This window comes from Barbus barbus, assembly GCF_936440315.1.
Source record: "Barbus barbus genome assembly, chromosome: 26".
NCBI lineage: Eukaryota > Metazoa > Chordata > Actinopteri > Cypriniformes > Cyprinidae > Barbus > Barbus barbus.
Window position 1 is genome coordinate 29548687 of NC_136754.1, and position 288358 is coordinate 29837044.

Genomic DNA, 288358 nt, shown 5'->3' on the forward strand with positions numbered 1-288358 from the left:
GTATATAAGGTCTATGCGGTCGGTGATATATATCCATCCTAAAATTCTGATGTTTGTTTGACTTGCATTGTTCTGTTCGAGGCATTTTTTTATATTATTATATTCTTATCTTTGTTGTTCAGTGCCAGTTTTTCCATCTAAAAGCAGCTCTTCCAAGTCCCCAAATGCTCATTTTAGTTGATGATAAACAGTTTATTGTTAAAGTAGTGTATTGTTCATGACAAATAGCACTCCTGAACCTTCATTCTGTTTGTTATTATCTTTGCTATTTGTCTTTCATTCTGCTTTTCTACTGAAGAAAGAAAAGGAAACTTAATTAAATATGGAACAAAATGGAGCAGCATATTTCTAAACTCTCATGTCATTAAAAATGGAGATGAGTAGCCTATAAAAGAACAACAGAATAATGTCTCGTGTGAGATATTTATGGGATATGTTATGCAAGCATCACATTATTCTGTCTGTATGTTTCATGTCATTATCACCTCTTATAGTGATGTTCCTCAGGGACCCACTAGAGGAATGACAAGTGAAGCAATGTATCCACATTACAGGGGTTTTTTTACTGTTTGCTTAAACCAAATGAAAGCATGAGATCAGGATTTGAAAGAATGACTAGCGGTGTTACAAGTGTGATCAGTGGGCGTGTGTATGAAGAGAATTTACACATTACTATACACTCAACTAAACAATACTAAAGTGGTTCATTTTTTTTAAAAAAAGGGCATAAAATACCCAATTAAAACCCAGTATAATTCAACAGCATGCAATGTGGATAGATGCAGATATACTGTATATAGTTATATATTTATTGCATTGCATCAGACTATTTACTAACTAGTTTGTTTCTTTTGCAGTTTTTTTTCCCACATTTTGTTGTCTTCTTTCTTTCAGATTCATATCGCAAATGTATTTGAACAGCCGCTTCATTACAAACACTTCAAAAAAGCATATAACTTCATTTCAAAGTTTATTAATTTCTCAGACTATTTGTTAATACATCAGATCTACACAGAACCTTGCAAGCTTGGAATAAATCACATTGTTTTGAGTTCAAAACACATCGTTCACAGATTAAAGACATTGTTGCCTATTAATTATCAGAGGCAGTGTTTTCGCTGTCTACAGAGTTGTTATTGAATATTCTTATATCTTACCATCTTTTATCATATTCATATAAATGAGCAGATGGTTTACTGAAATAAACTAGACCATGATTAAGTGTGCTGAAATACAACTATAAAATATATAAATTCAAATATGTTATAAATTTAAAACAAAATTAATCGATTTTAACTTTAAAAAACACATTGTTAAGGGCTGATTTTATTCTTTTTAAACCACCCAAAAACTGCAGTCATTGTGTAACGATCACAGATGTTCAAGTGAAAGATCAACAGTGACATCTAATGGACAAATTCAGTCAGCAGATCAAGCACAACAGAAGATCTGTCTATAATGCAGACTGCAATAACTTATTTTGAAATACCATAGCAGGCCTGCACAATACAGTACTCTAATTAACAGTAATGTGATCAGTATAATGTGGTGTAATTGCATGTGTCTGATTTCTCTGCTTGAGAACACTTACATAAAAGAGTCTGTCATTTAATTGTATCACACCCTTTATTGTCATCTGAGTTCATTAATATTTCAGCTTCAGACTATATATACACCACCAGCCCAAGACTATAGAATACCCTTAAAGAGACTTTGGTTCAGCACACAAGATAACTCAATAAAAGATTGTCTCGGAGCCTAAAATATCAAATAGATTTGATATGTGCAACATTTTGGCCACTACTTTATTCCCATTTGTGCATCGCAGTTTAAATGTCATAGTTTAATTACTAGTATTATTTTAAAATGTGGAAATAGTAATAATAATTAAGCAAGCATTTCCCATTTTTCACTGGTACTGTGTACAATTTAATCTTAATTCAGCAAAATCTAAATTATTATATGAGTGTGTTTGTTTCTGAATAATTCCTAGCAGAACAATATCTGTAATTATAATTTAAATCATAGAATAACAATTAGTTTGGCCTCGACTGGAAGAAAACCACATAGCCTATTATACAGAGAGTTCATAATGTATCGTGTAAAATGCATTTGCTTATAATATACACATAATGTAAAAAACAAATGCTAATATTATAAAAACTGAACATTTACTGTCAAATGAAGGTGTATGTGTGTAAAATGTTCAAGAATGCAAAATTATCACTATATATCATTTAGCAGCCATTTATAATACTGAATATATGTTGTTCAGTAAGAACACAGATTTGAATACTTTTTTTTTTTTTTTACAGTGAAACGAGGTGAGTAAGAAGCAGACTTGGTTGAGGGTAGGCATTGACTTCCATAGTATGGAAAAAAAAATACTATGGAAGTGAATGGCTACCATCAACTGTTTGGTTACCAACATTTTCAAAATACCTTTTTTGAGCTCAATAAAAGAAAGAAACTCATACAGGTTTGCAACAACTTGAGGGTGAGTAAATATGACAGAATTTAAATTTTAGATGAACTATCCCTTTAAAGAGTCATTTTTGAGGTGTATGTGTGCTCCACATGATGGAAGACATTGTTAGCATTTATATACATATATACAGGTGAATGCCACATAACAGGAAGATGTCTCTATCGCTCTGTGATTGGCTTATTACCTTGTCATTGTGATCATGCCCTCTTCTTACACTCGCAATCATTGCACAAAGCAATGATTGCGATTATGACATTTTCTGTCATACTGCAGAAAATGGACTAATTACAAAGTAAACAACTCACCCACTCAGACATCATCACTGTCCATCACATATGAATCAAAATGATGAAATCAGTGAGCCGCTTATTAAAGAGCACTCAGCTCGATTAAGCCAATGTTTTATACGCCACTTAAAGCTGTATCAGACATGTTCTACTTGGCAATACAAATCAAGACTGTATCTAACCTATGTTATATACCTCATGTTGATTCAGTCTATGGTAAGAAACATAACCTAGGCTCATTGGAAAAACGTGTCTGTAACTACATTTTTGCAAAACTCCTATAAACATACCTACATATAATTAATTGCAGTTTTTGGTTGAAATTAACACTAGTGGCAAAAAAACATAAAATTGTATTCCTTTTCCTGAACTGTGATGGTTGATTAATAAAGGCTTATTTTCACGTAAGTTTACTGTTTACAGTTATATGCATGTATGGATATCTATATCTGCAATAGTCTAACACTATGCAAGACTTAGGTGTTTGTTAACAGAATATCAAAAAACATGTGGTTAAACATATCTGATTTATAAAAGAATACATGTTGACGCTTGTGTCACATAACCAGCTCGGCTTTTCTAATCTAGTAAACTTGCTCAGTACGGCTAAATAAAGTGTTTTTAGAAAAATACTTTCATGACTGCTGGATAAATAATGTTTTTGTGTTAACGTTTTAAGAACACTATTAAAAACTAGATAACTTTGAACAGTCAGTCCACACTTACGTTTGTACATTTGGCAGATGCTTTTACCCAAAGCACATTGCATTCAAGATACACATTTGAACAGTTTTTGCTTCCCCTGGGAATCAAACCCACAACCTTGGCATTGCTAGCATCCCAATTAAGCATATAGCGTTAGTTCTGGCAGGTCATGTGAGTCAAGCTTCTCCCACAGCATCGTCGACCTCGAGTCTGGAACATCAACGTCAGACCCTAGGGTGATGACACCCAGAGTCAGACACCCAGTGGATGGTTGGTTTCTAGTCTAATAACTGGGTGTCATCACCCTAGGGTCTGACGTCGATGGTTCCAGACTCGAGGTCGACGATGTCACTCGGCCAATGTCGGGCCATAAGCAAGCATCTGTAGGGCTATTTTATGTGATGAGTTTCACACTTCGGATCTCATCGGAGTCACATCGGTGGCAGTTTGTGTCTGATTCGACATGCTGTGTCGGGGTCTTCCGTGAGAGTGAGAACTCTAGTTGACTGTTCGGTTTAGCAAAGGAGTTTGTGCACAAGAATTAAAGGTGACCTATCATGCCCATTTGTACAAGCTGTAATATGTCTCAGGTGTCCCCAGAATGTGTCTGTGAAGTTTCAGCTCAAAACACCCCACAGATAATTTCGTATATCATTTTAAAAAATGCCTATTTTGAGTGGAAGCAGAAACATGTTTTTGTGCATGTCTCTTTAAATGCAAATTAGCTGCTGCTCCCCGCCCTCTTTTCCAGAATAGGACTATGCAGCTTGTCACTTACAGCTTGTACATCTGTTTGGTTTTGATTTATCATGTCTATCGCGCTGAAATCATGTGTTTTAAACCATATTAGTATAAACCATTTATTATTAGTTTAAACTTCTAATATGGGGTTTTCTGAGCGCACACATCCGAAGCACGCACACAGAAAGCGGCTGTCACAAAGCATGTGAGTACTAAACTAAGTTCTCTTTCATGTCTTAGTGCGCTTAAACAGTAAAATACACACAAGTTTAAGTTAAAAACACGAGTTACAAAAACAGTCGGTTATGTCTGTGAAGGTAAGTAGTTGGGAAAGAAATCATGTTTATATTAGATCTGTGTGGCAGCTGCAATATACAGTAAATACATCAATAAATCTACTGCTCTCTTGTCTCCTCTGAGGCTGGAACTCTAAACAGTGTTCTGTGCTCGTCAGTGCAGGCAGAGACAGAACAGTTAGCATGTTTATGTTTCATATATCTACGTATATTCTTGTTTTGGATTCTCCTTTTGGATGACAAACAAGGAATCAGACAGTTAATTCCTTATACTCAGACGCACATGCTAGTTTGCTGTCGGCTGTAGTCTGTGCAGTGTGTTTAAGCACAGCATTTTGGTCCAGACGTAGTCGATGTGAGGTGACAACACCGTCGTTGGGTTGTGTTGCTGCCAGGGGCATTACAACTAGGGGGGAAAGGGGTACAGAGTGCATAGGCCCCGGAGGCTGAGAAGGGCCCACAACAAGATCGCCATCTCTCCCCCAACCACCACTAAACATGAATTTGAGGGGGCCCCATAGCAAATTCTGTGCAATGGGCCTAGAATACCTAGCGACACCACTGGTCGACTAGTTCTTTGAAGTCGGCTTGTTGTGTCCTGGCCTTTACACGGAAAGAATGATTATTGCAAACTTGCAATTTAAAACATGTTTTCAAAAGTTTGCATTTTCAGGCCCCCAAAACCCAAGTGTAAGTGAACAGCCAAAATGCATAAAATGTTTTCCATTTTAAATTAAAATTGGTGCCGTGTAAACACCCCTTATGGCACAAATGCATCCTAAACTTTATAATAAAAAAACCTATATCTTTCTCTTTATTTATTCCTTCCCTTGCTAGCTTGTACTTATTCGAACAATGCCTGAGACTTGGTGTTACGAGTACTTCGTCTGTCTGTTTGCCTCTTCAAGATTAATCGCTTTATGTATTCCCCAATTGTAAGTCGCTTTGGATAAAAGCATCTGCAAAATGACTAAATGTAAATGTAAATGCAGTTGATAGACTTGTATTGAACCTGGAACATTCCTTTCCATACATATGCACTTAAATCCTCTTTGTACATGCTATTTCACACTTAATATCTAGCGATTATCATTAATTTGATTTCACAGATACTATTTAAACTAAACTGAGCTAGACAATGCCATCTCTGAATTCAATAATGAAATGCCTTTAACTGAAAATTGAGTGTTTAATCTTATCATTAAACATTACTGACACTCTATCCTCCAATTTGATACTGTTAAGTGCTTTGACACAATCTTTATTGTTAAAAGCGCTATATAAAAAAAAGGTGACTTGACTTGACTATTTCAGTACATGTGTTCTGTCTTCTAGTCATTCAGACTATCTGTGTGTGCTGGATGAATGGGCTGTCAGCGGTATGTTGGACCTCTGTCGTGGGCACAGGATCTTGACGAAGGCCCTTCGGAAGCTGCTGTGGCACAGCGGGTACAGGAACGGGTTGATCGCTGAGTTCAGCCACAGCAGCCAGAACGTCACCTCATACCAGTGATGTGGCACGCAGTCTCCTCTGCATGCTGCTCGCACTATCATCAACAGAGTATACGGCGCCCAGCACACAGCAAAAACACACACGATTATGGCCAGAGACTTAGCAATCTTCTTGTCCTGCCTCAGACGTGAGCGCTGGACGCACCGCATCGACAGACCGTCGTTTTCTGAGCGCTTTTCGCCATCTGCTGCACTTTTCTTCTTGAGCATCATGGAGTTCCAGCAGATTCGGACGCTCATGCGTGCTTTCTCCCCGTATACATTTGTAGCATCCTGGCACTTTGGAGAACAGGATTCTTTCTTGCTGCCGAGTCTCCTCTGACGGATGCTAAGGTAGATGCTGATGTTGAAGAATGCCACGGATAAAAACGGTGAGAAAAACTCGACCACTGAAGCAGACAGCAGAAAGTACCAGGTGTAGTAGAACTCAGCGAAGCACTCGTCCTCAGGCACGCGGCTCTTGCCTGTCAGCTGCTCCCAGAATAAGATGGCCGGTCCATAGAGGAGGAAGGCCAGAATCCAAACCGCTGCTATCTTCACCACTGCAAAGTGGGTCATTCCTTGTTTGGCACGATAAGATACCTAGGATCAGGAAAGAAAACAATGGAAAAATTGCATTTAATTCGCAGAAAAAATGCAGAAAACTGATAACTACAGAGACGCATGGACATAACACCAAATACTGAGCCAAAGAGTCACAGTACAGATATCCCTTATTATGGTTAGATTGATCTTAGAATGCTGTAAATCATCCTTGGATAACTGATGAAAGTAAACTATGGCTGTCAATAATTTGTGATAAATCTCATATTGTATTTTTATATACATATTAACACATTTCATTTCTGTTTAGGCAAAATAAATAACAATGCCAGAAAACTAATTGATTTCTGTGATCAAAGCTGAATTTTCAGCATCATTACTCCAGTCTTCAGTGTCACATGATCCTTCAGAAATCATTGTAATATGCTGATTTGCTGCTCAAAAACATTTCTGAGAACAGTCGTGCTGCTACATATTTTTGTGGAAACCGTGATACATTTTTCCCCCTGTGGTTTTAATATAAGTACTACAGTTAAACTATGGTTGCTGTAGTAAAAACATGGCTAATTTTCGGAATCGACTGACAGGATGTTGCACCCCTAAAGGTATAAATTTTGCTTTTTTTTTGTCCTCACAGTACATGATTTATTAACAACAATTACAGAACAGGAACATGATCCATTTTAACTTTTAATGTTCAATTTAAATCAATTTAATCATACAACCTCAACATAATACATGTTACATGTACACTTTTCATTTGTTCATTGTGAAATAATTGTACTGGCCCTGCATGCGTCCAGCTTGTTTCCCTGTCTTCCCCGAGTTGCTGAGAAAGGCTCCAGCATCCTGTGACCCTACAGGACAAGCGGTTTAGAGGAAGGGTGTATTGTAGAGACTAGTGATGGGAATGGTTTCTTATGTTATACTTATGATCCTATGCTCATTATGCTTTGGGGAACACAGCCCTGTTTGACTAAGCGCTGTGAATGAAGCATCAAATGAGCAGAAGTAGTAGTTTTATCCTACACAATTTTTCACTAACGTAGTTTATGTTTTTAAAGGGGTCAATCAATTCTCTTTCCGGCTCACGCTGCATTGGTTAAGCGTATGGGGCTGTCACGTGATGAACGAACGACTCAAACCCGAGAATGCTGTGCAATGCGCATGCGCGACTGAACGAATCACTCCCTGAGACGACTCGTTCTTCCCGAGTCACATTAAAGATTCGTTCAAAATGAACGAATCGTTCAAGAACGACCCATCACTAATAACAAAACATACTTACAGTCACTGATTCAGAAGAAGATTCCTAATTGCGTCTACTTTCAGAAGGCCAAATAAAGTGCTTTTGCTTTCACATTGAAACACACAGCGTCTCTCTGTCATGGCTGCATCAACACTACAGCGGTTACTGAAACCACACCTTCTTCCTTTGCGTGCACATTTGGACGGCAATACGCAAATATTTCCACATCATGACGCAGACATGTGGGGGCGTGTTTGAATGAGGCATTTTAGCCCGGATCTGAATCAGCCTTCTCTTAGATAGAATAAATCCTTTTGTGGGAGACTTTGAGCTTTGTAACTCTGCAGATCTTATACATGCACAAACAGCTACATAACACACTAAAGAAAAGGAAAACAAGAAATTGCATCATATGACCCCTTTAAAGCTTTTTATGCATTAAATTGCATGCTAAATAACAAAATGAATATGACTGGTAATTGTATTGTGTTCTGAACCAGAGGGACACCTTACTAAATAATTACTTTCTAAATGAATTGCCTGGAGCAGTTCTTGAGTTAGTTAACACTTAAATAGTTAAAACTAAAATATCACACTGAAATACAATTAAATATCCCAACATAGAAGCCAATGTTTCCAATGAATAATCAATTTAAATTGTACTGTAAGATGTATTGCAAAACTTCAGTCCATTGTACTTTCCATTAATTCTATTATCTGCTAAGAAATGTGGATTTTACCAACATTTTTTCATTATTTGCTTGTACTACTCCAATCCTTAAACAAAATGTTAATTTCAGATGCGAAAGCTTGTTAGTTACTGCTGTTTTTAATTGCCAACTTCAAATGCTGTAGTTGTATGGTGACCCAAATGTGAAGCTAATGTGATGGTAATCACTTGACAAATTGATAAAAAAATCGATAAATTAACTGAAAAAAAAAATCAATAAATCAATCAAGCCTACTAATTCAATTAGACTACTAATTAAAAATAAACTCTTGGCATAACTGATTTCAAGACAACAAAGTGTGGTATTGCTCCACTGAACCGTACACAGAAGCCAAACGTGAAAACGCACAGTAGGGAATGAGACAAACTTTTTTGTCCAGTCTTTTGCTGTTACACACATATCGGAGTATGTGTGCGCTGTCATAGTGCTGCCAATGATAGCATTAATCTTTCTTCCTTCACTGCCTTTGATTGAAGCTGAAGCCGCAGTCTGTGAGATCAAACATGGCTGTCTTGCAGATTAAAGGCATTGTGATTTATGTTCGAATCATTGCTCTGATGTTAAGAGCTTGTGTGGGAAAACAAAACAAGACATTTTCAAGGACGCTTTCTGACCCGAGTCTAACCAAACATCAGAGAAAGCTTTGAAGTAAATATTACACAATATTCACTGCTCTGTAAATCTCTGTTCCCGGGGCATCTCAGGATGTTTCTTTAGTTAGACGGATTTAACTCCACAATAAAGATTTGAGAAGATCATCTCATGCAACATCCATTCAAAAATGGCTTTTGTTCAAAATGAAGAAAAAAAAATAAATCCCAGCCCACCTGTTCACACCTGTTGCTGCCTAATACACTTGAAGTTACTTTGCTTTTTAGTATTTACGTTTTTCCTCGTGGCAAACTTTTACGAACACGGTCTTAATTTCCACTTTTATACTGATGACACTCAGATCTACATACATTCTAAACCTGATGTCAATATGCCTTTGTCTTTTCTTTCTCAATGTTTTACTGAGATTAAAAAAATGGATGTCTGAAAAGTTGCTCTGTCTAAACAGTGATAAGACCGAAGTGATGCTTATTGGTTCCCCTCACCAGTTGTGCAAAGCAGAGTCCGCAACTTTAGGTCTGGATGGCTCTGCTTTACAGTTTCAAACTAAACTAAAAATCTGGGGGTGATATTTGACGCCAACTTAACATTTGATCCGCATGTTCGTTATACAGTCAAAGCGTCTTTTTTTCATCTCAGAAAAATTGCCAAATTATGTCCCATGTTGACTTTTTCTGTGGCTGAAAAGTTAATCAACACTTTTGTGTTTTCGTGTATTGATTATTGTAATACTTTGCTGCCTGGAGCACCAAAAGCTACACTAAGTAAATTACAGTTGGTACAAAATTCAGCTGCCAGAATACTGACTAGGACCAGTGCAAGGGAGCACATCACACCTGTCTTGGAAAAATTGCACTGGCTTCCTGTTAGTTTTCGTATCGATTTTAAAATTCTCATGCTTGGTTATAAAGCCTTGAATAATTTGTCTCCTCAATATTTGTCAGTGCTTTTAACCCCCTACAAACCTACACGTGTTCTACGTTCCTCTGAAGCTGGTCTTTTAACTGTTCAATCAACTCGGCTTAAAACTATGGGTCATCGGGCTTTCTCTTCATTGGCTCCTAAATTGTGTAAATCGTCCCTAAAAACTTACGAATAGTAGTTCTTCAGGAGGTATGGCAGAATACATTAGTTATTGATTAGCTGTTACTTAACACAATCATAACATTGTATTACATACTGATTAGTTAACACATCTTCCTTAGTAGTTAACAGTAGTGAGTTAAGTGTTAATTAATAATTACCTGTTAGTTCTTCAGTAATCCCTTATTAGTTATGCAGTAAGTAATAAACAGTATTCTAAAGTGTTACCTAATGGGTCATGCTTTAGTTTGGGGACCAATTCTCACTCTTAACTAGCTATTAACTACGACTTTTGCTTCAATAAACTAATCTGCTGCTTATTATTTAGTAAGCTAGTTGTTATAAGTTTAGGTATGGGGTGGATTGATGCCTACAAAACCTGAAATTTACATAAACCCGCCCCCGGGAACATGCAACAAAAGAGGTGTTGCCATGCCGTCAAAACAAGGAGTGCAAAAAATAATCTGAACATTTCTGAAAAAAAAAAAAATATGAATCACGATTTTGTCTTCTAACAATTCTAATGGATTCACAAGTTTCAAAATTTATATTCTAATGCAGCGTTTCTTAATCCTGTTCCTCCCTGCTCTGCATCTCTCTCTCTCTCATTCAGATCATCAGCTCGCCAGCTCCATCAGTGAACTGTGCTCCAATTATACACTTTATGTGTATAGACAGACAGATATTTTTCACATAGCTACGAGAAGCATTAAACATGGACATGCATGCGGTTGCCATGGTAGCGAGCAATACTTGCTGATAAACACTTCTTACTGTTACAAAGTAAACAATTACTTTACAAAAATGCTACATTGCAATGATGTTTTCTGCTGCATTAAAGCTTTAATCAGGATAAAACCCTATATTAGAAGCTAGCATAAGCAGTAGTATCTACAGATAACAGCGTGTCTAAAAGTATGAGACAACAACAACAAAAAAACATACCATTCTGAAACGTCCTGTTATAAGAGTCCTGGTTACTGGAATAAGTGGAAAGGTTATACTCCGGCCAAGGTTTAGAAAACAAAAGGTATGGAACCAGTCGACAAGTAATTGTTAAACCCGACTGGAGATGATCTATGAATATTTATGTTATAGCCAAGGAACAAACACAGGAACAAGAGCTTTTCTTTACTTCAAGAGACCAACGCATTATAGGATAATTATGCGTATAAGGAGTTTCACCGCTTGATATTCAAGAAAGGTAAATCCTGTAATCTAAAGAGAGAAACTAATTCTTGCTCTACTCAAGGCCATGACTTTGAAGATCTAAGCCCATGAATAAAACTTAAATTTGAACAATGCAAAACAATCTAATTTCTTAGGAAATTGTACCGTGCCAAGATAAAACTTGGACATTGTATGTTAGGCTACTAATCATAAGACTTTCACTGTAGCCTACAGAAAGAGAGCAAAGAACATTTATATTATCAAAGAACATTTTCACTGACTGTCTAGAGTTCAAGCGCACTCAAAACTCCCATTAAAATCACTGAAGCTGTTTACTGTGAAATGAATATCTTACTTACAGATTCATACACACATTTGTACGTTCTTACGAGAGAATTCGCCAGAAAGATGTATTCAGTCAGTGAGGGAGTGAAGAAAACACCGGCATTTTAGCGATGACTAATCTGAACGCCTCTGATTGGTCAGTGCATTCATCAGCTCAACAGAATCATGTGTGATTGGTTATAATGCAGCACTGTAAAAACACATCTGTCTCTGGCTCAGCGCCAGCGAACGCAGATTTGAATTTAGCATCTGATGATAGACGCACTGAACGATCTAATCACACCAGTGTGATTGTATTAAATATAGAAAATATTCATCGGCTATTTTTGTCTTTTGGAAGCTGCATTCAAAATTCACTTGGCTCAAAAATCTGAGGGGGCACGTGCCCACTCACTTTCAATGGGCATGACACCTCTGTTCCAGGATGACACGCACGTTTTTAATACTAGAAGATCCTCCAACATGTTTGAGAAAACTTTTCTTATTCAGTTAACTCTTTTGAAGAGTTTTTAATAGAGTTAAGTCAAATACAGTTTCAGAGTTTTAAGCAAAAATAAATAGTAAAAACATGATATAATTCAGCCATAATTTCTCTCGCCATGAACATAGCCATAGAATCTGGCATGGTGTTAAACACAAACAAACATATAAACAAAATGAACCGGATAATAATGCTAAATATTTTCAAGGGAATATACATTTGCTCATTTACATTATATTTCACTACAACTCAGCCCTTCTTTTATCTCATCACATATGTTCTGCAGTGTAACAGAAGGAAAAAAGAGCTTTGCCAACACAGAAAAACACTATACACCAGTGCATGATGCATGGGATTTAGCATGATGCCAGCGATGAGGAGGCACAATCAGCATCAGCTTTGACTTATCATGAGCTGCCAGTGGGGCTCCATTGTCCTGCCACCCGCTCCTGTCATGAGTCTTATCCCAGAATTACTGCTGGGACCCGAGTGACAGTGATTTGAAGGAAAAATATCCTCAAAAAAAAACAACTAACAGACCTGCATTTCCATTAGAAAGTTTAATGGAAGTAGGACAGGTGCCCTGCTGGCATTAGTGACAATGCAATTCTTTAAACAAAGGATAATCTAACCAGAAAACTGTCAAAAGTGATGTTATCCAGACACCTGAATTGCCAAAATAATGTGCAATTACACTGCATGCCCAAGTATGTGCCATTTGATAAATTACTACTGTCAGATGTTCACAAACACACTCTTCTTTTTTAAATAAAATGATTATGATACTAAAACATTTAGGATATGTGAGGATCAATCCCTGCAATACACCAGTATCAAACGTATCTAGTTAATCTACTAATTCTGCCTATTCTCTAGTTCAGTGGTTCTCGAAGTGTGGTACGCGTGGTAAGTGAGCTTTCAGAGGAATCTCTGAATTAAATATAAATTAGGCTGCGTGTCCACCAAAGCAGGGTTTTTTTTTTTCGAGGCTAGCAAATTTGTTCAATGGTTTTAAATGGGAGCGTCTTTTTCATGCTGAGCCGAGAGTTGAAGAATGTTCATCTTTGGGTAAAACTTAGCCCTCATTACTGTCACTTTCTAGTCAGCTAACCAATCACAGTGGAGGAGGGGCGGGACTAATACCATCACACCCTGCTTATACTAGGACTGAACAACAATGGAGTAGTTAATATTGCTTGTCTCCGAGTATTTATGGTTTTACCAGAGTACCATAATATTGTTATGAAAAATAATGCTTGGAGAAACATTTAATTCACGATCAGCGGCTATTCCATATCATAGCAACCACAAACTTAAACTGAACTAAACTAAAAAAAATAAATAAAAAATACGCTGCCCTTTTAAGCGCTCACAACTGGCCGTTTTCAGCTGGCTTTGGGGGACACGTGGCCTGATTGTAGTTACTTGCAGCTACACATACAGCCTGTGTTATTATTATTTTTATTTTTTATCAAGTACGGTACTTTTTATTTAAAAGTTAAATAAAAACTGTACTGTACTTAAATAAAGATTAAATGAAAATGTATTGTAGCTACTTAAAAGTTAAATAAAAACGGTAAATTACTGTACTTAAATGTTAAGTACGATACATTTTAATTTATTCCTTAAGTACAGTACAGTTTTTATTTCACTTTTAGGTCCAATATATTTTAATTTAATAATTTAGTTTTGTATTTACCTGGAAGTAAGCACGGTGCAGTGTTAATGTTCAAACTGTGTATTTAGACAAGGCAAGGCAAGTTTATTTATATAGCACATTTCATACACAATGGTAATTCAAAGTGCTTTACATGAAAGAAAGTAAAATAGTCATATTAATAATAATATTGATCACAGCAATAAAAATAAGGAGTTGAAAAAAAAGAGAAAAAAAATTATAATAATAAAAGACAAGAAACTTAAAAACAAATATTCGCAAGCTTTGTTCAATCTCTTCCGCACTAAGTGAGCGGGGGAAAAACTTCCAAAACACCTAGCTATTCCACTACTTCATCCTACTTACTTTGACCATCATATCTGACCTATTCACTAAACCAAACAAATAGAACTCAGCGGTCAATCATATAAGTGATATAAATTAAAAAATGATAAATGATATAAAATGAAAGTACAGTGCAGTCAGTTGGGACGTAGCACAGCTCATTCAGTAAATGCACAGTTAAACAGATGAGTTTTGAGTCTGGATTTAAATGTGGCTAATGTTTTAGCACATCTGATCTCTTCTGGAAGCTGCTTCCAACTGCGGGCCGCATAATAGCTAAACGCAGACTCCCCTTGTTTTCTGAGTAAATCAGACAGACTGAGATGCAGCGATAACTACTTGGCTTATTAAAAATGCAAATTCTCTGGCAGCAGGAGACGCTTTAAAGCGGGAGAACTAGAGGTTTCCCCGGAAACGGCTGTTGGGCTGTACATTGCACAAAGCAGCGCTGAGCTTACAAACGCTGCTTTATCAGGCATATAATAACATGCAAGATGAAATGAAAATGACATCAAACATTTTCTAAAGACATCTTCCTTCAGATATACAGTGATATAAAAACACCCGCGCCTCGTTTTGATTTTTAAACGTGCATTACGTGCTCATGTTTATTCAACGAAGCCTTTTGGAAAATCGTCAGTTTTGATATCGTGGCGGGTAGCCACACATAAATAAATGTATGCGAAACACATCCCACAGCACGAAAACCTGAGCCCGACTTCATTACTCATCACTTTAACTTTAACTACCTTTGTAGCCGGCGCCACTAACCAGACCGATAGTCAAACAGACCGGAAGTTAACTTCGGGCCAGGCGCGTGCGCCCGATGATACGTCTATATTCAGTGAGCATATCTGCAATGTATTTGGGTCCTAGGCCATTTAGTCATTTATAAATGAGTAAAAGAACTTTAAAATCAATCCTAACATTAAAACATTTACAATTGACAATAATAAATATTCTTATTAGGAATAAAACTAACAAAAAAATTTTTGGTTTAGTTTTTAAAAATTCTATATTATTGAAGTTAAAAAAGGGAGGGGGAACTCATTATACAATAAATTTTCTCTAGTTCATGTTGGCCATAATTGGCACCCAATTATTGCAACGTCCTTCTCCCAAGATAACAGCTCTCAGTTTTCTTTAATGCATGATGAGTTTGGAGAACACCTGACAAGAGATCAGAGACCATTCCTTCATACAGAATCTCTCCAGATCCTTCAGATTCACAGCTTCTTCTCTTCAGTTCACTCATTTTCTACACGGTTCAGGTCAGAGGACTGGGACGGCCATGGCAGAAGCTTCATTTTGTGCTCAGTGACAGGTTTTTGTGTTGATTTTGATGTTTGTTTTTGGATCATTGTCCTGATGGAAGATCAACCACAGCCCGGCATAAGATTTCTAACAAAGGGGAACTGTTGGTATTTGATGCTGTGTCCAGGACCTCCTGCATTGAATTATTATCCCTGTTTGCACCAAACCCATCTGGTGGGTTTGCTGCCAAAAAACTTTGTTTGTTTTTTCCATCTGACCATAGAATCCAGTCCTGTTTGACAACTGAATATGCTGAAGTTTGTTTTTGGATGAACGAGGAGGATTTTTCTTGAAACCCTCCTAAACAACATGTGGTGATGTAGGCGCTGTTTGATTATTTTTTTTGACTGTCTGACCACAAGACTCAACTAATCTCTGCAATTCTCCATCTGTGATCCTTGGAGGGTCTTTGGCCACTCAAACTCTCCTCCTCACCGTGTATTAAGACGAAATAGACACACGTCCTCTAACAGGAAGATTTGTAACATTTTTAGTTGATTGGAATTTCTTAATTATTGATGGTGGATTATTGATTTGGGCTTTGTGTTCATTATATGGTAACACTTTACTTCGATAGTCCACTTTAGACATTCTACTAACAGTTAGTAACTTTGCAGTCATTAGAGTATTAGTAGACTGTCTGCTTAATATCTTAACACTTTATTTTGATGGGTCCACAACATACTGACTGTGAGAAACTTTGCAAGTATATGTCAACTTACTCTACTAACCCTAAACCTACCCTACTGAGAGTTAGTAGACATGTAGTTGCAAATTAATGAGAATTAGTTGACATGTAGTTGATGTGTAGTTACAAAGTTAATTATAGTTAGTAGAATGTCTAAAGTGGACTATCAAAATAAAGTGTAACCCATTATATTTATAATCCTGTGGAACAGGAAGTCATGGGTATGCTCCTAGTCACCCTGCTGTGCTAAAAAATGTAAAATGAATGGGAATATACTTATTTTACTCACAATAATTTCTAGGGGTGTCAATAATGTGGCCAAAATGCATTGGATAAAAACATTTGTTATTAATTATATATGCTGGTTCCCTCACTTTCAATTGTTTTACTTCAATTAAAGGTTATAATATTTAGAATTGTTTAATGAGGGATCAAAAAGATAAACAATGCAGATTTATTTTCAAAGCTACCGATATTAGTGGAAGGCACTGTACAATAAAAGAGTTTGCTACTCATGTTTTAAAAAGAGTAAATCTGACTGAATCCAGTTGAAGTAGTTAGTTAGACTTTGGGTTTCCATGCAGATGAATTACATTTATTTGGCTTTCTGTGTAAATTTTATTTAATAATGATCAAGTTTGCAATAATTCTCAGACTCTTGACAAGCATTTTATCATTTTTGGTGGTTATTACACAAGCAAGAGTTTCATATACCTGACAATTTCTAAATAATCTGTGATATCCCATAATAGTCTGCATCCAGGTTCTGCTTTTAATGAGTGAGATTGATTAAAGCAAACAAAACAAATTGAGTCCCGGTGACTGTGCATGTATTTTTGTTAATGAGTTTCATTAATAGTGCATGTTGCTGTTGTTTATCACCAGCCTGGTCAATACTTTCTGCCGGTTGTCAGGAGCTAAGAATGCTGAATCACAATGACTACATCACTATAGTTTCCTTTATAATGAAAATATTGGGCATAAAATTAGGCCTCACCGCTTTTGTAACGGAGAGATAGCGGTCATAGCTAATAAGTACGATGTTGAAGACAGACGCAGTGCAGAGAAGATAGTCTACGACCAGCCACAGCTTGCAAAGTCCTTTCCCCAGCATCCATTTCCCTGTCAAGATGTAGGGCATATACACGGGTATGCAGAAGGCGCCTGTGGGAAACACCAATCAAAAAACAATATTATAGTCATTCTGCAGAGTCAAGCTGGATAATTGCAATTCATGCATACAATTCATGCTGGATAGTTGCAATTCATATCTGTTGTTACAGCATTTTGTCCATTTGTCTGTTAGTCATCAGTCGTGTTGCTGTGGTTACACAATGATTGCAATTTCAAGAGCAAACATGCAGTCGCATTAACAAAACGACACAGTCAAAAGAGGTCCATTGTCTATTGTAGTAGCATAGAGATGTATAAAGCACAGCTCCCACAAAAAATATGCTTTATGTTGGTCAATGTGATGAATCCGCATGACCAAACCCAAAATCTGGGTGGAGATTTTTTTTGCTCTCAAACATAAATTCCAGATTGCATGGATTCCTAGAATTAAATGTAGTTATTATTTGAGTGTGTCAAGACTGAATGTGTTTGTTAGACCTGTGCACTTTTAAAAACTGTAAGAGCACTTAAATATTTAATGCACATGAATATATTAGATGTAATGACACTTCAGGGACCAATTCTCACTAAACTAGGCATATTTGCTGTTTATTAGTAATTATAAAGCACACATCAAGCATATATAGTCTGCATGAACACATTCTAGGTCCCTTAACTCTACCCCCCAAAATTACCTTACTAACTATTAGTAATCAGCAAATGAGGAGTTTACTGAGGCAAAAGTTAGTAAATAGTGAGAATTGGTCCCCAAACCAAAGTGTAATTGATGTAATAAAAATCACTTATGAATGAGAAAACTGTAAACGTTATTCTTCACTAGAGTTGCATAAAAAATTAATGTGAGGCAATATAGTCTCCAGCAGGTATAGAGGATCCCTGGTGTAATGACTTGTTAAGATCTGTATGTGGAGATTTATAATATAGTAGAGTATAGTACAATAGAGTTCATTAGAGTGCAATAAAAAAGCTCCATCCAAAGTGTGCATTTCTAATCACAGATAGTGAAGGTTTGCAGTAATAAATGGGACAATTAAAGAAGTCTAAAAAGTGCAGGTGCAGGAATAAAGTTATCAAATCAAGTATGTAGATTTGAGCACTAACTGTATATTTTGTATTTAAATAAGCATTCCCCATTTCATGACGTCACAGCCAGCACATCTGTAGATCCCCACCATCTTTGCCTAGTTTTATTCCTGCTCTGCAATGTTATTTAAATGTAACATTGTTAAACTAATTTTGTTTGTTCAAGCAGATAGCTGTATCAGACTGATTTGCCTAAAAGGGATTTTATGCAATTACTTTTTAGCTTTACACTATTTACTTTCCTCAACAGTATCTATAGTAATTCTCAGCTGCTTATAGATTTTGTCATCACAAACATCAACAGACATCAGTGGACGCATAATACACTAGAGAGATTAATGGGTTTAGAGCAGTTTTTAACACCCAGATATGACAAGGCAAAATTCTGTCATAATACATGGGGAGAAAAAAACACTTAGAAGTAGACAAATCCACTGACAAAGAGCATAGTTTCCCACGCAAGCTGCCGTTCATGTAATTATCAAACATGATCCTGATGCAATTATGAATCATGTAATATATTTTTTAGCCAAATTATGCAGTAAATGCACACTGATGTGATGAATAAAGGAAGCAGAGCTGGACTCATCTCACATTGATTCACTACTTACATCACAGCTCTTTTGATGTTAAAGCAGACAGTTTTCTTCCCCTCTGAATTTCTCTGTATCTTCGTCATTATGATTCTTGGACTGGGGTATATATATATATATATATATATATATATATATATATATATATATATATATATATACACACTCACCTAAAGGATTATTAGGAACACCATACTAAACTGTGTTTGACCCCCTTTCGCCTTCAGAACTGCCTTAATTCTACGTGGCATTGATTCAACAAGGTGCTGAAAGCATTCTTTAGAAATGTTGGCCCATATTGATAGGATAGCATCTTGCAGTTGATGGAGATTTGTGGGATGCACATCCAGGGCACGAAGCTCCCAAGATGCTCTATTGGGTTGAGATCTGGTGACTGGTGACCATTTTAGTACAGTGAACTCATTGTCATGTTCAAGAAACCAATTTGAAATGATTCGAGCTTTGTGACATGGTGCATTATCCTGCTGGAAGTAGCCATCAGAGGATGGGTAGATGGTGGTCATAAAGGGATGGACATGGACAGAAACAATGCTCAGGTAGGCCGTGGCATTTAAACGATGCCCAACTGGCACTAAAGGGCCTAAAGTGTGCCAAGAAAACATCCCCCACACCATTACACCACCACCACCAGCCTGCACAGTGGTAACAAGGCATGATGGATCCATGTTCTCATTCTGTTTACGCCAAATTCTGACTCTACCATCTGAATGTCTCAACAGAAATCGAGACTCATCAGACCAGGCAACATTTTTCCAGTCTTCAACCGTCCAATTTTGGTGAGCTCGTGCAAATTGTAGCCTCTTTTTCCTATTTGTAGTGGAGATGAGTGGTACCCGGTGGGGTCTTCTGCTGTTGTAGCCCATCCGCCTCAAGCTTGTGCGTGTTGTGGCTTCACAAATGCTTTGCTGCATACCTCGGTTGTAACGAGTGGTTATTTCAGTCAAAGTTGCTCTTCTATCAGCTTGAATCAGTCGGCCCATTCTCCTCTGACCTCTAGCATCAACAAGGCATTTCCGCCCACAGGACTGCCGCATACTGGATGTTTTTCCCTTTTCACACCATTCTTTGTAAACCCTAGAAATGGTTGTGCGTGAAAATCCCAGTAACTGAGCAGATTGTGAAATACTCAGACCGGCCCGTCTGGCACCAACAACCATGCCACGCTCAAAATTGCTTAAATCACCTTTCTTTCCCATTCTGACATTCAGTTTGGAGTTCAGGAGATTGTCTTGACCAGGACCACACCCCTAAATGCATTGAAGCAACTGCCATGTGATTGGTTGATTAGATAATTACATTAATGAGAAATTGAACAGGTGTTCCTAATAATCCTTTAGGTGAGTGTATATATAGCTCTGGATAAAGTATTATGTGCACACATTGTTAAATAACTTGCTTTTTCAAATGAACACGTTACAATCAAATAATTTTAAATCAAGAGTATACGCCAAAGATAGCTATTTGAATATATTAATATAATAATCTTACTACTGAAGAACTCTTAATAAATTAAAAAAACATAATATTAACGATTTTTTTTTTCAGTTTTATTTTATTTTCTGAATATTTCACACAGACCAGTCCTGAACATTGTTCGACTACATCACTTTTCACCAAATTGTATTCACCCTAGAATACGGCAGTCACTAGATATTGCTGGGATCACCGACTGCTGAATGTTTTTTAAAGACTATTAAACTTTTCTATAAACTTTACTTACCAACGAGAAAGTCTGAGATGGCCAGGTTTAGCAGGAAATAATTGCTCTGTTTGCGCAACCTCTTGTCCATCTTGAAGGCGACGATGACCAACGCGTTTCCACACACAATCACAGCAATCAGTATGACCATCATGACCGTGAGCAGCGCGAGCGCCGGACCCTCGAACCCCGGGTCTCTCCTCACGGCGGTCCAGTTACTGACCGTGTGTTCACGGGTCATGTTGGGATGGATACCCATCGAGAGCTTCACGGTCTTCACTTCGAGCTGGTCTTTTTCATCTGCCTCAAGAAGGTTCAGATGAATGGGTCTGGTAAATGTGTCGTGCGCGCGCAGGTGACGCCCCTCGCCGTTCCCACGACGCGCGTCAAGAGCGATTCAGAGCCACTATCGACTATTCCATTCATTTTAGTGTTCTGGTTTACTGACATCATTTAAAACCGTGGAAATATGTGATGCAAATCAAGTAATCACATTTAAGAAAACAAAGAAACACTAGACTATATCAATTCTTTAACATTTAATGACTTACAGTGATAAAATATTAAGCATTCAGAATTTTACTCTCAGTGATGCTATTAGTGTCATCCTTCCTCTTGTTCTTCTTTTTTTCCTGGATCATTTGAAAAGAAAGAAAGAAAAACTTCTCCTTTTGCCTTGAAAACAATGCACTTTCAGGAAATCTAGTTGCTTATGTTTTGGACATGTTTCTTGAATACAACAATTTAAATAGCTTTCAAACTACTACAGAATAATCACATTACGTTTGAATAATCAAAAATAATTAAGCTTGTAACTTTAATCTCAAATTCCATAGAGTGTTTCTAATTACATATATACAAAAAAGTTTCCAATTACATAGTCTGTAAGGACCTTTCACAACAAGCATGTTGCAATTAAGCAAAACACAGACAAATGGTCTATTCACACCAAGTGTAAAATCAGTATCCTTTGGGCTGAACTTCAAGTTCAGGATTGTAATTAGACTGTATTACTGTAATTAGGCTGCTAGACACAGAAATCAGATATTAGCACGTACTGAACATAATAGTCTCGTTATGGAAGCCTGCTAAGTACAATATAGTTTGAAATACAGTTTGAGTGCTTGATCAGACTGCGTTTATTCATTAGCAGGTCACATACATTTACAAATGAAAAATTGCAAAAAAATATATATTTTAAAGTTACTTTTTTTGAGTTGCATTTTCATATAGCCTACTATAACAACCAACCACTACCAGTAGTTATCTACATGCTTTATGATTTATAATGTGTCAGCCATTGAGGTACTAACAGAAATAAATTCTTACCAGTTGATACTAACTGGAGTGAGTAGTAGTAGGTGTTTTGTTTGCTTTGTGCTGTTTTATGTTGATTTTAACCACATTAGTAAACCAGATCTGTCATTCTGGGTTTGGCTTTGGGTTTGTTAGTAACTATGTAATTATTCTGGCAAAAAGAAAAACTGTTTTTCCATGACTACCACTAAAATATAGCAACATATAAATTGCAAATTACATGATCTTAGATGTTTCAGTAGTGTTTAGATTTTCAAAACCATTAAAATCATACAATTAACATATTTTTTTCAGTACCTGTCCACTACCATTGATGTCCATTGATCGCTCATTAAGTATTATAGACATCCTTAGTATAAATTTGCATATTTGTTAAGATGTCACTGAGTGTGCAGAGGTATAATGTGGGCAATGACACACTAGTGCAAGTGTGCAACATAATATTCACATAGTAGTATTCACATGAAATGAAGCTCCATTAGTAAGCTGAACCCCCGCTGAGGAATAAAACATCTTAGAGGATCAGCCTTCTCCCAGTGCAATCTTCACAGCAGGTTACTGATTGAGGAGAGGGCAGAAGATGATGTCAAGCAATATTGTCAGGCAATTAAAGGCTTTGAAACCAGTTGTTAAAAATCTTTTCCAGATTTTTTTTTTTTTTTTGGATACTCATGATTTGGAGATACAAGTGGTGAGGACAAAGCAGATGGTATTTGTCCACTGTGAAGAGAAGAGTAGGGTAAATTAGTTATTCTCACGGGAGTAAAAAATAGCACCAACACATTAAAAATTGCCTGACAAGCTTATATTGTCACGGTGCACACAGCAGGGAGGACACAGGAAACGAGGATGTAACTCAAAAACATACTTTACTAGGACATCAGGGCAGGACAAGGCAAGGCAGACACTGACAGGAACACCGGGGAGTAACGAGTTGACCAGACAAAATGGCACAACACAGACAGGACTATAAATACACAGGTAAATTAACAGACACGGCTGGATTCGAATAAACTACTAATGACATGAGACAAGGACAGGAAACAAACCAAATATGGGCACAAGAGGCAGGAACACATGACACACACACAACAGTTCTCTTACATATATAGGTCCAGATGGAGGATGTTTTTTGTTTTTTTATAAATAAGCTATATAATCAAGAGTGCTGTTGTACTGAATATGAATATGACTGTGATTTGGGCATAACTGTGCTGATAGTCAGTATATCGAATAATATAAGGCGTCCTACATTTCACACAAAAATATATATATATATTTTATTTTTAATTTCCAGAAAAATAATAATTCTGTAAGAAGCAGAAGAATCAAGTCAAGCAAAGCACAAACTGAAACTGATTTGAAAGTGTTACAAGAAAATGTGGAGCGCAGATACAGATAGTACAGCTACATAAACTTTGTCCTGGGCAGTTAATCTGTCTTCTGTTCTTCAGAAAAGTCCTCCAGGTCCTGCACAGTCTTTGGTTTTCATATATCTTCCATATATTTAAACCATTTCTAGCAGTGACTGTATGATTTATAGATTCACTTTTTTCCAAAACTACAAGTAATGCAAGATAAGTAATCAGATTAATTTCCCAAGTAACTAGTAAAGTAATGTATTGCTTTTTGATTTACAAGAAAATATCTTGCCAGTTACTTTTTCCCATTGACTGATTGGCAGCTATTCTGTCCTCATGTTGAGAGAAATTGGGAGTAAGTGCAGAGGCATTGTGTGCACTGCTGTGTGAACATGATGTTACTGTAGACTAAACATGCATTTACTCATCTCACCTGCACAAAAACAGATTCAGCGTTCCTCAAAATGAATAAAAACAGTCAAATGCCAACTCAGAATATAATGCAAACCTGCTCCAATTAAATTGCTGAAGACTGTTGAACTTTATTCTCCTGTATCATATTTTTCATGCAATCCATAATGGCAGCACAGCTGAAAGGTTTGTTTAAACATTTTGAATTTACAGTTCCATCAGCCTGAGGCTTATTCATTTCACATTTGGTGTGAAAGGGATTTAATATTTTCCAAAATATAACTTTTTTTATATTAAAAACAAGCAAGACCAGCCCAGAATAAAATAGTAATGCAAAAGTAATGTAACACAGTACTTTCCATAAAAATAGGTTGGCCATATGTGCCGTTCATACGGGACACGTCCTGGCCAGGATTTTAATATTGCCTAAAACATCCAAAGTGGTCTGACCAATAACATGCCGGTATTGTACATAATCGACTAATCATGGCGCTGCGCGTGAGAAGGTGAGATCTACAGAGAACGATCAAAGCAATGCAAATACACGCACGTGTTTGTTCGTTCGTTTGACTTGAAGCGATCAAAAAAGACACCAAGATAGGTGCAGAAGGAGCTGTATGTTCTGCTTTCTATAGCATATCTCATGAATGTTACACAACAATCAACCTGCACAGTGCAAACAGCCAAAACCTGGATATTTTAGGCAATATAGAAATGTTGGCAAGGACGCGTCCCGTAACAATGGTCCATATGGTCACCCTACATAAAAAGTAATTAAAGTCCACGTTGCTGCGATTGCTGCTAACCGTCGAAGCATGACCTGGTCATCAGGTTCCTTAGGGGGGCAAGAAGGTTGAATCCTCCTCAGCCTCCCTCTATACCCTCTTGGGACCTGACTCTAGTGCTCAGAGCACTACAGCAGGGCCCATTTGAGCCGTTGCAGACAGTTGAGCTAAAGTTTCTTTCAATGAAAACTCTGCTCCTGACTGCATTGACCTCCATCAAGAGGGTAAGGGACCTGCTCGCATTTTAGGTCAACGAATCGTGCCTAGAGTTTGGGCTGGCTGATTACCAGGTAGTTCTGAAGCCCTGGCCCGGCTATGTGCCCAAAGACCCCACTACTCCCTTCAGGGATCAGGTGGCGAGCCTGCAAGCGCTGCCCTCGGAGGAGGCAGACCCGGCCCTAGCTTTGCTCTTTTTTTGCCCGCCAGGTGGGCGTTCCTATAAGGGAGTGACATCACGTGAAAACTATAAATAGCCATTTTGTTGAGCCAGTATCCTTCTGTATTCTCACCTCAAATGGGTAGAAGCACTGATAGGCCCGACTTTAGTGTGGGCTTGCTAAAACTGATCCAGAGAGTCCGTACTGTAGACCCTGTCAAGCTCCTCCATCCCCTCGGCAGCCAAACGTGGCAGAGCATCTGGTGCCAGGCCCTCACTCGATGAATCCATGAGAGCCGGGTTCCATATGTAGAGACCTCAGTGGATCCCATATGTGTAACGTCTGTGGTATAGCCTCAGGGCCCATGTTTCCCCAGCAGACATTCTGCCATTTCCCAAGAGGGTTACAACCACTTCTAACTCTTCCATATGCAACTAAATGGTATTCCATGTGTAAGTGCTTCCGAAAAACCTCCTTCGGGAAGGATGGGGCTGCCACAACGTTCCTGTTCCAAGTGGAACGGCACATTTTCCCAGTGTTATCCAATCTCACTGAGTGGGTAGTGCTACGACAACAGTGACTGGCCTTCTTGTTTTGAGCCCCGGCCTACTACAAAAAGGGGTGCAGGAGGCTCACACAAGACACTGGAAGGGGCAGCATCCATGACGCTTTGTTAGGGATCCCAATTCGTCGGTCACCGACGTGACACGGAGTGACCGACTGAAAGGGAACATCTCGGTTACGTATGTAGCCCTTGTTCCCTGAAGGAGGGAACAGAGACGTCATGTCCCGTTGCCACGGCTGTTGTACCACCACTGAGCAGCCGGGTGACCGGCTCAGCTCCTCAGCGAAAACCTGAGTATTGAGGATTAACTGAGGATTAACCTGAGTGTTGCTCCTGCTGCTCTATACTCACGCTGTGATCAGCGGCAGCTGGATGCAATCATTGCATGCCAATCTGCATTGGCTTGTTTAGTTTACACTCGAAGTAGATTGGTCTCTCGGAGCGAGATCCCAATTCTTCGGTCACCGATGTGACATCACCGTCCCCTCCTTCAGGGAATGAGGGTTACATACGTAACCAAGACGTTTCCCCAGCATTGCTCAAAATATAGATGTGGTAACTGGTACTATGGATTCATCACAGCTGATAGAAGTATTTAACAACTTGTGCTGATATTCTGGACCAAATAGTTCCACTCAAATCACTGAGATCTAGAAAAAAGACAGATATCCAGCCCTGGCTAAATGATCATACCCACTCTATTAGACAGCAATGCAGGAAAGCAGAGCGTAAGTGGAAGAAAGACAAACTTAGGGTTTCATATGAAATGTTCTGTGAATCCTTGAAACATTTTCAAATTGCTGTTAACAATGCTAAATCTAATTATTTCTCTGAACAAATTGCTAAGAATGCCCATAGGCCTAAGATCATTGATTCTGTCCTGAACCGTACCACAGTAGGCCACTCTGCTGCAACACCTGAGATTTGCGAAAAGTTCCTTGAATTCTTTGTGGACAAAATTCAATTTATTAGAGCACAAATACCACCACCAGTTGCAGTTTGTTCTGAATTCCTGTTGCTTTAGTGCTTTTAGGCATTTTGACTCCGTCTCGCTCATTCAGTTGCAAGATATAGTTTCTTCATTGAAACCTACAAATTAAAACCTGTCAGTAAACTTCCTAAAGTTAAATGAAGACAAAACTGAGGCCAGTGCTTTTGGATCTTCATTGTGTGTCGCTAATATTGGAAACCAACTAGATTCCCTGTCTTTAACACTGCACAACAGAGTTAAGAACCTATAGGTGTTGTCTTCGATTCTGAGTTATTATTTGACAAGCAGATAAATTCTGTCATCAAAGGAAGCTTCTTTCATCTCCGTTATATCGCCAAATTAAAACGGTTCCTCACAAAGAAGGACATAGAAATAGTGATCCATGCGCTTATTCCTTCTCGACTCGACTACTGCAATTCATTATATATGGGTCTATCTCATTCTTCTATTCATCGTTTGGAGTTGGTCCAGAACTTGGCAGCTAGACTTTTGACGAGCACTAGGAAGAGAGAGCACATTACTCCTGTTCTCACATCCTTACATTGGTTACCAGTTCAAAACAGAATACATTTTAAGGTTTTGCTGTTGGTTTATAAAGCTCTGCATGGACTAGCACCTCAGTATATTGCTGACCTCCTAAAACCATATTCTGTGTCAAGATCTCTCCGCTCCTGTAACCAATTGCTTATTTCTTGTTTCCCGGTCCTGTTTAAAGACTAAGGGTGACCGAGCTTTTGCAGCTGCGGCTCCTAAACAGTGGAATGCACTTCCAGTTGCCGTGAGATCCTCGCCCATGTTGGACACTTTTAAATCTAGATTGAAGACTCATTTATTCTCTTTAGCCTATGGTGTGGCCTGAGAATAGTGGGTTTTATTGTTGTTTATGGTCTATCTGGCATGCTTTTATTTATATCTTATGAGTTTTTATTTGTTGTTGTTTTAGATACTGATGTGTATAAATTGTACAGCACTTTGGTACAACATCTTGTTGTTTTTAAATGTGCTTTATAAATAAACGTGAACTTGAACTTGAAGTGCAAATATTCACAGATGCCCAAGAAGGCAACACAATTCATTAAGAGCCTGGGGGTGAAATTTTTTGAAAATTAAGATGCATAATTTTTTTCCGAAAACACAAAAAATTTGCCCAGATCAGTACATTTAAAAAGTTTTAATTTCCCGACTTAATGCATCATGTTGCCTCACCGGACTCTGTGGAGGAAGGAGACAGAGTAGGATGGTGAGTATCAGTCAATTTCAATAACGCTTTAATAATATCGTTTATTCTTAAGGGTGAGGTTTGACTAGAGATACATGGCAAGTGCTGTAGGTGTGATGCAGAAGGGTGAAAGTAACTAGAGTCGGCATGTGATGAAGGGACCAGTTTATCAACGACTTTCTAAAGAGCTGAATGTTTCTTGTGGATAGCTAGATTTTCTGCCGCTGGTACATGGGTGGAGTGGAACGTTGAGCATCTGCCTGACTCTTCTGGCACTGGAATGCTCTCTGAGGATAAACATGGGCTGTATCCCAAACCCTCTCCAAACCAGTGGACCAGAGCTTGAATTTGAATGGCTTACTGAACCCTGGAATACAAGGTCCCTGAAATTTAAAGTCCTTCTACCACAGACTTCCTGCCAGCAAGTTTCACTATACACTATCAAAGTTACTTAGATCCCATTTTTTTCTTCAATTCTGATGTTTGGCTGACTAGATATTTGTATAAATGACCTGTATAAATTATTTGTATAAAAGCGTCTACTGTGTGTACATGACGGAAAAGGAAATCTAAGAACATTATAACCACTTCAAGAGGACAGCACAACAAAACACGACAAGAACTGTTTCAAAAGCTATGTCGGTGATGTTGTAAGCTGACATTACCTGCTCATGGTTCTTGAATCATTTATCTTGCAGAAGCAGCCATTGTAGCCCTTTTGCCAGCTGCTGAGACCCCCTTCAGAGGCAATTGGGTGCTGACATTTTTCCCAGACCCCCTGTAGACTATCAGAGCTAATCTTAATTAAACGTAAGGGCATGCCAATGTATTCACAGTATTTTTGATAGTTAAATGTCAGTATCTCCTGCTGCGTGTGCTGTCAGAATCAGTGGACCCCGCCCAGCAATTTACCTGATATGTTCTGGCAATATATGATGCTTGTGCACTTGCACTTTTGAAAATGTGTCAGTATATTTTTTTATTTTCTTTTGTTCATACATGAAAAGCTAGGGTCTAGTGTTGTTTTAGACCCTAATGGCATTCAAAATATCTTCTGGCATATATATAGAGAGAGAGAGAAAGTGAGAGGGAAATGTTGAAGAAGGAAATCTGCTTCTCACTCTTCTCGGCAGAACTGCCCACGGTGGTTTGATAATTCATTTAGCTGCTTCAATTCATCTTTTCACGTTTTAGCATGGTGTCTGTGATTATAACTTAAGCCATTGCAGCTTTTTCATTGATGTTGGCTTGGTGAAGTTCTTCAAGGTGAATAATAAAAAAAATTCTCAATTTTCCTGCAGTAATTCTCTGTTTGGACAAGTTTTTAGTGTTTTATGTTCACTATCATTTTTAGTTTTTGCCCACTATTCTCCTTTGCTAATGAAGTCTTGTCATGCTTGAGTAGACAGTAATAAGACTAATAAGCTGTTCTTAAAACAACTAACAATTGGACTGTTAAAGTTACAGAAGCTTCTGATTTTCTTCCATGATTTGTCCTTTTTGTACAACACAGTTAATATCTTGTCACAGTTAACATCATCATATACACACTCAACATTTAAATGAATTTAATTTGTGCTACTCAACAATTCTTCCTATCATGTTGATCTGTTCATGTTTTTGCAGCTAGTTAATGGCCAAACATATCAGTTCTGCTATTGTGCTATTAGTATCTTTATAAAAGTACACAACGTTGTTCCAGATAAAATCAGGTTAGATACAAACCCCTTCAGTGCATCTTGTCGGTCTCACACACATCCGCTATGTTTGTAGTTCTGTTGTAGTCAGAGGTGTCATGCCCATTCAAAGTGAGTGGGCACGTGCCCCCTCAGATTTTTGAGCCAAGTGAATTTTGAATGCAGCTTCCAAAAGACAAAAAATAGCCTGTGATACTGGTGTGATTAGATCGTTCAGTGTGTCTATCATCAGATGCTAAATTCAAATCTGCGTTCGCTGGCGCTGAGCCAGAGACAGATGTGTTTTTACAGTGCTGCATTAATAGCCCCTTTCACACAGTAATACCAGTAAATTGCCATAAAATTACCGGAACGACTTTACCGGTAAATTCAAAAATGCGCTGTTCACACAGGCAACGACATTCCGTCTTTTTTCCGGAAAAGCACCATTCACACATCCATTCCAAAATACTGGTAAATTCCGTGACATCATTAACCTCCAATGACTGCGCTTGTATTTGTAAACATGGAGGGGTATATGCAATCAGTCTTTTTGTTGATTCTTTCATTTTTGTTTCAAATTTTGCATTCATGCAGCTGCTTTTGTCCCAGAGACATCTTAATAGATGACTACAAACCAGTGGTTAATTTGAAAATTTCGAGGTCCCGGAACAAAGCGGGGTGATGGATACGGCATGTGATTAGAGGAGGGAGAGGTAACGGAGCATTCAGCCGATCACATTGGTGGCCAGTTTAAGTGATTAACAGCGTGCATCACTTGCTTTTATTACATTTTGAAAACACCAATTTCCAGGCCTGGGGGGGGGGGGGGGGGGGGGGGGGGGGGGGGATACAAAAAAATAATGAAATTTTATTTCACAAATCTCTGTAATAGAGTTATAATTAATCATGTCCAGAATTTCGTGGGGGATTGTGTGTGTATTTCATAGTTTTACTCATTCCCGCAGCTTTCAAGTTTATAATGAGGGGAATTCCTGCAAACATTTATTCAAGATAGCAAGTAGGTTATATGAGTAAATAAATCCACACAAACTAGCAGATTAAATCAGTCATTTGAAAACAGTGTGAGTGATTCAGCTGGAGCGCGTCTTCTCTCTTTCACTCTATCAAAGCGGCTTCACATCAGTGCATCTCGTCTGCAACGAGCTGCTGCACACCAATTCAAGACTTTCGCTCGCATTTCGGGACAGTTGACAAAATTGTAACTTGCTTAATCGGGTCATTGTTGCATAGTCACAAATGTATAATTTGCACGTCTTTTAAAGTCAATAGGTACTCGTGCTCTCCAGAGGCTGTTTCAAGGCTGAGCGCTCACAGTCACATCCAAAGCTGCCTATAGCGCGTATCATATTGAGTTATTTCACGTAGTTTGTTGTTGAACTTAAGTGGCCAAACACACACAAAATTACGCAAAAATGGCCGTCCTGGCGAGTATCCAGGGTTTTTCTTAAGTAAATGTGAACAGTTGGAAAAAAAACTGTTATGTTTACACAAATGCAGCGGTCTGTGCGACGGACATGGGCGGATACATGGGAAAGTGTGGAGTGAATGCGTCATCTGTGTCAGTGTGTTATGATTGGCCCGGAGTAGAGTCTTACGTCAGCGCGTTCTGAACTCGTACGTGCTCATACCGGTAATTTTCCTTCTGCGTTCACACACAGCAGAATTCCGGCAATTTACTGGTAATGTTACAACTTCTCATACCGGTAAATTGCCAGAACGAATTTGCCGGTATTTTTGAAAAGGTCCTGTTCACACATGATCTCTTTACGGCAATTTACCGGTAATTTTCCGGAAAAGTCTGTATGTGTGAAAGGGCTTATTGAGTGCATGACTCCCTGGTTGTAGTCCTCCTATAAACTGCAATGGACTGTGGCTACTTCAGAAATCTATGGGAAATATTAGACCATTTCAGGGACAGTTCAACACAATATGTTTTGGGACGCATATTCTAATAAGAGTCAACAAAATACATTCAGGTGCTCACAGAAGAGATGAGTTTTAAGCTGTTTTTTGCATGTTGTCAGGGGTTTGGCTGTCCGTATCGAGTTCGGAAAATTGGTCCACCAGCAAGGAACAGTAAATGAGAAGGTTCTGGAAAATAATTTTTTGCCTCTCTGTGATGATACCATAAGGCGCCGTTCACTTATCTGGAAGGATGAAGACTCATAAGACGGAATGGAGCAATGTGGTTGATCTCTACACAAACATCAGTGTCTTGAACCTGATCCAAGCAGCAGCTGATAAGGAGAGGTGTAACATGGGCTCTTTTGGTCTGATTGAACAGTCTGACCTTTCTTCTGCATTACGCATCATTTGTTGAGGTTTGATTGCACACGCTGGATGTCCAGCCATAAGAGCACTGCAATAGTCCAATCTAGAAATGACAAGGAAGTGTGCAGCCTGATGTTGTGCAATGCAAACTCTCATGACCGAGCTATGCAATGTGGTTTTAAAGGTCAGATGGTCATCAAAGATTACCCAAGATTTCTGATTGAACTGGTTGGGATTATTGTTGATATGCTTTATGGTGAACCATCAGAGTGACTGGGAAGATCGATGGAAAGTTCTATCTTTGTTATATTTATGTGCGCATATGTGTATACAGTATGTAACAAATAAAAAATTAATGTGCACAAGAGGTGGTAACGCTGAGAGTGTGCATACATTTTCAATAATTCAAGGGTCTATAGTCAATTATTTATTGAATACAACAGCATTCTTGAATTCTTGATTTGGATTGGTTGACGCATGCTCATATATCACGTGATCGCTTTACAGAATATGACATACTGTATCTTTACAGTTTTCTGAATCTAGTCTATATAGAATGTGCTCTCAGAATAACAAAAAGCATTTAAAACATAACTTCTTAAGTTAATGTTTGACCAGGAGAGCACAAATAAACTTACATCAGAGTCAGCCACATGAGCACACTCATTGTCATCAACACCTACAGTTGTGTAAAAAATACGTCACATATTGTCTGTTCATATGGCATGTACTGTGTATATCCTTCAAAATGTCTTTGCTTACTATTTTTATGCACAATAGCTACCCTATGGCAATGCTAAAACACATAAAACATTCACTGAGCTATTTTCATACTGTATATAGTGCATTTAATATTCTATATTGTTAGGATTTGCATACTTTGTGTTTTATCAACAAGTCATGCATTTTGTTGGGGGAAAATTGTTAAATGTCCTGCTTTAAAAAATATAGCTTTAAAAAAAATTATTTTATATAACACACCAGTCTTTTGAAGGCTTGTAAATGTGTGTTCTGTGTGCATTTATTGGGTCTGTTTACTCAGTCCTGCATTTGGATGATCTGAGGACGGTAGACTCTTTCCACCCATCAGCTGTTTTTCTGCCAGTCATCATACTCTCCAATGCTTGCATCTAGTGCACAATGTCCACATCACAGTAGTCAAGACTGTTATAAAAACCCACTTGTAACTGGGGGAAGAGCTTCACAGCTGTTGCTGTTAATTGGTTTTAGGTGAGAAGGTCAAATCCACACCTTGACTGTTTAATCCATTTGTACAATAATAAAATGTCCACCTTAGGGTCAATATTCATCACATTTACTTGTTTTTAATATACAAGAGTTTGATCTAAAATATAAACAATGGTACTGTTTACATATTATCATACACAAATTGGCTTATCTGGACCCATCCCAGCAATCATGATCAGTGTTGCATAGAAAGATAGATCCAGACCTGCCATTAATTTCTGTTCTGTATACACTATCACTTCCTTATTAATGCAGGTATAAATAATGTTCATGCCAGTCTTTGAGCACCACCTTCAGGCTGGTATGAGCATGCACCTCAGTAATACTGGAATCACATTGAGTCGTTTCTTGTATGCATTTCAAAAGTTAAAAAGCTATTTCAAGCTGTCTTTATTAAACTTTATTATAATTTAATATTTCACTGCAAATTTCTTGTATCACTTTTCTAACAAGTAACAGATATACACTAATTCAGTATTCTCAGCAAAACTGGCTGATTTGTTGACAACTCCAGTCTGTCTCAATCAGTATCTTCATCTGCTTGAAGTTGCAGGTTACCCAGGGCTGCACCAATTCTCAGAAATCTATCCATTTTTGGTCCAAGGTTGATTGACACAACATGTGAAATAATTCTGAGATCCTTCAGTCTGCATATAATCCACTCCATGTGGTCTCCTTGTGCTGGTGCTGTCTTCTACAGAAAGTAAAGGCAGGTATTGTGATTTTCACCTTCCTTTCACATAGTTTTGCATACATACTGGATAAAGTGAAATAGTATATCAAATCTTTCAGAACATAGTTGAGAATTACCTTTAAAAGCCTGAAACCTAAAAATTGATTAGTGAATATAAATAAATAATAATAATAATAATAAACCATTACATTATTTTTGTCTATACATGTGTTTTGGTGTCTTTGTTGTTCCTAAATCCTGGTGTCCTCCACAGAGAACATAGCATTAAATATTAATAAAATATGTATTTTCATTTCTTTCTTTCTTTTATGGTTCTTGGGAGGATGTTACACATGCATTATTTTGAAAACGTGAACTGATGCTCAATATTGACATTTTATTTCCTTTTCGAAATAATCCATTAAACAAGTTGCCATATTTTAGTTCCGTTCGTTTGCACGTTGTCTCAAGGACACGCCCACACGTTCAGAAATATAATTAATATTCATGAGGCGCCGCCCAGTGGAACCAAATATTTTAGGAACTGAACAGATTGTCAGATATAGGGCGTGGTTTCTGTCTTACCCTGAAAGTTAATTGTCATTTTGGAAACAAAATTTGATCTCAGCAGTTTAAGTGACTTTACTTGGATTAGCTGTTAAATTATTCTGTAATAGACCTACCGCGAAACCGAAAGTGAAAGTACAGAACTTTCCGTCGCTGGAGAGTTTTGCTTGGTGAGTACGTTTATAAAGGTACGATGCATGTTCTCGTTTAGAATGTTTAAAGTGATAATACTATAAATATGTAAAATGATGTCTGAAGGTAATGTAGAAGGGGTCACCCGCTTGACCAGTAGAATGTTGATATTAACTGGCATGGAATGTTGCGCGCGGGGCTACGTTTAGTGGCACATCCAGTTTTCAGAGGCGTATCCCAGTGGACTGTGGCATATGCCACAAGAAGATGTGGCGTGTAGGCCTACCACTGAAAACTGCGGAATGTGACATCTCCAATAGTGACTGTCTGCCGGAGCATAATGTACATACTGAACATACGCAATTAATAGCAAGACGATATTTAACTGATTACTGTATGCTTTTTAAACATATGCTTTAGGCCTTCTATATCGGGGCTAATTCATGCAACAACCATTAGGCTCCTCCGAACTGCAAGGTTTTATATCTGTCTCGTGTCTCGCTGTGTTAATACAGAATGACTTGCAGTAATATGTACACTATATTGCCAAAAGTATTGGCACCCCCTTCTAATGAACAGGTTTGACTACTTTAGTAATTTCTATGAATACAAATCTTAATGTTTAAGCATATAATGATATTCTAGGGAATTGTGTGCTTCTAATTTTATAGCAACAGTTTGGACAGAACTCTTTTCTATTCTAACATGACAGTGCCTCTGTGTATAAGACACGGTTCAGACATGATTGATTGAGTCAGTGTGGAAGAACTGGACTGGTCTGCAGAAAGCCAAGTCCTGATCCCAGCTGAACACCTCTGATGTGACTTCATATGCAGACCTCGAGTCAAAAACTCATCACCAAACACCAATGACTTGTATAGACACCGTAAGGACAAAAGTGTTGGGACACCCCCTTCTTTAGAACAGAAGAAGGCACTAACAAAACTGGCAACAAAGATGGAAACATAATTCATGTATTTAAAAACTGTATTTCCATCTCTGTTGTAACAGATTTGGACGTGTCTGAAATGACTGTACCCTTATGTACAAGTCATTGGTGTTTGGTGATGAGTTTTTCATGTATTTAATTATGTATTTCTACATTTATTTATTTCTGCATTTATGTATTTATTCATTTATTTATTTATACTTAAGTAATTGCTCATCCTCCATAGCCTATTGGCTTACATACAATATATAGGCTTATAGTGTGGCTTAGTTGTGGCGTCAAAATCTGGAAGACTGGTTCCCTCAATGTTTTCATATGGGTTTTTATAATGGAGTTTTTAATTTGTGAGTAAAATAAAGTCTGTGGTAAATGTAACTTGACAAAACTTTGATGCTAAATGTTTGTTGTCATGCTATTCTACTGATATAGATGTGCCATCAAACATAGCGGCATGTGCCAGTGGCTTAAATGTGGAATACACTGTTAAATCTTTAAATTAATATTTATTATTATTGTATTATTGCAATGTTATTCAGGGGGGAAATCACAATATTTGCTGGGGGTGCACTGACAGCACAATTACTTCTTTTATGATGTTGCTTTGCATTCTCTAGTCACATTACCTTAATATTAATATTCTTGAGTGAAATGTTACTTCTTAATATTAACCATAATTATACTGCAATATTAAATAATTAAACATACATTTATATATCAAGTCTCCGAGACCGCTGAGATCTCAAATGTGTTAAATAGATGTAAAAAAAAAAACTATTTACAATTTAAAACCACAGCTATTTATATTTTGTATCAGAAATGTGCTTTGTCAGCCATATTTATCAGCTACTGGTGATGTAGCATTACCTTTGTGCCCAAGGACTTGAAGCAGTGCATGCAGGTTAGAAATGTTGTCCTTCTTGAGATGGCCCTGATGCCACGTCACTGTGACGTTCTCCATCAAAGTGCCGTGAGAGCGAATCTTGAGAAGCTGGTTGGCAAAAGGCTTGTGTGAGATGAGCAAAACAAAATCAGTACAGAACCAATCACAGGTGATCACCGCAAGATGCAGCCAGTTAGAAATGTGATTGTTTTTACATGAAATAAAAAGTACTTAGGGAGTTTTGTTCATCATATTTATTATCATGTGATATAATCCAGTTTATTATTGCAACAAAGCACATGAGTATGAATCACGAAAAATGCCATTGACTAATCCACTATGAGAAGGGAGAACTGTCCGTCTGGACTGCATTTTTTCACTCCTCTGCAGCCACCTACTCTTATCTACTTTTGAGGCAAGGCACATCTCAATTGAGCTTAAATTCTGAACAACTTCTCTTTTTCTTCTTTTCTTTTTTTATTGCCAAGGTATAAAAAAATATAAGCATAGCACAAATATAAAAATACATATTTAAATAAACTGATAATGAAAGTGAAACATCAATTACGAATAGAATGCAGAAAATTACAACTTGAACGTAGCACAGGTTTATTATCTTAAGAGCTTTGAAATTCTTAGAAGATGAAATAGCTTGGATGTATTTTTTTTTTGGCTCAAGGCCTGCATTTAAAGTCACACCAGAGGTGTTCAGCTGGGATCAGGCTTTCTGCAGACCAGTCAAGTTCTTCCACACTGACTCAATCAATCATGTCTTTTTGAACCGTGTCTTATACACAGAGACACTGTCATGTTAGAATAGAAAAGAGTTCTGTCCAAACTGTTGCTATAAAATTAGAAGCACACAATTCCGTATAATATCATTATATGCTTAAACATTAAGATTAGTACTCATAGAAATTACTAAAGTAGTCAAACATGTTCATTAGAAGGGGGTGACCCAATACTTTAAATATAGTGTATATTAAAAAAAGAAAAAAAGGTTTGTGATGTCCACAAATTTTTTTTGAAGAAATTGTAGAGGCTGTGTCATTTCTATCACAAAAAGATGGCCAAAAATTAAAGATTAAGTGAATATTTGAATTAAATGTTTGGTCAATGTTAAACAAGGGCTTGATCGTCCTGTAAGTGTAACAGCAGCAATTACCAGGCCTTTGGCCCCCTTTTTTAGGCATTTGTAATAATATGTAATGTACAACCCGAATTCCGGAAATGTTGGGACATTTTTTAAATTGGAATAAAATGAAAACTAAAAACTTTCAAATCACATGAGCCAGTATTTTGTTCACAATAGAACATAGAGAACATAACAAATGTTTAAACTGAGAAATCTTACACTTTTATACATTAAATGAGTTCATTTAAAATTTGATGCCTGCTACAGGTCTCAAAAAAGTTGGCACGGGGAAAACAAAGGGCTGAAAAAGAAAGACATTTTGAAACGATTCAGCTGTGAGAACATCTAGCAACTAACCTTAACTCTGTTCATTATACGCAAGGGCGAACTCGTGAATTAAACATTTGTTATGTTATCTATGTTCTATTGTGAATAAAATATTGGCCCATGTGATTTGAAAGTCTTTTACTTTTAATTTTATTCAGATTTAAAAAAACGTCCCAACATTTCCGGAATTCAGGTTGTACATAAATTATTTATTTTGTATTACATTATGTACTTTAACAGTGTTATTCACTGAAACCATATAATTATTAATTAACCAATCATTATTGCCTCTTTTTCATTGTTGTTTTTATATAATGCATTTTAAGTCATTTTAAAGGCTGTTGTTGATTTAGGTCTGTTTTTATAATCACAAAAAAAAAATCTTAATACTTTTTTGTAAACTATTATTTGAAGTAACAAAATATGGTTGATTTGTGGTTACCATGGCTGCAAGAACCATGACCTTTGGTTTTATTCGTAGTAAAACCATGGCTAATTTGCATAAGGGAACATGGAAATTCATGGAAATTCAGAGAGAATATTAGATGTGTTGGTGAAATTATTACCCACATTAAAACTTTTTTTTTTTTCATTTTCTTTTATCTTCACTGGATTGCTGATGTCTTTTCTCGAGCATAGTTGTCCATCAATGATCATTTGCATTCAGCCGCAAACATGAGGTGTGAGCGGGTGCGGGTGCAAATGCGGGAATGGCGTGTCACGTGTGCTTGGCCTAGGCTGCCCCTATGGGTTCACTGTAAAATGCATTAATGCATTTTTTTATAATTATTTATATGTATATATATAATATATATATTTTGAAATTATTCTTTGTGAAGTGATGGAGCACAGAGGTACTGCAGAAGCATATCCAGCAGCCAGCTGTGTGTCTGTGAAAAGTAACAAATCCATGGATTATCCTCCTCGATTCAGTGAAGAAGTGGTGACCTCTGACACCAGGTAAGACAAAATATTAATACTAAATATTAATATATGGCCGAACACTGGGTTATACCGGTGACACCGACTACTGCAGCAAGCCTATGAACAAGACACCCAAAGTACTTGCTGTTTAATTCCATTCGAAAGATGCATTTATCATCCATTTTAATTTAATACAAACATTTATTTATTTTTATTAGAAATATGACAACATTCACATATCTCACACAGAGATTGCACTGTCATAGTGTTTGGGAATATTCATGCATGATTCAGGGCCCATCCACACGGAGACACGTTTAGCTGTATACTTAAAAAATTTGTATCGTACTGGCGTTTCGTTCATACAGATCCGACGTTTTGGGAGCCTGAAACCACTATTTTTGAAACCGGGTCCCAGAATAGATAAATCTGAAAATGACAGCCTTGCATTTTCATATGTACAGCCAATCCGTATATTTTGTGAAATGATGATGTAATCACTCCACGTCTCGATCCTAGTCAGACCCCGCTACGTCACGTAACAGCAACAACAACATGAACAAACAATAAACGACTGTATTTTTATTAACTAACATTTACACAGATTAATAAATGTATTGTTCCATGTTTGTCTTCTTGTTGTTGTGTTGGATTTGTATTCGGCATGCAAGGTTTATGCCTATGCTTCAAGTCTTCTCCATTTTTAGTGTATCTCTGTGGCAGAATTACAGCGCCACATACTGGTCTGGCATTTGTACTACATCGTTTTGAGTTGGTTTCAGTGGTTTCGTGTGTACGCAGATATTTCTTGAGATGATGCCATGTTTACGGAAGAACGAGGAAAAAAAGATCGGAAAGAGAAAGCTCTGCCTTCATGTGAATGAGCTCTTAAACACATAATCACATGAGATCAGATATAGAAATAAAGCATTTTAGAAGAAAATGCAACATCACGGTTGTTTGAACCAGTGAGCATTAAGCTGTGTCATCAGCAAGTTGTTTCCCATCGTGCGTTTGGACAGCGCAGCTGGGGGGAGAGCAACTGCGCTCGATTACACAGCAAACTTGCTGTTGCAAGAGATTTTTGGCATATGTCATTGTGGCATTAGAGCAAGGCAGACCGCACTTTGGACACATTTCTAACTTGCATGCATCTTGCGGTGATCGGTTCTGCATCATCATGCTCATCTCAAACAAACCTCTTGTTAGCCTTAACAGTTACTGATTATCATCAGTTATGCCTCATTCAATTTTTTTGGTCATTTATTTTGTAAATAGATGAATAAATCAAATCAAGCATATTAATGCCTCCAACAATCTCATTCATGTAAGAAGCTGACACGAGAGTTACAGTGTTTTTTTTTTGTCTGTTTTTTTGGTAGATATTTCAGCTAACAGTTTGCTTTGTACATTAAGTTTAACAACAATAAGTTAAAGTTAAAGACTGTCCGCAGCAACTCATGATGCTGTTGGTGGGGGGCTCGAGCCCTTGCACCTTTAATCGTAATGCCATTTCTCCCCTGCCCCTCTGGATGTCTGTGCACGCCACTGGCTGTCTTGAACTGGGTGCAATACCTGTAAGTTGTCCTAGACACAGTGTTGCACTTCTCGTCCAGTGTGTGACTACCTTATATGTTCTTACTCCCCCCATGTATTAAATATGCATCCTTTGAAAGAGCACAGTTTTCTTACATATTTACTTTAACTTCTTAGGTACTGTAAAATCAATGGTATGACATTTCAGATGCATCTGAAAGTACAAGACACACACACACACACACACATATATATATATATATATATATATATATCTACAGGGGTTGGACAATGAAACTGAAACACCTGGTTTTAAACCACAATCATTTATTAATATGGTGTATTGCCTCCTTTTGTGGCCAGTACAGCATCAGTTCATCTTGGGAATGATAGATAGAAGTCCTGCACAGTGGCCAAAGGGATTTTGAGCAATTCCCCTTGCAGAACAGTGGCAAGACGACTACGTGATGCTGGTGGAGGAAAATGTTTCCTGACTCGCTTCTCCAAAACACCCCAAAATGGCACCCAACCAGCACAACTATTGGGCCTAGGGAATGCCATGATATTGCAGCCCAATCCATCACTGATCCACCACCATGCTTCACACTGGCCATGTAACAGTTCGGGTGGTAAGCTTCTTCGGGGCTTCTCCACACCGTAACTCTCCCAGATGTGGGAAAGACAGTGAAGGTGAACTCATCAGAGAACAATACATGTTTCACATTGTCCACAGCCCAAGATTTCTGCTGCTGGCACCACTGAAACCAACATTTGGCATTGGCACGAGTGACCAAAAGTTTGGCTATAGCAGCTTGGCTATGTATATTGATCCTGTGGAGCTCCCAACGAACAGTTTTGTTGGAAACAGGAGAGTTGAGATGCACATTTAATTCTGCAATGAGTTGGGCAGCTGTGTTTTTTGGCTATAATCCGGATTAGCGCCCGGACATCCCTTTCAGACAGCTTCCTCTTGTATCGAAAGTTTCTCCTGATGGATGTGGTTCATCCTTCATGGTGGTATGCTGACATTACCCTGGATACCGTGGCTCTCGATACACCACAAAGACTTGCTGTCCTGGTCACAGATGCGCCAGCAAGACACGCACCAACAGTTTGTCCTCTTTTGAACTCTAATATGTCTCCCATTATGTCGTGTGCATTGCAATATCTTATGTACAGCTGTGCTATTGCTCTGCTAATTCTACCTTCACACTCTGCTCTTACTGGTAGAATGTGCAATCAGTGAAGTTTGGCCACCAGGCTGCGCAAATATAGCCATGTATCTTCCAACACTATACTGGCCAGTGTTTCAGTTTCAGCAATTATTTTCGGGCAAAGAGTCCATGTCAATAATGTAGCGCTTTGAAAAGCAGTGCTCACAGTCACTTCTAAAAACAGCAGCTTATATCGATCAATGCAGGGAATTTGTGTTCAAGTTCAAACCATGTGGGGAATGAACCCCTCTCACAATATTCCTGATTCCATGCTTCCTATAGAGCTGACATGGTTTGCCCATCAAATTTGCCATCTAATTAGCTCCTGAGCAAAGCAATAAAGCTGCTGAATAATACTGAATAGAACTTATATAGGGATGCCGTGATATTTCTATAGGTAGACGTGGATCAGGTGAAAGTCAGCTGATGCAAACGTGACTGACATTACCTGCCGAAGTAGAGGCGAAGCTCAGGTAGACCTGTTTGCCTCGCCAGAAACCTCTCACTGCCAGTTGTTCTACTCCCTGTCCGGGGGAACACTCGGTACAGATGCACTGGCGCATAGTTGGCCCCGGGGCCTTCGCAAATATGCATTTCCCCAGTGAGCCTACCTTGCACAGATCTTGTGCAAAGTCAGGGAGGACGAGGAGCAGGTCCTGCTAGTTGCACCCTATTGGCCCAGGCGGACCTGGTTCCCGGAACTCACGCTCCTCGCGACAGCCCCTTCCTGGCGAATTCCTCTGAGGAAGGATCTTCTTTCTCAGAGACGGGGCAGTGTCCAGACCTCTGGAAACTCCATGTCTGGTCCCTGGACGGGACGCGGAAGTTCTAGGTGACTTACCCCCTGAGGTACTTAACACCATCGCTTCGGCACGTGCACCGTCTACGAGACATGCTTACGCCTTGAAGTGGAACCTGTTTGTGGAGTGGTGTTCTTCTCGCCGAGAAGACCCCCGAAGATGTTCGATCGGTGTCGTGCTTTCTTTCGTGCAGCAAGGGTTGGAGCATAGGCTGTCTCCCTCCACCCTCAAAGTTCATGCTGCTGCTATTTCCGCATGCCACGACCACATCGATGGTAAGTCTGTTGGTAAGCACGACCTGGTCGTCAGGTTCCATGGGGGGCGAGACAGTTAAATCCTCCTCGACCCCCTTCCGTACCCTCTTGGGACCTTGCTCTTCGAGCACTCCAGATTGCTCCCTTCGAGCCTTTGCAGTCAGCAGACTTAAAGATTCTGTCTATGAAGACTTTGCTGCTGGTTGTATTGGCCTCCATCAAGAGGGTAGGGGACCTGCAGGCATTTTCGGTCGACGAATCGTGCCTAGAGTTCGGGCCAGGTGACGGCCACATGGTACTGAGACCCCGGCCTGGCTATGTGCCCAAGGTTCCTACCACTCCTTTCAGGGACCAGCTAGTGAGCCTGCAAGCGCTGCCCCCGTAGGAGGCAGACCCAGCTCTGGCTTTGCTCTTTCCAGTTCGTGCTTTGCGACTGTACATAGACAGAACTCAAAGCCTCAGGACCTCAGACCAGCTCTTTGTCTGTTACGGAGGCCAGCAGAAGGGAAAGGCTGTCTCCAAGCAGAGGATGACCCACTGGATAGTGGACGCCATCGCCTTGGCTTACCAAGCACAAGGCGTGCCCTGCCCGCTCAGGTTGCATGCCCAATCTACGAGAGGCGTGGCATCCTCCTGGGCGCTGGCTTGTGGCGCCTCGCTGACAGATATTTGTAGAGCTGCGGGCTGGGCGAAACCTAACACATTCGCTAGATTCTATAGCCTTCGTGTCGAGCCGATCTCCTCCCGTGTTCTCACCTCAGGTCAGAGGCACGGAGAGGTCCCGGCTTAGTTTCGGCTTGCTGCGTTACATGCGCTTATTGCTCCAGAGAGTCCCTACAAGGCAGACCCTGTTGAGTCCTCCGATCACCCTTCGGCAGCCAGATGTGGCGGAGCGTTTGGCGACAAGCCTTTACTCCACTGTATCCTTGAGAACTGGATTTAGGCTGGGTTCCATATGTATGACCCTACGGGGATCCCATATGTGTTATTCCACGGGTTGCTCCTAAACGAAGCCCATGTCTGGGAGAACCCACCTCTCGTCAGGTTGGAGTCACCCCAGTACTTCCATATGTAGTACAGCCCTACGGGGTTATTCCATATGTACTTCTCCACATAACTCCTTCGGGGAAGGATGTGGCTTCTGCAGCGGTTTTTTCCAATGAAAGGGTACGCTTTCCCAGTGTTATCCAATAGTCTCACTAAATGGGTTTTGGTGAACAGCAGTGATCGACACTCTTTGTGTTTGCCCTGTCCCACTGTCCTTAAGCAAGGGGGTACAGGAGGCTTGCTACAGAGCGCCGGAAGGGGGCAGCTCCTGTGGCGCTTTGGTAGGGATTCCTATTCGTCGGTCAGTCCGACGTACGTCAAACGTGACCGACTGAATGGGAAAGTCTCGGTTACATAGGTAGACGTAAGTCCCATCGGCACAGTCGCTGGACCCCGCTGATGCCGCCGCCTTACCTGTTCAGCTCCTCAGCGAAAACCTGAAGATGCAATGCACCTGCTGCTCATTATATACCCGCGCTGCCAGGTGAGCAGCTGCTGCATATGATTGCATGCCAATGTGCATTGGCTCGTTTTAGTTACGCTCGAAGCAGATTGGCCTCTATAGCGAGATTCCTATTTGTCGGTCAGTCCAACATACGTCTCCGTTCCCTCCTTCAGGGAACGAGGGTTACCTATGTAACCGAGATTATACTTTTAGACATTTCATTACTGAGCATTGGGATTGCTAGACGAGGGCTTAATGAACTCATTTTTGTGAAAATCTCAAATTCTACCAAAATCAACATTTTTGCCTGTTGCTCAAAATTAGCCTGTGCACATTCAGACTCATTTTGCCGGTACGAGTCACAAATGTCTTGCTCATGCAGAAGATAAGATCACTTTTCTGACCTTTTACTTTCATGAGTTGCTTTGGAATATTGGGAAAAAATATTGTTTCCACAGCGAAGCACAGAGTGGCTATATACATTTATTTATTTATTTTTTTAATTAAAACTTAATTAAACTTGGTTTAATTCTGAAATGTTGTGTAATTTTTATTGCTTTCCATGTTCAAGGATGTTGTATTGTTTAAATTTGAATGCACTTTGCACAAATAATATTCTGTGTAATTCACAGGTGTGTTTGAATGAATGCCATGGAGGCAAGAAACCACCTGTTGTGTTATTTTGGCAATGGGTCTTTAGATCTAGCATCCTGCATGCTTGATACCAGACACAGGAATGAAGTACTTTGGAAGGATAGCTTTTATTTGAATGGCTAGAGAGAGATCGTATTAGATTGTCTGTATTAGGGACAGAGAGAGCATGTGCGTGTGTGAATTACCTGTGTCTGTGCTCTTTAGTAACAGAAAATCTGTTTAGAAAAGTTTACTTCAAAAACATTATCAAACCATTTAAGTTGTTTTTGTATGCTTTATTTTATTAAATTAATATTGTGTTGGTCCTGTTCATTCACACATAAAGACAGAACATGCAGACGTCATACTTTAATAACAGTCTATTTGTGGTTTAATAATCACAGACTCATGTCCATATTGTGATTTTTAATTTAATTAATTTTATAGTCCTATTTTTACGTTTCAAATTTAATCACTGGGATTCTGTAATTCAATCTGTTTTGCGCATTATAGAAATCACAGGGCAATATTGTTGTCCTAATTGTCAATGCAAACATAGGATGATGTTAATTATCTTGTGCAAATAATTCTTCTACTTTATTGTGATTCAAAACTTTGTTTTTCTATTGGGACTCAGCAGTTGTGAGAGGGATTATCAGACCTGTGTGCAGTCCAAATGTGTGGTGTGTAGGGAGGTTCCGAAAGATCCAGTCTCTATAACCTGTGGACACAGTTTCTGCAGACAATGTTACTGTTACTGGGAGAAGTTGAGACGACCAAAATACGTTGATTGTCCTCATTGCAGAAAGAGATCCAGAACACATTCTGTTCCACAAACAGTCATGGGAGCATCCAGTTCTGCTGGTTCTGCTGACTCTAACACACAAGCAGCCCTACAGGAGGAGACTGGAGACCTGCAGAAAGCAGTAGATGATAAACTTCAGAGAGTCAAAGACAACCACAAAACCAGAATGAAGAACAAGTACGAGAGCTTATTTGAGGGAATGAAACTCCAAGAGAATGAAACCCTCCTTAACAGGATCTACACACAGCTTTACATCATAGAAGGAGAGAGTGATGGAGTGAATGAAGAACATGAGGTTCATGAGATGGAGAAAACGGCCAGAACACAACTCGCACAGGACAATTCCATCTACTGCAATGACATCTTTAAAGCCTCAGCTGAACCAATATGTGAGGAGAAAGACAATCTCAGGGTTGTTCTTACTAAAGGCATCGCTGGAATCGGAAAAACCATCTCTGTGCAGAAGTTCATTCTGGACTGGGCAGAGGGAAAAGCCAATCAGGATGTAGATTTCATGTTTTTGCTTCCATTTCGAGAGCTGAACTTGATTCAAGATCATCAATATAGTCTTCACAGACTTCTGCTGGACTTCCATCCTGAACTTCAAGATCTGGACTCAAAGACTTATGAGGAGTGTAAAACTGTGTTTATCTTTGATGGTTTGGATGAAAGCAGAATCACACTGATGTTTACAGACACTCAGAAAGTTTGTGACGTGACAGAGACTTCATTAGTGGGTGTGTTGATGTCAAACCTCATGCAAGGAGAGCTGCTTCCCTCTGCTCTCATCTGGATCACTTCCAGACCAGCAGCAACCAATCAGATCCCCTCCAAATATATCAACCGTCTGACAGAAATTCAGGGATTCAATGAGTCTCAGAAGGAGGAATATTTCAGGAAGAGAATAAGTGACCAGCATCAAGCCAACATGATCATCTCACACATCAGAAGAGCAAAAAGCCTCCACATCATGTGCCACATCCCTGTCTTCTGCTGGATCTCATCAACTGTGCTTCAAAAGCTCCTGAAGGAAGATCTGAGTGCAGAAATCCCCCAAACTCTGACTGAAATGTACATCCACTTTCTGCTGATTCAGATCAACATGAGGAATCAGAAGTATGAAGAGAAAGATCCAGAGAAAGTAATGCAGTCCAACATAGAAGTGATTGTGAAACTTGCTGAGGTGGCTTTCAAGCAGTTGATGAAGGGCAATGTGATGTTCTATGAGGAGGACCTGAGTGAGAGTGGCATAGACGTCACTGATGCCTCAGTGTATTCTGGGATTTGCACTGAGATCTTCAAGGAGGAATCTGTGATTCATCAGAGGAAAGTCTACAGCTTCATTCATCTGAGCATTCAGGAGTTTCTTGCTGCTTTTCATGTGTTTTACTGCTACTTAAGCTGTACAATGGAAACCCTTAAGGTTTTTGATTCAATGCATTATCTGCATAAAGGAGCTGTAGATAAAGCCATTGAGAGTGAGAATGGACAGCTGGATCTGTTCCTGCGGTTCCTGCTGGGCATCTCACTGGAGTCCAATCAGAGACTCTTACAGGATCTACTGACACACACAGAGAACAGCTCAGAGAACATCCGGAGAACTTCACTGTACATTAAAGAGAAGATCAAAGATGGACATGGACTCTCCACTGAAAGATCCATCAATCTCTTCCTCTGCCTGCTGGAAGTGAAAGATCAGAGTCTGGCCAGAGAAATTCAGGAGTTTGTGAAATCAGACAAACACTCAGAGAAGAAGCTCTCTCCTGCTCAATGCTCAACAATCTCCTACATGCTTCAGATGTCAGATGAGGTGCTGGATGAGTTTGATCTGAAGAGATACAACACATCAGATGAGGGTAGAAGAAGACTGATACCAGCTGCGAGCAACTGCAAAAAAGCTCTGTGAGTACACCATAGTATTACAATGGGAGATTTTGTAAAGTAAAAAACAATGTATTTTGTTGTTTTATTAAAGTTAGGCTGTTATCACATTAAGACAGAATGCACAGATCTATTAATTCTACTGACACACATCTAATTAAGATACAAAAGAAGGGTGTATGCTCAAAAAAATGTATGTTAGACGTGTGAATGAAAACATTTGTTTTAACAAACTTTTGTTTTAGCAAAAACATTGCCAAATGTTTGGCAATGCTTTAGTATGCATGCAAATAATACATTTGATTAAACAATTAAAAACTGAACTGTCTCGTGGATGTTACCATGATAAAGATAAAAACAATAATAATCAAAAAGTAGCCACTGGACAGCAGCAGATAGATCTAATATTCACATCTAATATTGTCATATTGCACACCCCTACATACAGATTTGAAGTGACATGAGGTTGAGTAAGTGATGGCAATTTTAATTTTGGGGTGAATTATACCTCTAATGCCTGTTTGAAATAATTAGGATTAAAAAAACAAAAAAACACTGACAGCATATTTGCATACTCTCCCCCCCTAGATTTGCTGACTGTAGATTCACTGCTCAGTACTGTGAGAGTTTATCATTAGCTCTTCAGTTCTCAAACACTGCCCTGAGAGAGCTGGACCTGACTAATACTGACCTACTGGATTCAGGATTGAAGTTGCTCTTTGATGGATTGAAGAGTCCAAACTGTCAGCTGCAGACACTGAGGTATTTATAAGGATTTAGTCATTTATTAATTATTGTGTAAGAGCAGTTATCTCAACACTGTTGTTATTGATTATAGGCCTTTTTGTTACACTTTCTAACAAAAAATAAATAAATAAAACAAATAAATACATTTTTTAACACTTTATACCAGGGTATAATACTTTTTTGCATGAAGTGCCATTTTAAATTTTTATTTTTTTCTACAGTACATAATCCGCAGTGGTGGAAAGAGTACTGAAAAAATATACTCAAGTAAAAGTAAAAGTACTTGTCCAAAAAACTACTTGAATAAGAGTAAAATAGTAGCCTATTTAAAAGTACTCATGAGTATTGAGCAGTGAGTACTGAGCGGTGGATTCTACCCCGTCGTAATAAACTATGTACACTGCAATTTATACATTTAAAAAACGTTCTACATCCTGTAATTCACATTAGCTTGTTTGTCATAAAGAATGAAGAATATTTAAGAATATTTTAGTTTTCATTTTGACTGCCATCTCTTTAAAACACATCAAAATAACACGGAAACAGTATTCAGTTGAAGAAAAGATGAAAGTTATTCTCAGTACAATCATCCCCATTTAAATCATAAAGTTTGAAAAATAGATTTAAAATCATGTGTAAGGCCACTGAGACAGCATGCTGTTGTTGCACATAAAATATTAATGTTTAGAATAGTGCAAATACAAACACCATTAGAAACTCATAGTTCAGCATCACACACCATGATATGGGATAAAATGAGATCCATTTCTCTCAAAAACGGTGCCAGTTTTAGCGTTTTGCAATAAAGAAATAAGAATAACTAAACTTAATAAATTGTTACAATTTAAATTTTATGCATTGTTCTAGAAGGATGGCTTCATGCCATACCTATTATACATTTACTCGAATTGTTATGTTGACAAAAACATTTGTAAGGAAAATGTATTAAATAGCAAAGTATTTCTGGGAAAACTTTTTCAAAAGAAAACACAAACGCACGTCTCTTTGCTGAGCCGCGGCAGTCTCAGTGAATCAGCAGCATCCACAACTGAATGGAACAAAAAGTGTTGAACTTGAAAATTGTTTATGTGTGAGTGCACTTGCTAAATGAAGGCGGACTGTATAAAATGGACCCAAAAAAAAAAAAAAAAGTTTATTAATGAGCTGCAGTTTTATTACATCACGCGCTGACACAGATGCAGTGTAGATGCCACAGGTCATCAATAATATGCAGATTGGTCCTCAATTTGAGTACATTATTTCAAATAGTTTTACAGTGTTTCCAACACACTTTTTCACAGCACGCATCACACGCTCAAAGTCAAAAAGTTCACCAAGCAACAACGACTTACCTAAGTGACTGCAGCAGAACGCGTGTGAGAGAGACGAGGCATCTCAGATCGCGCATCTCATAACTGAGTGGGAATTTACCAAACGTGGCACTTGCAGGAGTTAACACTGTATACAATACCCGCAACCTCACACCAAATTTCAGGCCGCGTAGATAGGCAAGCATATACACAAATCATTTAGTAAGCAGAAATCCGAAATTTACCTTAACAAATTAGAGGAAGATGTGACTGAATTGATGCTTGAAGAATGCACTTCCAGCAGCCATGATAAATAGCAGTTGGCGGTTAAAGTTTTCTATGCACAATTTGATTTGACGAAAGTCACGAGACCGATTACTATCTCTCTATCCAATCATATTAATAGATAAAAAATAAAATTAAAATTAGCATGTAAGACCACAAACGGAGGAAAATAGCGGAGTAAAAGTGCCGATACATCGCTTAAAATGTACTCAAGTAAAAGTACACAATTTTTGTCATTTTACAATTACTGATAAAAACTACTTAATTACTGTAATGTGAGTATTTGTAATTCGTTACTTCACATCCCTGATAATCAGTTTTAAATGTTCAGATAAAAATCTGTATTTGTCATACAAATAGTGCAGAATCTTAATTTATTTCTGAAGCATTAGACTAAAACAGATTAATTCTCACACATAGTATTTATAGCTCCTAACCAGCTGTGTGACTAAGGAATGATTACATCAAAATGTATGTCAGAATGCAGTTTTCCCTGTTTGCATGCCAGTGATTTTCCTTTTGTGTGCCATAGGTTGCCGACTCCTGTTTTATACACAGGTGCTTGATTTGTTTGACTTAAGTCTTAAACTGCATTACATTAGACTTTGAGTATGCAAACATTTAATTTAATCTTGAAACATTTAATTTAATCTTGAAACATTTAATTTAATCTTTTATCCATCATGACAATCAGCAATAGTGTCCATGATCACAGTTGCAAAACACCCGCATATCACATTCTAACATGAGTTCCACCACAGATTATGTGATGTTCGTCTGCATTTGGTCATATGCTTCCCTGACCACCTCTTAATATATAAACATTATGTGACAGTTAACATTTTAATACATTATATAACAGTATGAATTTCTCTGCTATTGGTACTGACTACTGAACTTTTTGTGTTGTGACATCCCTAGTACTGATGTACAACCAAAGAGGGCAAATCAAACTTTGTATGATAAAATGCCTATGTAATGCCCCCCCCCGTTCTGTTCAGATTGCCCAGCTGTAATATCACTGGTCAGTCCTGTGAAATTGTGTCATCAAATCTGCAATCCTCTAACTGTGCCCTGGGAGAGCTGGACCTGAGTAACAATGACCTGCAGGATTCAGGAGTGAAGCTGCTCTCTGATGGACTGAAGAGTCCAAACTGTCAGCTGCAGATACTGAGGTGTGTAAAAAAGAGTATATTGCATAGATTTGGGTACAGACTGCTGGGCTGCCTCAAATGAAATCCAGACCACTGACGCATTACTGTTTAGTTGTGTTGCATGTAATTGGAATTATGCAAGCACTTTTTTTAGAATTGTAATGTTAAATGCTACTATCATGTAAATGTGTGCTGTTACGTTATGTAGATGAATGCTAGCATATATGAAACTTAATATTGATAACATAATATTGAAATTACTTTTTGTTTTAATGAACTTTTCAAAAACTAATACTGACCTAATATTTGAATGGTACCATGTACGCAGTAAACAAGCCAGTAAGTTCAAAGGCCAGTTTGAATGTGTATACAGCCTGTTAAAGAAAGAAAAAAAAGTGATATATGACGCTGTGGGTTTGTTATGATATGGGCATAAGGTATACATTTTATTAGTTCAGTTCTTTAAAAGATCTTAGATTAATTAAATGAAAAATCTGAGGGGGTACAATTTGAATGAGCATGTCACTTCTAGTTTAAATCACAGTCACTTACCTGTTACTGGTTACAAACCACAGCACAGCTCTGTGTCACACAAACTGATACTGAAAAATATTAAACTAATACAACATAAATTCTATAAGATTGGGGCTGGACGATATGACTGTATCATGACAACCATTTAAAATGTAAATTACTAGAGATTTTGCTATAAAAAATGTTTTATTCTGTTGACACATTTGAAAGGATTTTAACTCTTTCCCTGCCAGTGTTTTTTTTTTTAATTAAGTTGCCAGCCACCACCAGCATGCTTGATAACTTTCACAAAATTTTCATAGCCCCAGAATATTTTGTGGTATTAATATCTTAATATGTAAAATGTCAAAAGAAAGAACAAAGCCTCTGCTTTAAAAAAAAAGTGTTTTATTCTAGCTTTATGCATTTTGTTTTTATCAACACTTATTTTTATCAATATGGGTAAGGTTAATTTAAAAAAAAAAAAAAGCAGAGAAAAGTTTTGTCAAAGATCAGATTCAGATCAATGATCAAAATATAAATGGAATGGATTGCATTGCTTCCATCAACACCCCCAAAGTTTGCATGGTCGTATACCACTTCCTGGGTTGACATTTCATTCGGTAATGTTAGGCAGTTTTGATTTATATAATGATTAATGTTTGAGGATCACATTATTTTACATGTTTCTGCTGGCACGTGTTTCTGCTTTCTGCTTGCATGTTTTTGCTTCTTATGCACAGTGTTTTGATCCAGATGTTCAATAATCTTTCAAAATATGTGTAATAGCGCCTCCTACCATATACCAGTGAAAACATGGAAAGACAAAAAAATTCTGTCAATGGTGGTGAAAGAGTTAATCAAGTTAACCAAATTTAGATTTTTTTAGGAAAAATGGCTTAAATACTGACAGATAAAGACTGATTACCACTTGGCTTACTGATAGTTGGCCAAACTAGGGGTGGTGATGGCGCAGTGGATAAGACACATACCTTTGGTGTGAGAGACCCGGGTTCGAATCCACTGTGAGACACCAATGTGTCCCTGAGCAAGACACTTAACCCCCTAGTTGCTCCAGAGGCGTGCGACCTCTGACATATATAGCAATTGTAAGTCGCTTTGGATAAAAGCGTCAGCTAAATGAATAAATGTAAATGTAGTTCTTAAGACACAGTCTTAACATAGCGTCTAAGTTTATGCAACTGCCCCCTGATTTAGGCTATATTAACCTGATCCCTAATCCTAAAGCAAAGGTTTTCAACCATGCTCCTGGGGACCCACTGCCCTGCAGAGTTTAACTATCAAACATACCTGAACCAGCTAATCAATGTCTGCAGGATCAATTTAAAAATCACAGGCCAGGTATGCTAAAGCAGGTTGGAAATAAAATTTGCAGGACAGTTGGACCCCAGGAGCAGGGTTGAAGACCTAGATTCTAAAGAATCCCCTTACACTAGGGGTTCTCAACTCTGGCCCTTGAGGTCCATTTTCCTATAGAGTTTAGCTCCAACCCTAATCAAACACACCTGAACAAGCTAATCAAGGTCTTTAGGATAACTGTTGGTACAGGCAGGTGAGTTTGATCTAGGTTGAAGCTAAACTATGCAGGAAAATGGATCTTGAGGGCCAGAGTTGAGAACCCCTGCCCTACACAAAATTGTGTACCTCATTGGATTCAAAGGGAAACATCCTGTGGAACATTTATGATCCTTTTTACCCTGTGAGAACACCCAAAATGACTTTACAAGGTTTTCTTTGTTACAGTAATGTGTTAATTCATTTATTATAATTATATTATTTTATACTGACATAAAGATATTTTTACGCCCTAAACCCTACTGTACCTAGATCCAGCCCAGTTGTAGATTATCAGACTGTTGATACATATGTGTGTGTGTGTGTGTAGGTTGTCTGGCTGTATGGTGACAGAGGAAGGCTGTGGTTTTGTGTCTTCAGCTCTGAGTTCAAACCCGTCACACCTGAGAGAGCTGGATCTGAGCTACAATCACCCAGGACAATCAGGAGTCCAGCTCCTCAGTGACAAACTGAACGATCCAAACTGCTCACTGCAGACACTCATGTATGTGTTTTATATATTTTCGATTTGATTGCCTCTCTGTTGCTGATCTCTTTTTTTCACATTTTGGGTTTGAATCAAAGCATATTCAAATCAAAGTATGTGAGGCAGTAACAGACGTCATGCTGCGTGTGGTGTAGAGAGTGAACATGCTTGTGTCTTGAAACAGAAATGTATAGAATACCGTGTACATATTAGAACATTGTCAAGCCTCAGCCATTTGCATTGTGCCTCCGTTTTAAAGGCTTCATGTCTCAGGAGAAACAGGTATCAGGTCTTGTGCAATTAGGTATCTAGTTAAGGTATTGCTGTTATTAAAATGAATCAAACAACAACAAAAATAAATCAAATAAAATCACTCACTTTTCTTGGCTGCATCCTGCTATATAAACATGTTTTTCGCAAAATGCTGGAATGTTGCATAATTTACTTATTATCAACTTCTATGACATATCTCCTAGAATGTCAACTTCTAGGAGATAATCCATTATTCCAATAACATTAAAAATGGAGATTAATAAAACAAAATTTTGTTTTAAATTTAAGGATGACAGTGCAGACATGAGCAGTGCTAATAGAACTTTTACTACAGTATATTGATTTGCCAAACTAAGAAGAAATGCCACAAAGTTTAATTTATCTTAGAAAAAGGAGGCGTTAATTAGAACAGTCTTTGGCTGCATCTGGAATAAAAACAATATGAAAAGTGAGATCATGCTTTTGTATTTTTCTGTGTGTGTGTTTATAGTGTGGACCATGGAGCAGATTTCAGGATTACTGCAGGACTACGGAAGTGTAGGTTTAAATGCACACATTCACAGATAGTGATTATTGATTTGTATGTACTTCTCATCTCTCTTTTTGTGTTCAGATGCCTGTGATCTCACACTCGACCCAAACACAGCACACACTCAAGTCATCCTGTCTGAGGACAAGAAGATGGCAAAGCATGCGCAAGACCATCAGTCGTATCCTGATCATCCAGAGAGATTTGAATGTCTTCAGGTTCTGTGTGGAGAGGGTCTGACTGGACGCTGTTACTGGGAGGCTGAATGGAGTGGGACGGGGACAGAAATATCAGTGTCATATAAAGAAATCAGCAGGAAAGGAGGAAGTGACTGTATGTTTGGATTCAATCAAAAGTCTTGGAATCTGAGTGGCTTTTATAAACGTTTCATTGCCTGTCACAATAATAACAGCACTGATATACCTGCCCCTTCATTTTCATCTAATCGAGTAGGTGTGTATCTGGACTGGTCTGCTGGTACGGTGTCCTTCTACGGTGTCTCTGACACACACACACTCACTCACATACACACATTCAACACCACGTTCACTGAACCCGTCTATGCTGGATTTGGGGTTTATTATGACTCATCTGTGTCTCTGTGTCACATGGTACAACAAGGATGTCAAACATAAAAATATGAAAGACAAAAAAATCATATTTACAACATATTTATGACATATTTATCCTGCAAAGGTATTAGAAGATGACATTTTCTTACTTCAGGACGCCTGGGGGTCTCTGTTTCAATTAAACTGTAGTGTTTAATTATCTCACGGACATAACGTTGTTTTATATGTATTTTTCCCAGTTTTGTACATAATCTCTCTGAAAATACAAGCGCTGTACATGCTGTTTTCTAAAGGAATTTACAGACAGCCACTGAATGACTCTGACAGAGCAGATCCTCATTGTCACCTCATAGGGAAAGCAGGTCAGAAATGAATGGGGGATTCCGTTAATTTGCCTTCAGAATTCAAGATATGGTTGTAAAAAAATGCCAAATTTATGAGTTGTTGTTTATATGTGTTTGTAAACATAGTTAAGCAATATCAATCAAGCAACAATATTGTTTTCCTGAATATCAGCACTGCAAATCTGAAATTGTTGTTGTTTTTTTTGTACAATACACAAAAAGTTAATGTTAAGTGACTTACAAATAAATCCACAACAGAAGTTTTATACACCCTCGAGCTGTTTGTTCCTGACTGAATCCCTATTTTGAACCAATTGGTCAAGCAAATTATTAAATTACCCATTCATAAATTAGTCCTTTTGAACAAATCAAATGATTCAAACAGTGTGTAAGTACATCTAATGCCACTTTAAATTCAGCCTCTGTGCCTCTTTCTGATACTCTCTCCAATGCAAGCATGAATTTTGTTGATAGTCATTTAGCAGATTTGAGATTTTGCCATTTAAATGCTCTGTCTAAAAGACATACTCTATTAAAGTGCCTTAAAATTCTCTATATAACGTAACTTCTAGATTGTGAAGTGTCCTCACATGCTTCTTAAACCATCTTACCTTTACTTGCTCTTTCAGTGGTTCTTATGTTGCCAGGTAGTCATCCCAAGGATCAACACACATTAGTAAAAGGATGATTTTTACATTTTTCTTTGTCTACAGATAAACATTTTGGCTGCAGCGGAACATTATATGAGTAGGCCAAATCCACAAACCGTGGACTTTTTCCAATGACTGCATTTGTATAATGGTCTAATTGTGCAGGAAAACCACGACCCTGGCAACACAAGGCATTGGTGGGCATCTCTCAGATCGTGCTTATGATCATTCAAACATAGTGATAATCATTCAAGTCAACGAACAATGATTTGCTTTCAATTTTGAACTTTTGTCTGCATTCTTCATTAGCATGTTCTTCATGTTTGTGTTTCAATTTTGAGAGCTGATCTTGATTTTCAGATCATCAGTACAGTCTTCCCAGACTTCTTGAGTTTCATTTAACAGTAAAACAGGGATAAAAGTCTTGTAGTGTGTGGGCGGCATTAGATTTTGTACAGTTGTGCAACAGCTGTGGAGTTCTGCGGCAGGTGAAAAGTTGAATGCATTTGCTGCAAAATAAAACTTCTCAGCTTTCATCTTGATTACATTGTAGTTACATCTACTTTGATAAGGTGTCATTCCACATTAACTTGACCAGAAAATTTGTCCTTAAAAGTTTTATTTTTCCTCTCCCTACTGAAATAATTACACAAATAATGCTGAAAACTGAAATAGAATGCTTTAATATTTATACTGTTCACTCTTGGCAAACTTTGATGTGTTATTAAAAACCTGTTTCTTTAGTGAAAAGATGGATGACCTGATCCAGGATCAGTCCAGATGTGGAGCTTGTGAGCATATTCTTAGAGATCCGGTCTCTATCACATGTGGACACAGTTTCTGCAGACAGTGCATCAGTTTCTACTAGGATCAGTCAAGAGTAGCCGAGGACTTTGACTGTCCTCTGTGCAGAAAGAGATCTAGAACATGTCCTGTTCTACAGATGCACAGAGTTTGTTACACACCAGCAGTCCTGAAGGTGGAGACTGGAGACTTGAAAAGAGTCAAAGAAAAGCATAAAACTAGCATGAAGAACAAGTATGAGAGTTTATTTGAGGGAATCAAACTCCAAGAGAATGAACCCCTCCTCAACAGGATCTACACACAGCTTTACATCATAGAAGGAGAGAGTGATGGAGTGAATGAAGAACATGAGGTTTTACAGATGGAGAAAACAGCCAGAACACAACTCGCACAAGACACTCCAATCTACTGCAATGACATCTTTAAAGCCTCAGCTGAGCCAAAATGTGAGGAGAAAGACAAACTCAAGACTGTTCTTACTAAAGGCATTGCTGGAATCGGAAAAACCATCTCTGTGCAGAAGTTCATTCTGGACTGTGCCGAGGGAAAATCCAATCAGGATGTAGATTTCTTGTTTGTGCTTCCATTTCGAGAGCTGAACTTGATTCAAGATCATCAGTATTGTCTTCAGAGACTTCTGCTGGACTTTCATCCTGAACTTCAAGATCTGGACTCAAAGATTTATGAGGAGTGTAAAGTTGTGCTCATCTTTGATGGTCTGGATGAAAGCAGAATCACACTGATGTTTTCAGATGCTCAGAAAGTTTGTAACGTGACAGAGACTTCATCAGTGGGTGTGATTGAGCCTGGTCAGTACCTGGATGGGAGACCTTTTGGGTAAACCAAGTTGCTGCTGGAAGAGGTGTTAGTGAGGCCAGCAGGGGGTGCTCAGCCTACGGTTTGTGTTGATCCCAGCACTCTATATTAACAGGGACACTATACTGTCAAAAAGCACCATCCTTCAGATGAGACGTTAAACCGAGGCCCTGACTCTCTGTGGTCATAAAAAAATCCCAGGATGTCTTTTGAAAAGAGCAGAGGTATAACCTCAGCATCCTGGCCAGATTTGCCCATTGACCTCTGACCATCATGGCCTCCTAATCATCTCCATATTTACTGATTGGCTGCATTGCTCTCCTCTCCACGAATAAACTGGTGTGTGGTTGGCGATCTGGTGCATTAATGGCTGCCGCCACATCATTCAGGTGGATGCTGCACACTGGACGTGGATGAGGAGATACTAACAAGGAGCCATACCACAGACCACTTTATAAAGTCAGATTAGAGGTTTGAATCTTTAGGTAGACAGTGAATTGTTTCACTTCATGATTCATTGGTTTTCTATTAAATTGAGGAACAATATTTGCAAATTCAGAACAATACGACTGACAAAAAGATTGGTCTCAATTTCACTTGATTTGATTCTGTACTTTTTAAGTACATTCATAGAGGTGGCTGATATGACCAAAATCTTATTCACAATATGAATAATTTAATTTCACGTACACTGTAAAAAAAAAAAAAGAAAGTTGAGCCAATTTAAAATTTTAAGGCAACCAGCTTCAGCAGATTTTTGAGTTTTTTCGTTGAGAATCTCCTACAAAAATAAGTTGAGAGAACTCAGAAATCTGCTGAAGCTGGTTGCCTTAAAATTTTAAGTTGGCTCAACATTTTTTGTTTATAGTGTAAACAATATATGTTGTGATATAGTTATTTTTGTTGGGAATAAGGTTGTTATTGTGAGGCTGTAACTTTAGATGCCAGTGAAACTTCACAATTATTATTAAGTTATTCAGTCAAGAATAGTGATTCTCCCTTTTTCATTTGTTGTTTGATTAACATTAATGACATAGACGGCGGCAGGTATATTAGGCTGCTGTCACTTTAAGACCTAATGCACATGTTTATGTTCACTTAAGACATAGCCAAAATGTTCATGTGAATACTTGGCAAGAGGGGCATTTTGATATAATCCTGTGTGTATTTGACTGTTGAAATGCAATGAAAGCATTTGATTTTAGTAGCAGTTCCACACAGCTGGCAGTTGCTGCTTATACATGCAACATGATCCCTTGAAATGTGATCATGACACTCATGTTTCATTAAGCTGCTTTCTGCAAAAACACATGGAATCTTTTTGCATAAAAGAATACTGTCTGGATCAAAACACGATGAAAAAACAGAAACAAGTGATCACTTATGTAAGCAGATGCATATGTTCAATGTTACCAAATGAAATGACGATCCAGGAAGTGGTACTGTGCAAGCTTTGGGGGTGTTGATAAAATCCATCTACTCCGTTTTGATCATCACTCTGAATCCGATCCAGATGTAGTCTTTGAACAGAGCCTCTGCTTTTAAATAAGAAACACACACACACACACACAAAATCTCATCTTTTTGTTAAAAATGTTGCTTGTTTCATGAAACTTACCTACATTTATGTGTTGATAAAATAAAATAATGCATGAAGCCAGAGTTAAACATTTAGTGTTTTTCTTGTTTAAAAGCAGAGTTCTTTCTTTTGACATATTGCATGTTCAGATATTCAATTTTTTTTTCTCCTTTTGTAAAAATTATTTAAAAAAAAAGCTGGCCGTGGCTGGCAACCTTTTTCTTATTTGTTTTGTTATACTGGTGGGGAAATACGTTTTTTTACAGTATGTAAATGTGTGTGTTTTGTGTATCAGCAATATGCATTTCATAAAGTATTTGTATTTTTGTGTTTATAGTGTGGATCATGGAGGAGATTTCCGGATTAGAGCAGGACTGCAAAAATGTAGGTCTACAGACACAAACACAAACACAAACTCATACATTTATTTATTTATTTTAATAAATGAAGAGTTTATTTGCAAAAACAGATAACTCTATTTTTGTTAATTTTCAGGAATCATGTTTTGTTTTTTGTTTTTTTGCATTTCAAAGTAATATCAATCAAACTGCAGACGGGTTGTTTTGATTAAGTAATAATAACTAAAAACATAATAATAAAATACAGGTAACTTACAAAATTAAAGTTCATTAGAAGTATGTTTTTTATATATATTAAAAGTGTGTTTTTTTTTAGCAAAAGCAGATAACTCCAACAGTCATTTTTTGGCAAAAGCAGATAACTCCACATTTCATATTTCAGAGGTAAACACAATCAAGTAATTGCTAAAATAGCGGGACTGTTCATCAGTAATGGTTTTGTGTGCAGTTATTTTTGTAATTTCACCAAAATGAACAGAGAGTCTCCACAACAGTTAGCAATAGATTGAAGCACTCATCTGTGCGCGAGTCGCAGGGCAACAGGTGTTGTGCCGAATTTTGCACCCTGCCAGACTATGCACCCCCTAGTATAGGTAGGTTTAGGAGTAGGTGTGGGGGAGGAGCTAGGATTAGGGATGGGGTTAGGATTAGGCAATCAAGTAGTGATTTCAACAAGGGGGTGCATAATCTGGCAGGAGTGCAGAATTCGGCACAACACCGGCACTGATAACAGCGGCAACAGGCACTCAGGATGATTTTAAAAGCAACACATGTAATCGGCAGATCACCACTTATTTATTTACAAAATTAGTACTCTGCTAGTCAACTAGAGATGTTTAATTTGTAATCGATATGTCTGTACTGTGAGATGTTTTAAAAATATTTAACATCCAACTCGCATTAACAGGGGAATATCCCATCTGTCCGCTTATGGCAGAAGCAAATAATGCACGTATCTGATTCATATCAGTGTATGCGGCCACAGATGAAACTCTTCTCAGCTAGCGTGTCTTTTCTAAAGTGACTAGCAGCCTTGTCACCTGACCTCAATACTGCACGCTGATTTGCTAAAATGGACTTATTGGGTTCTGTTCACAGACAACAAGGGTGCATGTTGGTTTCTGCTGTAAAACCTGAACTTGCGGCTTTTGTGGCAAAACGTGTTTAGGGTTCAGAACGTGCTATATGTAGAGAATAACACACGGCAGTCAGTTCTTTTAAAAAAAAAATGGCATTTATCGGTTTTTGCAAATGAACTCTTCAAATGTTTCTCTCTTTTTCTCTCGTTCTTTGTGTGTTCAGATGCCTGTAGTCTCACACTAGATCCAAACACAGCAAACACCCATCTGATTCTGTCTGAGGGAAACAGAAAGGCAACATATGTGGAAGAGCTGCAGTCATATCCTGATCATCCAGAGAGATTTGAGCACCATCCTCAGGTTCTGTGTGGAGAGGGTCTGACGGGACGCTGTTACTGGGAGGCTGAATGGAGCGGGAGAGGGACAGAAATATCAATGACATACAAAGGAATCAGCAGGAAAGGAGGAAGTGACTGCAGGTTTGGATTCAATCAAAAGTCCTGGAATCTGAGCAGTTTTTATAAGAGACTCACTGTCTGTCACAATAATGACAGCACTGAGATATCAACCCCTTCATCCTCTAATCGAGTAGGTGTGTATCTGGACTGGTCTGCTGGTACTCTGTCCTTCTACAGTGTCTCTGACACACACACACTCACTCACATACACACATTCAACACCACGTTTACTGAACCCGTCTATGCTGGGTTTGGGGTTTATTATGGTTCCCCAGTTTCTCTGTGCTAGACTGAACAACAGAGTTGAGGTACTTGATCTTAGGACTTGGATTCGGACTGCAATTATGAGTCGAACAGACTCAGGTGGACTTAGACTCTGTCATTTTGGACGGAACATACAATTATGATAAAAAGACACTATTAAACGTCTCCCACTCAAACTCAGTCATTTAATGACTAGGTCTCAACTTGGACTCAACAAGGTGGACTCTGACCCAACCCTGTGAACAACCTTATCTAAGGAGAAACAGAAACAACAACAAAATGTCACACACAATGTTTGATTTTCTTTATTATTATTATTACTGCAGTATTCTATTTTTGCATCATCATCCAGATGACATAAATAAAATCTGACTGTTACACCAACAGGGTCTTTAATGACGTTGCATTCTAAATACATAGACATATGGAGTTGGTGCCCGTATTGCAGCTATAACAGCTTCCACTCTTCTGGAAAGGTTTTCCAATAAGTTTTTTGAGTTTTTGTTTAAATCTTTGCCCATTCATCCAGTTGGATCCTTTCCAATTCATCCCAAAGATATTGAAGGGGGTTGAGGACAGGACTCTGTGCAGGCCAGTCAAGTTCTTCTACACCAAACTCATTCAACCATGTCTTTATGGACCTTTTTTTGTTCACGGGGGCACAGTCATGCTGAAATAGAAAAGGGCCATCCCCAAACACTTCCCACAAAATGTCTCAGTATGCTGAAGCATTAAGATTTATCTTCACTGGAACTAAGGGGCCCAACCCCAGAAACACAACCCAATAACATTATCCCTCCTTCACCAAACTTTACAGTTGGGACAATGTGGTCAGACAGGTAGCATTGTACTATCTGCCAAACCCAGTCTTGTCCATCAGACTGCCGAACAGACAAGCTAGATTTGTCACTGCACAGAACAGGTTTCCTCTGCTCCAGAGTCCAGTAGCAGCGTGCTTTACATCAGTGGTTCTCAACCATTGTTTTCACACTGCCCCCTGTGGTAGCATTAAGTATGTGTTCACATTGCACGATGGATCTGCGACAGGAGGTTTCACACTGCATGACTTTACAATAGAAAGAATCACTGACAACTCATTCTGGTTTCTACGTTTCACAATCAAACTCATGCGAGAAGTGATAAGGAAATAATACAAGATCACACTGCTATTGTGGTCTACAACTCCCTGAACTGCCTGCTGCCCTGTACAGTATTTTGTCAGCGAATAAAAATCGGGGCTAAAATTGTGCAGTGTGAACTCGGCATTACCTGACACACTTAACAGAATTTCATGGAATTCTCTCCTAACGAGCTGATGATCTGTGCATTAACAAGTGCATTAATGTAAGAAAGACATACAAAATGTGCAGAGCACATCAGACACATGGCATTGCACTTTGTGATGTGAGGCTTGCACGCAGCTTGGCCATGGAAACCCATTCCATAATACTTCCACCATACAGTTTGTGTGCAGATATTAATGCAGTGGAAGTTTGGATTTCTTTAGCTATGGAATCAGCAGTGTTGGTGACTTTTACGCACAATGCATCTCAGCACTCGGTGACCCGCTTTGTTACTTTACGTGGTCTTCTGCTTCATTGCTGCTCTTCCTAAATGCTTCCACTTTTCAATAATAACACTTACAGTTGACTGTGGGATATCTAGCAGGAAAGAAATTTCACAAATTGACTTATTGTAAATGTGGCATCCTATCACAGGACCATGCTTTAATTTACTGTGCTCTTCAGAACGACCCTTTTTCCATCACAAATGTGTGTAATGCAGACTGCGTGGCTTGGTGCTTGATTTTATACACCTGTGGCAATGGGTCTGATTGAAATACTAGAATTCAGTAATTAAGCGTGTTCCAATACATTTGTCCATATACAGGATGTATTGTTTTTAGTTTAACATTATTTTTACTGTTTCAATTATTTGTTTTTCTTACTTTATTCTTTCCCACCTTGTACATGCCATAATGATAAATAAATCTTAAATAATTAGGCCTACATTTTTAGCGATGGGAGGATGGGATCAGTTTGATAACTTGGAGTTCAATTGTAATGTTATGTTTTAATTAGCCAAATTGCCTCAACATGCCCACATACAAAATCTTTGCTCATATTTGGAATTAGGACATCGTGAAAATAATAAGCACTATGCTAAGCTAGTAGGCTAAGCTGTTCTAAGCTGTGCTAACAAGAAAGGATAAATGTTTAATTTGATGAAGAGAGTGTGGAAAGGGCAAGGTTTTGTGTGTGTGTGTGTGTTGCTGTTAGACTGCAACTATTTAACATTTTGTCTAGATTACATAGAGTGAATACACCTTAAAAATGTGTGCTAATAAGGGCTTGGGGCAGTTCTACCGGAGCTGGAGTTTTGTTTTGCATTATGCAGTTGTCTGGATATAATGAATGGTATAAAATGAATGAGAGTGTTTCTGAAGGGTGCTTACTCTGTTAAAGAGAAGTAAAGCTTCTTAAGACAGCTCAGTGTATAGTGAGCAGTATTGTTCCATTACGCCCTTCATAATCACTTCCACACTTCAGCTATCTATCTATCTATCTATCTATCTATCTATCTATCTATCTATCTATCTATCTATCTATCTATCTATCTATCTATCTATCTATCTATCTATCTATCTATCTAAATTTAATATATTATGTCAATATAAACTGTTAATCATATTCAGTTATCATGTTTACTTATTCATTTCTTAACAAGGCCAGGAGACAGCACATTTCCACTCAGTCTATACATTGTAATTTGAGTCTTGTGACATTAGTGTGCAGTGGAAATACAGCCATTGAGGTAACAATCACATTTATTACAGAAATTATGTATAAATGCTGATAAGTATAAAAGGATTGCATTATTATTAATAGTTCAGGTAGCATATAGCTGTATGTGTCGGTGTGAGTTTTCATTACAGAGCAGGTGTAGATTGATCAGCTGCTCTCCGATCCTCTTTATGCTGAGCTCTGCAAACACATGCGCACGCACACACACACACACACACACACACACATGCGCTGTGATGCATACACACACACACACAGTCTCTCCTGTGCTCCATTTCCCACACATACAGTCTCACATCCAGGAACAGCAGACAGGACGCAAAACAAGGTGACTCCTGCAGAGGCCATTCAAGCAGGTATATTCACATTTCTGCTCTTCTCTGCTGATATTTTCACTTTCATGAAGCTACAAAGTGTAGATTTAATCAGACTATGTCCTCTGGAACTGAAAGTAAAGATGGGTCAAGTGATTGTAAATGTGACAAGTACAGTATCATCTGTCATGATATCACTATAGAGTACAGTAACATTAATCAAAACAGGATTATATATATTTTGTATGCTACTGCTACATGATATCTTTTTTATCAAGTGCTGAGTGTGCAGTTTTCCTCTGTGTTTTTGATGTCGCTGAGCCAGTGGGATTTTTTTTTTTTTTATTATGCTTGAATTTCTGCTTAAATTTTTGCATTATTGTTATTAATGTTTCAACTGTGGCATCATCAAGGATAGACACATGAACAGAGTCTTATCTAATTAGATTGAAATGAATTATACCAACATTAAAACATGAATATTTAAATATATATCAAGTGTGAGAAGAACCAGAGGGGTGCAAATTGTATGTAGATTATTGAAGTATGTTTTACAATAAAATACTATTTGTGTATACTATGTGTTACTTTGTAATTATTAGTAGAATTTACCGTACTTGCAATTATTATAGGCAAATTTAGTTGTTATTATAGGCAAGGTTTACAGTCAGAAAAAAAGGTGCAAAACCTGTCACTGTGATGGTACGCTTTCAAAAGGGTAACATTTAGGCACTGATATGTATACTTTAGGTACTAATACAGTATGTCCCTTTAAGGTACTAATATGCACATTTAGGGCTAAATAAGATACAAAGGTTTACTTTTGAAAAGGTACCATTGTATTTTTCCTGAGAGTGTTGTACCGCTAAGCGCTGGTCCTTTTTTAGGGCTCTATCAGTAGACAGATGTTCAGTACATTGTGAACTACAGTAAACACGCTTAAAATAGCAGTGTGTGCTGAAACCAGAGAAACCTGCAACATTATAAACCATCCCAAGATGAGCTGTGAGAATGAGAAAGTGGAATTACACATTAAATTCAAATGAAGCTAAACTGATAAAGATGTAAGTGTATGACTTACAGTAATATGCTGTTGACAGATGTCATCATTCTGCAGAATCTAATACTGTCATAATCTTATGATTCCATATGCTTTACAATAGTAAACGTGTATAATTTGCTTAAATGCATATATGTTCCATATACATAACGCACACAAGAAGTAATTATTTGAACAGCATTACAAATCCATTTGTTGATGTTAATTGTCCACATTCTCAGCTCTGGGCTGCATTTCCCAAAAAGCATTGTATTAGATCATGCAAAACATTGGCATCAGTGTTCTCTATGATCTACTTAGGCTTATAAAGCTTTTTGAAAGCATAGTTCTGGTCTGTCTATATCATTCTATGCATTTGTTTATATTTATATCTTTTATCAAATGTTCTTCTTTTCTCATGAAGCACCATGTTTTTCCTATATCCTTCTCTGTTTTTCTAGAGCCAGATCAGTAAACAGTTTGGTGTCTATTGACACAGCTTCATCTGTGACCCCAGAGACATCATCATGTCAGGGGACAGTAACCAGGGTGACAAACCCCAGAGCAATGGAGTCAAAAATCACAGGTATACCTTTGGTTTCATGGGAATTGGTTTTCTGTCTCATTTTAAAGTGTGTATTCATTTTACACTGCCTATAAAAAGGCCAGTTTGCAGAGTTTGCAGATGATTATTATTGTTGTTGCAGCTGATTAATCGTGCTGTTAAAACCTCATTTTTTCTGTAGGGTCTTAAAAAACTCATAATTATTGTTTTCACAAATAAAAGCCTTAAAATTTCAAAATGGCATGGCATTAAATGTTGCATACACTGAAAAAAAATAGTATTTTTAATTTATTTTCAAGAAAAATATCTAAACATTTTTAAATCCATATACAGTGGATTTACTTGAGATGAAAAAGGAAGATATGAAGTCTTGTTTTCTGAGAAATGGAACAAAATTAAATGAGTTTATGTTTTAAACAAAAACAAAAATCTGTCAATGGACAATGCAAACTTTCTTTATGAGCGCATTGGCATTTGTTTGTTCATGTTTTAGCCCTAAACTCACTTCATTTTGATAAATTTCTCATGAGACAAAACTGCTTATCTTATATCATTTTGCATGTTGATTTAAGGATCTTTAGACATTCGCACTGAAAAAAACAAGACAATTCAGAGAAAGAGCATCTCTTTTTTGCAGAGTGATCAGAAGGTACAGTAAAAGTTATTTATATATATATATTTTTTTTTTAATAAATTAAAAAATTAATGGAGATCTGTTGGAAGTTATATTTTATTCAAACTTTGAATTGTTGCTAATGCAAGACATTTACATTTAGAGACTATTGATGTATTTACTTGGTCTTAAAAGGGGCTTTAATAGTCTTAAATTTACCTTCATAAACCTTAATTTAATCCAGTGAAGTCACTTTTATTTGATCAACTGAGTAAAACCATATTTCATTACTTAGCTACATGAAGTATACAATTATGGTCACATTATTAATCAATCATAATGATAGAAGCCCCAAGACAGAGCCTTGTGGCACTCCATACTATTAAATGCATGTTAGGTTTGCCCTGAATTACTCAAAAAAAGTGGTAGTGAACCGAAAGATAGGATCTAAAATAGACTAGCATCTACCAACTTTTCTCCAGCCTGTTGAGCAGAGTGTCATGATCTATGGCATCTGCATTATGATAGGCCCTACATCATGACCAAAACATAATAGTAATAATTGGTTGGACAGTTGGTTTCCTATTATTTAGACCAGGGTTCTTCAGTCTTTAATCTGGTTCAGGTGAGTGATGCAAGGATATATATAACAATATATAATATTGAGTGTTGCATTGTTGGTTTCACCTGTCACATTTACATTTATTCACTTACGTTTATATTTATTAATAAATTTGTAGACCTACATCATGTAGCTTTACATTTAATGTGGACAGCTACAGGAATCCAGTGCAATGAAACCAAAAAGAGGAACAGTTTGGACTAGTGAAATATTATTTAATTTACATACTTTCTTATGTTGCTTACATGGATCTGCAAGTTGTGATTTAAGACATAAATGTTCTGCTCCCTTCTTAATTACAGGGTTACGGGGTTAAGCCTGGTTTATCGTAGCATTGCTCTGTGTCATGCAGCGATTGATTCAGCTCTAGTATATTTTTGTTGATGAAACTTCTGTAAAGTTACTCAATATGAACATTGTTTATTGAACTGTTGTGTATCAGCAGTATCACATCTGCCATCGTACTATTGATCTGAATATCAGCATGGCTGTGATTAAATTATTAAAAACAACAGTAATATTGCTTAAATATACTGGCTGGAATACATGTTTGCATGTGGTGTTCTCTGATTACCTGTGCAGTTCTGAACTCATAGAGAAATGTTTTCACTCTCCTACACTCCTACAATCATGCTGGAGTAGGTCAGCTCTTCCTGCTGCAATGTTCTCACGAAACAATGCCAGTATGTGGAGCGTTCTCAGAAAATGCATTGGGATGGTAAGTCAAATATGGCTATATATGCATACATATGTTTGCATGATGTAAGCAGTGCTCTGGTTTGTGAAGTGGATCTTCTGCTGAATTATTTTAACTGACTTGAGCTGAATAATGACTACTGTCTTCAGTAGAGCTGCTTGAATTATTATCAGTTATTAAACTAAACAGATGACATTTTTTATTATAAAGCGCTATAAAGTAAAGGTGACTCAAGTTCTGATGTAAAAGCAGTCTGTTGATCAATTATTCTCATCTTTAAATCTTCACAGGAACTGTCTAAAATCACAATGCCGGTGGTTTTTAACGAGCCTTTGAGTTTTCTTCAGAGATTGACTGAATACATGGAGCACACATACCTCATCCAGAAGGCCAGCGCTTCACAAGACTCCATCCACAGAATGAAGGTAAATATATTTGTATTTTTTTAGGCCAAGAAACCCTTGGTGAATAGAGAAATAGAGCAGAGACCTACTGAGTAAAACAGCGTAAGCCTGGCCTATATTAACATGCATATTCAAGATTCAAGAGAGATTCAAGATTTTTATTTGTCACATACACAATTATACAGGGTATAACCAGCAGTGAAATGTAGGCATGTGGTACCACTAATGTATTCCAGCATGATGTTTGCATTATAATGCCATTAAAATGATTATGATGGCGACTAGAATTCAGATTTTACGTGGATATTATGTTTTTAAATGGGAGAGACGATAAAAATTAGCTTCAGTTTCTTAACTTTAACTATGGTTAAGATTAATTTCAGGTGGTATAATTAGATTTCTCATAAAATTGTCTTTTAGGTCAAACAATAACAGGTAGGTGCAAATCATGGCTAAGACCTGAATTTAATATGCTTTCATTTAATTACCTTCCGTTTACAGAATTTGCGTCATGTCAATTATATGTATTCTTATCTAAACACAACACACATGATATTTTATTTCTGAATAACTATTACATCAATGAAATTTTAGGTAAAAAAAATTAAAAATTGACAATGAGCAAAAGATCTGAAGATTTATAATTATACTCAATAAACCTGAAATGGCTCAAACATAATCACCACCAAAGCACTATGATCTTTATAAGCCATTTTGCATGTTTACGTAATCTTTTCAAAATATAATATATTATATAATGCTATCAAAACATCTTAGATGTACACAATTTAGATGCAGGTTTTAGTCTTTCAATTTAATTGTCAGCTATACAAAAGTGATTGTTGGGTGAAATCCTTTGCTACTGTTATGGAAAAATGAGTTGATTTGAGACTGTATGAAGTATTTTGGTAGTTTTAGTTCATTTTGAATGTGAAATATACTGCTGTGCCAAGCTGAAAGCTGGTTAGGAGGACTTTGTGAAGAGTTTTTAAAAAGTGACCTAAGTATTAAGAAATGTGTTTAAGTGACTGTAAAAAACTGTAATCTGTTGATAAGATAACATTTCTTTGGTTTTTCAGTGTGTGGCAGCTTTTGCTGTGTCAGCTGTGGCCTCACAGTGGGAGAGGACGGGAAAACCCTTCAACCCGCTGCTCGGAGAAACCTACGAGCTGCTCAGGTCAGTGTTTCACATCAGCTGATCAGTTATGAGCGAACACATCAATGTTTCATATGAACTGTTTTTGTGTCATCAGAGAGGATCTGGGGTTCAGATGGGTCTCTGAGCAGGTCAGTCATCATCCGCCGGTCAGTGCCTTCCACGCCGAGGGCATAACGAACAACTTCATGTTTCATGGCTCCATTTACCCAAAGCTCAAATTCTGGGGAAAGAGTGTGGAGGCCGAACCGCGTGGAATCATCACCCTAGAGCTTCCTCTGTGAGTCATTTACTGCCTTACATGGACAGCAGTAAACATGTGCAGCATGTGTTCATCAACATACTGTATGAGAGCTCAAGAAGACTTCTTACATGTAAATTCATCCACATGGTTGTTAATTTGTTGTTTTTCAGCCACAATGAAGCCTACACCTGGACCAACCCGACTTGCTGTGTTCATAACATTATCGTGGGACAGCTGTGGATTGAGCAATATGGAAATGTTGAAATTATTAATCACAAGTAAGAGCAAGTATAGGCCTCAATTAGACAAAAATGTGCAACAAACAAGGATGTAAATTATATTATTGTTGCTTTATTAAGGTTTGAAAAGAACAACTAATATGGAAGAACGACTAATAAGGTCAAATGATGTTACTGTGCTTTTTAACAGAACTGGGGAAAGATGTTGTTTGACTTTCAAACCGTGTGGCATCTTTGGAAAAGAGCTGCATAAAGTTGAAGGATACATTCTTGATAAAAGGTATGTAAACACTACTAAAACGACAGATATCTGATGCTATTTCTGTCCCAGAGAACCTATAGTAACTAATTCAGTTTGATATGACTGTAGTGTGGTGTGTGTGAAGTTAGCTCAGGGGTCTCATTTATAAAGTGTGCGTACGCTCAGATTTGATCTTAGAGTGTGTACGCTTAAATCCACATCAACGCTCATATTTATAAAGACGTCTTTGACGTGGAAAAGTGTTTAGCATCACGTCAGGGTCTGCACTTTTTATTATTGGAGAATTGCAGGGTTTTTCAAATATAAGCTGTTCTTGCAGCTCGCTGTTCTAAATTATGATGATTGGTTGTTATATGAACACTTTATTACTAGTACTTATAAAGCAAATATTAATGCATGATCATATTTCGGATCTTTTAACCCTACCAAATAAAAATAACTAATACAACAACAGCTACAACAACCTTACTATCAGTAAGCAGCAAATTATTTTTTTTGACTGAAAACTCTTAGTTAATTGTGTTCCCTTAAAACATCTAAAATGCTACCAAAAGCATTAAAACATGTACATCAGTACATGACCACATTTTCTTTATATCTGTCCAGCAAAAAAAAGGTCTGTGCTCTGTATGGCAAGTGGACGGAGTGTTTATATTCTGTGGATCCAGCGACAATTGATGCTCACAGAAAATCTGCCACAAAGCGCTCTGAGAAGGACAGGAAGGGAAGCACAGAGGTGACTGATCATGATCATGATTGTACTGCATGCATTTGATTTGTTGTATTTAATAACATTAATCAATGTCTAATGTAATGTGCTGTACAAGTGTTGCTGACATACAGACTTGGGGTGTTTTGCAGAGTAATAATGCGGATGAGGAGCCGGATGAAATGCCTCCTCCAGAAGCCGAGACGGTGCAGGTGATTCCAGGGAGTGAGCTGATCTGGAGGATATCCCCGCGGCCACACAACTCCGGAAAAGTATGTAGACTATGCCATCATTTATCAACACACTCTTGTTATTGTGATGCGATCTATTGCCAAACATCATATCATTACCATTTTAGCATTAAATATAATTTAGGGCTTTTCTGAATTAGAATGAATTTGTGCCTCTGATTCCTTGAGATTAATTTCTAGTATGAGGGCCCTATTGGAGAGATTTGTATTGGCTATGGGGTGCGTGCATGCACAAATATAAGTGTAAATTAACGCTTGTTTCCGCTCTGTAACATGCCGTTTCTTTGTTGTTGTTTTTTTGCTTTGTTCTTATTGCACTGATTAAATATATTAGAAACAGCCCAAGCCAGTGCTATTGCACACTATAAGGATCCTTGAAAGAACTGAAATAATTTGGTGGTGATATAAAACTGTAATGCCATAAAGACCTGAAGCTGACTTAGCCTGTAGTTATTGAAAAAAAATAAGTGTTGCAGTGATGTGTTTTTGTTGGCTATTACATTATTTTGCATATCACCTGATTCCCTCGACAACAAAACTCAATAGATTTTTTTTCAAATGGCATTTTGGATTATTGCACATTATTACTGACATATTTTGTTCAATATGATAAACAAAGCTTTTATAAAACTTTAAGCCTAAATACAATAGGTAGAAGTAAAAAACTCAATGTTGACTATAAATTAAATACATCACAGTCAAAGTCATCAGCATTAAGCTTACACTAACTCGTTCAGTCTTTATAAAAAAATAAAAATTAAAAACCTGAAAGTTTGCAAGAGTGCAATTCTAAAAACAATGAGGCTGTGAAAGTGACTAGGGAGTAGATGAGTTTATGTTAAGCACAGACCGTAATCACAAACCAATTCAGAGCGATAGAACCAGAAGTGCTAAAATGCTAAATCCCTTCAAATTATTATATCATCAAAAAATACTGTATGTAATCTCTGCAGCACTCTATAATAACAAATATGCATATTGACAGAACATGTACATAGAAAATTACCCACCCCTCTTAGTTAAACTACAGTTTTTTTACAATCATTGTTGCACTAATAACAGAACCTTCATGTCATTTTTCAAAACTCAAAACAGTTATTATTTGTAACACAGGCTATCCAATGTTCAAAACTTTGCATATTGCATTCATATCTTTAAAGAAGCATTGGTTCAAAATACTAATTTATTATGAAATATTATAGGAACATTACTTTAGATCACCCACACACAAGATACTCATAGTTTCAATGTGCAGTTGTTAGTACAAACATTAAATATATATATTTTTTCAAAAGATATGATGCAGCTTTCATTATGGTTCTCCACATTCAGACATCATTGTACAGACACTGGAATCATTAAACAAAATTTGAAAATTATTGATGAATTCAACTCACAACAGGTTTTTCAAAAAGAAAACAAAAAAGATAAAACTACAGTAGGCCTACAGTAAAATGTCAACTGGAGTGTCCCTCACTACACTTCTATATTTGCACTGATTTTGCTTTGGGCCACTCATAATCACATTCAGTGGGCTGCTCTCAACCCCTGGGCTCTCAAACTCTCCTCCATCTCTTGGCCTGCCTCATCCAAAAATATGAATGGTTTTCATCAGCTTCCAGCTCTATCACCCTCTAAAAAGACATTTACTGTAGGAAAAACAAATACTGATAACAATGATATAGAATTTGGGGGATTTTTTTTTTCTTTCCCAACAACAGGCATCTTGAAACTAATCATACCTGAACATACTCAGTCCTCAGTTGCTTCACTTTTGTAATGTTGTTCAAAATGTTCCATAAAACTATGCTTCAAGAGTAATGCAAGGGTTACGTAGCATTTTGAGCAGTTGTAGCAATTGATAGATCATTATAATGACATGAATAGACACTTCATTCAGATGTAATGTGTGAGTTGCATTTGGAAATAGTAATACTTTGATGTTGTGTTATTTTGAACCAGTGATTTTAGTTCAATGAACAAAAGATCTTTGGCTCATGTGTATTGTATCCAAGCATTTGGAAAAAGTGCTAAGTGCTTTGAAAAATGTGCATTTTGATCTTCAGTTGCGAATTGTGTCTAGAGTTTTGAAAAATGACATGAAGGTTCTGTTATTAGTGCAAAAATTATTGTAAAAAACTAATATATATGCATAAAAATAAATATGCCTGTTTTGTGGCATATTGTCACTCAATTTCTTTCTTTCTTTCTTTCTTTCGGTCAGTATTATGCGTTCACATCATTCGCTCTGCAGTTGAATGAGCTGGATGCAGAGATGGAGCGAGTTCTTCCACAGACAGACTGTCGTCTGAGACCTGATATCAGAGCCCTGGAGAATGGAGACATAGGTACATCAACCTCTTATAGACTTATAATGAAATACATTCATTCAACCAGTAAACTAGCACTGAACAACCACTGTGGTTACACTGCAGATTCATTTACAGTCTTCACAACATCCACACAACATACTATCGATATTAGGATTGATACGCCCACCCCTATATTCTAGATATTATCAAATGGCCAGAGTTTTGAGATCGCAGCGGACGTGAAGGACTATGATAAGAGCTCACTCATATACTGAGGTGCCAAACCATGCAGGGCCTTATAGGTAATTAGCAAGATCTTAAAATATATAGGATGTTTAATAGGGAGCCAGTGCAGTGTTGACAGAACCGGGCTAATGTGGTCATACTTCCTGGTTCTAGTAAGAACTCTAGCTGCTGCATTTTGAACCAGCTGGAGTTTGTTTATTAAACGTGCAGAGCAACCACCCAATAAAGCATTACAATAATCTAGCCTCGAGGTCATGAACGCATGAATTGTTTCTGCATTTCACATTGAGAGCATAGGTTGTAATTTAGATATATTTTTAAGATGGAAAAATGCTGTTTTACAAATGCTAGAAACATGTTTTTCGGAGGAAAGATTTCTATCAAAAGGTACGCCTAGGTTCCTAACTGATGACGAAGAATTGACAGAGCAGCCATCAAGTATTAGACAGTGGTCAAGGTTGTTACATGCAAAAGTTTTTGGTCCAATAATTAACACCTCTGTTTTTTCATCTTTTAGCAAATTGATATGTTTCATCGGGTCGCGGAGAAATATAGAGCTGAGTATCATCAGCATAATGAAAGCTAACTCCATGTTTCCTAATGATATCTCCCGAGGGTAACTCAGTATTAAATCTAGAGTATGATTTCGACAATGAGTAGGTCCTGACACGTGTTGTTTACGTGTTGGACTTTATCTGCAGCCAGTACTAACTCAGATAGAAAATCAGCAAATTCTTTAATAAAGTCTGTACGGTGCCCTGGTGGCCTGTATACAGTAACCAGTAACACTTGTTTCTTTGGATAACGTTATATGAAGCACCATTACTTCAAATGAATTGAAACCCGACCTCTGAGAAATACTGAAAATATTGCTATAAATTGTGGCAACACCTCCCCCTTTACCTTTTGGACGCGGTTCATGTTTGTAACTGTAATCTTGGTGGCTAGACTCATTTAAAGCAATATATTCATCTGGTTTTAGCCAGGTTTCTGTCAAACAAAGCACATCTAGTTTATGGTCAGTGATCATATCATTTACAAAAAGTGCTTTTGTAGAAAGGGATCTAATATTCAATAAGCCAAGCTTTATCATTTGTTTAGCTGTATTATATCAGTTTTTTATTTGTTGAACATCAATTAAATTGTTACTCTTACTTTGGTTTGGATGCTTTCTGTATTTTCTAGTTTGGGGAACAGACGGTCTCTATAGTGTGATATCTGTGTGCGACAGATCATCAGTTTATGTTCCTGTTTATATATAATGACATAATAGAAGACTGCTTAACTGTAATATACAATATGCATGTTCACTAAATGTGGATGATTTGCATTGCTGCTGTTTCCAGATGCAGCCAGTGCAGAGAAGAACAGACTGGAGGAAAAACAACGAACGGCTCGGAAAAATCGCTCCACATCAGACGAGGAATGGAAAATAAGGTTTGACAAGTTAATAAATACCCAACAAAGCATAAACTGATGGGTAAAAGTACATAATTAAGTTCTGAAATGATTGTATAAGTAGTATGTGGTTTACCTACATAACTGATTTATATGGATTTATGTAGGTAAACCAATGATATTTCATTAGTTTTGGACGTGTGGAGATTCCACAGCATGTTACAATAACATCACACACGTCACAATGATCATGGTAGCACTTATTTTTACAGTTTTGTTCCACATGTACATACTGTGTACTTATTACAGTGATTAAATCACTTGGTAATAAATGGGTACTTACACATGTAGTCATTATATTACACTGAAAGTACACAATGTAAAATAAAGTACAACCGGGAACTTAAGTGCTGTGAGTAAAGCCAGCATTTAGATGCACAATGCCTTTATACATTAAACAATGCGATGAGGATTTGTCTTTATCAACATTTATTGGTTTTTCTGCATGCAAATTTATTTTGAGGATGACAGACATGATTGCATTGATCTTAACTTTAAGGTCAAACTCATGTTCACATGCAGGTGGTTTCATCAGGGGCCAAACCCTTACACCGGAGCCCCAGACTGGCTCTACACCGGCGGCTACTGGGACAGGAACTACTCACACCTGCCTGACATATACTGACCTCAAACTACTGCAAACATCTGGGGGAACGAAGCGCCCTGCTGCTCAGGAAATGCAGCTGAGTCATATATATATATATATATATATAAAAATGAGTGTCATGATTATGATGACACAGTTAAAGTCATCATGACATACAGTAAGAACACAAGATCTAACCTGAGCTTTATCTTTTAGCCCATTCAAGTGTAGTATTAATTTATATAAAACATATTCAAATATAACAATACATATGTGAAATTATGCGTGTAACATCACAAGAATTTGTTGAAAACATTTGTAACATTTAAACATCCAACGTTTTCATTTTTATGGATTAAATTAATTAATATGGATTATTTTCATACAACTAGATATAGAACAATAGTGTTTTTCTTACAACTCATTTGAATAGAGTCTACATTAAAAGAAAGAATGATTCACATCCAGTCAAATGTACCTGGATGAAACATAAATATCCTGAAAACAAATATGCTCAAAATATGACGAGTTCAGATGTAAAAACCTGGAAGTCCGCCTGCGATTTTTCTTTTCTTTGCCATTAAAGTTAATTTACTGAATCTAAACATAGGAGCCTCTTAAAAATGCTAATTTAAAAGAACAAAATGTCTTCATGTATGGTGTGCAAATACTCAACTCTTAAAACAGACTGAGTTTTGAAACGTTTGCTGAAGGGTGTTTTGGAAGCTCACACAACATCTGCTTATGTTTGACAAAGATGGTACTCTGTTGCATTTATGCATCAAATTGCTCTTTAAAGTTTCAAATATTTGTGGTTTGCCATCAGCAGGTTTGCTAAATATCTTAAAGAGGGAAATAAAAAAGGGCTCTTTGTTGTGTATGTATCCATTAAACAGCTGCCTCCTGAAAAAGGCACATTTTATCATGTAAACACTATATTTTTCATTATACATAACACTTTTTACTGTCGCTAAATAAAAGGCTTTCTGAAAACTTTGTGTTTAAATGTAAATTATATGGATAAATCTTATAAAAGCATGCCCAGTCCTATTTCACCCTTGTGAGAAATCTAATTTTGCATTAAAAGAAGCTTATATTAGGACCATTACAGGACTATGAAGAGGCATGACAGTAAAGCTCTGTAGTGCCTGGGTGACCACAATTTAACTTGGGGTTCATAAATCATCACTCGTGAATCAATCTGTAACACGAAAAGCAAAGGACTCTCCAATGGTCTGGCCATATTGACTGCAATCCTTTGGAAAAGACAGATGCTGGTACAGTACAGTATTATAGATGTTTTCCCCCATATGTTTTGTCAATCATGGGGTTTTAATGTCACATCAGCCTCTTGTAATTTGGCAAGACCATCAAGTACCTTCAATCCCAGGACCTTCAGATCCTCAGGAGACACAGTAGATACAGAGATGGAGAACCATGCTGTAGCCTGAGGAATTGTAGCTGACAGAATCCACGTTAAAGGTTCGCTGTATCTCCTCATACAACATTTAATCATATTATTCTCAGACTTTAAGACCTTTTGCTTGTGCATACAAACATGGTTGCTCAAACACTTTCAGTGGCTTCACCTACTCCATCAGCAACCCCATCGTATGCATGTAGAAATGTCTTTTTTTTCCCCTCAGAGTGTCTGCGGTTTCTTTCCTTACATGATTGCATGATTACAGATCGCTTGCTCTGAGAGACTAAATCTGTCACTCCTCTCATATACACTGATCCAGACTGACTTTCTGTCCACATGCAAAGCTTCTTTTGATACTGTTTTCACTGAAGGAGATGCAAACATATAGCAACATTTTATTTTTTTTATGATCTCCAGAAGAATGAATACAACTTTCATTTTGTTAAGAAATGGGGTTGAGAAATTTGAGACGGAATTGTCATTTTCTGGGTGAACTATCATTTTAATACATGGTCTATAGTTATTGTACTGAATTTCAGATCAAAATAAATTTTTTGAGGCAAAAATCCATAGTGGTAAAATCAGCTTTAATTAGCTACTGTATTTTATACTACAGATTGTTTATTTTAAACTAATCAAAATGATTATAATACTGAATTATTATCCTGGTGCAGTGACTGAGACAGACCTGCAGCATCAGCTCCGCTTATAAAGCCATCATATAATCCTGATTATGTGAAGAAAGCCGCCTCTCAAGCAGGTTTGTGCTTACAGAGCTGTTGCTATGACAACGATGCTGAGCTGAGCTCTGAAGATGAAACGGTCCAATTCAGTTCACTGGGTCAAAGCTTGACCAGCTAACCCCAGACGACTCGGTTCAAGAGAACAACCATGCATGTGTTCTTGATTTTCTTGATGTTTATATGTCATTTAATTAGTCCATTTAATCATATATTTATTTGTCATACGTTTTCATAGACAATTTTCCTTGGTCTTGCAAAGCTTGCTATTGTTCTTCAATATTATGATCGCGCAGTTTGACGGGATTATTGCCTTTACGAGTGAGATAAAAGCAAATGCTTCCATCCCTACTGAAGATAAAGAAAACACTCAGCTAAAAGCTGGTTGATTGGTTTTAGGGGGGTTTTGACCCCTTTGTTTAGCTGGTGAGGCTGAACACAATGACTTCAAGGTTTCACGGGAAGATGGTGGGAGGATCTCGGTACATTTTTGTTGGCCATCAGAGCATCAAACTTTTACCTCTTTTATTTTATACAGGTTTAGCCCCTCATATTAACTACTCATTCAGTTAATGACTTTCATGACCGATTCATGATTAATAAAGCCATTTTAAAACGTTTAAAATGTTTTAAAATGAAATCTCTCAATAGGTTTAATTTGAGTTTATATCTCACAATTCTGAGAAGAAAAATTAACTCGTCATTCTCTCTTTTGAGCTTATATCCCACACTTCTGGCTTGTTTTCCCCCTAAATAGCGAGAATGGACAATCTCGCTATTATTGAGTTAAATCGAGTTATAAAGTCTGAAATACGAGATATAAAGTTGCATTTATGGGAAAAAAAGAATTGTGAGAAAATAGGTAACATTAAATGTAAAATGTTATAGGTTTAAATAGCTGAACTGTAGGGCAAATATAATATGTTTCCTATGAGCTGCATGTGTGAATATGATGTAGACCAATTGTTTAAATCAAATTTCTGCTTTAAAAGTAGAGTAATCATAGCAGGTTTCATTTATTAGTCTTTTCCGTTTAAACGTCTGCGTTTAGCTTCAAATGGCGTTTTTGATGACAGCATTCAGTAAAAACGATTTGCATTCTGATTCTGACATCCAAAGGCACAGCAATACATTTTATCTCTTATTCCGTGGATTTTTCCTGTTTCACTCCACTTGTTACCGTGTGTTTCTGCCACCTCAATGCATGCACAGCTACGAGTGACGTAACTGATGTCTACATGACACTGGTCTATAGACGGTTTCAACAGCAATAACATAATGCGCTTGTGTGGCCCAAACTTAACTTCAGGTGGACTTCCACAATGAATCAATAACAACAGCAAAGTCCCTCTAGAGTAGATTATTTCTGATAACAAGCAAAATATGTAAAATTAGATGGGTTTATTGAAAATGCAAATTCATTCTCTGCCAGCAGGAGGCGCTTTTGTAGTTCAGAAACACTGCTTTATCAGGCATTAAAGATGCAAGATGAAATAAAAATGACATCGAAAATTTTCTAAAGACAGACCGTTTGCTTCAGAGATACAGTGATATAAAAACACTTGTGCTGCGTTTTGATTTTGAATCGTGCTGTTATCACGTTTATTCAAGCAAGTCAAAGCCTTTTGGAAAATCTATTTGAGGCGGTCAGTTTTGATATTGTGGCAGGTGAACACAAATAAATAATACATTTAAACTGGGTGACCATATGTCCTCTTTTCCCCGGACATGTCCTCTTCTTGGACCTAAAAAAATGTCTAAATCGCCCCAAAATGTCCGGGATTCGGCTTTTGCTTTCAACAGTCACCATTCAATGTGTGTGTTTTTGTGTTAAAGCCCTGCATGCTGTTTTCTTAATCCCTTACTGACCATTACTGCCTGCTACCGCAAACATTTTAGTAATTTTTGCACATCAGCGAGCCGCTATCAATATGTATGTGTGCCAAATCCTTATTTTTTGCACGGAATCGGGCTGATTTTAAACCCCCTGGGTTAAAAGTTTGAAATATTGCATAAATTACATTTGACTGAAATGCTTGTATTGAAACGTTTTGCAATCTATGATAAAACTGCGGTAGATGTTAAGTTTTATGAAGCCTTTTAGCTGTGTCTACAATCAATCTACATATCAGTGACTGTAAAATATGTATGTTAGGTATGGAAATGACATTTTGAGTTTTGATATTTGGGATATGGTCATTGCGCTACTTTGGGGGCTACTTTAACCCCCAGCATTGATACTACGTTTGAAAGCACTGATAAAAACATTAATAATAGTGACCAGAAGCAAAATTAAAAATGTTGGACATTTTTTATTTTTATTACCGTATGTTGGGTGATCTTTTAAAAGCGGTGTGGAGTATAACATATTTTAGTGCATATGTCCGCTTCGCCTTTCTTACATCATCTTTAATATGTCGTCTACACACAAGTTCGGGGAGCGTCCGGCCTTGAACCCGCAGGACGCGTCTGAGCCGCATGATTTAGGGAGTTTGAAGTTGAATGGGTTTGTGCCAGAACATCCCACCTGCTGGCCGCCGGGACTACAGACGCTCTCATCAGATGGCAGTTTTGGTGTTTGTAATGCAGAGCGGCTCAACAGACGTCTCCATCACAAGTATCCCTCCCGACGAAACTGTTCCTGCAAGATATCCTTGTACTCATCAAAGCCTCCGTCCACACGGTGAACTCGCCCGGCCTCGCAAACCCAGAGCTCCTTACAAACTATCCGGATCAGGCGCTCGTCGTGGGACACCAGAACCACTCCGCCCTGACAGAGAAAACAATTTATCAATTACAGTCAAACCAAAAATTATTCAGACACCAGATATCATTTTTTTTATTAGTGGGTGCAGGACACTATAGTTCATTTATGTAAGCGAGGATAGCAAAATAAAGTAAACTGTGAGGTATTATACCCAAAAATTCTTCTTATAGTGGACTACCAGTAAAACGGACCAAACATTATTCAGACACTTTGACCTGACCAGGTTTTGCTTAAGTGTTTTTTTTCTTTAATTGCTAATGCAACCTTTTTACACCACAGCCTGAACAAAATGAAGCATTGCTTGGTAACTGGTTGAGCTAAATTGGTATTATCTAATTGTGTTCTTACATTTAACAGCTGACAGCTATTCAACCGAATTCATTACATACCTTTCTATCAGTTATCTGATATTATTGAGATTCATTTTTTCTGACACTTAACTTTGAGTTCATGTCATTTTTTATCACCATTTTCTAAACTATAGCGAATAAACTGTGACAATGTGAGAAATGTTGAATGTGTCTGAATAAATTTTGGTTTGACTGTATATGATGGAGAAGCTTCGACTAATCCTGTAAACACATCAGAGCGCATTATATTTGCTGAGGGCAACGGGAGAAGATTCTGCTCTTACTTTGAAGTTGTTGAGGGCTTTTGCCAAGGCTTCAATCGTCTCCATGTCCAGATGATTCGTCGGCTCATCCAGAATGTAGAAGTTGGGGCTATAAACGAAAGACAGATTTGTTAACATCTGTCAAAACGAGGGTCAGGATGTTTAAATGAGGTTTAGAAGGTGCAAATGAGGGTCATTCAGAAGGTCAGCCTGTGAAAATGAATGAATGAGGGTTAGAGGCAGGAGTATTACAGTTAATTGAAGCTAAAACATACAAAAAAATAAATAAATTGGAGGCTAAATCTGTCACTCCACTCATATAGACCGTTCCCGACTGGGTTTAAGTGTAAGTCGACATGCAAAGCATTTTTTTTACTTACACAACAACAAAAAAACATATACACACACATATATACATATATATATATATATATATATATATATATATATTAAATCTATATGTTTAAGTAATGATTTAAAAATTAAATCATTACTTAAACGTTAATTGACAATAAAATATTAAAAACATGTTTTATTTCAGTTTAGTTCAGTTAGAGTGTGTGTGTATATATATATATATATATATATATATATATATATATATATATATATATATATATATATATATATATTTAAATAATTTAAATTGCAACAATTAAGCATCAAGCAAATTAAACATATTAATGAACAAAAATGATAGTTGCATGATACGATACTAAAAGAAAACTAGTTAGATGCAGCAGGAGCGAAAGCTTGACTCCATGAGAGTGTGTTGATGTTTGTTTTACCAGGGCATGGTCATCTGAGCGAAAGCCACGCGACTCTTCTGTCCTCCTGACAGACTCGCCACCGGCCGCGTGGCCAGTTCCCCCGTGATGCCATACCGGCCCAGCTGATGACGGTACTCCTCCTCTGTTTGACCTGATGCATAAAAACAGCAGTGTTCAGATAAACCTACTTCAGATTAGCAGTAGTAGTTAGTTTTATTGCCATGTCAGCATCTATGGCTTCCTTAATATTGGACAGAACATTCAAACAGAAATAAATAAGATTTATTATAAATACATTTGAGAAATACTATGCTTCAGACCATAAAACAGCCGTGCATTTAACTTCCATAATGTGTCATATTAGAGAAGCTGAATATTCAAGAGCAAGCATTGTAGGGGGAGTTAAATGACACTGTATTAGTTATTATTTTCTTCATCCAAAATAAGGTTAGAGACATTAAGAAATGTTCTGGGTCCAAATACTAATTTCACGTCGACTTCAAATGTGTCGGTCACAGATGATGTGACATAAGCAACAAAGACCTAGAACAACCGGTCAGCATCTCAGTGTGTGGGACTCTAATATCTTCATTAATGAACAAGACTTGAGTGATCAGAAGGGTCTCTGTAGGGGTCAGCGATGTAATCCTGATGATTTCTGATGAGAATGTAAAGTGCCAATTTGAGGCAGTACCAGGAAATCTCTTCAGCAGCAGTTCTATTGAGCAGACGTTCAGGTCCAGCTGATCCACGTGATGCTGACTGAAATAACCGATCTTCAAGTTTCTGTTTGAAAAGACAAAGACAGAAGTAAGAGACAGACAGACAGAGAGGGTCTAGTGTCTTCAGCGTGAGAGTGAGGCTCACCTGTGAGCGTATCTGGTACCGTTGACAGGCGTCAGCTCTCCCATCAGCAGCTTCAGTGCGGTGGATTTACCAGCCCCATTCTCACCCACCTACAGCCAGACACATACAACCAATGAATGAGTGCAAAACAAAACAAGAAACCCTACTGTATCACATGACACATGGATTTCTAAGGCCTCGAAATGTTCAACATGATCAAAACTTTGCTGTTAAACCAGTCACACACACAATATCCTTCTGATTGATAGTTTAGAGGGTTCTCGATCAGCATTGGGCTGCATTGCATTATATGTTTGGATCATTTCGATCTCATCTTACTAAGACATGTTATTGGAAGTATAGAGTGGCGACTGATATTTAGATCGTTTTATGTCAGTATCTGCTGTACTGTTATAAATATCTCATTGATTTACATTACAAGCATCAGAATTTCATCATCAGCATCTGCAGCAAACTCATATTTTTGCTCAATTTGAGTTTTCCTCCATATTCTCATTATATCAGACTATATGAGCCAAAAAAGCGTGACATATTAAATATGATACTCAACAATAAAAATTTTTTTTCATAGATTTTTTTTTTATACATGTGACCCTGGAGCACAGAAGCAGTCTGAAGTCGCTGGGGTAGATTTAAAGCAATAGCCAACAATACATAGTATGGGTCAAAATTATCCATTTTTCTTTTATGCCAAAAATCATTAGGATATTAAGTAAAGATCATGTTCCATGAAGATATTTTGTACATTTCCTACTGTAAATATATCAAAACTTAATTTTTGATTAGTAATATGCATTGCTAAGAACTTCATTTGGACAACTTTAAAGGAGTATATTTTGATTTATTTTTTTTGCTCCCTCAGATTCCAGATTTTCAGAAATTGTCTGATCCTAAAACCATACATCAATGGAAAGTTTATTTATTCAGCTTTCAGATGATGTATGAATCTCAATTTGAAAAAATTTACCCTTATGACTGCTTTTGTGGTCCATGGTCACATATTTTGTCTAAAGTTTCAATAAACTGTTCCATTAAACAAAAAACAAAAGGGATTTTTCTGATTACTATGGCAGCAAATGTCAGATCTGCTATTGCAAATACATACGATGCAGATGCGAGACTCCAGATCAGCCGAGACGCTGAGGCCGTTGAAGAGCATCTGGTCAGGCATGTAGCCGAACTCCACCTCATCCAGCTGCAGGATCGGAGGAGACAGCTTCTCAAAGTTATCCGGAAAACTGTGGGGAGATCAGAACAAAACTCACTTTCACTTCTGTTACACAAATACACGGGAAGACGGAGCAGAACTGACCGTAGGATGGCTTCAGTCTCCTTGACTATGGGCTTGAGTTCAGGCCTGTGAGACACACACACACACGGTGAGCCTGCAGCGAGTGTGTGTTTGATCAATAATAAACGCGTGTTAGTGACGTCACACTTACAGTTTCTCCAGCAGCTTGAGTTTGCTCTGCACTTGAGCGGCTCTGTTGGCGTTATACCTGAACCGGTCGATGAACACCTGAGAGAGACGCAACATTAACAGAACGTTTTCAATGGATATGAATGCAATTTTAATTTTTTGTATATTGAGAAAATATTGTGCAAGGAAGTGCTTTTTCAATTCTGGTGAATCAGCATCAGTCGATAAAAAACCCACATTGATCAGCTACTGCTCACAATATTACTGATACAAGCAGACATGTACAATGCATTCAGAAATTATTTAGATCCCTTCAGTTTTCTTTCTTTCAAGTGTTATGTTGCAGCTAGGGCTTTTACTTTATTTTAGTGTGAAAACCAAATCCTCCGTCTGCCATCATTTCCTCAATATTTGCGTCATTTTTGCTCGTGCTGACGCGGCGAGTATAAACCCGTCTCTACACTGAAAGCACCTCTCTTCACGTGATCAGTCAAATCTGAGTCCTGCTACAATGTGCCGAGGCTCTGAAGCTCGGAGCAGCGCAGACCATGCACTCGCACAAATGCGACCAAATTTTGACTCGCACATTGTCAGAAAATTGTCGCAAATTTTGGTCGCAGTCTAGTGTGGTTGATATGCTCTGGTACCTGTATATGTTCTCTGTACTGTAACTGAGCTTCATATTCTCTATGCTGGTTCTTCAGTCGGTCTTCTTTCGTCTTGATGAAGTTCTCGTAATCTCCGCGGTAACTCTCCAGCCGCTGAGAGTGCAGGTGTATGATGTCTGTCACCACCGCATTCAAGAAGTTACGATCGTGAGACACCACGAGGATGGTGGACTGCCACGTCTAGAGAAATAGAAGTACAATTACTACAAAACTTTTCTTACCATAGTCTTACTATATTAATGAGATTTTGGCCCTTGAAACATGTTGTTCCTATATTCATTTGCATTTATAATGGCTAAATGCCATAGCTTCAGCAATTAAAGCAAACTAGTGAACTCCCTGAAAAACACTTACTTGTAAATAGTTTTCCAGCCACAGAATGGCTCTTACGTCCAACATGTTTGTGGGCTCTGAAAAGAAGTGATGAATAAAAAAGCAGTGATGTAACTACATCAATATTTAACGCTGAGTAGCAATATTACCACCATACTAAGAGTACATTTCACTCACCATCAAGTAACAGCAGATCAGGCCTAAAAAAATAACAAAAGAAAAAAAAAAATCACTAAAGCAGTACTGATTAGTTACTTTTAAAACTACACTATATTATAATATTTTTTTTTAAATATGATAATAGTATAATAATATTATTTGCAATAAAAGTGCATACTCATTTATCAACGTTATAATGCCAATTATTTTAAATTCTGAATAAACTTACCGTGCAAACAGGGCTCTTGCTAAAGCTAACCTCATCCTCCAGCCTCCAGAAAACTCCCTACAATAAACACACACATCAATAACCACTGCAGAAATTTATAAATCAGCCAATATTACTATTTACTGAAGAGATGAGGACCAGATTATTATAAGCAAGTAACCATTATTGCATGGCTCGGACTCACTTGGTTGTTTGCTGTTGCATTTTGGCTGAAAAGCCTAAACCAGCAAGAATGACAGATGCTCTGAAAGAGTGGAAAACAATATAAATAAATATTGTATTATCTTTTCATTAGACTGTTTGACTACGCTTACATTGCCTAACTTCAAATACTACATACGAATATAAAACTATTGTGAAAACTATATTGAAGTCTGATCTACTAATCTAAGAAAACTGTGTAAAATGAGCTTACACCTGTCTGAAAAATACACATTAATTATAATTTATTTTATAATACACACAAATCGTTTTCTGCTCACCTGGCTGGTGCTTTATCTGCTTCGATTTCTTCCAGCTTAGCATAAATTTCCGAAAGACGAACACTTTCTAACCCATCCGCACTGAAAGATTGAAGACAGAAACAGGAGTAGATACAATGACAACTGCAAATACATTTATCACATGCAAGATGTTTCTTTACATGAGCTCTGTTCTGTAAAAATGATCAGGTGGTTAAAATTAACACCTGTTTGCCGTTTAAATACCAAAACGGTGCAGCTGCTAAATTAATCTGTTTATATTTTGCTTGAGAAATGTGTCTCTGCATCAGTGTCTCAGCAATGGATGCTCTGCAGTGAATGGGTGCCGTCAGAATGAGAGTCCAAACAGCTGATAAAAACATCACAATAATGGACACATATTTTGGCCAGAAATGATGGTTTAAAGTTAAAAACGTTTGATGGATATTTTTCCAACAAACACGCTTCCTTTGCTTCACAAGACATTATGGATGCACATGAATTAACAGAGATCTATTTCTTATTGTATTACCTCTAATATCAAGGCATAATGTCCAATTTAACACATCCTCTGTGGCGGCGCAGAAACCATGACACCAAATGGGCTGATGACAAAATTTGCCAAGTTCAATTGCCTATAAAAAAAGACTGGTACTGTATTATGTGTTTAAAATGTGGCTTTCATTAGGGCAGTATGCAATATTTCAAGGCCTTAGGTCTCTTTTTAATGGTTTCTCGTGCGCACATAAAAGTCTGCATGTGTTTTATTTTTGCAAAAGTCCCTGAGGCTATTTAATATGGTGCTAAGAATATTATGAGAAGAAACCCAAAATGCTTATAACCTGCATTTTGCATAATAAAAAAAGTGCATATTTGACAATCACTAAAGAATCTGCCAATGGACTTAAATCAAATTCTATACTTTTCCAAACCCCGTAGGAACCCTGTTATCAGCTGTTTGGACTCTCATTCTGACGGCACCCATTCACTGCCATTGATCAGCAAGTGATGCAATGCTACATTTCTCCAAATCTGATGAAGAAACAAACTCATCTACATCTCGGAAGGACTGAGGGTGAGTGCATTTTCAGAAACTTTTCATTCCTGTGTGAACTATTCCTATACGAGGTTAAAAACAGCAAAACATCCAGCACATGACACTACATGATAGGTTAGTGTCTGATGGGCTGCAGGTGACGTACGTTCCATTGGCGATGTGTGCATTGAGAGTGCGCTCCTCCTTCAGCAGCTCCTCTCGAACCGTGTCGCTCTCTAGAACGCTCTGCAGAGCCACGGTGTCGTCTCCGGCCACCTCCTGCTCCACGTGCAGAATGGAGATGTGCAAAGGGACGCGTAAGCTGCGACTCGCCAACATCTTCAACAGAGTGGTCTTACCGAGCCCATTACGCCCAATGAGACCGTAGCGCCTGCCGCTGGCCAGAGACAGTTCAGTGCCCTGCAGCAGACACCTGCGAACCAACAAAAAAACACGCTCTGAATACACTTATGTTTTAAAATACTTATCTAGTAATACAGCTATTAAAGCAATAAAGTCACAAGATGATAAGACACACCAATATTCGTTCATCAATTAGTCTAACTGCATGATACTTATGGTTGGCAAGCAATGTAGCAACTTTATTCATCCTGCATTAATATAAAATTCTATTATGATAGAAAGCATTAATTATTGCCATTTTACAGTGACTTTAAACGCGGCTCACTAATGAGAAATTAGAATTGGACCAATCGTTTCCTGATTCACTTTAAGTCATATTGTTGAGTTGAATGTGAGTTTGCAGTCTGATTAAACTAGTACTGCTAATTGAGCTCATTTTAAAAAGTTTCAAGAATCGATATGGTCTCAATATCTATTATACAACCCAGTTAGTGGTAAGAATCAGTCTGATGAATCCTTCCCTGAATTAACTCACTGAATCAGTTAAGTGTCATTACTTTTACTGTCGTGTGTCTCAAAACAAAGCCAGTTTTGTGTACTTCAGGTTCACAATGTCTGAAAAATCAGTATGTAGTAATTGTTTTACATTTCTGAAGTCAATTTAGTTTGGATCTAATACAACTCATACAGATCAAAAACATTTTCAGAAGGTATTGACTCATTTTTGTGTTTAGTTTAGTAGCCAGTGTTTCTGATGATCATCAGTGATTTCTCACCTCTCCCCAAAAGACACGTCAAAATTCTCAATGCGGATGTCGTAACTGCGATTCTTCCCAGATGAGTCGACACGATTTTCTTTCTTACTGCTCGCCTGACTGGCCGAGGCCTCCTCCAAAACCCTTCAAACACATCCACATACAGAACAGCATCAGATATAAAGATATTACTCATCAGATCTCCACAAAATCAACATCATTAGTCGGCTGATTGCATTAAATCATTCTAACATGAAAACCTCAAGTGGGAGAAAAACAGCTCCTAATTCTCCCAGCAGTCAGGACCTTCATTAACAGATCTCAGTACTCACAGTGGAGACGGTGAGGATTTCTGTGAGTCTTTCTCGTTTCTGCGGTCATGTTTGGCTTTCAGTTTGGCTTCAGCTTTCTCTAGTTTCTTGGCATCCACAGTCTAATAAACAGAAGAGGTTAATAAAGATAAAGGTCCTGGACACAGTAATCAAAGTTGTACAGGCAGATAAGAAGATCTTACTGTACTGGGATTCCTCTTCATCATCCAGATACCATGAACATCGTTAGCCGTTGATGCTGAAAGAGCAGAAACATCTGAGACACTGAAGAACAGTGAGGTATTTTGAACTGCACTAGAAACTTTAACATCATTTTCTATGCAGAGATATGGAAGCCCGCTTCCGCCACTGAATAAAAAATAAAAAAAGGTTACTGTGACTTTTTCTTTCTCAAGTCTGACTTTTTTTCTCAATTGACTCAATTTTGAGGGGGGAAAAGACTAATATGTTCTCAGAATTGCAAGTTTATATCTCACAATTCTGAGGAAAAAAGAGATTTAATCTCGCAATTGTGAGAACAAAAGTCAGATTTGTGAGAAAAAAAAGTATTTTATACTTTTTTACCTTTTCTATTTTCTATTCAGTGGCGGAACCGGGCTTCCATACATAGATGATCATCAGGCATTTACACTGAAGTTTTATTCAGATGTTTGGAGACACAGGAGAAATGGTTGTGTATTTCTGCCAAAACCTGAATCCATTACCAGTATGACTTATGCCATCTAGCTGTTGTGCATCATCACTGAAAGCATTAAAAGAAGTATAATAAATCAAATGAACACATTATGTGTGGTCTCACCGGTGTCAGCAGACACTTGGGATAACTGCACTGGAGCCTCCAGCAGCATCTGCTGCTGACCAGAGTCACATCTAGTCCTGAGAACAACAAACAGAGCACAAACATTCACATTCACAAACGCTTTTACACAGACAGAGAAAGTGAAATTAATGGGAGTATATGACTAGAAGCATTACTACAAAAAACAAACATCTATGTGTTGAAACGGCTAGTAATAAAATGTGACATTCTGTAGTTTTGTCTCATATTCATCTTTTAATCATATTTGCAAATTTCTTGATCCCACAGCCAACAGAGCGATTTTGTCTTTACTGTTCCAATACTTATGGAGGGGACTGTGTGTGTGTGTGTGTGTGTGTGTGTGTGTGTGTGTGTGTGTGTGTGTGTGTGTGTATATATTCAATTATTTGAAAAAAATACTAAACATTGACAGAAGTTACCTAAACAAACATTCATATTTATAACTTCTGAGCATCAAATCTAGAACACTTCAGCCATTACTGTCATAACATGATTTTGACCTGATGTATTTTTCACTAGATGGCAGCACAGTGCTTGAGAGGTAATGACGTGTACCACTATAAACATATCAGTTAATTAAATATTGTGCCATATGGGGAATTTGTAAAGTTCTTCTCATGCATTGTTTGTCATGATTATGATTCCTGGGTCAACGCAGACATGGTCTCTTTCCTCAAAGATCCTGCATACTTCAGATATACATCTCAACTTTGTCATCTAATGCTCTGTTTGTTCATAAACTGCTTCCTAACTTTAATTTCTCAACTTAAACTAAAATATAAGAACAACAGAAATGTGTTCTTAACGTAAATGTGTGCTGAAACGTAACAAAAGTAAACTGAAAAGTATTAAAAACAAATTTGAAAAAGCTTATATAAATTATAACGTCTGTACTGATAACACAGGCCACATAATATCTAATACCATAGAAAACGGTTTCTTCTTCAGTCATTTTAAAAATAACAAATGTTACAATTATTTAAAAACTGGAGCAGAGGAAGGATCATTTCTCATCAGTTACCTTGTGTGCTGCTTTAATTTATGGCACACGCAGAAACATGTCCTCTCACAAGACTATTATATGATACACTATGCTATTTATTCTCTGATAATTTGAGCCTGTATCACTTTCCAGCTGTTAGTCTATGTTTGGAGCTGGAAAGCAGACAGCAGGTTAACAAACATTTAGAAAAAGCTGAAATAAAGACGAGTGCGAGTGTGAAGAAACAGATGCCATGCTCATTAACTCTCAGAGCTGAGGAAAATATTATATTACAGTCAAATGAGAGAAAGCTGATTATGTGTTTCTAAACAAATACTAATCAGAAATAATGTCAGATATTAAGATAATGTCTGATAAATGTATTACCCCTTTGTAGAGATTATTTTTATCACCAGATTACCCCCCCCACACACACACACACACACACAAACACAAACTTGCGCATGTTATATATATATATATATGGCCTACCGTTCATTCTATATTCATTTAGCAAACTGGACACTAAAACAATACAGATGGCTTATCATCATCAGACACTCTTCATTATCGTCTGTTTCCATGCACAGCATGAACATCATAAACAGATTTGAGTAGGATCACTTACAGCTTGAGTGTGTTGAACATCTGGAAGCAGATTTTTCGGATGTCGTCTTCATTCTTGTCACCGACCTCTTGCAGAACGTCGCCGATGGCATCAAACACTTCCTCTCCATCCTCGAAATCTGAGCCGCCGCAGCCCAACACGCCTGCAGGGTAACACACACACACACACACACCTGTGCCACATGATCTCTATACAGCAATTACAGCTAAAGAACAAGGCTATACAAAGATGATTTACTCCAGACATATGTGACCCTGGACCACAAAACCAGTCATAAGGCTCAATTGTTAAAAATTGAGATTTATGCATCATCTGAAGGCTGAATAAATATGGTTTGTTAGGACACGACAATATTTGTCTGAGATACAACTATTTGAAAATCTGGAATCTGAGGGTGCAAAAAAATCTAAATATTGAGAAAATCTCCTTTAAAGTTGTTCAAATTAAGTTCTTAGCAATGCATATTACTAATCAAAAATGAAGTTTTAATATATTTACAGTAGGAAATTTACAAAATATCTTCATGGAACATGATCTTTACTTATATTCTAATGATTTTTAGCATAAAAGAAAAATGGATAATTTTGACCCATTCAATGTATTGTTGGTTATTGCTACAATATACCTGTGCTACTGATGACTGCTTTTGTGCTCCAGGGACACATATTACATTTCTAGGGTATTTCATATCTTTACCAACATGCAGATATGCACATGAAAACATTCAAGTATTACAATACTTTTATTTGTATTTTTACTATAAAAATATGGTTTGGTTTTAATTTACCCACTCTGGCCATTAAATACAAATACATGCATTTTTAAATAAATAAATACTTAGACAACAAATCTATAAAATCGATAGTACAATTAATTAAGACAACACTTTTTAATAAATCTGGATATAAATATTAAAAAACATAATTACAAAGGAGCAAGTGTCCCCAGAATACCAATATCCTCCCAAAGTGTCTTATTGTGTTTCACTTTAAGGTCACACTGCTTCACAAAATACGTCTTTATTGCTTGTCATGTTGCTATAAAGAAGAAGCAAAATAGGACTTATTCGTGCATGCCACTGTTTCATATCACAACTAATGACTTTTACAGTTTAATTCCTGTAAATGACCACCCAGATCTCATATAAAGGACCCCATCAGTTGACTATAGTTAATATCACGCATTCATTAACTAAGTGTTGTAAATACTATAATATACACAGTATAACGCACTTTACTATAGTATGGTTCAAAAACACTATAGTATTAACTATACATTACTATGGTATTTTTTCACGTGGGATATGCAGTCATTTAAGTTGATAAATCAATCTGCACTTTGTAAATGTTGTTAGATTAATTTATGATTTTAGGTCATAACAGCAAGATTGTAATGTCTGGTTGCATTTGTTTACTTTTGTTGATATTATTTCATCTTTCTGAATGACATAACCTATCAATCACGTGCTCTACCTTTAACTGTTGGGTTATTGCTCGTTTAATAATTGTGACATATTATATAATATTAATGAGGAGACATCATCTGACAGGAACTCCTCCGATTCATATGACAGTCTGTTCAGCAGCACTACTTTATATAACAGCGCACATACGGTGTAGCATAGGCATATTAATGTGACATATATGTACAGTACCAGTGATATAATCGAAGAGTTCGGAGTCGATCAGAGGAAACTCGTTCTTCAGTATCTCTACATACGCCGCCATCATTCACACACACCGGGCCGGACTCACTGCGCATGCGCGGCGGCGCACAAATAACACGTGCTCGACGCCGCATCAGAAAGCTTTAAACAGATGTATCTTGAGCTAAAACTCTTTTGATTTGAGTGACTAAATCGCTTAATTATATTTATTTCTTTCAATGTAGCCTCTGTGATTGGTACGTTCTTTTACATCTTAATAAACACACCTAGAAAGTTCAATAGCATGACTGTTAAAACATATAGCTCTGTCAAAGATGACACCCAGGTTTCTTATGTCACTGCGATCAGAGAATGCTAAACCCTCCATAACCTGTAATATTATCAGGGGCAAAGATCATCATCTCAGTTTTATCATTATTAAGTTGTAGAAAGTTGTCTGTTAATGGAGACTAGACAGTTCTGCAGAACTGACTGTTTATCTAGACTATCAGGACTAAAATAAATATATAACAATGTCATCGGCATAGAAATAAGGTATTATTTTAAAACTGTTAATAATCTTGCCATGAGGAAGCATATACAGACTGAAGAACAATGGTCTGAGCACAGAGCCTTGAGGCACACCGCAGGACAAAGGGATAGAATCTGACATATAAGATCCTATAGACACCGGAAAACTCCTATCATGGGCCTATTTATACGTATTACCTAGTAATTTAGCCTATTCATAAACAGACTGTAGAAAGACTGTAGAAACACTTATGAAACAAATTATATAACAAACATTATATTGATTTTATCTGTTAAGTTTTTTTCAGACCCCTTTCCCCCCAGGAAATTGTATTAATTATTCATTTTTATTAAAAATATAGTCTACTATATAAACTATATATCTTTAAGAGTTTCTTCAGCTTCAGGAATGAAACTTATAACGTTTCGACAGTGACATGATTATTTTGGAAGTGACAATTTTAGGCATTTTTAGCATAACTCCGCATATGCTGGACACTACATCTTTGAACAATTGTACATTTAAAAAAAAAAAAAGTTTATTTATTTGCGAAAACTAATGTGTTCAGTAGCAACAAGAAAGTGATGTGATTTTAATAGCTTTTTTTTTTTTTTGTAATTTAAAAATGAAAAATAAAATTTCAGTTAATGCTTTGGGTTTGGATCATAACATTCTCACGAAACAGTCAATATCTGAATTAAGATAATATCAAAATATCCTAATTGTTTTTAATAAATCTAACGTTTGAACAAATTCAGCAGAATGATCCTAAATGTTTACAATATGTACGATTCTTACTTCCGTGTGCTCCAGGAACCTGTTCTGTGATATATTTGTAATAGTTAAATGCATAAAGGTGTATGGTGTCCTCAAATATGTGACCCTGGAGCACAAAAGCAGTCTTAAGTCACTGGGGTATATTTGTAGCAATAGCCAACAATACATTGTATGAGCCAAAATGATAGATTTTTCTTTTATGCCAAAAATCATTAGGATATTAAGTAAAGATCATGTTCCATGAAGATATTTAGTAAAATTCTTACTGTAAATATATCAAAACCTAATTTTCAATTAGTAATATGCATTGCTAAGAACTTCATTTGAACAACTTTAAAGGAGATTTTCTCAATATTTAGATTTTTTTGCTCCCTCAGATTCCAGATTTTCAAATAGTTGTATCTCAGCCTAATATTGTCCTATCATAACAAACCATACATCAATGGCTTATTTATTCAGCTTTCAGATGATGCATAAATGTCAATTTTGAAAAATTGGTTTTGTGGTCCAGGGTCACATAATTTTTAAAATTTATATATTTTTTAATCATTCTTCTCTATGAATGAAACGATCATTTCTCTGATTTAGATTTGCATTTCTATTATGTAAACATATTACTGACTGCATTTTGACTGCAGCTGCATGACATTGAGACACAGTCAATTTTATCAAAAACACTTTATTTTTCAAAACAGCACATTAAACAACTACAGAAGGGAACAATTGTGGCAATATATGAAGATGTAAAAAGGAAAGAGAAAAGAAGGGGTCTAAAGAGCCATCAGAGAAAGCGAAGGGACTCATGACTGAGTGAAGGATGGAGGTTCAGTACTGGAAGCTGCGTTTGGTCTGAATGTCGTCCAGGATTTGCTGTAACTCCTCATCCTCAAACCGGCCTTCCAAACTGATGAAGAATAAACATAATATAAACAGCTCATTTTCAGTTCAACAGTCTCGTAAGACATCAACCCAAATGTATCGAATGTGTTCTCTGAAGAAAACACTCATATAGTCAATAAGCTGTTAATACTAATTAGTGTTAAATGAGTCTAGTTTCAGACTGATGATTAAATCAATGTAATTTCCCCGTGTGAAGTCTGTTTCTCTGTGTAATGCAGGCATGTTATCATGACTGGAAGCTCCAGCTCACCTGGGAATGAGGGCCTTGGCCTCCTCTGCAGCCTCCGGACACAGATTGGCTAAACTTGCCAACTCAAACTTATGAAGCTTCTTCTGCAGAAGCAAGCTGTGAAACACGGACAGAGTTATCATTCATATGAATACCATATTCACTAAATGACACTAGAATTAACGAGTACAAGGGGAAAAAACCTACACTAAATCTCAGAATTAACCATTTAGTTTATATTAAGATTAAAAAATGCAAGTCCCATTATCTTCTATAGTCACAATATGATGCTTAGAAGAACATGCAGAGGTGTTTACAATAGGGCTGCAAGATATATTGAAATAAAATCACTTAGTACCATTGTCAAGTTTAATTAAATTGCAATTTAATGCTTAGTGGTTTACCAACTGAAAAATAAAAAAAATTAAATAATATGAAATGTAAATAACAGTATTATAAATATCTACCCACTAACTAGTGGGATTCTTTTTTTCCCCTCAAATTCTCTCAAAATATTCTATTTAATTCATCTGATGAAAATTCCTCAGTTTTGTCATATTGCAAAGCTGTTTTTCCCCCAAATATATACAGCTGTAGTTTTTTCCCTTTCCTTTATTTATATGGTGCTTTTAACAGTACAGATCGTGTCAAAGCAGCTTTATAGTATTAAATGGGACAATAATGCAGAAGGACAATAGCAAACACTCAATTTTCAGTTAAAGGGACAGTTCACCCCAAAATGAAAATTCTGTCATTTACTCACCCTCAAGTAGATCCACACCTGTATGAATGTGTTTGTTCTGCTGAACACAAAGGAAGATATTCTGAAGAAAGTTTGTAACCAGGCTGTTTTGGGACTTCCATAGTAGAAAAAAAAAATGCTATGGAAGTCAATGGTGCCCCAGAACTGCTCTGTTTCCCACATTCTTCAGAATATCTTCCTTTGTGTTCAGCAGAACAAACACATTCATACAGGTGTGGATGTACTTGAGGGTGAGTAAATGACAGAATTTTCATTTTGGGGTGAACTGTCCCTTTAAAGGCAGGTCATCGTTGAATTCAGTGATTTCATCATCCAGCTCAGTATCAGTGCAGTCACTATTTATATCACTGCTCCTGCTCGGAGCATGCAGAACAACTGCTGCCATAAACAGATATAAGAGCGTGAGAGTAGTGTCAGCTGTGAATTCAGCACGTGTCTCTGTATTATCCAGTGTACTGTGTGTAGGGCTGACCTGCGCACACTGGCGATGGTCTCTCTGTTCTTGAAGCGGCTGAATCTGGCGGTGTAGTTGAGGGTCTTCATGAAGACCTCCGACAGCTCCTGCTCGTCCTCCGCGCTCTCGTTCTGCTGCTTGCGATGCTCCAGCAACATGTGGACCTCCGAGTTCAGCAGCGTCTCTGCGTTCTCAAACTCTGAGACAAATCAAACATCGTGAACACATCTCCACAACAACACCCTGAACTAGACGAAGAGTAACTTACACACAGCATTTAGCGGATCTGTGTAAGTTCAGAGATGTGTTTGTAATCTTCTCACCTTTAGGAAACATGAGCTGAGACGCGTCCTCCTCCACATCTCCCACATGCGCTGCTCCTCCTGCCGCCATCACACAATAACTACAGACAATAAGAGCTAACTGCACTGTTTACTACATACTACACCGCCGCTCGGAATGAAACACATTCTACTTCCGGTCATGAGAAGAAGAAGAAGAAGAGAGGATTGAGCCGCAGCGCCACCTAGCGCTCTGTGGTTAAATACAGGACAGACGTTTGTAGACAGCAGATGCTTTCCAGATCAAGAGATGTTTAGCAGATGTACGTGTGATACACTCTCTTGACGCTGTTGCTAGGCTGAAGCTCATTCGGCCAGATGCAGTTCAGATCAAAACTTTGTCTGTCGTTTGAAGATAACAGTGGTGAGTTGACATGTTGTGTATTTGTTGCGTTAAGTAATGTTTTCCACTGACCATGCATCTTCACAACAGCAGATCAAAATTACTCAAAATTAAAGGTATATCTTGATAATTACTTAACTGTCAGTAAAACATATATCTTGCTGTCTTGGCTTGTTCATCTTAAAATCGATCTTACATGCATTAATAAAACGAGTGTGCTGTGGCCATATAAGATAACCTCGCTAAAATATAAAACATATTTCCCCCAAAATGTGAATTTTAAAAATGTGATGTTTTCTTGCATTTTTCATTTCTCTCATACTGTGAAATCTGCAGTATAGTGTTTACAGTTAAAATGGATAAATTATTTAATTGAACGATGCTGATTGAAAACATCTGTATTTCAACAGGAACAGTTTGTCAAGAAGCACTCCACGGGGAATAAGGACTGCTTACTTTTCATATACCCTTTGCTCATATTTGTATAAAAAGACCACAGACCATAATGAAGTAATAATATATAACATAATATAATAATATACAATAATATTCATTACTGTATATTTAACACACAATGCATGTTCACCCATGAAAGGTAATTTCATGTGAATTAATATTTCACCCATTCAGTGAAAGTGATGAGCATTGCCTGAAATGGTGGACACAAGGTAGGGAAGTGTATGCTCCTTTTTCTCTTTATATGGCACTGAAAAGACTTGAATAGAAACAAACGTAGGGGATTGTAAATTGAATAGGCAGAGCAGAAGGGAGGGTTTTCTGTGTGTAAGCACTCTTGAACTTGCAGTACAGAGAAAGCACCCATTCTGTCATCATTCACTCACCCTCATGTTGTTCCAGACCTGTAGGAGTTTCTTTCTTCTGCTGAGCAGATAAGAAGATATTTTGAAGAATGTGGGAAACCAAAGCCATTGACTTCCATAGTTTGGAAAAAGTACTATGGAAGTGAATGGCTACTGTCAACTTATTTCATTCATTATAATTAAATACATTTATATTGTATAAAATCTGGTTTCTTTTTTAAAATGAGTACCTAGCAGATAAATATATTTAATTCTCACAACTAGGCCTGTCGCAATAATCAATATATCGACTTATCACACAATATATGTACATGGCCTCAATATGTTTTGGTGATATAAATATATTGCCCATTATATTTACATAAAACGTAATGTCACCATGTTTTTTGCATTCCACTTGCACTTGTGTCTCTTGCAGCTTCTCGTACATAATGTGGTGTTGTCTTAAGGTGCTAGCTCAAATTTAAAAATAGCTTCTAAAATAAAAGTTTAATCTGCAGATATGGCCTTGTTTAGGGATCTGTGCCTTTGTGCATACGGACATCTGACTGCCAAGTATTGATTGTGTTTTTTAGCAATTGTGTGCACCCTTAAGAGAAAAGAAGGTCAGGGAAAAATCTCCATACAAGTTCTTTGTGCATTTTTCTTTTTTTTACTTGTTTGCACTTTTTGTTAGGAAATGTTTATTTACTATTTATTCAAGTTTTTTAAGGTATCTAATATTTTGATACTTAATTCCATTATGTAAATGTCCTTAAGAATTACAAGCTTGTTGTCATTTGAAAGTGTCTAGGCCTGCTTGCGTTATTATGCTGTTATATTATGATTATATATTCAGTGACATAAAATAGTCTTAAAATGACAATAATATCGCTTATCGCAATTATTTCTGGGGCAATATATATAATCGCACAACAAAAGTTGTTATCGTTACAGGCATACTCACAACTGTTGCATATTATATAAATATTAAAATATAATGAGATAACTTCAAGCATGTATGCATTGCTCACTCAGTCTTAGAGGCTTTTGGCCGAGAATACCAATCTATATCCACCTTGCCCAATCTTGTTCAGCCTTGAGACGAGTGATGATAGCAAGTGACGATCAGAGCGCCCATGATGACCCTGTCCTCAGCCCTGAGAATGGCCACATGAGCAACAGAACTGGACCTTGGAGCAGTGTAAGAAGGTTGTCCGGTCTGAAGGGTGCTGTTTTCTTTTACCTCACATTTGCTTGGCGATGTATTGGCATGAGGATACACTGTGGGAAGATAACCAGCTAGTTCAGGGACTGCTCTGGGCAATGTTCTGCTGGGAAGCCCTATTTCCCTCATCAGTTTGACACATACCTAAACCTCATTGCAGACCAGGCATTCCCTGATGGCAGTGACTTCTTTAAGCAGGATATTGTGCCCTGCTGCACTGCACACATTGTTCAGGAGTGGTTTTAGGAGCATAATAAAGACTTCAAGGCGTTGTCCCGATCTCCAAATTTTTCTGCTTGAGTATCTGTGGGATGTGTTGTAGCAACCAGTCAATCCATGGCAGCTCCACCTCCACCTTATTTGGTACCAGCACAAAAACACATTAAGCAAAACATTGCTTAATTATCTAAATAAATAAATCAAAAACTGAGATACTTTGTGGTCAATTTCACACATCCCTGGTCCACATCAATGTATCATTAAGGTCCATAGGCTATTTTTGCATTATACTCTCAATTATCACTAACAATATTTTTGACTTGTTTGTAAAAATCATGTTAAATGTATTTAAATAGGACACCCATGCTCCTTCTCCAAGATGGTGTGCTTATAGCACTTACCAGCAGGGTCTTTTGTTTAAAGCCACTTGGTAATGTATGATTTCTCCTGAAGGTAAAATAGCTGAGCAACGGTGAACGGGTTACTTAGCCAGACTTTGTTTGCAAGTAGTGCCTATCAACTGGTAATACAATCCTGCAGTAGGGCTAACCTTGTTTTGGGAAAATGTAATAACAAGAGAATACTATGGGAACAGTTAGAAAGAAACAAAAACAGCAGAAAACTAAAACAGGGTAAAAAGACAATATTTTATTAATTTAAACAAAGTTATCAGGATGCTTATCCATTCAAATTCAGTAACAAAAATCCAAATCCCAAGTAGCCTGAAAGAAAGATTAAATTACAAATTTTCAAAGTAATCTTTTATTTTAAAAAACAAAAACACTTCCTGAATTGATTGTGACATCAAATTTGACTGTGATACCTTTTACCTTTGTCAGAATTTAAGACCTTCATCTAAACTAATTTTAAACATTTCATTATTAAAGCCTCACCTGTAAAACTTTTCAGTTTTAGCTGTATTTTATGGAAACATATGAAAGTTGTCTTTGACAAATTGCTTAGTTAAATTGAGTACTTTATTTAAACTGTTTTATGGACTGAACTGTGGAAGTCACGTTTAGTTAAAATGGCTTATTCAATTTAGAAATTGGACTGAAACTTTAAACAAAGTATATGCATTATTAGCAAATTTCAATAATGTGGCAAAGATTATTTAGAAACAAATGGTATTTTGGTAGAAAAAGACATTAAACTTAAGAAACTGATAAAAAAAAAGGGATTAAATGTAAGAAACTAAGGGAAAAAGTTTAAGCACTTTAATCCATCAACCCACTATCTCCAACTGGTATCACTTAATACCTGAATTGGGCCTCAAATGTATGGGTTGCTTTCCAAACTCACTATCTGATGATAAATTAGAGAATATAAATATGAAGTCTTTCTGTTGCTCATTTCATTGAACATATTTCATTTGTATATCTATAAAACACCTCTTGAATATCGTGAAGATCAGCATCCACCTCAGTGTCCTCCTTGAAATCTACATTTGTCCTGTTATGTCTCTGTTCTACTGACTGATCTAGTATTTGTCATCATCTGCATCGCTGAGAGTTTCACCGCCAGCGAGAGAGACGCTCTGAGCCAATCTCTTCCGGAAGTGTCCGTTGGGCACCTGCCAGCCTATCCGCGACCTTGTGCGCATCGAGGCGCTGACCGTGTTCGCGCGGCCTAGGCTGGTGGCCACTGCTGCCTCAAAGGTAAGAGTTTCCATAGGAGCGGCAGAATCAGGGCTGTGCTCTTCGTCTTGTGGGGCGAGGAAGGAATCTGAAGGATAGCGGCGAGCGGATGAACCCAGATATTCACCCACTTCAAAATGGGTACTTTCCTGCCGTCTTGCTTCCTGGTCTTCAGCACTGTCATCCCATAAAGCAATACTACAGCACCCTATCATCTGCTGGATGGTTGCGTCATCATCGCCATCATCATCATCATCAACATGTGATGAAGGTTGCGTGTGGCACACTAAGGGTGAGTAGGAGATGTGAGGGCGTGAGCAGGTGGAGGTCTGGGACAGGCGACGCTTGCCGCTCGGGGTGCTGGACTCTGAGGTGGAGGGAACAGGGCTTTCGGAGCTGTTTCCCTGCGGAGAAATCAGATTTCAAGTATTTAGGATGTTAATCCAATTAGTCTCATTTATAGTTTACCCAAAAATGAATATTCTGTCATTAATTACTCACCCTCATGTCATTCCAAACCTGTAAGACCTTCATTCATCTTTGGAACACAAATTAAGATATTTTTAATGAATTCTGAGAGCTTTCTGACCCTGCATAGACAGCAATGCAACTGACACTTTCAAGGCCCAGGAACATAGTAAGGACAAGGTTAAAATGGTCCATGTGACATCAGTGGTTCAACTGTAATTTTATGAAGCTACAAGAATACTTTATGTACTTTATGTGCAAAGAAAACTAAAATAACGACTTGATTTCTTCTCACAAAAAGTATTCTCGTAATCAGCGTTGTTTACGCTCTGGGAAAAAACGCGTGTATGTGTCATGGTACTCTCCAAAATGGCAGAAGACGGTTACTCAGGGGAGAAGAATTGTTGAATAAAGTCATTATTTTTTTTTTCTTTGTGCACAAAAAGCGCAAAATTGAAGTTGAGCCACTGATGTCATGTAGCAGACTTCAAGTGGTAACCTCTCGATTAAACTCGATTTAGACAGTTTTACCGATGTCCTTACTGTGTTTCTGGGTTTGGGAACATTTCAGTTGTGTTGCTGTCTATACAGGGTCAGAGAGCTCTCTGACTTCATTAAAAATATCGTAATTTTTTTGTTTCCGAAGATGTATGGAGGTCTTACGGGTTTGAAACGACATGAGACAGAATTTTAATTTTGAGGTGAACTAACCCTTTAAGATACAGTAGGAATTTAGGCTGATGATACAATACTTTTTGAGCAATGTTGCTTTCAACGGGCAATCTGTGAGACACAGGGCCCACAACCAATCTAAAGTATCCAGGTAGAAATTTGTGACCCATTCTCAATAGAACAGTGCAACATTGCTCAAAAAAAGTTGTCCCGTGAATCATCGGTCTTATAGTATCTTAAAGGGATAGTTCACCCAAAAATGAAAATTGCCCCATAATTTACTCACCCTCAACCATCCTGTGTATATGACTTTTTCCATTCAGACAAATACAATCAGACTTATATTTAAAAATGTGATGGCTCTTCCAAGCTTTATAATGCCAGTGAATGGCTGTTGAGAATTTAAAGTCCAATAAGGTGCATCCATCCATCATAAAAAGTGCTCCACATAGCTCCAGGGGCTGAAGCCTCTTGAAGTGAATCGGTGCATTTTTGTGAGAAGAATATGCATATTTAAAATGTTATAAACCGTAATCTCTAGCCTTTGCTAACTGTTGAACGCCCGTTCACAACAGTGGCATTTCAGTGGATTTTATGATGGATGGATGCACTTTTTTGGACTCCTATTGGACTATTGAATATCACCATCCATTACCTGCCATTATAAAACCAGGACATTTTTTTAATATAACTCCGATTGCATTCATCTAAAAGAAGAAAGTCATATACATCTAGAATAGCTTGAGGGTGAGTAAATCGTGTAATTTCCAATTTTTGGGTAAACTATTCCTTTAAGCTGGTAACTAGTTTCTAGATGGTCAAAGCAAGTCATCTGCTGATGATCAGTTCAGGAACAGCTTGACCCAGTCTTGCTCTGGACCGGAGTCTCACTGCTTAGTGTCTCAATTTGGATCTGGATCTTGGTTTATGGTCCCTGACGAAACCTAAACATAGAACAGTTCTTTCTTCTTTAATTTCTAGCTGTCCAGCAGGGGGCAGCATTTGTAGCATAATGTTCAGTTACACGTAAATGAAACATCCTTTAGTTTTTTTTTTTCTCAAAAAGCTGTGAGAGATCATGTGAAAGAACCTTTGTAAATAGATGTTTGAGCTGCTGGTTTACCTGTCTGGTGACCCCATGTATGCGCTCCTCACTGGGAGAGCGGGAACGAGATTTAGAGTTCGATTTATCCGGAGAAAGTAAGAACCGTTGTTCTTTTGGTCGTCCTCGCACCTTTTCCATGTACTGTGTCTGGTCTGAGTGGGACACTGTAAATTGTGAAACAGATCACAGACAACATACAGTAGGTTAACTATGGCACACATTGAGTTATAAACAAGGGATTTAATATCTTATACTGCATGTATTTTCATGGGGATTCTCATAAAAGCATGACTACAGAACTGTTCAAGCCAAAGCAGAGCAAAGGGTAAGTTCTTGTGCTTTATGTGTATTTTATATGCAAGAAATAGGTTAAATTGTTCAAATCATATTTTCCAATGAAGTAACATGCTGTAACTTTCAGAACTTCCTCCTAGTCCTCTCTAGAGTGTTTGACGTATGAGCATGCAATTTATCAGCTCTTGTCTCTTGCAGGGTGACTCATTGGACAAGCGTTGGCTGGTGTATTTGTGTATTCTGGAGTTGTGCTGTGTCTTCTCACTTTACAAGGGAAATGCAGTAACCAACCTGCAGCTTTGTAGCTCTTCTGTCTGGTTCTGAATGCATGTTCAGGTGGGCGATCGTCCCCCCACATGCCATTCAACCCTGATTCATCAACCTGCGCATCAGCATCACATTAGATACAGTCAGCACAACATCTTGTCAATCTATAACTCATCATTCTATAGTTTACCTTTTACTATTTGTAATACTATGACTCATAATATCAATTTCAAGAAAATTATTTGTTTTTACTATTTTAATTGTTAACCTCCTGATAAAATATTATGTTGTTTAACCCAGAAACCATGTGAGAAGAATTTATTTTTCCCTGTCAACTATTTCAATATGAAGAAGTTTTAGCACCTGAGAGGCATCGTTGTCTTCACTGCTGTCTGTACGGTGGGTCATGGGTTGCAATAACAGCTCCTGTGGTGATATAGGGCTTAAAGCCACAAACCCTCCACTGGTCCTACAACACAGAATCACATCTTTAATACATACACAATACTGTGAGTGAAACCTTAAACACCTATAATGCAAGGCACTATGCAATGTACATAACAGTATAGTTTATCTTATAGTTTTTATGCTATTAAGCAGCAATGATATGGGAAACATTTGTATTGTGCCATATACTCATAAAATCAAGCATGCATTGGAGTATATATTAATATACAGTTCAGTTATGTGTTATTTTAAACATGACCCTTCTTTGAAGACAACAAAACTTACAAGGCTGATCCAGCACTGTGAGCTATAAGGGGCAGGGCGGCACTTTTCTGTACAAAAGAAAAAAAAAACACCATTGTGAAATTCCAAAAAGGACAAAGCCGTATACTGTAGTATACACAAAACATATAACATGTAAATATGTCTGGAGATAAATTTATCCTAATTTACCTGTGCCTCAATCTGTTGCCTCAACTTCTTAGCTTTGCTCTGCTTAAAGTAATCCATGATCATCATAGAAGCATAGATCTTTCCAACGGTCATGTCTGTGTCTGGAGATACACATATTCACAGTCATTATGAAAGTACAACAGATTCATTTATATCAACCAAACCAAACTTTTAACATAGGCCAGTTTAATGCTCATAACACTGTTAAAATAGAAAGGTGTCATGTAATGCTTACGGAGCCCCTAAAGCATTGGTCTCAAACTCAGTTCCTGGAGGGCCACAGCTCTGCAGAGTTTAGCTCCAACCAGCTCCAAATCACACCTGCTTGGAAGTTTCTAGTGATCCCGAAGAGCTTGATTAGCTGGATCAGCTGAGTTTGATTAGGGTTGGAGCTAAACTGTGCAGAGCTGTGGCCCTCCAGGAATTGAGTTTGAGACCAGTGCCCTAAAGGAATAAGGTGATGCCAAAAAAATTAGATGGCAATGCTTTTGCATTTCCAGAAGAACCTTTGCATTTGCTTGCAAAACCTTTGATGGAAACACTATGAAGTGGGAGCAAAACTGTAAACTTTCATGAGCGAATGCAAAGTTTCTCCAAAGAACGCAATATTTTGAAAGAGAATGTTTCTCGTGAATGCAATATTTTTTATCTGTCTTTCCTGCGCAATATTTAAGACTGCAGAGGATGGCCTCAGTGCAAAGTCGACCTGAAGTGGTGGGTTTTCTTTTGAAAACCATTTTCAGTTGTGGGACATTTTACAAATCAATGTAAATGTACGAGTCTCGCTATCGCTCCACGGCCTGGTGTTACTCTGAGATCCAAACACAATGCATCCTAGACTACCTCTGGACCAGGACATAGCATTCCGATCAGAAGTGCGTTTACACTTGTGTTTTCAGTGTGTATATGGACAACATCCGGATACAGGTCGAATGTTATGCCAAGTGTAAATGCAGCCTAAGGGACTTTGATTGTGACATGGTTGCTGGTGCCAGACGGGCTGGTCTGAGTATTTCACAAACTGCTGATCTACTGGGATATTCGCATCTCTAGGGTTTAAAGATGTAGCATTTGAATGCAATCAAGATGTTCGATTAGGTTTTAGGCATCATAACTTTCCCTCCTCCCACAGATGCATGTCTAACGTCCACCTCTGGTTCACAGGGCGTCACAACGCTAGCAGAGACAGTCGTCAACTTTCTCTTTGAACTTCATAGAGATTCCAGGGGGGGGGGGATTCCCCCATCCCCACGAGGAGCCACTACCCGTGGCCCAGACACACTCAAAAACTGCAATCCACAATCAAACTCCAAAATGTATATAGTGTATTCATGTGTTGTATGCATGCTCCTAGGTTATAGTAGCTTAGTTACAACTCGGTAGTACTGTAGTGAAGCTCCAATGAATGTATCACTGCTTTAATGTTTTCCAAACCCTTGCATATTAGGTATCAATATGACTGTCTTCTGATTCCCAGATTAATTGTGTATGTCACCATAACTTGCACCATACTCTTTTTACCATACTTTGACTTAATATTGGACAAATCCTCCAGACCACCATAAACCATGCAAATAAGGTGTTGAGTGAGACAAAGGAACCTCTCCTGCTCAAAATTCACACCTCTGCATTGGTCAATCTGCCAAAGCTGGGTGTGACCAGGGACCGTTAAAAGGCCCTAAACCAAACCCATCATTGCTCATTCCCTTTGAGACGCACTTTCCAAGACTGATCACCCTTGAGTCGGACCTTCTGTTAGTTTTTATCCTCAAGTAACTTCGTCAATTTGCTGTGGACTCTCCAATCTTCAGAAGAACCCGACGAAAGCCTCCAGCTCACTCCTACTGAACTCATCAAGAACCTCTGTTTTCTACCGCATCTGGACTCTTGTTCAACAACAAAGCCATTGCAAGTAACCGTTTCCAGTAAGCCGTTAAGGTGATTTTTGATTCTCTGATGATTCTCACTAGGTTGTGGTTAATTGATGCTAAATACTGGCATTCTTTGTTTCTTCTCTCTCTCTCTCTTTCCTTACTTTACTTAATTCTGTATATATGTGTTTTGCTTAGTCTAGTTGTATGTTAGCTGTAGTTTTATTTATTAAATTCATTATATTCACTTTTGATTGCCTCTGTGTGCTGCTCACAATTCGGAGTCACTGAATGTTGATCTTGCTTGATCATGCTAGTACTGTATGAAGTAGGAAAGTTATTCTTTCTTGGCCAGGAAAATAATCTTTCCTAGAATCGATAAATGATTATACTGTTGTTGGACGAACAGATTAAATCATTGTAATATTGATTCTGCTACAGTTAATTCTAAGATCTGATCTAAATATTCATGATTAATTATAACCAGTTATTATTAATTATAAATATTTCCCTTTTGAGCTAATTTGCTACAAAGAGAATGGTCTGAAAAAGAGAAAATAAACAGTGAGCAGCAGTTCTGTGGGCGAACATGCCTTGTTGAAGTCAGAGGAGGAAGGCCAGACTGGTTCAAGCTGATAGAAAGGCAACAGTAACTTGTTACAACTGAGCTATGCAGAAACATCTCCGAATGCACAACACGTCAAACCTCAAAGCAGATGGGCTACAGCAGCAGAAGACCACACTGGGTGCCACTCCTATCAGCTAAGAACAGGAAGCTGAGGCTACAATTCACACAGGCTCGCCAAAACCAGACAGCAGAAGACTAAAAAAGTTGCCTGGTCAATTTTTGCTGCAACAGTCATATGGGAGAGTCAGAATTTGGCAAAACAACTTGAAAGCATGTATCCATCCTACCTTGATGAACATGAAAATGAACTCACTATACTCAAATGGCCTCCACAGTCACCAGATCTCAATCCAATAGAGCACCTATGGATCACGTCATGGATATGTAGCTAACAAATCTGCAGCAACTTTGTGATGCTTTCATGTTAATATGGACCAAAAGGCAGCTCTAAAAGTAACGGGGATCCAACCTGGTACTAGCAAGGGAAAGTGGCCGTATCTGTTGCTCTGATATCCTCAGGAACATTTGGATGCATGGGCCCGTATTCACAAAACATCTTAAGGCTAAAAGTAGCTCATAACTCGCCACTTTAGGAGAAAATCTTAAAAATATTGGGCGTGTCAGTCCTAAATTGTTGCTCTAAGAGTATTTCACAAAGTGTTTAAGCTCTAAAACTAGCTCCTAAATCTGTGAAACGTCAGGAGTGGTGAAGAGGACTCCTAAGTCACCAAGCCTCAAACTATCCTACAATGGCTGTTACTGGCAATCTGCCCCGGAACGCAAGTAGTTTAGAAATATTTGACAATAATGTGCTTTTAAAAAGGCATCACCTTTGGTTTTGGAGGTTATCCCAACTCCAAATTTATTCTATGCTTGATTATATGCTTGTTTTCATTAACCAGCTGGGCAAGAGGAAACAGCTGTTCTTGCATCCAGTTTGGTTTTCTTTTTCATTTGCATGTCTTGCTATCAGCCATAATTATTCTACTTTGTTAATTAAAAGGCTGTTTATATGCATATTCACTCTTTTTTTTTTCGAGAATCATACAGGGTGACAATTAGCTGAACATATACTTGCTTAAATAGTGACACTTAGCCTGCATTTTAAATCTTTATTTGAATGTGCCAATTAACATTTTTTAAAAAACCTTTGAATATGGCAGCATAACATTGCGCTCTGCAATATTTCTATGAGTAAATCTCAGAGAATGACAGAGATCTCTCCCCGATCATCCAATCACTGTGCATAGTTAGTAAGCATGCTGACATCATCCATAGCAACAAGGTCAACCCCGCCCCCTTACTCTTAGCTTAAGACTTCTCTCTTTTCTTTGGTGAAAGTTTGTCTCAGCAGCTTTGTGAATAGGTTTTAAGAGAAAACTCTTACAGAAAACTTTTACTGCTATTCAGGAGAACTCTTAGAGGTAAGATAAAATGTTTTGTGAATATGGGCCCTGATTCTATGCATGCTGTAGGAATTATGTTATGGCTATAGCCTTGCATCCTCTCCCCTTGAAATCAGCTGAAACTGCTGAAATCAGTTAGCTTGCACACTCTTACTGAAGACCATACAGCTACTGATCCTAGATTCTGTAAAGAGTATTGATGATCTGCAGGCTCATTTGTTTAAGAGACCCTGTTTGGAGTATACTCCCGAGTCCTCTAAAGTTATACTGCATCTCTGGAAAGGGTACAGGACAGCCTGAAGTGCTGTCCATGCCTTTTAGGTTGTAGGTAGAGGCTACTCATTGACTCAAGTACTGCAGCAGTACAACTTCTGAGGGCCCTATTACTATTTTCCATTGCAACTGAGTCTCACCTTTGTTGATGGGTACCAGCAGATCCAGAGTCTTTTGGGACAGGTGTGGCCAGGTGACACTTATCTCCTTCTGCAATTCGATGTCCAACTGTAGCCGGTCCTCTCCCCCTAATAGGACACATATGGTGTCAAATAAGAGATAAATACAGTAGATAGATTGAAAAACTGAAGAACATGCATACTTTGCATCCTCATAAAATAAGAGTCTTTCTGTCACTTATGTAGTGCTGGGATTTCTCCCCATTTATTCCTCTTCACCAAGCTGTCATGTTCAAGAGTGTTGTCTCATCCCTGGCCTCTGCAAAACAATTTAGCCTCTTCTCTTGTCAGCCTAGTTTTATTTTTCTTTATGTCCTGTAGTGTTCAATCAGATACTGACCCTAGCCTGCCCTTCTAGACTCTGTTTGCCTGCCGGCCTCCTCTCTTGGCTCTGTTTCCTGGAATATCCATCTCTTTTATTCTCTTTTATGGACTATCTTGCTGGTTTGCCCGCAGACAATCTCTGCCTGGCCCCGGACTGAGTTTTCACCAAACTGTACTACAGTTTTTTACCATTCTTTTGCCTCGTAGCTGTTTAATCTTCAATAATTTGCTAAATTCACGAAATAATTCCAATAAGGTAATGATTTGGACCCTTGTTGCAGAGGTGTCACCAGAAAATCATTAGTGGCACAATGTGTACTAAGCCAGGGTCCTTCCAGTTCCCAAATTTATGTACACAATATACTGATGCACAACATAGGGAGCTTATTGAGACACCCATCCAGGTGTGGAACAGTATGAGTAAATTATGCTATAATTGTCATTAAACTACTATTCTTTTAAAGTACAGATTTACAATTCTGACCTCTAGCGATTTTCATCTCCAGTGCAGTGCGGATCAGAGACATCAGCGTTGATGTGAAGTGAACCGTCATGTCCTCATCGACTGGCATATTCATCAGCACCAGTCTCTGCCAACAGCAGCACAGCATGGTTGCAAAAATTAATGATCTAAAATACTCAGGTTTTTAACAGTTATTAGTACTAACATTAAGTATTTTTTCTCTATATTTCAGTGGCACACAGCAAATACTACTATTAAACAAAGAAATACATTTGCAAGATACAATTTTCTACCTTGTAGGCAATTTTTGCAGGACACTTCTTTCCCAATCCAAGAGGTGGAGACATGTGGGTTAGCATCTCGTACATGGCAGTGTAGTGAATACGGCCACTGGAGGGAAAAAGCAATGGTATTCAATTCTTTGTGATTCTCATATGAACAATGGAGAATAGCATTTATCCTTCTCTATTTTTGCATACCACACTTCTCAAGAAATGCTTTAAAATATTTCACATTCTTTTGGCTGTACAGAACATTGTTTCCTCTAAATGTCTGAATGTACACAAAACAAAATACAGTAAATCCAACATACTGTAAATTACAAAACAGAGATTATTAATTTCTCCAGAATGAAAGTGACTGTTTTTATGAGTGAGTCAGAGTCAATAATTCAACAGATGTGCTCAAAAACACAAATTCATTCAATAAAAGGAACAAAACACCACAACTGTGTGTTGCCAACTGTTCTCCTGGAGAGTTACTTGCCTGCAGATCTGTTTCAACCCGCACCAACACACTTGCCTGTAATTTTCAAGTAGTCTTGAGTTAATTCAGGTGTGCTTGTTTAAAGCTGGAGTTAAACTCTGCTGGATAGTAGCTCTCCAGAGGTTTCCATTTAAAAAGAAAAAGAAAGAAACGGTTTACATTCTCAATGTTTTGCGATTGTACATGGCAGTGAGGGAAAGCACCTTTCATTTGCCTGCTGTGACAAAGTTAGGTAAAGTGATGTGTGCAGAAGGGAAATGGATAAAACAATATCCTCTGCCACAGGAGGGAGGTGTAATGTTTGGGGAGAGAGACTGCATAGAGACTGAATCCACGTAGACTTCTACCTGTGGGCTTTTGTAAACAGGAGTGGGGCAAGAATGTTGCAGGACAAAGCATATCACTGTTTTTTGCTAAATACATCCATCCCGTACAGTCCTCTAGTTGGCTACTTGATTTCAAGATTTGTTGTTTGGGCCACTGGGCTGAGAAAAGCTATTTTCTGCACTACATGCTGATCTCCAGCTGTCTAAATTTGACTTTATCCTTGGTACTCTTGATGCCAAAAAGCTCTTCAGTTCCTTCTCCTGAAAAGAAACGCCTGATGCTACATATTAAGTTTAATGAGTTCATGGAAACTAATATGATAATTATGAAAGTGAAATATGAGGGGTATGTTTACAAAAACAGTAATGTTTGAATAAAACTATTCCAGTAGGTACAGTAGTGATCTGTTGTGCTTACCATGCAGCTCGGTCATATTCTCCCCAGATGCGCACAAACTCATCCAGATGGTGAGGTCCGAGAATGGATGAGTCTCGGGTCAAATACTCAAAGTTGTCCATAATCACAGCCACGAACAGATTCAGCATCTTAGGAAAAATATTGTGGCAATATTCTGGATTTAGACCAAGTGCACAAATTTCATTAATGTCATATTATTAAAGGGGTCATATGATGCGATTTCATGTTTTCCTTTCTCTTTGGAGTGTTACAAGCTGTTTGTGCATAGAAAAGATCCCTGAAGTTGCAAAGACTAAAGTCTCAAAACCAAAGAGACATTCTTTATAAAAGTTAAGACTCTGCCACGCCCCTAAAACGGCTCATTCAAACACACCCCCACATGTCTACGTCACGGTGTGGGAAGATTTGCAAAACACCGCCCAAACGTAGATGCAATGAAAGAAGGCAGAACTATTATTCTTGCTGTAGTATTGTTGCTGCCGCCATGTCCTGGAGACGCTGTGTTTCGTTGTGAAAGCGAAACTACTTTGTTTGAGCTTCCTAAAGAGGACACAACTAGAAATCAGTGGTTAAGTTATATTTACAACACTTTTCCAGAACAGTTCAACCCAAATATTAAAGAGTGTGCAGCGCATTTTACGGAGGACTATTTCCTGATCCTGGGAAAGTAGCCTACAATGCTGGCTTGCTCAAAGGCTGTTTCTATATGTGGGGCAAATTAAACTTTGCAAGGACAGTCTGGTGCTTCTGACTCACAGCCTGTAAGTATGTTTTCTTATTTAAAGAATTTGCCACTGACGATTCAAACGTGAGTTTTGAGCAGTGTAGAGTAGTGCTTGTTGTTTGATGTTTCTCCGTTCACAAATGCAGACATGGCAATATTTACAAGGCGCGATGCAACGCAACGCATAAGAAGACAGTATAAGTCATTATAATCAGTAATTATGTCCCCACTGGATGCAAGAAATGCCTCGTTTATAATGGGTTTTATTGTTTTTGTGTCATTGAGGGGCGTAACATTTCCATCTCGCGCTTGAGGTATTTGGCCAATCACAACGCACTGGATAGCTGGCCAATCAGAGACAGCTTTGTAAAAATCTTTGAGTTTCAAAAAAACGGAGCATAGCGGAGCAACGATAATGTACAGTATGTGGAAAATAATGTGGATTTTGAACCTTAAACTGCTTAAACACATTTTATTACACCAAAAACACAAAATGATGTTTTTTTAGCCATGTCATATGACCCCTTTAAAATAATTACTTTTTTTTTCTATTTGGCTATGATTTAAACTTAGAGGGATAGTCCAATCAAAAATTTTTATTCTGTCATTAATCACTCACCCTCATGTCGTTCCAAACCCGTAAGACCTTCGTTCATCTTTGGAACACAAAATAAGGCATTTTTGATGAAATCCGAAAATTCCCCTTCAGGAGCTCGAGCTGCGTCAAAACGCTTTGGGAACGCCTTCAGCGTGACCACGCTCTGAATCACATGTTTAATCAGTCCAATGGAAGGGTGAGACGTTACGGGTGGGGTGATGTAGCGATCACGAAGCTTAAAAGCCCATGCGGTGGAACCGGCGTCAGCTTTCTGTCATTCAGCAAGCGCTCTGTGTGTGTGTCAGTCATTCTCGTTTGTAAGTCTTATTTGGTGTTGTCTGTCCTCATAAGCTCATCATGTCTAAAACTACCGCAAAGACAAAGCATAAGGGCGACGCATCCCTCACCGGTTGGGGAGCGGTCACGAGTGGCCACCCTGACCGTGGTCTGTGGAGCGGCCGCCATCTGACGTGGCACGTCAACTGCCTGGAGATGCTGGCTGTGTTTTGAGCTCTGAAACACTTTTTGACCCTCCATAGACAGCAATGCAATTGACATGTTCAAGGCCCAGAAAGGTAGTAAGGATATCGTTAAAACAGTCCATGTGACATCGGTGGTTCAACCGTAATTTTATGAAGCTATGAGAACAGTTTTTGTAAATGACACAGAAGAGAAGAAATCAAGTCGTTAGTTTTCTTTGCGCACATAAAGTATTTTCATAGCTCAATAAAATTACGATTGAACCACTGATGTTACATGGACCATTTTAACGATATCCTTACTATGTTTCTGGGCCTTGAACATGTCAATTGTATTGCTGTCAATGCAGGATAAGAAATCTCTCGGATTTCATCAAAAATATCTTAATTTGTGTTCCAAAAGATGAACGAAGATCTTATGGGTTTTGAACGAGATAAGGGTGAGTATTTAATGACAGAATTTTCATTATTGGGTGAACTATCCCTTTAAAACATAACTGTAAATAAGTATTAGGACGAGTCAGCTAAGATGTTTTTCTATTGTGTAAACAAATATTCATCTGCAATTGAAAGATGCACATGAGAAACTACGCAAGCACTTAATGCATAAACAAAGGCACTTACTATAACCTCTTATTTACTTTGTTAATTATCTTGTCCTGTTTAGCTTGTGTATTGATCTAGCTTATGCTTTAAACCTGGCATTGTTTGCTACCAATATTGTTGGCTTTTTATGACAAATTGCTTTCTTATAATTTTAGCTGACAGCAGACATCCCAAAATATAACTGGTTGTATTTGTTTTGCCCCCTGCGCTGATTCTTGTACTGAACTTGAGTAAGACGTAATGCAGTCTACCCCATGCTCCCCTGTACATCTGAGAATTCTGAACAGGACGTTGATAAAGTCTCACCAAAAATGAGCTGAAAAAGATGAATGAGACAAAATAGAAATAGGCAAAGTCCGTGCCGCAGCCCCCTTCATGATCTGGAGAGGTGAAAAGTGGTGGGATTGAAGGGTCCAGTTCACACTCCTTCCCCTCGAGACACGAGAGCATGATCTCCTGCCACGACTCTCCTGTGGCACTTCTGCAAGACGTAAAGCAATATATCTAACTATATATATAACTAGAGCACTCAAACACCTCTCTCGTAGAAACATAAGAATGAGTAAATGACAGAATTTTCATTTCGAGGTTAACTGTACATTTCTATAAACAATACATTTAATTAACTATAAACAAAAGAAAGAATGCTGGTCTAATTCTATTAAAAATAAAGCACGTAAACAACAGTATTATTTTTTCTCTCTGTGTTTGGTGATCTTACCTAAAGAGCAGCATCAAGGCACCAAAGAATGTCTTGAAATTGTTGTGTTGATTAATGTGGCTCTCATCATTCAATTTAATGTTACCAAATACCTAAAGAATAAGATAAGACAGATTATTAGAATCAAGCATATTGTCTAAACTATAGAACTTATTTCATACCACTACTCAAAAAGCCAGACTAGCAGGTTTTTGATTCTTCTAAATTTCTGGCACATGGTCAAAAATGTAAATAAACATCTAAATATGTGCCCTAATAAAAGTTTTGGGAAAAAAGAAACACTGCAAAAGTTGGTTAGGACAGTCTATAACCTTTAAAACACTTAAACACACACCAGCTCATAAATACAGATGGATAAACAGATTTGATCATTTATAGAGACTGAGCTGCCAAAATACAAGTACATTCTGATGTTAGGGGAAGTCTTCAGCCAATACCATGAAATTATAAAGTTTATGGGTAAAGTTTACATCAGTTTGATAACTACCACACATAATATGAAAAACTTACTTGCATGCCAATAATGGCATAAATGAAGAAAAGCATGGCAATTAGAAGGCAAACATATGGAAGAGCCTGAAACAAGAAGAGAGTGAAAAGAATGTTGTACAAATTTTTCCTTTATTTATTATTTTCCTTTCGCGTTTTAGAACTGAGAAAAACTATAAATATATATTTTTCCATGAAAAAAACATTGATAATTTATTTTACCTTCCTAGACATGGAAATCACAGTTTTAAAAGCCTGTTATTTTTCTTTTCATGACTATGCAAACCCTGAAGAATAGTGGTGCATTCAGTACAAATGTGATTGTACCTTGAAGGACTGAACAAATGTCCACAGCAGAATCCGTATTGTGTAGCCTTGTCTCAACAGTTTAATGAGTCTAGCTGCCCGGAAAAGCTTCAGGAAACTCATATTGATGGTGTTTACAGACTGAATAAAAAGAGATTTAAACATGTATCTTTAAAAAATGAAGGGGGTGAATGAATACAAGTGGCCCAGGAACACACTTCTGATTCATATACTCAGACTATATGAAATATTCCTACCTGTAAGTCTACCACAATTTCAGTAATACTGCCCAGCACAGTGATGAAATCAAAGATGTTCCATGTATCACGGAAGTAGTTCTGTGAGATGAGACCAGAGTGACAATAATGAAAATGATAAATCAATTCAAGTACGTTAAAAATGTATTCTTCATTGAAGGGATAGTTCACTCAAAAATGAAAATCTGCTGTTAATTTACTCACCCTCAGCACATCCAATATGGAGGTGACTTTTTTTCTTCAGTAGAGCAGTAAAGGGGATTTGTAGCTGAAACTGTGGTCCTTGGTGATTCATGAAATGCAAATCAATGGCCAGCGTCATTTGAGAGTCAAAAAAACATATCAGGCAACACAAAATGCATCCCCCCATTGCTCCTGGTGAGATATGGTTTTTGACTCTCAAAGTGACGGTAGCCATTGACTTGCACTTAATGAATCAGGCCACAGTTTCCACTAAAAATCTTCTTTACTGTTGTAATGAAGAAAAAACAAAGTTACCTATATTTTGGATGGCCTGAGGTGAGGAAATGAACAGCAACTTTTAATTTTTTTGTTAACTGTCCTTTTAACATCAATGTGATGTTATTAAACTCACAATGAACCCAAAGGCGAAAATCTTTAAGATGCATTCCAGAGAGAAGAGCACAGTGAACGCTGTGTTGAGGTGCTTCAGGACAAGGTCGTAGGCAGCTGGCGCCGAGTGGAACTGAAAAGCATTACGATTATAAATCACAAATGCTGTATGCACCTCAAAATATCTCATTTAAACTATTTCAGCTAAAGATGAAGAACATGAAAACCAAGAGCAAATATAGAGCTTTACTTTTTCAATTTACACAATGCGTTCCAAGCTGGAATATTGTATGTTGAAAGTTATACCTTCATCATGAGCACTACTGTGTTGAGTGCAATCATGACTAGAACCGTGTACTCGAATGATGGCGACACCACAAAGTGCCACAATCGGTACTGGAGGGTCTGTCTGTTCTGAGGCATGTATCTCGTTAGGGGTTTTGCACTGATAACAAAGTCAATGCATGCCCGCTGGAAGAGTGAGATAAGAAAGCAGCGAAGGAACATGCAGGTTAGTACTGCTGATTAGAAACCTTTATTATTTGTTCATGCTTAGATCAGACTCTTCTTCATTTTAATGGCGTTAATATCACTAAATGAGGTTAAGGGTAGTTAATAAAACCTAGCTATGTGGAAAAATATGAAACAGCTTGATGTGTAATAAAGTATACTGGATACTGGAGTCGTAAATAATATACATTCACCTCATTTTTCTCCAAGTTGCACTCCTCCATCATTTTGTCTCCCTGCTCCTGGAATGTGATGATGATGAGAGCAACAAAGATGTTGACAAAAAAGAAGGGAAAAACCACAAAATATATGACATAGAAAATGGACATCTCCATTCGGTTCCCTCTGCTTGGGCCGTGGTTTTCCTCAGTCACATCCACCGAGTGTTGGAGAACTCTGTAGAAAGCATAATGAACACATCCAATGAATTCAACAAAAAATTAAAGACATCTTTTGCCATTTATTTACTGCTACATGGACTGAATATGATGTTTGTTTTCCCAAAACATGGCTCCGTTCTCATTCAACAAACCCGTGGACATTCCAGGGGTTCTTCTATAATTCTATAGTGGTGAACTATTTCTATGACTTTCCAAATTGGGAGCAAATATAGAGAGATTGATTGCATTGGTCAGAAGAGAGAAAGATGTCAAATTTGCCATTAGCCATTGTCACACTCGCTCTGAAAATGAGTGACAAAGTAATATAACTCACAGTATAGTGTTACAAATGTACACTGAACAAAATTATAAACGCAAAAAAAGATCTAAGACTTTTGTACACAAAAGGCCTACTTCTCTCAAATATTGTTCACAAATCTGTCTAAATCTGTGTTAGTGAGCACTTCTCCTTTGCCGAGATAATCCATCCACCTCACAGGTGTGGCATATCAAGATGCTGATTAGACAGCATGATTATTGCACAGGTGTGCCTTAGACTGGCCACAATAAAATGTGCAGTTTTACTATATTGGGGGAGGTCCGGGGGGGTCCGAAAACCAGTCAGTATCTGGTGCGACCACCATTTTCACCATACACAAAAAAAAGTGTTGCGCTTATAATTTAGTTCAGTGTACATCACAATTTTGAATTGCTAAATTTATGATGGACACGCATCATCACAGTCTGTGAAAAGGGTCCATTTTCAGTATTTCAAATCTGCAAAATTAAATCTCTTCCTGCTTCTTCACAGACATGCTACTCAACCCACGCTCAATTCGTCAGTGACAGTCCACATTATTTTTCCTGCCTTTTCAACCACTGATTCTTGGCATCAACTATTAAACAAACATCTCTCCACATGGATCCCAACTCAAGATTAGTCTCAGCAGTAACACTGTAACATAAGAATCACAACAAACCAGTTGTCACTCGCTAATTCAGAGTCTAAACTGATGTTTTCCAACAGATCATAAATGCTGACTGTACTCCAGAAGTCAATTGTGACACAAAGTCTTCAGACAACCCATACTTTTTGAAAACAACTTGGCTGGCTGCTTGTAGGGATTAATGTGCACATCTTTGAGAATTTCCCAGTAATTACCAAAGCTGAAGAACATGGTTTTAACAAGATAAGATCTGCTATGAAATCCTCTCAAAGGTGGGACCTGCAGAAAAGGTTTCAGGAGATCTCTGAGCAGTTATCCTATTATTGGATGCAATTAGCAGTATCACGGCTCTCATAACTGCATAACCTTGAAAAAATATTTTATGTGGAGGCTAATCTTTCTAAGCTCTATGAATCTCCTTCATAAAACAAATGATGGAATAAAATCATTTAAATAACAGTGCAGATAAAAATACATGTGCTTGCCTGGAGTTGCAACATTTGCAACAACTATAGTTCTCTGTTACCCACATCCTAATTCTTTTAAATTATGATGAGTATGAACAGAGGCGTCATGCCCATTCAAAGTGAGGGGGCAGATTTTTCCCAGTCAGGGGCAGATTTAAATCCCCCTCAGATTTTTGAGCCAAGTGGATTTTGAGTGCAGCTTCCAAGACAAAAAAACAGCAGATTCATATTTTCTATATCTGATACAATCACACAAATGTGATTAAATCGTTCAGCGCATCATCAGCTGCTAAATTCAAATCTGGTTCGCTGGCTGGCGCTGAGTCAGAGACAGAGCCAGCATTTTTACAGCACTGCACATTATAACCCATAACATGCGGTGCTGTTGAGCTTATGAATGCAAGGACCAATCAGAGGCATTCAGATAAGTCATCGCTAAAATGCCGGTGTTTTCTTCACTCGCTCGCTGACTGAACACCTCTCTCTGGCGAATTCTCTTGTCAAAAACAACAAAGTTCAAATATGTGTACAAATCTGTAAGATATTAATTTCCCAGTGTAAACAGCTTCAGTGATATTAATGGGAGTTTTTGAGAGTGTCAGTGTCTAGACTGTCAGTGAAAATGTTCTTTGATCATTTAAATGTTCTTTGCTCTATTTCTGTACGATGAAAGTGTTATGATTAGTAGCATAACTTACAATGTTTTTATTCACATTAACTTTCAATGTTAAATTCACATTAAATATAAAGTCAGTCGTGTTATGGCATGCCACCCATATCTGTTAATTAAGTAAACAGACAGGTTTTTATGCATATTTAATAGATTACATTACTCTGACCATCGCCCTCTATAGCATAGTCTATAAAGGTGAGAATCAAGATATTTGACCCCCCCCCAACTCGTGCCCCCTCAAAAATAACGAGTGCATGACACCTCCAGAGTATGAAGTTGGATTAAAAAGTAGAAAGAAGAAAAGACCTTTAGTTGCATTTCCATTTCTTTAAAAGTCTGGAATATTGCTATATGGGTGTAAAAGTAAACTGCGTCTTCAGTCCACTGGAGTTTGCTCTTCCTTCTTTAGCTTTTTCCTGGGTTTGCTCGCATACATTTTTTTAAGGTAGTTCGTTCCAAGCATCTTGGAGAAGGTGCCACAGTTCTTGTATGGATGAACCCCAGACTTGAAGATGGTGAGATCAGATCTCTGCGTGGGCCATACCATCTGTTGTGGGACTCCTTGTTCATACGAAAATTTCACTGGATTATAACAATATTTGCAAAAGAAAAAGAAAAAACACACTGGCATACTAAAGCAAAACATGAATAACTGTCTTAAAACAATTATTTTTATGTCACATCTAATATGCAGAAGATGTTGCACAGTTCTTGTATGTTTCAAGGTTTTAGAAAATATCTGGAAAGGTTCCGGTAACTGTCGAGGGATTTTGTTCATTCACACTGCCAAAAGCTTTCACAACGTGACATCTATTGTGCTCGCCGAGAAGCCCAGCTCTTTCATGTTTGACATTTGCCAACATTTCTGGCATTCTGGATCCGATTTGCATTTCCACAGAAGGCTGTCTGGTAATTTGATTGCATTTATCCGGAATCAAAGCCCAGTGCTTCATTCTGATGGCATTCACTCCTCTAATTTTGGATAGTTTAATGAGCACTAAAACCTTGTTAACATATTAATTTATTTAAAATAAATGAGATCTTTCTAATTTAAATATGGTCATTATATTCCGTTCACCATTATGTCTTTAAACAGGCACTTATGCACAGAGAAAAGCATTATCTTTATGAACTTGAATCCATTAGCAAACAAAAAATGCTCAAAAGTATTCACCTCTACATCGCCATTCTCCAGAGGAGGTTTAGGCAAACTCTCTGAAACCAAAACGTAGAGAGCTAAATCTCCACTGACACACATTTCCTTGGCAGATGTGTTACAAATACTTGAGAAGGCAGCAGAATAGCCTAACATCAATAGCCCTGCACTGACAAGACTCTTCCTTGCAGGAAAGTCTCTATCCCTCTCAGATCTCAGAACAATCTTGGGAACTGACCAAAAATGCATCATGATGCCAAATGCTCAAGCAAGTAAGACACATCCAGGCCTTCCTATTGAGTGCATTACTGCCAGCCCACTTTTCAACAGCGCTGGTTCCAGAAGTATTTTTCTAATTCACCTTTCCCCATAGGGATTTGGTTAAAGTGTAATAAGCCATGAATCAAACCAAACATATGAGAAGAATCTCAACACTTAACACAAAGATATTTAGAAAATATGACAAAAAGACAAATAAATAAGTCTGTGTATGTAACGTCTTTAATCATGGACAGAAACTACAATCCCATGAAGCACTGTGAATGACAATCCATTTAAAGCAATGGAGAAATATAAAATAATCCATTCAAAGTGTCTGATTGTATATATATATATATATTTACTTAGGTTTTGAGAGAATAGTGATTACATCATTTGCAGGGCTTCATGGGAGTGGGTGGAGCTAAATATCTGGTTTGGTAAAATATTCTTGCTGCAACTCTCTGATTGGTGTAATTTTCTGTATTGCACCATGGGTATTGTAGTTTTTCACCAGGGATTGTGCTGTTAAACACGATTGTTTTAAACATAAGTTGAAATTATGCAAGCTGACAGCTTCAACAAAAACATATTCCTTCAACCCACAGTCTGTCTTTAAAGTGCTATAAGTAACAAGTCAATTTCCCTATGGAGAAAAATAATGGCATTTTCACTTGCAGAACCCAACTGCTGCACTCTATCAAAGTGGTCTCAAACTCAATTCCTGGGGGACCACAGATCTGCAGAGTTTAGCTCCAACCAGCTCCAACTCACACCTGCTTGGAAGCTTCTAGTGATCCTGAAGACCTTGATTAGCTGGATCAGGAGTGTTTGATTAGGGTTGGAGCTAAACTGTGGCCCTCCAGGAATTGAGTTTGAGACCACTGCATATAACCCTGCTTCACAAAGCCATTAGTAATTGTGACCTGATATATTAACATGTTTACAAAGTGTTCTGAAACCATCAAGTCGTTTTAGCCTAATAGCAAGGAAAACAGAGGTACTAATTAAAAATTGTTATGAAATATACAACAGTCTGGTGCGGTATGAATGTACATACTGTGGCCATCCCTCTCCGGTGGACACAGTGAAGAGCGTCAGAAGAGCCCAGAGGACATTATCATAGTGGAACTCGTGTCTCCTCCACTCCCGCTTCTTCACCTCCTTCCTGTCCCTCCCATAGTCAATGTAGTAGCCTCTACACAACACAGAACAATTCAAACCATGGCAGACAAACAAACAAAACATTCATGAGAGAATACTAATCAGTGCTCACTTTTACCAGGATTCCTGAACTCTTAATAAAATAAAAATACAGACTAGGTCTAGCAGCGCTCCATCCTCATCCTCTCACTACTGTAGTGTGACTTCATTTGGAGATTCATAGATGTATCGGGCTAATTGGGAAGTGTTGTACTCTCAGTCCCACACAGAGCTGGGCAGAGTATCCAAAAACTGTACTCAAACAAAAAGTACTTCTAGAAATATTTACTCAAGTTAAAGTAAAAGTAGTACTCTTAATAGTTACCTGACTAAGAGCAAAACATATAAAAATGAACAAAACATTTATAATGTTTTAAAATGTATAATTATAACAATATTTATTGTATTTATTATATGTGACCCAGGACCACAAAACCAGTTATAAGGGTCAAATTGTCAAAATTGAGATTTATACATCACCTGAAAGCTGAATAAATAATCTTTCCATTGATGTATGGTTTGTTATGATAGGACAATATTTGTCTGAGATACAACTATTTGAAAATCTGGAATCTGAGGGTGCAAACAAATCTAAATATTGAGAAAATCTCCTTTAAAGTTGTTCAAATGAAGTTCTTAGCAATGCATATTACTATTAAAAAATTAAGTTTTGATATATTTATGGTAGGACATTTACTAAATATCTTCATGGAACATGATATTTACTTAATATCCTAATGATTTTTGGCATAAAAGAGAAAGCGATACTTTTGACCCATACAATGTATTTTGGGCTATTGCTACAAATATACCCCAGCGACTTAACACTTTATATGCTTCTGTGCTCCAGGGTCACAAATTAGTATTCATGCACTTAATTCAGAGTAAGTGCATAGTGTATGCTTTTATATACTGAAGACTAATTTTTGTGTCACACTAAATTACAATTGACAGCCTTGAAACATAACTTAAGAATGTCTATGCATGGCTGAAATAGTGATGAGTGCAATTTTTTTCATTAGTAAATGCAAACAGTAAAAAAAAAAAAAAAAAATGATAAAAGTAATAATTTTAACAGTTACTTGAGTAAGAGTACAAAAGCATCCAATGAAAAAACTACTCAAGTAGCGAGTTACTTGTTACTTTAGTTCATATATCTTACAATAACATGCTATTATTTAGACAGATCATATTTAATTGATTTAAATGATTATATTATTAGCATAATTAGATATATTTGCCACAAACACAGCAGACACTAGCATTAATTCTGGCATTTCATTCAATCATTGTGGGTCCTTTGCTTTATATATTAATGTATACAGCTACATTTGGATTATTAAACATTGGCCCATGATTGGGGCATCGCTCATGCCACAGAAAAACAAATACAATTGAACGAATGCATTAAATAAACTATGCATTTCTGAACATTTATTGCATTAAAATAAAGCAACAAGAGAAGGCAGCAAAGTAAAAGTACCATTTTTCATGAGAAAAGCACTTGAGTTAAAGTCAAAATACCCACTTTTAAATCTACTCTTAAAAGTACACATTTTCCAAAACATATATACTCACATATATAGTATATATAAAGCACACGGTTGCACTTACTGGCATTCTTTTTGTGTGCCCATCGATGCATCTGTACAGTAGAAGAACTTTCCCTTGAAGAGCTGCACTGCAATCACAGCAAAGATGAACATGAAGAGCTTGTAGACGATGAGGATGTTGAAGACGTTCTTCAGGGATGTGACCACACAATCGAACACAGCCTGCAGGACAAAAGAAATAATCATCATATCGCACATCCCTTCTTAAACAGATCTTCAACCGGCAATGCAAATTAGATAAGTTTCATATGCAGCTTTTTGCCATTTACAGAATGATGCATTCCAGAACAGCATATCTAATGCACTTTTATTTATTATTGTCTACACTATCTATCTATCTATCTATCTATCTATCTATCTATCTATCTATCTATCTATCTATCTATCTATCTATCTATCTATCTATCTATCTATCTATATATATGGAACGCTTCCAAACCAATCTAATTCATGCAAAATCACCGCCTTGTAAAACAGCTATGTTTTCTCATGAGATGGGGTTGGAACTGAAGTGCACTATGCTGGAAACTTCACATTTCTTTGTCATCTCGATCCCCAAAGATCTCTCATGATCTCCCATCTCTAATTCAATTATGGTTTAGTTAAATGGTCTGATGATAATTCTCATAATTCTGGCTCTGTATATGTCTGCATATTGATTGAAAATGAAAAATGTCAAGTACTGCAAGTTATATTTAGCCTACTTTTAATTATTCACAGAGGGATTACTCATATTTGGACAGCAGAGCGTCCTAATTAATTAATTCATTAAATTGTGTGTGTTTTTGTGAGACTGTTTCAAAGGAATATTCTTGGAATAAGATATTTCTCGACTAGAGTTTCTGTGTTTGAAATACATTACACACAGAGTACATGGTACATTAGTTTAGCGCCATAGCAAAAGTAGATAGAAGAATAGCATTTTATATATATATATATATATATATATATATATATATATATATATATATATATATATATATTGAATGTGGGATGGGATTTAGCACAGGAGGAACCAAGGCCTAATTTTTGAGACTCAAAAACATGACTAATATCGTCCTTTACATGCATTATTAAATTTTGATATTAAATAATGACTATGCAATGAAATACATATTTATAATGTTTGAATATTCCAAACTATTTTTCCAAAAGAGTAAAACTCAATACTTGCAGTTCATCTACTGTAATCCTTATTTGGATACAGTGCAAATTAATAGAAAGTATTGAGTTTTACTCTTTTGGAAGAATTTATTTGTAACAAGCATCACATGTGGAATGAAAAAGTGTGCAAGATCCCCAGTTTTCTTTTTTCTTATATTCAAAGTAGTCACAAATAAGTGGTAAAACGTGTAAATATAAGTGAGCAGAGGGTTGGATTGTCCATTCAGGTTTTTATTTATTTCAGCTGCAAATGTAAAGTATATAAAGTGTGAAAGAGCAGATACCTTGAGCTTCGGAAGTCTTTTGATGGTCTTGAGGGGACGGAGAACTCTGAGAACCCGTAAGGACTTAATGGTCTTAATGTCTCGGCCTTTGTTGTTTCTGTGAATAACAAAACATTATATTTTAGAAAATGTATATTTTTTTGGGGGGGGGACCCACGTGCACAGCTGTCAAACTTAGATTTTTATATTGAATTAATCAAAATAATTGCAATTAATCTAATATGAGCCCCTAAATATATATTTTTTAATTTAAAAAAGGTTTTGCATGATTCGGCATCTTTGCTGTTAGATATCAGTATAAGCTGACTGACATCATAAATAAAAACCTAAGTACTACAAATGAACTACAAATGCTGTTTAGTGCTGGAAGAACCCACAGCCTAAGTGTTCAGGCTCACAAAAAAGACTAATAATGCCCTTTACATGCATCAAAGGACTTTGCATGCATTAACGTATATGTTTTATTATTTTTAAACCCATTATTACTATGCAATGAAATAAATATTTGTAATATTTGAATATTCAAAGCATTTCACATGATTCAGATGAACAAAACATGAAGTGGCTCTTCAAGCTTGAACTGCACTGATGGTAGGAACATTTCTTATTATGGAACTTATGAGTAAAAAGGCATGATTAATTGCATATTTAAATAATGAATCATACTATAAATGTTAAATTGACAGCCACCTAATGCATAACCTATGTCTAGGCATGGCTGAAATAGTTAGAAAATGAGTGAACGTTACGTCAGTAAATGCAAACATGGATCAGACATCACGATATTAACACGCATAAATAAATGATGAACTGAATTCATATTAAAATGGACAGACAATGTGACAAATGAGAAGCATCTGCTGTTACCCCATTAAATTCCTGGCAGCCACAGAGACACAATCCCAACAACAACAGAGAAGCATTAAAAGAGAAAGAACACATGAACATCTCAAGAGTGTGTAAAGCCATTAAACAATGAACCAGAGTAGTTTTATGATGAAAATCCTTTTATAGAAATACTTCCTTGAATAACAACACAAACACATTTAACAAGATAAGAATGACCCATAACATTTTGATCAATTATTGAGCAAAATCTTATTATCTGGTACATTTGTCTAATGCTATAGGCAGCTATCAGATCACATTAATAAGACTCGGACTGCGTGAATTTAAGGCTTCTCTCAAGGGTTTCCCAAATAGCCTATTCATTTTAGGACACCATCTATTTTTTTGATGCTATTTAAATGTATGTTTAAGATCATATATTCCTCCAAACTATACCATCTATTCTAACTATATATGTGTGAGTTTCGTCTCAGTTTTAGAATATATTAGCAAGCATCAAGCATTCAAGAGTATCACTTATATAACTTAAATGAGGGGCGTCCAAAGTCCAGCCCACGGGCCCATAGCCTGCTCTGAATCAACCCGCAAGATGCTTTAAAAATAGACCAGGATTTGGCCCACTATTAAGAAAGCACATGAAATTCATAGACTGCACTTTATATGTCTATACCACGTATAGCCAACACACCACCTCCACTAGTGCAGTCGCCACCGGCTTCTTCTTCTATTGCCTGAGTTTCACCGATGAAGCGGCGTACAAAAAGAAGAGCGAGTTTCTTTGCTTTGTCATATGCTATACACTTTTTGCATACACTCTTAAAAATAAAGGTGCTTCACAGCGATGCCATAGAAGAACCTTTTTTGTCTAAATGGTTCCATAATTATAAAAAGGTAAGAAAGAGATGGTCCTTTGACTTTGTAGAACCAAACATGGTGCTTCTATGGCATCGCTGTGAAGAAGCTTTTAAGCAGCTTTGTAGCAGTGGGTCTTAAATGATGACCTATTATACCTGTTTAGCCTGAATAGTGTACAAAAGTTAGTACGTGTGATTCTCTGGACTCCAACCTTCCTGATCTATTGAATAACTCATCCACACGCAGGACAGTCATTACTTACTATTCTCAGTCTAGTGCTGTCAACACATTTAATATTGCTTCAGCAAATTTTCATGGCAGTAATTTCAGCAGGAATCTACGCAAGTGGGATGATTCATGTGTGATGGGTTTTTAGTCTAATAAGGGATCAGATTTTGAACTTGTAGCTGTATAGTCAAGTGATTGCTATTTAATGTGTAGCTATACAGTAAAAAGAAGGAGAGTGACTCAAGTCTCATTGTTCTGCTTGAAATTAAAGCACAACACAAAGGTAAGCGTATTATTATTTTTGTCATTCATCAAAAAGTTTGCTTGTTGCACTAATTACATTGCTTAATTCAATCAAATATGCTGGGGGTTTTGTCTGAACTTGAATTGGCTTGATTGGTTGATGACACTGAACTTGGTTATGGTTTGTTTAGTATACAGTAGTATAGCATACACTACCTGTTGACTACCAGTTTCAAATATTTGACATACCTTAACATTTTCTACCTGTTTGGGTCATATTTGTTATTTTCTTTTACTGTATTTGCCATGTTTTGTTCTGTTTTTCTGTTAAATTGATCTCCTGTCTGGGAAATTGGTTTGCATTTGATCATTTTATTCTGTTACTGTTTAGATTTATGGAGGTAAAATGCTCCTTATCAACCATGTTTGATATGGCAATGCAATTCAATCACATTATTTTGGCAGTGAATGTTTTGGGTGGGTTTTGCAGAGCTTTTGGACAGAAAATCTTTGACCCAATCTGACAACACTGACTGAGGGTCATTAATGAGTAGAGTGGCCTAAACTGGGTAGAATATTAGCAGAACTAAAATTACATCCTGCTTTCTTCCAATGTAGCATAGCATAGCAACTAACTCTGTTCATATGGTCGACTTCCAGCCAGGAAAATAAAGGTCTGGTTATCCACTGAGACCGTACAATAAAAGTACTAATTAACCATATTCAACTCACAATTAATATCCAAATATAGAAGTTCACCTACTTACCTATATCTGGTAGATAACCAACTGTTCAGCCCTTAATTTCTAACTCTACACCCTTCCCCAGTTGCTTTTCTCTTGCTTTTGTTCTTATTTGGTTTGTTTCTGTAATATTTGGTTGGGTTTAAGCAGTCTTGTATTTTGCACACACTGTAGAGTTTATACAAAGCCAAATCCAGTGCACAATGTATCATAATCAAAGCCCAGATTGCAATTACATTTATGCATGTGGCAAAACCCTTTATCCACACCATCCACTTTTACATTACATTCAAAGGATACATTTTTTTTAGTTGCATTTCCTTACATGAATGGGTTGTTTATGTTGTAATTGGGCATTATATGCTTCTATAATGTTTGTTTGTGGTGATGTGATAAATGGTTCATATAATTTTCATTAATTATATTACATTTTTTAAAAATTTTACACTTATATACAAATATATATACACACTGTGGACACATTTGATCAACTGGTCACAGTAAGATTAGATTAAACAGTAAAATGATCAACCCAGGCTCACCAGAAAAAAACATATCTGTTGCAACATTTCTGCAAATATGTAGATTATGCTTCTTGCATGTTTCACAGCATTTTCAAACTGAGTGGTTTTAAAAAAAGCGTGTTTATTTTTTTCTGAAACTTATTGGCGTATCATGGTCAGTTCGGAAATGAAATGTGTGGTGAGTGATGCTAAAACGTTGTACCCGAGCGCTCTGTATTGCAAGTGCAATGCTGTACCAGGTGAGCGACCGAGCAAGTTTACTACATCAGAAAAGCCAAACATACACATACATATGTGATGAAAATGTTAAATTTGTGTTAACAAGCACAAACATTGTTGGTGTTTTACAGCCTCAACAGTTCCTTTGCAACTGGAAACTGCAGTGAATTTGTATGCATTGGTAGTTTTGGAGTTTTGCAAGTAGGCACGTTTTTAAAAATGAGCCTGTGTTGAAAGTTACCCGAGGTCTGAAGTCTGGCGTTGTCATATGTCTCTAAAAAGTCCAGATAAATCTTTATGTAAACAACAGACTTTATGTAAACAACTTGGCTTAGTCACACAAGGAAGATGGATCTCATTTGTAATACTTACGTCAATGCAAAGGCAAATAAAGCTCCAACCACCACAATGAAGTCTAGAATGTTCCACAAGTCACGGAAATACGACCCATCATGAAGAATGAGGCCCTGGTCGATCATCTGTATAAGATGGCATAATGCACAATTATACAGAATATGGAGTATATATAATTTTCTGTATTTTATACCTATATATAAAATTATATATATTATGTCCACCCACAGTATATATTTATACAAATAAGTTTTGAATAAGATTATTACAAAATAAAATGTGTATATCTACAAAGAATAATTCATATATTCATAACCAAATTTACAAAATGCATCCAGGTATACACACGCTTCATATTCCCACAGCGAGTTATGATTGGTCAATTGAGATGCTTAAATTTGATTGGCTAAAAGAGTATGACAGAAACACAAATGAAAAAAGACCTGCCATTAAAGTCTCAAAACACACACACACACACACACACACACACACACACACACGTTGGTTTTTGTGGTTTATGGGGACTCTCCATAGGCGTAATGGTTTTTATACTGAACAAACTGTGTGTGCTATTGCCCTACACCAACCCTACACCTAAACTTAGCCCTCACAGGAGACTTTGTGCATTTTTAGATAAAAAAAAAAACACCATTTAGTATGTTTTTTAAGCCTTTTGAATTACGGGGACATAGGCAGTGTCCTCATAAACCACCTTCATATTGTAATACCTCTGTCATACCCATGTCATTATACAAATTTGTGTCCTCATAAACCACATAAATATGCACACACACACACAGAGACACACACACACACACTCTCACACACTCTCTCTCTCTCACACGGCAATTCATACACATGACAATTTGCTAATGCAGATTCAACAAACATTTTATACATTTAAAACATTCAAAACTTTGTGTGCAGGCTTGTATGAGTTTTGCATTTATGAAATGCATTTTGTGAATGTCAATTTGTTTATAAATATATTAATTGTTATTTGAAAATATACAATATTTTCCTTTATGCATTTATGGATCTTATTGTGTTAATATGTTTATTTTGAGACTATTCTAGCTCCAAACTAGACTGTATAAGCTATATGAGTTTGCTGAAAATAAAAAAATCCCTATACCACCTATAATATGAAAACTATTTAAATAATGTTTGAAGCAGGAAAGCTGTTACCTTTATAATCATTTCAAATGTGAAAACACCAGTGAAAACATAATCAAAGTATCGAAGAACCTGCAAACACAGTAAATAAACCTGTCACAATGTTGTTTTAAATTCTAAATACTCAGTCATTACGTTAGTCTTTATATGAGACCGCAATATGCTGAAATGTAATGGGTTACTTTATTCCTCTCTGAATTGGTGCACACAGGGTCCTCAGCAGCCAGTGCAATGCTGCTGGCCACAATCACCAGGAGAATGGTCATCTCGAAGTAGCGCAGGGTCACCGCATAGTGGCAGATCCTCCTGATACTGCAGTTACACAAAGAACATGAATTTAGATGTTAGATTTGTCCTGTTCTATCATACACATGGTATACGGTACAAAAGCTAAAGGTGTAGGATCATGTAAAAATGGCAGCTTACGGATTTTTGCTTTTGAAAATGAACATGCTGTCTGGTACGTCGGGCTCAGGGGCAGTCAACTGTTCACCTCCATTCTCAGCATCATCATCATCATCATCGTCATCGTCGTCGTCATCGTTACCATCATCGGCTCTGTCTGAGTGAGAGGCCTCCATGTCTTTGAAGCTGACTGTGACGAGTCAAATCAAGAGTACAAAACAAATAATTCTGCATTTTATTTGCAGCAGGGTTTCCATCCTAAACAAAATTATTGACTTGCATACTATTACAGTCAAACTTTCTGGCAAAATGAGTAGTGAAATTAGATATGTCTAACTGAAATCCTCATAATAATGTTGTGAAACTACATGTTGTAAATTAATATTACTCAGTACTTCAATATATAATTGCACTGTAACAAGGACATCTGAAAATTAAATGCACTGCATTTTTTTTTAAAGGCTACTGTTCTTGAACTTATTTCATTTTGTTGTTCTGAAAGTAATGCACAATATATCGAAGTAGCCTTTTAGTAATTGTAGATAAAGGTCTGCCACTCCACCCATGCATAACAAAATCTGAAAATCTTTTGGAGATTTAAATAACACAAAACAGTTAAACATGCATTAACATTTAACACAAACAACACGTGAAAACTATCTTTGTGAAAAGTTCCTGAAACAACATTAAAAAAACGTACACGTGTTGTAATGCAATGCTGTGAATTCCTTATGCTTTAATTATTCATTGTGTGTTTTTTAGATGTGATTCTGTTACAGAAACGTTTATTTTAGAAGGTTTTTCCAGACCAAAATGTTTTTGTATTTGAGATTAATTGGCTAGAGGTTATTTGAGGTAAGATAAAATTTAAAGAGAGTGTGCAATTTTGGGGTTTATGTTGGTTTCAATCTTAAAATTTGACAGTATTGATCAGGTTGGATCAGGGCAAATTGTCTCAGGTACAGGGAGAGTTTGGGCGTCAAATCAAAGCCTGTGAAAATCTCTAATTGTAGGACCTTATCACCCCCGTGTCCAAATATGCATTCTTCCCTACTGTAAAAAGCAGTACATGAAATAAGAAGCATGTTCGAATTTGCTATATTCAAAACAGCAGATGACCCAGTAGTTCCTATCTACCTACAGTACCTCATGAGGCAACAGGAAAGAAGTTGTTAATGCCAAGGAAGCATCACCACTGATGGTGTAGGACACATGGCATACATGCCTACATGATAGAAGTATGTCTGGGTCGTCATACTGCATGCATGCATACTTTATAAGTACTTTCATACAGTCACAAAATAAGTCCTTCATCAAATGTAATGATTTTGCATGCTGCAACAAGGTTTCAGAGTTGCTTTAGCTCTGAAACTGTGAATGGAGTGTGATTTCCAGAGTAAATATATAGACAGCAAATAACTGGCAAGTGTGTTTCAGGTCTCAAAGTACATATGTTTGGGTTTTCTCTGAACATGAATTGACCTCAGCATATGAAACTTTATTTCTGAATGGTCAGTGCTCTATATGTTTCTGTCTGATATGTTGTGTAATTAGACTGTCTGTTGCTAGGCACTCTCTCTCACATATCTTTACAAATTAAATTCAAGTTTATAGGATTCATCTCCTTGGTTTTGACCACGATTACCTGTGATTGTTTGCATCTGAGATGCAGTTGGGTTTTTGCTTTTATTACAGGCTGGAAGCCATAAACCTGATCCCAATGAGTGTCACTTTTTCTTTTTTATCTTGTGTTGGATTTGGGGGGTAAATGGCTTCTGCTGCAGAAAACCATACCCGCTGGAACGCTTTGGTTGCCTCATGTGTCACAGGAAGCGGGAGCTTCTAGGTCTAGGTCTAGGACTGAGTGTCACTTTTTCTTTTTTATCTTATGTTGGATTTGGGGGGGTAAATGGCTTCTGCTGTAGATTTTCGCAGAGTGAACGTTAACCTAGATTTCACCCAACACCCAGCACGAAGCCAACTAAAGCAATGGAACAGAATACTCTAAAGCCAAACTGCTCTTTACTTTCTGAGACAGCTGAAGAAGCTTAGATTGCCACAGGCATTGATGACCCAGTTCTGTGTCTCTATTAATGAATGTGTCCTCACTTTAGTGAATTATCTGCTCTGCAAACAGAATCAATGGCTGCTGTCCACCCCTCCTTCAGGACTCAGCCATCAGCAGCTGAACTACTTCACTATAAATCAACACTGCTGCACTCTGACCATCTTCCTCTGAAAAACTGCTATGCAAATCGAACCAAACAAAATGGGCACCTCATTGCTGAAAACAGCTTATTTCAGTAATTCAATTTCTAACCCATTCTTCATTCCATGCATCGTATATAATACATATCTGGTTATAGAAATGGGTTTCACAGGTCTGTTCAGTTAAAATTACCAGTGCTGAATGCAAAAAGGCACTTACTTTTCGGAGACTGCCATGCCCCATGGCTTGACATGCTATTCTACATATAATGTCATCATTATGCATGCATGACACAGAAGTGTTTGTAATTTAAAAAAAAAAAAAAAATTATTTGTTACCACAGGACAAGATTTAAAAGTGACTGGTCATGGCAAAGAGTGAAAAACAAACTGTTTTGGTTTGGACAATTTTTAAAATGGTAAATACTCCAGAAGACCATTCCAGAGAAAATCTACTCTGCACAGTAAAGAACCAATTAAACAAGAAGAAGGTGGATGGACATATAGACGGATGGATGGAAGGAAGGATGGATGGATAGATGGAGAGACAGACGGATGCATGGATAAATGCATGGAAGAAATGGACAGACGGATGGACGGATGAACAAATCGATGGATGGGCAGATGGACGGACAGATGGATGCATTGATGGATGGACAGATGGATGCATTGATGGATGGGCAGATGGACGGACAGATGGATGCATTGATGGATTGACAGATGGATGCATTGATGAATGGACGGATGGATGGATGGAAAGATGGATGCATTGATGGATGCATTGATGGATGGGCAGATGGATGGACAGATGGATGCATTAATGGATTGACAGATGGATGCATTGATGAATGGACGGATGGATGGATGGATGGATGGATGGGCAGATGGACGGACAGATGGATACATTGATGGACGGGTGGATGTATTGACAGATGGATGCACTGATAGATGGACGGATGGATGCACTGATGAATGGATGGATGCATGATGGGTGGACAGATCAATTACCAGTCATTGGTGCCATTTCCAACAAAGGCTGGGTTGATGTCTCTCGTTTAATGCTGGTTTCTGTCATACACTCATCCTCGTTTAGATAGCTGCCATTGTTCTCAATGTCTGAGACTTCCCCTGTCATGTACTTGGATTCTAATGTAAACTCTTCTTTGTGCCTCAGAAATGGAGTTTCCTGGCTTTCTGCTTGATCTTCCATTCCAGTGCAGACAGTCTGTAGCTCCTGAAGGCCAGATGCTTGGGAAATCCCAGTCACATCACCCACAAACTCTCTAAAATACAAATGTACAGGTGTGAATGCTTGATCTTATAAAATAACAAAAATATGTTTCATAACTTTGTTGTGGGTTGTGCCTAGCAAACATCAATTGTAAAAACAAAGCTAAATTCCATTCAGCCATAAATCAACACTTTATTTTGATCTTCATCTTTAGACATTATGTTGACTATAAGTAACTTTGCAATGGCATGCCAGCTAGCAGTCATTAGAGTATTAGTAGACTATCTGCTTAATGTCTCCTAACACTTTATTTTAAAGGTCCCAACACACCTTTTACTGACTATAAGTAACATTGCAAGTACATGGCAACTTATTCTACTAACACCAACCCTAACCTAACAGTCTACTTATACTCTACTCTACTACTCTAATTACTAGAGCTGGGTAGATTACTTACAAATTGTAATCTGTTTCTGATTTCAAATTACATGGCAAAAATTGTAGTTAGTAACAATTCATTAAATTAAACATTTTAGACAATATAATCTGACTACTTTCTGATTGCATTTGACCTCACTTTTTTATCCCATTGATAAAATATTGAAATGTTGAGAAAACGCTTCTTAAAATTTAAATGACTTTTGTAAAACCAATGGTCAAATGCAGTGTAGACTCTCTGATCTCCGTCTGTCTAGTGGCTGGTCTTTGTTTGAATGTCCATTAAACTGAAACACTCTCTGAATGTTTAGAAAGGGAAATTTAAAATATGAAAATGAAAATCTGAGAATCATTAAAATGTGAATAATTTATTGCTATTGTGTGAACAATACATAATAATCTATTAAAAAAAAGTAACTGTATTCTGATTAGGAGTATTTTAAAATGTAATATAATCAAGTTACAAGTACTTAATTTTTGCAATATGATTACATAGTCCAGATTACATGTATTCAGTTAATAACCAGCACTACTAATTACTGGTGATTGACGTGTAGTTTCAAAGTTACTTACACTCAACAGAATGAGACCATCAAAATAAAGTGTTTTCAACTAGGGCTGCGTTTCCCAAAAGCATTGAAACCAATGGAGCTACGATCAATTTAGGTTTAAGATGCTTTTGGGAAACGCAGCCTTGAATTGTCCCAGGATTGTAACATTTATCGAAAATAGTAGGCTAAGTACTTCACCAAACCATGACATTAGCAGAATGTCATCACTGAATGTAAACTAGCAACTGAGAAAATAAGCCGTGATCTTGTTCTTACCTTTGGCATTCCTCCTGACTCTCAGTTTGCTTGCCAGACATGATTATTTCTGTTTCGCACATGTGCATCAAGTTTTTAGACTGTGTTTCATCAATTTTGTCCCCACCCTCCTCAGCCTGTTTCTCGCTGCACCCAACTTGCTGGTGATGCTCCGCATTTCTGGCCTCTGATCTGGACTCTCGATGTCTGTGGCGTTTGTGCCGCCCACCCTCTACCACCCCTGCAGCGGCAGCAGCCCGAAACTTCCTTGCCACACGATGCCTCCTCTCTGTATTTGAATGATGATTATTGGCGCTCAGCCTGTCCTCCACTCCTGATCCCGTCAGGGGCAAGGGCTCAGATTCTGGAGGTTCAGGGAGTGGAATGGTGATAGACATGGGCGGCTCTGGCAAGGGCATCCCCACAGACATTGGTGATTCTGGTAAGTCTAAAGGGCTCGTCTCTGGGGATATGCCGCTCTGTTGGTGATGATCACTCACTGGAGTGTCCAACTGGTCCTCTGTGGTACTGCCAAACAGCACCTCACGACTGGCCATCTGCCGACGTTTCCGCAGCTGGTTGGCCCGTTGCTCCCAGACGGACATATTTATCTTTTTGCGTCTTTCACGGCGGCCAGCAAAAGCATTGACGGGCTGCTCTTCCGCTTGTTTCCCAGGGGCTTCCTCCTCTGCCTCTGCAGGATTCGGTCGTCCTCGGTGGATGGCGCGCTTCCTGTACAAGTACGGTCTCCGTCTCCTTCTGCATGGACGTGAAACATCTCAGTCACAAGAGGAATATTGTTTGCAGCATGCAAATTTCACATTTCACAAGGGTGTGTGATAAAATCAGGAAATTAGAATAAAAACAATGGCTATCGATTCAGGCTAAATCAAACGGAATTTGGGAGAAATCAGGGGAAAAATCTTGAATAATAAAAGTAAACAAACAAGAAGGAAAATCAGAGAGTGCACAAAGGATGTCAGCAGATTATTCAGAGTGTTAATGAGATGGACAGTGCAATGTTAATGGCAGACATGACAGATAAAAAGACAGATTTACTTACAATTATGCGTATTCTTTTGTTGTCCATGAAACCAAATAAATGATTAATTGAAAATAAGCCATTAGTGTATTTGTAGATATGACATACCAAACAATCCATACTGGCAGACTGCATACAAGTCAACTCATAAAGCTAGAAAAAGTTAAACCGGGGTTTCACACATCTGGCCCTCGTTGTCCACTGTCCTACAGAGTTTGGCTCAAACCCAAATCAATCTCATCTGAACAAGCAAAGCAAGGTCTTCAGTTTTAGTAAAAAAGTTACAAGCAGTTGAGTTGGATCAGGGTTGGAGATAAACTCTGTAGACATTGGACGCCAAGGGCCAGAATTGAGAAACCCTATTTTAAACAGTTATAGGGTTCTTTGGCACTTCAATACCATTAATGCCACATCACACATTTGTGTGAAATGTAATAGGTGTTTTAGATAGAGATAGTTTTTGTCCAGTGTTCTTGGTAGTAAAGTTTGATATGTCTTAATGCTGCAATGATAATTGATTCATTCGTTAGTCTATTATGATGTGCCCTTTGTTTTGTACCATTGTCTTTTCAATTCATAATGATATAATAAACTTGGGACTAGACAGTTACTTTATTAGATTAGTAACTAACTTGCTGTCATTATGGAAGCAACTTCTATAATAACACAAGAGAAACTAATCAACTGGATGCGTTTCTTCATTGTTCAAAACGTTTCATGTTTTTGTCCAGATATCACTCTGACCAGAATATGAATATCTTCACTGAAGACAAAAGATGCACTGTTGTACTTAATCTGACTACAGTGTTAAATTAACCAAGCTTCTATTAACTAATATCTAATATAAACAACTCCACAACAGTGGTAAACAACCTCCTGGTGACCTACCATCCTGCAGAGTTTAGCTCCAATCCTAATAAAACAGACCTGATTCAGCTAATCAAGGTGTTGAGGGTTGTTTCAAAATTACAGGCAGGTGTGTCGAAGCAGGGTTAGAACTGAAGTCTGCAAGAAGGTACATAGCTCACCAGGAGCAGGGGTGGCTACTCCTGCCCTATTAGTAGAAGAATGGATGTGGACTTGAGCAGTATAAAGCCATGCTTATATGGCTACCCCAAAACACACATTCTCCTGGTTGATTGTTAACAGCATAAACCTCTGCACATATACTATTACAAGACACCTGGCCACACTGGCATCTTAGACTTGTGTTAAAGCATCACATGTGCCAGAACAGTAACGATTTTGAACCATAAATAAGTGGTTCAGTGGTTTTGTGATCTTTCTTACCTTTGCAACTATTGGAGAGAATATGATGCCAAGCTGAGATGCCATTGTGCTCTCCACTAGTTCACAACTAATGAACCTACTTGGATGTTCATTAGCACCAGAGAATCACACACTGGATCGTTGACACTCAAGTTTATGTGATTTAGTACGATACTCAAGCTCACTTTGGTTTTGTCAGCATTGCGGATTAGAATGATGCAACCTTGATTAGAACCATGCAACTGAGCAAAAGTATATGAAGGCATTGCTGTGATTGCATCCAAACAAAGCTTGAACTGTTTCTATGTATCACTGCCACTACCCATTTTCCTAATTTCCTAGTCTTTCTATTTTTTTTTAATTGGTGCGCAAAAATCCTGACATTTTCTTACTCAGTTCCTGACATTATTTAATCTTACATTGATTTACCTGATTTATGCCCTTTTTGATATTGTCTTTGATAATGTTTGCTGAATATAAGTATTGTTACTGATCTGAACTGGAAAACAAAAAACGCTTTGAGTTTTGTGTCGACATGGAGGCTTGCCATACCTGCAGCCATGTTACGTCACTGATGTAACAACAGAAAAACACTTTTCACCATGGCAGGTCGTGGGCTTGTGTGGTCCCAGGAGGAGAGTTGTGCACTTATTGAAATTTAGAAAGATGATTACATTAAACGCCAACTCTCCTCAACCCATAAAAACATAAAACTGTTTCTTTTGTTTGCCCAAAAAATGAAGGAAAGGGGATATAACAGAATCGCGCTACAATGCCGCGTTAAAGTGAAAAAAAAAACCGCCATCTTGGATACCCAAAATCCACTGCTGCAAAGAAAGCTGGGGTCTGAGTTCTTATAAAGTTGTGGTGTGAAAAAGAAGGGCTCTGAGATCTCTTCATTCCTGAAGAGTACCAAAAAAATAACTGGGTTCTCTTTTGAGTCCACTAGATTGTGAACACCAAAAGGACTGAGGTCACTTTTGGCAGGGTCCCTCTCTGGTTCACTTTAAGTGAACTGGGTTTGGTTCTCTTCAAACAAACTATATGTGAAAACACCAAGAATGACATTAACCATATCATGTATATTCAAGAATGTTTTGGATACAAACTGATCACTAAGAAGAGTAATTGGCCAAAAAACAATAAACTCAGCTCAGGTTTGATCATTGGACATTTGATGGTTCACATCCCACCACGAGTCAACCGTTTTGAGTAAGGTGCTTATGTTTATTCAGGGTATGTCCCATGCCTTCTTTCCCAAATGCTCCTGTATACACACTGAGAGAAGCTAAAGGGGCTTTCGCACTGGAGGAATCTTTTCATAGTTCCTATAACTATTGGTGGAAATACCCGCTTTTTGGTGCGTTCGCACCACAGGAACTGCAAATCATTTTAGTTATAGAAACGCCTTTTGTGGGGACTAAAGTAGCTCCTTTTTCAGAGGATCTAACCCAACCGAATAGGAACTACCAATAATGCATGCCATACAAAACACCGGCACCCACTATTTTTAAAAAGCACATGGAAAACAGCTATAGATAGACCAACACTGAAGTCCCGGCACTTTTGCAACCTATACGCTACGGAGGAAATCCAATGCCATGTCACCAAGTCACTTCAGAGTTCCTACTGGCGGTGCGGATGCAACCAGAAATGTGGCCCTTGGGGAAAGTTTAGTTCTTGGGGGACCAACCCGGTGGCCAGTTCCTATAACTGAGTTCCTATAACTACCTGGTGCAAAAGCCCCTCTTGATGGAGAAAATATGAACTTCTTTCAATGTGTGGAGGAGTGGAGAACTGACTAAAAGGCACTAAACAACAATTTCAGCTGTTTACTGACTTCAGAATTCTTAGGTACATTCAAGTTGCTCAAAGACCTCTGCTCAGTACTGACTCTGTGACTTTATGTACTTTTAACCGCACTGTCTACTGTACCAAGCTAAAGCTTGTAATCACTCTAATATCATATTGATTTTCTTCTATAAAATAAACACACTATTCCCCCTTGGTTTAGGCACTTGAGTTTCCTAGCAACTAAAGATTAAAAAAGAAATAATGAAATTCTTACGCCCTCAATAACCAAGATTTAAAGACAATGCAAAAATGATCCAGTCATTCAAGTTTACCAGTTGAAGTGTTTATGTGTTCTTCCCTAGCAAATTTGACCAGAACCAAGACTGATCAAAAAACATGACAGACAAATGGTACATTAATATATGACACTTCTGTTCATGTGCTTGATGGGTCTGAAAAATTACATAGTAGCACAGTGGCATAATGGTTTAAAAGCATGTCTTATGCACAAGAAGATTGGCAACAGTCAGCAATCGAGACCAAATTCTTGTTAGTTTCTTAGAATGCTTACCAGCTTCTTAACACATGATATGAAACTGTATCCTTCATTTGAAAAACAGGTTTTGACAGACTAAAAGAGAAAAGAAACTTACTCTGAGAGGCCAAATTCTCTGGATTTTTGACGATGATTGAAGAACTCTTCCTCCTCCTCCTCTTCTTCCTAACACAAAAATTACTCTTCAGTATATCTACCTTAAAGCATACACTATGAATATACACTATGCACTTACTATTAATTAAGTGCATGAATACTAATTTTATATATATATATATTTATATTTATAAAATTCACACAAACGTGAATGCACTGGATGCATAATTAACGGTATGCTAATTAGAAACATACATAATATGCTATTATTTTTGGGATTATTACTGGTACACCAACAGTGTTATTGCAAAATATTACATGTTTATTAGACAACTGTAATGTGCTATTTTCTTTGTCTTACCTTGGTTAGCTCCTGTGCATTGGCTAGATTATCCACAGCAATAGCCAAGAATACATTGAGCAATGTATCTGTTCACAGCATCGTCAAGAATTTGGGTAGATTTGAATGGAATGAGCATTACAAGTTTCACTTGCTTGCAAAGCTGTTTTCATGTGCAACAACAAAATTAAATCAATATAGACCAATACATATGATATAAAAACAATAAGTTTTTTTTTTTGCACATAAATGTAGTTATAGCTAAAAAGGATACAGTTCCCAAACAAGGTTAAAACAATAAAGTATATCGAGGACCACATGCCGTACTGCACCCCTCCTTGTGAGCGAATCCCATTGTACATCACCTCATTCCAGTCCTCTCCAGTCAGTATCTATGTTAGATTAATCAATTAAAAAAAGCAGTTTAAATAATAAAAAAGTTAAGTCTTGCAGTGTCAATTCAACACATTTTTGTACTCATACTAAATGATATAATTAAGCTGAAGGTGAACATAAGCTTTATGATTCAAAAGGATTTACTATGTTTACATGCACAGTGATCTGTGGAGTCTTACCTGAAAGACGGTCATGATGGCAGCCGGAAACGTGTCAAAATTAGTAGGAGTGTAATCTTCAAAGATGAACCTGTGCAAGAGAAAGAAGTGTTTTAATGGCTTTAGTTAAAATGACATTTGTGTTTGTTATTTTATCCTTGTGAGCATCCAGATTGCATAAATAACCATTTGTTATAGCTTGAAGCACGGACACGTCACTCTGGTGAGCCAGTGGCAGTTTACATCTGTGTATGTTAGAGCTATGCAGTTTCACTAGTCAACTATTCAGCGGGTCACAATGTACCTTATATAAATCTCTCACAATATGTCATGCAGCATCAGTGTCTTTGCTGTTTCTGGCAGGTCTAATGGTGCACTGATGAAAAGTGTGTGAGCTGAGAGAAATTTCATTTGACTGCGTTTAAAAGATTAAACTGGTAATGTTTAATGGCTTCATTTGATTAACACTGTTTTTGATAATAAATTTGTAAATCCAGAAAAATTAAAACAGACAACCCAGAATTTCTCAAATAAACAAACCAACAAACATTTCATAGGGTCCTATTGTTTAAAAAAAATGAATTTTTAAGTTGGCAAAGTATTATTTGAATTTAAAATCAAAGTATAATTTGATTTTGAATTTAAGACCTGAATTTGAATGAAACCATTAATATGGAATCCAGAAAAAAAAAAAAAAAACCTGAATCCAAAAAATGAAAACAAAAGTTCCAATGGCATCTAAGATTGCAAATTGTAGCAAGCATACATTATGCTTAATCACTGTTATAATTATACAAATGATGGTGTTCTAGGAAAAGTTTGAGAACCCCTGCATTACAGGATACTATACAAAACTGGACAGTGATCTTCACCATGCATTGAATAAGCTCAACTGAAGTTATGTAATCGACCAGTTAACACACACTCTCACACACATACTGCATCTGTGTGTGTGTGTGTGAAAATTCTGAGGTGTCAGAGTAGGTAGGTTGGTCTCGAGGCTTCATTTAAATTCATTTTGTTCAAAGTTTCTTGAACTATACATTTGAATAAATTGTTGTAACATTGTTTTCACATTTGAGTACAGTATAATTTTATGTCTGTTTGTAAGAATGACTCTCTCATGTTCTCACCTTCCACCAAACAGCTGCATGCCAAGTAAAGCGAAGACTACGATAAACAGGAAAAGGAGGAAGAGCAAACTGATGATCGACTTCATGGAGCTCATGAGGGAAACCACCAAGTTCCGTAAGGATGTCCAGTACCTGATCAAACACACAAAATATCACACGCTTCTTTACACCGACATTATTTGCCCATACAGTACAATACTAATAAAGTGTCTCACAAGAGCCTGATTGTTTAAACACAACTACATGTGAAAATTAATTTAATGCCAACCATCCAGTATAATATGGAAGTGTCCCATTTTTGTGACCAAAACCAGTCATAAGGGTCAATTTTTCAAAGTTGAGATTAATACAAAAGATATATACAAAATAAATGAATGCAAAAGCTTAGCTTTCATTGATGTATGGTTTGTTATGATCGGATAATATTTGTCTGAGATACAACTATTTGAAAATCTGGAATCTGAGGGAGCAAAAAAATCTAAAAATTGAGAAAATCTCCTTTAAAGTTGTTCAAATGAAGTTCTTAGCAATGCATATTACTAATCAAAAATGAAGTTTTGATATATTTACAGTAGGAAATGTACTAAATATCTTCATGGAACATGATCTTTACTTGGAAAAGTCAATCATTTCGACCCATACAGTGTGTTTTTGGCTATTGCTACAAATATACCCCAGCGACTTAAGACTGCTTTTGTGCTCCAGGGTCACATTTAAGAGAGTACATAATATAAAATTAATATATTTGCCCTATATTCCAGCATTTAAAGACATATTTCATTATATTTGTGCCTGAGTCTTACTTAAAAATAAAACAAATTCAATAAAATAAATGTATGAATGTATTTTTTAAACAACCTCTGTTGATAAATCAAATAAAAAAACAATGTGAATATTTTTTTTTCAAATTGACAAATAAATATGCATATTTAGAATAGTTAATTAGATACATGTTTGAAACTGTAGTTAAAATTTAACAATAACTAATAAATTTATACAAAAAATTAATTGCTTTTACACATTTCTTTTCGTTATGTATTTGCTATTCAAGGTAAATAATGCCTTTGGACAGTTCACACATAAGCAGTGACTGGATTTAAACGTGCTTCTCAGAGTACCCATTATACTTTATTAGAGAGACACTGTTTTATATGCCTGCTGATGCCTTTAGATGTAGTTTAATGTGAATATTTGCATTTGCTGGTGGCTATCATGCAAAACAATTCCTTGAAAGAATACATCTGATACTACTTGGATAAATGTTATAAACTTACTTTGTTATCTTAAAGATTCGTAGCAGACGTAAAGCTCTGAGGACACTGATGCCAAAAGACTCTCCAGGCCTGAAGAATCCCCAAACCACTTCAAAAATACTACCCACAATCACCTGCACAAAACACAACATTACGCTTTCATTAGGATTCATCAGACTTATGGTTTGCAGGAGTATTTGTTTCGATTGGAAAATGCTCTGGTTTAACCCTTGTGTTGTTTTTTGTCATTTTCGTTTTCTTCTCTCTTTTTAAAATTATTTTGCCTGTATTAATGCAAACAGTATCATTTTTGCCAAAATTTTAAATTTTTTTATTGGAAGTTTAATATTTACCTCTCATTTCCTTAAATCTATTTTACACTAGGTACAAAAAAAATAGTTGCACTTAGGCCTTAAAGACAAAAAAGTCCCCTTTGAAACCCATTTACATTGCATTATTTAACCTCAGTGCCATTTACGAATAAAAACATGCATTAATTGTTATTAGGGTTTCATTCTGTTGCCATTTTTACTATCACAATAAAAATAAAATAATAATAATAATGCTCAAGAAAAAAAAATCTTGCATCAAAATTAGTATTGTTTCTAATCATTGACTTAACCAAGAATGTAAAAAAAAAAAAAAAAAAAAAAAGCAAAAAAAAAAACTTAAATACAGTGGTATTATGTAAAAAAACTGGCATTTAAAGGGTAAAAAAATTAAAATCAATTAATTGTTGGTAGTTATAATCAGGCCTGATTATAAAAATCTATGTCAGTGTGTACAATGTTTATATTATTTATTTATTCAATGATATAACACTTTATAATGAATAATGAATATCATTTTATGAGAGTTTTCTGACACATTTTTGTCCTCTAAGGACCTCCATGTAACCTTTTTTTTTAAATTGAACTGATTCACTTACCCCACAATCAAAGCAGTTAAAGGATGAATGGAAGTAGAGACGGAAACCAAGGCCATACATTTTCAGAAACATCTCAGCAAGAAAAAGTCCCAGAAACACAAACTCTGTGTAGTCTGAAAACCGTAAAAATCATTTAAGTGTCAAAACATTTCTGAAGAGGTAAACACTTACTGTAGGCTTTTGAAATATTAGCACCATGTCTACTCAGACAGCGAGCACCAAAACTAAATTGGTCTCATTAAAATCAATGAAACTCAATGACAGTTCTGGTGAGTTGCCAGCTACACAAAAACGTGTTATACAAATAGATATTTGTTTTTAATTAATTATTTAAGATTTTCAGAACAAAGTATTTGGCCTTAGGTACATCTCTACTTGTTGTCATTCATGAAAATTGCATATGGTGTCAACTCAGACAAAGGTCTCTGCTTATCTTTTGAAATAAAAATGCAGGGCCACTGACAGCTTAAGTAAGCCTTCATGACAACACCACCTGCCTTGAGCTACAGAGTGCTGGATGTCCTGTTGTGCCGTATGGAGTAATTTCAGCAACTCTTAGACCTGCAGGGACCATTAAGTGAATGTCTGTCATCAATACACAGAACGCTTCTGACATGTGGAGCAGCAGAGCGGGGCATTTTTCTGTCTGACAGCCCTATTTTTGTGAAGTCATTTTATTAGCAGCAGTTTCGCTGGAGAACATAATGCTGCCCTGAAGTGCTTCTGTTAGTTGCAGCATGTCTCCTAATAAAATGTGTTTTTCAGAGCCGCAAACAGTGCTGCAGATGTTTTTATCAGAAGCATCATACAGAAGATGCTTTGAGGAGTTTGTGATCAGACTGAAAGTTAACTTGAGCACCATAGATCAGGGCTGTCCAATCCCCAGCAGAGTTAAGCCAAAGCCACTGGAAGGCAAGCCTGCAACCTTCAGCCAATAATTAGACGTTAATCGTAATGACTTTTATCACTGCCATTTGCCTTATGTTGATATAATGCACTTTAATGAATAAAGGACATGAATAATTTAAAATATTGTATTATATTGCATGTTGGTTAATGAAAATAAAAATATGTTCTTTCTGTGGCTTCTAAGTTTCAAATGACTTGAAATGTAATGATGTGTGACTGCTGCGTATAACAATGATATAACATTTCATAATGAATAAATAAATAAACTGATGAATGAATGAATTAATAAAAAAAAAGGTATTCTTTCTATGGCTTCCAGATTTCAACAAATAAATTAAATTTTTAGTGACTAGTATCAGTCTTATGTATGTCCAGTGACGCTGTTTATTTATTTATTTATTTCTAAATGAACAGAATAAAACCAAATCTTAAATTGCTTTACGTACAATGCAGTGACCAGTAAGAGACCAGCAATTTGCTCTTTTTACTGTGCAACAGGGTTGCCAGGTCTGCGTAACAAAACTAGCCCAATTGACCGTTCGCAAAGAGCTTGACTGACAGGCGATCTGACCAATCAGAACGCAGATATTATGTGCCGCCGCTGCTATCTACATCTACAGCCGGTCTCCATAGAAATCCACGAATTAATTGAAACTTTTTCAATATAACTAAATATATAAATGTGCGAAGGGTTAAGCTGTGCTGTTGTTGGCTGTCACGGTAATGGTAATAAGCTGAGATATTCCTTTAAAGTACTTGTTTTGCTACCAGAAATCTGTCATGTCCAGCGCTGTATGCATGGCTTGCAGCGCTTAAGTTAAAATACTGAGTGTGCAATAATAAAATAATATGTTAAAATGCGTGCTATCATTCTGTGGACAAAATCCAGTGAACTACGTGCTGATCGGGAACATATGCACATATGCTCATCTGTTTTCAATGCAGCTAACCTCGCGTCGCTTCATGTCATCTTCCCACTCATTAAACTATGACAGGTCCTTTACTGCAAAAAGACGGTCACTGTAAAGTGATGAAACTATGGCACTGTGTGCTTTTTTAAACCATTTTCATAGGTTTCACATTATTTTGTTGGCTTGGAAAATATGTAAATGCATATGTACAGTAGCCGCAGCTGTATCTCTTCCAGCCTTAACCACAAATCAGACATAACAGTAGATTAACTTAAGTCGACTTACACTTGAAAAATGTGTTCTGCGGTTGACATAAAATACTTTCTGATGTGTTTTCATGTTCATTTCGTACTTTACGTATACATGAAAAGACGATCGGTTCACGTGTTTGAACTGAGGCAATACAGTGATCTGTCACGACACATTGAAGAGCCACAAAACGGTATTTATTGTTTGAAATGGTTCAACCCTCTAACCCTAATTAAACACCAACTAATCAAGGGCTAGTCAGACTCACTAGATATATCTAGGCAAGTGTGTTGGAGCTGGTTGGAACTAAAATCTGCATGACGTTGGTCCTCCAGGAGCAGGATTGGACACTCCTGTCCTAAAGGCAAACACTATCACTAAACAGCGCTTATTCTTTCTTTCTGGGTAACAGATCGTGCTCTAGTTATGTACGCCATGGGCTGTTTGACTTGCATTAGACAAACCCTGAGGCTGTCTACTGATCATTTTCTGAACTCTCCACAAAACCTATTTTCAAACAATGAATATGATTAGCAAACTGAATGATACTGGACTCATGCATTTGGTAAAATGCAACCCTAAGGGCCAGATTTACTAACATCTTGTGCCAGCGCAAACCCTCTTTTGATGTTAAGAAAACAACTGTCAGGATTTACTAAAGACACGCAGTGAAACAGCAGTTATTTTTGCGGCTGATCTTATTGCATATGCATTTGTAGGAGTTTCCCTTTCAGATGCAAAATTAATGGAAGGAGAGCATTTAAATGTATTTAAATTGCAGCAGTCAATTTATTTTGGTTTTTGCACCTTTGTTTATCATCCCCCAAAAACCATGTCTTAACCCATGCTCTTGGTAGATTGCATTGATCATCATGGAAATGTGCTGGTTATGTCTGTGTTCTTTTTATTTGCAAATTGTCAGTAAATCACTCACATAATTTTACACTTTTTACCTTTATGGGTTTGTGCTCCCATGCAAATGTGTCCTGTTAATTAAATCTAGCCCTAAGATGCTAAAAGGAACGTTTGGGAATGTTTTCTAAATGTCAGCTTTGGTTTCTTCCAGTTATTCCAGTTTTCCTCACAGTCCAAAGGCATGTGGTTCTGGTTACTCAGAGATGTTCAAATTGCCTGTAGGTGTGAGTGAGAGTGTAAATGTGGGAGAATGTATTAGTTCCAAGGTGTTTCCCATGTTGAGATCAGCCCCAGCAGTCCCCTGTGACCCTACAAAGAATAAAATATAATGTATACGGGCATAACTGTTTTGGAGAGGACAAGTGTCTTTCAGGTAGGATGGGGGAATGTGTATAGGGGTAAGGAACAGGGAGATGATCTTGAAAGCCCAGGAAAAAAAAACTGTTTCTTAGGCTTGTTGTCTCCTCCTGATTGTTGTAGACGGAACAGACCAGGGGCGGATACTGTCTTTCAAAATGTTTGTAGTTTCTTTGGGTGCAGACTGAATGCCTTAGACTTTGGCTCGATCTGCTGATGTGTTGTGCAGTTTTTGACATCGGCTGTAATGTCTTTCGGTTCACAGTTGTCAAACAGTAGAACAGGTTCTTCCTATGACACATCTGTTTGTGAGGATGAGTGTGCTCATGTCAGCCTTTCTGAGTCTCTTGTGGAAGTGCAGTCCTTTTTTACCAAAATGGGGGTGTTCTAGGTGAGGTCTCCTCTGTTACAGGGATACTCCTCCCAAAAATGAAAATTCTCGGATGTGTTGTATATGACTTTCTTTCTTTAGATGAAAAATAATCCATCTCTGTGCGTCCATATGCTGCAAGGCTATGGGATGCCCAAAGTTGACATGTCACAAAATGAACATGATGGTAATTCATACAACCTAATGAATCATAATGAAAAACAACATGATTGTTCACAACATAATGAAAAATTAATGAATCACTTTACGTCAAGCATCAACTCAACCCATGTGTGTCAGTTGGCCAGAAGCTAAGGTTTATAGTTAAAAAGGTTTAAAGTCTTCTTTTAACTTTAGAAAATACTGATTTGTCAGCTGAGGTTGTATGGATTAGCGTTTGTTGTTCACTTTGCGTGGTATTTGAAGCGCCAACGTTGGAGGTGAATAATAATGAGACCTTACACTTCAACATCAACTTGGACAGAAAATCTGTGGTCTTAATGAAATTTTGAGCAAGATTGTTGTCCTTGCACCGCAGCTAAATGTCTATCACCTCCTGTCTGCAGGCTGTTTTGAAGTTGTGTAAAATGACCCTGCCACCATGATATCTGAGAGATCCTTGACCCTCTGTCTATACATGCCCTTGATTTATTTTTATTTTTTTTGTCACCAGATCTGAAAACTGCTAAATGTGCCTCAAGTAAGGAGTTCAGCCAGGAATCTTGGCATTTATCCATAGTTTCCAATTGGGTACTACAACATCATCTACACAACTGTTAATGTTACAATGAGTCATACTCCTCAACAATCGGTGAGGCTGCTGCACACTTTGATGGATGTCATGACTGATTTTCTGGCTGATATGCAAGGATCTGCAGTGCAGAAGAGAGGTCAGAGTGGGGGTGGAGAAATGCTCTGAACATTGTTCTCATATGTTGATGTAGACATGACCAAAGATACCCAAAGTAGGGATAAAGACATGCTACGAAGGGTGAGAGCTGAGTCCAAATCATCAGTGCTCATTCTGCTAAATTTATCTGCTGCTTATGACACTATGAATCATCAGATCCTCCTGTTCACCCTCTCATCACCAGAACTGCACTCCACTGGTTTGAGTCTTACCTCACAGGTCATTCAAGGTTGCTTGGGGTGGAGTGGTATCCATCACATCAACTTGTCACTGGTGTTCCTCAGGGATCAGTTCTCGGACCCCTCCTCTTCTCTATATACACTGCATCACTGGGACTCATCATACAGGCAACATGTTTTTTCCTACCATTGCTATGATGATGACACTCAGCTCTACCTCTCATTACAGCAAGATGATCCAATGGTACCAGCTCGGATCTCAGACTCCCGGAAGGACATTTCAGCATGAAGTCACCTGCTATGAAATTTGCCTCTTGAGCCTCTTTCACACAGAAATTCTGGATAATGCACGGATAATGTGTCCCGTGATTTGTCCCGGGATCATTTGACTGTGGTTCATTCACACTGCCAGTGATTTTCTGGAATCTGTGTGAGCGTTCACACACATCCCATAAATATCCCGTAAAGACACGTGACATTATGATGTGGCGTGTAATGTGACACGTTCGGTTTCACTAAGCTGGTAAATGATCTCAGCTTCAGCGTGGATAGTGAGGAGCTCCCTGATCTCTGCTTCATTACAGTTTGCACATATTTTTTCATTGTGAACGTTGATCTTCCTTCAAAACACCCGGTAAAAGAGTCACACGATAACATGCATCATCACTACAACACACCCTTTATGGCATTGGTTCTGGCTTTTGTTCAAACAGAGCTTGTTCCGGGATTGAACCCGGCAATGTTACTAGGTCCCCAACCCGGGATTGATCCTGGAATTAATCCCGGGATGTGTTTGCATTCACACAGAATGCGCTCCGGTAATTTTCCAGGACCAACGTGCAGTGTGAAAGGGGTTTTGGTGTCTGGTAAGTAGTAGGCTTTAATTTACTGCACTAATTGGTGGGTCCACTTAGTGGCAACACCCACAATTGCCCTGTTTATTGCACAGACCATCTCTTTATTTCACTTTATTATCTCATTTCCTCTCTTTATTCTTCTTTATCTTCTTTCTCCAAAAACACCAGGCATATCTTTCTTCATTTTCGTCTTTTTTATTCCTTCTCCTTAAGAACAAAGCCTGCACTGTCCTCTGCAGTTCAGGAGGAGTATCAAAGCAATTATAGTCCATAATCGTCAAAGTGTACAAACTGGCTCATGAAGTATATGAAGTGTAAGTTCGATCACACATTGTGAGCCCTAATAGGAGCCTAGCAGCCAGTTAGTCCTAATAGGAGCCTAACAGCTGCTGTGTCCATGCTTTTAACTTACCAAATGTTTATGCATTATTTGAATGCATTATTATTAAATTATCTGAAAACAAATGCAACTTAAGATATTTGATCAACAATAGCCCACAACCTTGTCTACACCTGAAAGCTTTTAATATGAATGATAAAATTAGTAAATCTGCTTGCACAGACTTCACATTTAATGCCAATAAATTCATACCATTTAAGAATTATTATAATGATTATTACTATTAGTGGAGTAGTAGTATTGAATTGAATTAGATACTTACACTGAATAATAGTGAGCCATTCCGGTTGGTTGTGATGAACAATGGAAACACAAATGGTGTTGAGCGCCACCAGACTGAGGACTATCCAATAGAAGGTGTCGGTTTTAACCATGCGACGAATAGATATCCGCAACATGCGTTCCTTGCGCCGCAAGTAAGCAGCGGGCCCTCGTCTCGCAGTCCGTATACCAACCCTCGGGCGGGAGCCACCTGACACCCCAAAAAATATTAGATATATCCATAGTCTCACAGAATGTCATTAGAAATGTAATCTTTGTTTCCTATTAGAAAGTCAGCGGTGTTATTTCAAAAGCCTGAAAAATGGAGATGAATTTATGGGGTGTGTTGACAGTGGTTGTTTCCTTCCTTTTAGACAAATTGTTAAGATGACACATGTTGAATTGTATCTCAAACATAAAAACGATTACACAGTGTAAAACATGTCAAGTCTTAATGTGGATGAAAACAAAGAGTTGGCATTTATATTTTACTCACCAACTGTAGAGGCTTCAGAGTATTTCTCCTCTCCTGGTCCTCGACGCCTTGCATTTTTCTTGCTGGTGGCCCGTTTCAAAACTAAAAATGAAAAGGGTTAAATGGCACCACTTGTTGGCCTTATGTTTCTTATCATAATAAAGGTTTAGTAGTTAGAAGAATATACAAATATGCTGTTACTGTATGGAAGTATTTGTTGTAGCTGCTATTACCTAGCTAACAAGGAACATTCTCACAACTTTCACTAATGTTCTTTTTTTTAAAGCTATATAAATGTTAGGGCAAAAGTAATGTTTATGGATTTTTCTTATAACTTTATTAATATTCTTATAATGTTAAGAGAAAATTTTCTGAGATCAACATTCAATGTGCATATGATGTTATTTGAACCTGATGAACATTACAAGAAACATTTTTTTAACCCTTAAATAATGTTACACTCATGACAAGAATAATCTGTGCTGTATTTTGGGTAAATTATTGTAGTAGAATGTTGTAAGAAACCTTAAAATAATGTTATAATAATGGACATTTCAACATTTAAGAAACATTTTAAAATGTTTTTTTTTAAATAAAAACAATATTTTTATAACCTAAATTTGTTATGTGGGTATAGGCTCACAATTGCAAAAATTTATTTTTTAACCTATTAACACATTTTCAAAATAATTTTTTTATAGGTAATTACGTTTATTAGCTCAGCATAGAATGAGATTATTTTATGCTGTCTTTAACTCTTTAAAGGTTATAAATATATGATTAATAGCATATATAATAATCAACAACAGCAGTCCTTAAATCTGATTTTCCAGATTTTCTTTTACATTTTTAATTTCACATAAAAGGCTTGCATTTTAGTAACACATGTGTTTGTCAAAATGAAATTCATACCATCTAACGCTGATCTCCCAGAATTCTTGTTTTCTTCTGCAAGCATTACTTCCTCTTTGAGAGAGAAAGAGAGAGAATTTATATAATATATTAACAATGAAGTAATATAATTAACTCAATCAAATTAAATCATTAATTAAATAAATTATTGGTTTATTCACTTTGGTTTGTGAAAGAAATGACAGGCCCCTTGTAGGCCCCTTAAAAGTGATCTTCTGTACTGTAGAAGCATCAACTATTCTGAGCACAGACAGGCACATATACAAACACTCCAGTCAGTGAGTCAGTGTCACCTTTCCGTTGACCCTTCACTGCGTGGGAGAATGAGCAGCTTCACACTCATGTTCACCTGAATGCTGTGTTCAGGTGGTGGGTGGCAGGGTGAAATGTGAAAAGAGTAGTGTAGGTGTAGTACACAATCAGAGCACAGTCTGTCACTGAACCTGGGTAAAGACAGTGAAACTTCGCTAGCCTGGCTGAAATTACTGAGCCAAAAAAACCAGTTCAAAAAGCCAAAGAATACAAACAATATTGCTTTTTAAAACAAGCAGCTAATACCACAGCAGTGGACTGTAGATAATTTGGCATAGCAGCAGTGCAAGTTTGAGCATTCAGTAAAATCAAGTATCACAAATCAAGAGGATTTTGTGTGTTTCTACTAGCTACTGTCACATGTAAGGTGTCACGTCAGCAGATATTACCGCATCAGCGGTCTAAAAATCACTTGATGTCTTCTTTCCTCTTCTCTCAAGAGCACTTTTACCACTTGCCATCATCCACCCTTCTCTAAAAACTCGTCATCAGTTCATTACTGACCAGTGAAAGCCTTCTGTATTTTTCAAGGTATTTCAATTAATCAAATGATTTAAAGGAACAGTTCACCCAAAACTGAACATATGATGAGTAGATGAGTTTGTTTTTTCATCAGATTTGGAGAAATGTGTCATTCCATCACTTGTTCACCAGTGGATGCTCTGCAGTGAATGGGTGCCGTCAGAATGAGAGTCCAAACAGCTGATAAAAACATCACAATAATCCACAAGTAATCCACTCCAGTCCAGCAATTAATGTCTTGAGAAGCCAAAAGCTGCATGTTTGTAAAAAACAAATCTATAATTAAGACATTTTAACTTCAAACATTTGCTTCCAGTCCAAAATCCACAATAACGCTTCCTCTGGTGAAAAAGTCCATCTCCTGTTGTCTCTCACATCAAAATCCAGCCACATATTTGTTTCGAGCTGTTTTGGCTTGTAAACGGTGCTTGATCTGTGCAGATTTCTCTCCTGATTCAGACCAGATGACTTTTTTCACTGGAGGAAGCATTATTATGTATTATGGACCCGTAATTTAGTTAAAACAACATCTTGATGGATTTTTTTTTCAGCTTTTGTCTTCTCCAGATGTTAACTGATGGATATAATCAGTACTTGTGGATTATTGTGATGTTATTATCAGCTGTTTGGACTCTCATTCTGACGGCACCCATTCACTGCAGAGCATCCATTGCTGAGCAAGTGATGGAATGACACATTTCTCCAAATCTGATGAACAAACAAACTCATCTACATCTTGGATGTACTGAGGGTGAGAGCATTTTCAGCAAATGTTCAGTTTTGGATGAACTGTTCCTTTAAAATAATGATTCAATACCAGGAACTGCAGGCTTGTTTCTCACCCTTGACGTTCAATGCACAACATCTGACAAAAAATGTGATTAACACACATACCGCATGCTAAAAACAACAGGAGCGACAAAAGACTAATAAACCAATGCGAACACTAGAATGCATGCAAGAACAGCATACATACTTCATTACAATCTCCAAGATACATCTATAAACATTTTATTGCTCTATTCTTAACAGCAACAACAGATTTTACAGTTGTACAAATATTATGCAAACAAATCCACTTTATGAAAGCATTGCAAAATGGCAAATCTGAAAATAAGTAGCATAACCAGTAATATTTGAGATAGAAATGATTGTCAGTACCTGCTCTGTCTATCCAGGCCCGGTAGCCGTTGAGTTCTCGCTCCACCTGTTGCTGGCGTCTGAGCTTCATGAAGGCACGTCTGTTCTCCACCCTCTCTCTCTCTTTAGCAAACTCCCTAGAGAAAGATTTAGGAAATGACACACATTCACATATTTTTTTACCATAAACAATCAATAGAATGGAGATAATTGAAGTGCTTTTCAGGTCTTGACCTTTTACAACCTGTATAGGCGTGATCAACCGAGAAACGCTGTGGAGGCAAGAACAGCTACAGTAATCAATCCCTAGTGAACCAGTCATCCAGAGAGAGTCCACTTGTCAGCCTACCCACCACTGCACACTCACCACAAGCCAGTAAGTCTCTCATTCAGTCAATTCTTCAAAATAAGCATTCGTTTTTACAATTCAAACCTTGAAATTATTGGATGAACATAAGATTAAAAAATCAGTTGAAAAATCTGTGCATGCTTTTCCTTGCAATTATAATGAATGGAGACTGGAGGTTTCAAGAATTGCAAAAGCACCATACAAATATCTTAAAAGTATAAGCAGGGTTTCTGAATATAAATTTTAGACTATATATAGACATATTAATTTTTAGAATTTTTTTGTATGGTTTTAGTTTTAGTTATCTATAATAACCCTGCTTTCAACAGACCTACTTTGCTTTTTTATTGATTTCACAAAATGTAAATAATTAAAAAAATAGCTTAACCAGAATATGGACATAACTTTTACGCTACCTTCTGATGCAAAAAAAAAGTGAAGCTCTTCCACAAGATAAGAAATCATGTTTTCTGAGAAACGGATCAAAATGCTAAAGTTTCTAAACAAATATCTGCCAATGGGCTCAGAAAAAAATCGACTCAATTCAAAATGGAAAAAGCTTTCATGCCCCACCGAGAGATAAACTCACTTTATTTTGTTCACTTTCAATAGATGTTTAAATATTAATTTTGGAAAACAAGAAAAAAAATAATGAGGAAGATACTAATTTCTGCAGTTTGCAACATTTAATGCCATGATTATGAAGACTTTTTGCTCCAATTTAATACCTTTTTAAGGCCTTAATTTATGAAAGGGCAAATTAAGGCCTTTCTAAGACCCACAGAAATAAAAATAAAAGATTCAGAAGCTATAAGATAGACTTTCATCTTTACTCACTAAAATCCTAATATAACTATCCTTTATGCATTTTTGATTGTCCATAAAAGAAATAGTGTTACTGATTAATAAACAAAGAGTTGATCTAGTTGATCTTCTTCACGAATCAGTCTGATCTGTTGATGAGTTCACATCACTGTGATTGTTCAAACATACTGCATTACTCCAGAAGATGACACAAATTACGTGAACTACTTTGTCACTTTTGCATCCTTTTGATGCTTCAAAACTTAAATCCTCATTTATTGTATTTGCATGATGGAAAATATAGTAAACTTATTCAAATTTCTCTGCTTTTAATGCCAGATATCTGATTTGTAACAGCATGCGCATGAATAACGACGTTCCAAAATATTTCTGAAATGCTTACCCAGAAAGGACACCCAAAACAAGGTTGAGCACAAAAAACGAGCCGATAATAATGAGAGGAATGAAATATATCCAATTCCACGTGGGCCCCAAAGCATCATTAGTCTGTGGAGAAACAACAGCAATCAATGCATGAAGTGGAAAACGATCATTTCAAGATTATCATGGTTAGGTGATGTAATATAGTTTATGTTTGTTCATTACAGTGTATAGTGTCGTATAGTTTACTTGTTGTTTTTTTAATCATAGTAATTAAAGCTTGTTAATTATAGTGTTATCATTTACTCTCCCTCTAGTTAATAAAGTCCAAACCTGTTTGAGTTTCTTTCTTCTGCTGAACACAGAAGAAGATGTTGGTAACCAAACAGTTGATGGTAGCCATTGACTTCCATAGTATGGAAAAAAAAAAAAATACTATGGAAATCGAGGTGGACTAGAAACCTTTTGGTTGTGCAAATTCTATAAAATACCTTCTTTTGTGTTCAGCAGAAGAAAGAAACTCATACAGCTTCTGAGGAGAGTTAATCATGATAGAAGTCCTTTATCCTTTATCAATAAGTACAAGCAGCATCCTTGTCATATTTCGCAAAGGTATAAATACATAATATTGTCATATTTACATATAATTTACTGCAATTTTAGTAAATATCTTCATATGTTTGGTTGGTATACACTGCAGCTCAAAACATTTGTGATCAGTAAGATTTTTAATGTTTTTTCTGCTCATCAAGGCTGTATTTATTCGATACAGCCTTGATGAGCAGAAGAAAGTTCTGTAAAAAACATTACAAATCTTACTGATCCCAAACGTTTGAGTGGCATTGTATGTTAAAAGACAAACTGAGTTTTTGAAACGTTACTGCTGTAGGAACTCACATTGTACAGGACGGCAGTCCATCCCTCCATAGTGATGCACTGAAATACTGTCAGCACTGCAAACAAGATGTTGTCGAACTGAGTGATGCCATCATTGGGCCCAATCCAGCTGCCAATGCAGGTGTATTTCTCAGGACACCTCCTCACTCCACACGCAAACTCCACCTCAGAAGAGTCCACCGTCTCATTTTCTGAAGGAACAGCAATATTGCATGATGCATTCAGCTACACTAATATAACAAATGAAATGATTATAAAAATGTTTTGACTGTCATCGTTTTGATAAACAGTCATATTTTTATCAAACATGTGAGTAGAGGATATTTGTGATGCTTGCTTTGTTTGCCTTACAGTTAAGTTTACATTAAAATCATCAGTTAGTTGCAATATGGGCTCATTGGAAATACGTGCTTCTACCTACATTTCTGCTAAACTCAAATAGCGTACCTATACACACAAATCGCTGCAGTTTCCAGTTGAAATGAACACTAGAGGCAGTGAAACTCCCACAACTTTTATTCCTTTTCACGCAAAATATGATTTGCAGGTCCACGGTTTTGATTAATAAAGCCTAATTGTCGCATAATTACTTGAGAAATATTATGTTATGAATTCAAAACAATTTTAACATGCTGCGAGATTTGAAAACTGATATTTTTGAACATTGTCATCACAGCTTCCAGCTTCATATGCATGCGTTTTCTAATTCATATGCATGCGTTTTCTAATTCATGCTTCAGGTTTGTACCTTCATATTAGAAAATTTGAAATTGTAGTCTTAAAAAATTCCTCCTTTTTATCTTTGGATGGTATTCCTGTTAAAAAGCTGTTAAATACTTAGACGTTGTCATTTCGAAAAATGAACAAGATAGAGTTCCCCTGAATTTTAGCCTTATATTTGAAAAGATAAAAAGAAAATTTAATATTTGGTTATTAAGTGACTTGTCCCTTAGGTAGAGTTCTTCTGTCAAAAGCAGAAGGAATTTCTAAACTTACCTATATTGCTTCAACTATACATTTAGACAATAAAACTGTCAATACTATTGATCAGACTTTATTGATTTTTTTATGGAAGAATCATGTGAACTATATTCGTAAATTTTTTGTCATAAATTCCCTTAAAAACGGTGGACTTGACTTTTTGGATTTCTCTACTTTAAATAACACTCTCAAAATTAACCCTTTGATGCACTACATGGGTCTAAAGTGACCCGACTGAGTTTATTTTTTCTATATCTTTGCAAGAAATTAATTTCATCATTCAGAATTCCAGGAATTCCTTGATTAACTTGTTTTTGATCAACACATATTCTTATTTTTATTTTTTATTTCTTACTTTTTGAATAAAAATAGTTTTTGTGTCACTACCGTTCTAATGCACAACATGGGTCTAAAATGACCCGTATTCATTTCCTATGTTATGGGTGAGTGTTTCTTTGCTGAATCTTTAAAAAGAAATGCATTTTATCATTCATTTTTCCAGGTATTCATTAAATATCTTGTTTTTGATTTCCACAAGTCATTATGTTTATATTTCCTTTCTTCACTTTATAAAAAAACACAGTTTTTGTATTTCTACATCAATTTTACACACATGGGTCAAAAATGACCCATATAGAAACCTTTGATTATTTGTTTTTGTAAGTAGGAACATATTTACTGCAGAAAACTATTCGCCTGCCCCACATTTCACAACTCAACATGGTTGCTTTTTTATAATTGATGCATTTAGTCTTATTTTATAACTTATTACCACAGAAAATATTTGACACACTGTGGAAGATAACTGGACATAATATTTGAATGTTAGGCGGAGGTTACCTTGACTTTGAAATGTCCAATATTAACTAGCTTGTTGTTGACATATTCTATTTTAGCTAACTAATGTTAGCTAGGTCAACAAAATAACAATCAAAATAAAATAATATATACAAGTATATACCATTGCTGTCAGGCAGAAACCGTGTATCTCCATATTTCATAATTTTTTTCATAAATCAGTGCTATTGGTCACCCTTTATGTCTGTCAGTGTTTCTGAAAAGTAATGGTTTTGGACATACAAGTTTTCTGTCTGACAGTGGCAATATATAACCAGAATATACATGATCAGCTGCTCGTTGTGCACTCTTTATCCAGAGTATTAGTATGGCTGATCCCAGACATTCTAGATTCACAGCTGAAATGTTTGTAGAGATGCTTCATGATGAGGAAGATCAGACAATTATTAGTCCTGATTCAAAGTTTGAAATATCTGATGCTGATGACCTAGACTATGTGTCACAGGGTCAATCTGGAGTCGTGGGTGTAAATCCAGCTCTCCTAGATGAAGAAGACTCTGTGATGACACTGAAGACTTGTCTGATGAGTTCTCTGAAGAGGAAACTCAGACCCAGTCCAATAGATTGAGTAAAAATGGTTTGCACATACTCATGTAAGCGGAGAACATGGAGGTGGCCCATGTTTCTGTGGTACAATGTGCTGGATGTAACACCCTCAATACCTACACCAGGGAAAGCCAATGTTGGTCTTGGAGAGCCATAGTCCTGCAGACTTCAGCTCCAACCCTAATCAAACACACCTGATCAAGCTAATCCAGGTATAAGGGTTACTGGAAAGCTAGAGGCAGGTGAGTTTGTGCCAAGCATGAAGCAAAACTTTGCAGGACTGTGGCTCTCCAGGACTGTCGCTGACCATCCCTGGGCTACACCAACTTCACTGCACAACACCTTGATTACACGGCTGGTGTGACCAATGCATGACAACTACTCATCAAGGAGCTGGTCAAAGAGCTTGTCATGCCACATATGAAGATGTGTTTGGAGGGCATGCCCCACCTTCAAAACCATATTACAGAGGCAATGGGAAGATGTGGGATAAAAACAAAAAACAGCCACCACCCCGCTACAGGTATACATCAGACAGAACGGTTAATCGAAGAGGAAGAGGTCCAGGATCTGGTATTCAGTGACAGGCCTGTGTGCAAGGAGCACAAACCTGTAGTTGTCATTTGTGAGGCCTGTGAGCACTGAGATGGCAGTTTGAGATGGTGCTGTACCTGTGATTTTATTTTGTTAGTTTTATTTTCATCTATTTGGTCACATTCACTACAATTCACTACAGTTGCACTACAGACAGTTCAATTTCAGTGTTATCAGTGATATGCTATGATAAATTATGTGTGACAATATGGCAAATAAACTATTTAAAGTGTTCAATGTGTTGGTCTAAATAACTGCTAAAATAATTATTTTAACAAAATGTCTTTATTCTTTAGTTTTTTCATGCTTGCATAGATGGGTCATTTTTGAGCCATGTGTGTAACCTTGATGTAGTAACACAAGACCTAGGAAAAAAACTAAATATTAATTTAGTTAATTAATTATTGGTCATTGTAAAAATATATTTTGAATATTCATGGATCATGGAATTTATAGATCAGCGAATATTAAACTGATTTAAAAAGATAAAACAAAAAAATGCCCAGCGAAGCATGAAATAACATAGAAAATGAATACGGGTCATTTTAGACCCATGCTGTGCATTAGAAGGGGTTTTCATGGCGTTTGCATCAAAGGATTAATTGGTTAAAATTTTGTCTGAATAAACTTTCATTGTGGAATTTTATGTTTGGTCAACTCGGGGGTCTTTCTTTTTGACTAAAGTGTGATTATAAGATTGAGAAATTGCCAGTGAAACTATCTGCCGTTCATGCTCAAGCATTGTTGGCTTGGAAATTGATCTACAAGCACAATTTCTCTCCGCAGTGCTATTTTATTTGGAACAATTGTTGTATTCTATATGAGCACAAAAGTATGTTTTTCAAAGGCTGGTTTGATAAGGGTATTGTTTTAGTATCTCATTTGTTTAACACTCAAGGGTATCTTATGACTTCTGATGAGTTTCTTGTACACTTTAATTTTCCTGTGACTCCCAATGAATTCTCTATTGTTCTCTCTGCGATTAATTCTGGTATAATTTCCTTATTTAGAGATGTGATATTGGTTGATATGCCCATTGTCAATCTAACTGAAACAATATGTGGTAACATTAGTTCCCTTCCAGGAACTTCGAGCTGCGTCGAAAACGCATATGGGAACGCCTTCAGCGTGACCAGGCTCTGAATATGATGTGTAATCAGTAAAACAAGGGCGAGGCGTCACGGGCGGGGTGACGTCACGACCAGGAAGCATATAAGCACGTGCGGCGGAGCCGGCTTCAGCTTTTTTGTCATTCAGCGAAGCGCTCTGTGTGTGTCAGTCTTATTTACTGTTGTTTGTCCTAGTTTTAAGTGGAAAGCATTCAGTATCATGCCAAAGCCAAGGGCAAGCTCAGGGGTGAAGCTTTCAGACCACGTTTTGAGTTGTGTGTGCATCCTTGCCCTCGCTATATCACGAGCGAGGACACACACGATTTGCGCGTGGTCTGCCTGGGTGCGGAGCACGCAAAATCGGTCTCCGCACCCGGAGGGCTCTCTTCGAGAAGGGAGCCTTTGCGAGCTCCCCACGCGGTGCCGGTCCCGCTGCTGCCGAGGCAGAGCGGCGGCTGCACTCGTGGGGCTCGCAGGCTGATCTGGCTGGCGAGTGTGAGACGGGCATGTCCCTATCTCCTCCCGTATCAGCCAGATCTGGCGCCCCGTCTCTCGGTGTGGAAGCTGTCTCTTCCCCCGAGACGAGGGCTCAATGCTTCGTCTCTCTTCCTCTGAGGAGGTTGATGTGACGAGCGTTCACGAGGTTTCGCCGCCTCTGTCACCCCAATATGATATAACTATGAGCTTTGTAAGCTGCAGTGTTTGCACAAGCATAAAATGAATAAAGCCGGTCCCGCTTGCCTTTAAATCAGAGAGAAAAAAAAGGCAGAGCGGCGGCTGTGCTCGCGGGGCTTGCAGAGAAAAAAAAGAGAGAAAAAGGCTTATCTGGCTGGCGAGAGTCAGACGGGCATGTCCCTATATCCTCCCGCGCCTGATCTGGCGCCCCGTCTCTCGGTTCGGAAGCGGTCTCTTCTCTTCCCCCGAGAGGAGGGCTTGACGCTGCGTCCTCCGAGGAGGTTGATGTGACGAGCGTTGACGAGGTTTCGCCGCCTCTCTCGCCCCAGAGAGCTACTGCTACACAGGAGCCTTCCGTTTTCCCCGATCTCCTCACCGAGGTGTCGAGATCGCGGGTGAAATCTTTTCGTCCCGGCCATTCGTTCCCGCGGGAACTGAAAGAGCGCGGGTATGCGGCGATGCCGCGGGTTGAACAGACGCTTGCGAGCTATCTGTCTCCCTCTACGGCATCGCCTTTGAAGGCTCCTGCTCTGCTTACAACATCTTTGGTGGGCAGAGGGTATGCGCTCTCTATAAACTCAGGTGGCTGCTGGGCGGGCGCAGCCTCCTCTGCATACCAGCTCCTAGCGCAAAAGGTCCTGACGGGCGAGCCCCAGGACCGCGGAGGGCGACCCCTACTGGGGTGGAGTGGCTTGCATCGCGGCACTCGGTGACCACTTCACCTCGGTGCCCTCCAGGGACTTGTCTGCTGACCCTGCCGCTGAAACTCGCCTCAGCCGCCAGATTACGCGTCTCATCCCGGTGCGCCGCATCGAGACAGCGGTCTGGCCGCTTCTCTGATCCCAGAGGTCAGTCTCGAGAGACTGATTCCCTTAAGATCATTGGGCAGCGAGCTGCCGAATGTGTCTCTTTGGGTCCTGCCTTGCAGGGTCTGGTTCGTTCAGAGGTCCTGACGGGTGAGCCCCAGGACTACGGAGGACGACCCCTACTGGGGTGGAGCGGCTTACACCGCGGCACACGGTGACCGTCTCCCCTCGGTGCCCTCCAGGGACTTGTCTGCTGACCCTGCCGCTGTTCCAGGGCACAGCCGGTCCCAGCGAGTATATTTCTCAGGTTTGTCCGCCCGGCAGCGCGGAGCCGAGAAACTCGCCCCAGCAGCCAGGCCACGTGCCTCCTTCCGGTGCGCCACTTCGAGACAGCGGTCTGGCTGCACCAGAGGTCAGTCTCGAGAGACTGATTCCCTTAGTAGAGCATTTGACAGCCTGGCAGCGGCTGCCGAATGTGTCTCCTTGGGTCCTGCAGACCGTAGCGAGAGGCTATCGTATTCAGTTCGGCGGGCCACCCCCGCCGTTCTGCGGGGTTGTTATGACTGCGGTCCGCCCCGGGCAGGCTCTGGTTTTGGAACAGGAAGTTGGTACTCTGCTGAGGAAGGAAGCCATCGAGTTGGTTCCTCCTCACGAGACCCAGTCCGGTTTCTACAGCCGGTACTTCATTGTTCCGAAGAAGGATGGAGGGCTGAGGCCCATACTGGATCTGCGTCTACTGAACCGCTCAGTCAGAAAGCTGAAGTTCAGGATGCTTACTATCAAGCAGGTCGTGACTCAAATCAGGTCCGAGGACTGGTTTGTCACGATAGATCTCAAAGACGCATATTTCCATGTTTCCATCCTTCCTTCTCACAGGAAGTTCCTGAGGTTCGCCTTTGGGGGGAAAGCGTACCAATATCGGGTTCTTCCCTTCGGCCTAGCACTTTCACCCCGCACTTTCACCAAGTGTGTGGATGCGGCACTGGCCCCGTTGCGGCTTCAGGGCATCCGCATACTCAATTATATCGACGATTGGTTGATCCTCGCTCAATCAGAGCGGTTGGCGGTTCGGCATCGAGATGTCGTTCTCGCCCACATGAAAGAACTGGGGTTGAGACTGAACGCCAAGAAAAGTGTGCTTTCTCCGGTTCTGAGAATCACTGATCTAGGCGTGGTGTGGGATTCGACCACGATGCAGGCACGATTGTCCCCTGCTCGGATCGAGTCGATCCTTACTACAGTCAGGAGAGTGCGAGAAGGCCAGTCACTCACTGTCAAGCAGTTTCAGAGACTGCTGGGGCTCATGGCAGCTGCGTCCAGCGTGATACCTTCTGGCCTGCTGTACATGAAACCCCTACAGTGGTGGCTCAAGACCAAGGGGGTCTCCCTGAGGGGAAACTCACTCCGCGCTGTCAAAGTGTCACGCCGTGCCTTCGACATGTGGAGGAATCCTTGGTTCTTGTCCCAGGGCCCGGTGTTGGGAGCTCCTTGTCGCCGCGTCTCGCTAGCGACGGACGCTTCCCTCACCGGTTGGGGTGCGGTCATGAGTGGCCACCCTGCCCGCGGTCTGTGGAGAGGTTGCCACCTGACGTGGCATATCAATCGGCTAGAGATGTTAGCGGTGTTCCGTGCACTCAAGCACTTCCTCCCAGACCTGAGAGATCACCACGTGCTGGTGCGCACCGACAGCACGGCAGTGGTCTCTTACATCAACCACCAAGGAGGTCTGCGGTCGCGCCCCTTGTATAAGCTGGCACACCAGATCCTTGTGTGGTCCCAGGGCAAGCTCCTATCACTGAGAGCTGTGCACATTCCTGGGCATCTTTATGTGGGAGCAGGCGTCCTGTCGAGACAGGGGCCGAGGCCCGGGGTATGGATCCTTCACCCTAAGGGGTGAAGCAGATGTGGAAGGTTTTTGGCCAGACACAGGTGAACCTCTTCGCCACTCGAGAGTCAGCGCAATGTCCCCTCTGGTTCCTCCAGCTCCTCCGGGACTGGATGCTATGGTACAGACGTGGCCGAGGCTCCGTCTGTACGCCTTCCGCCCGATCGCTCTGCTCCCTGGAGTTCTGGCGAGAGTGCGCTGGGACGAGGTCAGTCTACTGTTAGTAGCACCGTTCTGGCCGGGCCGAGTATGGTTCTCGGACCTGATATCTCTCCTCGACGGCACTCCGTGGGAAGTGCCCGTCAGGAGGGACCTCCTCTCACAGGCCGGGGGCACCGAGGTGCACCCTCGCCCGGAGTGATGGAAGCTGTTGGTGTGACGCCCTGAGGGGGCACAGCTCATAGCTTCCGATCTGTCAACCGAGGTTGTCGAGACCATCCTCCAATCCAGAGCTCCCTCTACGAGGAAACTGTACGCCTTGAAGTGGAGGCTCTTCACTTCTTGGTGCGGGGACCGCCAGCTCGACCCAGTCAACTGCCCCGTTGGTGCAGTACTGGAGTTCCTGCAGGCCCGTTTCTCTGCAGGGGTAACCCATTACACTGTTAAGGTGTACGTGGCAGCTATTTCGTCATACCACGCCCTTACCGGTGGCCAGTCAGTGGGTAGACACCCCCTGGTTACACGTTTCCTCCGCGGTGCGCTGAGGCTGAGGCCTCCGGTACGATCTCGTCCCTACGTGGGATCTGGCTGTGGTTCTGGAGGCTCTGTGCAATGCACCTTTCGAGCCCATTCAGGAGATAACTGAGAGACTCCTCACTATCAAGACCGTTTTCTTATTGGCTATCACCTCTCTGAGGAGGGTGAGTGACCTTCAGGCCCTGACTACGGCCTCTATTCACTTTGCGCCCGGTTCGGCGAAAGTATTCCTCTACCCCCGCGTGGGGTATGTTCCGAAGGTCCCATCGGTCGTTCCACAGCCGGTCGTACTGCAGGCCTTCTGTCCTCCTCCCTTCGGGGAGCCAGACCAGGAGAAGCACAACCGTATGTGTCCAGTGCGAGCACTAGACGCATACATCCACAGGTCCTCCCTGTGGAGAAAGTCGGACCAGCTGCCTGTGTGCTATGGTCCGCCTAGGAGGGGTCTTCCTGCTACGAAGCCCTCCGCTTAATAGGTGGATTGTGGGTGCCATGGCTTTGGCATACGAGGCCTCTGAGCTCCCCCCGCCGGTGGGAGTCAGAGCGCACTCAACCCGAGGTGTGGCGGCCTCCGAGGCCTTCTGGGCAGGTGTTCCATGCAGGACATCTGCAACGCAGCTGGGTGGTCCACGCCCCTGACTTTCGTTAGGTTCTATGACCTCGACATCCGAGCCACTCCCGGCTCCTCTGTCCTTTCGTCCTGACACCAGGCAGGGACTTGTCAGTCTGGCGGCGTTGGTATCTCGTTCCCATATGCGTTTTCGACGCAGCTCGAAGTTCCTGGAAGGGAACGTCTCAGGTTACGTATGTAACCATGGTTCCCTGAAGGGAACGAGACGCTGCGTCGCGTTGCCACACTTCCGGCATCCCTGCCAGCGCTTGCTTCATGACTTGAAGCTGAAGCCGGCTCCGCCGCACGTGCTTATATGCTTCCTGGTCGTGACGTCACCCCGCCCGTGACGCCTCGCCCTTGTTTTACTGATTACACATCATATTCAGAGCCTGGTCACGCTGAAGGCGTTCCCATATGCGTTTTCGACGCAGCGTCTCGTTCCCTTCAGGGAACCATGGTTACATACGTAACCTGAGACGTTCCTCTTCAGGAACTCGAGCTGCGTCCGGTAAGATGCTTTGGGGAACGTCTCCAGCGTGAGCGGCTCTGAATCGTGTGTAATCAGTCCAAATGATGGGCGGAGTGAAGTAATGACCAGCTGGTATAAAAGCACGTGCGATAGCTTTTTGTCATTCAGCAAAAGTGCTCTGTGTGTGTTGTCCATACTTTCTGTTTTGTGAGTCTTATTTAGTGTTGTCTGTCCTGCTCCACTTACGGTCGAATTTAGCCTTTTGCATAAAAAAAGAAAACCGTTTGTCAAAGAGATATTTAATCGATCACGCTAAGAAAGAGGGCGAGAGCCAGAGGCACGTGCCCTCTCAGATTTTTGAGCCAAGTGGATTTTGAACGCAGTTTCCAAAAGACAAAAAATAGCAGATGAATATTTTCTATTTTCCGGCATTATTAGATCATTCAGTGCGCCATATCAGCTGCTAAATTCAAATCTGCATTCGCTGGCTGGCGCTGAGCCGGATACAGACGCGTTTTTACAGCACTGCGCATTATAACCAATAACACACGATTCTGTTGAGCTTATGAATGCAAGGACCAATCAGAGGCGTTCAGATAAGTCATCGCTAAAATGCCGGTGTTTTCTTCACTCGCTCGCTGATTGAATACCTCTCTCTGACGAATTCTCTCATCAGAAACAACAAAGTGCAAGTGTGTGTACGAATCTGTAAGTAAGATATTCATTTCATAGTGTAAACCGCTTCAGTGATTTTAATGGGAGTTTTTGAGCAGCGGCGGCTGCTGGTCTTTCAAAGAGGGGAAGCTCATTTTCGGCCTACATCATAAAAATTGTCCATTTATTTATATGTAAATTATTTTCAAGAAAATGCTCTGTGACGCTGTCGTACCAACAAGGCGTCTTTTCCAGTGACTTGACCAGTGTCCTCTCAATGGCCAGCAGAGCTAGGCTGCTTAAACGGCCTTGGCCCATTGTGTTACGGGTGTAGGACTTGAGCCGCTTTAAACAGGAGAAGCTCCTTTCTACACCTGCAGATGTAGCTCCAATTGTTGCCACTAATGAGAACAGTTTGTAAAGCTGAGGCATTGCACTGTCCAACTCCATGTCTTTAACCCTCTGGGGTCTGAGGGTGTTTTGGGGGCCTGGAGAAGTTTTGACATGCCCTGACATTTGTGTTTTTTTCAGTTGCTTATAAATATATAAATGGCTAAAGTCTAATAACACTGTAAACAGCAAAAACAGGGCTACAATAATATGTTAGCAGCATTTATGTACTTGATTTTGTTTTTGAGAAAACAACGTTTATGCGTGGTTAGTGAAAACCTAACATTTTGAAGTCACTGAAATAAGGCCATAAAACAACATACAGAACATTTGTTCACAAGACTTCTGAGAACTGGATCTTGTAGCCTAGAATTTTTGCTTCAAAATAATGTGAAAATCAGTTTCAAATGATACCTTGCTCTTATCTATACGATCAAAACTCGTGGAGTATTTTTAGTTTGTTTCGCTTCATAAAGAAAAACGAGACAGCCCGCACCGGTGGGTTAAGGAACACCAAGTAATCACAGCTTTCTCCTGTTATGATGAAAATTGGCCAGCAATTTCGCGAAGCAAATACCAAGAAATAGGTTGCAGCAGTTTGTCAATCTGCTATGGGACTGAGCTCGAATAGCTTCAGCATCAGCGACTTCTTATAGGACACAATCACTGTCAATCAAAAGGAGATGCAGTCTTTTGACAGACCCTCCAATCATCACGCAGAAGCCCGGAGTCCAGCCCCGCCCACTCCTCCATTCACCTCCAGAGACGCTGAGCGTCCGGGGGCCGGAACATAATCGCAGCATTTATCCAATGACCATCTAGTTTCGAAGCACTGAAAAAAACTGTTCAAACCCTACTCATTTGGACTTTGCGCCCGGCATGGACAAATCCTTTCTATACCCTAGAACAGAGTGTTACGAAGGTCCCCACCTCAGCACCACAGCCTATAGTACTACAGGCTTCTGTCCTGTCCTCCTTCTGTCCTCCTCCTCCCCCTCCCGCCTGACCAGCAAAAGCACAATTGTATGCGTCCAGTGCGAGCACAGTCCACAGAGCTGCCCTGTGGAGAAAGGGCGGACCAATTGCTAGTTTGCTACGGTCCCCCTAGAGAGGTCTGCCGGTTACAAAGCAAACCCTCAGCCGATAGATTGTGGATGCCATTAACATTTATTTTGAGTCTTCTCAACTCCCCCTCGCTAACGGGAGTCAGAGCTCATTCAACTCGGAGTGTGGCGGCCTCCAAGGCTTCTCTCGCAGGTGTCCCAATACAGGACATCTGCAACGCAGCGTCTCGTTCCGTCAAAGAACCAGGGTTAGATACGTAACCTGAGGCGTTTTTCACAGACTAAAAATAACAAATCTATTCGCTCTCTATTTTTAAAGGAGGTTGCTACCAAGCCTTGCTCTATTGCTTATTGGACTACATTTGTTAGAAGCCCTAAGTGGGAAAGTGTTTGGTTATTACCTCATTAGTTTTTGTTAAAAACAAGGTCAAATAAATTCTTTCAAATTTATTCATAAATTCTATCCTGTTAAACATTTTCTCAGTAAGTTTAGGAAGGATATTGATGTTAATTGCTCTTTTTGCTCCTTGCACTTGGAAACTGTACCCCATATCTTCTGGCACTACTTGTTCAGTTACTACTTGTTTCAGAAGAACATTCAAAAGTAGCATCCACATGTTTGCAAAATGATAAAATATTTTCTTCAGAAATAATTTAATATGAATGTTAGCACAAAAACATTATCGTTTATGGAATTAGTTCACAAATGTTTTAGTTTGTGTAACTTTAAAAAAAAAAAAAAAAGTTACTTGTTTTAAAATGCTCAGAGAACTTCCAAAAGTAACGTTCCCATAAAGTTTGCAAAATGATAAAATGTTCCCTTAATATAACCCAAAAAAAAAGGATGTTTTTAAAAGTTGTTAGCCACTTTAAACCCTGTTCATGGAACTTTTTTTCTGAAATGTCTAACATTATTTTAAATGTTACTTGTTTCAGAATGGTCAGAGAACATACAAAAGTAATGTTCTTGTAATGTTTACAAAATGATAGAATGCAATGTTCCCTTAATATTTGTATAACCAAGAAAAAACAAAACAAAAACCATCATAAATGTTTCAATGCAGTACAATGCAGTGCAGTGAATAACAACCGTCTGTGGTCTCACAGTGCTTTATGTGATTAACTTACAACAAAACAAAAGCAAACATGCGCATTTTTGTCTTGCATTTCATTATGAAATTTGACAAGCTCAGTGCCGACTCATTTTCTGTGAATTCTTTTTCATAATTATGCGCTAAGGACTGTGGGAGATTGGAGGACACACTTGATGAATGATCAAAATATGCTGAATGAAGGATGCAAAATAAAGGCTGCCTTCCAAGGATCCTTCAACCTGAGACAGCCTTCAATGCAGCCTTACTAGGACACAGATTGAGAACGCCCTAGATTTCACCTCAGTCACAGTGTAAATGATGTGCATGCTGCCATCTTTCTCCATTGATGGCAATTCAAAAAGGTTTTTTTTTTCTGAAAAAATAAGATTACTAATAAACTTAGATGCTGTACCTACACTGGTTCTTTCTGGGAGTGTAAAGCAGATCTACAGTATGACTTTCTTTGCTTGATATTACAGCTCAGGATAGACGCTAGTGAGAAGCTTGGGACTGTGGTGCTGTCAGCCAATCAAATTTGTCATGATATGATTTTCCACTGGAGTTTGAGTGATAAATCACATGGCATTTTGGCTCCCGTGATTGGCTTAGAAAACTTGGCAGCAGAACTAAGCACCCAGGATCAAAGATGCCAGATTCAAAGTGTATATTGCATGGCAGCTCCAGTATACTGCAGCATTCCTGTTTCATTTGAGTTAAAGGCTGAAAGAAATTCTCCATACCGAGTATATTTGGAGAGGGCAGGCATGTGTGGTGTAATTTTCCACTGTAAAACTCCAGACCGATGATAGCGAACATCAGGATGGCGAAGAACAGCAGAAGGCCGATCTGCAGCAGCGGCACCATCGCTTTAATAATGGACTTCAGAACTATCTGTAAACCTGGAGGAATTCACCTGGATTAGTTAAGTACTTCTGGCCAATACTTTAAATACAAAACAACTGTGTCATATGTGACAAAATGATTTTAAATATTATTGATACACTCTTAAAAATAAGCAATGCCATAGAAGAACCATTTTTGGTTCCACAAAGAACCATTCAGTCAAATGTTCTTTAAAGAACCATCTCTTTCTTATCTTTTTATGATCTGAAGAACCTTCTTTCACCACAAAGAACCTTTTGTGAAACTGAACAGTTCTGCAGATGTTAAAGGTTCTTTATGGAACCATTTAGACAAAACGGTTCTTCTATGGCATCGTGAAGCACCTTTATTTTTAAAAGTGTATGGTGGATAAAAATGAGATGAGTTACTTACTAGGGATACCGGAGACTAGTTTGAGGGGTCTGAGCACACGCACAGCTCTCAGGGTCCTCAGATCCACGGGGATATTCATATGAGATCCGGCAGTGGCCAGAATCCTGCAGACAGAACAAACACACAAGGAAAAGGGAAATAAGGCTTAGTCCACATAACCATTAAAGGGACAGTTCACCCAGAAATGAAAAATCTGTCATCATTTACTCATCCTCAAGTTGTTCTAAACTTATGAATTTCTGTTGAACACAAAATAAGATATTTTAAAGAATATTGGGAACCAAACTGTTTCTGGTCCTCACAGACTTGCATAGTTTATTTTATTTATTTATTTTTTCCTGTCAGCTGTTTGGTTACCAACATTCTTCAAAACATCTTTTGTGTTCACTATTCCTGTAAATGTCGCACAAATCAGTTTTTTTTCCCCCACCACACAGACCCCTTTTTCTATAACGCAGAAATATATTTTCTTTTACATTTAACCTGACATTTTTCAAAATTGCATGCTTGATTTAGCATTGAATTATACAATTATTCATGAATTGAACTTTGATACACAGAAATTGCAAAACGCATTTATTTACCATATATTTACACACATTGTCTCCTCAAATGTTTTGATGCTCTCTACACAGTGACAAAAGAAGTTCAGACGTAAAATCAAAATGTGATATAATACTTTAAAAACTTCAACTTTATTTAATGCTTTAGGTATAATTAACTAATACATTTCTAGCATTTCAAGTTAATGTATTACATGAATAAATTATATGAACAAATACTTTAGTGATTATAAATTAAATTATATTATATTTATAGATCATATTATTTATTTACATTAGTTGCGAGTCTATCGGTGATTTGATTTCTGCATTTTCGCCTAAAACTCCCATTATAATCACTGACACAGTTTACACTGTTTCATGTTTACATCATGTTTTCTCTGTGTTCGTTCTGATAAAAGCATGTGTGAGATTGCAGATCATTAAAAGTACTGTGTGCTCAGTAGACAAGACTGTGTTACAGCTCTGCAACCTTTGATGCGACAGGAGTAGGTCTAAATATAATGCTACAGAATAATCAACACTTTTCACCATTAGTTCATCTTGGCAGCAGTTATAGTAAAATTGCAATGTAATGCTCATTTCATATGCAAAGACGTCAGCCAATCACAGCCGTGGGCGTTTACACTGTAGTCTCACAGTAGACACACCCCTCCAACAGTGAAGAAATCAGAGGAAAATTGCCATTTATATCTAAATTAGGACCAACTGTGATGAAAAAAAAAAATACATACTCAGAATGCTAGTGCACCTCAGGAAACTTTTGACAAATATTTTTTAAAAATGCAATTCATTTTCTTCCCTATTGTGAGGTATATCCAAGAAAAATGGCTACTCAAATGAGAGAAAAAAAAAACAGCCCGATCTCACAGCAATTCATACTTTTACGAGGTGGCTAATTCGTATGAATTCGTACGACCTCCTAGTACAAATTCCTAAATTTTTTGCTAAATCATACATATTTTATGGTAAAAATTACGATAAAAAACTGGCAGCTGTGGTTGCCGGAATTCTACCATAAAAAACACGGCAACAACATTTTAGGTTTTACGGTTTTAACTTAAATTTACAGTAAAATACCATAATTTCATTAACTGATATAATGTTAATATACCAACCTGTTGAAGTACTGAAATCTGTTTTGTATCTTTGAAATACACTGATAACCACCAAACGCACCAAATGCAACTATTTGAAAATCTGGAATCTGAGGGTGCAAGAAAATCTAAATACTGAGAAAATCACCTTTAAAGTTGTCTAAAAGTTCTTAGCTATGCATATTACTGATCAAAAATTAAGCTTTGATATATTTACAGTAGGAAATTCACTAAATATCTTCATGAAACATAATCTTTACTTAATATCCTAATGATTTATGGCATGAAAGAAAAATGGATAATTTTGACCCATACTATGTATTGTTGGCTATTGCTACAAATATACCCCAGCGACTTACAACTGGTTTTTGTGCTCCAGGGTCACATATAGAAGGTGCACAGTGTCATTCACACAAACACTAAACACCATCATGGTGAGACTCATTAAACTGAAATATGCTATAAACATTCATTTAACAACATTAGATGTAATATGCAAACCTAATAAACATAACTGATAAGAAAAAACTAAGAAGAAACATAGTTATTTAAAAAAAAAACATCAGATTCAAACTAAATTTGAAATGCAACGCAGGGAATTCTGGGAACGCCAGTTTACGGTTTTTCCCTGTAAATTTTACAGGAACTTACCATTTAACAGGTTTTTACTGTAGCATTTTCACAGTTTTTTACCGTTAAAATCACGGTAATTTTTTACAGTGTACAATTCATATGAATTTGTACGAATGACCTAAACCTAGCCCCGCCCCTAAACCTACCCGTCATTGGGGTTTAGACAAATCATACAAAATCGTACAAGTGAGGTCGTACGAATTAGCCACCTCGTAAAATACGTATGAATTGGCCGTGAGATAGCGTTGGAAAAAATGTAGGGTGGGGTGTGATTTTGTGCATCTGGAATTGATTGCATCATTGAATTGTCCTTGTTTGCTATTGCTGGATCTCATGTGAGTTTATTGTATTTTTGTTTATTTATATTAAAGAATATGAAGGCACATGCATTAAAAAAAATTAAATAATGATGCACATGGATAAATCATTTGTAAAAACAAAACAGCACTGCAATATTACATAAATGAATAGTTAGTTTTAATTTTAAGGTGACTTTAAATTAGCTGATGCTGTCAGGGTAGGGTGTTTCACACATGCACGCCAGTTATTCATCCTGATATGCGCTGCATTTAAAAGGTCATGTGAACAACCTCACATAAGAAATGGGAAGTGGGCACTTAGGTATCAGTCAGAGCTGTTACAGACTGTGCACTTCCCAGACACGATACAGTGACAAACACATTAGACAACAGTATCTGTGAGCACTAAGACAATTGCTAATATTTAGGGAGAACCTAAAGTCATGAACGCAGGGATAAATCTGAATAAGAGAATATTAATTACAGTTTGGAAGAGGAAAGAGGAAAAAGCGAGCGTCAGAAAGAGAGCGAGCCGTGGAGCGAGTGAGTGGGTGAGTGGATGAAAGCAGTGCTCGGGGGTGTAAATGGTGTGAAAATTCAAGGTTGTGAATCTTTCTGTATCCTCCAGAGCTGCAGAACGTCCGTACTATTGTGCATCAACAAATCCTTCATATCGGCTACAGGAACAGAAAGGAGCCTGCTTTATTATGCCTTTTTATAAACATCCGTTTTTCTTACAGGAGCTTTCAATCTGTGATTCAAAGGAACTTATGTAATGCTTCCTGATCAATCAATGGACAACGTACAAAATGTACTGCGTTTAAACCATAGGACAGTCAGTTTAATAATAAACTGAATGTGTGCTTCCATAGGCAGTGTTTTATATAGTCACTGTGGTGTCTTTAACACAAAGGCTTTTTGCAACTGAACCCGTTTTGTTTTGTGCATGTCATAATAATCAATTACGTTTGTACCTGTGTCATTTCACACATTTCTATCAATCAGTGTAACATGACCAAACACTATTAATTATTTCACAATTTGATTTCTTTGTACCTGTCAGTGAAAAAGCTGAAATGCAAACATGAAATGAATACGGGCTCACCCACACATGAACACCTACACACTGAGCTGAACTGAGCTCTGAGAGCCAGTCAACGGGGAGGGGGATGGAGGAAGATGGAGGAATAACATTATCAACACTTAGTGGTGAATCATCAGCATATCTGCGGCAAATGCTTCATGTTTCACACACTATGAAAGAAAGGCTTCCTGCCGAGTGTATGCTGCGTTGAGCGCACTGTATGCTCAAGCAGCTTTGAAGCAGCGCTCCGTTGTCCGCTTCCTCAAGACACGCAGCAGAAGTCCGGCTACACTGTAAAATATTCACACTTGATGCATTATCAAATATATTATTAGGAGAAATCTGAATTACTATGAATCATTTAATCGGAATCCATAACACAGTGTTGTAGTCAAGACCACCTAATCTGAGACCATTCCTCAAATTCATCTGAAAGATCCACATTTGCTGCTTGAGAAATGTCTTAATTTTAATCATTAAATACAATTAGAATAAATTCATTTTTGCACTGCAGTTACACAGAAGCTGCATCTGAACTGGTACAATCATCAGTGTTGGGGGTAATGCCTTACAAGTAACGCGAGTTATGTAATCAGATTACTTTTTTAAGTAACTAACGCATTACTTGTTAATTTAGAAGGAAATATCTTAGATACTTTTTCAAATAAGTAACTCCAGTTACTTTGTTTCCAACCGCTGACCGCTCTGGTGTTGAAAAATCGGGAGTAAGTGCAGAGCGTTGTGTGTGAACATGACTTTACTGTAGTTCTAGACCAAATATCAACATGTATTTATTCATCTCACCTGCACAAAAACACATTCAGTGTTCCTCAAAATGAATAAAAACAGTCAAATGCAAACTCAGAATATTATACAAACCTGCAATAATTAAATGTTTATGTATTTAATCCCACTTTATTAACCAGTGTCTTTGCTACTGACCTTCGATGATCCAATTCAACCATACTAAGCAAAAATGACACATTTGTGTTTGATAATGTTGAATTGTGTTGAACTTTCTTTTCCTGCGTCATATTCTTCATGCAATTAGTTTGAGCGGTGCCCTCTACTGTACAGACGTTCATTTACATTTCCTTCAGCCTGAGGCGTATTCATTTCACTTTTGGCATGAGATGGTAATTAAAAACAAACAAGCAAGCCCTGACCAGACTTAAAAAGTAACTCAAAAGTAGCGTAACGCAATATTGTAATGCATTAGTAGCTTTCCCCAACACTGACAATTACAAAATGCATAAGTAATTATGTTTTCAAAATGACATCTTTAATTAAAAACGTTTGTTTATTGAATATTTGTATAAATGTAATATCAACTTTGTGAAAACACCTTACTCGCTCTTGTGATATTGCTTAATTCTATCATATTTTAGGCTACAATATAAAAATACAGATCTACAAGTATGTATAAGTATGTTATGGAACCCCAATATCTTGAATTTTGTGGGTATTTGTATTAATTTTGGTGATATTTTTGACATAAATATTTAAATTCTGACCCGGCATAACAGTATAAATCAGTGGTTCTCAGCCTGGGGCCCGGGGGCCACTATGGGGCCTCAAGATAACTTAAAATGATTTCAAATAAGATTAAACAAGCATTAAAATAAGCTAAAACAAATGCAAAATATCTGGTTATTTTTTTTATAATGAATATACATCTTTCTAGTCATGCTAAACACTAAAATATTTTGGGGAAGTGGAGGGTGGCCTTCAAATATTGTTGTGGAAAATAAGGGGGCATTGAAGTCAAAAACATTTGAGATCCACTGGTATAAATCAAATTATTTATTTTTGCCATCTGTGGCTGAAACATAACATTGCATGTCACTTACAGCGGACTTGTTTAAATCGACTTTAGGTATCATGCACTTGTAAATGGTTATTTAGAGAAAAATTGGGCATCATACACTGAAGGACTAGCAGACTTTCAAGTCATTCTGAATACAACAAACTCATGCTGAAACGTGGGTTTGTTGCTAAGAGACTCATGATAAATGAAAACAATGTGTTTCAAGATCAGTTCAAAATATCAAACATGTTTGATATCAGATTCTGCACGACAGCAGTGTTTACTGTAACAACAACTCCAAGCAACTCCTAAGCACTCACACATACAATGACTATATACATATATATAATATACACACACACATATATATATATATATATATATATATATATATATATATATATATATATATATATATATATATACAGTTTAATTAAGTGCATCACTGTTTTACTGTTTGGAATTTTTAGTGTGAAAGCAAGTAATCACACTATTTATACTATAAAAAAAACAAAAACAGCATAGAGTAGTGCATAAAAACCCTGTGTGAACTGGGACACATATTCAGTGAAAGCAGCTGTGGCCAGAACTGCACTGTACAACAAAATAAAAAAAATAAATAAAAGGGTAGCACATTTTTTCTCTTTAAATTTTAAAGGTTGAAATCAACTTGACAGCAGAAAATGTGCATTTCTTTGACTGAAATAATGCTGATATACCAAATTACAACCATCATAAAAACACAAATGAGAAAGTCACAAAGTTTATCACAACTAGATTTAGCAAAAACTGAAGTAAGTACTAATACATAGGAGCACACTGTGCCATGCACACAAACACAAAACACCATCATGATAGCACACATGACAGTACAATAATCCAATAAATATTAATGCATCATAAGATGTGGCATAAAACCATAATGCACATAACTGATAAGAAAAGAAGAAAAACACCTTGTCATTTGAATGAAAAACCTTTAAATGTGAGCTGCCACAGAGTATTCTGGGAATGTTGACTGTAAATTATGTTTTTCACTTAGAAAAACTGTACATTTAACAGTATTTTACTGTAAAACTGCATGAAATGATTAGATCTATTCAATTAACAGGTTTTTAATACACTTTTACCATTAATATTACACTTATTTTTTTACAGTGACACACTAGATTAATGAAATAAACTTGGAATTTTAATATCTTAATTTTAAAACAAATAAAGAAATAAAATAAAACCAGCAACAACATGGCACTGGGAAGCCTGACTACACTAATATAATTATTACAAACACTTCCACTTGTAAACTCTATGTTCATATAAATATATGTTGTAGTTAATTGTTTAAAATCACTTGGAAAGGTTTATGGTGTTTAGGAAGTTGTCTGTAGTTACTGTATGTATTACTGTATATAGTCCAACACTGCTTGAAGGATCATGAGAAGGAAACATGCAGCAGCGAGGCGAGCTGTCACTTCAACATTATCATACTCGTATTTGTTTTATCATGTCAAATGCAAAGTTTCTCCATATGTTCCCAGCAGACCTGTGAAGGAATAAATATCAAATTGGCCCTGTCCCAGCAGATTCGCTTGCAGCTAATCATTAATTTCAGATGAAATGAAAGCCACCAGCAATGGCCTACTGGCCTTGTTTCAGTTCCCAGATGAGTGGAATGACACATGTAGTTTTCTGTCTGTTTAAGTCTGACTTACTTTCACTGTTTTTAAAGAGGTCAGGTATGTTGGAGCCAGAAGTGTGTCAGATGTGTAGCAGGGATAATCGGTTTCATTTCAGATTTTAGCAGCCACTCTGAGATTTTTAGGAGAAAAACTGGCATTTACAGACAAAATGGATAATACGGTTGTGTACAAACATAGCTATTATTACTTTGTAATAAGAAGTGGATCTTTCAAGTACATAAGATCCGATGTAACACACAGTCAGCCTCATTCATGAAGCACGAGCAGGACAAATGTCTCTGTTAAACCGCTCCGCAATGAATCTGAGAGCAGATTTATGAACATTTTACACAGAAATATGTTCTTCTCATGTTTTATGAATGAAGCCCGATGGATGCACTTAAAAATGTCTCTGCAACCTTATAGAAATTACACCTTTCGTTGATGTGATGTGTGTTAAAATCAATGTCAGACCGTTTCCCACCTTTTAACAACATCTATTAATGTGAAAAAAAGACCTGGCATGATTTGTCATAATTTCATCTATTAAATGGATAAAAGCTAAGGTGCAAAATCCTTTCTTGCTGCAGCCACCCACATTACGTTGACTACAGGGGGTCAAGGTTTGGCTGGCTAGCGCAGGCTGTAACTACACCATTATGTGTGCAGGAAAGCATCTTTCTCCATTCACAGCCATTCAAAAGGGGCCATGTATTTTGACAAAATACCAAACATTTTATTATATTTTAGTGGATGCTTCACCAGTTTTTTGGGCGAGCTCTTGCGTCAAATAGGCTTCTGTTATTTCAAAAGGTGTTTTCCTTGCTTCAAGGAGTTAATGTGATTAGTCACATGGTCTTTACGGCATAAAAAATTCTGGAAACGACTGGCAATGAAACAAAGCAACTTGAGCAACTGCTATTCAGATGAACGACTCGCTTTCACAAACCTCAGTGACTGACGCCATAAATCTGAAGCCATATTCACAACATTTTTTGTCTCGCCAGTTCAGAGTTCTCATATATAGTAGTAAAAGTTCTTAGGTAAGAGTTTAATCTTTATTCACAAGGCAGCTGAGAGCAACTTTTATTATAAGGAATGGGAGAACTCTTAAGCTAAGAGAAAGAGCAGGGTCGAGCTCATTGCTAAGCTATGCCTACAGTGATTGGCAGATAGAGGATGGGTCTCTGTCAGTCATTCAATCATAGAAATATTGGAGAACAAGGGATCATGTTGCCATATTCAAACAAATATTTTAAAATAAAAATGTTTCCATATTCAATCAAAGGGACTCGGATACACGTCATTGCTTACATTGCATAATTAGGTTACACTTTATTTCAATAGTCCACTTTAGACATTCTACTAACTATAAGTAACTTTGTAACTACATGTCAACTAATTCTCATTAATGTGCAACTACATGTCTACTAACTCTCAGTAGGGTAGGTTTAGGATGTCTAAAGTGGACTCTTGAAATAAAGTGTTACCCATGATTGCTCACAGGACCTGTGCAATAGGTTTAAATGGAACACGTTAAGCCATTGATCCGTTTTGCAGCTGATTTATTATTTACAGATTTTCTATATTTATTTTTTTTATGTGTAGAAGGACGTTTCCACCACTGAATTAACAAAAAAAGGTAATTGCAACTTTATCTCATAATTCAAATTTTTCTCGCAATTCTGACTTTTTTCTCAGATATAAATGGACAATTCTGACTTTTATTCTCATAGTTGAAAGTTTGTACCCCACAATTCTGTTTTCTTGCAATTCTGACTTTTTTCTTACAATTATGACTTATTTTCTCAGAGTTGCATATAAACTCACAATTGTGAGTTATAAACTCAGAATTACAAGATATAAATTTGCAATTGCAAGATATAAATTTATTCTCACATTTGCGAAAAAAAAAATCCAACAAATTCCAATTCTGAAAAAAATACTATTTTCTTATAATTTCGAGTTTATATCTCCTAATTCTGACTTTATAATTCAAAACTGCATGTTATAAAGTCAAAATTGTGAGATACAAATGTGCAATTCTGAGAAAAACAAAACAAATGCAAGCTAAAATGTTGCAATTTCCTTTTTTATTTTTTTATTCAGTGGTGGAAATCAGCTTTCATTCCTATGAGTATGCTTGGACAATTTAAATAAATAAATAATACACAATAAAACATGTAATACGACATACAAATAGCTGCATTTTGGGATACAGAGCTGCCTGAAGGGTACATATGAAAAGGCTCGCTCCCTCAATCAGAATTGAATGATTGAAGATCAGCAGAAACGCTCCTCGTCCACTTAAGGAGGTGGAATGGAAGTGGAGAAGTGCTTAGGGAAGTTCTGATTGTGCAAGCAGACATCGAGGAGCAGATAGCAACTACAAGCCATGCCTACCATAGCCATGTTTTGAAGGGAAGCACACACCTATAATTTCAAGCTATTCATAGCAATGAAGTATCACAAATCAGTGAGGAGAAAGAAAATCTAAATGTCACTTACCCACTTAGCACAACAATGAAGTCCATTACATTCCAGCCGTTTCTGAGATAGGAACCCTTATGAAAAACAAAACCGAGCGCCACCAGCTTGATACCAGCCTCAAAACAGAAGATCCCAATGAAATAAGGCTCGGTCTTCTCCTAATGGACCCAATGAGAAAGAAACAGATCAAATGATTAAACAACACAATCAATACAAAATATAAATAGAGAAATGCACATTCTAGTGTTGATTTCACAATGTTATCAGACTTTAATATGAATGACATTAGGTTTATATTCTTCACTGTCATAACCACGAACATGGTCTTCTTTTCAGTAAAAGATCAGTGGTTATGGTATGCATACTTTATAACAAATTGCATGCATCATTCTTCATAAACCAGATATATTTCTTTATATAAACTAAAAACACATGACTCCTTATTCATCAAACCAAACCAACTTTCTTCCACGTTTCTTGTCATAAAAACGATCTACTTCTAAGAGAATGGCACCATAATCCAAGTTTGAAGAAAATAATTTTACGTTAAGCATTTCCTCCCCCACAGAAAACTGTAAAGGAAATGCTTAATGCCACAAAATAAAGTGATCGCAAAACTCACTATACACCTTATTAATGTTGCAAACTATATACAAACATGCAGATGTGGGCAATATATATTCATGCAATATGCAAAATTACATGTTAAGCATTCTCCTCTCATAGAAAATCATTATAAAGAAAATGCTTTCAGATCAGTGTTGGCTGTAATTAAATTACTCATCCACTGAAAAAGTAACTGTTCATGTTAAGGTAATTTAATTACAGTTACTTATAAAGTACTTGCGTTACATACAGTAAATAATTTCAACACTTCTAAAATCAATATTGAATTTGAAACCTAAATTTACAGCCTAAAGATCAAATTAAATGCAGCGGCTTTAACCCTCCGTGCACCGGCTCGTTCACTTTCAGATTGTCCTGATTCACAGAGAAACCTTAAATACTCAGATCAGGGCCGAGGTACTGTGCCCCCACTTTCTATCCTCTCCCCTTCTTGCTGAATGTGATCGATTTCGAAAGCGAAAGTGAAACCAATAAAACGGCACACATAAGAAAGCACACACACACACACACACATAAGGTGATTTGTGTCCCCGCTAGAAATTAAAATGCCCCCCTGATGGAGGTGCCCTGGCGCCGGAACTGACTCAGATACATATAAGACTAAAATCAATAGAATCTAAAAAGCTTGAAGTGTCTACTTGACACTTAAATGAACGATTTCTAATCAAAAACTAATATTTCTGATTATGTAATCCCTATGAAAGTAAAGCGAGGTACAGTCTTTCCCGTATCTGAGCTCATTATATGCAGTCACCTGCGCACAAACGCCCTCACCTACAAAAATAAATAAATAAAAACAGATAAAAAAAATCAAGATTCATCTAATTTTCATAATTTTTGAAAGAAGACCTCACAAGAAGAGTATGATCTGACATGGCTTTATTCAGCAGAGAAGATCAGTTCTTGCCTACATTAGTTAACGTGTTATTTTGACATAAACCTGTCTGGATTTCACTAGTTGGGCTTTTCCTGAACATCTTGCCAAACTGAAATGTATCGTTTAAGCCTTTTTTCAGATATTTTGCAGAGTATTTCTATTTGTTAACCAAAGAAGGTTACATTTATTCATAAAACTGTTTTTAAGTATTACAGTTGTATTAAAGCTAAAAGGCTAAACTATTCTATGTTTGACTCAAATTGAAAGAATAAAGAGTTTAATTACTATTAAGGTTAATATGAAATTGTATTATGTAGCCTAATTAGCGATTTGAATAATTAAGTTACTTATTGAGTAACTAAGTTACTTTTCAGACAGAGTAATTAGTAAAGTAATTTAAATACAATATTGATGATGTAATTAGTAACTGTAATTAATTACTTTTTGAAAGTAACTTAACACTGATTCAGATAGTGATACTAAAACTCTGGCCACATCTGCTTGCCTGTATATACTACATATTTTTTTAATAAACTGTATACTTTTATATCACTGCCTTTGTACTTTAAGCCACATTAAGTGTTTCTGGCCACATCAGCTTGCCTGTATATAGTTTGTAGCATCAGTAAGATGATTGGCCTTTTATTATCACTGTTTTAGTGCATTAATGTGGGAATGGATTGCAAAGAATTTGTGAATTTGGTTTATAAATTGAGGGGGCGAATTGCAAAACCGTGGCCATGGAGTTGCAGGTCTCTCTTTTTTTTGTTCTCTCCTACAAGAGATTTCCCAGTGCTGTCGTTGACCACTATCATCTCAGAAACAGTATGCGTTTTATTTTGTACTCGCTGGATGCTGGGAATCCAATAATTTATGTTTTATGTTTGTAATGCTTACCAGCCTTTTGGACATAGGCGTCTTGTCCTCACCAGGAAGATGCTGTTCCAGGGATAAAACGATGCAGTTGGCTATGATGCTGGCCAGGATCATATACTCAAATGGAGTAATGGCAACAGGGGTCAAGGCAAATATTACATCAGTGGGGAACAAATGCATCAATGCATCTTCATCTCTGATGTGACAAAATGAGATTTACTGAATTTTTTAAAAATCACATATAAACATTGAAGACTCTCCTCTTCAAGACTGACACACTGTAGTGTACACTTCACTTAACACATACGGAAATCTTGTACACCTGCCTGCATTAATACTGCAAATACACTGTTTACATAAATGTTTATGTATCAGTGGAGTGCATACTACCCAGGCTGACTAGTGATCCAGTTGACCAGTCAAGTTCAGCTAATGTAAATGAGTCAGTGCTGCATTAATGGAGAAGTGGATGAAGTGTGCATATCTTCACTGACAGACTCACTATAGCCGTATTGTCTTGCTTTAGCTCCTGTTAGGACTGATTACCCTTGTAGCGGTTTACAAAGATTTTGGATCATGTCTGAACACTCTGAATGAACTGACAATGTCTGTAGACCCAGCAGTGCAGTTCACTTGTAAAACGATTCAGTGACCCATTCATAAGGACAGTCACTTTGTTTCTGAATGAATCAGCTGTTTAAATGAATTGATTGAATAAATGACTCAATGACTCACTCATTAAGACAGTGACTTGCAATGCAACTTTTAGTTTAATCGTAGAGTATCATTTTTTGTAATGCTTTTCTCAACTAACACAGTAATATGATCTTTAATGTTTTACTAAAACCATACTTGGACAAGACTAGTATTCTAAACAGCATTTGAGAAACAACTCTTATCATGTAGCGATTTGAATGGGACTCACATCTCTGTGGTGTGTTTATAGACGTGGGTGTTACAGAAGGACGGTGGTGGCGTCCATCACGAATTATCAATTATTTAATTTATTGGCTCCTACTTTATATGTGGGTGTTTTTAACTACTGTGTACTTACGGCCAAAAATATTTAAGGTACACTGTATCTGTTGTATGATGTTGAATTGCACTTTTGCTGTTATTGAGGGGTGACAGAGGTAAGTTTAGAGACAGGTTTAGTATGACGACAGGGTAACTACATAAATTATTTAGAGATATAATCACAGAAAGGTGTTTTTAAATTTAAGTACAATGTAAAACAAGTATGTACACAATAAGTGCAATGTATCAAATAATTAATTGAAATGTAAGTACATAATAATTAAAGACACTTGTATATGAGGTGTGTCCATTTATTGTTTTAATTTTAAGTGATAATAAAATAATCTATAATCTATAATAATTTATAATAGTAATGTAATTGTTTTGAGAAATTTTGGAGTATCTCACCTGACGCCAATATTAAAATGGACAGTCTTTTTAGTTTCCTTGACTTGGCTTATTTAATATTTTCATGAGATACGTCCATTTGTTTTGTTCTGGCACTTTACAAAGTCATGTAAGAAAAACTAAACAAAACAAAAAACAGACTACATCTGTTACACATGCATTTGAGTCCATATAACTGAGTCCACAGTTATAAAACTCATGTGTTGAGATGACAATTTATTCACAGTGGAGGACGTCGTTTTGTAATCTTATACAAACCCAGAAATGTGCTTCTCACAAGGTCAGTCACAAGTTCAAAATTTATTTAAATATCCTATTTAATAATTATAAGATTGACGTGCTATGGTTTGACGTGCTAAGCATATGTATGCTTTCCAAACGATGGATGTAAGTTTAAAAATGTGTAAATTATCAGATATAGTTCAGCAATCTCAAGTAAACCTTTGACCCAGCTGGTCAACTAGAAAAATGATTAGTTGTGCAAACCTAAATTACATAAATTTATATAATACATATTTTAAAAGTTTATTGCAAAACTATATTTTTCTTTTTCCTCCCATTTTAATGAAGCTGTGACCTAATATTATTCTTCTAAACAGTTTGCAGCAAAGTCTATTTTTGAAATGCATGCACATTACTACTACAAAGTGCAACAGCTATCAAATGCATGCAAACGCAGAGATGTAGATTCAGATGCAATTAAATTACCAGACAACTTTGTTTTCTGTCAAAAAAACAACAACTGGTAATTCTGCCACACATTTGGGGGGGGGACAACATTCCGGATGCAGATGGTGATAAAATCACCAACCAGCCCATGGGCATGACGGCATAAGAATATTCAATTATTATTTCATTTTTTTTACCATTTAATGAGAATCACTGCTGATCAGATTTTGTCATTTGAACAAATGTTGCACTTACAGTAAGCAGTCTGCACTGGCTGTGTTATAGACATGAATGATACCTCAACTCATGCAGCTTGTAGAGTAAAGCCGTGCTATTACTTTTCTACGCAACCAGAAGGCCAATTTCACCATTCTTGTCAGATAAGAAGATGGTGGCAAGAGAGGTAAAATACTCGGAAGCTATAATACAGCCACAAAAAATGGCATTATAAAATAATAAGCATAGTAATGTCAGTTCAGTCAGGGATGCACTAACCTAGAATGTTCAGCTTTTTTATTTTTGGCATCTCTCTAGCAGCGAGGATTGCTATGGCAACCTGCTTTCTACACTTAACCTCCTCCAGGGAGGGTTGACTGTGAGTTTGCTCACCTGAGAAACATCCAAACATTATCTCAAGTGCTGCTGGTAATGTGCTTTCAGGCTGAAGTATGAAAAACAAGTGCATTCCTCATAATGACCTGAAATCTGCTGACTGGATCGGTAGCTGAATTTAATTCATTAAAGTTGAAGGAATGTCAGGAAACATGAAATGTATTCAGTTGTGACATTGGCCAACAATTCAACAAGTGTTTAAAAGAATAAGTAACGGAAGACAGACACAGAGAGGATGGGCTTATACATGTACAAGCAATGGGAACTAAATTAGTGTGACAACTACTATTAGTTTAGCAGTAGAAAAATAGTAGTCATCAAGTCTTATAAATGTTAGAATTTCCTCATATCCATATGTCTGTTTCTTATCGGGGTAACTGCCTGTTATTTGAGAGTTGTAGCCTATTTATTCACTTTGAACCTAAAACTGGTATATATATATAAAAAAAACATGTAGTAAGTAGGCTACATAACATGCTGCACAAGCTGTAATACACTATATAACAGCATAGAATTGAGTGTAATACTAGTACAGTGTCTTGGGTTCTGTCCTACCAATGCATAACTGACGTTTTTTCAGTCTGTGTTCAAAATATAAATGAAATCTTTAGCTGTGTAATTGTCCAAAACAGTTTGCTAGGAAAATACATTTGTGGTTTATTTTCCCCAAACACAATCTCAGAAGCTTTGTTACAATCATTATGAAATGCTCACTAATGCCCAGAGCTATTTTTTATTTTTTATCATTCAGAACTTGTTCTTTTTAGAAGACTTAACTGAGTTGACATTATGTTTTATTTAAATACCAACTTCATCTCAGATGTTTTTCAAAAGCCGTAAAAATTAATGCAGGTAGCTTTAACAGTTTTGTAGGATCACGTGATTATTAAACTGTACTTAAGCTCACTCTGTCGTCTTCTGAAAAACACACTACCATCAACTATGAACCCAGCAAACTCTCTTCTCCTCTTAGTGAAGGACAGAGACGCATAGAGGCATATGCACCATAATGGACATTTACTAATCTACCACTCCAAAAACATACCTATACATACAATTCACTGCAGTTTCCATCTGAAATGAAGACTACTGGCAGTAAATCACCAACAACTTTAATTCCTGTTCACACAAATTATGGTTACAGGGTAAGATTATCCATGAATAAAGATTTATTTTTGCATGATACTTCGCAAGATACTGTTCCGACCTCAAAATACTTCCACCATAGTAACCATCTCTATTTGTATGCTTTTTTCTGATGTTGTATACTTGCTCGGTAGCGCACCTGGTACAGCATTGCACTTATGATGTGAAGCGCTCAGGTCCATGAAACACAAGCCCTGATAAAAGAGCTCAAAGACATGGAGAAATGCATTTTAATCTCACAATTGCTTTTGTTCATACTGTCGTTTAGGTTTAGTATATGTGTATTATTTTTAGATGCAATAGAGCACTAACTTTTTAGCGTCACTCACCGGACATTTCATTTCCAAACTGCTGCAATACAGACAATCAACATTGCCAGATTTATGTCCATCTGTTTTGGATAAATTAATCATGCTTTTAGTGCCACTCACTGAACATTTCATTTTGAAAGTGTCGCAAAATATCCAAAAAGCAACGTAATATCATTAGCAGATTATGCTATTGGTAGATTTTAAGGAGACTGCTCTCAAAAATATTTGTCTAAATGAGCCAGTCTAATTACAGGCACAGTCATGGTGAATGGTGTTCACAATTTTCCCTCAGTTTGGCCCAAGAATGTCAGCTTTCTCACTTCCATCTGCTGTCACGTTCACAGCCATGAGTCCACGCTCATGCCTACCATGGACCCTGAATCAGCACCCATATATGCTACAGATGAGGTCATGTCCATCTCAAACCAAACTTGTGTACTATCAGCACCCAAGCTGTTCACATCTACAGACCAGGAACTCAAACTCCCTGCCTCAAACCAGAAGATTTGCTTTTCTGCAGAGTTCGCAGTTATGCCACGTTATGCGTTCCTTGTCGTAAGCCATATTTATTAAGATGTTTTGGTCAATTGGATTACAACCAGACCAGGGAGACACATTACCATTTACAACTGCTGTTTTAATCAGTCTTTTTTGTGCACTTTTGACCACTTTTCTGATTTCTTTGAGGGGAGGGTCTATGGACGGCTTTCGTTTCTTCTCTGATGGCCGCAAAACTACGTTGAACGCTGTTAGAATCAGGACTGGTAAGAGAACATTGTACTTTTTACATTTTTGGCCATCAAACCAACCTTTTAAATCCCACCTGGCCAGTGTGCTTCAACAACATGTCCTAATGTTTACACTCAGACATGGTTAAAAGTGGACAAGCTCAAAACATTTCAGACCCCATTTCCACCTTTACTGTATTTAGCATTTTCCTCTTGAGACTGGATTGACTAAAACACATCTTAAAGAGCTCCTATTATGCTTTTTCAGCTTTAATTAGTGTGTAATGTTGCTGTTTGGGTATGAAAAGATCTGCTCAAAGTTCACTCTAAAAGGAGCTATTCAATAAATGCAACAAAAGGCTTTTTCAAACTACAGCACGCTTCTTCCAGATTTTGTAACATCAAAGAGTATCTCATTTAAATAATTCCCACGCACAGTATACAGTGAAAAGGGGGCTGCTTTATAGCATGTTGTTGCTATGTCGCGGTTATGATAAGGACGTGACATTTCTGCAACGTGCCAATCACAACGCACTGGGCCAGCTAACCAATCAAGTAATCAAGGAAGTAAACAGCGAGTTCGAGACAGTATGGGAAGAGAGGTGCTGCAATAATGTAAAATATGTGACAAATAATGTGCTTTTGATACAATCAAGCATGAAAACCTATTCTAGTACACCCAAAAAATATATCAAGATTGCATAATTGGCTAGATGCACAAGATGGCGAGTGTGAGCATGCTTACTTTCGGTCTTTGCAACATTTGCATTTAACTGTAAGGGGAAACTTTCATATGAAACTTGGCTACATAGATACAATTAATGTGTTTCAAATTAAATAGGAGATAGTGGTATATCAACGAGAAGAGAAAACATCCTCCTTACATTATTGCATACCTCAGCAAGATGCAATGCAGAGATTCCTTCATTCTTTCTTCTGTTGTGGTTCATTGTCAGTGGTTAGTCAAACTCCAAGGGGATCTCTTCATTCAAACACTAGCCATTCAAATCTGCAATACTATACATTTTCAAAGAGTTGGTTTTGCTATCTATACGATCAGAGATTTCAACCTGCATTTTGAACTCATTTGGACTCAATGTATGTTTTTACTTTATTTGGTAACCTTATTTATAACTGTATCTGTACCATTTAACACAATTTAATTATTGTTGGTTTTAATTTATTAAAAGATTGGTGTTTGTATGTCCCTGTGTGTTTTTATTCATATTTATGTTTTGTGAGTTTAAGTGCATCTGTTGCATATGAGCTCTCTGAGGTTGGTTATGTCCCTGGGTTACATGTCACGACTCTTGTCTCAGGTCAAAGTGAGGGCAACCCTGCAGTCTGCGATAGACCGTGTTCATGTCACTAGTGCTATAGCTCCTGCCTCCAATGCCTGCCACATCCACCCATTCTCATGTCCACCCTTGCTTCTTTATCTGCCACACCAAGCCTTGCTCCCAACTGCATCTCTCCTGCCCATGCACTCTTGGCAGTTTGTTTCGAACAATGGCTTGTCACAGGCACCGCCGGTTCTGCGTGTCAAATCATGTCACTGTAATTGATACCCCAACCCATTTGCTTGTGTTTGCAATCACAGAGTCAGTTTCTACAGCCAGTGTGGATCACGATCCAGCACCACCACAATACAATCCAAGTCCACCACAGTCTTGAATCCCAGAAGTCAGAAACATCCGGTCCAGGTCCACTTTAGCATCATGCCCAATTGCAACAAACCCAGATCACAGCTGTCATCATCCACCAGCCTTAAGCCATCATTGAGATTTAGTTTTTTTTTTTTAATTTAGGTTGTTATGCACTGGTGGTGGTTGAGGAGAGACCCCCCCCCCCCCCCCCCCCCCCCCCACATGATTGTAAAGCACTTTGGGTGTATAGCAATACACAATAAAGCGCTATATAAATGCATCATTCATTCATTCATTCATTCATTCATTCATGCAATGTTTTAGCCATAAGAAATCCACCCCTACACTTTCAAAATGGTACTAACATGTACCATTAAAGTACTAATACACTTATTTTAGGTACTAATATGTATGCTTAATGCACTAGCGCACTCTTTAGGGGTAAATAAGGTCCACACGTGTACCACCCCAGTGACAGCTTTTGCACCTTTTTTTCAGAAAGATTAGGGAAGAACTGTTTAGTTGATTTATGCTGTCATGCTCGTGTTCTTGTCTTTAGTTGTAATATTTGTTATGTCTTTATTTTAAAGTTCTGTTCTTTGGTATTGAACTGTATTCAGGTGTGTCATTGGTTAACTAGCCTCAACTACTCCTTAGATCTTGTGGATTAATCTAGTCTTGTTATTGGACATGAATTCATCCAATCCATGACAAAGAACTACATACACGCATATAGGGTCTGCATTTCTTTCTGTGCTGGATGAATTAATGTTCATTCTTGAATATCAATTCATCCAGCGCACAAAGAAATACAGATTATTTGGTATTGGAAGAACGAGAAATGTTTGCATTTGTCTTGAACTGTCTGTCTTTTAAATGCACGGCAAATATGACAGAGGAGACACAGAGGATTATTTTCTCTTTTTTAGAATAATAATCCGAGAAGCTAAATATCTCCACATGCTTTCAATTCATCTCATTGTGTTAATTTAATTTTGAATAGATTAACCTTGATCTGGTCACTTAATTGGTGTCGTGGCAAGCAATTAAATAGTTTTAATATAGTATTAATGTAGTAACTGTGTCTTTGTAGAGGTTCCCCAAGTCATTTTAGCATTTCTTACAATGGCTAAGAGCTGAATGCCATAAGAGTCTAGAAAGTCTAGATAAGCCTAGAAAATCGAGTGTGTCTTTTAATACAGAACTAGTTGCCAACAGATGATTTCTGTAACTTTTTTCTTTCTGGCTTTTACTAAATGTGTCCGAAATGTTTCCACAAATCTACTGACAGCAAAAAGGCAGGTCATTTCAATCAAAAGACAAAATAGGTTCAACAACCAATCATCAAACAAGTAAACAAATCGGTGATAATTGCATGCAATTTGTAATTGTATTATTCGCAAAAGGCTTATGAAAGGATATGGCCACTCTATAATCCTCTTTGCATATTTTCTTATGATATTATTCTCAGCGAAGATAAAGAGAGACCTGTTGACGGTGAGGCAGTTGTGTTTGGCTGGGATGGGGTTGTAGAGAGCCATGGTCCGAGCCCGTTTTATCTCCCCGGCGGACTCGCTCTCCCCCTTCCCCTCAGCGCTCACCTCCTTAGTCATGTCTTCAGACTGAGCCATGTCTCAAGATCAGGAATAATCAATCCCAGCTTTCATAGACGATCCCAGCTTTACTCCATTCTTATAACAGCAAACCAGCTTGAAGAATCTCACACGAGGTCTGCTCAGTCCTGCCTGTTGCGCTCCGTAAATAAACTTTTTGTGATTTAAAAAAACGAAGGAAAACAAATGTTTTAAAAAACACAGTCCTGTTTATCAGAAGGCTGCATGTCTTTTTCGAAGCCTTGTATCCTTTTCTTGGAAATGTTCTGCCATGTTTCTCTTGACAAAGATCCTTTTAAAATGTCCAAAAATGACACTTCTAAATCTTAGGCTATGAAATGTGAAATTCAGGCAAAACCCAGCCCATGTTTCTCTGCGCGCAGATGAGCGGTGTAATGGAGTGCGGTTTGTAATACCTGTTACACTGGGACTGTGCTCTATAACAGTGAATGTGGTCTTTTACCATCACATATTGCCTCATCTCTCGCACTCACCCGCCCCCATCTCTCTCTCTCGCACTCTCTCTTGCTCTTTCTCTCTCTCTCTCTGCCCCAATGCTCCCCCTCCCACACACACACACACACACACACACACACACTCATACACACGCTATGGGAAATCAGGACATAGGAAAACTGGTTACCATGGAAATGTATTTTACATTTTATAATGTGACTGTGAGAGTGGCTTATCATGTAGTTTGTCAGATGATGAACTGAAACAGATTTGTAGCACAGTTAAGGAGTCTGTACTCAGTGCAAACCTCAACAATGAATATATTTGTCTCTCTCATTTGTTCATCAGCGAGTTAATAAAAAACTAAATTATCAAATGGATAAAATCAGAAACACCTTGTAATCTTTATAAAAGGTACAGTCCCTTAAAGTTGAAATGTTGCTCTCACACCAGCATCTAATAAATGCCTAATTTGATTCACATGCATAAATAAATATTGCTCATCTTACCCTGGAACAGCTGTAAGTGTCACAGTAGCTTGGCAATGCCTTCATTGTGATCACATGGTTGAACCAGGCTACAGAAATGTAGGTTAAATTCAGGCATTTGGCAATATTAGTATTTGCACAGCTTGTACTTTTCCAGTGTCTTACATACTCAAACTGTGACAGCCGTCCTGGAAAGTCTAAGCTTGAATTTGTCTAAATGCCTCTCTCCCATTTTAGCACTGATTATTCTGACAACATTTCTGTTCAGTGCTGGGTATGATTACATGTAATCTGGATTACTTAATCATATTCCAAAAATGTAGTATTTGTAATTAGATTATATTACATTTTAAAATGCTCTTTTTTATGGATTCCAAATTATTCACACAATGGCAGTAAATTATTCATTATTTATTGATTCTCCCTAATTCTTGTTCAGCTTTGAATGTTCACAATATAGACAGAATACGTGAATGTCATGTAAAGGTATTTGCTATCCATGCTTTAATATTTAGACAAATAATTATTAAAGTTACTAAACACTGCTGATATATAACTGAAGCAAATATTAAAACCTAGAAGACTTTGACCATGCCTTTGCTGTTTATTAATGTTTATTAATGTTTATTAATGTTTGTTCATCAATCGATCAGTTTTTTGTCAGTCGATCTCCTTTGACCTAAAATATTTACTTGAATATAATATTTCAACCAAAATTGCATGCATACGGTTTCTCTGATATTGGTTAATGGTCACATGCATGCAAACAAATAAAATATTTCAGATGTGATTTAATTTATTCATTTTAGTTTTTACATTTTTATGCTTTTATTCATTATTAGAGTTTCATCAACTCATAAAACTCTTTTTATATTTACCCTAGTTTGGAAAACCCTGAGGTGATATAATGTCTAATTGAATTCCATGATGTTGATAACAAAGAACAGAATATATTTGATTTATCTCTCTTTAAAAACAATAATCCCATTTAAATCTATCAACAAGTTAGGTCAAAACTAATCCAAAAGTAGTCAGAGCACATGACCTAAAATGAGCAATCTAGATTACATTTCTGATTACAATTTGTATAAACACATGTAATCAGTAACAGTCTACAATTTGTACGTTTTATTGCATTAGTGACGGCCTGCAGACTAAGCTTTCATTTCAGTACTACTGAACTATATTTAAACCATGAACAAAATACCTGCTACTTATTTATATGTCTGTTTAATCACCAGCATGTATTACTTTAGGTGTTTTTCTCCTGAGAGTCTCTCATTGTGGTATCACAAATGTCTTCTCAATACAAAATGAACTGCTTTCTTGGCCAGCTTCCCAAAAATATACATTTGGCTGCATAAACTGCTTTATATCTGCAGCATTTACACTTACAGGCAGATTTCTCAGTGTTTAAAACAGTAAAACAACCATAATCAGACTGTGAACTTTAATAACAGGTCTAAAGCTAGGGGTTTTAGTTTTAGTTTAGGTGAGAAATGGTGAAAGAGCTGGAAGTGAGTCCAACTGACTCCTGGTGGGTTGAAGAGCTCTTCCTCGCATTGCTCTCGATCATATTCAGTTTGCTCAAACATCATGTGGGCCTATGGTTTATAAGAGTAAGTTTCCTCTGAGTCATCACCGAAGACTTTCAAAAGATTTTAAAGACTGACCTTGCTTTGGCAAGGAGTCCCTGAACATGTATCTCCTACACCACGTTTTCCAGAAGCTGTGTCACGCGTAGGCTATCCAATTATTTTCCATCGTTCCTATAGACACGAACAGAAGAGAAAAGCTAAACTGTGATGAAAAGGGCCCATAGTATGGCTATGCTCACAAATACAGATTCAATTCACAATTAAATGTTTGCCCGACACATTTTGGAGAGTGTTGCAACACAAGATGAGTTGGATATTTCTATCATATGTGACCCTGCAGCACAAAAGCAGTCTTAAGTCGCTGGGGTATATTTGTAGCAATAGTGAAAAATACATTGTATGGGTCAGAATTATTGATTTTCCTTTTATTCCAAAAATCAGTAGGATATTAAGTAAATATCATGTTCCATGAAGATATTTTGTAAATTTCCTACCATAAATATATTAAAACTTCATTTTTGATTAGTAATATGCATTGCTAAGAACTTCATTTGAACAACTTTAAAGGAGATTTTCTCAATATTTAGATTTTTTTGCACCCTCAGATTCCAGATTTTCAAATAGTTGCATCTCAGCCAAATATTGTCCTATCATAACAAACCATACATCAATGGAAAGCTCATTTATTCAGATGATGTATAAATCTTGAAAAATTGACACTTATGACTGGCTTTGTGGTCCAGGGTCACATACATGTCTATCATCCTTTTGTGAAGCTGTATGTTTATGTAAAAAATATAAGTGCTTTACAGGTTATGAGTGATCAGGTTAATGCATTATCTTGACCGAACTGGTCTCATCTGAATCAGCAGATTCTCAAAATGACTGTATTGTGACGCAAGTGTGAAAGTGACTAACATGCACGCACACACACACACGCGCGCACACACACATTGTCTTTTTTTTATTTGTTTGATATAATGTATTAGATGAATACCACCGAGCAAGAAAAATACAGTCAGCAACATACTTTAATGCCCAAAGTGTTAAGACACTAATGTAGTCACAACACTGAATTAAAGCCTACTAATTCGTATAATAATATTCATCATTTGCATACATTTCAGGTTAACTTACAAAAATTGTATTGATAATTATTCTGTTGCCATAGAAACACAGTTCAGTATCATACATTAGCTTCATCTGTTAGTTCATAAGACATCTTCTTTGATGTGCAACATGATCTTACAGTACATCACCGCTTACAATACTGTTCGCTTTTATCACAGGGGAACATACAGCATCAGAGGAAACACAGGAAACAATAATATTAATATAGAAAATCATCATGATGAATAATAATATCAAATATCAGATATCAGCTGCAGCACTAAAAAAATCATAGAAAGCACAGGCTCAGTTTAACAGCTTTAGTATTTAAGCGACAATAGTTTGGAAATACTGATACTTTAATGCACTTCAATAGAATTCTGTAATTCATTAATTGATTCACTCTCAGCAATGTATCATGTTACTATGAAGGAATTTTCTGTATTAATTTGGTAAAAGGCGTTTAGCCATATTTTGAATTATGCATTACATTGTGTTTTAGGGTTGAAGGAAATAACTTAATGGAAAATGTGCTAGTAATTTATTTATTGTCAGGACATTATGACTTTTTTCTAGAGATTAGTTTTTTTCTTAGAGTGATGTTTTATTGTAGGAGCTGTTATATTATACAAACTCCTAGTGCTCACAAGAAACTGAAAATAAGATTTATCCACAGTCAAAAGACACTTTTGCTTCACAAATCGCCCCAGTATTCACAATTTACCCCTCATCTTTGTCATTTTTTGGATAAATATTTTGGATTAAGTAACAGAACTGTTGCAGTAAAAGTATTCTGCATCTTCCTCCTTTTATATTTTCAATGACCTGATGGCCTTTGACCCCAATAGCATCAAGTACCACATTTTCCAATTTTGAACTGAAAACTATTGATTTGATTGTGAATTTTCATCACAGGGGAACATACCACACCAAATATTAATATTAACATGTTACTGCAGTGCACATTGACAAACTATTCAGGAGAGTGTTGCGGTGGGTTTTGTTGCTATTTTTGGAGATAATCATCAGGCTTTAGCCCCATTGTATTCTGAGTTAAGCTCTCTTTTACAGCATCTCTAGCATGCTGTCATTTACCACACACAATTATTTTGACTCATCCCTCAGTTCATAAAAACATATTAGCACTTTTTTAATAAGAGAAAATCTTCATCCACAGGAATTATATCATTAAACCTGTTACTCCACAAAGTCACACATCAGCTTTACAGATTAAATAATACACATTTGTACTTGTTTCTTCTTTTTAATACTCCAGTAGACTTGCTTTAGTTTGGTCTTTCAGAGGTTTCCTCACTGATAGTTAGCGGCGGACGGCTGTATGAGAGCGACAGGTACAGTACACACCGATGACCCACTGATCCAGTTTCACATGCATGTGCTGGGCTATTAATAGAGACATTCAAGCTGTAACGTGTACATCAAAATATTACTAATACTAATACACGATATACTAATGTCTAGTATAATTACAAAACAAAGCTGGACAATTAGTGTGTTGCTAAACAACAGTGCAATCCACTGAACACACTGTACTTCAGTCCCTATATAGCCTATATTTGTGAAACTATATATATATAATATTTGTTCCCCTGCTGTGGAAGTCGATGATTACCATCCATTGTTTGGTTACCATCATTCTTCAAAATGTGATCAAAACTGTTTTGTAATTTTCCATGTAATTTTTATTCTGTCTTCCATAAAACTAGCTGAAAACTAAACTAACTAGAGAGAAAAACATGTGATTGTCAGCAGTTCCCACTACTACTGATGGACCGAAGATACTTTTTCATTGCATGCATGAGAAAAAAAATTGATAAGGACAAACGGTCCAAAAACTCTGATCCAAAAAGACAGATGGGATAAACATAAATCAAACCGCAGTCTGGTATCAAACCTAGGCATTTAAGACAGATTCTTACTTAACTAACAGATTTAACCAAGTATGACCAGTATTGTTTACCATGGGAACTGATTATTAACTAATAACTGAATGAACTGAAGCAATGAGGACATCTGTTGGTAGCAGGGAAAACTGACTTGTGATTAATACTAATTGATTTTGGTTTTATTACAATTTGCTCTGTTAGCAGTAAAAGAATAGAGTGCACAGGTGAATTTCAGTGAATCTGACAGAGCTTTGTGTTGCAGTGTTTTAAAGCTCATCCTGAAATAGAGGGCAGAAGATTTGTCTGCACCTTCATTAACTTGTTTACATGACTTTGATAAATATTTGAACAGAAATAGTAACCTAATAACACCTGAAAAATGTTGTTTTATGAGCAACAACTGAGTAAAAAGTTTTAAAACGCATTAGATAAAAATTAATTCATTCATTCTTTATTCATTTATTCATGTATGTAAGTATTTATTTATTGCTTCCTTCTTTCCCGTGGAACAGAAGTGCTATGGAGTTTTGTTGAAGTGTGATGGGAATAAAGCTGGACTATTATGGCAAGCCGTTTGGACTTTTATTCCTTCTCAGGATATGAATTATTGATATCAACAATTCAGCTTTCACTAGTTAAACTGATAATTCTTGATATCAGGAATTACATTTCTACTAGTAACAATGGCAATTTTTGAAATATGTAATTGTATTTTCACTAGTTAATAGTGTCACCATAGGCTGCCGTTCAATTTTAATTGTTGTTATCAAGAAATAATATCTTACTAGTTGAGATTACAATTTCACATCAGAAATACAACTCTTACTAGTAAAAATGTCTATATTTGATATCAACACTTTAATTCTTATATAGCTACAAGATGGTAAAAATGTAATTATATAAATATGTAACAACAATCTATATATTATTATTATTTTTATTTATGTATTTAGTTATTTTATTTATTTATTTTTTTTTTTTTTGGGGGGGGGGGGGGGGGGGGTCTTTAGCATAGGGTTTCTGCCAGATGTGGCGAAAAATAATATAATTCATAATAACACAATTTTCAAATATTCATAACTAATTATGTAACATTTGTGCTGTCAAAGGATTAATCGCATCCAAAATGAAAGTTTTGGTTTACATAATAAATATACACAGGACACACACATATATTATGTATTTATAAATACACACACATGCATGTGTGTGTGTGTGTGTGTGTGTGTGTGTGTGTGTGTATATATATATATATATATATATATATATATATATATATATATATATATATATATATATATATATATATATATATATATATATAACCTAAATGTGGGCTACTGTAAGACTGGAAATTTATTTTATTGCCCCTAAAATAAATTTTGGTATGAAATAAATAATATTTTGCTATATGAATGTTGAAAATAAATATATTTTCAGTTTCAAAAATATATTTCATCGAGCTTTGCGGTTTACAACATATATTCAGCATATATTTAAAATATATTTTGGTCATTTAAAAAAAAGCCAAACAAAAAAATATGTTTCTATTACAAAATATCTTGTGAAGTTCTTTCTGTAATTTAAGACTTCCATATATATATATATATATATAAAAGCCTATAAACCAGCTATTAGCTAAATTAATTTGAAAGCTAAGGAATGCCTGAATAATTGTATGTATGAAGGGAATGGTGAATGGAGAAACACTGGATTGTTTGTATGAAACTGCAGGTTAGGTTTGGTAATAACAGTGTGCTGTATGACATGCCCAATCACACCCATGTACATCAATATCACAGTAATTCTCAGATACAGAGTACAACATTTATCTGAATCACACACACAACGGATGTACAGTCAGGCTAGAAGAAAGCGGTTACATACACAATGAGGCCTGGCCACTCGTAAATACAGTCTTTGACTCTGCATTTACAATAAAAGAAATATGGCTTTTCTGTAGGTACTTATTGTGTATATATACATGTTGTTCCACTGTAGAAAAAAACTTGAATTGTTAAAGAAATAATACTCCTTTCTATACTATTTTTTCTTTAACACGTATATAATATTAGTTTTATCATATATAATATTTAGTTTTAATTTTCATATACAAAATATATAGAGTACAAACTATATTTCTAAATGTAGTTCATACATTTCTAATCTTACAATAGCCTATAGGCATTATTCATTGTTATTATTTTTCTTTTGATTATAAATATAGCCTCTCTGTATATTAATGCTTTAAAAGTATATTTAGATTTTTTTTTTTTTTTTTTTTTTTTTTTTTTATATAAAGGCCTACCAACACTAACCCTAACCCTAACCCTAACCATGACAACTAATATGTGGCGAGAAAAAAACTAAACAAAACAAAAAAACAACATGACAAACTACATGACACACATAACAAATAATGTGTTACAGATATAGTGCCTTCAAGACATATGAATTACACCTATACTTTAATTTTTTTCCCCTTTCATTGTCCACATTTATTTTTTCATTCAATAAATAAAAGACCTACAAGTTGTTGAATACATATCAATTGATTAATTTGTATTATTTAATTGTATTAAATATTTATTTTTATTTTAGTTAATTCAGAATGAGTGTAACAATCCCATCTGAATAGGCTTTAATGTGACTTTGCTACAGCAAAATATGAACTTGTTTTGTTGGATTGTGAAAGAACTAGCTTTCTCAGAAAAAAAGGTACCAAAGCTGTCTCTGGGGCGGAACCCTCTTAAAAGCTACACATTTGTACCTTTTAACCCCTAAAGGGTGCATATAAGTACCTTAAAAGGTATTATATACAGTACCTAAATGGTACATATGTGTACTTTTGAATAGGCACCGCCCCACTAACAGCTTTCATATCTTTTTTCAGAGAGTGTACTGCATTTCCAGAGTCCTGTCTGTGTCCAGATCCTTCACCACACCCAAACACATTTAGTTTTCGTGACATGCCCATGCAGAGAAGGGAAGAGCTGAAGTCTGTAACCGGAGGGCATGTTTTCTTACGCACGGGGCGTGTGGAGACTTCTCTAGACTGGGTGTGGAAGCTGAGAAAACAAACGTGAATCATTCTGATCAATGTGTAACGGCGTCTCAAACACTCACCGTTTGTCATAGTTACTAACAATGATGCATTAAAACAGCTGATGAATCAAAAACATAACAACAAATGTAAGAGCTTCTTGGGGAGATGACAAGAAATATTCATATGAAATAATATACACTTTAGTTTAGGAACCAGTTCTTACTGCTTATTAGCATGCATATTACTAGAACATTGGCTGTTTATTAGTACATAAAACACTTTTTATGTATTAACACACAAGTTTATAAAGCACATGTTAAGGCCTTATTCTGCATATGTTAGCTCCATGAACCCCCCCCCCCCATATCTAAATTTAACTACCTACTAACTACTAATAAGCAGCAAATAGGTCTCTACTGATGCATAGTTAATAGTTAGTTAATAGTGCAAATTGGTCCCTGATCTAAAGTGTTACCAATAATTTAATATAATAACAAAATGTGATACAATAAATTCAACAACCTCAGTTAATGCATTAAACACAATTAACTAATACATTTTAGCATTTCAATTAATTGTATTATAATTAATAAATGCTTTATTATTTTTTAAATAAAAAATTAAACAATATTACTAATAATAAGCAGCAAATTAAGGGTTTATTGAGGCAAAAGTCATAGATAATAGTTAATAGTGAGAATTGGTCTCTAAACTAAAGTGTGACCAAAAATAGGCTAACAATGGTTACACTTTAGTTTGGGAAAAATGCTCACTATTAACTATTATCTATGACTTTTGCCTCAATAAACCCTTAATTTGCTGCTTATTGATGGTTGTTAATTTTAGGGATGGATTAAGGGATCTAGAATATGGTCATGCAGAATATGTGTCCCTGCAGCACAAAAGCAGTCATGAGTAACACAGGTATATTTGTAGCAATAGCCAACAATTGCATGGGTCAAACTTGTACATTTTTCTTTCATGACAAAAATCATTAGGATATTGAGTAAAGATCATGTTCCGTGAATATATCAAAACTACATTTTTGATTAGTAATATGCATTGCTAAGAACTTCATTTGGACAACTTTAAAGGCGATTTGAAGTACTGCTTATGAATATGCTTTATGAGTACTAATAAACAGCCAACATGCTAGTAATATGCATGCTAATAAGCAACTAGTTAATAGCGAGAATTGGTCCCTAAACTAACATCTTACCAAAACAATACTGATAAAAATGGCTTGGGTATTTTATTATCTTGAATGCGTGTGTTTTGTGTCATTTCTCAGGTGTTGAGTACAGTACAGTACACACGTCTGTCTGTCTCTATGGCACACCTGAGCGTGACTCAGTTCCTGGTTCATCTGAGGATGACGCGTCAGCGCGCGTCACTGCGTCTTTAAGAAGCGCACCTGAGCGCGATGCGAGTTATTTCACGGGAATGTCAGGATCAGTAGCGTGGAGGAGCTCAGCGCTGAGGGCCCTTGCGCTCGGGGCCCTGCTGGCTCTGGTTTGTGGAGGACCCAGACACGAGCACAGGAGCGAACCCGCGGAGTGGACGCAGAGACTTCAGTATCCCGCGGTGAACGACGCCCAGCGCGTCCAGTATCCATCTCTTCACGACACGCAGCGCGTCCAGATCCCTTCAGTGGACGAGCCACAGGTACAGAGACAGAGCTGATGATCTTTGTGAATGAAAGATGGGTATTCATTGAAATGAGATGATAGAGAGATAGAATATTGCTAGTAAATTGCATAAACCATCACAAAGAAATGGCAAGTAACACACTGAATCGAACTAATTTTGAAGTAGAAAGACTGAATTCCCTTGTAAAATGTTACTTTAATAATCTTTTTTTTTTTTTTTTACAATTTAGAAAAATAATGTTTTTTTCAGAATACAGTTAAAAGTGCTGAGTTCACTGTAAACAATACACCTGTAAAATAACAGAAAAGGTACTGGCAGGTCATTACACATGACACTATCCATTCATTTCATGGACCTTTCTATTAACTCAAACACAATGCAATGAAGTGTAAAATATTTTTTGTTTTAAAGTTGGATTGAAAAACAACTGTATAAAATAACACTGTATTGGACACATTTTATCCATTCAGTTCAGTATTTAATTATTTCCCCCTCACTTTTGTTTTATGTATTGTTTTATTAATCAATAGCTTTGAAAGAAGTTTATTTATTTATTTAAACACCCAGTTCTCCTTGTTTCTCTGTTGTTGGAGGTCTTTCATTTGGACCACTTGAGTATCAAAGTCACGACTTAAACTATATGCTATTTGTTCAGTCAGATATGCTCATATGTTGCTGAACATTCATAGCCAGCGACATTCATTTCATTGTATGGTCATGAAGAGATATTTCATAGATCAGTGTATAAATGGTTTAAGGACAGATTTGAGATTAATACCTAATATGTGATAGCCTGGCATTGAGAACTGTGATTTAATTTGATGAGTAAATGATGTAAAAAGATGCCTATCGCTTTGAGTATAATTAAATGTGGAAACATTTTTTTCCCCCACTTTAATAAAACATTTTCACCTCATATGTGACCCTGCAGCACAAAAGCAGTCATGAGTAGCACAGGTATATTTGTGGCAATAGCCAACAATACATATTTCACCGGTAATCAGTAATTGATTTCTTCAATCTCTCATCAGAGATGTGCTGCTGGTTACTATCTGGACAGAAGTGGTCTGATTGCTCGTTGTGTTCGCTGCTCCTGTAATGGTTTCTCTAACGAGTGCGAGGAAAACACCGGCCGATGTCTGGTAATAATGTGCTCTTCTTCAGTGTTGCACCATGGATTTGTTGCCTGTGTTTGTGTTTAGTAACAGGAATGCTCTGTGTAACAGAACTGTGGTGATAATACAGCAGGTGATCAGTGCGAGCGCTGTAGAGATGGATATTACTCAAGCGATACTCAGAGGAGATGCAGTGTGTGCCCATGTCCTCTCAGCAACAAGTAAGACTCACATCTGGGATGGAAACAGCACTGACACTTTTGAGGAGAGACACTGCAGGCTAAAACATTTTTTTTTTTTTTTTTTTTTTTTTTTGTGCATTGATCTGTTTTGATATTTTTGGCTTTTTGGCTTTTCATAAAGTGTTGTTACAGACTAGAGGACAGAAAACATCCAAAATACACATTTATGTTTCTTGAGTATATTATTATGATTTCTGAAGATCATGTGACACTGAAGACTGGAGTAATGATGCTGAAAATACAGCTTTGATCACAGAAATTACATTTTAACAGATACTCCTATAGAAATCAGGCATTTTAAAATGTAATAATATTTCACAAGTTTTTTTTTTCTTTTACTGTATTTTTGATCAATAAATGCAGCCTTTGTGAACAGAAGTGACTTTCTGAAGGGTTTTACTGAGGGGTTTGTTCATGTTTCATTTACTCGATTTTATGCAACATTTTATTTCCTAAAAAAATGGTAAAAATGTGTGAGTGTTTTGTTTTGCTTTGTTTTTCAGCTGTTGACAGCATTTTCTGATTTATGGAGTGATACAATGAGAAATCCAAAATCTGTAAAAAACTGTAATAATTAATCATTTATGTTCTGGAAATGTATGCAAAACAGTGCATATTTAATAGGATAATGCCTCATTTGCATATTAAAACATAATTTCAGAAAACTTGAAATGCAAAATATATATATGTTTGCAATTCTTAAAGTAATCGATCAGCTGGGGAAGAATGGTGATATCCGTTAGTTAAGTGGATATTGTGCCCCCTATTTATTTCAATTTAAATGTACTGAAATAAAATAATGCATTTATGTTGTTAACTAATGATGGCCTCTCTTTCTGCAGTTTTGCTCTGGGCTGCACTGAAACCGATGGCAGACTTCTGTGTCTGTGTAAAGATGGTTACACCGGTGAAAGATGTGAGCGGTGAGTGATTCACTTTCCTTAATTTCCCAAAACTGATCTTTCCCTCAAATATACCTGTGTGCTTCACATGCTCTTGTGAAGCACAAATCTGTGACTTCGCACCTATGCTGAAAAGACAAGCTTAAACTGACATGCATTTCTATGCTTGTCCAGGCTGGTTTATGCTGATCAGGTGCTGGTCAATCAGCATGGTTTTTCTACTCAAGCTGGATGTTCAGTTTTTGAGTGAACATTGCCAAAATGTTGTGTCTGTGTGCTGTAGAGATGAATCTGTTTGTGATCATGTCTCATCAGATGTGCTCAGGGATATTACGGCAATCCTCTGGTCTCCGGTGGACGCTGTCGTCTGTGCAACTGTCCTGGAAACCTGTGTGACTCTAAGACTGGAGGTGTGTGTGTGTGTGTGTGTGTGTGTGTTTGCGTGTTATATGCATTTAGCTCTTCATGGGTGATTACCACAATATTTACTTTTAATTATTATTATTTAAACCAGAATAAATGAATACAAATGTTACTTTTTTTCTACAGTAATGGACATTTGGTTGGAACAAACAGAAGTAAAACAAACAGACAGACAGATAAACATACATAAATAATTATTTTGATCCTTTAAGTTCCTTTTATTTCCTTTAAGTAACATTTTATTTCTTATAGTAAATGTAAAATAATATCTGAACATCTTCTATGTGAAATTCACCCATAAAGTATTTTTTTCTTTCTCTCTCTTTTTATGGCTAATGCCAAGCTGTGTTTGTCTGCACTAGATTTTGTAATGTATAATGGGTAGTTTTGATATGAATATTGCAGCTGAGAGTTGAAATAATCAGTTGAGTAAATACTTCACAACCTGTCGTATTCCTCCATATAGTGTGCAGGAATTCTCTGGAGCTCCAGGACACAAATACAGAAGAGCAGTGTGAAGGTAGCATCACACAAACCACTGGGCTTCACTGTTTTCATTATTCCCTTTTATTATCTTGTCCTGTGTTATTTTTGTAACTGTGTGTGTGATTTTTTTCAGAGTGTGATAACTGTGCACAGACACTGCTGAACGATCTGGAAAAGCTTGATATTGAGCTCAGAAGAATTAAAGATCAACTGGATTTCGACTCTCTCAGACCTTCATCTAAAGAGCATCTGAGGAAGCTTGAAGAAGCCATTACAGCCACAACGGTATCCCTTCATCTCCTTTCCTCCTTTCTTATTCCTCACTATCTTTATTCCACCAGAGGCAAAATCCACATAATGTAGTCATATGACATTGTTATATCAAGTCAAAAGTTATTACTGCACAGAGAACAAGTGTGATCCAGTACATTTAAAGGGTCTGTCACTCACACACTCACACACACACACACACACACACACACACACACACACACACACACGCGTTGGTTTATTGGGACTCTCCATAGGCGTAATGGTTTTTATACTGAACAAACTGTGTGTGCTATTGCCCTACACCAACCCTACACCTAAACTTAGCCCTCACAGGAGACTTTGTGCATTTTTAGATTTTCAAAAAAACACCATTTAGTATGTTTTTTAAGCCTTTTGAATTACGGGGACATAGGCAGTGTCCTCATAAACCACCTTCATATTGTAATACCTCTGTCATACCCATGTCATTATACACATTTGTGTCCTCATAAACCACATAAACATGCACACACACACACACAGAGACAGATAGTCATAGCTGTTCATTTCTTGTTGTTGCATGGAATAAGTATGTGGTTTAAAATATCACAGCGTTTATCATTTACCTCAGAATCCACATCGGCTCACTCATCAACACGATACACCATCAGATTAAAATGAGTCTGGAACATTCTGTGGGCAATTTAGTGATTCAGTGAAATTTACAGACATGACTGAACATTTGCAACACTTGAAAGCGTGTTTCAACAACTAAGAAAAAAAATCATAATTTTATGAATAGGTTTAGTCAGCAAAGATTACTATAAAATAAATGTTCAAGTGTCTAACATTATTTGCAAATTAAAAATCTCAGTGGTATTTATTAAGAGTACAGATATGCATTTAGTCTCTTTCACTGCAAACAGGCTGTAAACCTCATTATTCTCCTGTTTTTAGACAAGAGTGATTGACTACACTTTAGAAAACCATATAAAACCTTTCCCAAACACAATAAGCATCAACAGAACAGATGTATTTTTAATCTTTTCATGATGCAGTGACAATAACGAGCCAGACTAGTTTTGTTAATGCTGACATCCAATGTTTTAAAAACATACATGAACAATGCACAACAAATCTCACTCAGCTCTTTATATTCATGATGTTTTTCTTTCAGAATCTGGTGAACACGTTCAGCGTCACCGTCGACAATCAGGTGCCTAAAATTAACCAGCTGGAACAAGATGTTATTAATCTGGGTGAAGATATGGACAATCTGAAAGAACAGGTACTAGAAGATGTGTTTTCTGATACAAAAACATGCAGCTTTCATGTAGAATACTGTTTATAAGCAAATCCCAAACATTAAAAAATATATATTTAATATACAAAAAAGGGTCAAAAACTATATTTGTTCAAATATATCTAAGAATATATTCACATAAATGTTTACTTTTACTTTTTTGCCCTTTTTTTATATTTTGGAAAAAAAAAGTATTTTTTTGAAAGCACTTCATTTAAAAATTTTTTTGGTATTTTTGCTCTCCATATATTTCAGTCCAAGAAAATATATTCACATTTGAAGAAGAAAAAACATAATCAAGGAACATACTTTACAATGTTTACAATGTTTTTGGTATATGTTGAAACTAAATATATTTCCAACATTTAATTGAGCTTCACAGTTTACAAAATATATTTAGCATATCTTTAAAATAGGTTTTGGACAAAAATATTTTTTTTTGTTGTATGGGATGTTTGCTGTTCAGCTCTGAGATGTGTCCATTGTCATTACACTCGCTGTGGATCAAATAATTCATCAGACCGTTTTATGTCCAGGTCAGAAAGCAGTCTGAGGATTCACAGAAAGCTCTGGCTAACACTGAAAACAGCCACCAAAGAGCAAAAGATCTGGACACCGAGACACAGAGCCTCCTCAGAAAAATACAAGGTAAGAACACTAACAGATGTTTTATGTATAATAATGTGTTACCTGTAATTCTGTGTGGTGTATGAGAACCGACGTGTGTTTTGTAGAGGTGTTCATTTCATTGCACAGCAGCTTAGTAAATAAACCTTCTCAGAAAAGAAGGTATAAAGCAGTCACTGTCAGAAGCTACTAAAATGTCCTTTTAAAGTACTAATATGTATGTTTAAGGAACTAATTTGTACCTTTTAGGGATGAATAAGGTACAGAGATTGCATGGGTTTGTCAAAGCGGGTTAGCGGTGCTGCTTTTGTGTGCTGAGTTGATGAATAGCCGCAGGTGTGCTGTTTTCTTGCTGCATCATTGATGACTGTATAGCAGGCCTGTCCCGACAGATCCGGTGTGCTGTGAACAATCCCATAATGCACTGCACCGAGCTCCGTGTCTCCAGCCACTGTTCCTAAAGGCTGCAATTTACTTTATCCCTCAAAACACATTCAGATCATTTTGACCTTGTAGAGATACATATATATATATATATATATATATATAAATAATGCATAGTTTTTAATGATGGAACAAACTTTGCAGATATTTCTGTATTTCTGTATTTAATCATTCATTCATTTAGATTTATTTTACAATTATTTTTAGGGAGCTATAACTCTACCTAAAGTTTTGTTTTAAAAAAAAAAAAAAAAAAGCTACACATTTTTTGTTTAGGTCATTTTGACCCGGCATATATGGCACCATTAGTGTCAAAAATACTTTTTGTCAAATTTTAAATGAGGTTATATTAATGTATAAAAACATGTAATATATACTGAGCCTTTTCCTCATATCTCACACACTTTTGGGACTGAATCGTGTTGATAAACATGACTATTTATGCCTATTGATCAGCCATTGCAGCATGAAAAATTTTTAAATCTGAAAGTAATCATTTATGCTAGTAAAATCATTTAATACATTAATTTATTAAATGCATTTATTTTGTTTGACATTTGTTAGTAATTTGTTATTTTGTTTAAAAATAAACATGTAGGTTTCATAAATTAGTTGTTTTTGAGCAATCATGAGTTATAAATTCAAAGGAATTGAATTAACTTATTTTCCTTCCAGTGGGGTTAGTTATGCTTTGTGTGTAATTTGAAAGTTCTGTATTTTTTAATTACTTTAAAAGACACAAATGTAGTAATAGCGTGGTAATAACACCGTAACATTCAAAACTCATAACACTCCCTCATTAATAAGCAGCTTTTCATTAACTTCTCTACATCTTCTCATTAATACGTGAATGTGAAAGATGTGAAGATATTTAAAAGTTTTGAATGTTACTATGTTATTACTAATGTTATTGTAAAAAATATATATAGTAATTATATGATATATATAGCATTAAGTCATAACTGTTTAACAAAATAACGATTTTTCGGGTCCAAACGGACCCGCAATGCAAAAAAAGTACACCAATACTCGATTTCTCTGTGAATATTACTTCTGTCAAAAAAATAAACACCACATATGTATCTTGAGATGAAAAAGTGTATAATAATGCTTAAGTAATCAGTACTGTATTTCTGACATATGTCCATGACTGGTTCTTCAGAGCTCCTGAAGCAGCTGATAGACTCCGAGAGCAGTGGATCCGCTCTGCCCAACGCTGATCTAGCCAAACTCCTGGAGCAGTCTCGGAGCATGGTGAAGGAGATGGAGAAGAGAAGCTTCACGCCGCAGAAAGACGCAGCGAAGAAAGAGCAAGCTGAAGCAAACAAATGTACATTTACTGTGGATTTATCCCGTGCATGCCTCAGCTGCTTATACTAATAATGTAATAACAATTACTGCCAGTTGCTGTATTCATGATTGGTTTTCATTGCAGTTCTGGAGAATGTTAAAAACATAATTTCGCAGTGCGATGAGAATGAGGCGGCGTCGAAGCGTGTCGACAGTCTACTGAGCAGCTATGAGGCCAAACTGAGAGAGTTAGAGGACTTACTCCGACAGGCTGATAATACGCTGAAGAAAGCCAGCAATCAGAACGACATCAACGCAGAAGGCCTCGGAGATATCCTGGTAAGAATCAAGAGCTTTACAATCCTCAAAAACACATGCTGTCAAGAGAGAATGTACATTAGGGTTTGCTCTTGCAGAAGCGAGTGAAGGATCTGGAGCGGGAGCGAGACCTCGTCCAGGATCAGATTGTTCTTGCGGTCAAACAGCTGAAAGACACCGAGGACGTCCTGAACATGTTCAGTGACAGCAAAACAGTAAGCATTCACAAACACATTCAGAGTATAAGAGCCTAGGAGCGTTGCTTGAAGCATCAAAGCTCACCACAAGCAGCTTCGCCACAAGCAGAAGTATATACTAATATAGAGAAGGTGCACAGAGTCATTCATGCAAACACTAAACACCATCACGGTAACACACACGATACTTAAATCATGCAATAAACTTTCATTAAACAACAGAAGATGTAGCATAAAGCCCAAATGTACATAACTGATAACAAAAACTATTAAAAAAACATGATTATTTAAACAAAATACTTTCAAATGACAAATCCTCTCATGTTCCCTCAGGAATACGAACAGCTTGAGGCACAGCTCAACGGAGCAAAGACTGAGCTCAAGGATAAAGTCCAGATCATCTCACAAGCAGCAGCCAAAGAGAAGATCGTGAAACGGGCAGAAGAACATGCAGAAAACATGCACAAACTGGCCAAAGAGCTGCAAGAGTAAGAGACTTCATTAGTTTACACACCTGTCACAAGGTGCCTCTCGTATTCCTACACTGTGTCGCTTTCTCAATATAATGCCAGTTCAATTTGCTCAACGTATAGACTCTAGAACATATTTGTCCCCCAGAGTGAAGATAATTTGCAGATATATTGTTGATATATGGCATGTAAGTGCTGTTTTTGTCCTGAACAGGGCTGTACAGAATGTGAGTGGGCGCTCTGGTGTGCAGACTGCTCTCTCTGGGATAGAGGCGTACAAAAACATCACCGACGCTGTCAACGCTGCAGAGGAGGCGGCCAAGAAGGCCAAAGAGGCGGCAGACAAAGCGCTCAAAGTAGGAGACATCACCGAATGTGCATTAATGCCAAAGTTAGGGTGCATAAAGTGACCCTGTAAAATATTTGGATGCTTAAACATTTCTGAATGTCATTTGCATTTGATAATAAAATATCAAAGCAAGTAAAGAAATATAGCACAAGCACACTTTACAAGCCAAACATTCACAAAAAGAAGTTTAAAATGATAAAACAAGGGATTAGTGTTATAAAGTGATACAAAGTCTTGTGAACTGGTGGTGAAACAATCATAGAGCATAGTTAATGAGATAAATGACTCTGTTAGGAGTTTCAGATGAAATGGTCCTGAAATGAATGATAAATGAAGTAGGGGTAACGTTTTGGTACCGCATCCAAACACAATTTTACTGAAAGCTGTTTTTTTTTTTTTTTTTAACAAATCAAGCTCAGATTTGGAACACAACTTGTTTACATTTATTGTTCTGATTTTCATGCAGTTTTAGAGTAAATCATGTTTGTGCATTTTTCATAAGAATTAGCTTGAATTTATATAACTCCGCAATAATGTGGCCAGTGGCTTCTTTCAAAAGAGAGCAAACTTAAATCTGTGCTCCAAAACATTCAAGATTTAAGACCGTTTAAGTTAAGTTGAAAATTACATTTGTTCTTTGCTTAAAAAGTGGTTAGCAGGTATTAAATGGATCAGAACTACTGTATAAATATAATGTAGTACAATTAAATACCCTAAAAATATAAATGATTAAATAAACAAAAAAAAGAACTCAAATATTGTACATTCATGTAATTGAAATAAAAAATAAATACATAAATAAATAAAAATACAATAAAAGAAATAAAATAAAAATAATAAAATAAAATAAAATGGTCATCTGAGGAGCCCCAGAGTGTTACGTGTGACTCAGTTTTTAAGCACTTTCTTGGGCCCATGTATCATGCCAAACATACATGTGTTGATTTCTTTTTATTATAATTTTTTTTCAGGATGTCAGTGAAGGGGACTTAATCAACAAGGCAACGAATCTGAAAAACAATGGCAATAACCTCCTGAAAGATGCCAAAAATGCATCTAAAGATCTTAAAGGTGTGTGTGAATCCAATAAAAACCCAACTCTGTTAAGATCAATCTACATATTGAATTTTCTTTTATATAATCAATCATTTGTTATTTAAAACGCTGTATTCTGTCTTTATCAGGAGCAACTAAAGACCTCAATAATCAGAAGGAACGCCTGCAAGCTGCAGAAGAGAAAAAGAAAGCCCTGGAGAAGGAGCTGCTCTCTGTTCAGGAGGGTTTGAAGGGGATTCAGAGAGGTGAGAGAAGAGCACTGCTTGACAAAACAAACCCATTCCATACGAGACAGTCTCACACAGACCAGCTCATTGAGAGGTTTGGTTTACAGAAGCTGTATGAAACGACAAGTGCTGGCATGTTTGATTTACAAGCGCAGTTTTCTTGCTTAGACTTAAAGAGACAGTTCACACAAAAATGAAAACTCTCATCATTTACTCACTCAAATTTCCTTCTTTAGTTGGACACAAAATAAGATATTTTGAGGAGTGTTGGTAATCAAGCACTTGCTGGTAGCCATTGACTTCCATAGTAATCCCCGCCCCCCATACTATTAAAGTCAGTGGCTGTTTGATTTCCAACATTATTCAAAATATATATTCAACAGAAGAAAAAAATTATAATAATAATACAGATTTGGAATGACAAAAGGGTGAGTAAATGATGACAGAATTGTACTTTTTTGGGTGAACTTTCCATTTAAGACAGTTTTTCAGCAGGGATATGAATATCCTTGAGTTTATGTTTTGATTCTGTCCGATCACAGATGATATTGGTAACATTATTGACGCGGCTAAGAAAGCGGCAGCGGCAGCCAATCGCTCCGCGAGTGACACAGTGGACCAGCTGAACAACATCAAAGCAGAAGTTGCCAAGATCTCCATTACTCCTACTCTCTCTAATATGGACAATGTTCTCAACAGCGTGGAAATGACCGGTAAGCGCTGCACCTGTTGTTTTTAATCAGTTTCTTCATCATCTACCTCTTTAACTTATGCATTATTTTCTCCTTCTGTCTGACAGTCAGAAATCTGAGCGGCTCCATCCCGTCCCTGCTGGATAAAATAGAAGAGATCAATTCTGAGATTAGCGCCGGGAACAACGTGACTGATAATATTAATAAGATAAAGGAGCTGATTGAGCAGGCGCGAGATGCTGCTAACAGAGTAAGGCTATTCATTTATATATTCGATAAATTCAATCCACTCAATAGTAGCCTACATTGAAAATTAAGCATTTTTAACAGAAAATTAACTGCTGAAGTGTAAAACAACATAACATTTGATTTTTTTTATTTGATTTTTGAACTAAAAAAAACTGTAGAATGAAATGACTGACAAGACACATGGATTGAAAAAAAGATGCTGCTGATGTTGTCAGGGTTTTTTTTTTTTTTCTAGCATACAAACATACCTATTAAAAGTGAAGCATGATTTGCTTTATTAATCTAATAAATTGAATCTCCCTACAGACACCCTCAACCTGTTTAAAGGTTTCTTTCTGCTGCTGATAAACATAAATATATTTCGAGGAATGTTGTTAACCAAACAGTTAACAGTCAGTCCCCATTGACTTCCATAGTATTTTTTTATTTATTTCATACTATGGAAGTCAATGGCTACTTGTAACGGTTATGTTACCAAAATTCTTCAAAATATCTTCTCTTCTGTTCAAAAAAAAAGGTTTGGAACAACTTGAGGGAGAGTAAACAATGACAATCAATTTTCATTTTTGGGTGAACTATCCCTTTAAATTAAACCACTTAACTCAGATATTACCATTTTTTCAGTTTATCATTTTCACAACAGGTCCCCCCAAGTGGGAACACTGTAAAAAATAAAAAGTTGAGGAAACTTAAAAGTTAAAGGCATCAGCAGATTTTTGAGTATTCTCAGAAACTCATAAATCTGCTGAAGCTGGTTGCCTTAAACCAGGGGTCTCCAAGTTCGGTCCTGGAGGGCCGGTGTCCTGCAGAGTTAACTCCAACCCTAATCAAACACCCGAAGCAACTAATCAAGGTCTTACTAGGTATACTAGAAACTTCCAGGAAGGTGTGTTGAGGCAAGTTGGAGCTAAACTCTGCAGGACACCGGCCCTCCAGGACCGTATTTGATGACCCCTGCCTTAAACTTTAAAATCTTTTACAGTGAATGTTTTTTTCCTCACAACCTTGTTTTCATTCATGTCTACCCTAGTACAAAAGTAATGCATTTAAAATACATTTATTTCATACTAAGTATAGTTCACATCGCTCAAGACTTACTGATATAAATTTTTTTATTAAACTTTATTTGGAGTACTACTGGTGCACACTGCACATTTCTTAATATTAAGCCTAAAATGTGTTTTAATGTCAGTATTGATGAGGATCGTATGATCTTTGAATAATAACAGTCTTTAAATGCAAGATAATGAAAGTGTACCTGAAGCACACTTGCAATAGTTCCACTTTAACACAATCAACTATACTTCAGTATATCTTTAGTTGAACCTCAGCACTACTTCCACACAATTAAAATGCATTAAATACAAAACTCTTAAGGATACCGGTTTAGTGTACAAAAAGTACAATTGAAGGTTTTTTGAAGGTCACAAGTGCATAAATTGAAGGTCACAAGTGCATAAATATGTAAATGTATTTGTAGTATACTTAGCATAAAATAAGTGTATTTCAAATACATTTTAGTATATTTATTTTTCACAAGGGTAGGTACTAATATGTACACTTTAGGTTCTAATACATACCTTTAAGGTACTTATATGCACCTTTTTGGGGGGAAATAAGGTACAAAGGTGTACCTTTTGAAAGGTTCTGCCCCAGTGACAGCTTTTTGTAGCTTTTTGTCTGAGAGTGTTGTTCTCCTCGTAATGTTTCAAATCTCTTGCAGATTGTTGTGCCTATGAAATTCACGGGTAAAGGGCATGTAGAACTGCGTCCGCCGCAAGACCTGGACGACCTGCGGGCGTACACCGCTCTCTCCCTGTCCCTCCAGAGACCCGAGCAACCCCCCAATCGGCTCGATGGGAGCGGCCGGCGGCGGCGGCAGACTAATGACAATCTGTTCGTGATGTACCTCGGAAACAAGGACGTGAGTGTGATTTTACCATCAACTTCAGATCATTCAAATCTTTTCAGGCTACATCAGGTTTTTATCTTGAGCCTCATGCATTCGTTAAATGTTCTCGCAGGCATCCGGAGACTACATCGGCATGGCTCTTCGCAATAACATCCTACATGTCATCTATAAGCTCAATGGACAGGAGTACGATATCGAGGCGTCCAGCATCACCGAGTCTTCATCTGACGTGGCTTTCTTCGACAAAATCGACCTTTACAGGTATAGTAGCATGCATCAATTACAAAAGCTATTGGTATTTTAAGATTTTAGGCAGAAACAGTTTGGTTTGAATCCCAGTGTTTCTCCATTACTGCCTGAAAGCTGTGTGCTATTGCTGTCAATAAAATGAAAAATTACTTTTTTCGGTACTGCATAGTAAGTGTGATCATTTAGATGCAGTTGTTGCTGTATTATTGCATCCACTTTACCACACGTGTACTACAGTTCATTTGAAGAAAAAACTAACAAAATGCATATATTTTACATTCTGAATGTAAATGTATCTGTTAGTATCTCCAAGGGCATCTGTAAGGTTTTACCTATGCATTATTGTCTTTACATTTCCAGTATAATCTTGGTAATATGCTGAATGCATAATGTCGTAACATTATGCTGGATTTGGATCCATCATCTCTGCATTCATTTATATGCAAACAGCTGCGTTTGTGATGAGTGTTTTGTCACAAGTAGCTGCCGATAAATATGTTGAAGTTTGCATCTATTTAAAGTAATAAACTATGTTAAGTCCTTTTTGGGGCTTTTGTTTGCTGGAACCATTAAAATAGAGTTGCATCTGAATTATAATGTCACTACTAGTATAGTTGTGCTTGCATTATACCTTATGCACCTATTTTTATTTTTGCCCATGTGTCATCTAGAATTTATCAAGATGCACAAGTCATTCAAACGAAGCAGTTCACGTCAAACAATCCGAAGTCTCCGCTGTTGAAAGAAAACCTGGGTGAACTGACACGCAACCTGCTGGACCTCAGGCCAGATAAAGTGGTCTTCTATGTCGGAGGTTATCCAGATGACTTCAGGGTAAATATGCATATTTTTTTTATCCTATAGGATTCTGTTGGGGAAAGGTACTTTTAAAAGTAATGCATTACAATATTGTGTTTTTCCATAAAGTAACTATTGCGTTACTAGTTAATTTTTTATGGAAAGTAATGCATTACATTACTTTTGCATTGCTTTTTGTCTGAACTGAGCTTGCTTATTTGTTTTTAATAACAAAAAACTCAGCTATTCTGTTGTAAACTTAAAAGTAATGCAATACTTTACTAGTTTCTTGAAAAAACATTTGTTTTTTAAAAAGAGCATTTCTCTCCTTTTTAGCCGCCAGCCTCTCTCAACTATGGCAAATACATGGGCTGCATTGAGCTTTCCACCTTCAATGACAAATTCATCAGTCTGTACAACTTCAAGAAAGCGGTTGATATTAACTTAGAAATGCCTTGCAAGAGGTAAGCTCTTAACATGTGACTGGAGATGTGCTGATGTACTTATGAGTAATGATATATTCACAATATAATCACTACTGGTTTGCATGGACGAGTTCAGAACAGTACATTCAGTAAAATCTGCTTCTTTTTCATCAGACAAATCCCACAAACAATCTCAGGATCAGATTACTATGAAGGCACCGGTTACGCCAAAGTCCTGCTTGAAAAATTCCCCACCGTCGTGTTGATCAATCAGAAAGTGGAAACGAGAGCTAAGGATGCTCTTTTGCTGTATTTAGGAGACGAGGAGGATGTAAGAGTTTGTTCATTTAACCTTTTCTGATGCATCTTTCATACAAATTTCCCATAAAAGTATTTATTATTTTATTTATTTAGTTATATTTTGACATGTTCATTCTTGTTTTCTTCATACCCTATCAGGACTTTTTCTACAGCATCTCTCTTGAGAACGGCTTCGTTGTTCTGCGTGGCCAAAACAAAAATAATATTTTGGAGCCTGTAAGAAGTCAAGATAAAGCAAGCCTTTCTCCGGTAAGGAAGAGCGAAGTTGACTTTTTTCTTTAAGATGGTGTACGTAGTCACGGCAGTGATGATTAAACTGCACTTTGTCTTTTGCATTTCAGGAGACAGATGTGAAAGTTTTTATTAATAAAGGAAAAGAGTTTAAAGTCCGAGTAGGGAGCACCGAGGTCAAAAGGACGGACGTCATTCCACAAGCGTTCAAGCACTTCTACGTCGGCGGGATACCCAACTCTTTGCGTGAGAGGTCCGTATCTTTCTGTCTTCCCTTTAAAGGGATCATGAACTGAACTTTTTTTATTACTTTATAATGTTCTCTGAGGTCTGCTTATAATGTTAGCTGATGTTACCAAATTACATGACAAAAAATTGTAGTTAGTAATAACATTATCCATTATATTACACATTTTAGGTCGTTATCACATTGAATTAAATAGGATATTCTTGTACTATATCGATATAAAGAGTGAGAAAATATAATATTTTATTCATTGCTATTAACATAATGCAGTGCATTAAACATTATATTACGTCAAGGATCTCAAACTGGGTTTGTGAAGGAACTGCAGAGGGTTTATGAGTTCATTAAAAATGTAAATTAATGAAATGTTTTAAATATATATATTTTCTAATTAAAACTGGAATAATTTCTGACTGTATATAAGCGGTAGGCTATATTAGAAAGGAACATTTCAAAGATAGAAAAGAGGAGATAGGGAGAACCAATATTTTTTGCTATCGTATGAATATTATGTAATCATGTAATCAATAAAAGAGTAACTGTAGTTTGATTCTGAGTATTTTAAGTACTTAATTTTTGGAATCTGATTATATGTAATCAGTTAGTACCCAGCTAATAGGCTATTTTGTGTTAATGTTATGTTATCATAGATACAACATCAGTGTCCCGGCTCTGAAAGGCTGTGTGAAGATCGGCACAGCGGGCGGCTCCACCCCGAGCGTTCAGGAGAAAGTAGGCGTCGGCAGAGGCTGCACTAACGAGCTCCAGGTAATCAAGTTCATCTTTCATTATTCAGATTTATATTTAACTGTAACATGCTAGCCTGGTTTCTTCAACATTCACAGAAAGAGAAAGGCGCTTAACCATCATGCTCTTTTCCAGATTCTCAGGAAAGCGGAGTTCAGCCTCGGGAGTGCACTGGAGAAACTCCATGAAGATTTCAGCTTAGATGATGTCAGTCTTTCTCTGGGCTTCAGGAGTACAAAACCAGACGGCATCCTGCTGCAGAACAGCAAAAACGTGCGTATCTCTTCCACTATATGATCAGATGCATGAGTACGTTCTATTCTCATTAGTGGGTTTGGCTGTTCAAAGTCTAAAGGCCATTACACACTGAATCCCACATTTTTGCACGTTGAGAAATAAATACGACCTCACGTCGTGTCGATCACGTTTACACACTGCCTTTCGTCCGTCATAAAAAAAAACCCAGACCAGGTCTGATTTTCTGCGTTTTCACATATGTAGCAAGCATTTTGATAGGAAGGGATGACAAATAGGAAAAATACGAAAAACGCAAACGAAGATTTCGGACTCCGTGTCCATAAGGACCTTAATTCTTAATGCGAAGAGCTTGAGTCTTGTGTGGGAAAACGAAAATGTTCAGAAGAGCCACGTACAGCATAAACAAACAAATATACGTTTGCTAAAATATGTCTCAAAATATATTTTCTACCAATATATTTTGTGTCCGTTTTTGGTATATTTATGAAAATATTTTAAGTATTTAAAAATGTATTTTGCCCTCCATATATTTCAGTCCAAGAAAATACATTAAAAGTAGTCACATCTGAAGAAATACTTTATTTGTTGTCTATAGGATATGTGAGCATATGACACATTTGAATAAAAATCAGTAAGAAACATACAAAATATATATTTCATTGAGCTTCACTCTTTAAAACATCTATATAGCATATATTTAAATCCAAGTATTTATTTTGTGCTGTTATGTGGCATCTCGTACAAGAAAATGTGATCACACAGATTTGTGTATTAGAAATTGTGGCACAATTGTATTTTCTTCTAACTTTTAAAAAAATTCCTAACACTTTCTATTTAATATCAGTTTTATATTTCAATTGTATATTTCATTGGTGGCTGTATAGACTTGTATATCACGCAGCACGTCTCATTGTGTATTTATCACTGACACTGTGATTTCTCTGTGGCAGAATAAAGACATGGAGCTTTCCATGGAGAACGGATATGTGCTCCTCAAATTCCAGGGCAGCGTCTGGAAATCTACTAAGCAGTACCAGGATGGAGAATGGCATTATCTCACTGTTTCCGGACAGGGCCAACGGTAAGATTCATTTGCCTGGAAACACAGATCATTTGAAATTGTCATATTTTTTATTTTTTTTGCCTGATTACAGTTGTTAATATGATTTGACAAAGTACAATAGGATTAGAAAAATAACATTTGCATTTTATAACATTTACTCAAAATACTCTTTACTCACTTTTGGTGAAAAATAACAATGAAAACACAAGTTGCAGCCAATTAAATTTAATGAATTAATTGAGAATTACTTCAAAAACACTTGAATGCAATCAATTCTCCATATATCTGTAAATGCAGACACATGTAATTAAGCATTTAATTTGTGAATACATTTTTTTTATGATTCATACTAATGTTCTCCTTTTTGTTTTAGCATTGAACTTCGAATCAATGAAGAAGATGTTGGCCAGAGAGTGACAGGATCTTCCTCTGGACTGTTTTCATCCAGCGTAATCCTGGGCAAAGACACCTTCAAGGGATGCATCTCCAACCTGTATCTGAGGAGGTCATTATTCACTTTTTATGTCTCCAGTTGCTTAAATGCCCTCATAAAGCTATGTTTACATTATCTCTGGGTTTATACCAGTGAGCGTGCTCATGTGTGTGTGTGTGTGTTTGCAGACCTGCTTCTCTATACAGAGCGGAGGATCTGAGCGCTTACTCTTCCACAGGAGACGTGCTGTTGAACACATGCAGCGCCACACGCAATATGTAACAGGTTGGTTTATTATCACCATTAAAACAGCATGACAACATTATGTTTGATTCAACTGCAAACTCAGTGTGTTTTGTGTTCTTTGCTTCCAGGATCGAGGAGTATCTGATGCAGACGTTTCACATGGAGATCTCTGGAAGAAATACTGTTATATTACAGCATAACCAACTCACTTTAACTAACTGCTGCATTTCATTTGCATAATTAAATATATTTTCATGGCATATCTGTGGCAGTTTTCATTTCATGGTCCCATTAGAGATATAAAAATTGCATTGCAAAAGAGAATCAAATAACAATTTTGCAATACTGGAAAGCTTTGCTGTGTTGTGGAGCTCATCTAAATTGGCTTCAGAATGTTTGCCTGTACTTTTCCACCACATTTCAGATTATGCATTGTGATTAATAGCATTTTGTAGCGATGAAATACAATGAAATTTTAAACATGGAATAAAATGTATAAAATAAAACTCCTTTACATTGCTATGGCTTAACTAGAATTTTATGTGGACAAAATTAAACCATATTTTCATGTCATTATATAGACTAATATTTGGCTGCTACAAGTTGAAGTGCTATAAATCTTGCATGGTGTTATATACATGCACCAGCCACTTAACACCTGTTCAACTGCTCGTTTACGCAGATAGCTAATCAGCCAATCACATGGCAGCAATTCAGTGCATTTAGGCATGCTGACATGGTAAAAAAACAACAACAAAAACAACTATATATACACTCATGTGAAAAAGTTAGGACACCCTATTGAAATCCATGGCTTTCCATACCAGGACATAATAATAATAAACAAATCTGGTCCTTGGCAAAATAAAACCTCAGATCAACTACAACACATTAGATATTATACCATTTCATTATTTAACAAAAATAAAGCCAAAATGAAAAATCCATGGGTGACAGAGTTAGGACACCCTTACTGTTAACATAGGAATTAAGAGGATAAGTAGCAGTCAGACACTGCTAATCAAATACCTTTGATTAACTGATCATCAGCATGTCTATAAAAGCAGAAGTTTTGGCAGTTTGCTGGTCTGGAAGCTTCAGGTGTGTGTTAACACAATGCCAAAGAGGTAAGACATCAGCAATGATCTTAAGAAGCAAATGTTGCTGCCATCAATCTGGGAAGAGTAATACGGCCATTTCCAAACAATCTGAAGTCCATCGGTCCACAGCGAGGAAGATTATTCACAAGTGGAAGACATTCAAAACAGACAACAATCCTCCTAGGAGTGGACGTCCCAGCAAATTCATCCCAAGATCAAACCGTGTAATGCTCAGAGAAATGTCAGACAACCCAAGAACTTCCCCGCAGGCCTCAGTTAACATGTAAAATGATCAAATTCATGACAGTACAATTATAAAAATATGGGCCAAGTATGGTTTGGAAGGCTTGCCAGAAGAAAGCCTCTTCTCTCTTAAAAAAAACTAAACAAAAACATGGCAGCATGGTTTAGGTGGGCAACGTTGCATCTGAAATGCCAAAAAATGGGTCATGCAACAGGACAATGATCCCAAGCACTCCAGCAAATCTACAACAGAACGGCTGAAAAGAAAAGAATCAAGTGGTTGCAACAGTCCAGTCAAAGTCCACAGCTCATCCTGACTGAAATCATGTGGTGAGAGCTGTGCATAAACAAACACCCACACATCTCAATAAACTGGAGCAACGTAATAAAGAAGAGCGGGCCAAACTTCCTCCAGATCAATGTGAGAAACTGATAAAGTCATACAGAACATTATTACTTCAACTTATTGTGGCTAAAAGTGGATCTACAGGCAACTGAATATCAGGATGTCCTCACTTTGTCACCCATGGATTTTCCATCTTGGCTTTATTTTTTTGTTAATTAAATAATGACACGGTGAGATGTCATGTGTTGTTGTTCATCTGAGGTTTTATTTGACTAATTTTAAGTCCTGCCAAGGACCAGATAATTTTGTATTATGTCCTGATACAGAAAACCATGGAATTCAATAGGGTGTCCTAACCCTATATATATATATATTGGTAACACTTTAGTATAGGGACCTGTTAAGTAGTTGCTTATTAGCATGCATATTACTAACATATTAGCTGTTTATTAGTGCTTATAAAGCACATTCTGCATGAGCATATTCTACATCCCAATACCTAAACTTAACTATTAATAAGCAGTAATTAGGAGTTTATTGAGGCAAAAAATCGTATTAAATAATTAACAGTGAGAACTGGACATTAAAACAAGTGTGATCTATATTTTCAACTGGATTAGAAAAATATGCCTTCAAAAGTGCCTTCATTAATTAATTCATTGAATTAGCGTAATTGAACGTTTTGCTGCGTTCCCGTTGCATTTCCAGAGTTTCTCCAGCAGATGACCTCCAAGAGTTTAGAGTCGAGCACATCGAGGGAAATCACTGCTAGCTTTGGTTCTCAAGACAAAACTTGATCAAGTTTGAGAGGTTAAAGTCTAGGTGGCGGTAATGCGCTGCATGGCGTTCATTCTGACAGCAAGAGCTAGAAGAAGCAGCATGAACATCAGTTAAGATACAGTATGTGTCCTCGGAGCTTCACTCAGTCACTCAAACTCATCTTTACTCGTTTAGATTTTAAACTAGAACTATGGACGGCGAGGAGGAAAGCAAGCCTAGAGGTGACTATGTTGCCGTCTTCTTCACAATATTGCGCTGTAGTTTATAAACGATGTAACTAGTGTAGTGAGTGTTATCCTTATCGTTTATAATTTGACCCTCTTCAGTAAGCAGCTTCCCAGCTGAATGTTATAACTTAAATCAAACTAAGTTATTATATCACCCATCAAGAAAAAAATAACACTTTAAAATACAAACAAGTATGAATGCATAGCTGTTTATTCTGGAGCTGTGACAAATAATTAGTCCATTTGTGCCAAATCATAATGAATAAAACTACAAACAGGATGTCAAATGTATCAGTACTTTGATTATCAAATATTTACAGATTTTCTTTAGTGTCCATAAGCCCTTTAAACCAAACCTGCAGTACGCAGTAATTAGGAGTTTATTGAGGCAAAAATCATATTAAATAGTTAACAGTGACAACTGGACCTATTCGCTTCAACATTGATTCATTCATTAGTTTTACACTTGTGCTTTACAGTCTTCTAAAGGGGGGGGGGGGGGGGGGGGGGGGTAATGAGAGTTACGCAATCACATTACTTTTTCTTAATTAATGCATTATGTAGGGAATAATTGACGACGAGCTGTTGAATTATTAGAAAAAATAATGCACACCTGAGGTGGTGATGTGGCCATGACGTGAAGCAGTATCATCTCAGTAGCCAGGTTTCCATCCAAAGTTGCAAATTAATTTAACTTGTGCGCAAAATTGGAATATCGCATAAAACATTTGCGAACAAGCAAAGTTTCCAGCCATCAAATGAGTCAAAGAGAAAAACATCACTTCCTGATAAACTACCTCTAAATATAATTTAGGAAAATGAGGTGATCAGAGTGAGCAGTTCTGGGAGGCAATTATACAGAAATACTTTGATGACAGATTTCAGAATGAACATAACATTTCAGATGCTGTGCACTGAGATCGGTCCGCTGGTTAGTCAGGTTTTGCCATCCAATTGCACAAAGTCACATGACTTTTTTGTTGTGCATAATTTATTCTGCAAATGTGTTTCCGTCTCCCATTATTCACATTAATTCTTTTTCGCACAAGTCAAAACCCACCTCAAGCGAGTATAAAAAGTTTTGCCATCAAGGGATTTTTTCTAAACTTGGCATTTCCAGTGCTTGTTTCTGATGCGATACTTCAAAATGCGCATTAAAATGGGTGATGGAAACATAGCTACTGAGTGTTTATTAGGGCTGCACGATAAATCACAATTGATATTAGGCAAAAGCTGCGATATTCATGCTCACATCTCGTCAGTGAAGCACGGTTCTGTGATCAGTACTAAATCTCCATCCGAAGGCCAGAAACCCCAAATACACCCTGCAGAAGAAATCCAGGAAATCCCTATAGTGCTATATCTACGGCTCTGTGTAGTAAATGCTGCTCCATCTGAAAGCATGTGAAGGAGATTTACTACTAATCACAGAACCGGCTTTACTGACAAAATGCGTATGAATATCGTGCAGCCCTAGAGTTTATGACATTTTACGCATGCACAGTAAGAGACAGTAAGTACCTGTTAGTTTTCTGTTTCTATTATTTCTTTCACATTTGTAAATCTTGAATTATTTTTACAAATGTATATAATTTAATTCCAGACCTGATAGAAGTGAAAGAAGAAAGTGAAGAACTGACCGAAGTGCATGAGATGCATCAAAAAACACCTCACAAAACCGGAACCAACAATTCATTCATCTGTCCTCAGTGTGGGAAGAGTTTCACACAGAAAGCTCACCTGAAGGATCACATTCGCATTCACACCGGAGCGAGGCCTTTCAGGTGCGTTCATTGCGGAAAGGATTTCACACAAAAAACAAACCTCAAGGAGCACATGAGGATTCACACGGGCGAGAAACCCTTCGCGTGCCAGCAGTGCGGAAAGAGCTTCACGCAAAAAGGCCAGCTTAAGAATCACGTCCGAATTCACACCGGAGAAAAGCCGTATGTGTGCCAGCAGTGCGGACGGAGTTTCACGCAAAAAGGCCAGCTGAGAAACCACACCAGAATTCACTCTGGTGAACGGCCTTTCGTTTGCTTACAGTGCGGAAAGAGTTTTTTGCATAAAGGAACCCTTAAGGATCACATACGGATCCACACGGGCGAACGGTTGTTCACGTGCCCTCAGTGCGGCAAGAGTTTCACCCGTAAAGACATCCTGAAGAATCACCTGCGCATTCATTCTGGAGAAAAGCCCTTCATATGCCTTCAGTGCGGGAAGAGTTTCACGAAAGCGGTGTATCTCAGGATCCATCAGCACTCTCATTCCGAAGAACGACCGTGCGACTGCCATCAGTGTGGAAAAAAATTCATTTCTGCATTACAGCTGAAAAGACACTTAAAAATCCACGCGGATGAGAAGTCGTACCCGTGCTCTTTTTGCAGGAAGACTTTTTCCATGCTGGAATATTTGAAGAAGCACGAGAAAATACACACCGGTGTGAAAGCTCACGTGTGCTCCGACTGTGGAAACATGTTTTCTACAATCACCTTCTTGAAGGAGCACCAGAGGACTCACACTGGAGAGAAACCGTATGTGTGCGCTCACTGCGGGAGGCGTTTCACTCATTCCAGTACTTTGAAGAGACACGAGAGAATGCATACTGGAGAGAAGCTGTATCACTGCGCTTTATGCACGAGGACTTTCACTGCATCAAGTGCTCTACTCAGGCATAGAAACAAATGCTGCAAAAAGCTGCTGTCACACTGAGCAAAGAGCAGCTATTAGAGCTCCTGACTGCTGCTGCGTTAATGCTCTGTGATAGTGTGCAAACACCCATGCACAAAGCACTTGCATATCATTGCTCTTTTGTTGATTTTGATTGCTTCCATTGTCCTCATTTGTAAGTCACTTTGGATAAAAGTGTCTTCTAAATGACTAAATGTAATGTAAAGCACAAAATTATTATATTTATATAGTTCATTCGTCCTGCTGATAAAGAGCTATATGCTTGGTTTTACTCATGATTGCAGTGGTCTTCTTCACAAATACTCAGCTACTGATACACTTTCAACTGGCGAAATTCATTGCAGAATCAAATATGTTGAAGCCTGAATCTCCATGAATTATGGAACAAGCTATCAGTTTTCATAAAGTTTGAATGATTTTTGACTGAGAACTGGTCACTTGCTTTGCTTTCAGAAATGGCAAGAGATGATTTTACTTTAAAAATAACGTTTCTCAGTTAAGTCATCAGCTCAACTACTATAACTACCTTACTTACTATTAATAAACAGCTAATTAGGAGTTTGAGGAAAAGCTTAGTTAATAGTAAATGTGCTCTCCAATTTAAAGTGTTACTGTGCAATAATTAGAAGTTAACCGTTGGATGGAGCTAAAGATTACTAGGGCTCTGCACGATATTGAAAAAAAACTGACATAGGGATATTGTTTCTCTGCAATATATTTTACAATATATTTTGACTTGTATATCTTTTTTTTTTGGAAAGAATGAATTATTCAAGAGTTAGAGCTGCATGAAAAAAACCCCCGAAAATAATGAAAAAAAATGTGCAGAAAAAATTTCAGTATATAAATTATTATGGTATATTATACCATAATAAAATAATTGTGTTTGTGACTCATTTCCATCCTACAGTATCTATTTAAGCAGACATGAAATAGAACTGAATTTGGGGTTAATAAAGTTGTCTCTGTCGTGTCTTCTTGCACTCGATTGGTGTAAAATCGCTTGAGCGTTTCAATTAACAAAGACTTAAAAACTTGTATAAATGATACACTTTCTTGCAACAGCACTTGTCCGGTCAGCTGTCTTTTTTGTAGAGTTCTGCCATGATACGAGCATCTCAGAAGAGCTCCATTCACTGTAAATCAACTGCATCATTCATGAACTACATGCGTGTAAATACCGTGCTTCACGCTGAAGGGGTAAAGAAAATATTTCATTACATCGCAGCATGCACGATGTGACAATCACACTACGCCACACCGCGATATCGGTTTTATTTCGATATATTGTGCTGTTCTACCAAGCACTATGTTTTTACCATGTACAAGTTCCTTTTTCTTTCATTTAGATAAGTAAAAAAAATAGAATTTCTAAAGATTTCTAAAGTTACTTACTGCAAATTGCCCAATAAAATAATTTTATTGTTTCACTAGTGTAATATTCATTGCATTTTGGGCATTTTTAAGTGTCATTTCTTGTAATTAACAGTGACTGTACACTGAATGTTCATCATTCTTCTGTTTACACAGCAGTAGTGTTACTGTACTTGATGTCTGAAGTAAAGGAACGTTTGTTTCCCTCACAGCATCAGCTACTAATGCAATGTTGAATGAACCAAATGTAAAGAGAACTGTAATGTTGGCTCCATCTATTTTCATTCATTCATTCAAAAAAAAAAAAAACTCATACTGGTTTTGAATGACATGATGTTGAGTAAATGACAACAGATTTTCAGTTAATGACATCAGTTAACTCAATCAAACTTGACTTGAAATGCAAAATGATTTGTAAGTGCAACATCTTCAGTGCAGAAAAAGATAAGACTTGATTTTAGTAAAGCATATGCTAATATACAAGATTATCGCTCACTTGTAGGAGTGTAAAACAACTGTTATTTAACATTTAATGGAGCTGAATCATGAATTGCCAGGAATGTTTTCAAGATAAATGTTCAAGACTCTAGTTTGAATATTGGAGGAAACCAAAGGAAGAAGAAGCCAAACTAATATAAATGTCACTAATAATTGTTTCCTGCAAGATAATAACAGTCTCATCCTCTAGTGTGCATTTGAGAGTAAAGCCAAATCACCCGCATCCAAATCAGGGATGTTTATGCACTAAAAAGTACAAATCTCATTGTTTCTATTTATTCCTTTCTTTCTTGCCGGAGATAAAAATGGAAATTAGTGCTGCAGTCTTCATGTTTCATATAAAACTCTGTATAAGCAAATGCATATTTATTCATTCACAAAATGGGCCAAAGGCGTGAAATCACGCTGAGATTAATAAGATACGGCAACAGTGATAAAGGCAACAGCAGAACTCCAAACTTAAAAAGACAATCAATCAGTCATAGATTAGGGGGCGTCCAGGTAAAGAAGTTGACCCCGCGCAGTTCCTCGGGGAGATATTCTTGCTCCACCGGTCTGCTGTAGTCTGGGTTGTATTTGTATCCTTTGGCGTAGCCCAGGTTCTTCATCAGTTTGGTGGGAGCGTTGCGTAGGTGGAGGGGAACGGCCGGTAACGGGCCCTGATGGTTCCTCAGACAGGACTTGACGTTGTTATAGGCCTTGTACACCTCCACAGACTTGGGCGCTTGGGCCATATAAACCACACACTGTGCCAGAATGACCTAAAATAAGATGTAGGAGAGAATGAAGATGAAACGTTAGTGAGGTAATCAAAGAACTACTAGAACAAGTATCTAAACTTTAATGAAGTTTGGAGAGCCGAACTTCCCCTGATCAAATTTTGGTCTTGTCAATATTTTTATTTTCAAGAAAGACTAACATAAATAGTGATGAAAGCCAAAATATTAAATGCCATGGATGAATATTTACTGCGTAATCCACTATTTTGTAGAGGAGGGTCAAAATGACTTTAGAAATATGTTTATTTTCACACAGAATTATTAGTAAATCTGTTGAATTTAGTAGTCTTTTCTGCATTGTACGCCAAAGGTGACCGTTCAAAAATGGGGAAAAAAACACTTGTCTTTTCTCCAAAGTTTGCATGCATGCAACTCAAGAATATATTTTAATATCCCTTTAGATGTTGGTTCTTAACAAATATATCGGTCACACTTTATTTTAAGGTCCAATTCTTGCCATTAACCACGACTTTTGCTTCAATAAACTCCTAATTTGCTGCTTATTAATAGTAAGATAGTTAAGTTTAGGTGTTGGGTATGATTAGGGATGCAGACTATGGTCATGCAGAATATGTGCTTTATAAGCACTTATAAACAGCCAATATGTTAATAGGCATGTTAATAATCAACTAGTTAATAGTGAGAATTGGTCCTTATACTAAAGTGTTACCAATGTTTCATTTAGTATTTATATTTATTATGTATATATAAATACACACTCATTCAATATACTGTATATTTTGAAAATATTTACATCTATTTACATTTATAAATTCATATTATATATAAATATATTTAATCTATAAACATAACATTTTTCTTAAATATATACATGCATGTGTGTGTATTTACATATACATAATAAATATGCAGAGTACACACACATTATGTAAACAAAAACTTATTTTGGATGCGATTAATAGCGATTAATCATTTGACATTAATCATTTATTTTCTTACACCCCTAATAAAACCGTTTCTGGAGATTTGTTGCCCTTACCTAAGCCACATACCTTCTGTGTAGATATCAGAAAACAATTTAAAACACTGTATCAATGCATTCCATGGCACCTTTAAAGAAATAATACACACATTTTCTTTTCAATGTTTTGATTTTAAAATTAAGTTGTTGTGCAGCACTTTGTTTGCCAAAAAAAAAAAAAAGAAATACACAAACACACACACATAGACAAAGACTGCTTACCACTAACAAACATGCAATACATATTATTTACATCTCATCAAATACATATATTACATTTGATCTAAGCTTCTGAATTCATGCCAGTCATGCCTTGTGTTGTTGTAGCTCAGCTGCTAAAGCATGGCACTATTAACACTTAGATTACTGGTTTGAATCTTATAAAATGTTTAGCTTTTAATGTCTGCCAATCCATAATGTGCATTTATGGTAAAGTTTAAGGTCTTTCTCTCAAACCTTGGCTCCATAGTGATAAAACACGGTAGACAGCTGCCATCCAGTGGAAGGGTTGTGCTACAGACTCACATTAAGCACATAAAGCTAAAAGTGAATACATGGAAATCAACTATGCACATGTGTATTGGATCTGTTGTTTGTGAGTGTGCATTCCAATCCAAGTAACACAGATATTAAACAGGTTGCAATGATAATAATAGATCACACCAATGCATTGTAGTACAAAGACAGAGAATCACAATTTGCGGTGTCATGAAGCATGCGGTCTCATGAATAAATATGAGATATCTCAGCATCATCAATGTACTATAGCTGTCATGCCTCCATCAGGCTTTCCACCTCCATCCACATTCTGCTCACGTTTCCTTCTAACATCCACCCTTGCAAACAATTACTGTTGCTTGTTAAAGACCAGAAGTGACCAAGTGTCTCCCACTCAGTGTTTCATCCCCATCTCGGTAAGCCCCTCCCCTCGAAATCAGATGAGCCAATAGCAGTTGAGTATCAGTTGCACAGGGAACAGAACTCAGACATCTTTATGTGATCGTGACGAGACTTCTCCTGTTTGCGTTGTGATCTGTATTTTTACATATTTATTTTGAAATATTTTATACACTGCCCTCCAAAAGTTTGGAAACGCCCTAGAAAAGTGGGGTTTTGGACAATATTGGCATGAATCCTTTTTAATTTGTGATAATTTTGCACTGATAAGGGACAACACAAACTATGAAAACATATTTTATTACATAAACAGTTTATACATAGAAGAAACTTAAATTTTCGATTCATCAAAATATCCACCATTAGCAGCTATTACAGCTCTGCATAATCTGGGCATGTAGGGGGGGGCCCAAAGTTGCGTTAGCCCAGGGCCTCGCAAAGGCTTAATGCAGCACTGCTAGACAGTAGCAACTCCATTTGTTTGTCCGAGGGAGCAACAGTAACTAGGGGGGGGCTTACCCTTTTACCCTTACCCATAGTCAATTGGAAATAGTTTCATCATCCTGTCTTTAGTGCTTGGAATGATGTCACACTGGGCTGCTCTTCCTGAGGTTCCGAGTCGGAATTTCAACTTGAATTCCAGTTAAAAGTTTCTATGGGAACTCGGAATTCTCAACTTCCAAGTGCAAATGGAATGCACTATTAACTTTCCAGGTGCCGCATTCGATGCACTAGTTCAGCATTTTTGCCATTCTTTTACTCCAATTTCATCCTTTGTCACTCCAGCCCAAGCTCAGCAGGAATCCTTGACATGACCAATTCCTATGTACTTCCTCCTGCCTGTTGTCTGCTCTGGTGAGTGGGTTCCTTCTGCAATGGAGATGCAGCTGCATGTGTTCCCCAACGAATTATGCAAAAATTGCATTATCATCTACCTTCTGTCTGTCATGATTTGAGAGCAAGACGCCCCTGCTACTTGCTCCACCATTGCATTTTGCTGGAGTCTTCTCTCGTGCCGAGGACTCCCATGCATTCTCACTGTTCCAAATTTGGCCTCCATTTATGTTGAAGGTATGGAAGGCCTTCTCACTCTTTGGTGTGTCTGTCAGCCTCTCGTAAGCATATCACTTGCAGACAAATGGACAGATGTAAAATAAGATCCAGCAGACTGGCCACATCCTCTGAACTTACTGTCATCGACATCCACTCGCTAGAGTCATACTCTTCCATGGCTGAAATTTCCCTTGCCCTTTATCTTCTCTCTCATTGGTTGTAGGTTGTCCCGATGTCTTTTCAGTTCAGACCTCAAGACTCTGATGGTGCATGTCCACTGGTGCGGAGTGAGTTTTTTTTAATGCCTATGGGAGTTGGGTGAATTGTGGGATTGACAGGAGAAAAAGCTTTGAGAGTGGCTGAGAGCATCAAAAAGGTTAAAGGTCAAGCAATGCTTGACTTTATGCAAATATCAAGCACAAAAAAAAAAAAAACAGGTGGCAGGCAATCGCCGTGAGGTTCAGATAGTGGAGTTACTGGAGATTCTGTTGGATTAAGTGCATCATTTATATTGCTTACACTGAACGCTTTGCAGTTCTTGTACACCCAAATCCACTATATTTTTATAAATAATACTGTTTTGTGTCACAGGTTGCTGTAGTTTAAAGAGTTTTTTTAGGTGCAAATGTACTTGTTTAGACTTCAAATATGCGGTTTGTTAATAAACATATTGGTAAAAATCTTGGTAACAATCAAACAAAATGTATTTTTCATGAAGACTAATAAAACCCTGTGCACCTCTGAATCTCCTAATGTCCTGTTAAGACCATCCACCAGTGTATAACATGCATTAGCTGGTCTGTGAGTTTAATTTGGGAATCAGATTGGGACTACGTTTATGTACTAGGGACTGCCCAACACCAAGACAATAACAGCTTATTGTAGTTCAACCTGAAGTATATATTATATTAACTGTTTGTACCTTTATAACATAAATACCATGGTCAGGTCAGACGTGTGTCTAAACAAAGAACTGCACTGTGTATATTTGGTGTTCACAGAATGATGTTCAGGACATACTCGGCGAAGTACAAAAATACGTTTCTGTTGAAGGAGCTGAAATCTGAAGCTTCATCTCATCTAAGCTTATCATATGCACTTTATTTTTATAAGGAGCTACAGTATCTCACAGAAGTGAGTACACCCCTCACATTTTTGTAAATATTTTATTATATCTTTTCATGTGACAACACTGAAGAAATGACACTTTTCTACAATGTAAAGTAGTGAGTGTACAGCTTGTATAACAGTGTAAATTTGCTGTCCCCTCAAAATAACTCAACTCAAAAGTGAGTACAGCCTAAGATCTGTTCAAGATACTCGCCTACCATCTTGCATTTCTGCTCACCTGTTAATCACCTGTTTTATAAAAAACATTGTTGCACTTACCTGAAGTCATCAGTCACCTTACCTGTGCATTCCTCTCATGGTCTTTCCTCTGCGTCGTGACATTTGCACGTAAATATCTATATCAGTGCTTCCCAAACCTGTCCTGGAGGCCCCCCTGCCCTGCACTTTTTGTATGTCTCCCTTATTCCACATACACCTATACATTATAACACACCTGATTCCACTCATCAAGTCGTTAGTAGAGACTACAAGAACTGAATTGAGTGTGTCTGATTAGAGAGACATCCTCCAGGACAGGTTTGGGAAGCACTGATCTATATCATATAATTTATATATGAAAATATATTTAATATATATATATACATAATCATTTTAAACCGTACACACACATTATGTAAAAAAACAACAACTTATTTTGGATGCAATTAATCGCGGTTAATCAATTAATTAAATGATAAAAATGTAAAATATATATTTTTTTTAATTACAATGTACAATTACAAAACTCCTCATAAAAGATGTGAAATATTATACTTGCATGTCATGTGACCATGGGAATAATATGTAATAAATAAAAAAATAACTGTGGTCTGATTACGAGTATTTTAAAATGTAATCTAATTTAATTACAAGTACTTAATTTTGGAAATCTGATTAAGCAATCCAGATTACATGTAATCGGTTATTACCCAGCACTGTTCATAGGCAACCTATAGGAAGTCGAGGAAGGTCTTGTTTTTTTTATGTTTTGCGACAATCTGTTCACACATTAGAAATAAAAAGCAATTAATACATGACAAATCTTACATATCGCATACTTTACTTACATACTTGTCGAGCATGAGCTCATTGCATAAGAGTTGTTTAGAGATCACAAGGATGATGAGTGAGAGTAAAAAGAGAGCAGCCAATTCAAACAGCCTTATCTCTGCACCTGTCACTCCCGCTTCGCTGGAAACAGATGGGTTCGTCCCTTCGGTCCTTCCAGTGGTCACAAAAGGAGGGGGCTTGAGAATGCACAGACATGTGAAACAAAAAGAGGACGTTTTTTAAAGGGAGTCCCTCACATTGCGAAAGCTGCGCTCTGTGCATTGAGTTTCCTATAACAGTCCTAGAGAAGACAAGAAGTAGTGAATGACAATGGAGTGTTTCTTCAAGGGCAGATACATTTGGATTGTTGGCAGCGTGTGTCTTATGGCCTCGTATCTCTGGCACAGAATCTGGGACTTACTCTCATACCGGAGAAAATCCAGATCCTCCACTTCAGCCCGTGAACAGGTAAATGTTACCACTGATAAAAGCTGGAAAATGGTAAGAACAACAACTAGATTTGCTGTTCATTATACCTTCAATTTGTAGTTCAAAAATCTGCAATCTGATGCATTTGCAGCTGCTTAAGTGAATCATTATTAGAGTCAGTTGAATGAGAATTCATACCGACAGCTGTATTGTTACAAATTGAATGATTGCTCAAGTTTGCAACTGGTTTGTTCCTTTCAAGAAGTTCATCATCCTGCTTTGTAAACATTGTGCATCACACTATCCCTGTTCTATGTGTTGCACTGATAATTGAGTGTTAAGACATTTTTAATGCATGCAATTCAAATACTACTTTTCTTTTGACATGAGCAGACTTGATTAATAATTGATTTATAAACAATTTATACCACATTTGGTTATTAACCAAAGTTAGCATAAAATAATCATACTTCTAACGTTCTAACTGATGCAGTGCTATATTTAAGCACACCGAGTGCAGTCATGCCTATGGAAACAATGTAAGCGTTTGGCAGAGCACACTAAAGTGATGTAACACTGCATGCCACTTTCTTCAAACCTGATGCATAATAGTCATTATAACTCATTCACCTGTTTGACAGATAGATTGAGAGTTGATCAGCAGTGACGTAAAGACACTGTCAGCACCTGATGCAGTGAGTCCTGCAGATTTAAGACTTTACAACATGCTGACAAATGCCATGTGCTGAGGTTTGAATAGTCTCTCATTTCACATGACTGTGAACTGGAGTCATGATCCTCGAGATCTGAGCATCTGATCGTCCATATTAGCGCCTTCATGTCAAGCACAGCCATCGCTCAACATCAGGCTCAATCAGTAAACAGTTACTATTTAAGTCATATTGATTCATTTCTTGACCGTATCTTACTTGTATGTGTTATGCATGTATGCAGATTACCAGAACCTTAGAAAGTGGGAATGCAAACTGTTGAAAATGAAGCTATAAAGCACTTTCTGTCTTGCAGTGCTTTTATTTATTTATTTTAAATAATTTCTGCTTTGTCACTTTGTTGCAATATTAAAGTTTGATTGTATTCTTAATTTTGTGGTTCTATTTAGCTTGCTTTGCCAATGCATTTGTAAATTTTCTCCCAAGGCAAATAAAGTTAGGCTGAACTATGTGCTCTTTGTATCTATTATTAAAGTCTCAGGTGATTCAGAGCGCCACACAGTCGGTATGTTTCCTGTCTGCACTTCAGATGAATGAGATGAGCGGCCCGTATGTTTGTCATGAGGCTGGATCTGAAATAGTCTGATGCTCACAAACAGATGCACCATCCATCACCCAATATATACATTCACAGAACCACAGTCACAGTGACAACAATCCACAGTATTTATGGTAAACAAATGGGGTTTTACATTTACATCTAACCAGTTAAAGGTTTCAGAAGGTTTAATGACAGTAACTTTCAAAGACCAAGTAAAGAAAATGTAAAGAATGAATCGAATGGAACACATAGGGTAAAAAAAAAACAATAAAAAAAGCTTATTGTTTGAATAGCTCTGCTTTCTACAACTAGAATATGGAAATAACTTTTCCTGTACCTTCTGATCACACTGCAAAAAACATTTTTCCTCAGTAATTCTTGTCTTGTTTTCCAGTGCAAATGTCTAAAGATTCTTAAATCATGATACATTTACTTGAAAAGCAAATTAACATAAGATAGTACATTTTGTTTTATAAGGAAATAATCAACATGAAGTGAGTTTATGATTAAAACAAGAACAAATATCTGCCAATGGGCTCATAAAAATCTACTTAAGTACTTCATGTTCAGTTTGCATCTCAAGTAAATGTATCTTGATTTCAGGATATTTAGATTGACAATATTAACAATATTGAGGAAGATGTTCTTATTTTTTTGCAGTGCATGCATTCAGCACTTTCTGCTCTGATTTAATGCCTTTTAGGCCTTAATTTGTGGAAGGGTGAATTAGGACTTTTTGCAATCCACAGAAACCCCACAGTTAACAGATATTTAGGTATTTTTATTCAATGAGACTTACAGGAATATATCTTTATTGATCGTTGTATAGAGATTTTTTTAGGTCTATGAAGACAATAGTGGGGATTCTTTATATTCGAATAATACCATCATTGAAATGAAAAGTGCTACAGTACATGTTGTGCCAAACGCTGCACAAAGTAATGAATTTCAGCATTGCTGCCTCATGTTTTAAATGGCATTTTTCAAGGCTTCATTGTGAACTTGCTTATACTTGGAATATAAAACAACATATAAAAATGGCAAGAGCAAGCAATATGTCATTTCCAGGAGTCAGAGTACACAGGTTTTTATTAGTCCACTAGGAAACAGTTTTGTTACAGAATCAACCAGGCACTGACTACAAATCTTTTATTCTACACTCCTTTTATGTCTGTATTTTTGTATTTTATATTATTTTTTTCTATTTCAGATTTTGTTGAGATTAAGTTTTAGTAAAGCTTTAGAAAAAAAATAAAAATAAAACCAATGTAAACTGGAAAGTTGCAGCAATAAATGAACAAACTAATAATATATCATATTCATAATCATTACATACTGTTTTTAGTTGCAAGCCGTTTGTGATCCTTGCATTAGCTATTCATCAAATCTTGGGGGTTTTCATCCAAATGTTAGATTGTTTTCTGCTGTGTAGATTCCACTCCAAAGCAGGACAGCACAAACGTGCCAAGACTGTGAAAGTTGACATTAGCTCAAGCTATTTAACTCCAATGCTATTCAAAGAATGTGATGAAATAGACAAGCCAATTCTTATTTTTCTTCACATTCTTCAGAAAGCATGCAGAGGTTGTATGTGTACCGTATCTGCATGAGCGTCAGAGCATTACACCAGCGTTACACACGGCTCTTGTGTTACACCGCCTCGGCACGTGTCGTGTCTCCATCACTGGAAAATTGGCTTGAGCGCAAGCAAAATGATACTGGTACTGCGGGCCAGGGGTCGCAAACCACCCCCAAATGTCCTGGGACAGAGTGTCCTGGCAGGACGGAGGGGTGATCAAGAATCCCCTGCAGAATGGGTGTCCCGATGTCAGACTGCACTCGTTCACACTCTGTGTTTATATGTGTCCATCTCTGGCTGTCTTTGGTACTCTCTGTAATTCATAAATCAGATCTTATAAACAACATGAAAGCTGCTCGTCTCTCTGTCTGTGTACATACAGTACATTTACTCGCTCTGATGCAACAAGTACATTGTCACGTAAAAAGATACACCTGTCTTGGAATACTTTGGATGCCTTTTATTGTAAATATACTGTAAATTGTGTTTTATTGTGTAGTTTTCTACAGAACATCAAATTAGTGTACAGTCAGTACAATAACACTAAAGGAATAGTTCAGCAAACAATTTAAATGTGTTGTAAATATGCTCACCCTAAGGTCATCCAAGATGAAGATGAGTTTGTTTCTTCATCAGGTTTGGAGAAATGTGTCTCTGCATCAGTGTCTCAGCAATGGATGCTCTGCAGTGAATGGGTGCCGTCAGAATGAGAGTCCAAACAGCTGATAAAGACATCACAATAATCCACACCACTCCAGTCCATCAGTTAACATCTGGAGAAGACAAAAGCTGAAACTAATCCAGCATTAAGACATTTTTAACTAAAATATGAGTCTATCATACATAATAACGCTTCCTCCAGAAAACAAGTCCATCTCATGTTGTCTCTCACATCAAAATCCACTCACATATTTGTTTAGAGCTGTTTTGGCTTGTAAATGGTGCTTGATCTGTGCAGATTTCTCTCCTGATTCAGACCAGACCACTTTTTTACTGGAGAAAGCATTATTATGGATTATGGACGCAGATTTGAGCAACAGTTTGAAGTTAAACACACCTTAATGATGTATTTGTTTCTTGCAAACATGCAACTTTTGGCTTCACAAGATGTTAATTGATTATTTGTGGATTATTGTGATGTTTTTATCAGCTGTTTGGACTCTCATTCTGACGGCACCCATTCACTGCAGAGCATCCATTGCTGAGACACTGATGCAATGCTCTGATGAAGAAACAAACTCATCCTAATCTTGGATGGCCTGAGGATGCTTAAAACAGATTTATCATTGATTTTGCTTGATAGGTGACATCAGGAACAGAAACAGTTTGAACCCAAGTTTCCGTTTGATTGTTTTGTTTTTTCGTCCTGTGCTTCCATTGTCCTGTAACGATTGCTCTCTTGTGTTTATCCATTTACTCAACTTCAACTTTTCATCTTGCTAAAAGAACAATTCGTGCTTGGGCCTGACTGGGGATTTCAGCCCATGTGTTGAACTACTTCAGGTCTCAAAACATTTGTCCCACCTTGTCCAAGAGATGACACATTATGCCTCAATCTCTAGTTGCGTATTCATTACGGCACAACATGTGTTATTTAGCTTTCATATCAGCTCATGAATGGTCTGAATGCGGTGTATGTCAGCTTGGGCAGCTCTGCAGCTTCTTTTCCACGTGTTCGTCACTTGCTCACCGCAGCACGGCACAGTAAAACTTGGCCTAATTCTCAGTATGCCTGTATTTCCTCCATCTATCAGGTTTCACTGTAAACTGCTAGTAATATAAACTCAAGAGAGCTCTTCTTCTAGCTCCTGTTTACTCCACAGCTGCACGGTTTTGTTGTCTTAAAATGGTATGGGCTTCTTCTGGCATTTTGTGTTACTCCGACTGTCCAAATTTATACTCTGGCTAAGAGAGCTGATGTGTTTTTCTTGGATTTGTTGATGGGCTGACAAATCAAATACTTTGCTGTCAGTCAGACTCACGCTGGAACAGTGCTGCATATGTAGAGGACACACACTGTGTACCCTGACAGCAATACAATCATTTCTAAATCATGTATGTATGATGTGACTTTTAGAATTTTATTTAATAAAATTATATTAATTAAAAGTAGAATTAATTTTAATTAATGCAATTAATTGAAAACCTAAAGGGTTATTTAATATAATTTTATCAAATTAAATTTGACACTATTTTCATGAAAATTAAGCATATTTGGCTGAAAATGACTGTCACTGAGTAAATCTCTCATTATTAGCCTTCATTTGGGGCAATTTAAATACAAAAAAATATATATTAAATTAGCAACAATTAATTCAATTAAATTTACTGTAAAATATTACTGTACTATAGTAATGAGAATCTATGACAATTATTTTACCCAAACATTTTTAGTATGTTTTTTGGTCACACTTTATATTAGGTGGACTTAACTACTATGGACTTGCATCAACAAATAAGTACAATGTATTTATTGTGGCCATATTGTATTGCAAAACACTTTTGCTGTTATTGAGGTGGGATACAGGTGAGGTTAGGGACAGGTTTGGTGATATGGGTATTTAAGGGTGGGTTAAGGTGTAAGGGATGGGTCAACAGTGTAATTATAAATGTGATTACAGAAATTAATTACAGATGTACTTACATAAAAATATTTTTAAAAATATAAGTACAATGTAAAACATGCATGTACACAATAAGTGCATTGTACCAAATTATTAATTTAAATTTAAGTACACAGTAGTTAAGGCCACCTAATATATAGTGGGGCCTGTTTTTTTCCAGATTTCTGTACAGTGATGCATTATAAAGCAGATGTCCATGGATTGTGTCCCTGAACACATTTGTGCTTGTCTTGTCTGTGTCTTGTCACACAGTATCTATTTAGTCTTTGACAACATAGAATGACTGCCGTCTGCATTTCTACTCTGTCATCTGCTGGTGTCCCGGGACAGGTGATGCAAACCCTTACGTAAATGATGTCCCACTTTTCACAGCACTGTCAGTGTCAGATGTCCACCGCCAGAACATTGTGAAAATAAACAGCAGAAGTTTCCTTCTCTTGAGACTTGCCAACAGACTTGTTAATGGCCAATGCACTTTTTTGGTGCAAATATTTACTGAACTGCATGTAAGTAAGTGTAAAAATCTATTAAATTCAGGGTAGTTGTCTATACCTTATTCTGTAGGCTACAAATTGTGTTTATATATATATATATATATATATATATATATATATATATATATATATATATACAGTGTGTGTGTTGGTGTATCCACATTGGCGCCATCTATCAAATGATGCATATAAATATAGAGGATGACTGTGGTGTTGGAGTAGCGCCCCTGTTTCTAATGCTATTCTGGGAGAAGACATCTGGGTTTGCAGCATGCAAATTAAATCTGACAAATATGTAATTCAAGAGGATATTTGATATCTTTCAAGGACAACATTATGACTGTGAACTCAAAAATCGTTTATTTATGGTGATCTGAACTGGGTCAAGTGACCTGTATTATAGGGCAGAGGTGGGGAGGGTGAAGGGGGGCTTTATATTTCATCCTCTAAATTAAAATCAATCCGTAACTGTCTTATCTGTGGATGAGTAAACTGTTTTGACTGGAGAGGGTGAATCAGTCAGAACACTGACACTGGCTCTAGTTTCAGTTGTGAGAGGGTCAAAAGTTTTCCACAGGCTCCTGTTTTCCCGTTGTAGCATGCCATCATATGCTGCGCTGTTTGTAAATCAGAGGAAACATAATCTTATTTATATACAAAAACAGCCTCAGATTAGGTTGTTTTGTTTGGAGCCCCTAAAAAGGATGTGGTGATAGGAAAAACATAAAAAAATACATTTAAAAAAAGGAGATGGGAAGAAAAAAAATTGTGATGGAAATAATATGTAGTGAGAGGGAATTTTTATTGAAATTATTTTTTTTCTTATTTCAATCCTTCGGGGAATGCAATACTTGTGCAAGAGAATTCAAATGTTTTGCAAGAGAATGTAAAGTTTCTCTGGGGAATGCAGTACTTTTGTGAGAGAATTGTGAAAAATGTTTGGGAGTGCAAACGTTTGTGAGAGAATGCAACATTTTTCGGAAGAACACAAAAGTTGTCCAAGAGAACGCAAATGCTTTGTGAGAGAACGCAACGTTTCTTAGATGAATGCAGTATTTCTTGGGGGAACGCAGTACTTTTGTTAGAAAATGCAAATGGTCTGAAAGAGAAGGCAATGTTTTGTAGGGAAAAGCTGTACTTTTGCAAGAGAATGCAAAATTTCTCGGGGGAATGCAATACTTTCCAAAAAAATGCAAAAAAAATGCATTTTTCCTCCCGTCTCATATTTTTGTTCCATCACCATATCATCACCCTCTGTATTTTTCTTCTGTTGTCCCAATAATTTTTAATTGATCTCTTCATATGCTCTTGGTTTCCCCAATTCCTGGCTTCATTCCTTCTGAATTCAAGCCCTTGGAATTCCTGGCAAGTTCCATCAATGTGAAATCTTAAAAAACATGACATCTCTGATCGAACCTCTCAAGGTGAAAGAGAAGTCGGTACTCAAATTTCTTTCCATTCATTTTCTGAGCAGCCCTTTCTGGAAACTGGGTGTCTCTGGGGCCCCTTTGACACCTGGCAGGGAGGCATCTGACATAGCTTTAGCACTCGGGTAAAGATATCACACTCAGATATCAGAAATCACACAGCAATTCCTGAGCCAAACATAGCCCCTCCCTGGGACCTGCTGACGTAAAACCCCCCATAGCATTTACATTTACTGAGACCGGCTCATTCCATTCTTAGTGTGACCTCCACTTGGTAGAGGTTCATAGAGCGTTCAATGGAGAGGAAGATATGGACGGATCAACTTGTTATTGGGGGATTTAAAATGTCTTGTTTTTGTCCGGCTTCTGTCTCGTATGAGTTTTCCGCTTGGCTTATTGTTGGATTATCAGTGCCTTTTTGATCCAGCTACATCCTCTACAGGTGAATCTTTGTTAGTTTGTCCACAAGTCTAGTTGGTTTGAGTTGAGACCATGAGTTCTGCTAACTCTAGCACAGGTATTGACCTGCTCCAGGTCAGGATTGATTCTTTGAGCAGCAAAATGGACAGGCTCATAAGTATCCAGGAAAAAGTGCTCAGCCGACTCGACGGCATGTCTCAGGACATTGATGGAATTGAGAAAGACGTTGAAACTCTGAAAGTGGAAAAGGAGGAGATACATTTTCCTCCAGTTATCCGTACAGGACCTGCCAATGAGATGAAGGAGATGTGCCAAGAAATGAACAGCATTATGTTGGCAGTAAATCAACGCTCAGAGCAGCAAACCCAAAAGCTGGAGGGAATGGAAAGTCTGGTGATGAGCATTCAACAGGTGGTCAGCTTTATTGGAGAAACTGTGAAAACTTCCAAAATCATGGATATTATGTTCAAAGGGCCGGCTTCTCGGAAGAGCAAAGCGGGTTCGGCCCTCAGGTCCAGGGAGTGCAAAATCAAACTGATCAGCAAGTGCCAGGCCTCAGATAACAATGAGCCTGTCACTATAAAGGTGAGTTAAATCTCTTGATGGAAGATCATCAGAGTATTTGCAACCATGTTAAACAGTGTGCTGGCATTTTGTGAAGACGACGATGTTACGATTCCATTCATTACATGGAAACTTTCTTAAGTAGAGATAGAAACGTTACACTTTATTTCGATAGTCCACTTTAGACATTCTACTAACTATAAGTAACTTTGTAACTACGTGTCAACTACATGTCAACTAATTCTCATTCATTTGCATCCGTCTTTCGGATGAGACGTTAAACCGAGGTCCTGACTCTCTGTGGTCACTAAAAATCCCATGGCACTTCTCGTAAAGAGTAGGGGTGTAACCCCGGTGTCCTGGCCAAATTCCCTCCACTGGCCCTTGTCAATCATGGCCTCCTAGTAATCCCCATACACTTGATTGGCTCTATCACACTCTCCTCTCCACCTGTAGCTGGTGTGTGGTGAGCGCACTGGCGCCGTTGTCCTGTGGCTGCCGTCGCATCATCCAGGTGGATGCTGCACACTGGTGGTGGTTGAGGAGAGACCCCCACATGATTGTAAATCGCTTTGGGTGTACAGCAATACACAATAAATGCGCTATATAAATGCATCATTCATTCATTCGTTCAACTACATGTCTACTAACTCTCAGAGCAGATTGTTAGGGTAGGTTTAGGGTTAGTAGAGTAAGTTGACATACTTGAATAAGTTGACATACATATTAGAAGTTTCTAATACTCAGTATGTTGTATGTTGTGGACCCATCAAAATAAAGTGTTAGCAGATATTAAGCAGACATGACTGCTAGTTGACATGTAGTTTCAAGTTACTTACTGTTAGTAGAATGTCTAAAGTGGACTATCGAAATAAAGTGTTAGCGATAGAAGATATGGTGCCAAGTTGAGGGTCTTCAAAAGGTCGACTCTCACTTGGCCATTAAACCAGTCACTGAAGTTAGATTGACTTTCATGAATAAATTGGTCTTCTGAGTTTCTTCCTTGTGGCATCATCATGATTTAAATGATTAGAAAGTAACTTGGAAAAAGGAAATAGATGAAGTCAGCTGGAATTAAGTGTTGGGCTATAGTTTCAACTGGTATCTGGCATTACTCCCCCACCCTCAACTGTTTGCCCTTCAAAATACCATGTGTTGTGTTATTGTAGATCCCCACACATCATCCACCAGGCTATGTAAGAGAAAGACTTCAACTGATAATGCCACATTAGGGAAACCATGTCATTTATGCATTCACTTGCCTTATTTGTACTTCATATGGCAGAACAGCAATTTTATGCTTTAACACTATTCCCAGACTAACAGTGTTTCCTAACAACCCATCCCACTCATATTGTGTCCATAACAGGAAACTACCTGCATTAAAGTTTCTCTTGAATGAGGGCCCAAAAATTCTGAGTCTTACAATCTCAAACATCTTGGATAAAACATTTCCAAACTTCATTGTGCTAAGTTTATAGGTTTATGAACCATGCGGTTGTGCATTTTACAAGAATTGTGATGTCACAGTTGGTGCCCCTGGAAGAATTGCAAAAATGTGCTTTACATATTAGTTTTTTTTTTTTTTTTAGTTTATTTTGTTGCAGAGGAACACAAATACCTTATTACGCTTTAAACTACTTCCTTCATCTTTTGTCTTTGCTATATTTTCTTTTTGCTCCTAAGCTACGAGATCACAAAGTTAAAGATGGGAAGTTTCGTCTGAGCTTCAAAGCCCTCAAAGCACAGAAGAAGAAACCACCCGATTCAGCTGGTAAAATACAGTAGAAAACTTGAAAACTTACATTTAACACCAACCAGTCAAAAAGCTTATTAAAATGACATGGCTGAATACCTAATGACATATACTTGATGCAAAAATAATTTAATTCACATCAGGCACAATTATTCAGTATTTGTATGTATAATATATTGATATACTTTGCATTTGCATCTAGTCTTTTGCTTTACTCTTGCGGTAGATGCAGTCTCTTTGAAGAAGCAGGCACTGTTGCTTGAAGAGGTTCAGAAACTAAATCAAGAGAATGCAGAGCGCTCTGAAGCATCCCAACATCTGGAGAACAGCATGCAGAAATCAGAGGATGGCTTGGTTACTCCAATTCAGCAGGACCTTATCCTTGAGGAAGCCAAGACGCTTGAACCTGAGCAAGAGAAGAGTTCGGAAGAAGAAAATGAGGTCACTCTGGAGTTGAAAGAAGATGAGATGAAAGACACAGAGCCAAAGATAGAGGAGGTCCAAGCTGAAATACCTAAATTAGTGGAAGAAGAAAGTAAGGAGCTGCCACTAGAGACCACAGACATACTCAAAGATCAGGAGGTAGAGGGTACGGAGGACCAGACTATTACCAATGATCCTTCAGAACCTGACATTACTGATACAGAGTCTGCTACGCCAACTGAGAACTCAGTGCAAAGGTGAGTTGTGAATCTGATTGGGTTTCCATGTCATATACAAAATGACCAAAAGTATATGAACCCCATCTTCTAATTGATGGGTTTGGCAAGTCCAATAATTTAATTAATGACAAACCTCAATTTGCTCTTGCAAATAAGATTTGAGCTTTGGCTTTCCTGTCTTCAGCCTCTGTTCTGTTTGTGTTATTTCAGCATTGAGTCTGAGCAGACAGATGAGGTGACCACCAGCAGCAAACGACGAGTGACAGAAGAAGATCTGGGTTTGGAGGACCACAAGAAGAGCAGGGTTGAGGAGGGGGAAGACAAGAGCGAGGAGGAGCCACAGGAACCTGAAGATCTGCGTGGTGTTTTCAAAGCTGATGGTGTGGCAATCGAGTTGGATTTCAGTAAACTGAAGAAGGAGAGCTATGAGGATGAAGATGAAGATGAAGTTCACAGTGATCACTTCTTCATTGGTAAGTCCGCTTTAGATATTCTAGTAACTTTAATTAACTTTGCAACTAAATGTCAGGTAACTCTCATTAATTTGCAAATTATGTGCCAGCTAAATCTCATTATAGTATTAGTAGACTGTTAGGTTATTATTATTATTTTTTTTTATTTTGCACAAGGGTAAATAGATACAATAAACAAACAAACAAACAAAAAATATATAATACAATCCATATACTGTGCAGGGAGAGGCAGAAAACCCAAAGGGCTTATTTAGAGCCTCCACCTAAACAATGAAAAACAAATAAACTCATGAAACTAAATGAAGAGCTAGATTACAATAACAAATATATAGATACAAATTAATTACAACATATGTCGAAAAAAAAAAAAAAAAACAGAATATACTCAAAATAAACCATATATGGTACATAAAATACAAGATAAATGATTACAAAGCAGCATTTGAATGATCTTTTATTTTTCTTTTATAACATATTAAAGAGGAGCATTTTTTTGTTTTCCATAATTTAACTAAATCTTATCAAGTATTGACCTCTACAAGTGAGAACTTTAGGAAAATGAAAATTTGAAAGTTGACGAGTTAAATAACAATGAACCTGTGAATTTACTTTAAAATACATTTTAAATTGCTCTGGAACGTAACCCTCACTTGAATATATCTTATACATAAATATCGTAGATATCATACGATATAGATATCATAAATGGTAAGAACCTGAAGGTTATGAAGTTTATGTAATAGTCAGAACAATTTTGGGGAGCATCAAAATAAAGTGTTAGCAGATATTAAGCGGACTGTCTACTAATACACCAATGACTGCTAGTTGACATGTAGTTGAAAAGTTACTTCTAGTTAGTGGAATGTCTAAAGTGGGCTATCAAAATGAAATATTACCAAATAGCGGAATATATATCTTGCAATCTCATAATCCACCATTTCACTAATTTACCAGTTTGCTACAACAGTTATCTACAATATATTGAGTTGGGATACATTATATTATTGGAACGTTATCAGAATGGGCCGATAATGATTTAAAATGTAATTATCGGGCCGATATGAAAAATGATGTCAATATGCCTTGCCGGTAAGACGAATAACTCTCATTATGACAACTTCAATACAAGGAGGTCTAAAAGATTTGACAACTGTTTTGGTTTAGACCATCTACATATGTTAAATCTTCAAATAAAATTTTACCACGGCATATGTCTAAAAACAATTGTTATAAATGCAGCGATTGATTTATAGTTATTTTAAAAGCTTTCAATGTACTCTCATTCTAAACGAGTTTCATCATTTCTATAATTCTAACAAGTAAGTTTTTGTTAAAAACTAACCAAAGTACAAAAAAAACAAAAAAACTTTATAATCTCTGCACAGAAGAGACTTGGTGTTGCAATATATCGGCATTTGTTTCTGCAAAAATGAGTTGAAAAATATTGGTATATACAATATCATGCATCCCTAATATTGAGTTGACAGTATAAAAATATAGTTATATAATGTTTATGATTATCTAAGGTAATCAAAGTCAAATATTTGGACTCCTACTCCTTCTTTATGACTATTTTCCATATTTTGGAAAATATACTCTCTCAACCATTCACAACCATCTTTATGAACAAGTTCACATTTATGATACATATTTGATGATGTTTTTGGAATGAAATTCATGCATAATGAGAATTTATATTTTTGTCTACAAAACAAATTTAAAATATTTGAGAAACCTAAGTCTTTAATCAATCATTAATCGACTACGTCAATAATCTCAAAACGGGCAAATTAGCAGCCAATTAATCGGTTAGTAGTGCTGGTTGACCAAGGGTGTCTTGAAAACTATTTTAGCAGCCTATTGTGCATCCCATCTTGGGAAACAGCTACAAAACACAATGTGTGTCTGGTCAGCAGGCATGTCAACTATTTAACCTTCATGTTTGTTCTTCTTCTCCTGTCCTGCAGATTGCACCCCACCTTCAGCAGCACCCTTCAGCCACCGCGTGGTGTCTGCCAAACCCAACCAGATTAACAACTTCTACACTATCAACCGACAGGAGGTTCTCGGAGGGTCTGTGGAAGAATTTTCTTGCATTTTGGAACCGATTGCTGAGAACAGAATGTTTTAGAGACGGTGTAAATTATGCTAATCCCCTCAAAGGCTAGTTGCGTAACCTTACAGTCGGTCTCCCTTCACCCAATTCATAACTTCAGAGTCAAGCCAGTTATTTTTACATTGAGATTTCAGGGTATGTGAAACTGTACCTCTGCGCCAGCTGGAAACTAATCACTAGGTGTTAATCCATCTCTTCAAAGGGAATGTTCTTCTTGTTGTTAATGCAATAGTATCTGAAAAATACAACACCCCCGCTGCTTTACAACAGAAGTCCTTCCTGGTCTGCGCCTCAAAGTCTTTTAAAATGTCGTTTTGCATATACAGTGGCTCTAAAAAAGTATTTGGACACTTAAGTCACACTTAGACATGTGTGAATGTCATCGCAGATAACACAATATCAGAGTGTCTATATCTGTGCACAAACGCTGTTTACTTTCCACTTGGTTACATTTAATTTTGACAGTCCACTTTAGAGATCCTACTAACTATAAGTAACTATAAGCAACTACATGTCAACTAGCAGGCATTAGAGAATTAGTAGATTGTTATGGTTTTGGTTAGTAGAATATCTTGACATGTATTTGCAAAGTTACTTATAGTCAACAGCGTGTTTTAGGGACTATAAAGATAAAGTGTTAGCAGACATAAGATAACACAACACTAAGGACTGCTAATTGACATGTAGTTTCTAATAGTTAGTATAATGACTATCAAAATAAAGTGTAATCATTTTTCTAGGTCTCTTAACTGTCACTGATAACTGCTTTTAACTCCTTTCAGTGGTCGATATGGTCAGGTGCATAAATGCATTGAAAATTCCTCTGGACTTACTTTGGCTGCAAAGATAATCAAAGCTAGGAGTCAAAAAGAAAAGGTACATTTAATATTTCTATCTTATTTATTTCAGTTTTTGATGTAATGCAAAGTGTTACTTGTCATTTCTTTGTAATTGTGAAATGTACTAGCAATTTCTGAGTAAAAACTGTTTAAAACTAAATCTACAATCTAAACTTTATTTATTTCTTTGTAATGCCTGTTTTCATGTTAATCTCAGTTTAAGTGTTTTTTTTTTGTGCTTTTGTTATCTATATGTATATATGCCTAGTTCTTTAATGAAACTCTAGATGGCACAGACTGATGGGTCTAACGTAACTGATGATATTCACGGTGTTAAATGACTTGGCACAAACTGATTGATTCATTTTGCATACACAGCCAATGAGCTTGCTGCTTTACATTTAAATGGTTAGCATCCACTTGAGCATTTTGCAGCATGCTTTCAGAGTTCCTCTGAAACCCTCCACCTTCCCCAGCTCCACCTGTATAGATCTCCTACGGGTTATTTTTATGCTAATTGTGAAGCAGCAGTATGTCTTACATACTCACAGCACTGTATCACAGCAGCAGCAGCAATAATCTACAACAACAGCAATAACCACCAGCAGCAGCATATATATATATATATATATATATATATATATGATTTCAGTTTTTGATTTAATTCAGTCATATTACTTTCCATTTCTTTGTAATTATTTGTAAAATTTACTTGCAATTTCTGAGTGAACATTATTTCAAAGTAAATCCTGCACAAAGTTTTTGGTGTATGAATTGTATTCTACAGGCTTGGTGGTTTACACACAGTGCTCAGTTGTAAAATAATATTTTAATGCGCTTTATCTGACAGGAGGTGGTGAAGAATGAGATTCAGGTCATGAACCAGCTCGACCACGCTAACCTGATCCAGCTCTACGCCTCCTACGAGTCCAGGAATGACATCATCCTTGTACTTGAATAGTATGTGCATTATAATTGGTTCATTCTTATTGGCTAGTTCTCATTAAATAGAATAAAGCATGCAGTCAATTCAAATTAAAGTCTGTTCAGAGTTAATTCAAATTAATATTTTTATATATTCTTCATAATTTGACATTTTTAATTCGTACCTGTTTTTTTTTTTAAATCAAATTTTCAATTACTTTTATATATTAAAGTTTGTAATGTTGCGATTAATGTAAAAATAATCAAATTATTACGTAACTTATTCTTTCATACATATATATATATATATATATACAGTGCCGTGAAAAGGTTTTTGCCCCCTTCCTGTTTTTTGGGGGTTTTATGCATATTTGTCACACTTAAAAGTTTCAGATCATCAAACAAATGTTAATATTACACAAAGATAACCCGAGTAAATACAAAATGCAGTTTTTAAATAATGATTTCATTTATTAAGGGAAAAAAGCTGTCCAAACCTGCCTGGCCCTACATGAAAGAAATAATTGCCCCCTGAATCTAATAACTGGTTGTGCCACCCTTTGCAGCAACAACTGCAATCAGTCGTTTGTGATAACTGCCAATGAGTCTTTCACATCACTGTGGGGGAATTTTGGCCCACTCTTCTTTGCAGAATTGTTTTTATTCAGTTTTTTTTTTTAATCCCTATTTCAAAATCCCCTTTCTCAAATCAGGCCGTTCTGAGATTCCTGTCAGAATGACATAGTTCTGCACAGGCCCCTCCCACGAGAGTTGATTGACAAGACCGTCTTACCTTAGACCCGCCCTGAGTGAGCTGTGTGAGCTGAGTGAGCTGTAAACAGTCCGACCGCCATTGTGTTGACTCCGGTTCAGGGGAAGACAAGATATCTCAGATTAAATGATTGAGATGTTTTGTTGTTGGATGTAATAATGAATATAGCAGTTGTCATTTACTCCCGACATCTGAGCCGCTGAAGACACAGAGGATTAACGTTACTTTTGTTCTGAAGGTAATGCACCGATCCCGAAACAACTGGAAGGGGGCAAAAACCTTTAAAGTAGTGATGCTACTTTTTCTTTGACTTTACCATTGTAAAAATAAAAAAAGTGGTTTTATACTTCTGATAAAGAGTAACTTGTATCCACAAATAAGGATTGTGCACTGATCTCTCTGAACAGTGTTGATGGAGGTGAACTCTTCGACAGAATCATCGATGAGAACTATAAGCTGACGGAGCTCGACACGGTTATGTTCATCAGGCAGATCTGTGAAGGCTTGCGCTACATGCACAAAATGTACATCCTCCATCTGGACCTAAAGGTACAGCCAGAGACCCAGCATAATGCAACAATAAAAACACTTACATCTAAAAAATATGATCTGTCATTGGCCCTCAGAGGAGAAAAATGGCCGACATTCCTCTAGTTTTAAAGCAAACAACCAGAGTAACCTTCATAACCATTACTGTTTCTTGTGGCCTGCAGCCAGAGAACATTCTGTGTGTCAGCAGACTCACAAATAAAGTCAAGATCATCGACTTCGGACTCGCCAGGAAGTAAGTGCGCTCACGGCACCGATGTCTTTGTTCAGAAATGAGAAAGCGTATGAGTTAAGAGACATTTGTTCTCTTCAGGTATCAGCCCAGAGAGAAGTTACGGGTGAATTTCGGGACGCCGGAGTTTCTCTCTCCTGAGGTGGTCAACTATGACTTTGTGTCGTTCAACACAGACATGTGGAGTCTGGGCGTCATCACGTACATGCTGTGAGTCACATGTGCTGTTACACACGCTGTAAAACGTTCTAGCTGAACTACAATTAGCATTTAACAAAACTTCCCCCTTTAGTTTATGTTTAAAATATGCACTGTATAGTTTATTGGAGTGCATTTTACAAGAAAATACAATTTCAGACTTTCTACTTCAAAATGTTGCATTTCATTCAGTGTGTTTACTGCAGCATCCTCTTTATAATTATTTGAGAAATTTGCAAGCAATTTCCAAGTGAAAAATGTTTTAAAGGAAATTCTTTTTCTCAATGATTATATACTTTTATATTATTTAGTATTTTATTTTCACATTTTCTGTTTACATTTTTACATTTCTATTTTTGTTTCAGGTTTTTTTTTTTACTTCAGTGTGTTACTTGCCATTTCTTTTAATTATTTGTGAAATTTACTATCTATATTTTTGAGTGAAAACTGCAAAGTAAATCCTTTTTTTCCATTTTTTTAATAAACAATTATAATATTTAGTAATATTTTGACTTTTATTTTGATAATATTATTTAATATTATGTTCAGTTTTCATGTCAATTTTAGTTTAGATTGTAGTAATTTTGTTTTGTGTTCTTGTAATTTTTTTTAGTTTTTGTTTGTTAATATTTCTATATATATATATATATATTATTTATTCTATTTTATATGATATATATTTGAAAAAAAATCCTATTTTATTTATTAATTCAGTGAGTTACTTGTCATTTGTAATTATTTGTCAAATGTACAGTAATAATTAATTCAAAGTAAATGCAACACTAATTTGTCTGTGTATAATTTGTATTTTCCAGGCTCAGTGGTTTGTCGCCGTTCCTCGGGGACGATGAGAACGAGACGCTGAACAATATTTTGGCCTGTCAGTGGAACTTCGAGGAGGATGAATTCTCAGAAGTCTCAGAAGAAGCCAAGGATTTCATTTCCAAACTGCTTGTGATGGATAAAAGGTGCTCAAGAGATTAATACACGTATTAAAGAGACAGTCGAGATCGTTTCGTCTATATTACTCTGCATGATGATATTTGCTGTTAGTTGCATCATTCACAATCAACCATTTGAGTATTATTATCTCATAGTGCAGTGGCAGTAGTCCCTGCATCAGCCTTGCGGGACTGGAACTCAAAACCTTGTGTTTATGGCGATGTGTTTTCTTTGTGTGTGTGTGTGTGTGTGTGTGTGTGTAGTTGGAGGATAGGAGCCACCGAAGCGCTGAAGCACCCCTGGCTGTCGGATCCTGCCGTTCACTTCCGCCTGCATCAGAAGGTACAGCCTGCGTTTAACACAAGACGCTCGCATTGTTCTGCCAAAATCTGTGAATTATGGGATTTCTTTGAACTTCTAAGAGTATCTTGGTTTTCTTCACAGAAAAATAAATGCCGCTCGCGCAGAAACTCTTGTCTGCCTCCACCTGAGAGCTAATGTAAGTTCACTGTCAATATATCACATGAACTGAGGATATGTGCTTTTTTATGTCCAGAAACAACATAATGTTGACGATGTTTTATTTTCTGTTTCAGGGACCAAGTCTGCTGTGGAACCACGAGGATTACTGGACATTATATTACATACAGACACACTGCGTTCACTGAATCTTCCCCATTAACATTGATGGCATTTCTTGAATTACAAGCGTATGTCGTTGATCCTATTCCAGAATTTGAAGTGAAGATGTCATTTGATTTTGCAGATCTTATCCGGCCTCATAAAGTTCCTGTTTTGGGCTTCATACACTAATTCTGAAATGATGTAGAAATAAAAATGGGCAGTTCACATCAAACACATTTTTTTTTTTAAATCACAATATATGAGCCCTTAGAATATTATATCATGTAATTAAAAAAACATGTTCTACACTAATGGAAAAAAATATATATATAAAGGCAGTGTAAAGCAGTAAAGCAAAAAACATACTTGAACCATAAAGCAATATAAATCATAACATGAAGTAACATTTTACTTAAACCCATTATATATATATAATGCATTATAAAAATAACAAACCTGCAATGAACCTTTTAATGCATCATCTCATCTAACAGTTATAATACATTACAATAATACATATTCATTGTTTCAGCTTTAATGCATTAAACAAATAACAAACAAACCTTCATATATTGTAATGCATTTACATTTTGTTACAACTATTTTTGCAATGATAAAATTAATTACAATGTACATTATGAATACCTATACATTTTACAGAAGGGCTTTAAGTAAAGTTTTACCAAAGCTTTTGACTATTATAAATGACTATTATGAATAAACATTAGTGCCACTGCTGTAACATTATAATTTTCAAGCTTCCTTAATAGTATGCTGATTTTTGAACGCACCTATATAATGACTGAAATATAGCTGAATTATGAGAGATTACTGAGGGAATCTTGTTGTCACAAATGCTGTTTTTAGGTTTTACAGAATTGAAAAGGGATGCAAGATGTGATTTTGAGAGAAAGCAGAAAAATGATCACGTTAAAGTTAATATATATGTATTTTTTTCACTTTATGTTTTGAATGTTGAGTATGTAATATTGCATTCTATGCACTTTAGAACATTATTTATTGTGAAAATAATATGAAAATTATTTTAACAGATTCAAAGATAGTTTTAGAGATTTTGTTTTATATGTTAACAGTGTTTTCCATGCAAATGTGAATTAAAACAATATTGTAGAATATAGAAGAATATAATAAAAGAAAAGTCTTATCTTTCGTTTCCTTTGTTCAGTCGGTCTTGTAAATGAGATATGAGACAAACATACAATTCAAAGTAAAAATTTCAATATTTAGATGAAGTCTCTGTTCATGTTTGTCTTATTTTTGTATTTGTATATTGATGAACATTGTATTTTGATTGGTGTTTAAATGAGTCACACCTTAGACTACTGATTGTATGGACAGGGAATACAAATTAATTATTTAATTAAATTAAACTTTAAGTAATTATTGTTTTTGTTTCATAAAAACTAATGTTCTGTTTATTTATACACAAGCATGCAAAATAAAAGCAAGACCTACCAAAGAGCCGTTCACACAGTTCCAGTGCAGACGCCGGTCTGGTCTGATGTGAGCGGCTTCATGTCTGCTCGAGACGTCTCAGTGTCTGTGTCCACTAGAGGGCAGGACTCAAGACACATTCTCACCAGTTATGGTTTCTTTAGTCGTTAACTACAACGCTGCTGTTAGCATCATCAGCATTTCACTGAACAGTTGTACCATATTTCGGTCAAACATTCTCACCTCTCTCCTGATGAATTAAGGTTTGGCTGGTTAGTGTGGGTAATAGCTCCAGCTCGATGATATAACTGCACCTTTCTGTGTGCAAAAGCGTGTTCCTTTGTTGACAGCCGTTCAGAAGGGACTGTATTCTGATTAGTTATAAATGATTTACATTATGGGCCTCTGACTGCCAGAGCCTGACAAGGAAATAAGCACTGCAAATTCAAGGCAGAACACATTTTTGAGATTCAGCTAACACAAATTTGTTGATTTTTGAAACTTGTCAAATCTTTTTTTTTTTTTTACTCAGGGAAGGAGTGGTTTTGATGCACAAAGTTGTTTGGTAACACTTTATTTTACGGTTACACCTATTAGTTGCTTATTAGCATGCATATTACTAGAATATTAGCCATGAACTAGTGCTAATTAAGCATAAATCAATGCCTTATTCTGCATCCCTAGTCCTACCCAATACCTAAATTTAGCAACTATCTTACTTAATAAGCAGCAAATTAAGAATTTATTAAGGGAAAAGTCGTAGTTCATATAGTTAACAAGTGTTACCTATTCTTTACTGGTTAAAGCTTACTGGTTTTCTCAAAAAACAGTAAGCTTTTTATTTAAAAAAAAAAAAGTAATGCGTTACGTTACTTTTGCATTACTTTGTCCAGTCTGGCCTGGGTTTGCTTGCTTGTTCTTTTTTTTTTTGGCAAATGTAAAAGCCCTTTCACACCAGAAATGAGCCTCAGGCTGAGAGAAATGTTTACGTCTGTACAGTAGAGCAGCTCAAACAAACTATTTAGCTGTGCTGCCATTCTGGATTACATAACAAATAGTACACAAGAGAAGAAAACACCATCACAAGGAAACACAAATGCTATGTTTATCTAAAGTCATTTTGCTTATTAATATGGTTGAACTGGATTACTGAAGGTCAGCAGCAAAGACACTGATTAATAAAATGGGATTAAATACATAAAGGATATTTGTGTTATTTAACATATTTAATTATTACAGGTTTGCATCATATTCTGAGTTTGCATTTGACTGTTTTTATTGATTTTGAGGAATACTAAATCTGTTTTTGTGCAGGTTAGATGAGTAAATACATGTTCACATTTAGTCTAGAACTACAGTAATATCATATTCATACACAATGCCTCTGCACTTACTCCTGATTTCTCTCAACATGGCAACACAAGAGCTGCCAGTCAATACATGGGAAATAATGTAACTGGCGTTACTTATTTATTTATTGTTTTTATACATTAGCTCGTAAATTAAAAAATAAAGCATTATTAGTAACTTGAAAAAAAGTAATCTGATTACATCACTTGCGTTACTTGTAATGCATTACCTCTAACACAGATTGCAGACCTATATAAATTTAACAGGTCTGCAATATAAGCAGACCTATATCAGTTTGAACTGTGAGATTTCATTTATATGTTTTAAATTAAGAGGTGCCAAAACATATATTACATATATACTGCATGTATGTTTCTGTCTAACTTCTCTCTGAATTATTTTTCTATAGTTATGACTGTTTAATTTAAGGTAAATAAATTCTGACATTTTCAGCACTAAATGCATGAGAACACAAAGTGCATGTGTTTTTATTTATTATAGCATGACTCCCACATTCCTTCTCGTGTCTCCAGGACAGTGTGAGTCGACTGCAGAGATTTGAACTGTTAAAGAGTTGCACAAGAGACACGTTCAGACTCTTTCTCACCCTGAAGTGATCTGATGTGGCCCTTTGCTTCAATATTAGTGTGTGAAAATGCACTTTTAGGTCAGGGTGGATAGATATACACAACTTCCACTGTATTATTTTCTCTGGAGGAAAATCCATGTCCATCTGTCTCTCAATATTAAGTATGTATATATGTAATGTGGTGAGACTTTGTCAGTTAGGATCATTATTTCTGTGAAAAGTCAGTCCTCATATTATATAGATTTTTTTTGCAACTTTTATTTATTTATTTTTTTGATATCCATTATGGTCTGTGGAGGCCAAAGGTCACATGTCCAAACCCGGTGCTGTAAATGCCATATTGTGATGAATATACAAAATACATGTCTGTTGGCCAAAGCAGGTGACATTATTTCTGTTCAGGTGTTTATTAATGTGTCTGTTTCACAGGTATTATGTGAGCACTGAAACGAGAATGAAATGAGAAGTGTTTGTCCACTGTCTCTCTTTCTCTTTTTCTGTCCATTCTTTCTTGATTTCTGTCTCTCCAGAGTAAGAGGGGGTTCTGGAAGCTCAATCAAAACCAGATGGACTTATTATGGCCTAAAGACAATAAATATCATTGTCAGAGGGACCACCAGCATTAAGCCTTCATGCGAGTACTTTACACACACATACGTACACACTCGGATATAAATATATAATTAAATATGTAATGATGGCATACTTTTGAAAGAGCTTGTAATGTGCTTATCTCAGTGTCATTATTTTACATATAAAGGTAAAACTTTAAAATGTTTCGCTCGATAATCTGAACTAGAAGTGAACAAAACAATACTTTCAGTATTTTTGATGATTGCATGCCTAAGTAGCACAATTTAAAGCATAAGCTTATAACTCACCAAAAAAAAAAGAAAAGGTAGCATAGATTACATGGTTTCAATAGTTAGAAAACCTTTCAAAATGGTAAAAGAATACATTTAGATGATGTCTGGAGACTCACACTACAACACTGCTAAGAAAGAACCAGGAAAAAAAATGCATTTATTGTCATTTTTGTCTTTATTGTATTTATTTTTTTTATTTTTTTTTTATTTTGTTTGTTTGTTTGTTTTCATGCTTGACATGATGACTGCTTGAAAGTATATATGACCATATATAAAATCTGATGTTTGGGCTTGTTCATGTTATTGGTGACCTTTTGTCTTGATATCTTAAAGCAATCAAAAATGTTCACCAAAAGTCCAGTAACTTCTCCAAACAAGTGATCTGAGTGACAGAAATAAAAACTACTTACATGTGTAAACGTGTATTTCCACATAAATATTTCCCGTGCATTGCTATATCTATCACTGCGATTCTGAGTGATTCCTGTATTTGCATGCAGATATCATTCCCAATACTGCAGTGTGCAAATGGCCACTGGTTCTTTGCAGCATGAGTAACAAATTCAATGGCGTATGCTAAAAGCTGACAATCTGAGCGATCAGTCCAATCCAAGGATTACAGGTAATAATGTTGTAAATAATGTTCAGCTTCTTGCACAAAATGATCATTTCACTTCATAAGTCCTCAATATATCATCAGGAGTCATGGATATTCATTTTGTGTGACTCTCAAAGTGACAGTAACCATTGATTTGCATTTTATGAATCACCAAAGACCACAGTTTCAGCTAAAATAATTTCTTTATTCTGTTCTACTGAAGAAAATCTTGTCTGATGGTGAGTAAATTAAGAGCATTTTTTTTTTTTTTTGGTGTGAACTATGCCTTTAATAGTGAATATGTGTATACTAATTTGAAGAGATACTGCCCCGAATTGTCCTGTTAATAGATCCGACAGAATACATCTGTCACACCTGATAAGCTAGACTTAAATTGAAAGCAGAGATTGTTGTGAGAACTGAAAAGTGTTTTACGATCATTTGCGTCTGCATCAGTAATTCATCTCGAATGTAACAGGATCCTGGATTTCTGCTGAGCTCAGTTCACCACATTATAGCTTTGCACACTACACTTGTAAAACAATCATTCGCTCCCTCTCTGTGATGGCAGTGCTTTGTGCAATCTGTCAAACGTGACTTATGAAATCCAAACAAGGCGTAACGTACGCTCGTACGGGAGAGCTCTGGGCTCCGGCTGAGCCTGCTGTTCTTCAGAGGCCTGATCAAATGTAGAGGCAGAACCGAAGCCGTGCTGTCAGAGTCCAGCTGTGTTTGGGCTGAGGGCCAGACTGGTGGATCTGATGATGTTTGTGTGGCACCGGGGGTCCGCCGCGCTCACCGTGCCCAGGGTGGGGTTCTGCCGGAGGGTCTGGACCTCAGCAGAGAGCAGAGTTAATTCATCGGGCAGTCTGTGGTAATGCTTGTCTTGAGTGCTCAGTTCTCAAAAGATCACGAGTGCAAATGGAGGACAAGAGACTGAGAACACATGAAGAATCTGAAGTGTTATTATGAGGTAGACCTATGTTTGAGCACAATCTAGGACTGGGTTGAAAATATATATTTTTTTTATTTTAATCAGTGCTCATTTTGATGAGCCCATATTGATTCTTAAATCCCAAGAATTGGTCTTTTAGTCTCTGTTGATTTCTTTTGATGCATGAACAATACTTCACTAAATGTTAATCATACTGCACCCATCATCCAGTAAATTGCAGTAAGCTTTGTGCCTTGTTACTTTTGATATGAAACAAAGTCTCAGCTTTTAAATTTTGTTAATTGTATTATGCACACTTTAATGGGATAGTTCATGGAAATTATTTCATCATTTACTCACCCTCAAGTTGTTCCACATGATTATTAAATTCCTCCTTCTGCTAAACAAAACAAATAAAATATTTTGAAGAATGTTGATAATCAAACAGTTGCTGGTCTCAAGTGACTTCCATAGATTGTATTTTTCCTTTTCTTTTCCCATACTATGAGTGTTGTAACAGACAGGGCGTGATAATGGAGGTGTAGATCCAAATGCAAGCTTTATTAAAACAGTTCATGGTCAAGACAGGCAGGGTCCAACACCAGCAAACAACAGTATCCAAAACAAGGCAAAATAGTAATCCAAAAACAGGCAATGGTCAGGGCAGGCAGCAAACAATCACAAATGCAAATATAGCTGCAAGCAGCAATGACGGGGTCAAGCACATCAGTGGCAAAATTAGGAGCTAAGCATAGTACGGAGCATCAGAACAACTGCAGAAATGAGTAATTGAAGCCATTTTAAGATTATTGCAGTCCAAATGAGTGAAAATAATTTAAAACTAGCAGTAATAGGATTGATTGACTTTTAACTTTTGACCAACAGGTGGCACTTTTATCAAATCGATGTGGTGTGTTCTGTGTGAGGTCACAATGGCACACACAAAGTTTGGTGTCAATATGCCAAAGCATTGCAGAGATACGGCCTCAAGTGTCGTTTTGGCATCATGCCTCAAATTCGTTGTTGTGGTATGTGAAAACCGTTTTGTCTATCAACACTTTTTTTTTAAAACCATTTTTTTTTTTAAATAAATAAATCCGACTCTGAATGGTATTGCCATTTATGAATTGATCATGTCTATGCAACTTTGGTATTATCACAGTGTATCTCTAAGAAACCAATGGTATTACCATGATATTTTGTAAAAACAAAAACAAACAAAGAAAAACAAAAAACATGGTAGCCTTTTGTTATATTAAACGTCCAAAAAAAAACCATGGTATTAACATGTTTACCATGCCTAAAAAGCATGGCATAATCACTGTACCAGTTCAGAAAACTAATGTTATTACCATGGTACATGTCCAAACAAATCACGGTAGAATGATGTAGCTGTTGGTGTTTTTATCTCTGGCCATCTCTGGCTGTCTGTGGCGGGGCTCCAGCACTGTGTCGTGATGGATGTGCAGAGCCGCTGGAGCAGATCTCATGCCTGTGCTCTGTCTGACTCCCCCAAGAATCACAGCCGCCTCGGCCAACACAAACACCCACCGCGCAAATGCCCCGCCGCTATTGTGCTGTGAAAGTTTCTCACGGAGTGACTCAGACAAACGCGGACAGCCGTCATGTTACAGCCGCTGTAAAGAGGGGTCAGTTTGTGCTCAGTGCTGTGGATTGGGTGGCCAGAGGCCCCATTTACCCCAGAACAGATTGATTCATTTAATATGGCATTCAAACAGGCTTGTGGTGATTATATAGGAACAGCATGAAACACTGGATAAATGCATACATCATCTTTCACAAATTTATTATTACTATTATAGTAAGTTAGTGGAATCAATCATATACCCAAATTACTCGTTTGTGTTTGAACATTTTGCGCAATCAGGGAAGGCTCATATTTTCTACTCTTTTTCTTGGGCAAAAATCTGTAGAATGGACTTAGCATGCTAAAATGTCCTATTGAAAATTACACTCTATCTGTTAGCCGATACCATAATATAATTAGCCTTAACAATTAATAGACAAGTATGGAGTTTCACAATCTAATGTCCCTCGGACACTTTATTTTTTCCAAATGCAAATTCAAGATCTATTATTTTTGGATGTGGAATCAGGGCATTATTGACAGACCAGGGGCCTGTACCATGAAGCTGGTTTAGCTGGCTAGCCAGGTAAGTTTCAGTTTAGTTTGCACCAATTCTGGGTTTTAGGTACCATGAAAGTGGCTTGGCTTTTAGCTGCGTTCATTGCCATAGCAACTTACACTGGACAGCTAACCTGCAGGTTATGTTCTGGGTTAGAGATCTCAAACTGAAATTGGACCAATCAAATATCAGCAAAGTGACACATGTCTGACTCAAAAAAAAGAAACTCCCCCAGATTCTCATCCTACAAATCGTACTCGAAACTAATCCTATAACTCTGAATTTGTTCATCTACCATCATGGTACAGGCCCCAGGACACAACATAAAGAAACCCAGATCAGACCGGCGCCTTGACAATTATATAAATTGTCGAGCGGCACGACTGATCTTCAACGAGCCCAAAAGAGCGCATGTTACACCTCTCTTCATCTCCTTGCACTGGCTACCAGTGGCAGCTCGCATCCAGTTCAAGACACTGATGCTTGCGTACAGAACTACCACAGGCTCAGCACCCTCCTACTTCCGCTCACTATTACGAACCTACATCCCCTCCAGAAGTCTGAGATCTGCTAGTGAGCGACGCCTTGTGGTACCATCACAGAGAGGCTCAAAATCACTCTCCAGAACATTCTCGTTCACCATTCCTGGCTGGTGGAATAATCTTCCCACCCCTATCCGGAACGCCGGATCCCTGTCAATCTTCAAGCAACAACTGAAAACTCATCTCTTTCGGCAGTACTTGACTTCACCCTAAACTCAAAAAACAAACCTCACTCTTTCCCTCTATCTTTCTCTCCCTCCCTTACTAGAATGTACTTATTTGAACAATGACTGAGACTTGGTGTTACGAGCACTTCCTCTGTCTGATTGCCTCTTCAAGATTAATCGCTTTTTGTATTCCCCAATTGTAAGTCGCTTTGGATAAAAGCGTTTGCCAAATGACTAAATGTAAATGTTATATTACAAAGTATTTATTCATTATTCTTTTTTTTAAGGTATAAGAAGCATCAAGGACTTGAAGCATTCAGTGACTCAAATTTTTTGTCAAAATAAGAAAAATTCGGTATGCAGTTTTAAATTTTTTGCTTGTGAATATTTGTCATGCAGAATATTTTATTTTCATTAAAGAAAGTGCATTTGCTGTCATTATTTTCTCAATAACTTTTATAGTGTTATTTTACAAGGGTAATTTTTAAGTATTTTAAACTGTCCTTTTTTACTTTGCAATTATTATTTTTCTTTTTCTATTTTTACTGAAATATTAGTATGATATATTTGCTATTACAGGAAGAGCTGAATAGTTTGAGACCATATACCAGGGGCGGAATGCGACTAAATTTTAGGCTGGGGAATCTCATACTCATGCAGGCCATCCCATACACCCACAACAAATATTTTTTTGTATGGCCATCATCATCACATCATCTTAAAAAAAGCTTAAATTCCTAGGCTGGAGTAACACAAAATAATTAAACGTTATCTCTTGAACTTTTCCTTTTTAGTCTCTTAATTTTCCCTGACATCTCTCTGTCTCTTATGTCTTTACTTTTGCACTGATTTTCTCATGAAAATGAATATAAACAGTACACCAAATAAAAACGAAAACTCATGGTAATGATACGCAAAAATGGACTTTGGTGTTCATATGATACGCAAGTGTTTGGCATGCATATAATATGCAGTTTTCGTGTGCATATGATACGAAATGTGTTGGTGTGCATATGATACGCATATGATAGGTGAGGAACTGACAAAATCATGGAAGGCCCCTTTCTCGCTCAGGACACAATACACCAGCTCCTCTGTCCTTACCACCCTCAACGGGGGTCCAGGGAGTGGGTATACGGAGGTCCTCTAGGTGGGGAGGGCAATTGGTGCATCATTGGCAAGATATCTGTACGCTTGGCTAAGTCTCTTGCAGCAAACCACAACACTGCAGATGGCAGATTGGTAGGGAAACATGATCTGGTTGTTAGATTCCTTAGAGGCACCCAGAGGTTAAATCCCCAAAGGTCTCTTGGGATCTCTCATTGGTCCTTCAGGCCCTACAGGGAGATCCATTTGAGCCCCTTCAGTCAGTTGATCTTGGTGCCCTCTCTATGAAGATGGCCTTCCTCACTCACTTCCATCAAGAGGGTGGGGGATCTGCAAGCCCTTTCTGTTAGCGAATCTTGCCTAGAATTCGGTCTTGCAGAATCTCACGTTTTTCCTGAGACCTCGGACTGGATATGTGGCCAAGGTTCCCACCACTCCCTTCCAGGATCAGGTGGTAACTTTGCAAGCTATGTCCCCGCAGGAGGGAGACCTGTGTATTTATTTGGAACACACACAGAGTTTCAGGCTCTATGAACAGCTATTTGTCTGCTTTGGAGGACAGCAGAAGGGGAATGCTGTCTCCAAACAGAGGATCTCCCACTGGATTGTGGATGCAATCCTCATGGCCTATCAGGCTGTAGGCTTACCATGCCCTCTGGAAGAGAGGGCTCACTCGACCAGGGGCATTGCTGCTTTGTTAGTGAAAGGTGCCTCTCTAGCAGACATCTGCAGAGCTGCAGGTTGGGCTACACCCAATACATTTGCCAGATCAGGTGAACTCACTAATGTTAATTCAGGTGACTGGTTGGGTGCAGAGCTTGCACACGGCACCCTTTCACAGGTGGCATTGTGCTCATCAGGGGTATCATGCACACATTATTTTTGAGGTAGCACGAGTTTGTCATGCGTGTTGTGTGCACTGCAGCCACAATACACTCAAAAAAAAGATTTTTACTCTTTGTTCAATTTCGTTAAATAAAATGAGCTCATACAACATAACTCTTGGTAAAAATGGTCCCAACTTAATTGTATTAAATATATACAATGTAATTTTTAAAAAATTAGATTTACATTTTTTTTTTTAATTGAGTCAACAAGAATATTTTTCGTTCGTCTTAACCGGATAGAGCCACGATAGTGCTGTATAACTGAAGGCTTGTTTTATTATTTTTTCCCATTTTTATCTGAAATATTCCCATACGTATTAACTAGGCTATATCATGAAATATTTTGATTCACAAATATGTGTAAGTAAGTGCATTTTGCAATATTTCTAGATAGTGTTAGCTGATCTATAGTGGGCGATGGGCAAAGTAGCCTAATGTCAGTGTAATCTATAAACTGCATAAAACCTGTCTTTTTACTTAAGTACCTGATATGGGTGTCATAATGCCATAAATATTTTAATATGACTGAATTTAATGTGAATTTAATAATAATAATAAAAATGTGTAAGTTACTAATTATAACACTTTCATTGTACAGGAAGAGAGCAAAGAACATTTACATGATCAAAGAACATTATCATTGACTATAGTCTAGTTTAAGCACTCTCACAAATAACATTATATTCACTGAAGCTGTTTACACTGTGAAATTAATATCTTACTTTCATTCGTACGCACATGTGCGTTTGTTGTTTCTGATGAGAGAATTCGCCAGAGCGGAATTCAGTCAGTGATTGAGTAAACAAAACACCTCTTTTCAGCGATTACTCATCTGAATGCCTCTGATTGGCCATTGCATTGATAAGCTAAACATAATCGTGTGTGATTGGTTATAATGCACAGCGCCGTAAAAACACATCTCTCTCTGGCTCAGCACCAGCCAGTGAATGCAGATTTGAATTTAGCAGCTGGTGATGTGCCACACTGAATGATATAATCACACCGGTGTGATTGTGTCAAAAAATAAATAAATTAAAATTATTTGGCTGTTTTTTTTATCTTTTGGAGGCTGCATTCAAAATCTGAGGGCGCAAGTGTCTCCTCGGTTTTAATGGGCAGTTCCTTTTTCGTGAACCATGGACAACCCTTCTGTCACTTAAGCACATTTTGCGTAGCTGAGTTCGGCGGAGGAATTCGTTATAGAACTCATTACATGTAGAGTATCCTCTGAGTGAACTCCTACAATGAGATAGTGCTCCTTATGTTGTGGCCCCTCTTCGTGGCACCATTTGTGTATCTCTTCACTGTCTTGCCCCTCAGGGTTCACTGTTTCCCTACACAGATGCCTGGTCTCTGCGTCCCCTTAGGTGGAGCCCAGAATTATTTGGCCCTATTTGGTACTTCCTTTGTAAGTCCATAGTTTGTTTTCACATGTTACCTCCCGTTTGGGTAGGAGGTTACCTCCGTAGCACCTTTTTTCCTTGCTGGAAAAATAGACACTTCCCAATGTTGTTACCAGGACTTCAGCTGTTCTATTCTGTTTTTCTAACAAGGTGAGAAAAGGCTCCGGCTGAGGTGGCCTCCGCCCTAGTGGCGGCTCTTCTGGGTGTTGAAGCACAAGGTCATATGCCCGGACATTGGAAGGTTGCAACAAGGTGAGGAGCATTTGGTTGTGACATGCTGGGCTTGTTAATATCTGTGCCCCCGTGCTCCCGCAACACAGTCCAGCAGTTGTGGCGCTTAGTATAGGGACCCCTAGTGTCGTATCATTCGTCACAACGTTGAAGTGAACAACTAAAAGAGAACGTCTCGGTTACATTTGGTAATCCTCATTCCCTGATGGAGGGAACAAAGACGTTTTGTCTTTTATGCCACAACTCGGAACTGCCTCTGAGTAGGTTGAGATGATTCTCGACTCTTTAGAACAGAAGGAGTCAGCAGATGCTGCGCTGGCCTAGATGTCCAGGGCTTGGCCAGCTATGCAAATTCTGCACACCCAATTTCATTGGCCTTTTGTCAAAGATGTCAGAGGTGTTTGGGCTCCCAGGAGCAACCCCTAGTGTTGTATCATTCGACACAATGTCTCTGTTAATTCCATCAGGGAACGAGGGTTACCATACACAACCGAGACATTTGTCACCTCTGAAAGTAAGGTGACTTTCCATTAACTGTATCAAACTATTTGGAATAGCTTTTACAATTAGCTGAGATTCTTTAAATAATATGGGACATTGTTTGAATGCAAAATCTTCATAGGACATAATAATTCCTCTTTCATTGCTGAACCATTAACATTTTGAAATGTATCGAAACAGTTATGACGTAATGAACCCTTATTTCCTGAAATCACATGACTTTGGCAGCTTGATGGACACTTCAACCACTGGATCAAAATGAAGGATTTTGCATGATAATTACAAGTTCAGAATTACTTAATCTTCTCTGTCCATTGTGATGTTTTTGATATGCCTTGTAATTGTTTAGTATTACCTGGTGTGCTTTCTTTGTTCTTACTTGTTGTTCAAGTGCACCTAGAGATGACTGAATGTATTAATAAGTTTCAGTAAAACTTTACAGTAAGATAGATCTCATTAGTTAATGAGCAATACATTTGCTAATGCTTTTGATTAAAATCGTTCAACCACCGTTAAACTGTTCATTGTTAATTCATGTGAGCACAGGTCCATTTAACAATATTAACATAAACAACTTTTGATTTTAATAATGTATTAGTAAATGTTGAAATTAATATTTAAGATTAATAAACGCACACATGCTCAAACAGTAGCCCTTGGCACTAACTAACCACGCGGAGATAGGTTCAGTTCCCAGGGAAAGCAACACCTACAATCTGACACAAAATGTGTGCACTGAATAAAATTTGTGTGGCTTTGGATAAAAACATCTACCAAATTCATAAAAATGTAAGTGAATCTTATTGTGAAGTATTTTACTGCTGTTAATGAAAAGCCACACATTGATTCATTTTAGCATGATGAGGTTTGCCATAGAAATAAATTATTTGAGTCTGAAGATGATGTACAGCTAAGAGTAGAAAACTTGACAATTCCTGAATGTGGCATTTGCATTAGTCTTTGGGCCTGTGAATGAGTTGTGTTTGGCAATTCTAGTCCAGCACTTCTCATTAAGGTTGAATCTCTTCCTCTAATGTGTTTTCTTTTTTCTCTTTTGCTATGGCCACTTCCAAGCTTTATTTAGACAGGGAAAACAGGAAGAGTGAAATTTTATGGCCTATTCTTTCAAACAGACCCACTGTCTACAAGAGACATTTATGTGTTGCTCAATCCTGCTGATTTACTGAACCAGTGTCCTACAGGATTTAGGTCTTTATCATTTTCCTAATTTTCTTACCTAACAGGATTTTGGCATTGATATGAAACGAGCTCCCGTATGTGTGCAGTCATTGTTATTGAGGAGTGATTCTCATGGGTGCTGTGAGTGATGTTTTATAATGACTAGTGTGATTCTACGCTTTGAGAATTCACCGACCACAAGTCTAGTCAACACTGAAGACTATTTTCATTCTTAAGCCAGACAATAGCATTCACAAATAGAGTTTGTTATGTCTAAAATAAAATAATGGAGCTAGAGCACAAAGTATTGTGCCACTGTGTTTGTGAAGCAATAAGGCTGTGACAAACCAAGCCGGTTGGCCAAAGTCTGTGTGTTTTTGCAGTTTGTTTGCACTAGTCAGTAGACTAGTGCAAACAAACTGCAAACAAACAAATTCAGACAGGCTGTCGTTGATTTTATCATTCATCAGATGGAAAATAATCTGTCTGAAAGTCCAACGCTATTGCTCCTTTGTGCCGTTATAGTTATAGTTGTGGTGTGGATTCTACTTTTAAGTTTCAAAGCCATTTTAAAAACCTTTGTAGTTATCATTACATTTATTGTTGTTGCGAAATGGTTATTAATTCCAGTCCTGGGAATCCACGGCACTCCACATTGTGTAGGCTATGGCCGTTTCTCAATATGCGTACTTGTCTGTACTTGTGTTCTTGTGGACTTGTGAAACGTCATCAGTCGCTGCCCAAGTACTGTTCCAATTCAAAGTCCAGTTCAAATCCCCGGATGTGTTCTTGATCCGCCCCTTTTACCGAGGATGCATCGAGAGGTGACTTGTGCGGACTTGATACGGGCCATAACCCAGAATTCAGTTCGTCCTCCCGTCCTCGAGAGTTCGTTCTTCTGAGTCGAACTTGGCAAGTCCAAACTCGAAAGGACGGAAGTCCAGACTCTGCGAACTTGGTATTGAGAAACGGCCTATGTTTTGCTTATTTAACGCACCTGATTCAGATTATTAGCTCGTTAGGAGGGAGCTCCATGAACTGAACCGAGGGTGTCAGATAAAGCTGGCCACACACTAGAGTATTTTAACGGTGCGTTTCCACTGGCACGTAGCGAGCGCAGTGGAGTGAGCTTTTTCAATTAATTCCTATGGAAGTTGAGCTTAAATACCTGTGCGGTGCATTATGGGATTGAAAGCAGCGCAGATAAAGTATTGAGAGCGGCTGAGAGCGGCAAAAAGTTTGGGCATTCCTCGACTTTATGCAAAATATAGAGCGAAAAACTCCGGGTGACAACCAATCGCTGTGAAAAGGAGAAGATTAAACACAAACAGGGTGTAAACATTGTTAGAAGCATGCTCTGCCCTAAATTTGATACGCCCCAAAGCAGTGGCGTTGTAGTGTTGCCAGCAGCACTGAGCGCAGATATGACGGTGTAGTGGAATTGCACCGTAAGGCCGATTTTAAGCCTGATTTGAGACGGCACGTCCCCAAACTCAAATCATAAATATCAAACATGATTGATCCGACTCTTGATCTGCCTGCCTCTGACATGATACCTGCGATAGCCAATGACAGCGAGCAAGCGTCGACATTGATTGTCCTCTTTGTTTTTCTTCTCTAGTCACGTTTGATCTCTCTAGTCTCTGTGAGATCTTGTGTTACTGCGAACAACAAGTGTGAGGTCTCGCGGTCTGCTCAAATTGTCTAGTGTTCGCGTTCAGAGGATTATAAGGCTAAAAATCAGTTGAAACTGTCTTCATGTCTGTGGCCTCCCATGGTTTTAAAATCGGTTAAGATTTGAAAATCGTCTAGTGTGTGGCCAGCTTAAGAGAGACATGCAAAATTTGTATATATATATAGTCCAAATATTTTTATTCAATCGGCTAGTTAGAATACATTTGATTGAAAAACAAAGGATTTGATGTTCAGAGTAACTCCAGTAATTAAGCCATGCCCTCTGGGTGTGTTTTACCCCACAGACTAGGTTTGGAAAAAAATTACTTTCTAAAAAATATAATTATATTTTTCTTAACACATGCTCCCTCTCTGCAAGCTTTACTGTTCTCATATCTTATAAAACTGTGATGTTGTACAAATCAACAAGCTTTAAAGCACTGCTGAAACCTGAATGAAAGCTTCATGGTAAATTAATCTACATCACTATTGTTAGTGTAGTCCATAGTTACAACAAACATTTATCTAGTGGCTATTTTTGGGGGAAAAATAACAGTAGGGGGAATCCTCCCCCCCCCCCCCCCACTCTACCCTATCAGTTATTATTTTTGCTAATAATAATAATTATTATTATTATTAGCAATGTTGAAAACAGTTGTGCTACTTCATATTTTTGTGGAAAACATGATGCATATTATTTTTCAGGATTCACAGATGAATAGAAAGCTCAGATGAACCATTGACGCATTTATTTGAAAAAAAAAAAAAAAAAAAAACAATTATATATATATATATATATATATATATATATATATATATATATATATATATTGTAGAAATATGAATGCCTTTGCTGGCACTTTTCATCAATTTAATGCATTCTTGATGAATGAAAGTATGAATTCCTTAACTTCGTCACAGGTGTGCACCCAGAGGTATAAAAGGGCACCTGCATAACACGTCACCAACTTAGTTGTCTGAAGGAGACGTGAACAGGCAGGCTGAAGGCATGACAAGAGGATGCAGTGTCTTGCTCCCTCTCTGTGAACCATGAATAAATGGGTAACCCTAGACGTTCCCCTTCTAGGGAACTCGAGCTGCATCCTCTCGTGGACACTATGGGGAACGAAATGCCAACTATACCATGCCGTGGCACATGCCTGTCCACCTGGTGAGAGAACAAGAAGGGAGTGATAGACATGCACCTAACCTTTCCTCAGAAAGGGGCCAAGCCACTGACGCCCCGGGGTGCTCACATAGCTTGGCAGAAATGGGCAAGCCAGTTCAGATGTAAGAGGAACATCCACACTAAGTTAAGAACACCGCTATCCTCAGCTAGCTATGAAATGTGCGACCACAGATCAGACCAAAGAACATGGTCTATCTTCTTAAACCCTAACGCGGGGATAGCACAATCTAGGCAGGAGGCTCAAAGACTGCTACTTAAACCCTGACAAGGGGGCAGTAATGAGCTGAAACACAGCTATCCTCGGATAGCTATCTTCCAAAGCAAGGACTCAGCGCCTATGGGGAGGAACCCAATCTAGTCATAGAAGCCTAGAACACAGCTGCCCTCAGAACGCTATATTCCAGAGCAAAGTAAGCTCGAAGCTGGAGCATAACTATCCACAGACAGCTACACTCTGAGCAGGTGCTGTCCACTTAAGCCCTGAGATGAGGGAACAGCCTACTCAGCACAAACTTAATATGCAGGATTCAGAGGACCACCCACTTAAAAACACCCAGAGACCTGGGGAGGCAGCCCACTATATATATATATATAGTGTATAGTGTTGGCCCAGATCCGGCTCACATCTGGCCTACGTGAAATCCATGCGGGCCAGATGCTGTCTGGGATGCATATTAGAAAGGCACAGCCAAGCTGAATAAAGCTCGCCTGTGATTTCACAATCTTGCAAGCTCTGAGCTAAAAATTACTTGGTGTTCACACTTCATCCTCATGGCAAAGCGAGCACTATCCGCGGCATCGGTCAACTCCATTTTAGAGGGTATGCGGACGCCAAAGATCAAAGCAATTGCCGCAACCTGAGATAAACCGTGCCACAGCAATGGCTCACGAGACAAAAACGCTTTGTTCCACATCTCTCGGGAATAGGAACAAGCGCGAGCCGAGCCTTAACTCTGTGACTCATCGCAATGAGAGCGTAGCACTGAAGGTGCATGCTCGCAGAGACAATAACGCAGTCAGAATATGCCCTCAAGATGTTTCGGACACCTGTCCTGTTGGCGGCAATCCCCATAGCGTCCACTAGAGGATGCAGCTCGAGTTCCCTAGAAGGGGAACAGCTATGTTAAATTTAAATACTATTTCAATTTTTTTTTCTTGTTTATTACTGTATTTTGCTCAAATAAATGCAGCCTTGTTGACCAATACAGACTTCTTTCAAAAACATTAAACATTTTAATTATTCCAGACTCTTGACCGGAAGTGTAATTGGTTTGGTGGTGTACCGTATATGTGGATTTGTGAGGTATCTGCTGACCAGACTGTGTGTGGGCCTCTGGTCGTCCCATGGGAGAGCAGGAAGCCACAGTGAGAGGGCAACAATAGCCCACACACATCCTGTGAGTAACACAGCGCTCTGAAGACCCCACACAAACAATCCACTGTCACATTCCCACATCCCTGTCTCTCCTGCAGTGTTCCAGCTTTTGTTCCAGTTGAACTGTTCTGCAACTTTCCATGCAGCTCATTAGTGTGTGTGTGTGTGTGTGTGTGTGTGTGTGTGTGATTATTTTTAGCTGCTGTCAGTGATCTGACAGAGTGATGGATGGGTTTGTGCGCTCAGGAGTGAGTCTGCGTGGGAACTTGACTCGCTGGACTGTAGGATCACAGCGGCACAAATAACTGCCTACAGCTGCTTTTGAAACAAAAAAAAGTTCATTGAACTTAATTAATTTAGGTTCATATAAGACTACAACAACTACAGTAGCTAGCAACAGGAAATGTCTGCATGCTAAATATAACTTGATGTATTATTGTATGTAAAGTATGGGATAGTTAAGTAAAAATAGACTGTTCCACTCTTCAGCACAGTGCTAACCCCACAAAACATAACTGAATATTAAATACTAACAAGTCTTTCTCCTCTCTCAAAAACACATCAAATACACCCTGAAAAATCTGTGAAAATAGAGCACAATTTACTGTGTTAATATGAAGAATTTTTCTGTATAGGTTTTTTCCAGATGTTTTTGTATGTTCTGTAATGCATTGCATTGTGTTCTAGGATTAAATTAAATATCTGTAAATATAACAGATAATGTTTTTTTTTTATTGCAGTGTCCCATAACTTTTACTCTCCAAATGCAATTCAGTGTGAAGCATGCTGGGAACTAGGATCCCACTGTCCATTTATTGATTTCAACAAAAACAATCATGTAGTCTCTAGGGATTAAGTCAACTTCCATTTTTACAAATTCAATTAATTTAAATTAAGACATTAAAAAAAATGGTGTAGCTTTAGCACATTTTAATGAACTGAATAAGAAGCAAACATCTTTTGAATTTTCTTTTCTTCTTTTTTAGTGCTGTTTCTTTTTGCTTCACTACCATCATAAGCTATTAAACACTATAGATTACAAGATTAAATAACAAGAATCCTACATCTGAATTCTGGTGCATACATGCTTGATGGCAATAACTGATTATGACCTTTCTCATATTCATCTTAATTAGATCAATAAAAAAAAAAAAACTGTCTAGATTATTTTATTTTTTTATTTATTAGTTAAATTATTGCTGCTCAAATCCTTAATACTTTCACACACTTAAATCAGTTAAATCACTATAAACAGCTGAAATTCTACGCATGCGCATCATACATTCATTCAAAAATAAAAATAAAAGATACGAATGGCAATACAACAGACAAGACATGCTTTTAGCCAGAAGGAGAAACATTCACAAACTGAACAGAATGGAATGGATCAGATTCAGAATGGAAACATGAATATTAACTGGTTTTGATTTGGAGTAGCTATATATCAGAAATAAAACAGCGATACTGCAGTCAGAAGTTGTGATGGGTATGGTCTACTCTACCACACTGAAATAACCAAAGGTCGACGACATCTGCTTGTAGAAATAGTTAAGGTAGTTACGCAATTTCTACCAACAGAGGGCGCCACAGAGTGATGGAAACTCAAAGATCTGTAAAGACCATACACATTCAACTCAATAGCAGTTTCTTAGCTGGCGCAGGAACAGATCTCTTTCCTCGTGACACCACAGAACTTTCTGAACTGACATACTGAGAAATAAATGCTGGGTTATGGCAGCAAAACAACACACGACCCCAAATCCATGTGCAGTTCAGTGTTGGCTAAAAGGGTTATGACAGGGTTATGATGCAGTTATGGCATCTACAGCAGGAATTAACTGGAACAACAACACATAACTTGGCTGCTTGGATGGAGATATCAAACAAGGAAATGTCATTGGCTGCTTTGGAATTTTACATTGTTTGAAAGAGCAGAAGAGAAAACAAACAAACTTAAACATAAATAGAGATAAGACGTACATTTCAAAATAAGACATACATTTACACTGCATTTGGATTAAAGTTAATAAATGCCAAAGCCAAATATCAGACGTCAGATTACTGAGAGACAGTGAGAGAGCACAGATCCTATGAGACTGATATAATGATTAATATGAATCTCTCACACACTCGTGTGTTGTCAGGCTCATAGCGCTGCTTTCATGTTGACGCTCACGGTTTCATCCGCTCATACTGAGGCGTGAGTTATGGATCTGGACAGCGTCGGGTCCCTCCTGCAGCTCAGGATTCAGGATCTGGGGTGTAAACACGGGCCCTGACCGCAGATCAGAGGAAAGATCTCTAAACACCAGCATTTTATGCACTGAGGTTTATGGGTGGTCAACGCTGAAATGCTTTTTTATATTCCCTGGCTGCATTAAATGACACGACATGTTATGGCACCATATTTTCTGCTCAGTCTCCACAGCGCTGAGCTCCACTGCTCAGTTCACTTGATATTTGACCAAAAACACATCTGTGTAACTCTTAACACTCTGTTAGATACATGTATGAGTCATTTATTTTCAGCCCAAAAAAATACATTAAAAACAGTAATATTATGAAATATTTAATAAGTGTTTTCTGTGTGAATATGTGTTAAACTGTAATTTATTTCTGTGATCTGCAGCTGTATTTTCAGCATCATTACTCCAGTCTTCAGTGTCACATGATCTTCAGAAATCATAATAATATACTGAGTTGCGGCTTAAGAAACATTTCTGATTATTTATTATTGCTGCTTAATGGAAACAGTCATACTTTAATTCTTTGGAAGTTTAAAATGTCAAAAACGTTTTAGGAATGTTATCTGTTCTTCCCTTTTTTAGGAAGATTTTTTTTTTTACATTTGTTGAAGTGCTGGTTAGATTACATACAAATTGTAGTCAGTTACTTATTCCCTGTATGTTCGAATCAAAACCACTGTTTCCCACGATAACGATTGCTGTATAAAACATCTATTCCACATCTATGCCTCAACACATTTCACCTAACTAAGAACCGATTCTTTCAATCTTTATCTGTAAGTTTACTGTGATTGTGAGTGATGCTGTATTCACAAACCAGACAACTAGGAAACGATTCAATCTGGGAAATTTCATGAATGCATAATAAATAAAATTAATATAATAAAATAAAAAAACAATTCTAGGATGCTCAGAGGAAAGTGCATATAAAAACGTTATTGTGAAACAATGAAAGTCATCTTTATTCTTTTGGCTGTTGAATGTAATATTCAAGTACACAGAGCTGGGCAGTAACTGATCACATGTAATCTGGATTACGTAATCCCAAAAATTAAGTACGTGTAATTAGATTATATTACATTTATAGTGCTCATAATTAGATTACAGTTACATTTTATAGATTACATGATTACATATTATTTACACAACGGCAGCTAATTATTCACAATGTTTTTGCTCTAATTATTCTTTAATGTTTCATATACTTCATGATGTTGATAACAAAGAATGGAAAATATTTTCTTATGAGTTAAGTCAAAAGTCATCTAAAAGGTAACATTACCTAATATGTGTAATCCAACAGATTACATTACTAACTACAATTTCTGTTATGTAATTTGTCGGCACTGGATAGATTACTTATGAACTGTATTGTAAGTAAATAATCTACCCAGCACTGCAAGCACATCTATATATTTTTTTAACGTTGGGACACTGAGCAGTCATCACTGGGCAGTGTCTCTCTCTCAGACATAATCAGATGATATTTCAGCCGTGTGCTCAGTCTGATACTGTGTGAGAGACTGTTCTCTGTCATGAAGCACAGACTCCAGTCCGCTGTCACTGGCTGTGTTTTCCACTTCATTCTCATGATCAGATTGCAGTCGCTCCGTCAGTCAAGGACAGAAAAAGAGAGACAGAAAGGAAAAAGATCTCATGCTGTCAAGCAGACGAGACACACATAATTCATCAGAGTCACAGCGCTGTGAAATATTAGAGTTACGAGTGGTGACAGCGAGGGATGGGATCTACGTGCAAATATTTTAATGCATTTATCTTTCCATTTGCTGCTTTGCTACATTTGACCACTGAAGTGCTAATTATTTTTCTGAAATGCATTTCTTTTTCTAATGTTTAAAAGCTATCAGTTGAATGATTTATCTCTTGTGCTGTCAAAATGACTGGAGCACAACATAAGGGTTCATTAATTCAATAAAAATCAAATATCAAGATCAATCATGCATATCACAAATATGAAAATAAATAATTAATATCTTTAATGTCTAAGTAGAAATGGCATGCTATGCATAACATTGCATTATGGAAGATAAATGTTGTTGTCCAAATCAGGGCAGTGGTTGATATTTTGTATATTTTAAGATCAAATCATCACAGACTCCACTTCTTGAAAACCCATATGAAAGATATTAAAATCCAAAGAACAGCTATAATTAGATATAGTCACTGGAGAAATGAACAAAAATATTGAGAAAACTTCACTCTTATTTTACAATCTTCTGAAAATGTCTAAGAAATACATTGTTTTATGTCTTCAGTCAACTCAAATAATGTGGACACGGGTATGTGACAAATAACAGGATCTTTAAAAAGACTTTTAAAGATTCAGATGTAATTTCTCAAGTATCACAAGGCCAAAAAAACAGATGTCAGTGCTTGAAAAGTTATATTAATTCCCACATATTTGACATAACTGGAAACAGATTGTTTTAACAATCAGCAGTTACCGTAAATACAGGGAAGAAAATAGTAGACTGCTAATAAAGTTCAGTAAACATTCATATAGTAATATAGAACAAGAAGTTGCTTCAAAGCAAGATCATTATGAATGACTTTGAAAAATACAATTACTTTATACTACTAGCAGTAAGTACAGTACACATAATAAACTTACTGCTCAATAGAGGATGTGCCAGTGCTCCTGAAGGGCACTTTTTACATTTACCGTACATTTCTTCTCGTTTCAGAACTGGCCGCTCGAGCTGACCTCCAGTGAGTTTGGTCAAATCCAGCCTTCATCGAACACCACAGCAACATGTGTCTCTGTCCTGCAGAAACGTTCATATGTTTTACATATTAAGGATATTCACTATCAGAAATGTCCTTCAGGAGAAATTTGAACACATTTACATTTCAAGTCACCTTTAATTATATAGTGCTTTGTGAAATGCAGATCGAACCTAAAGTTATTTAATTTAATTCGGTTCAGTAACAGTGTCAATAGTTGTGCCCGTACAAAATTGTGAATTTGATTTATGTGTGAATTTGTAATATTGCATACAATATCTGTGAATAAAGAGCTGTTTACATCCTATGTATTCAAGAGATTACACAAATGTCACTTCCTGGGAAATTCACGCAAAATATCTGTAAATCTGTTTTCATTATATACTCTAATTCTAATTGCTTTTGTTCAGATGCTTTCTGTCATTGTTTGGTGAATTTGGCTTATGTAGGCCTACTGTATATAGTCTGAAAATTCAGTAATGAGTCCTATATGTGTGGCCAAGTCTACTCACACACACACAATGCATGAAATGAGTGTAATCTGGCTCTGGAGCCGCGAGTGAGATTCAATCCTGAATCCCTGAGAGAGTCTGAGCGCAGGGTCAGAGGTCCTGAAAAAACGCCAGCCGATAAATTACATTTCACCATTTGTGGAAGCTTTCCAGAATATTCCCTGAAGCATGAATTATATGAATTATGGTTTGGATGTGCTTCTCGGTCTCATTGTAAATTTACATTTCACGCATATCTCTTGTGCGTTTCAGAGCGTCCGCTGCTCGTTCGTTAATGGCTGTTATTTGACCGCCAGCAGAGGAATAACTGCAGTAGACTTGGACGGACAGAAGATCTGCCACAAACTGTTCCACATGTCACATCAAAATCTAATGGTTCGTTTAGACTCGTGTGTGTGTCTGGGAAATGTGCTGTATCACATACAGATGTGACGTTTTTGGGAGTAACCAGATACTGAGCTAATGATGCACATCTTTGATGGTAATTTCCTTATATCAGGTGCAGTGAGTTATGTAATCAGATTACTTTTTTCAAGTAACTAGTGAAATAATGCATTACTATTTAATTTACAGTGAAATAACTTACTTTTTCAAATAAGTAATGCCAGTTACTTTTGTAAGGCTCCACGCATCCGGCCCAAGGAAGGTCTCCGGTGGTGGATGAAGGTTTCCTGCGTGCTCGGTCTTTCCAGTGTGCACAGTTATTCTAATTTCACACAAGAGACACGGTCTAGCATGTATGTAGCATCTACAACCTTAAACCTAAGTGTTTCGTACACTTACAGTGAAGCAGTCATGTGTTTCATAAAGAATAAACTCAACTAGCCTATGTGCACATGTAGTAGCACAAACAACTATAATGTGTGTAACATGTGCACATTGTGTTTAGCACAATTACAAATTTGAAAATTCAAACAAGATCATTGAAACTGGGATGTTTACATATTAAAGTCATCACTATTAAGCTGCTAGCCCACTAGCAAGTGAGGTCAACATCTGGAGGCCTTGCATCAGCAATGCAGTTACCTCACAAAGAGTTTTACATGAGGATGACTTGTTACATGTAAACAATTGATCTTTACTTTTAGAAAGTGAACCTGCTGTCTTCACCATACGGCTGTCTGCTGTGTTCGAATATTTGATTATTCTGTCAAACTCTGATTATATTTTACCCGCTTAGATCAGGAAACTATATCGCTTCGAGTTCCTCACCAGGTCTCCGGCACAATTTAGTCAGTTCCGATGACCCAAAACAGAGGTATTTGGCTAAATATCTGAGATTTGCCGTATTCCCACGTGCATAATCAAAGATATGTAATACTTAGCCCCCTTGGCTGCCCCTCAGGAACTTAATTCAATCGTTTACTTTAGTAGAATCCTCCTTTGACCACCATTTAAGAACGTTATTCGATCAACTTTACCTTCCTTCAAAATGGCTTTGTTTTGGCCAAGCTCGTGGCTTCTTCCACATAAACTTATCTAAAGTAACATTAAATTAGAACAGAGGTCATCAACGCATTCAGATCTAGGCTGATCAAACAGCATCTGCTGATTCTAGACAGAAACTTACTCGTCTCCTCATCCAAGCACACGTGAATCCAGGTATCGGTTATTAGTCGTCACTAATCCCTGACGCAAACTTGTGGAAATATACGAATCCGATAATCTACTTGGGAAAACAATTCTCAGAGTCGGTCAGAATACAATCAAACGTTTACAATTTATTGACCAAGTAATGAATCAATAATTAGAAATTATTTGTCAACAAAACTACACACAGCGTATGTTTCAAACGGCTCATTGCTTCCCTGTTTAATTTCCTCTCAGGTCTATCAGCGCTTCAGGGCCTGCATCTTAGCGCGGCATTCGCCATTTCTTCGCGCTGTCTAGCCCACCCCTGTTGTTCGTAGGCAAACGCTTCGACCTGTGCTCTAAGCTTTTGCAATTCATCCGAACGCGCTTTCTCGATTTCTTTGATACTCGCTATTGTGCGCTCATTTTCGGCTAATGTTTCCTTTACCACTTAATGAAGAAAGATATTTTTATATGCGCAGAAAAGCCATGTTTTCCAGCTAATTCTTTTGCCCACCGGATTTTTCGGCTCCGGTTCTAAACAGAGGGTATTCCGACCCGTTCTAAAAATGTGTCTATATGTGAGATGCAAAAAGCTTTCCCTCAACACAAAAGTAAAATGAAGGAACTTACCGCAGCAGTTGCAGACAGGGAAGGAGAAGCTCAAACCTCAATATTCTCCGTCAGTGAGAATCAAAGCGAAATTCGCGCTGGAAAGACGTTGCTCGTCTGTTGCGAGATCACGTCGGGGTCACCACTTTGTAAGGCTCCACCCGTCCGGCCCAAAGAAGGTCCCCGGTGGTGGATGAAGGTTTCCTGCGTGCTCGGTCTTTCCAAATGTGCACAGTTCTTCAATTTAAATTAAACTTTAATCTGACTCCATTTTATCATTTAATCTGACTCCATTTCTTTATGACCTCGTATTTAGCTTGAAATACAAATTGATTGCTTGTCCGTTTCTAATTTATTATTCTGATATTTGATTATTCTAGTTAACTCTCGACTTTATATTTACTCGTTCATTCGGTTGCTCATGTCTTTAACAAGGATGCAACGTAATCTACTCGAGTCAATAATTACAGAGTAAAACAGAATAAAGTCAAATGTAACAATTTATTCTCAGTCAGGTAAATACTGTATGTATTATTTCAATTCCACAGCAATTCAAAGAGATCAAATCATATCAATACAAAACATCGAATTCTCAAAGATAAATCTATGAGTAAAGAATGCATACCTGACTTTATAGAAATACATAGTGTAAGGTATTACACTACGGGCTTCTGACTACAGAATCGCCCTGATCCTTTTGCCAAACTTCCTTAAGTACTTCAGACCAGAATAAACATCCCCCAAACTCGAGACAGGAACTAACAATTTGGATTTGCTTTGATCAAGCCGAGTTAGCACCTTTTTGGGACAGAAGGTAATTTGCATGAAAACCACTGGGAACTGACCCACCCTCTATAGTATGCAAAATATCTCTGAACTCTCAGGATCTGTATTCCCTTTTAGTTTACTTCTTACAAGAATGAGACCATTGTACCAGTCGCTCTGAGACAATTCAAATGATACCAAACATGACTGTAAATAACACTTGCATTAATGCAGAACATTAAATTTCTGCTATTGGCCATTCTGAGTGAGTTGAGTGAGTGAAGGATGGGTGATGGGAAGGAGGGGATGAAAAGGAGTTTATGCATATGCGAGGGAGGCATTTTCCCGCATTTTCTCTCAGTGGGATGTGGAGACAGATGTCTGTATGTTAATGCACTGTGTGTGTGTGTTGTCCGTCTCAGAAGTTCAAAGTGTCTGAGATTCTGTAATTCTTACACTTTACTTTACCTTACAGTTGCCAAAAATATAACGTCTCAGTATTTTGTTATTATTATAAAACAAATAAGCCCAGATGAAAAAAGTAAGGCAAAAGTAACATAATGCATTACTTTTCATAAAGAGTAACTAAGTAATGCAAGTAGTTACTTTTTTATAAAGTAACACAATATTGTGATACATTACTCTTAAAAGTAACTTTCCTCAAAGCTGATCAGGTATGAACATTTGACTGCTTTTTAAATCTTTTTACACGCTATTAAAATGTTTTGCATCCTAAATAGATGTACCTTATGTGGTACCATCTGTATATTCCAGTCAAAGATCACTTCGAGCATCAGATCCCACAGAAATGGCTCTGTAAAGCAACAGCTGCATGTTTGTGTTTGTGCCGAAACACATCACACTTCGAAGGGATTTTATAATGTTACAAAAGTTTTCTGTTTCAAACAAATGCAGTTTTTTTGAACTTTCTATTCATCAAAGAATCCTGAAAAGTCAAATATTGGGCAGCACAGCTGTTTTCAACATTGATAATAATGATAAATGATTCTTGAGCAGTAAATCAGTATATTATTATGATTTCTGAAGATCATGTGACACTGAAGACTGCAGTAATGATGCTGAAAATCAGCTTTGATTACAGAAATAAATTACATTTTAACATATATTCACATAGAAAATGATAATATTTCACAATATTACTGTTTTTACTTTATTTTTGAGCAAATAAATGCAGCCTTGGTGAGCAGTAGAGACTTAAAAAAAATACAAATGCCAAACTGTTGAATAGTAGTATAAATCAAAAAAGTGTCATGATATTACAGTAGATATCTCAGCAGTGGCCTGTCCTCTTTTATGGTTTTGTGCTATTATTAATGTGTTGTAAATGTGTCTCTTATTGATGTTGTGCATTGCGGTGTCATATTCCCATTGGGTGGAGCACTGGTGCTGCTTTACTGCTGATTTCTGCTCACTGTGCATTTGCTACACTTTCTTTGTCTTCCAGTAACTTTCTAAATATTCTAAAAAAAAGATCAGCCTTAGAAGCAAAATTGACTATATCTTCAATATATTTTATGCATATTATTATTTTTTCTTATATTCATATTATATATTAAATAAATTTGACATAAAATATATTTGTCACGGTACTACTGTGAGGAGTCAAGGAATGTGGAGACGAAGGAGAAATATGAATTACAGTCTTTAATAATCCAAAACCAGGAGTAACACAGGGCAAGCAGGAACACACATAGGACATAGCATGGACGACACCGGACAAAGGAATCATAGGACAGACTACACTTTAAATACAAGACTAAACGAGGGTAATTGACGAGACACATCTGAACCAAATGAACACAAACAAGGGAGAAACTGGGTCACGGGGAGCACATGGGGACAGAAAACACAACAAAACAGGTCCAGGGGTGTGACAATATTATTAGGGGTTCAAGCACGTAGTGTTAGAATTTTTATTATATTATTTCATGCTAAAACTGTAAGGCCTAGAGAGTTGAAACTTGGTCAAATAGTAGAAGTCTGACTCGCTACTCAGACACAAAGACTCTCCCCAATCGGCCGCTATAGCGACCGAAAACGCTAAACTGCTTATAACTCCTAGACCGTTTGTCATAGACTCTTTTACACTTTTGGAATCCTTGGGTCAATGAAAAGCCCACAAATTCAGATTCGCTCTATTTAGTCCTAGGTTTTTCGTCCAATTGGAACCAAACCACTGCAGAAATATTCTCTGGACAGTGAATATCAATAATTATCAAAAAAAGTTGAAATTTCAACTCACCGTCGCATAGGAATGCCAAAACGTTTGAAAGGGGTGGGGCCAATTTTACTAAAATGCTATAACTCTTGAACGGAATGAGATATCTTCACCAAACTCAGTACACATGTGCATGAGCTCAATCTTTGGTAAAAAAAAAAAAAAAAAAAATGTTCAGCTCTGCCCCTTGGTGGCGCTATAAGATGTAAAAACTATATTAAAAAAAACAGTTATAACTACGCAAGAGTTAAGTGATTTTTAAAAGTCTTTTGCGATTGTTGCTTGTTACACTGTACGAACATGATCCCCATGTCAGACTGTAGGATCTCAGTTGTCTTAATGTCAGACTGTACGACAGTCAAGACGCGACAAAAACGGACGTACTCAAGAAGACTTGTCCGGAGTTTTACGTCATCAATACGTGACACGCGTTCTCTCGCTATAATGGTAGCTAGCAAACAACAGCAACGTGTAGCGTTAGTTTTATTAATTACATGCCTTGATGTTAAAAAAAAAAAACGAAAAAGACGACGTGTGTGGAGCAATGGCTGGGCAAAAGAGGACTTTATGGACTTCCAGTTCTACAGAGCGAACTTGAGGTAATTTTGTTATTCGAGTTTACATCCTGCCCCTTAATAAGTAAACTTTAAGTAAACTTTACTTTGTACATAGATTGTTTTTACAAATAACGAAGTTGAAGTTTGAAGTTGTCGCGCTAATTGCGTCATCAAGTTCAGTGCTCCTATTGGTTCTTGGTTTGACGGTCGTCGTAGGAGATGTCACACTGCAGGAAACTTGAGGAAAGTGTCTGAAATCTTCTGACACTGCCAGAATTTAATCGGAGGAAAAAATTGATCGCAACGGCCATTAATCGGCTGTCGGTGAACATGTCAAACCAGCGATCTAGACAACCGATTTTAGCCTAGGATTATAGGAATCTTTTAGGATTTTAGGATTTTCAAAATTTGTCTCAGACGACCAAATCGTGGCCAAAATCGCACAGTGTGAGCCGGGCTTTAGTTAAAATGACCTGTAGCGTCTTGGTCATTTGTGCCATAAGTATCTGTGAGGACACTGGCGTACCTCAGAAAACATGGCCATAGGTGGCGCTATAATTGCCATAAAAGCTCATAACTATCATATTTCGATGGTAAATTACCTGGAATTGGCAAAAAAAAAGCTAATTTTATTCACTGATTTAGGTGGTTGCATGCTTGCTAAATAGTATTTAATGTCTTTTTACTTATTGTTACATGTGTACTGATCAAGACACAGAGGTGAGTCTGAACAATGATTGGTTTATTGAACAGGGAGAGCAGAAATGAAGACGGGGAACTTCGGGTGAGTAATCCAACACTGAGTAGTCCAGGGAGGTGAATACTGGGAGTAACAGGAATATTTTGCCTTACAGGAACTTGTGGAGACGGGGACCAGGAGAACGGGAGGACCGGAGAACAGGAAGCACACACCTCAGCGTAGGGGTTGGAGCTGCAGATGAAACGCACAACTGGAGGAAGAGAATTCAGGTAAGTACCACAGGTAAGTTACTTTGATAGTATAAGGCGGTTGAATAGGTTGAGTTCACTTCGCATTAACGTCACATCAACGAGATCGGACCGTGACTGCTGCTGAGGTGTGTGCTTTTGTGGCGTGGCTGATGAATGGAACTGATGACGTGCAGGTGTGCTCAATGATTGGCTAGGTGGTAACAGGTGCGTGAGTGCAACGTGACAGACAGATACGTGACACTTATGTGCGTAAATGCCTTAAAGTGCTCGATCCCCGGTAATCTCTGCTTGCAGCTATATTTATTATTATTATTATTATTATTGCTTATGAAATGCATATACCTCAATAAATAATTTAATATTGTCTGTATTTCAATATATATATATTATGGATATAGAACATGGTCATGCAGAATATGTGATTTATAAGTATTAATAAACCACCAATATGGTAACAATAGGCATGCTAACAAGCAACTAGGTATTAGTGAGGATCTGGAAACAAGGAACGACCTTAATTTTCCTGAAAATAATATTGAATAATCAGAAGTAAAAAGAACAATTTTGCATATAAATTCAGCATCCTTAAGTTCATATATAAGTTCATAATGTCTTCAGACGTTTTTCAGCCATAGGAAAGCAAGCAGGAGCAGCAGTGTGAGGTTTTCCTTCTGTCCCACCTTGATCCGAATGATGACCGTGTGGGAAAACCACCCAAGACTTCTGAGCCGAGTGACGGACACACAGACAGAGAAAACACAGGAAGAACAAAAATGCCTTCCTTTATTACTGATTACTTACAACTAAAACACACTTGACCATCTACTGTACATTCACTTCAATACAAACAGCTCTTTCATAAGTGCTTAAACTCTACATCAACAGCTTACCGAATACTGAATGATTGTTGATATGCGTGATGATATCATATTTTAATCAGCTCATGGTTGGAATGTTGTTTTGGCAGCTTTTAAAGAGATAGTTCACCTAAAATAAAAATGGCCATCATTTATTCAACCCCAAACCTAAGTGAGTGGTCACACTTTATTTTAGGGCCTCTTAGTTGCTTATTAGCTTGCATATTACTAGAATATTAGCCATTTATTAGTACTAATTAAGTATTAGTACTAATATTAGTACATATTAATGCTTTTTTCTACATGACCTTATTCTACATCCCTAATCTTACCCAATACCTAAACTTAACAACTACCTTACTAACTATTAATAAGCAGCAAATTAAGAGTTTATTGAGGGAAAAGTCGTAGTTAAGAGTGAATAAGTGTTCCTTATTCTAAAGTGTCACCAAGTGAGTTTCTTTCTTCTGTTGAACATAAAAGAAGATATTCTGAAGAATGTGGGAAACCAAAAAAAGTTGACGGCAGCCATTGAATTCCAAAGAGTACTACTGAAGTCAATAGGGACCAGAAACTGTTTGGTTTCCAACATTCTTCAAATCATCTTCTTTTGTCAGTAAATGGTGCTTTTTGGACTAATTATAGTACAATTTACAAAAGGACATTACATGCTATGAATTAAAAGGACTTTATATTTGTGCCACAATAATGTAAAGTCTTTCTATTTTCATTTTCCTGCTTTAGCTTTATTAGATTCACTCTATACTCCTAGTCAAATCTCTCTGCACTACATTTCACTTTGTTTCCTCAGCTTTGTCATCCAAACTCAAACATTTTTGCAAGGATTTTTCCCTTGATTGGCTATTTTGGGAGCGTTCAGACATTTGACACGTCCAGGTTCCACATTATAAACTCTCTCAAGTACTTTCTTTGGCGGTTTCTCCTGCGTTCGATTGTGGCAGTGAAGCTTCTCCAAATTAAAATCATGGGCTGCTTACATTGGAGGAATCTGCATGAGTGTCATCAGAGAAAGAGAAAGACGGGCCAGTTCAGTCAATCCCATCAGCTTCGGACAGACCCGCTGCACATTCGCTCTGTTCTCTTTCTTTCTGACTTGCTGTTCAATTTTCACTTTTTATTTCTTTTGGCAGTAGTACTTGTGGACATAATGATTTAGTTTGTTCTGAGAAGACAATCCCAGAATACATTGCAATGCACTGCATTAAAAAAAAGAGGACTGAGTTGATGAGAAATGCTGTAGATTAAATATAAAACCAAAGCAATATAAAATATATTTTTATTAATATAGTTATTATATAAAATGAATTGATTCATTAATTTATAAGGTGATTTAAAATCTAAAGATTTTCTATAAAAGTAATTTATTAAACAATAATTGTACACATGCGTTTAGTTTTGTTATGATATATTTGCTTTTTATCTTGAGTGTTGTTGAAAAGAATAATCTAATTTATTAATATTTCTGATCAATTTCTTTGTTGAATTCTTTATTAATGCTTATAAAATGCATATACTGTAATTACTTAATTTAAACATTTATAATAAAATATATATTATTATTGTTGTTTAAAATGCATGAAAAACATTTAATATAAAATTATATTATTATTATTATTATTGATCATAAAAAGCATAAACTTCAGTAAATATATTACCTTATTTCATAATTTCTGTATTTAAATTGAGTTTTTTTTTGTTATTTGTAATTAGAATATACATAAAATATACATTATTCCTATTGCTTTTAAAAAGCATAAACCTCAGTATATGTATAGCCTATTTTTATATTTATTTTTCAGTTGTTTATATTATTATTATTTTGTCATTTGTAATTAAAATTAAATAAATATTTAATATAACATATACATTATTAGTATTCCTTATAAAAAGCTTAAACCTCAGTAAATGTATTACCTTGTATACCTATACTATATATAGATTTTTTTGTAATAACTCATAATAGAATTATATAAACATTTACTCTAAAATATGTATTATTTGTTGTTGATTATTAAAAGCATAAACCTCAGTAAATGTGTTTCCTACTATTTTTAATGTTTATTTTATGTTGATATTTATAAGTTGCATACATGATCATAACAAAGATAAGCCGTGTGTGTGTTTCTCATTCGCCAGTGAAGATGTCAAGAGCAAGACGTTTGGAGAAGAGCGTATATGTTGATGATGAACTGGCCTATTGAGTTCTCTGCTGGCTTAAATTGAGTCATTCGTCTCAGATTTTTGATTTAGTCACTTTTTAAATCTTTCTCTTAGTTTATCTCTCATCCCATATATCCTCATCTGAGAGGATGGCTTTCTCACAGATTCTCTGCCGGAGTCTCCATGCGGTCCAGGTTCACGGAGCAGTCATATAAATCTCCCGCTGGGATCGGGCTTCGCTGTGTGGGCTGAAAGCACCAGGTTCCTCACTGCAGTAGTCGAGGTGCAGCTGGCCGTGAGGCCTGAAAGATGTGTTTGTTGTCGAGTCAGTGTGGCCATCTGGGTATAGACCTCCGGTCAGCGCTTTGCAGAAGAGAGCGTGGCGTCGGCTGCCAGAGAAAACACTAATAAAGCAAAAAGAGCGCTCAATGACCACCTCTCCCTCTCAGAGATGGATTTCCTTGCCATAATGATATTGGGGAGGTGTGGAAGGGATCTGGACACGGTGGACGCTCTCCATTCTCTCTTTTTAAACTCTTGTCATTGTTAGCATGGCCATCTCCATGTAAGCAATGCATCCAAAATGGTGGGGAGAAGGAAAAAAAAAAAGAAGAGACAACGTGGACATATTTTACCCGCTCAGCTCTGATATAACCATCAAAAACCTAGTGAGCTTATTATTAGTGACTGGCAGAGGCAACGAGTAAATTCAAAATGTTAAACTCAAAATCTAGTTATTTTGTATTTAAAAGAAGAATAAAAAATGGTGAAGAGACTATTTTCATTCATAAATTGCTAGAAAATTGCACAATTACAAACAAACAACAAATAACCAGTGTTTCTATTGTCAAGCTATAATATAATTAAAACCATAAAAAGTTAAAAAAGTAAAACAACAACAACAAAAATATATTTATTTTAATTCAACTAGTTCCCAAAAAACATTTCTCATTTTCATTTATTTTAACTTGATTTACTAAAATAACTAATACTATGCTACAATTTCAATTAAAAAAATAATCAGAACTATAGACATAAAAAACATAAAAATGACAAAAACACACAAAAACATGATAAAAAATTACTAAATTAAACTTTAACAAAAATTAAAATAAAAACAGAAAATATTCTGCCACAACAGTATCTCATTGATACTAGAATAACACTGCAAGTAACTCTGAACTACACATGCATTTTTAAGTAGTAAAGTTAAAATAGTATTTTCTTGTAAAATGTACTCCAATAATATATATATATTTATTTATTTATTTTATATACAGTATAAGAGTTCAGGAGAGACATGATGTGACTGTTTCATACACACGTTTGATCTATTTATGTCCACATTGCAAAGACAATATAAAACGGACATACATGTAAAAAAAGATTCATGTCTGCATACTATAAATGTATATGTGTAAAAATTAATGTTTGCATTAAATTAATTTAAAAATAAAAAAATACAAATGAATGAATTATTATATAAACATTTGTTTTAAATGTTCTTCAGTGAAAGACCCCAGACACTGCGAAGATAATAGCTGATGTTTTGTATCTCCCGACCAGTAGAGGGCAGATCACCTGCATCATTAACTTCAGTATGATTACTGTTATGTTTTGCCTGTAAAAGCTACATTACTTGAGCTTCCAGTTCTACATTAACTGTAGAGAGAGGCTGGCTTATGCTGCTGCTAAATGTCTTTCTCAAGAGGACACTGATGACAGGAGATCTCAGCATCTCTCTATTTCACATCACATCTTGTTTTAAGAGCACAGGTCTTCTCTCCACAACAAATCTTTACTTATTCATGCATGTTTGTGTCTGGATTGTAGAAAAACCCTAAATCAAAAAAATGTAAAATCTGAATATTGAACAGTTTTAGTGAATTTATTTAACATAATAACAAGGTCATAATATTATTTCTATTAATAATATTACATGCTGCATGCCTACACAAATGCATTTTATATTAAGTGATTACATGGTTGAAATAGTCCATGATCAACCAAATTCAAGCTCAGTATGAATCTCATAAATTTCTATATGAATCTAAAACATTGTTTTGCATTGTTTAACATTAAGTGAGCATAATTTCAAAATAACGCATGGAAAGAGCACTCCACTCACATGTAATCTCAAAGCTCATTGTTTTTATTTCTGTGCTTTCGCTTCCCGCCAACCTTTTTTTTTTTCAACCATGTTTTCAACTTGTGGCTTTTCATGCCATCGGTGGCATTGTGCTTGGCATCCGTGACTGAACCCAACACAGCGTTTATCAGGACCTGTGTGTGTGTGTGTGTGTGTGTGACAGACCCCTGCTGTGTCGGCCAGGCATGCAGGGAACAGATAACCAAATCTGTGAAAAAAACAGACCTAAAGGGTGAAAACAAATCTAAACTAAGAGGGTGAAAATAATAGGTCCAGTAATCTTACTTCACAGCAGAATTCCAGCAGGGTGTGAAGAAAAAACAAGTTCTCACTGTTTTGTGTATTTCAGTACAGATTGAGTGCGAACATGAGAAAAATCAGACCAGACAAGCGCAGATTGCTCATTTTTTCATATAACATCATACATGATATAATATATGTTGAAACGGAGGGTGCTATTTGAGCTTAAACATAGTTTTGATAAGGAAAGTACATTGCAAAAAAAAAATAAAACAAAAGTATTTATTTTTATTTAAAAAAAAAAAAATTCTTGTTTGCAGTGTATTCCTAGAAATTAACAGCATGCACTTCAGAGGTATTTAAATTGTTAACATTTTTAACAATTACAATTTACAAATAAATACATTTGAGATGGTTTTAGGGTGTTTTCATGTATATTAGTACACTTTCGCTGAACCAAACCCAGTTCATTTAAAGTAAACCAGACAGGGAACCAGCTGCAATGACCTCTGTGTTTTTGATGTTCACAATGTACAAGTGGAACTCAATCAAATCACAAAAGGACCTATAATGAACTGGAGACCATGTATGGCTAATTACTGGGCCCTTTCAGGGGGGTCCGAGATCATCTGGGTTATTCATACTGTATATTAATGTTATAGCAGCCTGAGACCACTTGGATTTCTCAAATAAATTAGGTGTAAATACACCTTCAGTATTTGTTTGATTAATGAGAGTCAGTTGACATGTAGTTGCAAAGTTACTTACATGTAGTAGCATGTCTAAAGTGGACTAATTAAATAAATTGTAACCAAAAATTCCCAAATTTTCAATATGCTCTCAGACTTTTGACAGTGCTATACCTAGTTTGAATGTCTAAGCAGCACAACATTTCAGTTTATTGAAGCTCTGTTTATCGTAGCATGGGTGTTCCACAGGGCTATGTGCTTGGCCCTCTTTGAATCTTAATTAAGCAGGCACGTGCGGCCATTGAGGTCTGCCACTAGGAAACAATTCATTGAAGTGTCTACTCTAGCGACACCACGTCAAGCATCATGAATCATCAACAGACAGCACTGATGGACCCGCCAGGATGCGGCCTTTCATATAAACTGTTTGTTATTGCCGGGCCTGAGGTGAGGAGATAAGATATGAAGTGGCAACATGAAGATGGGTTTTGACCTCTTAGCCAGAAATTCTGTGGAAAGGATGTGTTGTAGGGTAATTATGAAGGATTAATGGGAAATGAAAGTACAGTGGATATAAAGGATTTGCCAAGTCAAAAACGCAGACACTGGGGGGGGGGTATTAATATTCTATTAATATTAATATTCTATTAATAGAATGTTAATAGAATACTATTAACATTCTATTAAATAAGCCTGAAACCTACACCACAGCATGGAGTTATTCTTTGGTGACAACAGAAAGTCTGTGGATATCAAACTCTTTGTTAACTTGTGTGTCCCTATTGCTATTAATCTTGTGCGTTTAGTGCGTTCATAACCTGTCAATGTGTTAGATAACCTAATCAACTGCAAGACCAAGAAAGAAAATGCGAAAGAATAGTATCTGCATTAGCTTAGTGGAATTCCACTGAATCCCCGCTTGCACTCCCCCTTCCTGCCTGCTAATGTAATCAGAGGGAAACAGAGGTGATTCCCAAAGCTACGGCTTCCAGATAACACTCGTTTATCACACGTTGTTCCACTCGCTGGCCTATTCAGACCTCCGGCGACTTTCAACCCCAGCTCCCCGCAGCCACAGTCAGGATATGATAGCATAGTGGCTGGTCACGTTTGCGATATTGAGTCATTCTTGTTGTCGTTTTGAATATGTATAATCATATAAAAAATACTTTTATGCTGTTAATGGAGAGCGATATTTCAAACCTTGTTTGCTAGCTGCTGTTGCTGGGGGTTAACATTTGAATCTTACAAATTCTATTGCAGTGCAATTTAGTGCTATAAACGAAGCATTTAATGAATCTGTGACTAGCCTTAATGGAACCAAACTCAGAAATGTAATCAGCTTTCAGTCTAACAAGTAAAAAAAAAAAAAAAATGCGAAAGTGCCAGTGTCACAGAAAGGCCCCCTAATCTTATAAGTGAAATGCCTTGAGCTAACAAATGAGACGCTTTGCCTGCCATTTGTCAAAGTGCACCAGGGGGAAAATATGCTGGAGCTGAGCTGATTTGTCTTCTCAGTAAGTCCACAGTGGTGGCATAAAGCCAGAAGCCTTATTACACACACACACACACACACACTTGCTTAACTCTGTCCAGGAGGTTCCCATTTGGATTTCTTGCTCAGGCCTGGGTTTTGGCATCCTTGATTGAAGCAAACAAGCTCCTCGTAGGGCAAACCCTGTGGCCTCGTCGTCTCCTCGATCCCACAGAAGAGTGCTGGTTTCAGTGAGGTGTGAGTCTGGTAAGTTCAGAGCCATGGCAGTATCAAAGAGGTCTTGTGTTTGAGGCTCTTGACTCAGCTGGACCTACTCCCTCTTTTTCTCCATGGAAATATTAAAGATATTGGCAAAACATCAGGAAAATATTACCTGTGGATTGACTTTTCTTTAGTGGGTTAAGGGATGCCAATCTTCATTGGTGGGCAATGCTTCAGGAAAGCCTGGTTAAAGCTGCCCATCATTCTGGAGCTTCCCGTCAGATCAAATTCTCTTATGAAGGGCTGAAGTGCTAAAAATAGAGGCTTCTAACCTCAGGGATGTTTGAAAAACAACTCTGCTGTGTGTGCATTCACTTTACTTACTGAACCTCTAAGTCAGAAAGACAGAACAACCAAGAAATGTGCATGTTGAAAAAGACATTGCATTGCTCAATACGACTGCTTCAGGAAAAGAAGCCCTACTTCTCAATTAAAAGAGAGCTACCCATTA

The 288358-nt window shown here is 37.4% G+C and overlaps 9 protein-coding genes across 11 annotated transcripts; 5 read left to right on the forward strand and 4 right to left on the reverse strand.

The window, feature by feature from the left end:
- Nucleotides 1-5861: 5861 nt before the first annotated feature.
- On the reverse strand, nucleotides 5862-21036 carry LOC306846521 (histamine H3 receptor-like; the record flags this gene model as incomplete). The annotated part of the gene is made up of 3 exons (XM_079379954.1): nucleotides 5862-6611; nucleotides 17245-17411; nucleotides 20799-21036. 3 exons carry the CDS (start codon nucleotides 21034-21036, stop codon nucleotides 5862-5864), a joined length of 1155 nt encoding a protein of 384 aa, XP_079236080.1.
- Nucleotides 21037-34219: 13183 nt separating this feature from the next.
- LOC306846256 (NLR family CARD domain-containing protein 3-like) lies at nucleotides 34220-55289 on the forward strand. Of its 3 annotated transcripts, none has more exons than XM_079379495.1 (8): nucleotides 34220-34432; nucleotides 38525-38645; nucleotides 45176-47245; nucleotides 47813-47986; nucleotides 50568-50741; nucleotides 53140-53313; nucleotides 54059-54105; nucleotides 54182-55289. In XM_079379495.1, exons 2-8 carry the CDS (start codon nucleotides 38527-38529, stop codon nucleotides 54730-54732), a joined length of 3309 nt encoding a protein of 1102 aa, XP_079235621.1. In that variant the 5' UTR covers nucleotides 34220-34432; nucleotides 38525-38526; the 3' UTR covers nucleotides 54733-55289. The 3 variants fall into 3 exon arrangements, with proteins under 3 accessions (XP_079235621.1, XP_079235623.1, XP_079235622.1); XM_079379496.1 differs by having other exon boundaries at nucleotides 34316-34450; nucleotides 54182-55283; XM_079379497.1 differs by lacking the exon at nucleotides 47813-47986 and having other exon boundaries at nucleotides 34254-34432; nucleotides 54182-55283.
- An 8823-nt stretch (nucleotides 55290-64112) lies between these two features.
- Nucleotides 64113-75582, forward strand: LOC306845638 (oxysterol-binding protein-related protein 1-like; the record flags this gene model as incomplete). The annotated part of the gene is made up of 13 exons (XM_079378545.1): nucleotides 64113-64182; nucleotides 65641-65765; nucleotides 67622-67697; nucleotides 67967-68101; nucleotides 69160-69257; nucleotides 69334-69516; nucleotides 69651-69758; nucleotides 69910-69999; nucleotides 70588-70717; nucleotides 70843-70962; nucleotides 73166-73289; nucleotides 74846-74936; nucleotides 75480-75582. The coding sequence occupies exons 2-13, from the start codon at nucleotides 65707-65709 to the stop codon at nucleotides 75580-75582; spliced, it is 1317 nt and encodes a 438-aa protein (XP_079234671.1). The 5' UTR covers nucleotides 64113-64182; nucleotides 65641-65706.
- A 3117-nt stretch (nucleotides 75583-78699) lies between these two features.
- LOC306846170 (ATP-binding cassette sub-family F member 3-like) lies at nucleotides 78700-92661 on the reverse strand. The gene is made up of 21 exons (XM_079379315.1): nucleotides 92564-92661; nucleotides 90910-91051; nucleotides 89279-89355; nucleotides 88662-88717; nucleotides 88480-88580; nucleotides 88169-88291; nucleotides 87196-87462; nucleotides 86015-86095; nucleotides 85717-85776; nucleotides 85533-85589; nucleotides 85322-85344; nucleotides 85166-85221; nucleotides 84791-84991; nucleotides 84166-84242; nucleotides 84036-84080; nucleotides 83829-83961; nucleotides 82724-82812; nucleotides 82551-82642; nucleotides 81875-82007; nucleotides 81108-81195; nucleotides 78700-80476 (listed from the first exon to the last, which is right to left on the reverse strand). Exons 1-21 carry the CDS (start codon nucleotides 92637-92639, stop codon nucleotides 80318-80320), a joined length of 2136 nt encoding a protein of 711 aa, XP_079235441.1. The 5' UTR covers nucleotides 92640-92661; the 3' UTR covers nucleotides 78700-80317.
- Nucleotides 92662-94523: 1862 nt separating this feature from the next.
- On the reverse strand, nucleotides 94524-96713 carry LOC306846573 (DNA-directed RNA polymerase II subunit RPB4). Its single transcript, XM_079380036.1, has 4 exons — nucleotides 96533-96713; nucleotides 96228-96408; nucleotides 95014-95109; nucleotides 94524-94767 (listed from the first exon to the last, which is right to left on the reverse strand). Exons 1-4 carry the CDS (start codon nucleotides 96600-96602, stop codon nucleotides 94689-94691), a joined length of 426 nt encoding a protein of 141 aa, XP_079236162.1. The 5' UTR covers nucleotides 96603-96713; the 3' UTR covers nucleotides 94524-94688.
- A 3907-nt stretch (nucleotides 96714-100620) lies between these two features.
- On the reverse strand, nucleotides 100621-189807 carry LOC306845633 (voltage-dependent R-type calcium channel subunit alpha-1E-like; the record flags this gene model as incomplete). The annotated part of the gene is made up of 45 exons (XM_079378537.1): nucleotides 100621-101181; nucleotides 103041-103186; nucleotides 103608-103698; nucleotides 103947-104052; nucleotides 104316-104362; nucleotides 104484-104584; nucleotides 108802-108909; nucleotides 109649-109754; nucleotides 109921-110017; nucleotides 111137-111264; nucleotides 113850-114024; nucleotides 114265-114356; nucleotides 114775-114840; nucleotides 115081-115200; nucleotides 115317-115397; nucleotides 115912-116022; nucleotides 116196-116360; nucleotides 116594-116795; nucleotides 121341-121478; nucleotides 123098-123258; nucleotides 124545-124641; nucleotides 128578-128684; nucleotides 129748-129807; nucleotides 129918-130047; nucleotides 130162-130330; nucleotides 133357-133631; nucleotides 134845-135582; nucleotides 139582-139649; nucleotides 139942-140009; nucleotides 140195-140312; nucleotides 140496-140565; nucleotides 141608-141739; nucleotides 142882-142994; nucleotides 143789-143901; nucleotides 150108-150317; nucleotides 150603-150683; nucleotides 151494-151547; nucleotides 153489-153604; nucleotides 155024-155127; nucleotides 155899-156089; nucleotides 169073-169231; nucleotides 169608-169711; nucleotides 179278-179417; nucleotides 181661-181766; nucleotides 189599-189807. 45 exons carry the CDS (start codon nucleotides 189805-189807, stop codon nucleotides 100621-100623), a joined length of 6534 nt encoding a protein of 2177 aa, XP_079234663.1.
- Nucleotides 189808-199837: 10030 nt separating this feature from the next.
- Nucleotides 199838-217875, forward strand: LOC306846522 (laminin subunit alpha-3-like; the record flags this gene model as incomplete). Its single annotated transcript, XM_079379955.1, has 31 exons — nucleotides 199838-200059; nucleotides 201076-201186; nucleotides 201271-201380; nucleotides 202244-202324; nucleotides 202619-202713; nucleotides 203193-203246; nucleotides 203346-203497; nucleotides 204642-204752; nucleotides 205304-205415; nucleotides 207001-207168; nucleotides 207274-207467; nucleotides 207545-207661; nucleotides 207977-208131; nucleotides 208328-208469; nucleotides 209434-209533; nucleotides 209647-209763; nucleotides 210288-210458; nucleotides 210545-210687; nucleotides 212410-212610; nucleotides 212711-212859; nucleotides 213519-213681; nucleotides 213982-214109; nucleotides 214245-214401; nucleotides 214530-214640; nucleotides 214733-214875; nucleotides 215520-215637; nucleotides 215752-215889; nucleotides 216825-216955; nucleotides 217311-217442; nucleotides 217559-217655; nucleotides 217745-217875. The coding sequence occupies 30 exons, from the start codon at nucleotides 199838-199840 to the stop codon at nucleotides 217650-217652; spliced, it is 4020 nt and encodes a 1339-aa protein (XP_079236081.1). The 3' UTR covers nucleotides 217653-217655; nucleotides 217745-217875.
- A 2297-nt stretch (nucleotides 217876-220172) lies between these two features.
- On the forward strand, nucleotides 220173-224431 carry LOC306845969 (uncharacterized protein). The gene is made up of 2 exons (XM_079378998.1): nucleotides 220173-220306; nucleotides 221916-224431. Exons 1-2 carry the CDS (start codon nucleotides 220276-220278, stop codon nucleotides 223022-223024), a joined length of 1140 nt encoding a protein of 379 aa, XP_079235124.1. The 5' UTR covers nucleotides 220173-220275; the 3' UTR covers nucleotides 223025-224431.
- Nucleotides 224432-239063: 14632 nt separating this feature from the next.
- LOC306845939 (uncharacterized protein) lies at nucleotides 239064-251040 on the forward strand (the record flags this gene model as incomplete). Its single annotated transcript, XM_079378960.1, has 14 exons — nucleotides 239064-239576; nucleotides 241242-241329; nucleotides 241538-241991; nucleotides 242184-242446; nucleotides 244414-244519; nucleotides 245345-245438; nucleotides 246252-246361; nucleotides 247505-247646; nucleotides 247811-247881; nucleotides 247960-248088; nucleotides 248892-249044; nucleotides 249282-249360; nucleotides 249463-249517; nucleotides 249615-251040. The coding sequence occupies 13 exons, from the start codon at nucleotides 239064-239066 to the stop codon at nucleotides 249514-249516; spliced, it is 2256 nt and encodes a 751-aa protein (XP_079235086.1). The 3' UTR covers nucleotide 249517; nucleotides 249615-251040.
- Nucleotides 251041-288358: the final 37318 nt, after the last annotated feature.

What these genes read in the sequence shown, in the direction of transcription:
- LOC306846256 (XM_079379495.1), top strand. Translation starts at nt 38,527, where the DNA reads ATGGAGCACAGAGGTACTGCAGAAGCATATCCAGCAGCCAGCTGTGTG. An exon ending in GTGGTGACCTCTGACACCAG is followed by an intron (nt 38,646 to 45,175) that starts GTAAGACAAAAT and finishes ATTGGGACTCAG; the next exon opens with CAGTTGTGAGAGGGATTATC. An exon ending in TACTGCAGGACTACGGAAGT is followed by an intron (nt 54,106 to 54,181) that starts GTAGGTTTAAAT and finishes TTTTGTGTTCAG; the next exon opens with ATGCCTGTGATCTCACACTC.
- LOC306846170 (XM_079379315.1), bottom strand. Translation starts at nt 92,639, where the DNA reads ATGATGGCGGCGTATGTAGAGATACTGAAGAACGAGTTTCCTCTGATC. An exon ending in GCAAGAGCCCTGTTTGCACG is followed by an intron (nt 85,345 to 85,532) that starts GTAAGTTTATTC and finishes TTATTTTTTTAG; the next exon opens with GCCTGATCTGCTGTTACTTG. An exon ending in GAGACTGAAGCCATCCTACG is followed by an intron (nt 83,962 to 84,035) that starts GTCAGTTCTGCT and finishes ATCTCCCCACAG; the next exon opens with TTTTCCGGATAACTTTGAGA.
- LOC306846573 (XM_079380036.1), bottom strand. Translation starts at nt 96,602, where the DNA reads ATGGCGGCAGGAGGAGCAGCGCATGTGGGAGATGTGGAGGAGGACGCG. An exon ending in TCAGCTCATGTTTCCTAAAG is followed by an intron (nt 96,409 to 96,532) that starts GTGAGAAGATTA and finishes GATTTGTCTCAG; the next exon opens with AGTTTGAGAACGCAGAGACG. An exon ending in GCCAAGGCCCTCATTCCCAG is followed by an intron (nt 94,768 to 95,013) that starts GTGAGCTGGAGC and finishes ATTCTTCATCAG; the next exon opens with TTTGGAAGGCCGGTTTGAGG.
- LOC306845969 (XM_079378998.1), top strand. Translation starts at nt 220,276, where the DNA reads ATGGACGGCGAGGAGGAAAGCAAGCCTAGAG. An exon ending in GGAGGAAAGCAAGCCTAGAG is followed by an intron (nt 220,307 to 221,915) that starts GTGACTATGTTG and finishes ATTTAATTCCAG; the next exon opens with ACCTGATAGAAGTGAAAGAA.